The sequence below is a fragment of the Lepisosteus oculatus genome, chromosome 6, assembly GCF_040954835.1.
Source record: "Lepisosteus oculatus isolate fLepOcu1 chromosome 6, fLepOcu1.hap2, whole genome shotgun sequence".
In the NCBI taxonomy this organism is placed as follows: Eukaryota; Metazoa; Chordata; class Actinopteri; order Semionotiformes; family Lepisosteidae; genus Lepisosteus; species Lepisosteus oculatus.
In genome coordinates, this window is record NC_090701.1 from 17,271,865 (window position 1) to 17,531,849 (window position 259,985).

Genomic DNA, 259,985 nt, shown 5'->3' on the forward strand with positions numbered 1-259,985 from the left:
CACTCAGGGCACTCTGGGATTGGAATTGTGTTCCTTCCTTGGTTTCCGTGTTAACTGGCAACTGGACCCTAGTCTTGGACTTCTGAAACGTCCTCCTCCTCTTTCCTGGGCTGGAGACTTTTGACACCACCAATGCCACCCCGCTACATGTAATTCCCTAAGGAGGAAGGTGCGCATCTCCAGATTCACAGGATTGGGGCAGTGAAGTCCAAAGTCATCACAGCTGCAGCACCAATCCATGTCTTTCATGGAGCTCTCCACCCTGCGGTGAGGGTCATTTTCACACCATCAACACCATTCCCAAGGGTGCCAAGGACTGAGGTCCAGTCAATGGTCCCGGCCTATGCTCTGCCACTCTGCTTGCACTGGGGGGATGGGTGCCATCAGTCCCCTCTGTCCCCACTTCTCCCCTGAAATTTCTCTGGAGGTTTTTTCATTTTAAAATTGTGAATGGCTGTATTTCCGATAAACTTCATTTCCATTTGTGGTGTTCTGCATGAACAGCAAAATGTCATGCATTTGTCCTTCCTCCTTTTACTAAATGACATCTTAGTGAAGTTTTTTAAGGAAAGCTTCTACCACTACAGGAAATACAAAATGATAAAGACAAAGACTACAATTGTGTGAAATGTCTTAACAATCAATATCATTGTGATGTGTTAAGAGAACAAAATTGTTCTATTGTGGGAGACTGGTTAACAGTAATCACACAAAAATTACCACACAATATGTATATTAATTAAAGTATTGTATTTCTAATCTTTCTGTACAAAGTAGTTTTACAAAAAATGTCAGGCTCAGGGTGTGTGATCTTCAGAATGAATGAAATGAATAATTATTAATTTATTATTATTTACAAAATCTAAAAACAGCTTATGAACAATTGTTAAAAACAGCTTAACATTACATATTCAGTGGTAAAAGAGTAATTTATAGAATCCTTGCAACAGTTGTTAAGAAACATTAAGCTTAGTAGTAGACACTACAATACATATTGAAAAGTCAGCGTAATTAAAAAAAATGCACACAAAAAATAACAGTGCAAAGGCAATTGTTTCATCTGTAAAAAAGGCAAGTACTATATTTCACATATCTGTTCTCTCTCCCAGGGTGAAGATACTGAAATGGTCTCAATACTTCAAAATTTCCAATTCACAGCTGTCTCTTGTCCTCCTGAGTTAAAGACGTTTGATTTCACCTCTTTTTTTCCATGAAAGCTAAGTTATCTTCATTGTCAATATTTTGAAAACTCAAGCAACAGTATGACTTCAGACTGACTGCAGATATTAGGTGAAGCAAGTGTTCAATGTTAATTAGTGTATTTAAAGAGGAGTTAATAATAACAAAACTCAAGTATCCTTCATGGTATCACTTAGAACTTCAGAAAACAAGCTCACCACAGAAAAGTGCAGGAGTGTAGTCCTTTTTTTTTCCATGAAAACATTTCCATTGTAAGTGCATTTAATGTATAGCTCTAGGCATTAGTGTTAAAAATATCTGAATATATATTTCATTGGACTAGATTAAAATATAAAGAATGAGTTCCTGTGAGGGAGTCAATCTATGATGCAGGAGTCCCAGGTTCGAGCCTGGGTCACCTTACTAGCCAACTGTGAAAGGGATTCCCAGAGCAGCCGAGCACACTTGGCTGATTGCAGGGGTAGATTACTCAGCCAGGGTACTTCTCTCGGGAACAGAGTGACCCCTGTGGTCTCCAGGGTCCTTGCACACTTGCGGTGCTATGGATTAACTCTTGCAGCAGCTCCCTAGCTCATTCCTGGCAATACTGAGGGGGGTTTCAGGAAGCCTCTATACCCTCCACCAAATTCATCCCTCTAGTTCATTCATTAGGATCTAACCGAACTACTGATATAGTATCCGGAACAAGAAGGCTTTGTGTTTTTAGTGGAATCTCTGTCAGGTCTGTGGTAACTGTACTGTATGTAAAACTTAAAAACTTTCCCATAATTTTAAAAGCACCCTTTTCAAGGACTCAAGTGATGAATGTTCTAGAGTAAAATGACTGTCTACTGAGTTTTAAAACCATTAATAAATTGGTGTTAATGTCAAAATTCGATGTCTTGGCACTTAAAGGAAAAAAGTGTCCAAGAATGGTTTAATTAAAAAAAGCTCCCAGACATCTCATAGTTTGAGTAAAACACTTTCTCTTCTTCTAGATGAATATTTTTTTCTGTGTTTCTGCAACATTCATTGGCGACAATTGTGTAGAAGGGTCTGCATCCCGGTACAAAGGATGTCTCAGATGACGCCAGATCACAAGCACAACTCGCACAGTGAAAGTCACACACGCAATTCCAAGCAGAACAGCTGAAAACAAAGAGAAAACCAGTGTTATGGGGAAATGGTTCCTTTCACACCCTAAGAATTAAGGTTTCAAAAACTCTAAACCAAAATGATGTGACTCACTGAAGGAACGAAAACAATAAATAATTAATTGTTACAAGCAAATCTAGCACTATGAGGGACTGAATTCAGGGGAACGTTAAGTAATTCCTACTGGAGATGTTTTTGACTTTTAAACAGTCATTGTTTTTTCTTTTTTCATCTTTTTTCTTTTTTTTTGCTTGGACATTTTGTTTACATAGCCAGCAGGTTTTCTGTACCGTATTTGTTGATTGTGGTTGACACTTAATCAGGTGAAACATTGACCTTTATTAGCTTTTCTCTATCAGAACAACATATCTTCACATGGATAATAAAGAATGCACATTTTTTTCCTTGAATGCTACAGTACCTTCACTCCTCCTCTACTTTTTTAAGTTACCAGTTTAAATCAGCCAACTGGTGATTGCTTGACATATTAGCTTTGGATTAGTCCCACATTTTCCAGCTTTAGAAAATCAGATAAGGAAGTTACTGTATACTGCATATATTTTGGTTTGTGAACTATAAGATGAAAACTGAATGAAACCACTTCTGATTACTCTGTGATATACTATACCCATGCTAATGAAAGAAAAAGTTCAAGCTTTCAAAGAAGACCATTTTAACTTGGGAACAAACAACAGAAGCAGTTCAATAGAAATATTTGTGATGCCTTGATCTATTGTAGGACAGCAATACACTTACAAATTATCTTACAACAATATCAATACCACCTGTGCATCTGAAGCCCATTACAAGCACAATTACTAGAATCTGTACAAGGGAGTCCCAGGAAGTAGGTTTACCACATTAGGACTTTTTCTTAGAGCTGACTTGAAAATACCTCTCACATTCTGACAGGGCTTTATGTTCAGTGTAAGTGCAAGATAACTGCAATACATTTTACAGACAAGCATGTATACTGTACGTCTCTCTCAAGTACTGTAACACACAAACAATTTTTGGATGGCACTTCTTGTTTCACTTTGTTTTGTACTCACTGATGAAAATTCCATTTGAACTTGGTGATTGTGCGTTGAAATTCTTAGTCATATTTCCTGACAAAGCCACAATCACGACAGGGTACACAGTAAGGATGTAGCGCACATGCTTTTCCAGAACAAAGTTTTCCAAAGCAAACCTGTTGCGAAAGAGGAAAAAGAGAAATCGAACAGTCTTTTTTGAGACACAATACATGTAACGCGATGCTCTCATCTTGCACTGAGTAGGTAGGCTATTTTTTCTGAGCTTGTACATTAAACATGCCACTTGAATTTGCCTTGAGTTCCAATTGGTATGTACTGCTTTTACTAATTACATCAAATATTTAATTTTCTTGTCTGACAAAAAGCTAACAAAAGTCTTGTATATACAATAGAAAAGTATAGAAAAGAGTTTATACCAAGCTCAATGATGTTAAAACAAAATAATACACTTTATGCAATTATATCTTTATTTTGATGATGGCACTGCAAAAAGTCCCTGTTACACTGAAAGAGAATCATATCTGGATTTACAGAAATGATGTTATAAACCCAGGGAACAGAGAGAACTATATTTTACAGCTTGGAGAAGATATGACTTCAAGTATAAAATTCAGTTATACAGAATGATGACAGAACCTGTCAAAGTTTCCCTATCAAAACTGCTTCAAGTAAGGGACAGCATGAATTTAGAAGGGTATGTCTTGCTTAACAAACTTCTTTCAAACTATCAAGAGCAGTAATGGATAGAATAATAGATAGAAACAGAACATATGATTTATTAAGGTTTTCTTATAATTATATTCTGATATAATTCCTCATTTAAGATTAGTACCAAAATTGCAGAAGGTAGACATTTCAGGTAATGCATATCAAGAACAGAGAAGACTCTGATGGGACCTGATGCAAGTATTCAAAATCCTCAAAGACATTTGCAAATCAAAAAGTAATAATTTTAAATAAAACAATGTTTTCTTGTAAAAAGGAAACTGTAGCTCAAAAGGAAGGATAAATTCTTCCACTATGAATTTTTGTATTTTATAAGAAGGTGGGATTCCACACATTTTCAGATACATGAAAAACAAATTATGAAGTCAGAAATGAGCACTTACCACACAACTAACTCAATTAAGAGCAACGAAAGAGATACAGTGCCAGCAATGGCTCTGGACACTCCTCCGTTGTACATTAAAACAACAGTAAAGTTCAAAAGTGTGGCTATTGTTGTCCAGGTTGCATACAAAGCCACCCCATTTTGAACCTGCAAAAGACACACATGTATATCATTAAGGGTCAGCATACAATTTACAATCATACGCACACAACATACTGTATCCAGTAACTTTAATCCACTTTCAGGGAATACAACATAATTAAAATCTGCTTTTCAATTTTTACCTGATTTATTTTATCACGCATATACTTTATTACATGTCATGCTTTAGTGACCATTTCCCTATGATAGGTGTGTATAGTAAAAAAAAACTAATAAGAAAATATATGCACTTAATGATGTTTATCAACACTTTTTAGCCACTGTCAGGCTATTAATTTGTATTTGATCACTTTTTTTCAGTAACTTCTCAAGACCATCATTCTTAAAAGTGTTTTAGGAGATGCCTTGATCTAACAAGAAAATAAGAAATAAAATTAACAGTACCAGGACCCTTATGAGCCAGAGATCAGCTCTGTGATATGTGTTCAGCCAGGCACCATACGAATTCAGCCCATGGCAGCAGAAGAAGAGAACGAGGTAGTTAGTGAAAGCGATCAGTGCCAGGAAAATAAGTGCAGGTATCATATGCCTATGAGAAAAAGAAAGACACAGAGGAAAATAAGTTCTTTCTAGCTGTAAATTGTATTTCAGTCTTTAAAAGGAAATATTAAATGCAGGTAAAATACTGTATATTGAAACTTCAGTGACATATTTTCTCCCTTCATTATTCATTAAGTTTATCACTAATAAACCTTGTCTGAGTATGCCATTCAGAGATCCTGAGATGTGCCTGTAGAATGTGCTAGAATCCGTTTCTAGAATCGTACCCCCTCCTTTGCATGAAATGACGAAAGAGTCTGACAGCACAAAAAAATGCTTTCCAGCACATTTCTGTTTGCAAAGGAGATTGGCGCACATGTTACAGACACCCAGATCATTTGGTTTCAGTCAGCAATGCTGTGGCTCAGAGAGAGAGAAGATCTGGCAGTAATGTTGCAACTCAAAGGAGCAAAGACCTTTAATTCACCAATAGGTACCTACACAAAAAGTACTGTCATTAAAGCTACGGGCTACACAACTGCAGAGTTCACATAAACATGGGCAAAAATTCCCGGGTATTATAGAGTGTGGTTGATACAGAATTCAAGGTCTGTGCCTCACAGTGCTGGAGCTCCAGGGAGCTATTTGCGTGGAGTTAGTACACTACAGTATGTTCTCCCTGTGTTTGTGTGGGCTTTCTCCAGGTGCTCCAGTTTCCTCCCATCACAGTCCAGAGCTATACTGGTAGGTTAATTGGCTTCTGAGAAAATTGGCCCTGGTGTGAGTGTGTGTGTTTGTGTCTGTGTGTGCCCTCTGATGGACTGGATAAAGCTGTTAGAAGGATGGATGTCTCACTGGGAGCTGGAAAAGTCATGAAAGGTTTGCTGTGAATGATGAGGTTTAGTTGGCGGTTGAGTACTGATTTGGGGGGAAATTAACACTGACTACCAACAGGAGGTCAGTTTGTTGTTTTTGAAGACAATCATACTGTGCTGTTAAAATTAAGGTGACAAAGAGGGATATAAAGCAATAAACTCTGAACAAAAATAATGTATTTCTGCTTCACACACCTGGGCTGAAAGATAAGGCTGTGGTATTAGCTGGAGCTTGTATTCTCTGCTCATTTTACATGAACTCACTTTACAGTCAATGTAAAATTGTCACTTCACACTATTAACAAAAACAGTTCCTGTACTGTGTACAGTACAGCCTGCAATTTCGCATTTACAGGAGTAAGCTTTTGCACTTTTTATAGTGAGTTATCATTTCAGTAACTGAATTCAACAAAGGCACCTTTAAAACATGTAGTGTGTTATATTACTTACTCCCTGTCCCACAGAAAGAGCCAGGTGATATTCAAACTCATGTTTGCGATCCACGACACATAGAATCCATAGGGCAAGACTGCAGGATCACAGTACATCCAGCCATAAGTATTTCTGAAGAAAGAGTTAATTAGAATTGTTAGAACACTACTACCCTGCTTAACTAATCATTCAAAAAGTTTCAATTTGCCATTGTCTTAAGTCACAGTTTTATTCTGTTACAGAAAGTAAAAATACCAGCCCTAATTCTGATTTGTTCTTTTAGAAGACATCAGATAATACTGTATTACAGTAATAATGCTTACTTTTCATATTGTAATTTGTAGTATTGAAATCTATTTTATCTCCTATGACTCTGAATTCTCTGTGTACCATTGGCCAAATACAATGTTAATTCACAGTGTTTAGAAACTTAAAAGTATGGAAACCAGTTCAAAATGTTGATGTTTTGCATCTTCTTAGCTGTGAAATAATCCTTTAAACCATGGCCTACAATTTCAATTTAATAGGGCCATTTTGTATACTTTTCTTGCATTTTAACTTCTATAAACACATTTTATCAATAATACTGATCTGTTAGATGTTAATAATGTTTCAGTCTCACAGCCCGAGACTGTGGTTTATTTCTTTTAAATGGGTGCATAGTGTACTTCTTTGATCCTGTGACGCCACCTCAATCAATTTATTGCACCACAGAGTGTTACTATAGTACTATAATGTTGGACTGTCACTGTTTTTGAGATGCCCTTCTAAGGAAGGAGGAAGGCGTGTCTCCAACTAATATTTTGTTCATCTTTGCATTGTTACAATCATGTTTAAATTGTGGGTTTGAAAAGAACTGTACTGTACTGTGTCTTTCCTCAGTCCTCAGTTTTCCTTGCAATATGAGGATGGAAGGAAAACAAAAGAGGACATATTCTCAAGAAATCGTATGTGGGATGAACAAGCTGTGCATTTTATTGTTAATTCAGCTATTAATAGAATATGAAAGTTCTTCTCCAGAAAATTACTACGGGAACATTTCAAACTGGACGCTTCTCCCCATTGGTTAAATAGATATAAATGTAAATGAAAAAAAAGGTTTCTTAACCAGTGATTAATTTTCTTGTATACTGAAATTATCCCTTAACAAATCCTACTGAGAGGAATTAATCTGATGAAAACTGAATGTAACTCTAATGGGGGAAGTTATTTTTAGGCATGAGTAATCTTAGAATGATTTCAATGTGAATTTTTAGTAAAATGACCTGTATCTCAAGACTGTTGTTTGAGTGTTAAAGTTGTTTTTCAATCATAAGAACTACTTTAAATATATATTTAATTATTTGGGATCAAAAATGACATGGGCAACATATTTTCCACAACAACCCATGCAACAGTTACCATGGTATTTTCCTGTAACACAGTGGTGTGTTCCATAGGAGACAACACAAGGAAACATGTAACACGTTCAGTGCGAATGGTTCTGGTTACCTCCTACATAGTCCAGTGAAAACATAGATGAGCCAACTGGCTTGCCAAGCGTAAATGACCCCCCAGATGGAGAAAGTCCATCCTGAAGGAGTTATATCTGTGTCATACTTGTTTGATATATTCCCCGTGTTCAGCAAGAAAGGACCTTCAAAACCAGAAATTGGACACAAGATAAATAATTCATTTCACAGTAAAGGTACTCAACAACTCAGGGTAACGGAGGAGAGAAGTCACTTTGGTCACCCTGTCATTTCTGCTTCTTTCTGACATACGCGCAATTTCCTTCTCGAGCAAAATGATTTCTCCTTGGGTAGAAATAATAAAAAAATGTTTTATTTTTATGCTTTAGCTTGTGAGGGCAACATTCTGCCGCTGTCCACCATGAGCATTTGCCTTGTATGTTAATCTCATCTTACCACTTCCTGCCCCTGCCAGGCCATTAAGGGCAATAGTGACTATGAAGATGACCAGCGACAGAAGCATGGCCACAAAGCGCCTGGGGTTGTGCCTGCCCAAAGTCATCTTCTTGCAATCCTTGGGGGAAAAAAAATAACATGTTTAGCGATATTAACAGTAAAGCACAAGCACTTAACAGTAAAGCACTAGCACAGTAAAGCAAAGCACAAGCACAAGCACAAGCACAGGGCGGAGCAGTGGCTCTGTGGCTAAGGATCTACACCTGTGGCTGGAAGGTTACCGGTTCAAATCCTTCAGCCACCAGAGGAATCCTACTCCGTTGGGCCCCTGAGCAAGGCCCTTAACCCCAACTGCTTCAGGGGGGCCGTATAAATGGCTGACCCTGCGCTCTGACCCCAAGCTTCTCTCCCTGTCTGTGTGTCTCATGGAGAGCAAGCTGGGGTATGTGAAAAGACAAATTCCTAATGCAAGAAATTGTATATGGCCAATAAAGTGATCTTATCTTACTTACAATTTTAAAGTTCAAGAACCAAAGGATGTGCCTCAACATAAGTAGAGCTGATATCAAAGGAAATAAATCAAATGGGACAAGGTTATTGCTTCCATCCGTTTTCTAACTGCTTTATCCAGAACAGGGCCGCGGGGGAGTCGAACCCTAACCTGCCCAGCAATGGGCTCAAGGCAGGGTATGCCCTGGATGGGACACCAGTCCATAGGCCGGGCACTCACACACAGATACCAACAAGCACACACTCACTCCGGGTTCAGTTTTTTTCGGAAGCCAGTTAACCCAGTAGTACAGTATGTGTTCAGATTGTGGATGGAAACCGGGAGCACCCAGAGGAAACCATGTGAGCTTCCCAGATAGCATGCTGACAGCATGGTAACACGGCTTGCTAGTAGTAACTGACTGACAATTTATGTAACTTAAATGTGCATCTGTGATTCAAAACATACTATACTTCTTTCTTTGAGATCATCCCAACTGGCTGTAAGTACTGTAATTCTCCAACTGCCTGGACACAAGTCATGTGAAATAGCCAGGCAATTGGCAAAGTGCCTGGGTATTTCCATAGGTGCCCCACTGCAGCCTCTGATTATGTATAGCTTATTAACCTGAAATAATTATTAGATCAACCTTGCAATGCATGATATGTGAACACAGATAAAAGTGGATATGTACTATAATACAAATTCTGCATTACAGATCAATAGCATTTGTCTAAAATGAAATGCGGTGGTATTTGTCTAAAAATAATGTCATTGTCATGGGAAGAACCACACCATGCCGGGGCCTATACACTGCAGACCCAGGCCAAGGGTAGTCAACGGTAACATCAGAATTGCTGTATACAGTATGCTGTTGCAAGTCTTTGCTCCAGCTAGTCGTCGAGTATTGAAGTGATCCGTAGCACCCGCCTTAAATAAGCAGTTAAAGATGAATTCTGCGCCTAACATACTGGAAGAGTCAAAGTCCTGGAACAGTGTGGGACCATAGTCCAGGTGCCAAGGTTGACCATCACTGTTATCAGCAGTGCTACTGTGGTAGAGTTTGAATACAGCATGTGGTGAGCACCACAGCAGCTCTGGGGAAGGAGAAATCTCACAGGACTATACCTTAGGCATCAATGTCTCAGCAAATGAAAGCTAGCGTATAGGTATATCACGTTAGATGTAGTTTTATTTCTTAACTACATTATTATAGGCCTGAACTGCTGAGGACTGCTCCACGATCTCACACCTGTTCTCTTACACCTAAGCACACTTCCTCACTTCTCTCGCCCTATAAAAGGCGGAATAGCTGCAATGTTATTCTTGTTCTTGAATTTGTAACCTTAAATTTATGTCAGTAAAGTAAAAGCGTATTAGTGCACAGATCGTGCATTTTCCACTTTGGTGTTGTGAATGGGGGTGGGGGATGGAACGGGTTCAGATGCAAGCCTACAGTAAGTGAAAATAAAGACTCCTTTTGTGTACCAAAACAAAGAGGTTTGCACGAATCTGTGAGCCGTTCTTTCGCCCTTGTAATATTGCAAAAATTGCAATTTAAGATCGCTGTGCGTTTTGTAAATTATTCTGAATTCTAAAATTACTTAACAACACTTCGGTCAGTTACGTATTGTAGACAGCATACAATACAGTTTAACCATGCCTGTAAAACTCAAAATGAAAAAACAACCCCTGTGTTTTATCATATCCCCTGCATAATTTCAAAGCAAACACCAGACAATTACTTTTAAATGTAAAATAGCCCATAAATCTCTGTAGCCAGGACCAGAGTTTGACACTAATGCTACAGTTTACAGTAGATCAGTCTTCTCTGACATTTGTGACCCACACTTCCTGCTTGTAACCACGCATAACATGCACACGTCAGTCTCCAAACACTGATCTGTTTTTTACTCCAGGCAACCAAAAAAGTAAATCCAGCATTACTTACTCTGAGTGGTAAGCGGAAGATGGACAAAGAGGAAAAATAAAGAAAATGCAATTACTTTCTGCCTTGTCGCTTTTTTCTTTGTCTCTATGTCGCCAGATACATCAATTAGGCTGAGTGCACCAGTATTTATTCTTCCACTGAGTTGTGTAACAGTTTTTTTTCCTTACATAACAAAAGGGGATGGGGAGGCGCTTGTCAGTGTTACACAAATATTTTAGTATCGCACGTGTCACTTTCATACGCATTATGAAAACACTAGACATTTAAAATCTTTGAAATCTATTGGGAATTAATAATTTATTTTGTGGGTTAATTACTGAGATTGTTCATTTAAAGGCATTGTTAGAAACCATGCTTTGCATTTTTGGAAAATGCTTTTGAAACACGCACCATTATTGTACTGAATAAGATCCACTGACTTATCATAAATACTGTATACACAAATTATACTGTATGCTTGAGATACCATTATCACATTGTTATTCGTATCTTTAGTAAAGACTGCAACATCAGCTAAATGATAGGTAGACTACGAACGTGAAGCCTACAGTCGTAAAATATTTAGTATTAAATCTGGTGTTTTAGACAGTTTTCTCTTGGATTTCCAGTTATATCAAGGATTCCCCACCTTTTCCCATTTTCAAGAAAACTCTCCAGGGTGAGAATCTGTGGGGACTCCTAGTTTAAAAACGCTGATGTGTATTAAACTAGTGTCTGTCAGTCTATTAATCTTTATGCAATTGACTTGAAGAGGCATAAATAACACCTCAGTTTTGAACTTCATCCAGAGAACCACGTTTCAATGATTAACTACATCAGGGCTTGTTATATGACCCCGCCCGAGTAACACCATTTTGTAAATCAATGTCTTACAGACAAATTCCACGCACTGTAATATTCCTCAGGTGGGTAATACACGTGTCCCTTATCACACTGTCAAAAAACGCATTTTTATGCTAGCCCTTTCTTATTACTTTGAGATGTAACGTTCAATTTTGTTTTCGCATTGTTGTTTTTTTCATTCAGAAATTGTTCCTGAGCATTGTCATTTTCCGTATTGTTATGCGATAATGTGCATGGAAAAGGATTAAATTTATCAGACATTTAAAGATGATATTCAGATCACCACCAGCATAAAGCCTCAAAGCAAAATTTAAGTGAAATAAGTGTAATGTGTAATAATTAATGTGTAATAAGTGAGAAATCAGGTACTGTATAGCAAAAACTGCAGGACCCATTGGATCAAGGATGACTCAGCAATCTGTGGTCTTCATTTTTGTCCTGGTTATTGTCATCGACACAATATTCTTAAATTTAACTTACCCAAACAGCATTATTTTAAATAGCACACAAATCCTATTTTTCTGAAACAGAAGCCTTTATAAATTGATTCTTAGAAAACATAGACAAAAAAAAACAATCCTTTGGATTTAATGCCTATACATACAGTAGTATGTACATAACTCATTACATAGAAATGTACATTAAGTATTAGAAATTCATATAGTAAGAAGCAAAAGCATAAAGTCTACAACATTGAATTAATGCAATGCAGCATCATTCTAACTCAACACTATGTTTCACATCAACAGAAGGTGCTTCAATGTCTTCTTGGAAAAAATAAATATGTCCTCTGGAAAATAATTGTAGTGCAGATTCATTTGTTTATTGATTGATGAATACAGAAGGAAAGTCCATTATTACGTGTTCCTCAAGGTTTTCAATTCTGATCAAGTGTCCCAGGCTTCGGGGATGGTCAAACAGACGTTGTACTTTCTGCAACTACTGCCTCTGAATAGCTGTTCTTGGCCTCTCCTGTTGGGATGTCTGGTCTTCGACGGGCAGGAAGTTAACTTCTTCAAAGTCTACCGATGATGATTCTTTATCGAGAACCGGCTTGGCTGGACAAACAACAGCAGTTTGCTTTCTGTTTCTCTGCCTCCCACATTCTCTCTGGCAAAAGACGTTTGAAAGCTGATGCACAAAGTTGCAAATGTCCCCAATTCTTTGCAGTTCCAGACCGCATTCCAGCAGACTGTCCTGTTCTGAAAGAATCCGAAAACCCCAAAGTAAGATGAATGACACAAATTACCACTGTGAGCCCAGCAAGAAACACCACTGAGTATAGAAACAGGTTTTTTTTTTAAAAAAAAAAAACAAGACAGTGCGCTTTCACTTCACAAATTTTACAGGCATGTTATTTCAAAATGCCGTCAGCGTACTGCGTGATGCTATTTTCTTCAGAGACCTGACACTGGAGTTTTAGGGAACACACCTGCTGAAAGTATTTAGCATTTTCTGTACAATTCATTTTATAGTAACAAGAGCCAGACACTTGGTGCTTGTTCCTAGAAATAATGCATTCATATAATGGAAAAAAATAATTCTCTGCTGATTTCAGAAAAATGTAATAGAGCTGAAACAAATGAACTGATGTAGGTATGTAAATTTCACAGCTGTGCTGCCCTTGCAAATTTAATTCTATCCAGCTAGGTTTAGTGTGCTGCCTCTGCAGCTCTTTGTAAAACTGTTGTCTGGGCATGTGAAAAACAGAAGTGCAGCTTCAGAAAACAGATCACTGGCAAATAGAAACAATAGATCCGAGTCATACAGCAATCCCAAAGAGGCTCTTGTGGTAATTTGCAGGAAAAGAAAGCAGTTTTCTCGGAAAAAAAAAATGAATTTGAAATTATTAGATTATTAAACAGTTTACAAATGCGTGTGAAACCTGTTAGCATTACAATATATTTAATGATGGCTCAAAGGCTAATGTATTCTGTTTAAACATAAACCCTGTTCTGGAGGATGTTAGACTTACATTAATGTTTATGGGGCTAATAATAATAATGGAGTTTGCATCATACTGATAATTAAATACCCAGTCTTAGGTTGTCCAACAAAATGACAAAACTAGCCAACAGAAGATTGAATAAAGTTACACATTATTTTTTTTGAAAATCCTAATTTGTTTTTAAAGAAATACGATCTCAAAACTTTTAGTCAGTTTAAGGTGTTTTGTGTTCACATACTGTAGGACTCATGAGAAAAACCTACCTTTTGATGCCATAGAATTTTTCTCCATTGTTTTTTTTTTTTACAGGAGGCAGCTCCTAGTTTTGGGACAATCTGGGAATGGAGTAACTGTATATAAAGCCCAATTAAAGCCGGAAACCACACTGGTTTCACAACATGTCAGAACATAAACTAGCTCTGCTCTTTTGTGGAAACATCCCTGTTCACTGAAGAAAGTCATCCTGTGGCCAGGAACACAGAAGAACATGTATGGACTTGTTAATGTGATCACAAGTTGCTGATATGGGGGGCTGATAGATCCCGTGAAACTCTCTTGACTGCTACATGTGCAAAGCGTCTTTGAATTGAAAATCTTAATTGATTATTTCAAAATTAATGTAAAGCATTGACCTTATTGAAAGTAAAACTCAGAGTAATTATTTCAAACAGGTTACATTTAAAAAAAACATGATCCCATTAGGGTACAATGCTGGTCACATTACAATATATTATGTTTAGATAAAAGAAGAGACTGATTTCACAGATTCTGATTAGACCTATCCCTAGTATTAATTAGTTCAGATGGGTAGTCAAGATCAGAGCCAGTCAGTAGTCTATCAAACCGCTATTAGCAGTGTGAATTCCTTGATGTGTTGTCTTTTTTTTCATAAGGTCATAAACCAAAAGCTATTCAAGTAGGAGACATCATTGTCTTTATTTGGATGACACCCAATGGTCAAGTATTCAAAGCAGCATTTTACGTGGCTATTGAAAGGTTAGTGTTTTGTAACAGGTTTTGCATGGGGAAAACATGTTTGACATCAATTCTAAAATGTATAGAAATGTGTGCTTTGTGGAAAAATGCTTATTAGAAGACGTGCCTGGAAGTTGTCATTAGGTTTTTGTCTTGTGGGTGCTCAAGCTGTCCACACACAGCTTAGGTATTAACGAGCAAATCAAGCAAAAGGTTGTATGTGGATCCGGAGAAGTCTTGCCATCTTGGGAGACTTGGGACTTAGTACTGATGGTTGGCCAGTTACAATCTATACCCCTGACTGTGCATCATGCTCTAAATACTCTACACAAGATATACAACACCAGTCTCGAAGAGGCAGTTTCTTTCCTCCTGAGTCCTTCATTACCTAATTGACCTCATGGTTTACTGAATTGAACAAGTCAGACGCTTTTCTTGCTCTTAGGAAGCTGGAGATTTAAAGAGACTCAGGAAAACAGCTGGCAGAAGCCTTGAGGACGAGATCTCTGCTCCCCCAGTTTGAACCTAAAGGTAAATTGTGAGTCAAACAAATCTGGGAATCACCATATGTAAGTGAATAGCAGACTAAGCTAAACTGGACATAAGGGAAAAGTGAAGTAGTTGATGAACCACATAAATAAGACTTTCAGCAGAACAGAAATTATATTCAACCCCGGAATTGTAATTGTTTATTGATGAGTACAAACTCTTAGGTGTCTTACCACCTACAAAAGCAGATTTGATCCAGCATAAAAAAAAAACATTTAAAGTAATTCCAATTTCACATGAGGCATGCACAGTTTGGTATCCTTGTCTAAGTTGGAGCTTGCTTCTGGAGAATACATTTAAAAAGACAATTCAACTACCTCAATTCAAACACCTTCTATCACCCATTAACAGTCTTCATGGTTGAGTTATTGCTTGAAAGTCACTTCCAGACTGGAGAGTTTAAGGAGACAAGTGTATTTTTTTCTGAAATCATTCAAATCGTTATAATTGGACAAACAAACGTTTCAATTAATAAGGAGACGTATTAGAGTAACTTTATGCACTTGCAGTAGGTTAAGTTGCCATACTAAAGGGGATGAATACTTGTGCAATCAATACATTTTGGTTTTAGAATTTTTTTCTGACGTTTGGCTTCTTTCACACATAAAAGTTTGAGAATTTTAGTTTTGATTAAAATATTCACTTTAAAAAATGTGCATACATCATTTGTAATGCAACAAAAAAGAATATCACAGGATGGGGGTGAATACTTTTGCAAGACACTGTATTCACAAAACTTCAAGAGACGTGCAATGTAACTACTACTGTATGTGTATGGTTCATTGATCGCTTTTATGACAACAGTTTCGTAAGGTACAGCAGAGTAGGTAGTCTATATTTATTAGAGATATTGTAATAGAAAGATTAAAAATATAAATCTAAGGCGTGACATCACTATTTTAAATCAGATTTAAAAATGATAATATTGATTGCAAAAATACGCACGTACTTTAAGCATTTACAAGACAGGGAATTTAAACTCATAAAGCTGGTGTCTTCGCTCCCACTATTTCGACGTTTTAAAAGCTTGTTTGTCTCTGTTTCCTTAGTAGCAAATGTCTAGTTTTGTTGTGACTAGAGGACATCAAGTGCAGAGAAGGTAATCCTTTCAACACGTTTTTGTAAAATCACACGCAGGAACATTTCACGGAACTTTTAGTTGCATAAAGAATCCACGAAATGTTATTAAAACGCAGAAACTCTCGTCATTTAGCGCCAACAAGCAATGACTCTGAATTTAGGGGCAGAGAGAAATTTTTCATTTTGGACTGCGTTGCTGTTGAAAGCATTGCCCGGGACTACAACAGATCTCTACCCAGACTGGGCTCGGTTATTCCGCCTTACAATGCCCAAGACGACAAAAACGCGAAAGGCTACTTCAGAACAAAACCCGTTCCGCCTTTGCTCCAACAAACCGGCCAGGTAAGGATGTGTAGTATTTCCTTTTGGAATTGCATTACGTGAGACACATTATAAATAATGTTTATGCACTTTTGTAATGTACTGCAAATGTAATGTAATGCACATACAAATAATGTTAACGTACAGAGTTGTCTATCCTAGCTCTGTTTGGAATGTTATAACAATAACAGACGTATTGTTATGGGTACATGTTAGTAAATGTTTTTTGTATAATATTTACATTGTATACTCAGTTTCAGTGAAAGAACCTTTATATTTTTTATGATTATTATTTGAAGAGTGTGCAAATTAATGGGAAACACATTGTACATATTTTTATTATTATATTGGAACATCAGGGAGGCCTAGAAATAGGTAAAGTGCCGGGATAAAAGTAAAATTGATTATTATATATTATATTATGTCATATCCAAACCTCAGAGACAAGCGGAATCCAAACATCTCGTCTCTGGATCTGTTTTAGGCAAGAGGCGGAACTTCAGTCCTCGGGCCTCTAGCTGATCGCTTCGCCAAAGAAAGCGCTGCGGCTCTTTACCTGTCGAGAAGAAACAGCTCCGCCGGAGCAGGTAACAGGGCTGTACAGTGTACTGAGCAAATCCAGGGACTTGCTTTAAACAAACCTGAGAATTTTAAAGCGTCACAGTGGAAATGTATATTCCTCTGCATTTTTAGTTGCGCGGTTTTAAAGTAATACGCGCTTTTAGCGATCAAAATACTTTTTACAAATGTGAATTTGGTTGCATTGAGTGTGGCTTCATTGTAACATTTTGTGCTGCTGGTTTGCAATGATGCGCATCGGGCTAGAATTATTTTAAGGAAAAGCTGCAACAGTGTCAACGAGCTCGATCATCAGATTTGATTGTATTTCGAATCCTAATTGTGATCAGTTCCGCGATTTTGTTTCATTCTAAATACCGTCGATACAATGTATTTAGGCTAAAACTACTCAATTTCAGTAAACTGTGACCCCATGTTTCAGGTACCATAAATATACAATTTCTTGAGTTAGCACCATCCTTTTGAAAATATCCAATTGGCTCAGAAGACATGGAGTGCATTGTGTTGAATTCTGCAATACATCATACCCCGACGTTTACAGTAGATACTGTACCGTATACCCTGAAATATTGCATAGCTATAGGATACTGCAGTAATCAAATGTATCCTGCTGCATTGGAAATTAATTTACATTCCTATAATTCCAATTTACTTTAGGATCCCACATAATGTTTGCTTAGAAAGTAAATTTTGAACTATCTTGTATGTTTTTTACTATCTCCTTACTAGATGTATGTCCTCTTTAGAATATTGAGGAAAGTAACAATTTTAACCTTTGAACTTTAGTATTTGTGAGTATATTGGTAATTTATGTATGCGCAGAATGTCAAATACAGTACTTTTGTGTTTGTTTCATGGCTTTGTGGCTCCTAGCAACACATTTGAGCAAAGCAGATTTGAGCAAATGCCTTGAAACGCTTACTTGGCACCTTCAATTATTGTTTTTCTGATATAATATACACGGTGTCTTGCAAAAGTATTCACCAATTTTCCAGGGATGTCCCGTTTTGTCTAATTGCAAATAATGAAAACAGATTTTTAATCTGGTTGAATCTTAACTTGAATTTCACTACTACTGTACTGCAATCTTAAAATCATTAAGAAGGCTGGAATTTGGAATGTTTGTATGACCTACTATTATTGTTCGAATGGGGTGATAAAATGTTGAAACTTCTTCAATATTTAAAGTGTGTGGCTAACTGCTGCTTATGACCCCAAGAACAAGATCCTTCCAGAAACAGTTCCAGAAATTAGAGGAATTTCCACTTTTCATGTAAACAAAGCTCTCAGTACATTAATGTCACCAATTATTAGGCTGTGCCGAGGGTAATGTTATCCTTAGCCACTAACTTAGGACATCCATGAAACATGAAACATAGGCTTTTAAGAGCAGCTGTTGGAGATTACAGACCTACAGGAATGATGCTTGATTTTAAAATAAATCCTGTGATCTTCTTTCAGGTTATTCTTCAGAACAGGTGGGAGGACATGGCAAGTTTCTGACTGCTGTCAGGCCTGTGTTCGGTTACAATGGCCTCTATGGATTCAGGAGAAACACGCCTAGTCTCCGCAGACTCCCATCAGCCTTTGGTGTGACTACCCTGTACCCTCTACATTAGTAAAATGCTTGATCGGCAAAACACAAAGTTGTGTTGACAAGACTATCTTATTTTCCAAACAAAGTGGATCTTTAAAGACAGGGACTCTTAAATAAGCACTTCAGAAGTTATCTCCAAACATTTACTGATTGTTTCCGTAAAGATTTAATGTGAAGTGTGTTGTGGGAAATTCTTCATCAGAGGAGCAGGACACAGTCTTGTGCAGGTTCAGTTTTATTGAGCTCAATAAGGACAGCAACGCGCACTGGGTCTGCCCCGCAGAACAGACACAATTCAAGGGGTTCCCAGTGCTTCTATAGAGTCAGAAATACATTTTTCTCACAATCTGAGTGCTTGTCCTGCTCTTTGGTATGTAATTACTTCTTGTCCTGCTCTGTCCTGCTCCAGGTTCTGTCCTTTGATATGCAGCAGACATTGATTTGCTGTTTCCTGTTTATTGTATGTTTGTGGGTGTTGGTCCTGTCTTTTGTTATGTAGCGTTAAGTTGCTGGGGCTGCTAAAGTAAGTCAGCTTTACTCCATCTTAGCAGAACTTTTGTTGAAGACTGTCAAGGTTTCTGAAAGTGGTGAGCTGTTGGACTCCTGTGCAAAGCCGTGAGGAAGGGAGTTCGAGCAAAAGTAAATCCAATATTCCAAATCCAAGTCGTTAGGCAAGAGTGAAGTCAAAAGTCGGAGAACCAGGTCGGGTAGTGAAAGGAGTCAGGTCAAAAATAGTAGCGCGCACAAGAGGAAGCTGTGGAAGACTTCTCAATAGTGAGCGTAGGTAAGCCGGTGAAGAGTGTTTACATATTGAAGCGAGAGAGACGTGGTTGGATAATTGGTTCCTGGATGAGCGTGTGTGGAATCTAGTACGCGTGGGAATGTCAGGGCGTTTACAAGAGAAGGTACGAATATTGCCGAAGGCTAAGTTAAGACCCCAGAAACACCTTCCAGAATGTGGTTAAGTGGTAACATTGCAGTGCTGGAGATGTGAGATATTTACATGTCACACTTCAAAGTGTTCAATGGGATCCCTTCATTTGATTACTGAAATAATGGTGAATACTTTCAGAACTCAAGGTGAACCTAGTACATAAAACCATATCCTCAATTAAACATGTATATAAAGTTGAAATGGGAGACAGGGCTTGTAGTTATGGTACTCTGGCTGTGGTCTTGGAGAGCAATAGGTTTATTAACTTTATTAGTGAAGATGTGACATTTAGCAGACATTTATAAATCTTTAAAAAAATGGGGCTTTCCATAAACAGGGTAGCAGGCCACTGAAATAGATGAGAATTCACACAAAGTATTTGTCAGATGTTCAGGTATGCTGATGAAATGTACAAATATGAAATGAAATAGAGAACAAAATATAGCTAATCTTTGTTCTATTTTTTGTTTGGCCTTATTTAAACTTGTTATTTCTAACACTAGCACAATAAATTAATACAGCCTGGACGAGACTGAGGAGATGTGATTCCATCTCTGATAGCGCTGATGCCTCATAATGCTTGGTCCTGGGTTTAATTCCTGAGAGGGGTGACTCCTCTGTAGACTTTCATGACCTGACTACTTGGTCATTAAATATCCCATAGAGGGGATTTAGGTGGTGGAATTTGAATGTGTTCAAGACTGTGCCCTGCCCTCGGTCTCCAAGAAGGAATTTTGACAACTGTCTGGTCCTTTTGGGAAAGTATTTGTACCCCCACACTAACTTGAGCACCTGAGATTGAACAACTGTCTCCCAGCTGCCTGTCTCTTGCCTTGTAGCAGGGTCATGCGTCTCCCCATTGGGCAGAAACTGTGGTGGCCTGATCTATGGAGGGACTGCAGTAGCAACTGACTTACCACTAGAAGCCGCCAAAGAACCTTTAACAGTTACTGATTCACAAGGATTATTAATTACCTTGCTTCTAAATGACTCACAAAGTGATATAATTGGAAAACAGTTTCATCAGCTTCTAAATTCCCATTTACTGATGTAATTAACCAAGTCAAGATATTGTTTTCAGACAGTGGGATTGAAAGCTAATATAAAATGTGAAGAATTGTAGCCAACATTTCCCTTGAAATATTATATTGATGGAAGAAGTACACAGTAAGTTGTAAATTAAAATATCCTTTGTGTTTATCCTCACATTTGCAATAGTCTTTTATCTTCACATTAGACTTTTAGAGTGCCTCTTTCTTTTAACACTAATATCGAATACATAAGGTGATGAATGAAAAATGTCCCACACTCGTTCTGTTTGAATATCAGTTTATTTCTTTTTACATTCCATGACTTCTCAGAGTGATACTGTAACATCCTGTTTTCTTTCTATTGGGAAAAATAATTCCAGTGGGGAAAAAAAAGAGTGACTGTGACCAAAGGCACAAACTCAGAATTATAAGTTTGTAACAAGAGAAAAAATTAATTGGTTAAAGTCACCTAGTATTAGACATAGTAATGCAAAGCTAAGCAAAAAAGACATAGTAAAGCAAAGTTCAGGGTGTTTCTTCAGACACAGAATTGTTCTGAAGGTCTAGTGGGTGTTGAAAACCCATTATGTTTTCACAGAATAAACACTTCAGGAAACCATGTTGGGAATAACTTTCTTTTTTAAAACTTACCCACAAGACAGAACCGTCATCCAGTGTAGGATAAATCTATAGTCTCTAGGGAACCTTATAATTAGTGTCAAGTGTCAGGGAAGATTTCTGGGTGAGAAACAGAAAAATCGAAAAAGAGCAGGACTGCTGCATTTGTGGTTGTATGGTGGTAGAAGAGTCCAGATGAAAATGGAAACAACATGCTCTTCAACCCACACAGCTGACTTCAGATGAGGAGGACAGAGCTGGGGTGGTCAGCCATCATTTCTGAGAGCTGAAAACAAGCACGCTTTGTTCGTGCCTTTAAACTGTCAGCATCTCACAACCAAAGGGAAAAGCCTAAATACAGTATGTGTGTAATTCAGCTTTAATGTGACCAATGTACAGCATATATTCTCTTTAGGGCCTTGGCTACTAGTGCCATTACTCATATACCTGTGAGCAGAGATAATACAGGAAAACTCTGAATCTCTTAACTGCCATGTGTTTGAACCAAAAGTCTAAATGATGAGAATTTTTTAACCTTATGTTCTCTGGCACTCTTGTTTAGCAGAACTTAAATTTGAATTGAAACTTTTTAGGTGATTTCAGCAGTAAAATCATTTTCAGGTACCTAGGAACCTAGGAAGGTTTATGAGCTAAAAAAAAACAAAAGGTCAATCTAATTCAGCAATTATTAGATTGAGGTGGTATCCCCAAACACCCTTTAATATCATTGTTATTACTGTTTATTAAGTTTAAGATCACCTGCTTGATATTTTTACAGTATGTTTAAGTGAGACACGTGCTGAATTAGTATCTCAAAATAAAAGGACACTTAATTTTTAAAATAAAATAATTTCCCTATTTATGTTTGCAAATTATATTCAGAATACCTTCATGTTTTTGCCATTTGATGAGGACAAGTAATGGGGTTTAAAGTTCTTAAATGCATAAAACTTTGCAGTCTTTCTAATGAGATCATAATGCTAAGCCACAACACTAAGAGGGGTTTAAAAACATCTGATGAAATTTTAATTTGTTTTCATCCATTCAGATCAATACAAAAGCATCGTTGAAGTAAGTAATAGAAGAGACTCATTTTGTATCACATACTGTAGCTGTGCAATTGCAGCAGGTACATTTTCTAACTCACAGTAATGCCTGTAAATAACCTGTATTGCATCTAAAACAAACTATCCTGTATTACAAAGGATGCACCAGTACAGTATGTCTAAGGTGAAATATCACACAACCTCTCCAATGAAAGAAAATCAGTGTACTCCTTATTCAGAGAATTGCATTTTGCATATGTAGAGGACTGCAGTATATGAGATTATGCTGGGCGTTCTTCCTACTTTAGTAGTGAAGTACACAATTCAAAAACCTTTTAAAGGGACATCTGGAGCTTTATTATGGTCACAGACTGACAGCCTCTGCCGATCTTTCTTCTCTGTCGCCCTGAAGAGAGGACCTGCTTAGGGAATGATTTCAGGCTTTCTGGAAAAACAGGCTGTGGAAGGTCAGAGTGGGCTCTGAGAGCTGACTGTCTTCTGGCTTGTCCTTGGCTTCTCTGCCCTTTATCCAGCCCCTTGCTTGGAAGGATAAGCAAAATCATCCCCTTTCTCCCCCCAAAAAATCTGTCATCTTTCGTGTATTTTACAATTAAAACTGCAAGTTCTTTCCTGTGGCTGGCCTTCACCCAATATAAAACTGTCATGACAGAACCGGCACACAGGACTGCTTCCAGTGGAGCTCACAGCTGTGTGCTTGGGTTTTTAATCAGGATGCATTTGTGCTATGGTAGCCAGAAGGGCAGGTTAATTTATACTGTGTTCGCTTTCGGCACCGATACAGCATTGAACACACTTGCCGCCAAGGCTCACTGCTGTTTCTTTTCAGATTACCCTACGACTCCTCTCCTCACCACGTGTAGAGGTTGTTTTAACAAGAAATTAAAGCTCAGGACTGAGAGAAAAAGTAAAAGTATCTCCAGAAATAGCATGTATGAAGCCAACTACGACAAAGCAAAAGTAAGGCGATGCCAGTCTGTTGCTTGGTAACCAACAGCTGCCTTCAAGAGAGCCTCACATGCATGTTAAAATGGTTTAATTGTTAAAGTGGACATCCCTGCCTGGGAAACCTACTTTGCCCTTGCACATTAACTATACCAGCAGGCAGGTCTTCAATCAGCCAGGGAAAGTTCTTCCATTATGGAAATAAAGCCAAAAATAACAACCTCTTAATGAAAAGGATCATTGAGGTACACTTATTTGCAAATGTGCTGCATAATTTGTAGAAACACCTTAGACATTGTTTCGGATTTACTGAACTTGCCTAACAAAACCTTAAGATTACAGTTCAGTATTACAGCATGCATCAATACATCTATTGTTTGAATAAGAAATAAATAGGAATACATGCAGTAATCGTTATTACATAATGTATCAGCCAGTGTAAATTTGTCTCTAAAAATATATACAGTTATTTATAAAGTAAATTGGTTAGAAGACCAGAAGTCTCCTGATATACAGTAGATGAATACAGTAGATTTTATGAGTATCCACAGCACTGGACTGTGGGCAGTGTTGATGCCCAACTAGGGCATAATTAGTTGGTTAAGATTTGTCCAGAGCTCTAGACAAGAGTTCACTCTCGCTACAAAACGAGCTGGCTCTTCTTATCTGTTACACCCAAAGACAGTGACAGCAAGGAAAGTCAGGCAATCACGCCCAAATATGAAATGAATAACAAAAAAGACTTAATCGCAGAGAGTTCTGTTCTTTGATTAGGATCATCATTATGACTGCTTTTGAACTTAGGCCAGTAGAAGAGCAACATTTCTTTCCTTTTGTCAAATTGCAGACTAGTATCTTGGACATCATTTATCATTAGGTCTGTGCTACAGTATATCTTGGCTGGAGTATTATGCAGTTTAATTTAATCTTTATCTATGCTGTGGTCAGTAGTTTGTGACAGAGCTCTGGAAAATCTGAGAAAACAAATGGTAAAAACAAATTCTTTACTGGTGGATAAAAACAATCATGTAACACTGAGACTTCTGCTTCAAAGATAAAACAGTTTGATAAATGTTTTTAACAGATTAACAGACATTATTCTTCACAATTATAAATTACACAAAACTTTGATTATTGTTCTTTCAATCCTTTCATTCATATCTTAAGCGATAAAAATGTCAAAGGTGACTTTTGTTGTCAGACATTAAAAGAAATACTCCTTGTTAGGCTTTTTAACTTTAAGACTTTAATACTGGCTACTGTAAATTGCCGTCTTTAAAAGAGAAAGTGTTGTATTTAAGCACAACAACATCTAAAACTCCCCATTGAGTAACAGTTGGATTTAGAAAGCTCACAATCAGAGACCAGCCAAAACTGCTACAGCAAACTTTTTGTGACCCAGTCTGAACCATTGACAGCATCCTTAACAGAGACATGAATGGAAAAAAAGAGAACTACCGCTTGTGTTCGCCTCTCTGTTCTTTTTAGAGTTTTGTTTTTTATCCAGGTTTTTTTCCACTAGAAGTAAACATGAGCTGCAGCCCGCTGTTTTCTGGTTGCAAAAGCTGTAGTCTGCCCCTTTTTGAAATTACAAAAGGCAAAAGCCTGTTTTGGGGTATTTCAGGTATTCCCTCGATTGCAAAAAATATATATAAATTTCTGGATAAAAAAACAAGAACAGAGAAGGGAACACTTTTGCCTTTACAGCTAAAAAGGTTTTCCTACCTACAAGGTGGGGAGACCTAACTGCTAATCTCCCACCTTCATATCTGCTGCTGTGACTCTGTCTCCTTAAATTGTGTTTTCAGAGTTAAAGACTTCAGTCTGAAAATAATCTGTAAAATCTGCATTTATCTATTTTCAGAAATCAAGGCTATCACTGTTAGGCCAATGAGGAGTTTATTTTTACTACTCTGTTCTAAGTCTAATATTCTTGGAGAAGTATTTCTGAATTATAAGTAAACTTTCAACAATATACACAATGCATACAGTACATCATCATACCTCTGAATAATGTGGAAGTTGGTGTCATTTGATATCTTAACTGTTTGTTTACAAGGGGACAGGTGATAATTTATTGTAAACTAATATTACACTGTACAAAAATTAATTATGTGTATTCTTCCCTTAGGTGTGTTTAATTCACATTTTGCATGTGTTAGAAATTTCACCTTTAAACTCGATTCTTGTTCAAATGTCAAAACATTGGAATTGCAGCTAATCTAAATCTCACAGTCACCTTTGAAAACTTAGCGCAATCAGTCCGGGTCCAAGCAACTAAACCACAAAACTGCCTCCACCCTTATCATGAAGAGGACCAGTATTGAACAGCAGCTTTAGAAACAATCACAGTCTTCAAAAGGGTCCAAAGGGCCAGGTTCACAAAAATTGAAATAATGTTTCTTTCTAATTTGTTTACATAATCCAGTATAGACCTTTAGTTATCCACATTGTAGATGATTATTTTATACAGGCATATTTCCATAAATTACTCCCACTTAAAGTGTGACAGAGAGGGAAGAGAAAAAGTACCAAACTGACTCATGCTGCTCACACAACAGTAAACAGACGGACTGCAAGTCTGGCCATTCCATATCTACTTAGAATATAACCTAAAACGTAATGAAGTTTAACTTGGAGGCTGCGTCAGCATGCGTAGGCTGCAAAGGAACAGGTAAAGGTGTATTCCATGCTGAAAGGAAAAGAAAAGGAACCCAGTGTTTTTGCCTCTTTTCTCATAAGCCTTTACCAGATCCATGTTGGCCTCCATCACATGGCTGAATCACACCGTCTGTGAACTGCAGGGAGGGCTAGCCCTGGCCCCGCAGAGCCACATGTCTCCCTGAATCGTCAACTTGTTGAGACTTATCAGGACTCGAGGAAGAATTTTGTCATGACCACTGAAGCTGCTGGTTTGTTTGTGTACTGTAGGTCATTCTGGGATTATTTAAAAATGAAAAGGTGTGCTTTCGTTTATTTGTATGAGAGAGAGGTCAAAGAGAGAAAAAATAATAATTTTGCGTTTACCGTGTTTACAACTTGAAGTCCCCCAGCTGGCCTGTCCTGTCACAAAACGCACGATAAACACTCGCGCTTGCACACTGATTGCGACTCTCAAGGACCATGGATAGTTACCCCCAGTCTATGACTTCATCTTAATTGCTCGGTTTTGGATTTATTTCTCAGAAAAGGTGTCCATTTTTCATAATTTTGTGTCAGCACACACAAAAGGTTGTCTAAACATAGGCAGGCCTCTTAGTAATCTTTATATAGCAAAAAAAACATTTAAAAAGTTTTAGGAAAGCTTAATTCCAAAGTATTTGGGAGGAGAACCAATAATGAATGCCCCTTTTGATAATTCCTCACCTTTTGTTTTCAAACGGCTACATTTGAAATTGTAACAATTCCTTTTTCTTTCTGACTTTTGGAGTATACTATAAAAGACATGGCTTCACAATTTGGATAAGCACCAGATCATACTGGACCATAATGTAAACAATTTCAGAAACTACCCCACTAAAAAAAAAAAATGTGAACCTGGTCATCTAACGTCGAACACGTTTGATTATTGATAGGTCTGTCACGGCACCTGAAGAATAACACAGCATGCTCCTCACACCATTTGGCACCAAACTGCTGGTATTGGTTTTCCTTTCGGAGATATGTGTCAGAACAGCACTACTTGGAGCTGGCTTTGAAGGTCAGGGCCGCGCTGTTGATACAGAACCTCTGCCCGGATGGTTCCGGTCCATCTTCAAACACGTGGCCGAGGTGAGCGTCACACTAGTGGGTGACAGCGGAAATAAAACAGAACTCATTCAAGGCTCAAGGAGAGTCAGCGTCTAAACAGAAGAAACTCAAGAGCAGTGTGCACTAACAGCTGATAACTGCATAGTACCATTACCAGCCTCTTAAAACTCAGACATAACTGTGTTTGCTTCATTGGTGGGGACTATTCCTGTAAAAGGTATCATGCTCTTGGTGATGAACTAGTGAAACAGAAAATCCTTAAATATGACTTCATGTAGTGCAGTCTGGGAAGCCAACAGGAAAGGAGTCTGTAGAGCCCAGGCTTCACTCTTTATAGCATAGGCACCCAGCTCTAGTCCCTAAGGGCACCTCGGTGGTGCAGTACTGAGGATTGCTGCTTTGCTGCATAAGGGCAAAGGGGGTGCCACTTTTTGGGGTGCTATCTGTGTGGAGTTTGTATGTTCTCCCTGTGTTCACATGGGTTTCCCCTGGGAACGTTTTGGACTTCTGCGATCCAAGATTTTAACTTGGGAAGTAATGGGAATTTAATTTCCATTATACAAGTTCCAAACTCATGAGCGGTTTTCACGAGGAACAAATTAAGATCATATAACAAAGGATTATCGTATCCATACATTCTAATGTTCATGATACAGCAGTTATTCCCGTGTTTAGGCACATTTGAAATGGTTATTTAATGTCAACAGGGCTAATATGCTGAGCTGTCAAAACATACTGTATAAGCAGAATTTCTGTTAGCGCCTGTCTGACATTTGTCTTTAAAATCTGTCATTAATGTTCGTTCCAGCTAATCCTTAAAACAGCAGGTTGTAAAAGTATTTGCAAAATTAAGACGTTTTTTATAAATATTACACGTACAGTTGGGACAGTTTAACCCACAATGTTAAATGAAATCTTTTGATTCCCTTGCACGCACATGCACACATGAAGAAAAACGTGTGCAGTCCATATCTTACAAAAAAGTCTGTTCAGAGTCGCAAGGTTTTTAAGAGCTATAAATTGAATATGTGATACTAATGATATTCATTGGCCCTGACCGATTCACTTCTAACTCTGTTTTTAGTTCAGTTAAATTAAGTAAGCAGTTTAGTCCTTTTGGAGTTTACATGGATGGTTCAGGGTTACAAGGTACATAAATGTACATTAACTGTGGTCATCTCAAAAATCTAATATCCTTATACCCATTTACATTTTTATATAGAAGCTTATATAAAATAATACCAGAAATAATGGAATTAATCTGTACCACAAACCTTGCCATAAATGTGTCTCATAACCTCCGTGCTGTCAAATATGTGTCACGATTATAGTCCCCCCTCCTTAAGGGTGCTCCAGCCCTTTCACTAAAGACTTCATTCCATGCACCTGCGCCCTATTCCCTGCCCACCTTAAAAGCCAGGCGCTGACGCTCTTCCGGGCTCTGCATCTGATTTCCATATCGTGCGAGTCCGGGACCAGGAAGCGCCTGGCCCCGTTAAGGTTTTAACCCCTGTTCCTTGTCCCTGTCCGCCGGTTCCGACCCGGTCTCCGTGGTTTTTAATTCTTGTTCTGATGGATCTCCTGGTTTTGGACTTTCTCGTGTGTTTTTGGATTTTCCCTAAGGATTACTCTTGGATTGTTCGCCTCGGCCACACCTCCCCCGTGCACCAGCGCACCTTGGACACGCCCCCCTGTCTTCAGCCCCGTTTTCCTGCATGACGTTTCCCAGTGTTCCCCCACTCCGTCGGATTGTGTCGTCCGCATAGGGTCCGGAAAGAACTGTTCGTTACAATATGTTCTTGTCCAATATTTCTCACAAGAGGGAAGCAGCTACAGTAACTGTGCCAAAGGGATTTTCTTTCCTTTTTTTGCATAGTATTGCACTAAGATTTTTAAAGCAAATCCCTTATCTTGCTCAAAAACCTATGGAGGATGAATTCCTGCCAGGGTCGTAGCCCGTGGGAAGTGGGAAGACTCACCGTCCTGCAAATGACCTCGGTCCCCGTGCACCCCAGCGAGTTGTCAGGGCGACGCAGAATGCCGGTGTTGCTCTCGTCTCTCCCCTTTGTGCCCTGGGCCTCGTAGAAGGAAGGCCATCCTGTCCCCGAATTGTACTTCGCTTCTGAACTGCGAAGGAGGAATGGAGAAATAAGAAAAACCAAAAGCTGTGAGTCAACATCTAGGACGTTATTTTTTAGTGCAACCAAATCCGTATCTTGCCATTTCTCAAAATGTGAAATCATAACAGTCAGCTTATTGAGGTATTACTATTATTTTATCCTAAACAAAGGGCAATGGTGCTGTCGACATTTGCAGTTTACGGTATACTACCGTACACTTTGTTAACTGCTCTTTTTATAGTTCATTTTAAGGTTTGCTCTCTTTTAGAAAAACAAAAACAATTTTTAGACTTTGAAGTGGGTGAAGTAATACACAATAAAAGTGAAGAGATCAGAATTTGCTACTCCTGTCATCAATAGTAATAACAAAATAATTAGGTTGGGGGTACCATTAGAAAACAATTAGAAATTGGGACCAATGTTGAGGGGCTAAAGTATTTCCAGAAAGAATGCCTTATTTCAGCGGTTGATCATTTTTTTTTATCAAAACACCAAAGTAGACACCAGACATTTTTGAAGTACTGTAAAAAAGGTTTGGTGACATTTTGGGTGTGAAGCGTGAAGGAAAGAGAAAAGGTTCCTGCAGAATGTGATGCCGCCACCAGAGGTCAGTAAAATAACAACAACAATGACTCCTTTACCAAGATTCCTATAACTGAGGCAAGGGTATCATGTGACAGAGAATATATTAAATGGTTAATATCGCATACCTAGAAGGGATTCATGTGACACACTGAGGGGATTTTCTGTTTCACAGAAGGTATGGGAGGGAAATCACTGAGAGCTTTTTTTTTTATGTGTGAAGCTCAAAGATACAGTAGATGCCATTTTACCTGGCTTAATATCACTGCTAGTACTACAAATAAAAGGATGAAATGTGATTTTTGAAAACAAACCATAACAAATTTTAAAGCTAGACACTGACCGTCTAATTGATGTGAGCAGATTAATTGTGTGGGTTTATCTGCACCTACACTGCAGGCTCCTTTAATGTTTTTAGTGGAAAAAAATCCTGGTTTTGTGGCCACAGTATTAAAGACATCAATTCAAAACGTAAAACCTTACAAATCAATGTGTGACGGGAATTGTGGGTAGGAATGAAGAAAACAATTCTTTGTGAGTAACATATTTATTTTAACAATTACTGGCTCCCACACAAAACGAATCACTGCGACAACAAGCACCTCTACAGTCCAGTGACAGATCCATTAATGCCTGTGTCCAATCTAAATAACTCCTCTGAACAAGACACTGTAATGGACAAGAGCCATGCCACCATTTAAATTGCCTCTGAAATTGCTTGCCTTTTTCCGAACGCTTCACAAACAGCTGTCAGCAGGCGGCATAACTGTGTTGAAAAGTGATAAAACCCCAGTGAATGAGAGTGAGCTGCATCAGGAGACCCCTTAAGTGCCACCAGCAACCAGCAAGGGGTGATTCCTGGGTCAGCAGGTGTTGTCAAAGGGATAGCGTGAGTCACCGTGTCACAGGCGACAGAGCAGAAAGAAGGAGAATTAAGGGAGACGAGATGGAAGCAGCACAAGCTGACTGAAGGGCATCGCTAACCGGGAGAAGAGCAGTTCCAGTAGGATGTGCTGGGTTAAAGCCAGACTGCGGGAAATTGAGCAAAGAGGGCTGAGAGAGATAGGATGAGAGCTGTCAGGGTGTTGTCCTTCCAAGGGGAAAAGAAATATAACTTCCTAGATAAGTCTGATCATGAATGATGTGTTGCGCTAATTACTTATCTGTCAAAATAATTCTTCAGTTTTTTTTTTTTCCCTTGGCATCCATCAATTTGTACAAAGGGAAAAAGAGGTAAATGACAGAAGCAAGAAGTAGGAAGAGAAATAAAGCCTTAAGAAGCAGCAATCCACTGTTTAAACAACAATCAATCAACAACAAGTGAAGAGTACCGGCACTTGAAATCGGGCAGAAGAAGATTCACTCTGGATATACAGGGGAAGAGCTAAGCATTATCCAGAACTCACCACATACGTTTCCTGCAGCAGGTTCTGTCTATTTTGTATCTACCGCTAAGTGTTTGGAGATTAAATTACATAGCTGTAAAATTGTAAAACGGATCTCTTCATGTAGAGAACAAGCAAACTATAAGGAAACACTGCATTTTGTAATCAAAAGATACACAATTCTAGTCAAGGACTAGAATGTACCAGGTTATACAGGTGTCTTTAAATCAACAGCTCAAAAGTTTTGAATTTTTTTTTGACCGCTCTGATTAATCTAATGATTATCTTAAAAAAGTGGGAGAAAATACCACAGACACCACTGCCCTTCACAAATGGGACTTTCAAAAAGCAAGAGCAAAACCTGTCATAGCAATTTGCTATCATTAACTACAATAAGACCTTATTACAAGAAAAAAGGTATTCTTAAGCAGACACGTAACACTATTATTAATAAAACACAGGCATGGGAAAAGAGAGGCGACATAACACGCTGTTGTTGATGATGTATCTGCACGGATACAACCGGGCTTTTAGAAATGAAAATAAACCACAGAATGGTTACAACAAGCATGCCAAGGCAGGGCCTCAGGTGGCCTGAGATGAATTAGGCCGAGCCGGAATTAGAGTTCACTGGGGTTGTTTTCCCTGTGAAACAGCAGAGCTACACAAAGATCCTTTTCTTCTGGCAGGAGGGGCACCTCCTGAGGTACAAATTTTCCAGGGCTGCTATTCTTTCTTGTAATGGAAGACACACTATTTACATTTTCTGTTATGTATGCCTCAAGCCCAACTTGCATCATCGGTGAGATTCATTCTTTTCCGAAAACATTTACTTGGCTGGCCTTAAACTGATAAATGGGAGTGAGGCGTACAATTAAGGAGCAAACAGAAAATAGAGCAGCACCCCAACACTGGCCTCAGCAATGGCTGGGAAAGCTGCCAGCTAAAACTTGCCACCGCATAACTATCAAATTAAGCGATACCTTCTGCTGCATGTCATAAAGCATTGGGCCTGTTAACCATACAACGCAGATGCATCAGCTTTTGTTAATTAGGTAACGCACCTGACGAAGTCCAAGGATGCTCCCTGCTTAACACACCTGCTCTACACCTTCCCTTTTTAGATCAGCCATATTTCTGACAACTCTGTTGCTTTAAATTGTTTTAAACCAGCTTTTTATTGGATTTTCCTGAATGGCTTCCATCTTGTCAACACACCTAATGCAGAACAACGATACAATCTGAGCTGTAGAGGTGTTTAAATTATGCATTTTGGGAACTGGGTATTTTGTATTGACCCAGCCTTCACATAGCACTGTCTGCTAATAGCCTGCCCTAGAAAATTATGCAATAACTTCCAATGAATATCACAAAGCATGATAGGCACTTAATGCATGTGCATCTACTTTTGTTTAATTACTAAATCCACCAGACTGTTTCCAGGAATGCTCCTTATTCACGGTCTTGACACCTGAGACTGACTAAAGGCAGCTGGAAAGATACTGACCCCTGGAGAGCAGAGTGTGACCCAAGCAATTTCTGCCTGGCTCTACTGGACAACTGCGCAAGTTCTGTTTAGCTTGATTGGTGACAAAGTGCCCAAGACAGTCTTGCTTCCTAAACTCCCGAGAATGCCAAAGAATTTTTAGCTCCCGGTTTTGCTGCTACACAAGGTTAAAGAGAAGTGATCCTCTTGCCGCAGAGTCGGCACATCCTACAACATTATGTAAAACTGACTTTCTGTATTATTGGATTCCTTCTCATAAATCTTAATTTTCAACCCTGATCAGAGTATTCACTAAGCATACACTATACAGTATATTGTATACAGAACATGTTTTTCACCTGCATGTCAAACACAGATCCTGGATGACATGTTCAGAATGCCCAAGTTACAACATACTGAGGCGTTCGGAACATGAAGCAGTGAACATACAGTAACAAGTCTCCATGCTGGGATTCACCCTGTGTTCCTGTGTGCTCAGCTGTGAAGGTTAAACTCTACCTGAACAGAGGTGTGTCGCAGCACACACAATGGTACATTCCTGGCTCGCTGTGGTTCAGGTAGATACCGCTGAAGGGCTGGAAAGATTTGACACAGAAAAACACACAGAAGAGTTTGTATAATTACAAGGACTGCAAGGCTGAATATTTCAGACTAGGAACTACTGCCGGACAGCTGACCACACTCACCAGCTCGGTCCCCTTTTCCCTGGTCACCACATACTGCTCCGGGGTTAACTTCTTCTGCCAGTCGGTTGTGACGACTGTTTCATCATACCGTGTGAGCGACCTCAGGCCTGGAATGTAGATACAGAGACAGCTACGTTAAAAGATGCTCCTATGCTTTGTATCACCAAAAGTGCACTGTGAATTGTGACCTGAAAAAGCAACAGTATTTCACTGGTAGTAGATGTCAAGGTTTATGTATGTCTGTTATCTGACACTCTGCAGTTTAATCTACTGTATAGTAGTCTGTCTAATGCAAACAACATTCCTGACTTGTTAGACTTACAGTCTGAAAGGAGGAACATCCCTCTGATCTGTGAATATGTGTCTGCCAGTCTGTGCCACACTAGAGTAAGAACTACATGTAGACACACAAAAAAATGCAGAGTACTGCTGGAAGAGGTGTACGTGGGGCTAGTAGTATATGCCCCAGTATAGTGACAGGGACACTACACTGTAAAAAGAGCACCATCCTTCAGACTGAGGTCCTGACTCTTTGTGGTCATTAAAAATCCCAGAGTGTTTCTCAAAAAGAGTAGAGGGGTGTAACCCTGGTAACCTGGCCAAATTCCCCTCTGGCCTTTACCAGTCATGGCCTCCTAATAATGCTCATTTATAAACTGGCTTCATCACTCTATTCTCCTCCCCACTGATGGCGGATGCGTGGAGAGTGTACTGGCGCACTCTGGATGCCAACACATCATACAGGTGGGGCTACATGAGTGAGTCCTCATTAAGTGTATGGAATGATTAATTTTTTATTATTTTATTGATATCTTTGGTGTACCCTGTTTGTCTAGGTCCCCTTATAACCGAAGCAAACATCCTGATGGGCTGCCTAGCCCATCTTGTCTGTGATTAGAAATGCCAGCAGCTGAACTCTTATGCTTTACCTTAATCTTACATCCTATAATCTTTGTTTTAATTTATCTTCATTCCTATATGAATCCATTATACACTTGCTGTCAGTACTATTAGGTCTAAACGTAAATATTATCATAATTCTTCGTCTTAAAGTGCTGCCTTTTATCAACACCATCTTTAAAACTGCTCTGTCCTAAGAGAAAACGAAGCCCCACAGCTCCATGGCTGAGCGCCCTGCTTACTGAAAAACACACGAGATATCATTTATGTAGACGTTACAAGATTCAAGTGAGCCGTGTAAACCAAATTACATGTGACTTCCACTTTCCTAGCACAAACGCTGATGAGATTAGGTCATGCAAAAAAAACAGAGCCCAACTTTATCTCATTTAACAATTCAATCTACGGTTGTGCTTCAGTACATTTGTTGGGATGCAGAAAGAACGTTATTGGATGTTGTATCTCTATAATTAAAATAAACGTCTTTACAACTGAGGGCATCACATACAATAAAATAATTATTACATCGATAAGATGAACAATGATTAACAGCAACATTTTGCGCCACAATTAACACGGTTCAGTTGTCCCGTTTCACGCGTTCGCCCTGAACTGTCAGCAGGATCGCTCTACAGTACGTGCAGCTCTCCGGCTCTTCAACTCAGACGAGCTGTAACAGAGTTCATTGAAAATCTGGGGCACAGAGCGAAGGAGCGATCTCCCTGAAAGTAGGAGGGACTTTGATCACTGTTTACTGTACATTTCCACGACCGCCGAGCTGAACGTGAGACCCTGCTGGATCAATACCAATCGGCTCACATAGAAAGGACGGAATTTCTGCCTGGAGAGAGGCTTTAACTTCGACGAAGATAAGAATATATGTATTTTTATTATATTCCATTTAGTTTTGAGATGCGCACAAATAACCAAATACCAGTATTTTAATTTTAAATTAAAGCACAGCTGTCAAGGTATTATAACATAAAACTAGAGCTAAAAACCATGGTTTCAGAAAAGCTATCAAAATGTGTAGCGTATGTTCATGACTGCCGTTAATATATTTACCCTCAAGCATGTAAAAATAACAAAACGCATGAAGTATTTTATCTTCAGAAAAATCAATACCCCGGAAAAAACACAGATGTGCATTTCTAGGCTGGAAATTTCCACTGCAATGAAAGCTAACTACTATATGTACCTACAGGAACAATCTTTGTGTTACAACCTTACACAGCACAGTGTAAACCTGAATTGTCTCTTGATATGTTGGTGAAAGGGTGATTTTTAAAAACAGAATTTAACTAATTGCATATTTTTTGTAGTGTATCTGGATAAAAAACATAACACTATAATATATCAATCGAAAGCGCTGTTGTAATTTTTTAAACACGAGTTAAATAAAGCTCAAGGTAACCATACCTACCAGAATTAGTGAACATTTGGCGAACCAAAGACAGCCTCGTCTTGCCTGGTAATGGCATATGCGCAATTTCTTTCACGCGGACAGCGGCAAATCGGCAAAGAAAACGAGCCATCTTCTGCTTCCCCGGTTCAGTGCTCAGAGAGGTTTGTGCTTCGGAGAAGCCCACAGTGGTCAACTGCTGCCTAGGCGCCTGTGCGCACTTCAGCAAGATCCGTTTCTCTCGCGAAACAGGCGTTGCGCCCCCCCTCTGTGACGCCTTCCCAAGAGCAAGGCTACAGCGCCGGAGAATTATGGCCAAGGTCCGGTTACACGTACTAACTGAAAAAGACAGCTGTGTGGTACTAGCCGAGGTACACTTGTCGACTTTGAAAGTACGACAGGGGGCTATTTGCCATCCATTCACTTACAGAAAAAGTAATATAATATAGGTAAACAATATAGGTGAACAAGAGAAAATGAATGCTTTGTCAAATAAGTGTCTTAAGTTTGTTTATTTTTTCTGGAACGGTGGGCAAAGCTGCACAACGTTTAGGCTAATAGAGCACAAAAGCGTAGACGAACACAGAAACCAAAAAAGAGATACTGTACAATATGTTGTAGAGGACAGGTAGTGTGTTTATGTCCACATTTTTAAATGACATTACAACTGAGGTACATGCCATTATCACTTTCCTCCTTTATTGTCCCAGCTTTGTTGACAGGTAAAAGAATCTGAATAACACAGAATAACACAATCTAAAATATAAAGAAGTATAAGGGTTTTGCATACTGATTAAACGTTTTTTGGTGTCATTTTAATTAACCAATTATCAATTACTGAGCATGAGTGACCATGACTGCATAAGATGATAATCACCAAATTAGCGAGAGATGTAACTGGGACAATGTAACAAGCTGATTTGATCTGTTGAATGATCAACCTGGTGAAAATTAAGATTGACGGATACAGACAGGAACTTGTATGCCCCACGTATCCAGAGAATAATTCCTTCATGTCATTGTTATGTTGGGACCTGTCTGGGATATTCGCAGCCCGCAACTTCTAGCCTGGCAAAATCTTACAATCAAAGACAGAATTATTTAATTGATCAATTTATCTAAAGCAACATACATGTATACATCAGAGCCTTTCACTAGAGCAAGTCAGGTGAAGTATCTTGCTCAAGGTGCAATATCACTGTCTCACCTGCAATTTGAAACCACATTCTTTGAGTTATAAGGGCAGAACCCTAAACACTGCTACACACACTGCTGACTTTACAGACTATCAATATCTTGCTAATACTGACACATCATGCTCAGCCTTCATGATCCTTCTTCCAACTACCAGGTCTGCTGGTTTAGAAATGCAATGAGTCATTGATGACAACCTGAGTTCACAGCTCCCCAAAGATCAAGTCCTGGGACCTCATCTGCTGCCTCTCCCACAGGCACATCCTGACACAACAAAGCTCAAGAGGGAGGACATACATCTGCGTGCTACTGCTGCTGGGGTTTTCTTGTAGGAAACAAATGCAACAACAGTTCAGGAAACAGAGATCAACATCCAGGCTCTGTGAGTACAATGGAACAGAATCCTACTAACAGCAGGATTCATCTTGTATTACTGTACGTCCACCTGTGGGAACACACACTACTAGCCTGTGACTTTCACGGCAGCCCGTCTGTTAATTAACCCTGTTGATAACAAACGTTAATCAGCATAATGAAATTACCTTTGTCACGTCTGTCTAATAAAATGCCAGTGCACTGGCTATAAAAAAGATTATCTCGTTATTGCTTTGTAAATTTGTTACAGTTATACTGTAAGTGATAAGCTACTTCTGAAGCTTGGTACCGTAGATCGTATGTATTTAGAGCACTATTACTGCTCAAATCGCAAGCGCAGATATCCATCAAAACTAATTTCCATCATGCATTGATTAAACAAGTATAAATCTTTCCAGAAATGTCATCTGTAAAACACAAGTGTGCTGATGGTTTGTATTGTTATTATCCTTGTAGATGTTTTTGAAGATTCATTCTGGTGCAAGTTTAGATCGTCCTGTTATATAGTGTCTTTATGTCTTTTATGATCTTTAAATAGTTCAAGTAGGTGGCTGCGTCAGCATGAGTAGGCTGTAAAGGAACAAGTAAAGGTTTATTCCATGCTGAAAAGAGTAGAAAAGAAACACAACATTTTGGCTGTGGAGCCTTCTTCAGCTGTGATCTTTAAATGTTAATATTTAATCCAGTACATATATAGCTAATGATTTAAACCACACCCACTCATCATCAAAACAACATACAGTAAATCAAATATCATTCTTTTTTGTGGAATTCCTTTAGACAGTTGCCTTTCATGTTTGTGTTCATTCCCTGTGCAGTAAAATGTGTAAGCCTGTGACCGTTTACAAAAAAAAATTTTGTGCCTGCAGACATGGAATGATTCTAAAGAAATGTGAGGCAACATTTGACAACCCAAACTCATAAATGCAGTTATTTGTAAATGTATTTCACATAAACGTGTGCATTAAGGCTGTGCAGTGTTCAGCATTACTCTTTCGAAGCACCTGGGACCTGTTTCAGTTGTAGACGTGGGGTGGTATCTGTGTGGAGTTTGTATGTTCTTCCTGCATTCATGTGGTTTTCTTTTGGGTACTCTGGTTTCCTGCCACAGTCCAAGACAAACTGGTTGGTTAAGTGGCATCTGAGAAAATTACCTTTTGTGTGAGCCTGTGTGTGTTTCTGCTTGTGTGTGCCCTGTAATGGACTGGTGTCCCCTCTGAGATGCACCCCTCCTTGTGTCCGTTTGCTCTACCATGAGCCTGTACTGGACATATTGGTAAGAAGATGGATGGTTTCTATCTGCAGTTCTCATGAAGATCAGTTCCCCATGGGTGGACCATTCTTAACCGACACATATAAAATAGATACATGTGAAGCTAAAGTTCAAAACTGTGAGACATTGGAGCCCATTCATATAACAAAACAATCCCAGAATATTCTGCCTGCTATCACTTGGTAGAAGTATCTGGGTTCTATCTTCTGTTAGTCGGTTACCTTTAGATCTTGTGGAGACAGTGGGATCAAAGTTCAAGCATTTGTTCTGTTCATGCTGTAAAAAGAGGGGAAAATAAATTAGGGACTGGCCCATGTTCAGCAGAGCCCTGTTCTGCCTTGTCAATGGGTAATTACTAATAGGACTGGATTTTGGTGGTTTTGGCACTTTAAATAGGCATTAAATTCCAGAATCAGTCTGTGCTCATCCCATGGCTAGAGGGCTTCTATTTGTCCTCAGTAGAGACCAGTATCTTCTGAGCAGAAGGTTTACAACATGAAAGTCCAGAAAGGGTGATGGGAATTTTAGTGATCAACAGTAGACAACCTGAATGGTAAAGTGTCTTTCACTTCAAGCAGTCATTCTTTCAACTGGTGCAACTCTGCTATCTGAAAAAGGTTTGAACACCTGCAATTGCCTCCATTTCTGTTCTTCTTCACATTACAGAAGGTTTAACTGAGGTTTGCTGTCAACTCTCTGCCATTAGGAAGCTCTGCCATTGGGAACGTACACTACAAAAAAGAGATTCCTTTCTTAGATTTCCGATTGCTGCTTTCCCTGGGCATGTTTTCTGCTGAATAAAACATGTATTTGTATTTGAAAACTTGTATTTCACCAGCAGCTCTTGGACATTGTCAAAGAATGGTGTATTTACAGTAGCCAGAACCTATCCCAACCATCTGAATTTCTGTAGTTGCCATCAAATATTATGAATAGTCTGAATGAGAAGTGAGCTGGGGTTTTCCATTCACAGACATACAGAAGAAAGGGAGACTCCAGGATTGTAAAATATCTTCTGTGGTTTCACAATGGTGTTCCTGTTTCTCTTAAATCAGTCAGTGAGTATGCCTTTCGCCACGCTCCCTCATACGTGTACAGAAAAGCTCATGATGTAGTGTATTTTAGTGTACATCTTGCTTGTGCTTCCTTCCATGTGCCGGTGTCCTGATACACTATGAGGATGTCTAGCCCTTGTTTTAGAGAGCCTCAATCCTAAATTATCTCTAAATTGTTGTGTAAAGAAATTTAATTGTGACCTATTAAACTTTCTGGGCCAGGGCTTTCCAGGAGTGGGGTCAAAGATTGAAGAAGACTCTCATTTCAATGTAGTTCAGGTGGGTAGCTGCTGTTACGCCACACCCCCAGAGGACTCGTCATTCCACCTCGCATTCCAGCACGGTTCCCTTTTAGCTTTTTTACCCCAGCCTATTTAATGCTGCTTCACACTCTCCTCTGTGCTCAGTATTAGGCTTTCCTGGTTAAAGCTACCTCGTCTCCCTGCAATTAGTTATATCTTGGTTTTTGGCATCCTGACCCTAGTTTGTTTTCCGACTACCTCTCCTGGTTTTGTTTTGGTACTTTGATTATCACTCTGGCTTAGGCTCTCGGCTTCTGATTTTGTACTTTTGTTTGTTTTCCTTCGGCTTTCGGACATCGGACTGTTAAATCGACTTGCCTCTGGAGTTCATCCTGATTTTTCTGCATAGGATCCTCATTAATATTGCGTCAGCATGCGTAGGCTGCAAAGGAACAATAGGTTTATTCCATGCTGAAAAGAGAAGAAAGGAAACACAACATTCCTCACACCTGAAAAAGGCTCCACAGCCGAAACGTTGTGTTTTCTTTCTTCTCTTTTCAGCAACCTATTACTTGACTCTCATGTTAATGTTCTTAATATCTGTTGTGGTTCAGGTTATAGAGAACTGTCCAGAAGGAGAAAATATCTTTCCACAGAGGTGCCTAAAAGGTTACATTAGATATTTCCTAGTTCATTGACACACACACACCTACAGTACTTTCAGTTTTTCTAAAAGCAAACATTAGACAGAAATCTAGATGATAAAATCTAGATGATAAGACAGGCTGAGTAATGGTATTTGATGACTGTTGGCAACTGTGAAAAGTTTAGAGAAAACCGTGTTCTAAACCTCTCTAAACAAGATAAAACTAGTTTAACAGATTTGTCCCAGAATTGTATGCAAGGTGTCTTTGACTTTTCAAAACCACTGAGCACCAGGCTGGTAAAAATAGTTCTCATTACTAACTACTTAGCATTGTACAACAACCAAACTTGACAGAATTTCCTTTTGGAAATATATGCAAATTTTTTTCTACTCATAACAAAGGTAATAACTGCAGCTTGTTTCCACAGGCTATTATTAGATTTAAATTGTCAACACTGGTGTAACTGCTAGTATCCAAAAGAGGTCTGCATGTCATGTCAATGACTTCTGGTGCTACAGTATGTGTTGGGAGCAGAGTGGAACAGGTGTCATTCAAAATACCCTCTCAAGAAGCTTTCAGAACACCACTGTGTACAAAAAATGTGAAAAGCAGAAGGTGTAGAAGTTTGAAGTGTAAAGGCATGCAGAAGATATGAACGCAAACAGACAACAGATGTCAGTATGCTTTAAGTACTGTATTACAGTAAGCAAGGAAGTGAAAGATTCTCAAAGCCACTTTGAAAAATATATGCATATGTGAAACCCAGATCAACAGCGAATTCAATAGGTTTCTTTTTTTCTATCATGAATATCCTTCTAATACAAAATTCCATCATTCCATTTTCTAGCAACTTTATTCAATAAAGGGTGAATGGAGATCTGGAACCTATCACAGAAAGACATGGGCTCAAGGGAGGATACAAACTAAATACAGTAGGTCGCATGTCCATATCAGGACACACACAGACACACACACTCACACCAGGGCTAATTTTCCCAGAAGCCAATTAACATAACAGTATTGGACTTCGGACTGCGGGAGGAAACTGTAGCACCCAGAGGAAACCCATGAGAACACGGGGAGAACATAAAAACTCCACACAGACAGCACCCCAGAAACTGATCCCAGAGACTCAGCACTGTGCTGCAGCAATGCTAACCCTCAGGGTACCATGCAGCCCATCAAATACGAAATTGTAGAACCAAAACATGCAACTCATATTAGGGAGCTGTAAAATTAGCATACCACTTCTGTAATGCATAGTGATTACTGTAATTCACTAAGAAACCATACATTCATAACATTCCATTCATTTCATTTTTTCAAAGCACGACTTAACAATATTCAATACTTCTTCAAACTGTAAAACGAACATCTTTCACATCCCATTTCTGTGCACATGAACGTCTGCTGTGGCCATGTCGTTGTGGTTTAAGGAAGATGGGGAATTAAATGGTCTGATACTGGATGGCCTCAGGGCTGCTGTTCTTCATTAGACGTCCGGGCCTGTGAATGAGGTCAACTATGTAGGTTTTTGGTTGAAGACGAGGTCCAGGAACTTTAGGGGATCCTTCCACTATCGCCACCTCATTCCACGCCCTGTTGTAGTCTCCACGAACCAAGCTGCAGTTGATTCCAATTCTGTCTGCCAAAGCCTGAGAAAGAAGAGGTCTGCTGTTTACTAAGGGGGCTTTGTTTTACTGAGAATGAACTTTTTTATTTAAGACGTTGAAGCGAAGAAGTACAGAGAACAGGAAAGGTGTTTTTTTAATGAGTTCAACCGATTTTTAAAAATAAAATCTTTCTTTAACCTCCTGTAATAAGTATTAATTTGATATCGGTTTAAGTCACTTGTGGATTTCAATGACTGCTGAGATACCCAATGTTGAAATAGTAATTATGGACTTTTTCCTTCCTTTCAGCTACTCATACAAATGTTGCTTACATTTTCATTCATAAGCAGAATCTTGAAAACGCATACAGAGCACAGGACTGAAATGCACTGATGCAAATGTTCATAAAACATGCTGGCTGATTTATTATTTTCTTTAACGAAAGTCTGGTGCCATCCCCACTTGCCTTGGCTTGGAGATCCCAGAATGACCAAAACAGAAATAGTCCCTAGAGCTTGTTATGTGTTAGAAATCCTCCTGGACTCTTGAGAAGTCTTAGGTGTTTCATGTGCACATCGTTAAGTAAATTAATCTCAATTTCAAACTAAGGGCACATTTTGATGGTCTCTTAATTTTGCTGCCTACTTTCATTTTCAGTATTATGCTCAGTCTTTTTTCCCTTGTTTGCCTGTTTAAGTATATCTGTCCTGGTTTCCTGTATCTTCCTCTGCATTTTTGTTTCCCATTGTGTGTTGTACTGTTGCACCCAGCAGCTGTTTTAAACCATTCTCATCAGAACTCAGCCTTGTGCCTTATTCACTGTCACTTTAAGTTTAAAGGGTTCAGTTGTAATGCAAGCTTTTTTGGATAAATACATCAGACAAATAAAACAATAATGACACAATAATGGTGTGTTAACAGAAACTGAAATCTAAACCCTTCAGTGGCGGAGAGGAAGGACTGAAATGTGATACCACCTTGAACAGTAAAGCTCTGTGGTAGAAGATTCCCTTTTTAATCTTTCCAATAGGGACGATGTTGGACTTCAGTTCGTATTTCAGTTCACTGAGGTGGAGTTCCCAGCTGAATTCATGGAGTTTGTCTCTCTCGACGTCTCCACCCATGGCATCTGCAACAAGCCTGTGTTTTCCAAGACATTTGTGAAATTTGAATTTGCTGTGACATGCTCTGACAACCAAGCCTTCTGACCTGTCCTATGAAATCAATTGAATATTTCCTTTAAGGTTTCTCTATAAATCTCATGAGACTCCTACCAATTGCACAGAACAAAAAGGAATCAAATCCTCCATGATTTTAGAAACAGAAATCTTGCCAGACACAATAACTTTCCCAGTTCCCACTGTTATACTGCAGGACGCCCTCAGCAATCCTTTAATTTTTTCAAATAGACGAGTTCCACAGGACAGCTTTTGGGATATCTGAAGGAGTCATTTAAGGAATGTCTATGTGGGTCAGCTAACCTAGCCAGCTTGTCTGCAATGCTGAAAGTGCTGTAGGTGTTACGATACTTAAACAGTTATGTTCACTGAAGGAAGGATACTTACTTTGCAAGTCCAATAACTTGTTCCCTTGTATCATGAAGAGGCAATACTGCTTTTGCGGCCTCCGAGACCAGTGCATGAAATGCGGAGTCAGAACTGGGAATCCCTGGTTTGTTTTCTGTGATTGTTTCCTGTGGGGATTTAATTTCATCCTCATCTTTCTGCTTTTCGTCGTCCTTCTTCCCCTTGTTTTTTCCTTTACTGCAATACACACATTATTTACCACTCCATTGCTATCCAGCTATGAATTTAAACAGTGATGTGTCAGTGGTATAATGACAAATATTTGTACATCCCTCGCTAGTTGGTATAGAATATCATATCATCTGCTCTGCCTTATAACTGGAACAATTGAGGCCCCAGCAGATGATGCACAGACAAAAGACACATGAAAAAAAACTTTCAAAATTGCCTCAGTTAATGCTATTTCTTCCAATAATAACAAATGAAAACACCCATGATAACCAACAGGTATCCGTTAGTACTGGATTTTAATGTTACATTGCATAATCATTTGACTTTAATGAAGAAAGAGGTAAATCCTTGTAGGATGTATATACAGAATATCATAAACAAACTTTATTCTGAATGCATGACTGTATAAATTATTAATGACAATGACCTAAATTGCTATACTTAAATTTATACATTCAAAAATAAATGATCTTCATGTGGTCATTTATATCCTATATTTACATATAAAATCTGATAAACCCAAGTAAATATTTGATTCACAGGCCCACATATCCACTTACAATTGTTTTGTGGTAATACAGTGCTTGCAAAAGTATTCACCCCCCTTCCACTGATGTATAATTTTCCAAAATTAAAAATCATGTATCCACATTTTTAAAAGCAAGATTACAAATCTAAACCCGAGTGCTCAGACTGATCACTTTTTTTCCAATCAATATTTTAAGGTTTTCACATGGGCAGTTTCAAACGGATAGTGAAAAACATGAATAATTTGAATCCCCTCCATCTCGCCCTCCTCCCCTCTAACTGAGCAGTGCTTTTCTAGGAGTAACATAGTAGTAAAAAATGTAAATAAACTGAACAGTTTTATGAATGATAGAAGTGAATCCCTGTCTGTCATCTTTGCTGTTATATTCAAAATATTCAACATTACAGCAAATGACTACAGTGGCCTAGAGATGCAAAACACAAAAACAAAAACAAGTTCACAGACATGTCCATTGTGAGAACCTAGTTCAGTTTTGAACCCGTATTTAGTTTTGCACACTTTTCTGTTTGTGTTGTGTAGGTTTTTTTGTGTAGTCTTTTTTGTTTCTGCTCCTATTTTTGTTTGAGTTTAGTTTTTTTTCTGGGGGGGGGGAGCTCTCAGTTTTTATTCGAGTTATTTTGTGGTTTTTGTGCTCTCATTTCTGTTCACCTCGTGTTGTTTTTTTTTGTTTGTGCTCTCATTTCTGTTCACCTCGTGTTGTTTTTTTTTTGTTTGTGCTCTCACTTCTGTTCACGTCGTGTCGGTTTTTTGGGGGGTTTGTGCACTCGTTTTTTTTTTTTTTTGCGCTTTGCACTTCTGGGCCCAGCTCGTTTCCAGTGGAGGCCAACTCGGACATACTGTACCTCGGGGTTTTCTCTTTAGTGCTGCTCTTGCTCAAAACTGAGGGGGAACGGGTTGCTCCCAGGCCGTCCTGCTGTTTCTCGTCGATGGGTGCGGACTCTGTAGAGACCCTGGGTGGAAACGGAACAGTCAGTGTATCTTTTTAGAATTCTGTGACTGAGATGCAGTATTCTAAAGCAGAGGGAGTGACTACTGGTCTTTCTTCTGTCCGGGCAGAACCCAACTCCAATACATACGGTACAGATTGGGAGATGGGTGTGAGTGTCAAATCTATGATGAAAATCTATAAATCCAGAAGGTACTAGCACATTGAAAGCTAGGAGACTTATATTATTTATCTAAAACGTGCAGTATAAGGGCATTACAATAATTATTTAATGCCAATATTTCCTTTAATATTCAAGCGGTAATGATATCCTGCACACTTTAATGATCTAGAACTGCCATGCTTAAAAACATGCCTTTTTTTACACTTTAGTTGGATCAGTTCAGTGAATTGTAAACTTCATTTCATTGGAAACAAGAGACCCTACCTTTGGTAGCTACTGTAGGTTTTACATACTGTAGGTGTTACATTTAAAGATGAATTGTTAGAAACCCATGAACCATCATGAAACCAATACAGAACAACAGAATTGACCTGTTAGCACTTATATCGATGGGACTGCTGTATATTAAGCTAACTATTCCAGTGAAGTTGGTCATGAAAATTAACTGATTGAATATACATGCGTCCAATTATAGGCCTAAACAAGCGTCCAATTATAGGCCTAAACATTTTTTTAATTTACTGTGGGATTAGGTTAAATTATGCTTTCTCTTAGTTTATTATTACTTTTGGTTCTATTTTGGCTATTATTCATTACACAGAGTTCTATTCATTACTTTTAAATATTTTTATTTAAAAATAAGAAGTTACTATTCAATTTTAAGTACCATATTAGAATGCTTTTATCAGTAGTAAGAGGGCTTTACTTTATACAGTACCATTAAATTGTGGTTTTTGATGTATTTAATCTGTGGTTCTTTGAAAAAATGGACAGGTTTATGTCTGGAAATTGTGTATGGAATTATATCTTACACATTTATGACTTTTTTTTTCATTACATTGTTCCTTTTTATGGTCTGTAATTGCTTTTGGACTCCAGCAATAAAAAAATAAATATGGTTTTGTTATAAACTAGCTTTATTGTTATTTATTGCAATGAACATTAAGTAAATTATACGCACTAAGCAAGGTTAAAATATACATTGTATAGTTTTGTTTAAGCACAGTTAAAAAAAACATAACATGATTAAATTGTTTAAAAATAAACCCAACAAAGTTTTCAAACTTTATAAAAACACGGAAATTAAACAATTACAAAATAAAAGAAAGGTTTAAGGAAACAAAAATATTACCAACTAGATTATAAGATAGTGTTCAGGTCTATAATATCTATAATATATAAATGAAATGTGAATAAGAAACTAAAGAAAATACAGAAAAAGACAATAGGTTACGGTAATGCTAACCCCAAATTCAACGATATACTGTAGAAACCTTGAAAACGGAGGTGACAATTGCGGAGGAGACCCAAGACAAACGGAGGAGACCCAAGACAAAATGTACAGTACCCAGGAAACTTTCATACGGCAAAAAGGAATAAAGGACAAAATTAGCATGCCTCGAAGATTAAAAGCATTCGTTGAAAACATAGAGAGGTCTGTAAAACTACTAGAAAGGTAAAAAGTAAAAGTTCTTGAAAATCAAGCCGTTTCTTCAATCAAGCCGGGCTTCTTCCGAATAAAAAATAGCATTATTGTTTTAAATGGAAATATGTCCCGTTTAGAGCAACGCCACAAGTCAGAGTGTACAGGCAAGGGGGCCTGGTGCATTTTCTTACATTGTTGGTAACATTTGTAAACTTAAAATAATAAGAAACCTTACTGTTCATGTGGTTTGCCGTCAACTAATATTACTGGACGATGCTGGTTAACCTCCTGTTTAGAAAGATCTTCTAATGTAAGAATTCTGTGCCCGGGTTTGACCTGGAAGAAAGTTAAAAACCGCGAGTTCAATGGATATAACGCATTTTAAGAAATTGTTTCTCGGTATCTCCAGTTAGATTAAAAGAAAAACTGTTACTCGGTAACTACCTGTCCAGGATCATAAAACCCATCAGTGATTAGATCTGTGGGTGACAAGTAGCCCGTCAGACTGTATTTAATGGAAAGGTTGCTGTCGAGTAGTTTAAGCAGGGCGGCTTCGCTGAATTTATTCCTGCGATTTGATGATAAATTGATGTCCTGTAGGATTTCCAAGGCCCTGTAAAATAAATAATGGAAAATGTAAATGTATGTGTAAAGAAAGTATACCGCTGCACTACATGTTGATTACAAAATCCCTGTAAGCATGTCGAAATTATTGACACATCCTTAATTTATTCTATTTGCAGACGATCTTGTGTAGGTTTGTCGCATGTGGTACATATATGGCAGTTGTCAGAAAACAACCTCTGCCTCATGTAAAGGGATTACAAGTACAAAAAAAATTATGAACAGAAAATGTTTTATGTCCTGACTGAAGTGCTGATTTTCTCCTTTATTTGTAGGTGGAACACAGTAGTTAGCTGACAATATCTCTCCATACCCTGGGAAGATTCCAGAGATCTTCCTACAGGTATTACGACACCACTACCATGAGCATAAAGTAGCCCCAAACTCAATTGTTAATCAAATGTGAGTCTGGTTTATTCTTTGCGCTCAGCTTCTTGTCCTGTTACAAATGAAAGATTTTACTTTTGAAAAGAATGAAATACAGTCGTAATGATTTGCTGAATTGATTTATTATATCTGAATACATCTGATGTATAATATATATATATTGTTCCTGAATTCCTTATATATCGTGTTTTATCTAAAACACAAAATTGTTACTTTTTTAATTCTAAAAAAAGTATATTTTATATAATATGCTGCATTATATGTTATTCTTTATTAGAGCACACGTACCACTTAAAGAAAAGCAATAGTGGTGTAAAGGGAGTTTTGTTACTTGAAAATATGTAGTACATAGAAAATGTCAAGCACTAGATGCATATGTATACTGTACTGAATTGAGTTACACCGAGTTTATTGCCACCTAGTGGTGCTTTTGTGTAAAGATTAACTAAAACACTGCAGTTTGTAAATCTCCAATGCGTGAAGACTAAAAAAAAACAAGTAACAGCAAAAACTTCTACAGATAATTAATTCCTTTGCAAATCATGTACAATTTGCCAAAACCCACAAGGCAGCTTTCAGAGCGTTTTGTTTCAGTGCACAAATATGCTCCACTTTTTCTAATTAACGAACAAACTTCAGATCATATTACAAAGCAGACTTTCCATTTCCAGACTTGGACTTAAACACTTAATAACTGTAACTGTTGCCATGAAGCAAATCTGACTGTTTTCCCATCTTTTGAATGAGAAAAAAATCCCCTCTCTGAACCGTGTACTCTTACTCAGTATCTTCTAAATGTTAATCAATTAACACAAGAGAAAAATGCTCTTCTTTCTGACATGCTTCAGGTACATCTCAAAGCAGTACAAAATACGTTATTATTGACAAACTCAGGACCACGTTTATTCTCTAAAGACTCTTTAAAAGGTGAGGCTGTCCATGACAACACAGAATTGTCACCTGTTTATGCGTATGCTGTATGAGGGATGAGCTGAGCTGTGTGAGTCAGCACAGTCTCAAATGGAGATCCCAAACGATTTGCTTTGTTCATCCTAAAAAAGAATGCTGATTATCTGATTTTAGCACATTGGGGTGGTAGGTAAATCTATCCACCCATTTTTCAATTGCCTTATTGTTAAGCTGGTCCACAGTTCCAAAAACAAGTAATGGACCCTATGCGGGTTTCAAGCTCACAAATATCCTAGAGCAGTTAATTAAGGAAATCCAAGGCCTGGGTCAAGAGGCGAGCAGAAGTTCAAAGCCAAAAGACAAATTTAGCATCAAGCACCAGAAACACAACCCGAAAGCCAAGGTCAGGAAACAGGCCAGAATCCAGGAGTCCGGCAAGGAGTCCGGGAAGAATTCAGCACGAGAACCAGCTCAAGAACTCAGAGTTGAAAACAATACTAAGCACAGCTTGAACAAAGAACAGGGTTTAAGCAGGTTTGGAGAGGGGAGGTGTGGTGAGGTAGCAATCAGGGATTGGCTACTGCCATGTGCTTAATCTGCACCTCCGCTGCACAGATGAAGTAGGCACTAGAAGTTGGGGTGCCCTCTGGTGGCGTGATGCTGGAACTGTAACACTTCTCCAATAATACAGGGTCACAATGGTGCAAGGCAGGATATACCAGTCCAACACAGGGCGCACATTGACCCCGAAATGCTTAAACACACACCAGGGCAAATATTCCCAGAAGCCAATTAACCTACCAGTATGTCTTTGGACTGTGGGAGGAAACCAGAGCACCTGGAGGAAACCCACACAAACACAGGGAGAAAATAAAGACTTCAAGCAGATAGCACCCCAGGAATTGAAATCAGGGCCCCAGCTCTGCAAGGCAAAGGGTGCAGCACTCAATGACTGCACCACTGTGATATCCCCCCAACAATGTTGAATAAATATATATATATAAAATTGCGGACTTACCCTAACTTGCACAGTTCTACTGCAGTGGGCTCATCATTGGCACAAACCAGGGCTGCCCAGCATGCATTGCGTCTTACTTCAGTGTTGTTGGAGTTCAACAGCTTTACCAGTGGAACCAGGCCCCCTGCATTTCTCAGCTACCAGTTAATGAAAAGATGTTAAGCGTTCCTAATTAATATTACTTTTATAGGTGTAGACATTTTTAGCATTAATATGCCTTTTCTACAAAAGCACATGATCACATTACAGAGCCATTACATGTTATTTAAAGATAATTGATTCAAAACAATACCTTTTAAGCATAAAGTATTATATAAGGACTGTAAGCGCTCATTTACTCAATAAATTCCAAAATAGTAATATTTGTTGAACTGGTTCTTAGTTTTCATATAATGCTTTATTGATCCCAATCACTATATCTTTCAGTTTGCTCATTCAGCACATTTCTTCACTACAGATGTCCGTACACAACCTTAACTTTATTGTCTATTGCCACACAGAAAGAGTTGGTGGAATTTGCTTTTGGTACAGCAAGAGAACAGTGATGAAGTATGCATACTGTACTACGCATACAATATTAAAAAAATAATATAAATTGGAAAGACAAGCTGAACACAATTGCATGTGTATGTAAAATTTAACCTTACATGTAGCAAACAGAATTGTAGAGGGAGGTTAGATCGCTGAGGAGGGAGAGTTCAGAGTTCATATGGAAGTGGGAAAGCAGTTAAGGTTGAAGTGGCTGGTCCTTGAAAGGATTGATCTAATAATAATCCTTACGCTTATATAGCGCCCTTCTGGACACTCTACTCAAAGTACTTTACAGGTAATGGGGGCTCCCCTCCACCACCACCAATGTGTAGCCCCCCACTCGAATGATGCAACGGCAGTCAAAGTGCACCAGTGTTCTCAAACCAGCTATCAGTGGGGAGGAGAACAGAGTGATGAATTCATAGATGGTGATTATTAGGAGGCCATGATTGGTAAAGGCCAGGGGGGAATTTGGCCAGGACTCCAGGGTTAACACCCTTACTCTTTACGAGAAACACCCTGGGATTTTTAATGACCACAGAGAATCAGGACTCCAGTTTTACAGTACTGTGTCCCTGCCATACTGGGGTGAGTGCCCTCTACTGGTTTCCATTAACACCATTTCCAGCAGCAACGTCACACCCGACTGGCTTGGGCCAGACAGAGGCTGCGATGGACTCGTCAGCAGTGGCCTCAGGTCCTCTTCACGGGTGAGTCACTGTCCAGCCTGTCCCACACAGATGGGAGGGCCAGAGTGTGGAGGAGGAGGTGTTGCATTTCTTTTTTCCATCAGTGTATACTGTATATATACGTACTGCCGGCTCAGTTTGCGTTTCCAGAACATCAAAATTCTGAGCTGGATTAGAGGAGTCCGATCTTGTTGGCGTGATTAGAGGCACGGCTCGTGTAAAGGAGGTTCACGGCCGGTGTGATCGACCCCCTGCAGCTGAGCTGGCAAAAGCAGATTTATTCCGCTCGGATCCGTTTCCCTCACCTCGGCTCGTCCCTCCGAATCGCAGGCGAGAGCCGCCACCGCCAGGGCGGCATTGCCCAGCACGAGGCTGTTGCCGGACTGCAGCGCCTCCGCCAGAGCCGGCGTGACCCCGTGAGCCAGAATGCCGGGGCGCAGCGTCTCCTGAGCCGCCATGTTGGTCAGCACGGCGGCCGCGTAGGCCACGGCCCCGTCCCTCGCGTCCGACAGCTGCTGCACCAGCGGCTCCTCGCCCTCGGCTTCAAACACGGCGCTGTGACACGGCAGGCGAGAGAAACACAAGCAGACGGGGGGCCGCCTGTCTCAGAGGAGTTAAGGCGCTCGGTGGGTTGGTCGATTGATTGTGTGGATGGAAAACCGACAGATGCGGCAGTGTTGGCACCCCAGAATGCAACTCAAAAGCACACATCACTGCTGACATATCAACTACGTCTCAGGAACTCAAAAGCTTAACCTCACACCAAGGATGGGCTTGCCAGATAGGTTAGAGTCTTGGATGTGCTTAACTGCCCTCTCAGAAAACTCAATATCTACAATGTCCTTGCATTGTCCAAAACGTTCATGGCACACCAGCATAAATATCTCCTCGCCCGATTATATTTTCAGCTCCCTGCACGTGGCGTGTTTCGATTTATCTTAAAATTTGAAAGCCTCGACCGAGCCAAAGTACCCGAGTCCTGAAAAAAACATGAAAACGCCTCTACCTTTAAAGAGTTTATCACAAATGCAGAAAACGTTATCGGTTGCCATAGTCAAGCAGCAAAGCGCTTCCAGGGTTTCGGAAAAGACCAGCATGCACTGACACCTACTAAGCATTCAGCTGATTGGACTGTGTCAGTTTTGACAGCGCCAAGGCAGCAGCTTCTTTGACTTCTCCATTCTCACTGCTGAGCAACTGAACCACAGGCCGAACTCCTTCTGGAAGACAAAAGAGCTCAATGATTATCTTTACAAGGCTGCTCTTTTGGGGGCTGTTAATTCTGCAGGGCTATCCCTGATGCTGATTAAAAATGCAGAAAAAGCAGAGCATATCTGGACTTTGATCTTCTCGAGTTTATAAGAGACTCAGGTAAACCCGCAATCAAGGCAATGAATGGAGAAGAAGTTCATGCTTATCTGGTCTCTCCTACCTGGCTAGAAGATGGATATCTAAACAGACACTTAATAGTACTGGAATAGGACTGGAAAGATCATTTATGACATTGGAAATTAGGAAGAAAAGATAAGAGAGACTGAGATGTATTTGTCATAGATGGTTTGTTAGATTATGGCCTTAATAAGTTATTATTAAATAGACTCTTATAGATATGATATCTATGAAATAAAGAGATCCTGTATATACAACAGACAAATAGATATATTAAACTGACCTGTGGCATACAGACAGTGTCAAGCAAGAGCCCGCTGAAGAGTGTCAGTGACTCATGATTCAGTTTTGCTGTCGTTGTCTTACCGTGGTTTCTGAAGGAATCCTTGCTGGCCAAAAGGTCACACATGACAGCAATGGCCAGACAGGCAGCGATTCTCACCCCGTCGTGATCCACCGCTAGCAGGGAAACCAGGGTTTTCTCAACATCGTGTTCGTGCAAAATCTTCCTGTTTTCACCTTTCAAAAACATTTTAAACTGCATCAGAGCAAAGCTGGGAAAAAAAACAGAGCTCGTAAGTTACTTGACTTCTGGGAAAATTGGCTCTGGTGTGAGTGTGTGTGTTTGTGTCTGTATTTGGACTGGTCTCCCATCCAGGGTGTATCCTGCTTTGTGCCCATTGCTTGCCGGGACTTGGATTAAGCCTACTCAGACATACAGTACAAACTGTAGAAAACATTGGAGTATTCACATAGTAATGATACCAATTACTGGTAGAGAAAAAGGAAAACAAAACTGAATTCTAGATAATCTTTTCATGGATGGGGTATATTGAAGCTAGAAATCAGCTAGAATATTATATACTTGATATATCTTTGTTCTGGACCTAACAGATTTAACTCTCTTCACCTATTCATATACAACCAGGAACCATTTTTTGTTCTCTTATTTTAGCTCTTTCTAGCCTTTGTATTAAGCCCACAGAATTTGCATTATTTTTCATAGGTTGCCTTTTCAAGCTCATTGTTTTTTATTTCATTTTTATATTCATGTTTTTTCTACCTGCATATACTGTAACATACAGCATTTGTCTACATTAAATGTCATCAGCCAGGTATTTTCCTAATTTTGAATATCTTTTCTATGCCAGAACCTAGATCATTGATACATACAGTATATTCAAGAGCAGTGACTCTTCTGCAGATCATTGTGGAATTTCACCCTCATTTTAGCATTCCAATATATACTCTTATCTTGTTCTCTTTGTTTTCTGTATCAATTAACCTCTACCTGATTCAAATGCATGCATTTCCTTGGATGCCTATCACCTGTAATTTGACAATTAATCTTTTATGAGGACCTTTATCAAAAACCTTAAAACATCTACATTTTCCATATCATATTCTCAGTTTCTATCTTTTTCTCAGTTTGTTTCAAAATGTTGAAAGAACTCTGGCAATTTAGTTCTGGCAACTATTCTCAGACTCTTGTTGTCATTGTCATACAAATTAGTTCTATGAATTGTGTCCATAAGCTTACATGTAATAGAAGTAAGACTTACTGATCCATACAGTATGTCCTTGGTTTGGTTTTGACTATGGATGGGTGATGCATTACTAATTTTACAGTCACAAAGAGAAACACAAATACTAAGGGATCAACATCTGAAACACTTCTTAAATCCCCATGGGAAGAAATTATGTATTTATTACCTTAGTGTTTTGAAAGCAGGACCCTAAGTGAATTATATAATTCCTGACATAGACACAAAAAGTGACATACTGTCCTGCGCTGCCCTTGAAATAGCTTTCGTTGCATTCATCTGAACCTCTGGAAGGGTAGCTGTTTCAGCAAATTGGAGGAGTTTATCTAAACCCCCAGTCTCCTGAATGAGATGCATAGCCTCCTTGTCTTCAAGGCAATTTGAAATCACCTGAAGGGCTTCCACATGCAGGTCACTAAATTCCTGTGGAGCAGAAAAAAACCCAAGGCATATTCATTGTTGTTATTAATAAAAATAATACAATAATTACGTTTGGAGGTCATTATACTTCATTCATTTTTAACTTCACTCCATTTTAATTTAGATTTGGTATTTTTAAGGATAAACCAACAGCATTTTTCTTGTCTTTTTATTTCTCTTTTCCATTGTCTGGAGAAAAGCAATGATGTGCCAGCTTAAACACCTTTACTTTTAGTGTAGTAGCAGGTGTTCAATATTTATGCTATAGAATCCAGCCAGCTTCATGTTGTATTTGTCCAGATTAAAAATCACTTATGAGGTGTCTCCCCTATTCAGAATTGTGTCTGAAAAATTTTGCATTTTTTTAGATTGTATATACATATATACATAGTGTTTTTTTTTCAAATCTCCATCTCCTGCTCTTTTGGCTTTGGAAATTCCCTTTATTAACAGTCAAGATAATCAATTTACATCAGAAAGAGCAGCAAGATCAGAGCCTCTAAAACAGTTCCCTGAGGGTCCCAATTAATTACTTTAATATTGTTAGAAATTTCTTGCTTAATCAGCATTTGCTGTTTCCTGGACATTTACCAGCTCTTAACCCCAGTTGATTTACTTTGTATAGCCACAGCTTTCATTGTCTGAACTATTCATCTTTACTTTCTTAAACCCCTCTAACATATGCAGTACAGTATTACTCTTGCTAAAAACCACTTTATTTCCCAGAAAACTTTTACTATATGTGGAATTTCCTTAATTTATCAAATACATATAGTTAATATAGTCAAATATATATAGTATAAAATAGCTATACTTGTATAGTTACAGGTATGTACAGTAGTTATACTATTTATAAAATAATCAAAAGACTATGTTTTTTTTCTATTTTATGTACCTTTATCTCAGAACAAAACACAAATTATCGATAAATCATTGCAGAACAAACGTTGCTTTAGGGGTTAAACTGTGATCTATTTCGGCATACGTTTTGCATGTTTTTTAGGTAAGGATTAACCTTTTAAGGTTCACATTATGGTTAGAAATCAAAAGCCATCCTCAACAGAATTTTATGAACGAGACCGACTTTGGAAATTTAGTCGTATTCACTTTGCGTTTCAATGTCTTTCGTTGACAAAATAAATTTGAATAACAAATACGTTTACTTATATTCTCATTTGAAAAATATCCAAGTTCATTTAAGTTCATCAAATGCCATCAGATTCATTAATTTCTTTTAATTTTTTTATGGTGTTAATCAGTCCTTCCAGTGAGAACAACTTTCCTCAAAGAATAAAGAGACACAAAATATTTAAGCTCACTTCAACATCATCAAATTGGCATGCCATGAAGAATAATGAGATGCAGCTTAATAATTCAATTTCCAGCAGCTAAAATCAGCAAAATCAAAATGAATTTCAAAATAAATGTTTAAGGTTTGCAATAAAAGCAGTAAAATATATAGAGAGAGTTGTTTTTTTTTACTTTTGCTCCAAGAAATTCAAGAAGTCTCTCCAACCCCTGGTTTTCTCGCAGAGCTACTCTGTTTTCTCCATCATTGGTGATCAGCGCTAGAGTTGTCAGAGTCAGCTGCTGAATGATGGGGAATTCGGACTTCAGCAGCTCCAGCAAAGGGGGGATCCCATTCAACTCACGGACTGCAGAGCGACTTGGAAAATCCTATAAGTACAAAATATACAAGTGATTAAAAGTGGCAAACAGGAGAAAAACACTTTGGCTTAATTCCAGAAAGGGGGGGGGGGGGGTCTTCTGTTTGTAATTAATGGGTTCTGCCTGTGTCCATATGGGTTTTCTATAGGTGTGCTGGCTCCCTCATACCTCCCGAAGATATGCTGCTTGTTAAACTGGTCTCTGTGTGCTTAGGTGTGTGTGCCCTGCAAAGAACTGGCATTCAGACCAGGATGTAGTCCTACATTCTGCTCTTTGGTTCTGGGATAGGGTCTGAGCTACTGGAACTCATACCATGGATAAATGGCTTTCTGGTAATGGGGATGGATAGATGCTTTTCCCTTAATTGCATGTGTGCTTTTTATGTTGTTTTAGACTATGCTCCTTGGAGCCTACTGAAATCATTGTTTCCTTTCCAACCATTCTAAGCAGAAAAAATTGCTTCTGTAACAACAGTTAGGATGTTAACAAGAACAGTAAGTTAGCTTCATTTAACAGTAAAACACTCCGCTAACTGAAGTTATTCACTGGGAATTTAGTGTTCAATAGCTGTTATGTGCTGAAATGCATTAAAAATAAACAAATGACAATTGGGAACATTTGTTGTATTTTTAAAGTCTCTTACTACATTTCTGTAAATACAGTATTATGAAATAATTCTTTAAAATATATGTCTTCTAAGTAAGTACTTTTTTTCTGAAGGAATATTTAGTTAAGCAATGACCAACCAAAGTAAAACTATAAAAAAATAAAATAAATAATTTTAGATTACATTTTAAAAGGGCATCAAATAATATATAGGCATGGACAATTCATTTAATGCTCTTGCTGATCGTTCCATACACCTGGTAATTGTATCACATGCTCCTTTATTTTTATTAGAGTGAAATTATTTTTATATACTGTAAATGTAAAAGTTGCAAAATTACAAATCAAGTAGTGTTCATACAGTATAAAGAAACTTCAAATTAACATATCAAATTTAACTCCCTTGAGCAGAGACTCAAAAAAATGTAAACCCAACCTGGACAAGGTTGTATATGCATTCAACCGCATTCTTCTTGACATCAGGATCCGGACTTGACAGCAGATGGATAAGGGGATCTAAGCCATCATGATCAAATATTTGAACTTTGCTTGTATAGTCAACAGACAAGTAGGCTAGACACAGGCTGGCAAATTCATGGATGACTACATCTTCTGGAGACAAGAATGAAAAACAGAAAGATATGGGGAAAGAGTGAGGAACCACTTCAGAACTATTTCATCTGTGTGCTGCTGCACATAAAAAAGATAAATTAAGCAAAAACAACAAGTAACCTATAACGTATGTATGCGTACTGTATACTGATTGGAAGCACATACTGTATGTCTTTATAATTATCTGCTTTAAGAGTAATATAATGGCTAAGTTAAGTAATATAATATAAAAATTGCTAAGAACTTTGTGAGTCATTTATTCCAATAAAGGAATTTTCCCTATGAAAAAAATAATAGAAGACACATATTGAACATAAAAAATTATTGTGCAATCTATGCATGTTTGATTTTTTTTTTAAAGTATATATATTTTGAATAGGATGGCACTGTAGCGCAGTGTAGCATTGATGCCTCACAGTGCTGGGGCTTGCATTCAATTCCTGGGGTGCTACTGTATCTGCATTGGATTTATACAGTCTCTCTGTGCTTACGTGTGCTTCTTCCAGGTGCTCTGGTTTCCTCCCACAGTCCAAAGACATTCCGGTAGCTTAACTGGCTTCTGTAAAAACTGACCCTGGTGTGTGTGTGTGTGTGTGTGTGTGTGTGTGTGTGTGTGTGTGTGTGTGTGTCCTGTGTTGGAATGCTGTCCCATCCAGAGTGGATCTTGTCTTGCACGTGCTGCTTGCCAGGTTAGGCTCTGGCTCCTTCCAGATAAAGCAATACAGTAGAAGCAGTATCCATTGGAAGCAGTATCCATTGGAAAATGGATGGATAGGTTAATTAATTTAATTAATTGGTCATTCATGGCAGACTGTGATACCTTCAAGAGAGTTAAATGTTGCGTAGGCATTAAAAAACCTAACTGGCTTTCTAGCCAATATATTATCAACATACAATGTTGATACTGTCCATTTAAGAGTGTTATGACTGTTCAATAAAATGTCACCTGCCACAGAAGTATTCTGCCATTCTCCTGATGATATCTTAGTGGATTTGTTGCAGGTGTAAGTGATCCGTTGCTTGTGTAGATCAGTATCTTTAATTCACTGATGCAGTAGTGGTACAGCCAGCATTCAGTAACTCATCAATCTGAATAGCTGGCACCTAAGCAGACCAATGCTGCTTTTCATTGCAAGCTGTATGTCAGACACCAGACACTTAATGTTTCAAGGTTACGGTGATTCTTGTTCAAATAAAATTGGTCTTGATATCACAAAGGCTGTGCACATTGTGTGTTCAAAAACCAGTCTGTTGTACACATGAGCACTGTTGTCACTGCATGAGCAACATCTAATTTTTTTAAAGATGAATAAGTGTTCAATAATCTTCACAGGCATATGAACGTCGAATAATTGTCATGTATTCCACATCATAAATCTGTATCAGAAGTAAGTTACTAATACTAATTAAAAGGATAGCTACTGTATCACTGTGCAGAAGTGATCCCTCAGCCGAGCAAAAGATGCTTCATATTTACTGCTGTCACTGCTCTCTACCCTTATGAATGCTTAACACAGCTCAAAATGTTGAAAAAAACAGTACTTTGCCATGTTTCCACTTGGCATTTTCTTTTCCTAGCTTTGAAGTACATGTTAGGCCGAGGGAATTTGTCTCCATATTGTGGCACGAAACTGGTTTCAGTAGGCTGCATGCAAACCAGAGGAGACCTGGGGACACCTCTGACACATTTCCAGCCACTGTCAGACACGGGAAATGTATTTCAAACTGAACAAACTGAAATAATCCTGTGTTAAAAAATAGTTGATTTAAAAAATCATGGGTGTGCAATCATATATATGAAAATTTGAATATTTGAATCAGATTTATTTATTATGAAAGTCCTTAATAATATAATACAATGTCCAAATGTCCAAATCAATAGCCTAGTATGCTTATGAAGTATAAAGCACTTCATAGTTTTTTTTTCTATTCAAATTTAAGTTATGCTATCCAGTATTATTAGTACTAAATATTATTGCAATATTACTGGATTTGTTTCAGAATTGGTATAGAAATCAATATCTATAGTATTTTTAATAAAAACCTAGATACTAATATTGGAGCTGCAGCTGCTTACATATTTTGCCATGTTGATGCTGTGATTTTTCTTTTCTTTTTCAATCCTTCTTTGTAGTTTGAAGTTTAAACTACATTCTGTATTCACTGCGGCGCACAGGTATAATCATTATAGGAGTAGTATTGGTGAGTGGATGGACATGACTGCTTTAATGACTTAAAAGATACAGCATTGCCAGAGTGTGCTTCCTCTCTCTTCCAGTAAACTGCAGCAGCATTGTAGCTTAGTTAAAAGACAAACTGAAATTCTTGTCATTGGTAATTTACAGTCCGGTATTTCCAAAAGGAAACAGCAACTATCCCACAACAGCCAAGTCCATAAGATTTCATTCCTATGGATGAAGTCATAGGAAACTAATTTCCTTGGCTCCAAACGGAAGAGGAGAGAAGTAATAATTGTGTTATATGAACCTGATGTAGTGAAAAGAAAAGCCTCATTCAAGGTTCAACGAGCCTTTCAGTATTCTACTTTTTGGAAAGCACAAGCAATAACACATCAGAGCATGATAGCTTGCACCACATCAAGCTAAATGAAACCAGATTATTTCACAGCGCAGTCTGAGGCACATGACGGACTAATGAGTGAACAATCCAGCAATCATAAAAGAAAATGAGACTACAGATAAATAAAATGATAGTTTGATTACTCTTTAGCATTCCTCTTGATTCAGTAATAAACTGTACATCTTATAATAACTCCTCAATGATTTTTGAACTGTTTCCTACTCTAAGTATATTGCTTTGTGGGCAGTTTTGTGCTTTGTGGTACAGATTCCTGGAATTCTGTACCTAGGGTTGTTTCACACAACAATGTGGTGAATCACTAAGTATCAGGAACCCATGTTATGGGATCGCAAAACATATGTGCGTTTATTACAAATAGCAGGGGCAATCTCACATATTTTTATGATAACAGATGTTTTTGGTTCTACATACTTAGTTTTGCTGAATGCATTACACACACCTCTCTCATGGAAGTAATATTAGTATCATTACTAACACCTGAATAAAAACTGTTCAGTTGACCCATGATTGGAATGTCTGTTAAGAGCTGATATGATTAAAGGCCGGGAGACTTCAATATTTCTAGGATTTAGGAACATTAATCATCAGAATTTCGATTATTTTAGACATAGAATATATAGAATCCTACACATATAAAGAAAAGATTGCTGTTTGCCACACTTGGACTAGGCCCCAGTATTATTCTGTAAAAATGTCTTTCCTAATTACCATTATTTATTATTACTAGTTAACTAAATACTGCATTGGATTTTATTCAATTGCATCATGTTCTTCCATATGTCTTCAATTTCCATTTCCAAACATTGAATCTGATTATATTTACTGTAGTTAGGTTCTATGTTCTGTCAGCGTACTGAAATAGGAGTTTTGTCTTGAAATGTGAAATGTATAACATAACTAATTAATAAAAGCTGGCATCCTGGTGCTTATACACCTTCAAGAAAGTGGCCGAACAAAAACATACCTTCAGGCAGTAGTCTTCCTATAACTGAAGGTATAATATCCAACTTTTTCAAATGCCGTTTAACATCACCTACAAAAAAAGACAAACTAGTTACATGATACAAACAGAAGCATAGCACTGTAAACCTAAAAAGCAAAGTGTTTAGAAACTTGGACCTCCAGAGTTACTGAAAAAAACAAACCAAAATTCTCTTCATTACAAAAGACAATTATTGCCATGTTGTTATAAAAGCAAATGTGAATATCTAAAAATCCTCAAATTAACCTTGTGGTAATATTGGATGTCCTTTCAATTCCATTCTCTTGTTGCTCTGAAGCCCTTTAATCAGTTTTGAATTTGAAATGTAAAATTCATGGATATAGAAAGTTGAATTTCTGATATGGCTGTGTAGGTCTGTTTATCAGCTTCCTCTTTATAAACAACAACCCAGCTCAATGCCTTCCTGCTCAGTCCTAACAGTGTTGATGCATTTGAAAGGAATGGGTGTGTCCTTACTGTGAGCAGCCATGACGCCCAGAGCCATGATGGCATTTCTGCGCACAACTTTGTCTTCGTGTGAGATCAGCCTGGCCAAAGGCTCCACAGCTCCAAGTCCAACAAGAGTCCCTTTGTTTTCATCTCCTACGGGGGATAAAACAGATGTTTACAAGCCAAGCTTTCACAACACCCTCAAACTCGGCAAGCCTTCACACTGACAGGCCGAGGACTGTTTCTAATTCATCTTTTTACCTTCAGAAAGATCGAATAAAAATATAAGGGCATAAGTGCACAAGCACAGAAGTAATCTCGCAAACTAGAGAATCCTTTCCATTTGAGAGTGAATAGGGCCCATGAATAAGGCAGTGTGAAAGTTCAGCTTTAAATGTATTTGGTCATTTTTAATATAAGTGTCATGGACACGGACTGAAATCTGTGTCAGATCTTGTAGTAGACCCTATGCGATAATAAAACATAATTGTAAATAATATATGATTTTAGGTGTAATCAGTATAGAGACTGAGGTGTAAAGATGTTCCTTGTGATAGCTAAATTCTGAGTTCAACTCATATTATTTCATAAAACACCAGGCCTAAAATTGCCCAAATGAGCTGAGAATCTGTATAAATATCATTCAAAAGGCACAATTTTAACTAAAGCAAGACCAATGAAAGATACAAGACTTTGCCCATCTTGATTAATGGTGATTACAGGGTTACTACCAGCAGGATTGAAGGTGGCCTTTCTGGGAGAGAAATTGCCCATAAAATGAGATGTTCTGCTTCAACAATCAGCAAACTAATCCAGAGAAGGGCAAATTGCATCCTGGAAGGCAAAGGGTCACCACACCTGATCCATCTATGAAACCATTTTTAGACTGCAGTGGCAACCAATGAGAAATTCTAGGAAGAAACAACTTGCTTATCAGCCAAATGACTATAGAATGCCATTCCATTTTAAAATGATCATCATGCTCAGAGACCATTCAAGGTAACACATCAGCAGCAGAAAGAACATCTGAGGGAAAGGGATGGAGTGTTAGTGACTGATAAATCTTGTTTTACTCTTGACAAACCTAAAGGAAGATAATGTGTGAGTATCACAGGTGCTGTATGCTTTTGGTGCTGATTCATGACAACATTTCTTTAGAGATACACTGGCACTATGTGGGAAATTGCCCGATAACTAGTGGTGTGGTGTAGGAGGATCTATTCACATTAACCCACTCAGCTATAGGGTTGGACCAACACTGATGCAATAAATCATTGTCCGTCCAATTATGGTCTTGAACCTACTAGGCTACCTGGTCTTCCCTTTTGTCTCAGCCATAGGGCTTCTTCAGCCTTCAAAGTAGAAGTGGAGCATGCACCTCAGAGAGTGAGCTCACTTGTGGTTCCTAAACCTTTTGGTATACTTGCTGCTATACCAATGGTATACTTGATATGGGAAATATCATTATGTTACACCCATCTTTACTCAGCCTAAGTTGACAGGAAAGTGCTAAACTCTATCAGATGCCTATTTCAATGTCTAATCTTAAACTAACTTAAGACTAGTCCAATCTCTGCACAAGACTGGAGACCTTCTTCTGCTGTATTCTAGACTTTTTTAAATATAATTGTATAAAATTTATAGAGAAATTAAACCTAAACTAGCTGCATTAGGTTATTATTATTTTTCTTTGAGTCTCTAAATAGTTCAGGCTTGGGTCTGATTTTGTCTCTATAATTGTACACCAACTGAACAGGCAGGAACAGAGTCAAAAACTATATGAAAGAAGACATAGCCTATATTAAACAAACCTTTCTCGGCGTATCGGTGGATAGCTTCACACGCTTTGGCTAAAACCTCTTCCTCTGGAGAGCTCAGCATAAGCACCACGGTTGCTGCGCTTTTGCTTTCAATGGGTAGAGGATCGAACTGTCAAATAAAATCAAGTTGGGACAACGTTTAAATTTGCAACAAAGTGACATCCAGATTATAGCCTCCTGTTTCCAAAATGTCAGTATGACATAAAAGGATTAATGCTGTTTTAAAATGGAAATTCCTTTGCTCTCTTTGCTGCTCCTATTGTATGCTTATAATGACATGACCATGAAGAGTATTAACCTCAGGATATTCAAAATGGAAGCCAAAGGTGATTGCATGTGTGTATGCACATGACAACTACAAATACAGTACAATGACAACTGGCCTAACATACAGTAGAAAGCAGGAGAGCATTTATTACCTCTCCAGCTTGGGTGGTCAATAATCAATCTCTGAACTACCTGATTAATGTATAATACATACTGTATTTAATTAATTAAGTATTAATACTTTTCATTGCATAAGGCCCTTTTACTGTATATCACTAAAATGATGACACAGGCAAGATTAAAACTAAAGAACAGAACATTCAGCCAGCAGGTAGAAGAAGGGCAAAACAGCTGAGCACAATATCAAAAAGATGTCTACCCCAAGAACACACTCCTGGATTCTAGCTTTCCACATACAAAAGTATGTAATTGCCAGAATGAGAAGACTTAAAAGAAAAATGTCAATTGTGAATGCAATTAAACTCTTGCTGCCACCAATGGCAATGTGTAATGTTATATTTTTCCCAACTGTCCTGCTTTCTCTTCACCTTTTGCAAAGCCTGTTTTTATATACTGCATGGTTTCCTTATTTTAAACCCGAAACTAACTGTTTCATTTGAGGCATATCCAAGAAGATGTACTTGCTTAGTATGCAATGCTCAAATCAGATGTCGAAATCCAAGCAGGACATACTTTATATTATGGGAAAACCCCTGAAAAGCACTGAAAACCAGGAAGTCAGTGGATGTAATTAGGCTGATAGTTCTTAACCTTTAATGCGGCCTGCACCCCTGTGGGTCTCAAAATATGTTCTTGTACCCCTTACAAAAAAACATTGAAGAAGGTCAGTTCATTAAACAAAGATATATCATAACTAGGCATGAAAGAGATATAATTATACTGTATATTTATTTTAATTTTTTGGTCAAATTAAGACTACATGAAAAATTACACTTTTTTAAGCATACCTTAAAATACCCACTGTAGGTGTGATGAAAAAAGCAGTTGCATTTACACATGCCTGTGTTTCATTTGTGTATTCGATGATTCACCTTCTATAAAACGCTGACCTGTGTCGTGCCCCCAGAATGGGCATCTCGCTACCCCTAGGGGGGGATGTGCCCCCAGATTAAGAATCACTGATTTAGATTTCTCAATAAACTACATAAAGGTGTTTTTGGTGCTTAAATTAAGGATGCATTGAGATGAAAACAGATTTAGAAGAGCAGCTAATGATGTTTATTGAAGCAGCAAATGCTTTTGACAAGACATAGATTTAGTCCTAGTTTTCAGTCTTAAGGTCATAAAGTAATTAAACGTTTTTGAGCACCCTCTGCACCATATAATTAAGAAATATTAATTGTTATTTATAATTGTTATCATATTCTCATTCATTGGCAACTTTTCTTTTCCTCCTGTGACAAGTGTAATTCAGAGGCACAGTTTTAAATTGCTAATATATATGCAAATAACTCCTGCAAATGTACCTCAGAATAACCTACTGTACAAAGCAGACAGAGCTAAAGGATATTATGCATCGCGGCTGGCCTTCAGCCAAGCACTAGAGACTGTGGGAGAAAGTGATTCAGAATAACCCAAAGCTTCACTTCTTTCACAAGACAGGGTCCATTTGTTTAAAAAAAGATTTATACATCAGCTTTGAGTCTTTTGGTATCTTTCCTTTTTTAGCAAACAGGCTGTTCCACGAACCTAGTATTGTCAAACTGCAGAATTTGAGTGTCTTGTTAATTTCACCATGTTTTTAAATTGTTCAAAGAGTTGTAGGAGTTATGGCAATCGACGTGCTTAGTTATTGTGTGGACTAAAACTGGCAGATACAGAGAACGGGAGTCCTTTATCAGTCTTTAGTGCATGACATACACATGGCAATGCACTGTATAGGTTTCACTGTAATTCTGAGGAATTATTACTCAATTGATGAGACAGACTGTTTAGTTTGTAACTTAATCTCTTCTGGCACCTGGGCCTGCTTCTTTTTATTTCTGAGTTTCAGATTATTGTTTTATAATGCGTTGATAAGTGTGGAAAAAGGCACATTACAATCTTTAAAGCACAGTCTTGGCCCAGAGACTCTTCTGTTATTCTTTCCAGCTGAGCCCTCACTTTCTTATTTTAACTCAGATTTCTGCTAATAACTGCATTTCTAATGGTTGAAGTAGTTCAGGTGGGGAGCTGCGTCAGCATCCATAGGCTGCAAAGGAGAGAGTAATAAGTTTATTCCGTGTGGAAAGGAGAAGAAAGAAAACACAATGTTTCGGCTGTGGCCTTCTTCGGGTGTGAAGAAGGCTCCAAAGCGAAAACGTTCTGTTTTCTTACTTCTCCTTTCAGCATGGGATAAACCTATTACTTGTTCCTTTCTAATGGTTGTCATTTTGTAATCACTTAGAAAATTCATAGGAAATGTGAAATGTCCAACTGTTCAACGAAAGGGCTAATTAACCTAATTATCAGTCCAGTTGTGTTTTTCAATTAGGTAATTACGATCTTAATTGAAATGGAAACCCAAAGAGTGTATCTCAAAAGCCGGACTTGGGAGATCCCTGCTTGAAGTAAAACTTAAATATAGTTATACTTACAAAAGCAAGTAAAAGGAATCATTATAGTTTAGATTCCCATGTTTGCACACACCTTTGTAAAAATCAGGAAGGTGTTATAGTCTTTTATATACTTACTACATCTTTAGCTGGAGGTTCTTCTTCCTTTTTCACCTTTTTCCCCATCCTAAAATATGAAACACCAGTAATAAATATGAAGTCAATATTAATATAGAATTTGTTTTCTCAGCACATTTTGTACAATGACAGAATCAGTTTGTTATGTACAGTACATGTAACTGCTGCAGGTGGACCCTAAAAAGATCAGCAAACTGCTGAAGGTGTAATTGAATATGCATTTTAATTGAAAATCATGCAGATAATACTGTCAAAAACAAAAAGAGAAAATATCAAAAAGACTTTTCAAGATGGGCAACGGATTGACAAATCTCCAAGCTGTCAGTTTCATCTTGTACATTGTGATTGGGTGCATTTGACTTAGTTATTATAATAAATATTTAAATCTTGGGAAAAGACCAAGTCCTTAGGATTAAGTCTGAATAGCACACATGGTACCTGATGAAACTTGTCAGATTGACTACCTACACTGCCTTGACATTCTTGTACAGGTTGTGTACAGTTGTAAGTTGATGTATAAAATATCAGCATTTATTTATTTTTAATTTAGAAAATGATTTCAGCTTAGGACGAATCAACTGAGTGGCTTTTGGAGATCATTTACTTTCTGTTAGGTTACTTCATACATCATTAAGGTATATCTACATAATAGAAGCAGTACGTTTTTAACCAAACAAGGTTTTGTTACATTTCAATGCGTATATTATCCAATGTGCATTTTGTGTATTTCTTTTTTGTCGCTGTTCTATGAAGCGCTTTGAGAAACCACTTTTAAAGACGCTATATAAAAAAATGTTTATTATACTTCATTATTTCTATAAAGCGTTCACAGAAATGTTTAACTCAGCCCACTTCACCATCTCAACATTATAAGGAACAGAACCGATGGCACCATAAGAACATTACTTTTAATTCTGAATCCCAAGTTGTGAAAGGCTGGATTTCTCAAAGCGACAAATACAGGAATCACTAGTTCAAACCAAAAATTCGGACTCTTGAACAACGCCGGGTAGTACTCTAAGTTATTTTTATAATATATTTCTAAAAAAATCACACATGAGATTCAGTGTGAAGAATTGCATAAAAACATATAAGCTTACATTTAACCACTTACTGTAGGTGACATGCTATTCACAATTCCTCGGAAATTCCTGCTTACAGTACAGTATATTTCGACTTCACAAGTGAAATCAAGACGTACACAATAAGGTTTTTAAATGCGCTCAGTGCCTTGACCAAAACCAGGACTTTAAATATTTAAACAGTGGCTATATTTTACGGCAACAACAACAAAAAACAGTAATTAGCAATGTTTTCAGGAATTGAAACATTTTTTTCTTCGTGTTTGTGCTGGGATCAACAGTTTGTTTCATACAGTAGTAAAGCTCACTACCACATTCAAAGGAAAAGAAACATCGACATAAAAAAATCAATCAAAGATCACGCCGTTACTGTTTCTCCCTTTCATCTCCTGCAATAAATATTATTTTCGCTTTTGTCTAAAGCTTAGCTAGTTAATCGCTCACTAGGCAACTAGGCAATCCATTTTTTCGAGTGTAAGTATTTAGATATCAGATTTGCACTGCACGTCCACACGTAGCGTAAAAAGATAATTCCACGTTTTCCTTTCGCGTACGGTACAATACAACGCATTTCGGCTCTGAAAATGTTAAGCATGTTTTGTAAGGATATAAGGAAATCAAAACTTGTGATGTTAACCAGTAAAAGATGTGCCGTACTTTCTTTACCTTTCTGGTTCTGCGGAAATGGATCGTGGTGACCGGATTCTTTGTTGTCATTGGTTGCTAGGAAACGTTCTCAGCATACTCAACAAATCAACAAATGTGACACATATTATTAACTTCCTTCTACGCCTGACTAATAATAATAATAATAATAATAATAATAATAATAATAATAATAATAATAATAATAATTTTGTTTAGGTTTCTTTAAATGGCACTCAGTTGGTTTTTTGGACTTGAACTTTTTCTGAAATACCTTTGAATCTTCGAAGATTAAATCCTGCCATTTGCAAGAAAGATATGTTTACTTATTAGACTATGTCTTTACAGCTATTTGTTGTTACACTACCGAGTGTGGAGAGCCTGAGTACCTAAAGATAGGCCAAACACCCTTGTTTCTTGTTTGAATAAAGCTTCAAGCTGGCATTTCGGAAATCCTCAAGAATAAAGAAATGACTGTAATGTACGCACCTTGGTAGCCTTCCTATAAGGTTCAGGGCATCTGCTGTTTCAGTATTTTGGGTTAAATTCCCTGACACTAAGTGGATTCCTGTGCACCATATATTACTCTTCAAGTCTCAGTTTTCAAGAGGGAGTAGAACTGGGAACTGAGAACTGGAGGTGGGCAGATGTCCTTACTGTGAGTAAATGCAGCAGTTTTCTAGGGAACTGTTCAAAGCAAGGAGAGCATCTCCAAGTAAGGGGAAGAGAAGAGAAGTGATAAAATCTCTTTTCATCTGTTTTGTAGCTAAGAAGTACAACAAAAGTTAGCGCTTTCAAGACCTGTCCTCTGTAAATGAACCTTATAGCTCATCTATCTAGGACTACAGGTGTGGTTCCTAGGACAAAGAGAGATTGTCAAACATTCAACACTTAGCCACTATTGAGTCCTGTTCAAAAACCTGGAGTCAGGATGGTCTATCTTTGTCTTCGAAAATTGTAATTAAAAACCATCAATGGTTTACAGCACCTGCTGTAAGATTTGCCAATTGATATTTGAAGGAAGATTCAGAAAACAGCCACAGTGATAATGAAATGTACTATTCCACCAGCCCATGGTACTGATATTAAACGCATTTTTTTTGTGATTTATTCTTCATCTGATATACATGGAATGAAACCAGTTATGAGCATTTAAAAGTAAAAAAATGTATTGTAAATCTGTATCTACTGTACATTCTCATTCACAACTAGTTGTAATTAAGCTTTAAGAGATAGTGTTGTGATTCATAGTACCTAGAAACAAGCTTTACAATTAAAAATAAGAGATGAATGTCAGCTGATGCACAAAAGAAATTAAACACTCACACCTAGTCGATTATATCTCTATATTTAACAGCTAAAAAAATACATAGAAAAGTAGAACCAAAATGCAGTCAAGAGAATCATTATAATCTTCAATATGATGCATGGCACACTGGTAAAGAGAAATCATGGTGAATTTAGTCATTTGCAATCCACACAATCCAGGTTTGAGGCATGTATCCAATCACCCTCTGCGTAGACAGTTATGGGATGGACCAGCAGTGGGATAGTGGACCAGTAGCAGTCTCCTGTCGATGGAATTGGCACATAAGTCTCACAGATGCTCTACTGGACTCTGATCATGATAAAAATCTGGACATGGAAAGACCTTATGAGTGTACCATTGTACTACTGGATAATCATCACTTCTGGGCTGGCTCACGATGTTAATTGTAAATAATCTTATACTGTATGTGTCCAATGAAGTACTGGTGGAAAACGTAGACTTTTGTATTTCCATTGTCCACCAGTATATCACACCAAATTTACCCACAGCACTATTTTTCAAAGGTACTGTGAAAATTTCAGTAGACATATGTACAAAACCAGATTCCTGAATGTGTTTACCTGTAGGTTATATCACTCATACTACACTTGTTGTACTGTAACTACTGAAGAGAATGTTCACGCTCGTAGAGTACATACACTTGCTGTACAACGTTCGTTGTAACTACTTAAGAGAGCTTTAGTGCCTGTACATACACAGAGATTTAATAAATTATTGATATGCATTTTAAAACTGTACTAGTACTAGTAGACCTGTGTACCAGAGTATGACAAAACTGTGCATTCTGTGATGCATGTCCTTTTATGATGTACTGTAGTATGCATTGATAAATAGTCTGTTTTATAGTAAATGCCCCCATAATAAGCATATAGTTTCTACTATGTATATTAGCTGTTGTATTGGATTATACCACCTTTTAGGTGTTTTTACTATATTCATTTACCACATTGTCCATTAATTTAATAACTTTTAATTAATTTTGTGCTTTTCATACAAATAAAAACAAACTTCTCAGTCATATAGCCTGATAGTCATTGAACGTCTTTCTTAGTCTGTGCTGCAGGCAGAGTTTATGCTAAGGTTTCGCTTGTTGTCTTACATGGATGTTCTTATTAAAGGACAGTCCTTGGGTGTCAAGACTGTCTTCAGGGTGAGAGATGAACAAGCAGAACAGGCTTTCCTTCAGTATTTACTTTTTAGAGTTGCTTCCCTATAAGACCTGGAGCAGTTATATGTTACTTGTGGCACCTGTGCATGATTTTCATATAACAGTGACAGAATTATGTACTGTACCTCCTATTTTTGCATCTTTGTTACAGTGGAGGCATGGGATATGTAAACATTTGCAAATTGATGACATAGTATAGGAGTGTTTGTATTGCTCAGTTTCAGAAAGAGCATACAGGAAATGGATTCTTACAGACAACATCAGTGCGAGATCTCTTCCACTCTGCATTTCTCTCTCTCAAGGCTGAATGCACCGAGATATACAGTAGCATCGGTTAGGATTTAAAGATATAAACTAATCATCATGTCCCTCTTTTATCAGTACCATGTTCAAACTAGGCAAAAATTTAAGTATATAAAAAATAAAGGGTGAAATCTACACCTTATGAAATGTTTCAGAGTAACTTTTCTCTTCTTGTGTATTGTAGTTTTTTTTAAACTTATTAAAAAGTAGAAGAATTTTTGTTATTGCTCTCCAACAATTTAAAACCAGGTAAAACGTAGTATGTTAAATAAATGGTCATGTTCAATAATGTGATGGCAGGGTAATATAGTGGTTAGTATTGCTGCCTCATAGCGCTGGGGCCCTGGGTTCAATTCTGGACCCGGGGTGCTGTCTGCATGGAGTTTGTATGTTCTTCCCATGCTTACATGGGTTTCCTCCCACAGTCTAAAGACACTGTACTGGTACAGTAGGTTAATTGGCTTCTAGGAAAATTGGCCCTGGTGTGAGTGTATGCTTGTGTCTGTGTGCCCCCTGCGATGGACTGGTGTCCCATCCAGGGTGTATCCCATCTTGTGCCTGTTGCTTGCCGGGATAGGCTCTGGCGCCTCCACGGCGCTGAATTGGATAAAGCAGTTAGAAAGTGGCTCAATAATGACTAAACCAGTGTTCCAAGATATTTCCATACGTTGTGTTAGATTCGGCTTCTTCTTCAGAATGTAATTCCATCAACGATGGCAAGCCCTCTCGGTCCTGAGGCACTGAGATGGCTGGGATGGCTGGGTCCTGAGGCCACGCTTGATGGCTGGGATGAGGTTATCTTATTTGAAGGCAATGTTTGGTTTTGCTGCACAAAACATTTCTCACTGTGGCCACCTTTGACTCTTCCATCCAGACAGTCCATTCCTGTCTAGAGTCGACAGTGCCCTAGTCCACTACCCCTACACAGTGTCACCAGGTCAGCATTTTTAACCTTTAAAGGTTGGTTTGTCTCCGATGGAGAGCTGCAAGCAATCTTTAGCAATGTCTGAGTCAAAGGTCTGAGAGGAAAAGTAGTGTTGTCACCACTTCAAAGGGAAAATGGTAGAATGTTCATTACTGAGGGAGGGCAGCATATAAAATATATAGAATGATGACAAATTGTGATAAGAGATTTGAGTTTAGGTCTGAATCAGGTCTTTGGTTAAATTAATTAATTTGTCTTAAACTAGACCAAAGTGTAAACTATACCTATATTTGTGTGGCTGCTACCCAGCACCCTGCTGCCCTTTGACAGTGATCTTATTCAAATACTTCAGTTGAAAGGTTAGAGACCATCATGTGTCAGTCATGTTTTATTATATGTACTGTATATATGATACACAATTGGGGGATTAAACACACAAGATACTTCAACAGATCATTGACAACCTTTCCCTAGATTTTTTTTTTTGTAAATAAAGATGTATTTTTGGAGTCCTGTACCATCAATAGTTATCAAAGCTAGTATTCACTATACTGAAATAAAGACAATTTTACATTAAATACTGCCTGAAGGAGTCACAAATATAAAAAACTGCGAACATGGAAAAATAAACCCTTCTCTTTATTTCTTTTGAAAGCCTTGTCCTTCTTTGCAACCTCTTACCATGAAATGGGCACTGGTTAGAGAAGCCCCGTAGCAGTGTTGCTCAGTTATAGAGTGTAGCCTAACCACAGCAATTGGTCAGGCAGATCATTTCCTCTTTCTTTAACTGGTTACTTCACCATTTTACTTTTCACCTTATTTCAGAACTCGCAAATTCAACAACTGAGGAATGCTATTCTGTGCTTTCCCTCAATCTATTTGTGTATAAAGCCACACTTCTTGTTTTCTACATTGCGATACTTTAGTTGACTGTTGATTTGTGTTGCCTTCTTCAAATCCACTGTGCCTAACTGGTGTTGTGGTATTTTCAGTGACACTTTAAAAGGAATTACTAAATGGCTACTACTGTAGATTGTATGCAGTTTGATTGAAACATGAATACATGTTTAATGCATTTTAGATTTCATTGTTTTACTAATGACTTTTAAAGAAAGTCAAGAATAACTAAACAGGCTACCATAATGTAATGATATTTAAAGTACCATTTCGTACTTCTTATAAAGTAAGAGGCAGTTTTATTTGCAGGGATTCTGGAAGTTTAAAAAGACTAAATATCTTATCATAATGCCATCCTCTTATGTAAAGGTATTTGGGTCTTTAACCATTGAAAGATATATTTTATTATTTTGTGTTTGTCACATGGACTAACTATTAAACTATTGAAACCACAGATTTCTACAGTGAATCGTAAGTTTGTTTCCATACATTGGGCCCAATGATGATTAATCACGATTGCTGTCTTTTCTCTCTGTGTGAGTTAGGGGGATGTTTATCAACAATGATAAGTTACTGCACACAATTTAAAGAAGATATACAATCCCTCATGTGTAACTATTCTTAATGACAAATATCAATCAAATATTTCAAACAAAACAAAACACTATTAACTGCACTTCCAGTCAAATCACCATTTGTATTTAGAACACATTCCGTTGTTCTTGTGCAAATTTAATTGTTAATATCATTTTAGATTGTTTCATCTCGGTAATCAGACAACAATATAAATGTAATCCAACTTCAGCACTTTCGTTTAGTATTAATTTAATTAAATACAGATGTAAATTATTATTAGGTTAAGTGTCAGTACTAACCATAAACACTACAGTGTTGCTCTCATACAGTACTCTTGGACACAAAACTGTAGCAAAAGTAGAACAACAGAAACCACTGCAAACAGGTACTGTAAATGTGGAACAAATGTTGCTGTTGTTGTTGTTGCAAATACAAATAAAGCAGCTGTTTACATTCCTAACACCGTTTAAAAATACTAGTCTGACCCTTTGTATTTATATTAGACATCGGATTCGTACAGTATAATCAGCCACAGGTTTTGTGATGAAGAATTAGTTCTGTATGCATCTTTCGTGAGTCAGCTGTCTACCGTCTTCTCCCTTAAGCTTTGTAGCTTTGGTTTGTGATTGGTGAAATCAGACAGTTCATCATTGAACACCTACGCTTTTGTATCACTTTGTAATACAAAATATTTTTTTGTTTTAAGTGCCCCCCTGCGTAATTAAATTGTTTAATTTCGAGTCTTAAAGAATGTTCACGTCCCATATATAAATAATACATGATAACTAGAATAAAAAAAAGTTCGGCATTCGTCTTGTGTACACTTATGAAATACCTATAAAGTAATTAAATAATTATCTAAGTCACGTCTGCCCAAGTAGAGGCGTGAATAAATGGAAAATGACAATTAAAGACGAAAAGTATACTTGAGTGCGGTTGGCTTTTTTTAAACTTTATTCCTAGTTTTATAGTTATGGTTGAGAACGAAACGGTAAAGGCAGCAAAATACCGTTACAACGTTTTTATTTTCTTACCTACCGCCGCTGTTTTCTACGCTAGAAAACGTCAACCGCATTAATAATCGGTCTGCATGCTGTAGCGCCGGCCTCCGCCTCCCTGGGCTGTCAGTCACCAGAGCAGCACCCGGCCGGAAGCGCTGGGACAGAGGCTGCTTATTTTAAACCTACAAATTCAAAATTGTAACACGGTTGCAATGCGGATATTTTTATTTTAGGACGTCCATCATTTGCCAGCAGCGGTTTTTGGAGGAAACGAGCAGTGCAAAAGGAAGAGGGAAAGTGTTTGCTTTAGTGCAGGACTGGTACGCAGTGGGGAGAGCACAGAGGACTGAGAGCATTGGTTTATTGAGCTGTGTATGTTGCATGAAATCTCAGTTTTTTTTTGTTTTATTTGAAGACGTATTTTAATTCTGGGTATCAAACGCGCTCGTCAATAAAGTATTCACAGGGGAATGTTGGAGTGAAGCAAGGTGGGGAGGGTTATTTTTAAGGGGAGCTGCTGTTTTAGGTTAGATATGCCGATAACTAAATGGTAAGGAGCTTATTCTGCAGCTGCATTAAAAATAAAAGGAGAATAGGCTCTTGACATCTTAAGAAGAACCAAGACAGGAGGCGCAGCATAAGTGTACATACTTTTTTCTCGGTCTGTTCTGTTGTTAAAGAGACCGACCCTGAATTTGAACGTGAGCTGTCATTATTAGGCAAAATTAAGTGTAAAACATGGCTACAGTCAGTGGCATTGCCTCATCAATTGCGAGTAAAACGAAGACGAAGAAGAAACATTTTGTTGCTCAGAAAGTCAAGCTGTTCCGTGCCAGCGACCCTCTGCTGAGCGTCCTGATGTGGGGAGTTAACCATTCTGTGAGTAAACGATTTCAAATATTACGTCTTGTTTTTTTACTTGCGTGGTTTCTGGCGACCTTCAGGTGCCGCTGATCAAACTTAATGCGCTAAACTGCCTGGGTAGTGAAAAATGCACCCACTATCCGCATTTAATCAAAATAATACGTGATACAGTACTGTAAAAAGAGAGCTTTCTCCTAACACTGTTTTGTAACGTATTTGCATGTTGCCCGCACCCCCTTTGAAAAGCGTGTGATTGCTTAGCGAAGCTGAGCGAATGCATTGACTCCTGACGTAATATTAAATGATCAAAACGTCTTGGACTTTTTTTTTTATTTTTGAGTTGTGCCCAAATCGCAATTGAACTCGGAAGTCAAGCTCGCTCGCTCGCTCGTTCGCTCTCTCTCTCTCTTTTTAACTGTCATGAATTAAACTGTTTTCCAAGGGAGTGTGGCAATCTTTAAATGTCTGGAAGGTGGGGATGTTGTGCTGACTGCCGCCGCCGCTGTTGCTGTGAGAGTTGTCGTGGTTGGCCGGGGAACCTGGTGGTTTGCTCACCGCGGAGACGGTGTCCGGGTGCGCCGCGTCTACTACGTAGCGTGTGCGTGTGTGTAACGAGCCGGAGGGGAGCGTAAGTTGGGTTTGTAAGAAAAGCATCCGGTCCCGTCAGTCCCGAAGCTCGTCCCGGGCGGAAAGTTGTGGAGGTCCCCCGACTTGCAAGTGAAAACCGGACGTTACACACGGTGCATGCGGGTGGCTCTGCAGGGGGCATTTTTGTATAGATTGGGGGTGGGAATCGGAAAGATGTTTTTTTCAAAATTGTCAAACGATGGCAAATCTCGTCTCGCAATCGGCATTTGGATACTGTAGTTTGGTCACAGTGTTGGTGTTGGGAGCACTCATCAACTACATCAGTTGTAAATTGCAAAATCAATAGAATTCCTAACTGACAGCTTGTGCAATACCTGCATAACACCACACACTGGTATCGATAAACATGCTTTCCAAAGCGCTGTGGATCCGGGACATCATCATTGTTGTCGTAATTAATAATATTGTGTTCTGTGTAAGTTAAACAGACGGTAAAAGATACATATTCCTCACATTGCCCTATGGGAATCTAACAGACAAGCACTTGGAAAGCCTTGCCTTCGCCTGTCCGTACAGTTGTATCAGTTAAGAGAAATGTGCTTGCCGAGTGCACTTAACTATTATTTCACGGCTTTTTTACTCCCTTTCTCACACTAAAACGACTTATCGGCTATTTCCTTTTGAGTGATATTTCAACAACTCCAACTTCCCTTAAAAGCCAAGTTGCTGCTAGACCTGATGCATATCTACTGTAAATCCCACTTCTCTCCAGCCCGAGTAACCGAGAATGGTGCACCAATCCGGAACGTTACTCATACACACACCCCCGGTCCTGTTGAGTAAATGTTGAGTAACGTTTCTGAGACCAAAACTAACCTCGATGGCCTAAATGAATGTAATTACTGTAGTTGAAGACTTAATGACTGCGTTGATTATAAAAACTCTTGACTGACCACCCTTCATAAACTAGGAGTGCGTATTACTGCATTAGGGCAACAGGTGGTACAGAAGTCCCTTTAAAGACTCCTACTGTAGGTGTTTGCTTTCCTTGGGAGTCTTAATTCTCTCTTCATGTAAAACCTTCGCTTCTGTCTGCAATGGGGCAACCCCGACCAAAAAGTTCCTTAGTATGGTCTTCACTGCTTTAGCAAATTAAATTCTGTTAACATACCGTACTTCACTTCAACAAAACGTCAGATACCCAGACAAAAGTAAAGATTGGTTTCCAATACCACACAGGGATATGTAGTTCTGATTTGTGGATTGCTTTTAATGTATGACATGGTTTTAGGATAAAAAGATTCAGGGCTTTTAAAAGTGGTCTACATTGTTTCCCCTACACTATACAGCAGGGGGGAGATAATTTCCAATGACATGCTGATTTATGTTAGTTATCTTGATAAAAGATTGCAATTCTGGTAATTTCAGTCAGTAAGTGGAGCTTGTAACTGCTCTGCTCTGATGGAGACCAGTTTCTATAAGAAGTAGTTGCGAGGTTAACATTCATGATGTATTCTGAAGATAAGGATGAATTACAGCCATTAAAGTCAAGGGAAACTCTGAGTTAAAATAATAACACAGAACATTGGGATATTAATTCAGTGGAATCATTACACAATAGTTGTGATAAATGCCAAACAAGTGAAATATGCAAATGGAGATCGAAGTTCTATGACTTGATGTTACTTTTTTCGATCAATGTGGGATGACCTGAATTTTAACCAGTAATCGTAGTATTTGAAAAATATATATTTTTCTTTTACTCTCTTTTGTACTAATGTAGTGCAGAGTGTTCCAGTATTAAACTCATCGTCTTTAGCAGGCTCACCATTAGTATGATGTGGTGATTTGCGAACTGTGCACCTGTGATTAACTTCTGACAGTTTGCATTTGCGATTAGCAAATGTCCCAGCTTTCATCCAGACAAGGGGATTAAACTGCTTTATCTAGCATTTAGACATCAGGTGGGCGAACTGCTGTAAGCTGCTTTAGTCCCGGCTCAAATCAAACGTACATATTGGGGTTTTTTTCTATGTCTACTGCTGATTTGAAGTCTGCATTTTGACTTATTTACACCTACTGTAACTGAGCAAAACTTGTCAACACTTTAGTCATTGGTAACAAATGGCATTAGCTTTAGTTGATGAGATTGCACTGTCTGTTCAGGATTCCTAGGTCCGGCAAAGAGCTTTTGGCAGCCTGTGGTTATTTCCTCCCCAGCAGAGTTCTGTACTACTCAGAAGAAGGAAGAGCGGAACAAAGAGACAATGTTTGGGAAAAGAAGTGGAGATTCTTTTTTGGAATGATCATGTGTGGTCATGTCATATTATCCCACATTTGCTTTAAAAAAAAGTAAAGGCTATTTACCACTTGTTACAGAAATAATAATTTCTTACACTTCTATAGCTTTTCTGGACTCCACTCACAGCACTTTACAGGTAATTGGGACTCCCCTCCATCACCACTACCAATGTGTAGCTCCACCTGGATGATGGCAGCCATATTGCACCAGTGTGCTCACATCAGCTATCAGTGGGGAGGAGAACAGAGTGCTGAAGCAAATTCACAGATGGGGATTATTAGGAGGCCATGATTGGTAAAGGCCAGGTTGAAATTTGGCCAGGACACTAGGGATTTTTAATGACCACAGAGAGATTTACATCTCATCTTGTAAATAGGATGGTGCCTTTTTTGCAGTGTTGTGTCCCTATTACTATACTGGGGCATTAGGACCCACACAGGCTACAGGATGAGTGCCCCCTACTGGTCCCCCCTAAAACCTTTTCCAGCAGAAATCAGACCCATGAGGTCTCCCAGATACTGGCTAGACTCACACCTGCTTAGCTTCAGTGGGTTGGCAGTTGAGAGATGCAGGATGATGTAGCTTCTGACTGTATCCTATACAGTAAAATACACTAATACCAAACCATTATAACAGTATATTCCTCTTCTGAAAAGAAATAATTCAGAATCATCTTCCATATCTGGCAAAAGCAGGACTGGTGTGGAGGAAGATAAGTGAAGGGCTTGATACTGTATGTGGACACTTTTTAAAAATGACTTCCTTTATACACGCAGGTCAATGGAAATATGTTTTTACAAAAAGGGAAAGTGCTCTGCTTGTAAAGGAGGCAGATGATGGAAGAAACATTATGAATGCGTTTTATGCAGGCTTCAACACAAAAGCGAAAGGCCTTTTCTCCAACTAAAAATTGTGAAAGAAACGATAAGCACTAAATGCACAGGACATTGTTTGCTGCCTTAATGCTTAAAGAGCTCCTTATTGGATTTCTGTTTAGAGCTTTGCGATTTTGATGGCACTTAAACTCCTCTTGTACCTTATTGACCCAGGCTATTGCTCTCTAAACAGTGGTGACAGAACCCAAACATTTGCACACACTCTCAACACCACCCTCCATGTTCAGATGCACCACACCCTCCTGTTTCTTTTGAGCAGGGCGACACTGCTCGAAGATTGTGAACACCACAGCTGCCAGTAAGTGTCAATCCGTTCTGGCCCTCACTCTGCCTCTCCACCCCAGAAATGAATTTGTCCACATTTCTGAGCCTTATTGTGTCATAGCCTTCAGGTACAAATGCATTAAACTTGCTTGAAGAGATGCAAAGGCATACCTTCACTCGACTGTAGTTGTACACTTCTGGTAGTTCTCTGAATTTGTAGATTACTTTTTACCCCCTTACAGATATGCTTGTATCTGCAGTCAGATCTTTCGGAAGCCCAGAGATCCGCCTACTTCCTGTTGCGTCATCGATTAGGTGTTACTTTTTACAGTAGACTTCAGTAAGTGATTACATGTCTCAAGCAGAAATTTTACAAATCCTCCACTGCTTCTTCAGCACATGCATACCAGTTATGTGAACCTCTGGTTATAGGCATGGCTCCTTGCCATCATTTCTGGAAAGGACCATTTGTAGTTAAGATGGATGAGCAAAAGTTGATACTGACAATAGGCCTCTCATTAAAGAAATATACAACCAGTGTTCACACAAATGTCTCACTTTTTCATTGAAGCTGCTTTGCAGCCATGATCGCAGCAACAGGTCTCTCAAGTGGGTGCTGCATCTCACCTGCTGTTGGGATGAAACACCATGTACAAGTGCAAAGATTTCTTATAGTAGAATATCGTTTATCTTTACTTGCTTCTCATCTGCCTCCTATTGCAGGGTAAAGTCACCAGAGATCTTAAGTCTTTTTAATTATCTTTGAAGATAAAGGGAATGAATGTCCTTGTGTTGTTGGCTAATGCAAGTTAATCCAAACAATCCTCACCTAACCTCTTGAAGCATAAAGAGGAGTGCCTAATTGGGCTGGTGGGAATGCATTTCTGGCTCTGTGCATTAGGTGGCTGATCCATCCCTTTTGAGAGTAAGAATGCATTTTAATGACGCTCTGTACAGCCAAGTATTCAAATCGGATCCGCACACATTGAACCTTTCAGATGGCAAGAGCTAATTTAAACAACAAAATGAGTCTTTGTACTGTACATCTGTGAATGGGACTGTAGGAAACATCTCACAGGAGCTGGCAGTACCTGCTGAATTGCAGTGTCGACAGTGTGCATCAAATATTCTGCTCACCCTCCGGTAGACTCTAGTGTGTACAATTGCTATATTCTCCACGATAACATTAGTACAATACGTTGCACCACCTTTCATTACTCCGCAACATATAGTTTTTGTGATGCAGGAGTCTGAAGGGGCTGTCCTAGCCAATAAGTAGAATGCTTATATGTTGACCTGTTCATTGCATTTCTTCACCCCTTTTGCATTTGTGCAAAGTATTTTATATTGTTTTCTCCTGTATCTGATTCGTACAGACGTTCGGCTTCCTTTGCTTCTGCAGGGAAAGGAAATGACATTTGATGAGTCATTTTTGCTCGGGGCTTCCAAAAAAGCCTCTTCGTTTCAATACCGTGGAACATGTAAAATTATGTTCAGTGCTGGTTTGTTGTGGCTAGGCTTTGCTTAGAATGATGGTCAAGAAACTTTGAAACAAAAAAGTACATACATTACATACGGTACTGTAACCCGTGTTTGTAACTGGAGATGAGACGGATGTGATGGTTTGAATTTCAATAACAAGTTACTGTATTACTTGCACAACATTTTGGATGATGCAGCAGGCGCACAGAACAACATTTCAGATTTTCTTACTAAGTCATATTTTAGAAGCTGTAGGGAAGTCCAGAGGAAAGTCTGCATTACTCTGTAGTTGAATATACAAAATAAGAGGCAAGCTCACTGTCTGGCAGTTTGAAAGTGAGCCTGTCATACAGCATCTTAGGTCAGGACTTGTTAAGGTGGTGCCGTGTCATTATTTTTTTTATAGGTATTTTTAAGTAATGCTACAATTTTAACGAGAGTAAGAAACATTAACAACACAAAATACATGAAAATGCCAAAGAAAAAACCAATGGCCAGGCAAAAAACAAACTGCTAAAACTTTCTTGCCGAGATAAGAATTGTCCAAATTTATGATGAAAAGTAATCGCAGAATGACTGGATGTGTATAACAATCAGGGATTAGTACAATGTTCAGTCTTTTCTAAGACAAGACACGGAACACGGATCCAATGGATTTGCTCCAGAATAACTGTCCTATAGAAACCAGTTCTGTCCATCTCATTGAGCCACCTCTTGAAATAGGCTACAGTGACAGTTTTCCATTTTTTAAGCTTATTTGTTTTTGGCTACAATCATTCCAAATGATATTGCTGACTGTTCTCCCTTTGTTAGTTTAAGAGTTGCCTATGAGCTAGTGCTCTTCGGTTTCTGGAAATCAGGGGGTATATTCTTCCCAAACATCTGAGTACCACTGAAATATTTCTGAACAAAATTGATGTAAGCTGGGACACAGCCAAGCTAAAACAATATGATGGACTAAAATTATGTTCAAAGTAATTAACCTCGGACTGTTTTCCTTTGAAGCATGGCCTATGATGCTTTTTTCAAACCCTCAACAGGTCTTCTGCAGACATATGGGTGTCCACAACAATTAGAAGTAATTGTTCTCATGTACTTTGTATCTTGACATCTAGAAACTGCTCTCTTATTTACCATTATTAGCAGTTTTCCCGTGGTTTTGCTGAATTGTTTCGAAGCTGTATCATTTAAGCTTTTTTTTTGTAACTTTGCATTCCTTATCTGATGTTGTATAGTTTTTGTCTACATAGTTGAATTAGTCTCTTGACAGGCCTTGTTGTTTCTATTTGAGTTATATTGTGCCAATAATTGTTGTTTATGTTAGCTTTCTCCAAGGTAAATGTTTTTTTTTAACTTTTAGTTACAGTATTTGAGGAATTATTCCATTTATTTTTTAGTTTTTAAAAGTAGGTAGAAATGTCCATTAGCACTGAGGCTTCAAGGACTCATTTTCATTCAGTTGACTCCTATGATATTTTATTATTAGGGAGTTTGCAGTGGAGGTTTTAATGCACTCTGCACAGTACCCTGTAGTTTTCAAATTCCTTTAACTTCAGATTTTAATTACTAGAATACTTATCAATCAAGAATGTTTCCCTATGCTCTCTTAAGCCACTTGTATACATTTTTTGACTGAGCCGTCTGGAAACGTTTACATGGAGAAGATACTGGCATTTTCGCTTGGAAATCAAGGAAAGGAAAAGCTGCCTGGATTAGCTATAGGAACCCAGAAGGAAACTGTCACTCTAGTGGTTAGCGGTCTTCACATCAGTAGCATGGTTTTGCTTGTACATCTCTATTTCGTAACTGCGCAAACTTCATTAACGTGTTTTTTTTTCTGCAAAAAGTTTTACTTTTCATCAAGGTTGTCCCCATATCGCCTTGTGTTCATTACCTTAACAATTTCATTAAACGTCATGTGTTACGTCTTTGACATTGAATATTACTGCTTAATTCCCCAACAGAAATGTATTTGTGCTTTTGTGTAGTGTAAATTCCGCTGCCTGTGTTTCTGAGATTGACTAGGAGTTGCTGCCCCCTTCACTAGGATCAAAGGGGAGCTGCAGTATAGAAAAATATCAAACATTTCAAATTAAGCACAAAATTATGAACGTTGTGCAAGCTCTGTAAATCTCCATGTTGTCACAGGTGAGAGTGAGAGTGTGCATGAATTGTGACCTCATGCAGCCCTTCCTGCTCACTAGTCACTATAATGACTAATGTGATGTATGAGCAAATAAGTACAGGTTGTACAGCAGACCTTTCACCGCAGAAATGTTCTACTGGATCTGCATGCAGAGTTAACAAGTAAGTAGTATTTGTTGTCAAAACGATCTCAAAATTTAAAGCAATATTTATATTCGATTGAAAGAGATGTAAACAACTTGGCTTGTGAATACAATGTAATAGGGGTGCTTTACCTTACCGGATGTTCTGAAACATAGAATAGGCCTAACTGGAAAATGTTGTCTATTTTGTAATGTAAATTGGAGGTTTTGGAGGTTTTACAGGTTACACTGTGCATTTCACTTTGATTGGGGTTTGAAATGCACTCATCACTGCTGATTCTTTCTAACCCCGAAATATAAAAACAGCTTTGCAGTTTTCCTTTAACTCCTCAACTGATGGATGTTCATAACAAAATATCTTCTATTTTTTTTTTTGCAGTTACTAATAAACTGTCACTGAAAGAAGTATTTCTTGATAATTATGTTATGCATAAAATCTTATGGACAATGAGTCTGCTGAATAAATTAGAAACATTGATCAGTTCAGTGGGTCTGATTTCTGTCCGGAATAGCTTGTAGCTGATTAGTTTAATATGAGTTTTTTTTTGCCCACAGTTATTAAACATCAAATCCCATCTAAGCAGCAGTGCGATGCTTAATTATGAGGACAAGCAACGAAGTTGCCAAAACCCTGTTGCTCGAATGAGATTTGTTTGTCCAAACCACTGAACAGATATTTGGCAGGTTTGTAAAATCCAGTTTAAAGTTGTAATTTTCATTGACCCCATCAGGTCACATAGTTTGCTGGCCAAATTTAAAATGGTTTAGCTGCCATCTTGGATTTTGGATCCAAGATGGCAACTTTGAAGGGTTTCTCTTTTGAGACAGAGAACCAAAGAATGCAAAAAGCTACTTCATGTATAGCAGGCTAAGCTGTTTGCCAATATTATTCATGGCAAGTTCCTTAAAAACACGCTGAAAAGAAAAGAAACTCAACGTTTCGGCTATGGAGCCTCACCCAAAGAAGGCTCCACAGCCTAACCTTTGTGTTTCTTTTCTTCTCCTTTCAGCATGGCATAAACCTTTACTTGTTGCTTTGCAGCCTTTGCATGCTGACGCAGCTACCTACTTGAACTATCTTAAAAACGTGGCTGCTGTGAGTCAATTATTGTTGGAGCTCTTACACTTTACCTAGTCCCACATGGATCTGCAGTAGATGTGGAAATAAGTATATTATTGCTCACCTAACTTTTCAGGAATTTCTCCTGAATTGTCTTCAAATTACATATTTAAAACTAATGAAAATACAAATATGAAACTTGATATGCATTTTACCTCATTTCAATGATATAATATTCCAAGCTTGTATAATATTAGACATTCAAGGTTGCTGTGGCGCACAGATAGGCTTACTAATGGGCTCCTGCAAAAAAAAATGACCTTCTCTTTGACCTTGAACATTTCCCAAAGATTAAAGGCAAAATCTTCTGACCCCCTCCCCCCCACCACCAACAGAGTGTACATACTGAACGTGCTGTTGTATTTCCAAATGATTTTTTTTTTTAGTTTAAGGTGTTTTTTAGCATTGTCACGATTCATTGAGTCATATGGTCTATCCCAGAGAGAAGGCATCTAACAAGTGGAGGAAATCATGAAAATGTCTTGTCTCGCACAGTAAAAACACTGGTGCGTAAGGCTTTGCTACTTGCATCTTTGTTCCCTAGAGTGATGTGCTACAGTAGTTTTCAGATGCATGTTTTGATGCCAAACATCCTCTCCCACGAGTCCTTCTTTATCAGCTTTTCTGAAATATTTTGAGAAAGAAATCCACCTCTAAATAAAATGGGTATCGGTGGCCACAGTTTGAGTAAAAGCATTTTTAATACTATCCACCCATTTCCTGATTTGATTCTTTCAATACAGGGTTGTGGTGGAGCTGGAGCCTATTACAGAAAGCATCAGGCGCATGGCAGGATATGCCCAGGATGGGACACCAGTCTGTCACAGAGTCCACACATGTGTGCACACTCACACCAGTGCCTATTTACTGTACCTACCAGTATTTCTTTAGACAATGGGAGGAAACCAGAGCATTTTTCAAAAACTCTGTTTATCTATAACCTTCTAAATGTAATTTGTGTTGGGTGTGAGTAAATCAAAACTAGTTATAAAGATCATTGTGTGGGTTTGGGCTCCTTGGTTGCTTGAGAGGTGGCAACTTCACAAGTGTGCATGACTGCCATGGGGATAAATACCACTGAAGCTTGTTCGTGAAAGTAACAGAGCAGGGACCTCCACCCTTTTAGGGCTGCTTGTGCTTTGCAAAAGCAAAAGGATTCGCCTACTCAAATTAAAAACTGTAATTTTCCTCTTGGTGATTAGGCTGTTTTAGACTTCCACGGATTTCATTTCTTCCAGTCTTGAAATTGCTTATTTTGAAAGACTGGGTATTTTAACAACCCTGTACTAGTCAGCTATACAAAAGCAGACCGTTGCAGTTCAAAACGCTGTGTGGCTGCTTGGTCTTCAAGTGTAATGGGTGTAGTTACAATTAACGATTGTTAAAACGGGATTAGTGCATAAACCCGGGATGATTGCCTAACCCATTTCATCCTTGCCAGTGCTCATCCTGTATTGCAAACTGTTCCCAAGTAAAAACATTAGCCACTTAATCCCTTACTTGGTAGGTTAAATTGCTTCCTGAGTCACATTTGTTCTTACCTTTGGACTAGGGTTGCTGTACGCACTACTATACAAATTGTCCTTGGACTCGGATGCATCATGCTGGAATCTGTTTCAGATTTGCACCTCACGTGTTGCAGCAATTGTTCATATGCCCACAATTGGTTGTCACCAGCTTGGCTATGAAGAGCGACTGCTCTTCAGCTGTTTAGCAGATGATCTCTGGACTGGGATAGGTGTCATTCTAGTTACAGATGAGAAAAGTGGTGATTCCCTTCATGCCTTTTAAACCTTGTCATTAGAGGAGCAAACATTCAGGGAGTATGGAAAGACACCAAGAGAAATAACTTTTCCTGTGATTCCACGAAAGACTTCTAGCCCTACATTTTCAGATTTACTGACCTAATAAGCGATTACTTCTTCCATTCAGTTGCCTTTAGTTGAATTTGCTGTTTTCATTTGTATAATTCATATCGGAACAGTCTTTTGTCTATGGTACTGCTGTATCTTTTGACTTTTATAGGTTTTCCCAACTAGGAACCTGAATATACTGTACACAGTCAAAGGGTAAAGCTACAATTGAAAAGTCATCTGCAAGTATGTAAAACAAAACAAATCTTCATTAAACAGTCCAGCTGTTGTGTGGAAGTCCAGATGAAACTACAGGATACAAAATATTCCATTTGAAATATTATGAATGTTTGTGGTTATGAAGAAATTAAAAACAAGGATGACACGATATACTGTATGTTTTATATCTTGGATCTAGGTTTATTTTTGTCTTGCACTTTCTTGGTAAGAAATTCTTCACTTTTGTAATAGTATGCTTTTAAAGATTTTTTGCACGGGGATTTATAGTGTGCCGTCAAGAACAGGACAACACCTACAGAACCCCAAAATTATTGATAAAGCCCCAATACATCAGGAAAGGAAACACTTTTCTTTCTTTGGATTAAATATCTGAAACCATTTTTCAAAGGCAAAACTACCCTGCATAGCCTTAAAAGATACGGCCAAGCTGTGGTTTCCAATGATTGTATGTAGTTTATTTACTATGTATCAATTGTTTTCAATCCGAGATCACAGGGGATCCTCACATTACACTTGCTTTCAGGGATCAGATGAATACATTTTTTCACCCCATGACTGTAGGATTGTTTCTTATACAGTGCATTCCTCTAAAGTCATTAGATCTGATTCATCAGTTGATCTCCTCTCTCACACAACTGGCAGTCATTCTTGTGATCTGTGGTTTATCTTTACTTGTTGTTTTTTTTGGACAAAATTGTATAGCTTGACCTAATTAGATATGGTTGCTTTAAAATGTCTTGCTCGGCAAGAAAGGGAAGGAAATCTCCAATCTAGGTTCTGAGAAGTTGAAGCCTTTCAGTATTTGGTGTCACAGTGGTATTGGTATTTACTGAACAGTTTAGATTGTTTGTAGCTGGTCAGGGATCCACCAGGTTATAGTTTCTGGTATTATTGCCATTGAAAGACGATTGTTCTGGTCTGCATGTGGTCAAGGTTACCCTGTGGGGCTGAGCTCGGGATCAGGAAATGTGAGCTCTTCTGACCTTAAAATCTGTGCTTTTGATTTTGTCTCGCTAGAATATGAATTACATTTAAAGCAAAAGAAGGAAAATGGCAAATACCAGAAATGTAGAACCAATATTTAAATACAGTTGCAAAACAGGCTGCATGCTTTTTAAATATGAAAGCATATTAATTTAGATAAGGTTTTCACTTATTTTTCTTTTAAGGTTGAAATGGCATTTTTAAAATGAAATGCTATATTGAACTAATGTGGTTATTTAGATGTTTGAGCATTTTAAAGTTTTTAGTGACCTTCTGTTGTGTTCTAAGCCAGAACCTTTTAACCTTTTCCAGCAAGAGCTCCATCTCTCAACAAGTGGTCCCCATAGTCCCATTATAAAAATTGCTTATGTTTTGTTTGCAGATAAGCTGTTTAACACTGTATAATAGTCATATTTCATATCATATTTAATAAAAGCAACAGGTTAACAAAATGGAAAGCATATTTTTCTATCCAACGCTTTGGCAAGAATATATCGATGGCATGCTGCTGAAAAATTGAGAAGCCATGCAGCTGTTATACTGCTGGTTTGAGTAACTGCACTATGACTTGCTGTCTGTAACTGGGGTTGATTTTGACTGGCCCAGTAGGTCTTGGCATTTCAGTCTGACTCATTCAGCTGGCCTATTGAATGAGTGTGTAGATGCCCAGGAACTGTGGGTGTGAGCCATGCCTATTCTGTACCTGCTGGTTACTGTAGAAATACGGTATACTACTTTGAAGCCTGAATGTTATCATTGAGCTTGAGTCAGCCTAATCCAGGGGTGTCAGACTCATTTGCTGTGCTGGGCCAGATTTGACTTAATGGATTTAAGAAGGCCCTACAGTATATTCTACAATTTATCAAAGTAGAGGGCACAAATTTTATATTGTTTTCATAGCATTCAATTACAAGAACATGGTATTTGACATGCATTTTTGGTATTTAATGTATGACATGTGTCCCTTTTTACAAATACACTTGGCATTAACTGGATGCCAATTAAAGAAGATTTAAAACTCACAAATTATTTCAGCCCGTCTAGTAGATCTGGTGTTTCTGTTCGGTTTTGAACTAGTGACTTTTCGCAAGCCCAGCAAATCTAGCAGATTTACTCACTACACTGGGGTATGTTCTTTATTATTGTTAACTGTAATTTAAAATATAGTAGTGATTGTTATACACTGTTACTGTAAGTTATGAGAATTGTAAAGTGGGTCTTTTGGAAAAGCATGATGTCAAGACCTTGTCCTCCAACCGACACAAAGCTGTCCAACAATCCACGCTCGCCACATGCAATTCGCAAGCACAATTTTATACATTTTTGCTATAAGAAGCATGTATTTTTAACACCTGTTTTTAACTGTGCAAAGCCATTTTCATTATCATGAAGGATCTTCGCTGTGTAACCCTTTGTGGTGTTGAACATTAAGTTTCTCACAAAAAAAATCAGTTGCTTCAGATACTGTCTTGGGAACATGTTTTTCCATGTAAAGTAAGGAACAAAGTTTTGCATTATAAAGAAATTAAATTTATAATCCAAGGGATGGGTTTAAGCCAACTGGTAAACTGCAGGATTGAAATGCAAGTTATATCATACTTGCTCTGAGAATAGTGTTCCTTGTTTTTGACTGGGAAACAAGATTATCAAAAGAGAAAATTAAAGGGATATTGCATGACCACAAATAAATGCCAAAAATCAAGAGTACAATTTGCTAGATATTGCTAATCTTATTTCCTATAAATTCACTTCTATAACTATTGCTATTACTCTTTGGCAACATTTACCTGTATCTGCTGTACATATCAAAAGTCTACTTTCCATACATATAAGAAATATTTGAGTTCCTCTGCTTCTCTAGGCCATATTCCTTTTTTCTTGCATTGCAAAATTCAAATGCCCTTATTACTGTTTTTTTTTTCAATTTTATACTTTTTTTGTGATCATAAATGAGAAAAAGTTTCAGTGAAACCAATGACGGCTCAATTTTTAGGAGGGTTTTGGAGGAAGTGTGTATACAGGCCGTGCAGTCATTTGTTTTTTTACTGCCATTTTTATGCAAGGACGAGCCTCTGTCAGACTTGAAGTGGAACATCATGAACTGGGCGCCATGATTAGATCATGGTAGAAAACCACAGGGAGTGCTGTGGATGTGAAACTGTTATGGTAACGATACCATGGTCGCCTGCATGGTGTGTAGGCTATGCACACAAAGACCAGGGTAAAAATTAAAGCACAGCCCAGACTTTGACCTCGCCTGTCGCACACCTCACCTGAACAAATTAGCTTTGTGGGTCAGACTCGGCCCTCATTGGAAACTGGGCTGCCGTTGGAACAGTGTTTCTTAGATTAGAAGTTTTCGATCAATGAGGGACCAAGTCGTCTTCAATGATTCTTACCTGTATGTTTGTGCTGAAGGACCCATAGCACTTTAGTCAAGAGAAGTAGTTATGTATAATCTTTCATGGCCAAAACCAGGTCAGAACATGCTTGAGCAGTGTAAAGTTCCTGTATTCATTCTTGTAAAAGCCTGTTTACTGGGTTCCATCATATTGAGGCTTTGTCAGGTCAGCGTGTGGTGTAGAGGTGTGAAATTGGCTGATGTGTTTCACACCAAGATGCCTCATATGTATAGTTGTGGGCTTAGCTGAGAAGGTAGCCAAGAGTTAAGGAACCTGATTGTGATGAATGGTGCCAAATGTAAGCTGGTACTGTGAGTTACATTTTGGTTCACAGAGCAAGGAGAGCAAGGTGTCTAAAGGAAGCCATGCATTGTTTTTCTCGTTAAAGGTACCGTTGGACTAAACGTGTAAAAACATCCCATTTTGTCCGTTTTCTAGATCCATTGCATCCAATTTTCATGTAGTTTTTGAGAATATTTTATAGTAGATGCTAATAGTGACTTTAGTGCTGAACTACAGTACAAGCTTCTCAGGGTGTAAAAATGCCTATGCCTCTAAATTCCTTGGTAGAGCCATAAATGACTTTTGGCTTTCCTATAATAAGGGTATTAGTGTTGAATTAATTTTTAAAAATTGAAAAGTTTTGAAAGCACAAGGCCTGTGTTATGTGTGATGAGCTTGTCAACTTGGAAACAGTGACTGCTACTTCCGTGAACATGACTAAGTTCTGAACAGTTTGAACAGTCCTTCATTTACATTTTTGTGGTTTTCTAAACTGAGTTCATGAAAAAAGTTCCAAGGGCGGGCAAGTAAATAAAGCGTGACATACCCTTAGTGAATGGCTTTCTTAGTGCACATCTCCTTTTAATTACTGTTGATTTAAATTTTAAGAAGAAAGCCTACTCACAGGAGGTCTGATGGAGAACTACATTTTTCACCATGATACCAAGTGCTGCACAGTTGCTATGAAGCCTCAAAATATATGCATATTTAAGCCATTAAGAACATTGGGGACATCTTAAAACAACTTTAGTACTTCAGAGACAAGAGGGTGGGTATGTAACATATTGTACAGTTGCGGCCTTGAGAAATTTGATTTTCTTTGGGATTTTCCCAAATATGATATGAAAATATCAACTGTTTTTAGAAATGAAATTGACTACAGTTAAAATGTATGTAATACATTTGTGGATCCTGTCTTAATCCAGAACAGATCCAAATCAGTTTCTGATGCTCAGTATAACTAGAACCCAATTCACAGAGATGTTTGGATAATACCAGTCTGTCTTTCAGGGTTACTCGAGCAGGTGTCTACTATGAAAATCATTATCTGTGGGCCTATGGTCGTATTGTTACATGAGAGTACTGGATCATGTGTAATAGTGTTGGTAGCTGTACCTCTGATATGCTCTTTGCGTTAGGTTACAGACGTGGTCTTGTGGGGTTTTGTCCCATTCTTCTTGCAGAAGAGAAGTCCTGTTCCCTAGTCTCTGAGCCCTGCAGTATGTGATGCAGATTGTTCCAGTACACCCCACAGTTGTTCAGTGGGACTCAGGTCTGGCAGCATGAAAAACTTTCATTCTCCTACTGCAAGAAAGCTGCAGTACAATAACATCTCTAATGCATTTTATTTTTCTCGTTATGTTTATTAAATATCTATATACTGTATATTTGAATGAATTTGTGGCTATGTACTACTATTGGTTTTATTAATGTCTATAGTTAGTAATTGGCATACAGATCCTTAACAAGAGATTGGACTCAGAGGAGGGCTGTTCTTTGAAGTTGCAAGCCTGTTGTCAAGAAAGAGATCTTCAGTTCTTTTGTCAGTGCTGCAGTGTTTGCAATGCAGGGCAGGTTCATTTTTTTTAATGTTTTATTAATTGTCAGTCCTAAAAAGAGGGAGCAGTGAGTTGGAAAAGCACAAAGGGGAAGGAATGGAGAAGCCTAGTTCTACTCTGATGGGGAATTATGACTCCAAGTGGGTCCTGAAAAAGTGCATGGGTGGTACAAAAATGATCGTTGTTCTCCCGTCTTTGTGACAAGTTGCGATTTTGTTGATGGATGTACAGTTTGAGCAAGATCTTTGAAAGAGCTGAAAGATATCCAACAAGTCTGACATTGTGCAGACACTGCATAAAGGAGGTGAAACTTGGGCATTCTCCAAAACAGGCTCAACTGGCCTGTTTCATTAATCTCTAACCTGACAGACTCTTGGGGGTAATGAACTTGATAGTAACGTTGCAGATCTGATGCCAGTGGATTAAAAACAGCTATGGAAATACAGAATTAACATTCAGAAGTAAAACAATCCAGTATATGTTCACAATCCTCTAACCTTTTTCCATATGCCAACAAATCGGACAAAAAGACATTCTTTAAGATTTTAGACTGATGGGTTTTAAATATTTATGTTTCTTAAAAATCATCTAAATATTCTTAAATATCAATTTGTGATTGATAATGGCTTTCAAGCTGCAAGCCGCTAATGTTCCGGTGCGTACAATAAAGTATCAGCATACTGACAACATGGGCAATATAAACTCCATTGCTGCCAGCAAGAGCAATGAGAAATGTGTGCCTGTGTGGCCACACGGCCACTTCCATAATGAATAACTGTGGCTTTGCACTGTAAAGCATTTTTCCAGCTCCTGCCTCAGCCTCTCCCATGAAAGCATGGATAGTGGATATCATTCCACAGGATACAGTATATTCAGTGGTCTTGGAACAACTGTAGCTGACTGAGTGTGCATGGACACCCTGCCAAACCTGTCCGTGGATGTTGCTGCAACATGTTGCATATGACTGGTTATTGCTGGAGGGAGACTCTTCCTTGTGCTCTTGAAAACAGAGTATGTAATCATAAGTTAAAAACGTTAACTATGCAGTTGGCTAAGTAATATGGCAAAGAAGGTAGTTGTAGAAGTGAAATCAAAAACAAAATGGGAACAAATCGGTGGCCCAGCATTCTAGTGTTTAAACTGTGTATCTACAGAGGCCAGGCTGGCTTGTCTGCTTGCCAGTATGATACAAAAATCCAGTTCCAGAGGACCTGGTAGTAGGTGTTTGTTTTTCAGTTGATGTTTTTTTTTCTTCTTTTTTTTCCTCCTATGTTATGTCCTTTATGTACATGTACTGGATGTCCACATTTGTCCTCCGAGTCTTATATGTAATTTGTGTTTCAAGAGGAGATTGTGATGGTTAAAGGTACTGAATGTTCAGTACTGAGAAACCACACCTGTAAAATCAAAGAAAAAGGTATATACAGTAGCTAAATACTTCTAGCACCAATATATGGGACATTGTTCCATCCCTCAGTATTTTATTGGTTTATAACAGTTATCACTTCTATTTTTGTGTACGAATGATTTGTTCTTGTTACTATTAATCTGCTTTTTATTTCTTAAAAATAAATGTTACTATCCTGCAATTCTTTTTTTTTCTGTCAGACAATGTACTTTTAGATGTACACTGTATATAGATCTGACCTTAGATCTATAACCTTAGACAGGCCTAATGTAAGGTAAAAGTCACATAGTCGACCATATAAAAATTACATCTTGCCTTATTTGGTTTAGAAATGGCTCCCAGATTCTTGTACTTGTGAGACATTTTTGCAGCACCTATCGCTTTTAAAGTAAAACGGTGTTAAAAGTACAAAGGGCTATGGAGGGCCTACCTCATAGGCCTAGAGGTGTTTTGAGAGAGGCTGGGGTTACAGTAGGCAGTTTCAGGTGCAGCCGGGGTAAAAAACAGAATGGTAAAATGCATTTTAAGAACTTAACTTGGTTCTGGACCTAATCTTTAAGAATTAAAGTAAGATTTGGTTTCATTAACGGAACTTTGTTAGATGGAAAATGTTTGTAAAGGGATCAGAACTAAAAGCATCTACACCCTTCAGGACAGTTGGTTTTAATTTCTTATATCCTTTTGAACTTTCTGACCTGGCCCCATGATTACCTTTCTGTGTGCTTTAGTGTTCATGTACAGTCTTTCCTGATTAAAGCTGTATGCTCAGGCTAAAAAAAAAAAATGAGTGCTGTAGTTTGGCCTTCAGCAGCCTCAGAAAGTGTTTGTTTTCTTAAGATCACACACTGTACAGCTCAAATAACAGATATAAACTTGTTATATTTGACTGATCTGTTTTTTACATACAGTAGCTGTGCACCTTTGTTAGGGAGACCAAGACAGCAAGCTAAGCTTTCCAGTCCATCGTACTCAAAAGCCTCTTTGACTTGTAACCCTTAATATCTACAGTCACAGATTGCTTAAAAATGTTAAATGAAGAAGTTCAGGTGGGCAGCTGCGTCAGCATGCGTAGGCAGCAAAGGAACAAGTAAAGGTTTATTCCATGCTGAAAAGAGAAGAAAAGAAACACATCGTTTCGGTTGTGTGCACCTGACGAAGGCTCCATAGCTGAAACAGTGTTTCTTTTCTTCTCTTTTCAGCACGGAATAAACCTTTGCTAGTTCCTTCATTTAGCATCGGAACAATTAGAACACAAAGATGGACCACCAGGCTGTTGCATATTGATTTCAACAAGGGGTGAAACTCTTGAAATATCTTGGATTATTTCCACAAAAAATCTGGGGAAGTACAGTATATTCTGACTCTAGAGGTCTAGCCCTCTGGACTAAGCATGGTTGTTTTGACAAAGGAATGAGTTTTTTTTTTTTTTACTGTGGCTTGCCACAATCTGCCCTGGTATTAATGTTTGGTGCCTCATCGGTACTGGGATGATGATGATGATGATGATGATGATGTGAGCGGCATGGGTGTGCTGTAAGGTGGCCCCTGCACAAACATTCCTCAACAAATTCTCCAGAGGAAATTGTGATGGGGGGGGCGTCGTGCTGTACTGTAGCTGTTGCTGCTTGTTACCCAGGTGGATAGTGCATCTGAATGGTGAATGAAGTGGTTGCTTAACCTAGATCTACAGACTTTAGGGATCAGTGGGGCTGAAATGTTCTATAGTAATGCAAGGAATTTTAGTCCTATTTGAAATTGTTGAATTTTGAATAATGGTATAATACTTTATATCTGTATGGTCCAAATATCTGAAAGCAGTTAATGTGGTTTTGCCAAGGTAATTTTTCCCTCAAGACTGTTGTTTGCATCCCTTCTGCACACTGCAGTTTTGGAAAAGCCAAAATACTAAGTAGTCCAGTAGTTACTGGATAAATTGGGTAAAGCATTTGTTTATAAATCGAGATTCCAAACAATGGTGGAGTTACCTTTTCTACATACTGTATGAAGAACTAAACTGGATTTGTCCACGTCGGTATTCAAACCCTGCCATACATTAATGGATTCCCTCCAACTCCTGGAATTTGCAGGTATGTCATTGTTCGATAAAATGCCTGGGGTGTTGGCAACAAAGAAATGGGAGGTACAGTAGCACTATAAGCATTAATCTAGTGGCTAAGTAAAGGACTTCTTCCCAATATTTTGCGAAGATGTTTATTATTTATACTACTATATTATATTATTTTACTTTTATACCACTTTATAAAGCTTAAAGTAAATGTTGGGTGGGAGGGGCATACTGCACATTTACAGTAAGTCCTACTTATTCAGTCTTAAACATTTAAAGTGGTTTAGAGAGAGGTTGATCTTTTATCAGCTTTGGTATTTATAACATCTTTTCCCCTCTTGATGACATTTGCCAAAACTACTGAATGTTTTTTGTTCAGTCACCACTATATTTGTAAAAGGAAGTTGAATAGATAAGGGACATGTTTGCTCTTTTTGCATGTGATGTTGAAGGATGTTGACTTTGGTATAGAGATGCAAATGCAGGATTTCTATGCTGACTTTTCACATTGTTTTCAGAGGAATAAAATGACCAGTAATGTCAAATGTTAACTGGATTGGTTTGTTTGCGTCATACTTCACTCATTACCCTCTTGCTCGTTGAATACAAATGTTATACAAATTCCCTTCTTCTTAAGCTTTTCCAGTGAACCAGTAGATCAGTGTTTGTGTGAGTGTAAGCTCTACACTTTTCCCAAATTCCAGTGAATTGTACTTGAGGATGCTGTACCTTTCTTTATTGGAATCTTTAAGACCACATTTGTCCTCTTTTGTTTTTCAGGGAATTTCAGATCTCGTATTTTCAATGTGTGTACTGCAGTGGAAGTGCTAGAGTAGGCTGCAGTAATACAGGATTATGTCTTCATGACGGTGATACAGAAGCTTCTTTAGAATAACATGAATCTATGACTTGATATGCAAACATAGAGGAGAGTTACTGTATTTAAACATCTGTTAAATTGACTTAAATAACATGCTGGGCCTTGGCAGGACTGTTTTTTTCAGATGAGTAGCCTTCAAAAGCAACCAGTTACTCTTCTTATTTGCAAAGTCTGTTTGCATTGTTTACCTAATGATACCCTTGCTACTGAAAAAGAAAAACATAATCGTCACATCAATCTTTTTAAATGTATGTTGGGTGACTGGGAGTAACATCAACAAATTGTTTAGCCCTTACCATGTTTTTTATGATGAAAATATAAAAGTGGAATATTTTTGCCACCCATCCGTTGTTCTTGACTGAATCCCCCACCTTAAATCTGGGGAGAATTTGACCAGTTATAGGAAGGGCTTTGTGTGGCAACCGATGCAACAACATACTTTCAATAAAATGCCTGGATGACTGGTGGAATAATAAGGAAATAGGATATACAGTAGTGGCTCAGCTCTTAGGTTTTGTCTGATGTAACAGCAGCACAGTGTGCAGTACCTCTAAGTATCCTAACTGCCAGTATTCAGCCACCCAGAAATAAAACACTTTATTAAGGCGTCTACTTTTGACTTGGGTGGGTAGGGAGCTTTTATCCCGCATTGCCTGCTGCTTTCTGATGCCTGTAATGCCTTACATCCTTCCCAAAATATTGTCCCATCTCTGTTCTCCCTTTTCCCTTGAGCCAGCTTGTGCAGTTTCATCTGTCCTGATTCCCCTTGATTCCTCAGCCTCTTGTGACACTGTAGAACAGTTCATTCTTCTGCTCTGCCTTGCCGATTTTGAGAGTCTCTGGCACTGCTCTCACCTTGTTTTTCCCCTACTTCTCTGGCTGCAGGTCGTACCTTTCCTGGCATGGATAGCTGCCCATACACTCTCCACAGTATCGCACAAGGCTCAATTATAGTTTACATCCGTGGCTTTCCTTACCATCTGTTCACCAGTACCTTCTAAATCTTCCTCTTTTTTTTGTGTGACTTCAGCTTCCAGTTACTCCAACTGTGTCTTCTCCTACCTCTCCTGCATCTCGTCCCGGGTGCACTTGCACCAGTTTCTATCATTTTCTATTTCATCTGATTCCCAGAAGCCACTGCAGGAAGCCTTGATGTCATCCTCAGCCCTTACCCCCCCCCCACCTGTTCTCTGTAAACAACATCTCTGGCAGTGTTCACAGAATTTGCCCCCTCCCTTGTCAACTGTACTTTACAGCTCCTAGTCCAGGCCTTGGTTGTCTCTCATCTATACTACTGCAGCATTCTGGCTGGCTGGCTGGCTTGACCTCCTTGCTTCTGCTATTCCCTTTCCGCCCCGCATGTCTTCACTCTTTTCTGTCTCCCTGCTGTTTACCTCCAGTTCAGAACTCGTTGCCTATTGTTCTGTTACCCTGAGCTGACTGGGCATAACCTCCCTTCGTTCTCATTCTTGTAAAGCCTGTTTGTGCTTTAATCTTGCCCATCCCTGGTGATGCAACCACCCTGCTGAGATTTAAGGCTGTGTAGTCCTATAATGCCTCATCTGTTCAAACAGCACCTGTGATTCTCCTCTCTTGATTACACCTAACCTACCCTTTTTATACCTACTGCTGGGACTTCCAGATTTGCACTCGTTCTTTACAAACAAGTGTAGTAGTGCTATCCTGCACTTGACATCTGTAGAAGCTTTTATTTGCCACCTGCTCTTACTATTTTTTTTTATCTGTGCACTACCTATCCACAAACTTATCTATATTGGACTTTGTGGTGCTGAACTGTCTTCCCTCTAGCCTTGCTTTGCAATCTCTAGCATGCTTAAATCTTCCTGCATGTTATTGATTTAATGCTGATTTTGTTGGTGGCGTCTTGTGTTTTGCTTTATTAGACTTGTGTGAGTGGCAGGTTTAAAAAAAGAGTGCGATTTTTATGAAAATGCCAACACACATTTTCTGTCTTGTGTGTGTGTGTGGCGTGTTTTGTGGGAATACCAGTTGAGAGTCTTGGGTTGTCATCAGGTTAGGGAGATGAAGGTGTTGAGCTGCGCAGAAGAAGCAGGAAGAATAAGAGGGGGCCTCTAAGAATATAAGGTGTGCATTTTCATTTCAAAAAGGAACAAAATAAGAGGTCTTCCAATTTTTTCCGGTTTTGTAATTTTCTCCCAAAGTTTGAGATATTAAGTCTATTTTACAGTTGTACTCTTAGTGCCATTTTTTCAGTCTGTTTAAAAAGTAGAACTACCTTCAGTTAGTACATTTTCCTCCCTCAGACCACTTATAGTAAATGATCTTTTTCTCATGGTAGACGGACGCAGGATTTTAATATCTGTTCTCCCATAAAACTGTTGCCAATTTTGTTTCCAGGACTTGTTGCAATTTGAGTTGCAGGTCACATTGCACTGAACGCATGGTAACCAACCTCTGTGGAACTCAGTACAGAAAAAAATCTTTGTAGCTAAGGTTTTAGATTTAATGTTACTTACAAATCTTTAAAATGGCATTTAAACGTCTCACTGAGAGAAAAAGGACTGAAGACCCCTGTCCTTTCCCCACTGCTAACAGTTCTTCTCGTTTTTATTTGGGAATTCATCCCTCTTAGTGGGGTGGACTCCAGATCCACTCCCAGCATCTACAAGTATTCATTTGCATTGCATTTTTAACAAATGCATTTAATAATAATTAATAACAATTATTCCTTACATTTTATATAGTAATTTTCTGGGCACTGCACTCGAAGAACTTTACAGGTAATGGGAAATCCCCTCCACCACCAATGTGTAGCCCCACCTGGATGATGCGCCAGTACTCTCACCAGACACCAGCTATCAGTGGGGAGGAGAACAGCGTGACAAAACATGATTGGTGAAGGCCAATGAGAAGTTTGGCCAGAACGCCGGGGTAACACCCCCGTGGCATCTGCCATGTAAATATACCTGTATATAGGAGGTCTTCTTGCCTGTTGTTCTTGTCTTTTGTTCGCATGCTTACCAACAAATTGATTTTGCTGTTGAACCTCTGTGTTGCAGTGATAGCACAACCATCCCCACCCACCCCCCAATGTGCATAAATGAGCTTGGATGTGCAGTGCAGAAGGTGTAAGCAGCAGAGTTAGCCCTTTACTTTAATTGTTTGCAAAGCCTCTTTGTCGTCCTCAAAAGAAGCTATGGCAGGTTGAAAAGATTATGCTAATGTTGGTCTTGCTTCCCAGTGTGTCAGTCTTACGGAACACGCAGCTCGCTCATTAAAATAGACGAGCAGTGGGAGAAATCGGCTGTAACAAATCACCTGGCCATCGCCATGGTGTTCCGCTTGTGTGAATTCTTATGTCAGGGGCTTACAGCCATGATGTACACACTGCAGCGCCATTGTGCTTGAATAGACATTTATAGTCACCTGATGAAGGCTTTCCTGTTGAAATATTGCAATTGGATTTGGGTTTTTTTTTTTCTCTTCAGTGAGGAATTATTATTTCCTGTTCTGGGCAACAGCAACAGTTGTTCAAAAGCAAGGCAAGCAGAAATGCATCTTAAAATTAGGTTGTGCCTTGTGACCTGCCTGAGGAACTACAGTAATTGCAGCTCTTTGGAGGAACAGACATGGCAAGAATTACAGGTGTGGGTGATGCCAAATGCTACTGTTTAGCGTATAGATCCAGGGATCAGTCCAACCAGTCCTCACCACTAAAATGTATTTTAAACTCTTCCCTGTGAGCCTGCAGCAGCTGGAGGGATACGTGTTCTCTTATTACAGCAGCCTGCATGTTCAAGTACAGCGTGTATAAAAATTGGAGAGGATCTGATGGGAAACGGTCGTTTTACTATCTACAGACTAGTAATCTGTGTATTATTAATTGAAATATAAAGAAGATTTACTAGAAAATACTAATTGTACAGCAGACAGCATAAAACATTCCAACATGCCAAGGCCACCTATTTTAACATATTTCCTGTTTTAACACTTAAGGGATTCTTTTTTGCCAAGCAAGGTTTTTGCTCATACATACAGAATAGAAGGCAATCATTTTTTTTTTAAAGAAATCTAGATGAATTCAATCATTTTATTGGTAAGAACCTAAGATGAAGCTCATTTTTTGTAAATGTTAAGATGCATGAAAATTGCTTTGTAAAAGATTTCCGACAGGATAAAATTTTATACTTGGAAGAAAGAAATTTCCCAAATTATGGGTTACGGTGTTTGGGAGCTCTGGATTATAGCATGTCTGCAATGCACGTGGAAAGAAAACTAGTTTTTGACTGGTGAAAGTGTCATGCGTGATATTGAACATTCCCTTAACTTCAGCTTTCTTGACACACATACTATAGGATACAATTTTCTTGTTTTCTACAGGTATTGGTTACAAATGTATTAAGTGGAATCCATACTCCAGAAGTCCTTTAAAGCCCGATAAAATAGTTGGGATCAATCTTTTGCAGGAGTCAGAGACATTCATTTCTGGCCCTTTACCAATTTAGTTAGGGATACGGTACAGTATGTCATCTTTTCGTATTTTGGCAAAGAGACCAGTTAATTTTAAAAATCCTTTCTTTCTCTCACTTTCTTTTGTTTATCCCAGCTTGCATGAGCTTTAGCTTGACATTAACCCGAGGGCACACGTAGTATATGGATATTTTATGGATATGGATATTTTAAAGTGGGTAAAAGTTTTTCAGACAATTGCAGCAAATTCCTAGGCGTCTCATCCCAGTTGCATGGGGATGTACAGTAACTCACTTAACAAGGGTAGAGCACAGGAAATTGTCGAAGATATACAGTATAAAAACGTCACGTGTTTTCTTTTTTTAGAAAATGGCTATGGACTGTCAAACATCTTGAATTTTTCTGCACTTACGGCCATAGAACCCTTGCTCCGTATCAATAAGTCATAAGTTATTCATGTGAGCATAGTATGATTTTTATGGTCTAATTTGGGCAGCATTCTGAAATGACTTCTTAAGTTTGACTAAAAGTGTTTGTGTCAACATAAAATCAGCAAATGTGTGCTTGAATTGAATATACAGAGTTGTTTGGATACCCTTGTCTGTCCTGCAGTTGCTGCACAATTCAGTGTGCAGCATTGTAGCTGTTACAGTAGAGAGAGATACTCAGGTTCAGGAACTCCCCATTATCACAACATTGAAGAGAATTCTTTCAATTTTGAAAGGCGCTTCATTGAATTATGACTTGCTGATTTAGTCTTGATGAGGCAGAATCAAAAGTAGTCTGCAGGACTGTTTAGTTACATTTTCATATTTTAAATTAGACTTTATTTTTAATTAAAATTTTTGTAACTTAAAACTTACCAAATTCAGACCACTTTAGCCAAGCAATCTAAATTGATTTGAAAGCTTGGATTTCTATTGAACTGAATTCAGCTGCCAGAGATCAGTTTATGATCTAAACATTAGTCCTTACTGTGGTTTGATTTCTGGATTGTTTCTTCCTTTAAATGAATACATATAACCTAGAGCAATAAAGACACATTGGTTATCTAGACTTTAACAGATTTAAGCAGTATAGATCAATGGATAATTTTATAACCATTTGTTTTAATCCAGGGGTCTTCAAATCTGATACTAGAGAGCTCCAGTCCATTAGATTTTTTTTTTAGCTTGCCTGCAAGTCACCTGTTACTAAAGTCCTGGAACAATTGAACTATTACCAATTAAGTAGATGGTGTGTTCATTTAAGCAAATGGATCCAGGTATTTTGTTCTTCTCTATATTACTTATCACCGCAGTGCTTCATCTTATTGATAGAAGTATTGTTTGTAATGGAATGGTACTTGCTACAATAATGGGGGTAGAGATCATGTTCACAAAAACCTTAGCTTGTATTGGATTTCCGGCAGAGATTTAATTTTGAGTCAGTGTTGAATACCACAAATTAATAAAGCTGCTATGGTTTGTACTGGAGGGCTCTATATTCTAATATTTCCCTTGAGCTCAGAGATTGTGTTGTAGGCTTGCCTGATATGGAAATAAACTTAGAAACAAATCCACAGGCACTAAGAACAGAAGATCTTGCGGTATGATACAGGGAGTGTGGTTTCAGAGGACCCTTGGGTGCAAACAGAGACAGTTCCTTGTAAAAGTATTTAGCTGCTGCACAGTTGTTTTTTTTTTCACATTGCTTAAAAACGTGCATTGATGCCAATTTGAAGTAAAAGTATTTGTTTGGAGTATGTTGTGTATAAAACACTCAAGGCCATCTGTCCATCCATTTTCTAGCTGCTTTGTCCACTACAGGGTCTCTGGGGAGCTGGAGCCTAACCAAGCACGCAACAACCTGGACGGATCAGTGGTCCATCACAGGGCACACACGGACACAAACACGCACACACTCGCACAAGGGCTAGTTTTCTCAGGAGCCAATTAACCTGCCAGTATGTTTTAAAACTGTGGGAGTAAACGGATAACCTGGAAGAAACCCACGCAAACTTGTGGAGAACATACAAACTCCACGCAGATATTAAACCAGGAAATGAATACATTCAAAGCAAAAAATAGAAAGTAAGTATATCATAGAAAATGGGGAAAATCCTTTGCTTACAGATTCATTAACCTTTACTGTTACAAACATTATGCCGCATGCACAAAATTACCTTAGGCCACACAATTTACAGTATTTAAGTGGCCTGTATGTGCAATAATAGTAAATCTCATTCTTTCACTATAAAAAAAGTCTCTGAGACTTTGGTCAGGTTGTGAATTTTAAAGCAAAGACTTTAAAGACAAAGGAGATTTTTTTTTTTTAAAAAGGTCAGGAATAAAGTAGTGTTGAGAAGAGTACAAAACTATCAAAGACTGTGAATATCCTGGTGCGCAACATCTACTCAATCTTCAAGATCTGTAAGATATTGTACTACCTAGGCACTGCCTAAATCGGGCTGTCTCGCCAAACTAAGCAGTCCGGCAAAGAGGAAAGTAGTTGGGATGCCACTATGAGGCCAGTGACAACTTTGTAAGATATGCAGATGTTTATGGCTGAAATGGGTGGAAATGTGCATCAGGCACAATATTCAGAAAGCTTCACAAAACTAACCTGCATGACAAAAACACAAAAGTCTTTGAGTCCCAGTCTCAAGTCTTAAAAAGGCTTCAGTTAGTAATTGCAACCAGAGGGGCTTCCACAAAATAATAGTTTTGTGAGTCTGAATACTCTTTTCAGTTGCTTTTTCAAGGTCCGTTTTTGCTGTCATTTACTGTAATTTCTTACCCTTAGAAGTTTGTTTTTTCAGGTTTTGAATAGAAGATTGTTTAAGTTAGCATATGAATACTCTAGCAAGGCGCTGTATATCAACCTTGCCTAGGCTACAAGCAAACGTTTACTTTTCATAAAGTTCAGATTCTTGTGGTTCAGAATTCTATGGCACTTTCAATTTCAATTCCCAGGGGATGTCTGTAAAACTTCAGCGAAAAGATGTTCTAGCAGTCAAAGGCCAAAAAGATGACTTTCAGCACAGTTTCTTCCTGTCTCACTTCCTGTTTCTGCACTGGGCAGTAGTACTGTGTGAGTACAATTCATAAGCTCGATATTAGCTGGTACAAATGTGGCTCTGGTGAAGCTTGAAAACAAGGGTTTGACCCTGGGTTAAATGCTAGATTGGGGTGCATTCTTCATGCAGTTTGCATGGGTTTCCTCTGGGTGCTCCAGGTTCCTCCCACAGTCCAAATACTCCTGAAACTCCAGTGCTGGAGTACAGTAGCTAAACAACCATCTGAGCTATGAAAGGCTTTTAATAGGACTTAAAACTAACACTTTACAATATTTCCAAGGTTGAATTTCTGTGTCAAAGCAGTATAATGAACTCGCAGCATATAAATAGGAGTTTTTATAATAACATTTTTATAGTAAAATGGTTCACCAGTAAAAAAAAAAATACTATTTTTTAAAATGTAAGTGAAGTTTTTATTTGTATAATTGATTGATTTTCTCATCAATGGATGTGGTTGAAGCACCCTTAAGAGGACAGAAATGATGTATAGAGGAAAATATAAATTTCATAGCTGAGGAGTTGGTATGGGACTGAGTATGACAGCTTCTTAAATCTGTCCTATATCGATCAGTGTATACAAAACCCAAAGTTGCAAATGAGAGGATGCCATTTGGCCTACAGTACATAGCTTGTTAGCAGCTAATTAATCTGAGGACCTAATCCCACCATTTCTTGGAAGAAGCCTGGGTATCAACTTTAACAAGGCTGGGCAGCTTTTCCCAGACCCCTGCAGCCTGTTCTGTAAATAAAGTGCCTCTAAGTCTTAATTTAAAGCTCTTCCCATTAGTTTCCTTTGGTGTCCTGTGGTTTATCTTTCACTGTCCGTTGTGATGACGCTTAGTGGTTTAACTTTGTCAATGCCTTTTAAGATTCTGACTACTTAAATCAGGCCCCCTTATAGTTTATTTGTTAGATCTAATCTTTTTAGTGTTTTAGTCTTTTAAACCTGGAAATGTACGTGGTCACTGATTCCAGAGCCACAAGATAGTTTTTTGTAAAATGAATTTATGATGCGGTTTACTAGTACATTTACCAGAGTGGTACAATTTAAACATAACTCTCTTGATTTAAAATATATTTACTTTTCATTATTGATCATCATATTTTCATTGCCTTTTTATTGCTCCCCCACAATATCAATGCTAGGAGTGCTTTTGTCCTTTAGATGTTTATTTTTTTAAGATTCTTGAAGCTTTGTTTGCATGTAAGGAACATGCTTGTCTACATTAAACGTTATTAGGACTGTCTCAGGTTTCCTGTTCCAGCTCCCAGGCCTTTGATGTTAGGTATCTGACACTCAGGGTTTTACAAAAGTGGTATGTAGGTCTGCATTTGTATAAAAAGTGAAAAATGTAATTGAAATAAAAGACATTAAGTGCGCAGTTGTGCCTTTGCTTTGACCTGTCTTCACAAGTTTTGTTAAAACCTTTTTAACCTGATCTGCATAGGCTGTTAGCATAAACACAAAAGAGAGAAGGAATCTTTTTATTGATTGATGCTGCACAAATGTTTGAGTAATTTCAGATAGTTCCTAGTTGGAAGTTGGTAGTCTGCATATCCTGCTGTATTACCCATAATTCAACTTGGTGGTCATATATGTAATGGGTTTCTTAGACTAGATATGTGATGTTGCAATTTTCCACTGAATGCCTCCCTTTAAAATACAGTATATTGTAGTAATTTTATCTTTCATGACTATATTTTGCAAAGGAGGTGCAGGCCTGTCTTGTCTTAATTAAGACTGAAGACTTTAACCTTTTTTGTACTGAATGGAGAAGTTATCCTGGAGCAATTCCTTTGTATCAAAATCCTCAAAAACCTTGAGTCAACCCAGTGGACTATTTCTGAGTGCAAAATGTAACATAAACAAGTGGGAACTATGTAGAATTGAGTTTAAAAGGGAATAGGATGTACTGTGTTCCTACATCCTCAAACTGACCGAAGAAAGCTACAGATGATGAGCAATATAGAAAGTTTTCAACCTTTTCTCTTCATTTAAGAAGAATCTTAAGTATTGCAATATGACCAACACACAAATTCATCCCACAGTGGTGTGGGTTGAGAAGTATGGAACAAGATGCTTAGACCTGTTAAAGCATTAACTACACAAAATGGAGAAATGTCTTCCTTTCATTTGTAATTGTTCTGATATTCGATCTTGGTTCACATGCCTTAGGTCATATACACCCCACTGAGATTCAAAGTTAAAGTGGAATAAAACTCTTTGAATGAGTGCAAAGTTGCTCTTGATAGAGGAGTGGAGTATCTTTTCTGCTCCGTCTAAATTCCTGCTGTTAAATTGTTTCAGGATTGAGTGTGGTACACTGAACAGCAATAGAAACCAATTTGCTTATGTTCTATACCATAGGGTGCTCTGTAACTCTGTAAGTATACTCAGCGTGACTTTTTGTTTCAGTCATTTCATCTTTGACTGAATGTATTTGGTTTTAGAAAATGACTTCCTTTTTGTTTTTTGCAGCTCTGGTAAAGAAAGTCTTTTCAGTTATAACAAACACCCACAGGAAAGTATTGTATACAGAAAAAAGTAGTTTGGAGCTCATGTCTCAAACAGCACCACTTTTCGGTGCCTGGCTGTGCATCATACAAAAAGGTCATGAAAAATAGTTTTAGGTTTCTCTCTCTCTCACGATAAATCAACCCGTCATTATTTTAGAGAGTGGTAAGGTATCTTTTAAACTGCGCCCACCCACAGAGTGATTTACAGGAGGATGAACATTTTGTGTTTTAAACCGGAAAAAACGACTGGGGTAACTATGGAAACGGGCAGGAAACTGTGGTGTGAAACTTGGAAGATGAGATTACAGCTTAAGAAGTGCTGTGGTGGCGTCACTAAGCAAAACAGCACTTTTCACCTTTTGTTTCAGGCAGGTTCTTGTTCCTGTTTAGCTTAGAACATTTGCAAATAAAATATGAGTTATCAGATGAGTTAATTGTTTTCTGCACTAAACTTCTCTGATAGCTTTTATATTGAGATCTGCACAACTTGATAGGTTCAAAAGCGGGCTTGAAAATGCAAAACTTATCCAGTGTTTATTTTACCAGTATTGTCCTGCTTTGACTACATATGAAATGCGGTAGCAGTTTTTAAGGATGCATCGTTTAAAGTTTGGAGGATTAAATTTTAAAATGAGCATACAGTACAAATGTCTGTGTTGTCATGTAGAAAAAAGGAAGTAGGTGGAGAGTTTCTGAACATGGCCTCTGTCGAGAATAAAAAATAGTCTAGTAATGGTAACTTTCAAAATCCTGTTTGTATTTTATATCTGCTTATCATTATGGGGAAAAAATAAAACCTGATTAGTAAAAAATCTCAATCTTAACTTAACATTCAATACATTTTTCCTTGCTACAGTACCTGTACCTGTTGACTGTCATTTTAAAAGACATTTGCGTGCCGGTTTCATGTGTAGGTGACTCTGACTCTATAGCAAGCAAACAGGCTGGAGCTGTGTCATAACGTGGATCTTGATAGACTTTGAAATTAGTGAATGCCAAAATGTAAAAAAGTCAGGAGGCCGTTTTCATGTAACAATAGTGATCTAAAACCATAAGCAAAAGAACTAGTGAACGATCTGGAAAATAAAATTATTACGCAACACCTTTGCAGAAAACCCCCACAGAACAGACACTTAAGGAGTTAAATGAAACTAAATCCCAACTTGAAGACATCCTACATAAAGAGACACAGTTCTTATTACAAAGGCTAAGGTGTATTCATTTTGAGCTCGATGATAAATCAGAGAAATATCTGGCGAAACGCAATAAAGAAAAAACGCTCATATCTGCTATAAGGAACATAGAGGAGAAAGCCTGTCATAGCCCACAAGAAATAAATAATATTTTTCAGGCATTTTATATAAAATTCTATCCTAATGCAACAATAGTGATAGCAGCCAGGGTTTTCTGCCATCGCCGGGCAGAGGTTCTGTGCACGAAGCAGAAAACCAGGCAGGGAGGCACAGTGGCACAGTCTCTACACAAGCACCACCCTGCCGGCCCTTCTGCTCCTCTGTTACCGCCGTCTGCCGAGTGGGTAAGGCAAAGCAAGGGGTGGAGAAGGAGAAAAGGCAGAGAGATCAGCGTGACCCTCAGTTCACCCAGGTGCTGCGTAGCACAACAATCGGCGTCCGTTTAGGCTCCATTATTTTGCCCTTAGCTGGTTTGAGCCTGCGTCTGAGTGGTTGCAGGTATCCCGTAACTGGTACTTCAGCATGTACTGCAAACTTTGCTGAAGCTTGGTGAAGACTTACAGTATGTTGTATAGGAGGTGGCTGTTTGATGGCACTTAGTAGTATCTGGTGCTCCAAGGTGGGAGGGTTAGTCCAGAAAAGACCTCCACCTCCCTCTTTTTGCTCTTTGTGCCAGGAAATTGTGAGGGATGCTTACATTATTTCCACAACTGGGACTGTATCTGTAATAAACCCCTTAGTACATGTATACACATATCCCAGCTTATCATAATTACATTTATCATAGTTTTTTTTTATTTTCTGGAGACAACGTACAGCTGGAGCACATTACTTAACTGTCAGACGACTGTTAAGATAAATACAGCATGGCTTGTGCAAAATCAGTTTCTAAACTTCACATAAGGTTTCGCACCAAATCGTGCTCAAAAACTCTGCATTTGCGTGATATCTTCACACGGCATATTAAAGTGAATTTTCATCTTCGACTTCAGGTTTTAGTTACTGCTTTTGCTCATAGATGGTTAAGTGAATGTAAATTTCAAAACAGCTTTCTATATTCAGCCTGTGTAACTTTGTGTAACAGTGTTATTAGTCTAATTTTGATTTGTCTCTGTACTTTTTTTGCTTTGCTTGCCGAAAGTATTCCCTGAATTATTTTGCATTTTGTGCCCTGATTTTTTTTTTAAGCTCATTTTTTTCATTTGTAACTAGAACTGACCTCTAGAATGGTCAGTAGCAAGATGCCAGTGCGGCAGTATTGAGTTCTGTGCAGTAGATTCAACATATTTGTTCTCCTAACATTCACAAATACGAATGCTGCATGTTTGAAAATACGCAGTTAACGGAGATGTCGGCAAAAAGTACAAATCTAAAATGTTTTCACCCATACGTGTTCTGTTTGAATATTCTCGAAAAGAGTAGGGGTGTAACCCCGGCGTCCTGGCCAAATTTCCCATCAGCCTTTATCAATCATGGCCTCCTAACAATCCCCCTCTATGAATTGGCTTCATTACCCTGCTCTCCTCCCCACCGATCGCTGATGTGTGGTGAGCGTTCTGGCGCACTATGGCTGCCATCGCATCATCCAGGTGGGGCTGCACATTGGTGGTGGTGGAGGGGAGTCTCCATTACCTGTAAAGCGCTTTGAATGGACTGTCCAGAAAAGCGCTATATAAGTATAAGCTATTATTATTATTATTATTATTATTATTATTATTATTATTATTATTATTATTATTATTATTATTATTATTATTCAAGTCTTGATATTCATTTTAGGGCAGCGCACTGGTAAGCATTACTGCCTCACAACGCTGGGCCTTGGGTTTGGATCCTGGGGGGGGTATATGTGTGGAATTTGTGCAGTACTGTACGTTCTCCCCTTATTTAGATGGGTGTCCTCTGGGTACTCCAGTTTCTAACGATAGTCCATACTCTTAGGGCTCCCCCATGATCCTGTACTGGATGAAGCAGTTACAGAATAGTCTATTCAGATGTAGCTGAGCCATAATTAAATATGTCTGCCTAAAGTGGAAACGCCTTTCAGCTATACTAAAGCCAGACCAGCCGACTCGGTTACAGTTTTTGACTACATAGCTGTTGTTGCTAGAATTTGACCACGGTAAGGCCTTTTGGCTGCAAGCTAAAGCCTGCCAAGTATATTTGGACAGCTATGTCACTAAGTGGCTTGTTGTCAATCCTGGTGACAGCATCTTCTGTTGCTATGGCTGATTAATCCACTTCTCCCTTAATGTGGTGATATGTTGGATACAATAACAATAACAAGGGAAATCTCCACCATTACCTGTCGTCATAGCACCGTGACGCATATTTGTTTTCGAAAAGGTGCCACCAGCTGCCACGACATTCCTACATTTACCATCCCCCGGTGCTTTGTTTCGTTCTGCAATTTAATGGTAAATCTCATTAATGCATGTTGTGAGGCTGGGATATGCCCAATGTACATTCATCATGACATCCTTGTACGAAACTGACATTCAGTGAAATTACCCCACTGTTGTAAGAGCATAAGAAAAGTTGCAAAAGAGATGAGGTCATTCACCCAACCTGGCCCATCTGGTAAAGGAGGTCAAATGAGCCCCCAGTAGCTCATTAATAGTTAATTAATTAATCAACTCTGGCTGTTTTTTTGAAGAAAGCCAAGTTATCGGCATCAACTATCTGCCAAGATACTGTAGCTTGTTCCATGCTCCCATGACCCTTTGGGTAAAATGGCCTCCTATTTTCAGCAGTTGCCTTTTGTATCCTCTTTTTTTGCTTTGTGTTGCACTCCTGTAGTCACTTCAGAAACAGCTTGACCGTCTCCATCTCCACACATCGCAACATCCGTTTTCTAACTGCTGTACTGTTCAGTACGGTTTCATGGGGAAGACCGAGAATGTCCCAGAAGGCAACAGGTGCACGGTGGAAAAGACCCTGGATGGGATGCCATCACTTCCCAATATTCAGATTTGTTTTTTAAAGTTAGATTGGTGAAAACAGATTTCCTTGCTTTTTATTCTCTCTATATAGAAATGGACATGATTCTGCTTCCTTTCCATGTTATGGGATAATAACACCATTATACTTACTTAGCTTTTAAGGGGTGATATACTGTAGATAAACCTTATTACTCGGCGATCTCTTTATCCCTGTTAAATGTAATTTCTCTGTAAAATTGGTGACATCCATGACGAGCACTTCAGGAGAGATTGTGCTTTAAGCGTTTCCTTTTACTAATTCACTTCTCCATCAAGGAAATTGATTTGTGATGATGTCCTGTATCTACAGTAGAAGAAAAACAAGAAACATCTCTTATTGGGTTGCTAAAGGTGACCGTAATGTTGACCGTAAATCTGTGTGCCATAGTTTTATTTGCAGACAAACATGTTAAGGTTATATTCTTTATTTAAAAATAATCTATTCGATTGAAGCCAGATTGATACCTTCCTGCATCCAGGGAATCCTCTGTTCAAATTCATAACAATAGGAGAGTTTGTTAGATTATTTGGAGGGAGCAGCTGTTCTGAGCAGCATAACAGAATGAGAAATTGCTTTCTCTAGGAAAAGCTGCTGAAACTGACAATACTGTATGTGCATCTCTGTACAGATCTGGGTATCCCTAATGGATATATTATACAGTATGTACTAAAAGGGCATTAAAAACACAACAAATGGATATAATGTAGGAAATACAAGTATTTGTTTTTGCCCCTCAGTATGAATATTTGGCTAACTAGACCAGTTAGAATTGCTGTGGGTGGAGAAGAGAGGCAGAGTCTAATTCAGTCTTAACCAAATCTGTCAGGTGTCTAGTGCTTTTTTTAAATGGTTTTATGCAAGACAAATATTGGTGGCTTTTTTAAAAACATACCTTGTGTCATGGTTCAGTTAATCTTTTATAGCTTCTTAAAAACCTTTATATTTACACCCATTTCTGTTCATTTCGTATTCAAATATGACTCCCCCTACCCCACATAGTCAAATTAACAAAGAATGTTTCTCAGCTCGTTCGTTATAAAACAGTGGAAATTTAGCAGGGTGTCTGTGCCGGGTTTCAGTGTGGTGAGTTGCAAGGCTATTGTGCAGAGTTTCAATGTGGTCAGTCAAAGTTGTCACTTTCTTTTGTGACAGTTCATCAGTTCCTTGGTTCAGCTTACAGTTGTAAATGTAAAATGCATTTTATATTAATTGTATTTTTAAATGGAATCTATTGTGCTGTTTTGTTGTACAGTCCTGTTTTGCACTTTGCACCAACAAAAAGGATGTTGGGTAGTTATTAATGATAAGAGCTTGTTTCATGTAAAACAATGTTAATTGATTTTATGTATAGCCTATAAGTCACCATTAGGCTTTTCTGAATTATTTTGTTATCCTGCCTGATTTGGAATGGGCAATACAGTGGTGTTTACCAGGTCTTGATACAGGGCCTCAAACCTACCATATTGTTAAAGCCAGTACCCTGGATTCTTTCAAGAAAAAGCTAGATTTGATCTTAGATTTCTGTGAAGTGCATAGATTATCTTCAGATTTTGTCCTGTACACTCAGAGCAAAATCTCAAAAATGGTATTTACTATATAATATATACAGTATATATGTATTAGTATACTAATATTTACTATATATTTCTCTAGAATATAATGTTGTGCAGAAGCTACATGGCTAAGAAAAATGGTAAATGACATGGAAGGGTTACACTCTAAAGCACTTTTCATTTGACCTTTAAATGTGCATGATCTCTAGACCTCAGAATTCCTCTGTTAGGGTTTTGTTTCTCCAGGTTGAAGTGAAAATAGCCCTGACCTGTCCTGAGAGACCCCTGGCCAGTCTAGCAGAGATCACGAAATCTATTAAGCACTTGTACATTCAGTGCTTGAATTTCTAGTATTCTAATGTAATAGAAACAATAGTCTATGGAATATGTATGGTACAGTATGTGCATCAGGTGTATATGTACTGTACATCATTTACTGCTTCATAGTAAACAGCACATTGTAAGCATTTTTATCAAGCATTAAGATACATTTTTGTGCTGCAGTGCCACAGTTGACTGTTGATGGCTTGTGTAGCAGAAAAACACTGCTCCTTAGTTCCTAGTAAGCATATTACTCATTATACTTTTCTTTTTTGAGATGACATCCTCCTCTCCATCTTCTGTTAATTTCTGGAGAAAAGATGTAGAACTTTTTTTAGATGTAGAGAGATGGAAAAACGTTTGCAGGGTGATATATGTGTATGAATATTCAATTTGTAATAGAATATATAGTACATAGAGAGGTCTGTAGAGCCGGTTAGCCATCAGTGTCCTGATCAATGGCAAAAAAGGGTTTCATGTAGTACACAATGTTTAAACAGTTTGTTTCAGGACATTCCCCATAAACTTTTTGAGCAGTTTAGCAACACGGTAAACATCTTTAAAACGCCTGCAGGTGATACTGTACCGTCATGATCTCAGAATAGAACAGGGCTGTCAAACCTTCGGCCAACAGGATGGACCCAGTGCCTGGAGCCCATTTGTTCAGCCAGTGTTACAGTTGCAATTGGAGCCACCAGCCTGGGTTCAGTTTGAATCTTGTTTGAGCCTAAAATGCCTACTTGCGAAGCAGGCGTCCTCCGTCATGTGACTTTCAGTCTGGCACGATGCAGTGCTCTCTTTGATGTGATTGGCAGGAGTGATTACACTGCCACCCTTCTTTGATGGTGTCACATCATCATCACTGAAAACAGAAATGCATACATGTTAAAAAAAACTTTTGTGCGACTCAAAAGCTAAGAAGAAGGAGTAGAGTCTGTCAGGCTTTGTGCAGCAGTTAAGAAGGAGAATCGGTAGGTTTGTAATGACCTTGAAGCTGTGATGGATGTTTCAGAATGCTTGATTCTTGCCTGATGAAATGTGTGTTTTCCAAAGCTGAAAGGAAATTTGCTAGTAATATTTCTCTTAAGTTGCCATTGCTCTAACTTGAGTGTAAAAGTTTCCATTCAATAAAAGTTAGTCAAGTTGTGGAAACGTTCGGCTAGTCTCCAAGGAGTCTGTTGGGAGCTGTTTTACAGTCTGTGCATCTAGGATTAGATTTATTGTACTGTATGTGTGCTTGCACTAAATCTCTCTTCAGTTTTGGAAATGGCCATGCATTGGCTTTTAATATCTGATGTAAAGACTGTTGTGAAAATCCCTTTATGCTCTTCTTTGAAATGATCCAATATTTGCAGAGAGTGCATGGAGTTCTTGACATTTGTGGGTAGCGAGATGCAACAATGGGTCTGAAAGCATTATAAATCAAACTGGAAATCTTTCCAGGTGGGGGATGCACAGGCTGATTCAAAGCAAAGGTTAGATTGTTAGGTTTGTACATAACTGCAGATTGTAATCTTAAATAATAATGACGCCACTTTAAACAGCGTTTTGGAAATGAGCACACTCCACATTACCAGACGGGACTGAAAGCTCTTCACCCTTTTCAGATTCAGCTCAGAATGACCACAGATCTACACTAGCCATGGGTTCTACCGACATCTGATGTCCCTTTGCCAATCCTGTTATGTGCCCAATATATTCAATGCAACAATCTTCACAATTAGTGTGTGGAGCAGAGCACAAGGCCTCACTTCCTGCTCCAGTTTAAATAAGCTGCAATGCAATGTAGGCCTTTTTTTATTGCAACATCCCAATATAGTATTCCAACATCCTGATATCTCTCTCCCCCCCCCCCAACAAATAATTAAATGCTTATATGGTGCTGGTGATCCCAATTGCAGCAAGGTTCCCCACATTGTCAATCAAAGTCCTGTAACTGAAGTGCTTGACAGGCTAAGCCATTTTCTTTGGAAGAAAATTAAGAGAATAAGCGGTTCAGTCTTCCTTTGTTTTAATGTCTTTTCAGGCAGCGCAGAACAGCTCTCTTCAGATCATGTTGGAGTAGATTAAGCTAATTTCATCCTTCACTGTAATTATTTGTACAAGGCCATTACATGACACAAAAGTCATGACAGGAGGGAGAATGGAATTAGTGGTTTGCGGATTCTAAAGATGTTAAGTGTTGTTATGTAGCCTACTGTACTTCGAGTAGACATTTTGAAATTGAAAGATTTGCCTTTTAACGTTAATCAGTGCTTTCAAGGCATAATGATTCTCTTTCACAAATGAGCACGACAAGCGCCCTTCAAATCATGCTGGGTGCAGTCAATTCAAGTTGTATGGCAAAGGGTAGAAATCATGATATTTTGCATCTCATTTTCAGATTGAGATATTATCCGATTAACCTAATATTCAGCAGGATTTGATTTTTATCTTTTTATTAAGAAATGCAGTTCATCCTTTTTAATGGCCATTCTTTCTTTTCTTGTAATTATGAACTTTACAAATGTTCTCTGAATTTCAAATTCCCTTTTTTAACTGAGCGCGAAATATCAGAATGAGTAACCAGTCGGCCCCTCATTGGTATTCCGTGTTAACGATTGTCATGTTGACGTGCTTTTTAAGTTCTGTGGAAAAATAATCAGAGAAACTGAATCACAAGGCACTTCAGAATGGCTTCCTTGAGATTTTCTGTAGAATTTAAACATACAAGGAATTGTTAAACTACATTGTGAAGTAGGAACAAATGAGAACTCTAGGTACGATTCTGGATTATTTTTTTTTAGTGCTTTAAGCAGTTTGAGTTTGTCGTGTTGTGGGTTGTCTTTGTTCCAAAATGTGCAGTTTGGAAGTGCTTTAAGGTTAGAAATAGAGATGGATGAGGTCACAACAAACAGACTTGCTTTGTGAAAGGTCCTTAACAGCAATGCAGAGCAAAGCTGAGGGCACCCCTATCCTAAAGCGAAGCTGGTTTAGACTCCATCATAGACAGAGCGAGCTGGCACAGCAGCACTGTCTGCAGTATGCCCTGCGTAGCTGTGTGGGTTCCTGTCATTCGCTGAGACTGGGAGGTTAACAGGATGCTCAGCACAAGGCTGACTGCACTGCGGGGCTACCACATTGGCATCTTTTGCACATTTCTTTTTTTACTCACGATCTCTTCAGTTAGACAGGACCTTTTCTGTCCCCAACAGGAAATTTTGCTTTAAACTGCAGCCTTGCAATTTTCTCTGCCTTTCTTGCTGTATCTTGGTTTAATATCCCAGGCACATCATTCTTGTTATTTGAAACTGTATTAAGGTATATTGCAAACTAAAGGTGTTTTACTGTCTCTACTAAATTAGACTACAGACCTCTGCAGCCTCAGTACTGAAGGCAAATTAGTTATTATCTCTGGATTGCAGGTCAGTAGCATTTTCTGCAAATGGTCAGGTTTCAGCCATGCAGGAAACATGGGCTTACACAACGTACATGAAGTAGCGAGGCTTTAAAAAAACGCCAGCAAAAAAACGGAGGAATAAAGTGCCAAAGCTCTGAAAATGATAGTTGAATATATTTTATGTTGTATTATACGTCTAGCTACTAGCAGCTAGTTGATTGATTGAACCTCATTGTTTTGGAGGCCTTGATGAAACAATATAGAAAGCATAGTTTAATAGTTTGGTGGGCCATCCTCAATTTCTTTGCGTGTAGGAGGCCTCTTGTACTTTATCTTAAAACCCAGTATTTAATAAAAAATGAGAGTAATCTTCTTATTGAAATGTATGTCATTCACTGAAACTGAAGCTGAAAACCTTGATCAGACGGTCAAAATGGGAATTAAGTGCTACTAAATCATCTGTGGGAGCTGAATTAGTGTAGTCCTAGCCAGGATGTTGCCTTAGAAAACTTGGAAGTAGCTGAGCATGGTGGGTAAGATGGTCTCTTCTTTCATTTGATTCTGTGTTCTCAATTTAGTTTCCATTGCAAGCCACTGTCCGTGCAGATTACAAGTAGCCTTCTACACCTCCCTGACTGTCAGTCGTGGATCAGGATGTCTATAGTCCTTCAGGTTTAACAGCATAGTGGTCTTCACTCAGTGATTGCATATCTTAATCTTGAGCAATCGATTGAGCTCTCAAAATGTTGAAGAGTCGTAATGCCCTCCATTAAAGCGTTTGCCCTACAATGTACTGGCATCCTGTACAGGGTGTGTCCTGCCTTGCACCTGTTGCTTGCTGGGATAGGGTCCATCTTCCCCCTTTGTGGGATAAAGTGGTTAGAAAATGGATGGGTGGAAAGCTGAAGAAACACGTTCTTTTCAGTACTGCAGGAGATTTAGGCTATGCAAAGCCCTTCTCCCCCTTCCTCACCCCTTAGTGACGTAACAGAAACAGATGGCTTTCATCAACAGGAGTGAAATAAAAAATAGACTCGGACATAAAAATATCACCCGAGCAGTGATGGATTAGAGATGATGTACAATGTTGTTTACTTAAGAGTAAGGCTCGCACATTTTGAGGGGTGTGTATGTGCAGGGGGGATTTGAACACAGTGACGATTTAAATAATTTACTAAACCTCAGATAAACTACAAAATGCAAAGATGCGTACCTGTGTTCCAAAGCCATCAGTCATCTCAGGCTTGGCACTCATCTCTTGCACCATTTAGTGTCCTGACCCACGTGTGCAAGTTGCTTCTGGCTGACATTTTCCTTCGCTTGTTAACGGACCTCATACATTCCTGCTATGCTGTTAATGGTAAACTATTTTGTCAATGCACAGCAGCCACGTTTTAGTTGATTACAGTCCTGTCACTTTTACAACTCATCATAATGTCTGGAATCTACAGGCATCACAACCCATATTGAAAATACCTCCTCAACACTCTTTGTGTTGTCTTTGACTGACTCACTCTGGAATGAGCAGAAGTCAGCTCCCATAGAGAGAGATAAGCTGTAGCTTCTAATGTAGCTTGTTGAGGTCTCGGACAAGGTGCTAGAATAGGCTCCGGCTCCCCCTTCTACCTCGTATTGGGATAAAGCAGTTAGAAAATGGATGGATGACTTGGACGAGGGTGTTTTTGTCAGTTTGTTTTTTATTAACCTGCCTTGGCATTAATTGGTCTAAACTCCCCACGTGTTTCTGCCAATGAAACAGCTCCCCATTATCAGGATAATTGGTTATTCTCTTAATACTGATGTGTATTTACAGAACATACAGTTGGGTGACTTCAAAGTGGAGACTTATAAAGAACCTGTTCCAAAAATATATATGTATATTATATATATACTACAATAGCTACCATGGGGTAGAAGAATTGGGACTACTGTGGGGGCCAACCATGGTCATTTATTGTTTGTGACTGTGTTTTGAGTATTCAACAAGATCTGTCATTTAGTTCTTATATTAGAAACTTAAATTGCGTTTGAACCATATTCTTTCATGCTGGTAAAAAGAAATAGTAATCAATAAAAATAGTACATGATTATTATGGTACTGTACTCAGTACAGTACATGTTGTATACTGTATATATTGCAATTACAAAGGATAGGTTTTTGTTAAATTCACAAAATTCTCAGGAATATAACAATACCAGAAAATAGTGTTAATAGTTCCAACAGAAAATTGACCAACTGTATATTACCTACTGTGTGATGTGTAGAAAAGAAATAATAAAATTCTGAGAATTAAACAACTTTTATGAGGTGTAAAGGGACTATATAAAACAAACAGTCAAATGTGTGAATTGCTACCACAATTGAGAAATAAACATAGCAGTTAATTTTATTTTTTTAACTATGTTCTCTTTTCCATTAGAACAATTGTGAAAGAGCAGTGCTGAGAGTTTTTGATGTTGGAGATGGTAGTACTTGAAGTATGTAATAATGTAAAGAGTAAGAGTCCAGAGGGTCCACACGCCCTCAACCTCCAGGTCTTGGGATGCCACAATCCTGACAGGCTGCAGTTTGCAGTTTGTAGCTTGATCTTGACAGGTGTCTGATGCTCATTGAGACTGAGCCTGGTCAGTAGTGGGGTGGGAAAGCCGGTTTGTGGACCAGCAGGTACCTTTCTCTCTTTTGGACCAGAATTTCCATATTCCCTCGTATGGTGACTGGGGCCACAGTGATATACAGTACTGTATAATATGGTCCTGTCTATCAGATGTGACATTAAATCAAGGTCCTTACTACTTTCTTTATTAAAGAAACCATGTCTTTGTAAGGATTGTACAGTCTTGTTCAGTCTTGCCTCACCAAGGTATAGAAATATATAAAAAGGTAAATTTATTTCAGTTGCAAAAGAAAACTCACAGCCCTAGTTGATGTAAGTAAATAAAGCACCATTAGTTGATTACAAATTAACTTCAGCATCTTCCCCCGGACCGAGACTGGGTATTTATATATTACAGTTGTGATATCCTAAAGGCTGGTACAAGACGTCTATACTCTCAGCCCTATGATGCTTCATCTGCTTTGTGTGGATTATTTCCCTTTGGACTCCTAAATGCTTCATTTCCACTTCTCCATCAGCCTTTTCTGTTCTTCCTTTATCCAATTATAGCCCATCACATTAGAAATACAAACTCATTTCAAAACAAAGCAACTTTCTTGTTCTTGTGTTTGATCCCTTCTAATCAAACAGAAATATTGTTCTCAAGTTTGACTTGGTTTTGCCAATACATAATACTTGTTAAGGCTGCATGCAAATCAGTTTGGAACACTTCTGCTGGGAAATATCTGCTGCACATACTGTACATCACATTGCATTAGTCATTACAGTGACTAGTGAGCAGGAAGGGCCACTTCACGTTACAATCTGTGGGATTTCTTAATCTCACCCGTGGAATGACCAGGGGTTTTTGACAAAATGGTGACAGTACAGTACTTATACAAAGTTCAGGATTTTGTGCTTAGTTCAGAATTTGTAAAATTTTGCAAAAGCATCAATGACCATTTTGTTACTAAGACTTAATAACATGTCTGAGAAAATGGGTCTGCAGTTTCCTTTTAATTTTTCAATTATTTTGCGGTTTACAACCCGAAAAAGGTTTAATTTAAAATGAAGATTAACCAAATGAGAATAAAATGAGAGTTCAGCTTTAGGAGAACTGAGACTGAAGGAAGACGATGGAGAGAACTTACAGGTGTATACTGATTTACCCAAAAAAAATTTGGCTCCTAAAAAATGAATCAAAATTTAAAACGTTTTAGACATTCTCTTACTGTAACTTTCTTGGATTGTCTTCCAGGTTAATAATCTATGTATTTGCTATAAGCTTTTCAGATGTGTAAGGTATTTCTTCAGACCAAAACTAGGATTACTCTCCCTCCTTTTTCCTAACAGTGCAGAGTGCTATAATTGTTGCATCTTCACACACTAGCCAGCAACACAGTTTTCCTCTAGAGTCAGTCTAGTGTTTTTATTCATGGTTCTATTGAAGATCAAACAAAATCAATAGATATTTCATGGTTAAGTGTTTGGTTACTTTCAGGAAAATAATTCCTTGTCTTTTAGGCAGCTGGGCTTTCTAATCTTGTTGCTAATGAAAATAAAATTGCCTCCGCGTGTCAGTTGGATCTATTTCAGGTGGAAACACTTGCGCAAACCATTTTAAGGAAACGTAGGCAAATGGATATGTATCGTCGTGTCACTGGCCTTTCGTTTACTCACATTCACTCAAAATAAGGAGAGGTGAAATATTCTGCAGCAATTGCTGTCTTCTAGAGGGGGCCTCTAGCTCCTAGAAAATTTAATTCAGTTTATTTTTATATAGCGCCTTTCACAACAAGGTTGCCCCAAGGCGCCTAACAAAGCAAGTGACCATACATGTTGTGAATACAGAACAGAAAAGACCAGAAGACAATGGAGGAGAGGAACACATGAAAAACACGTGAAAATTGTTGTGTGAGGCCAGACCATTGGGAAATCGTGGACATCCAGCTGGTGTGAGCTCTTGTGTGCTTTACTAAAAATGAGGCAGCCAGTGCAGAAGTCCCTGGGTCACATGAAGAGGTGCAGTATAAGTAAATACACAGGGTTCACACAGCCGCCTCTCCCCCCCAGTCACCACTGGTTCAAGCCCTTTTGCCTCTAGGACAATCCATTTGTCTCTGCTGGTTTACAAACATCTTCCACTGCATTCATCATCGAGACAACCCACAGCAGTTTCTCACAGTATTTAAAAAAGAAGCAAAACAAAATGCCCAAAATAGGTTTTGGCATGTAAATAATTTCTATATATATACATACATACAAGCTGTTTTCCTTTTTACTGTTGCAGGGCAGTTGATAAATGATGGGTACAAGCTCCATATTGTTTTACTTTAATCTGTATGGGTTTCAGACTTCTTTGTATCCAGATACAGTTTAAAAGGAGATGGCAAACACTGGTATATAAACCGTGGGGCATGGAAACAATGGGTCCTTTTACTTAGAGCCACAAAAAACCATTGTTATCCATTATAAAGGCCCTTGAAAGGATTTTTTTCAACTAAAGTAATAAAATCAATAAAAAGCATAACGTAGTAGAAATTGAATGTGGCGGAAATATATACAGTTTGGAGCCAGAATATGCGCCAAGGTAAATTTGAAAATGTTAAGCTCAAAAAGTTTCATATTGTAAGCTCTTTGGTACTAAACTCATCAGCCCTTTAAATTATAGAGTGTTTAAAATGAAGCAATGGTGTTGTTTAATTTGTAATTAAAGAAAGGCACAGTGATATGACTGTTCTGGGTGTTGATTTTCTTGAGGGTTTATTTTTCTTGTACAATTGCCAATTTTTTTTAATGCCCGTCTCCTTTGTAATAGCCAGTGGTGGCTGTTTTTTTCTGGTTTCACAGCTGTGAAGCCTGTGACCACACAGGATTCCTGGGGCCATTGGTCTTATCCAATATTTGATAGCTGAACCACACTGGAGGAGAAGGTCACTCGCCAAGTGAATCGCATACTGTGCTTGCAAGTGTCCTGGAGGCCAAAGTGGTCACCATGTCTTTGGGCCCACTGATTTACACCTTACTCTTGGTGTATTGTCGGTCGTCCTAGTCGTTGGTGAGTAGCTTTTTAGTTGAGACACTCAAGAGGCCCCTGCTTGAGGAATTCTGCAGTACAAAATATTGTAATATATTACATCTGTATGCTATATTTTTCTTATAGCAAACAGCAAATACATGTCCATCCATTGTCTAATGGGCTTATCCCATCAAGGTTGCAGGGGAGCTGGCTATTCTGGCAAGTAACAGGCAGAAGGCAGGATAGATCCGGGGAGGGATGCCAGTCCATCGCAGGGCCACACACAGACAACCTCACAAACTCACTCCAGGGCCAGTTTTCCCAGATGCCAGTTAACCTGCCGGTATGTCTTTGAACTGTGGGAGGAACTGGAGCACCCAGACGAAACCCACGTGAGGAGAACATTTGAACTCCACGTAGACAGCACCCAAGGAACTGAACCCATGTCTCCAGCGCTGCGAGGCAGCAGTGCTAACCACTGCGCCACACACAAAAACACTTTTGAGATGCAGTTAAGCCGATACTACCCGTCTGATCGCTCTAAAACAGGCAATTTAACATGTTACAGCATCACTGTTTGCAATAATGCTCATACAGTCCTTTCTAAAAGCCTAGTACCATTTTTAAAGATTGTAGAGCTTGCAGACTCTGAGGTCAGGCTATGTTTAGAGAGATCAGACTCTGATCAGTGTTTTTTAAGCTGCATCTCAGACAACACCACAATCTCTTCTACTTTTTCTAATGTAGATGCATAATCTGAATCATAGACTAACATTTTGTTGTTTTGTCATTAGCCTTTTTGACAAACATCTTACCAGGACAGTTACAGAACAGGCTGCCCAATAATTATAAACATTTATATTTACTTAGCAGTCCTAGCATCTGTAACTTGTGAAGGTCTGCAAGCAAGCCTACACATTGCTTTCCTCTCTAGTAATTTTGGTTTTTGAACTTTGTATGTTTAAGTAGATGCGTAATTTGCATTGCTACTATGCAGTTATGATTTATTTTTTCAAATCATGATACAAGTAAGGTTTATTGATATGCAGTGTATTGTAGGGATGACAAACCATGAGCTTGAATATACATAGTGATTTTGCTTCATGACCGCTTTGTCTCCCTTTTGCACATTAGTGCTGCACACAGTATGTTGGCAATGAAGCCCTGCCTTCATATCCTTTTATTGTAGATAGCTGGTCTTGCAAACAAGTGCTTCAGAGCCTGTTGTCCCTGCAGATTTCAAATGCACACAAGTGTAGAAATCCAAAGGTACTACTACAAAAACAATTATTTGCAGTAGAATATGTCGGGGTTTTTTTTATTTATTTTGGATTCAAAGAATCAAAACTGACTGGTCTGGTATTTCTAAATAGAGGCCTTGGTATGGATTGATATAAATCCATTGCTTCTGGAAAGACATTTAAACCATGTGCTCAGTCATTAGGTTTCTGCTGTCACCGCTGAAGCACTTTTAAAAGGGCTGCTTAATTTATTTATTTATTTTTTAGCGAGTCAAGTTATTTTAAAACAGCCAACCAGTTTCAAAACAGACAGTTAAGATTGCCTCCCCCCTCCCCAGTTGGGAGGACTTAGCCAGGACACGCTGAAACTATTTTATCGCACGTGAGGGTCACCTCCAGATGCTTGCCGTTCTGAATCCTAGCGTGTGTCCAGCCGAACCGGCGCTCCATGACCTTTACTTGGGAATCGGCTCAGTGAGGGGAGGCTGTGGTTTGCAGGGAGAAATATCTGCGCTCCGCCTTCGGGAGCACTAAAATCAGAACAGCTTTGCTCCTGGGCCGTCGGCCAAAAATTAGCGATGCATTGTGACGGAGAGTCAAGCCAGCGACATCCCAATTCCAGCCTTGACACTGCATCTCGCACACAATGCATCATTTCAGCAGGAAGAGCTTCTGAGAGCCCATTGTGTTGCTGCAGACTTATTGTGCAGGAAGCATTGCCATACAAAATAATGCTGGACAAGTCATAATCCCTGGCACGCTGTTGTGCTCTGGTTATTAATGGATGGTCAATCATAACTGCATTATTAAGATGCTCTTTGTGGTCCCATGGAATGACTGCTATAACTTTTTCATTAACAGTACAAATTAATTGGCAATGGATGTTGTATAATCTGTCTAAATTCCCTGCCAACATGTGTAAAGTGGATTAGTTTTAAGAGTGCTAAGGTTTTTTTTAATATGAATGGTTCATCCTGGATTAAAGTGAATTTTGCATTTCTTTTTTTATGAAGTACTGTTGGCGGCACTGTGGCTCTGTGGTCAGTCTTGCTGCCTCATAGTTCTTGGGCCCAAGGCTCAATAATGGACGTGGGGTACTATCTGTGTGGAGTTTGTGTGTTCTCCCCTTGTTGGCATGGGTTTCCTCCTGGTGCTCCAGTTTCCTCCCGCAGTCCAAACGCATACTAGCAGGTTAATTGGCTTCTGGCAGAAGTGCCCTTGGAGTGCGTGTCCTGTGATGGACTGGCATCCCCTCCAGGGTGTATCCTGTCTTGTACCTGCTGCTCTCCAGAAGAAGCTCCAGCTCTCCTGCAACCCTGAATTAGATTACGTGGTTAAAAAATGGATAGATGGTATACTGTGTTGTGGTTCAATAGTTTTCTCTCAAGAATTCTGCTTCCTTCATAGATGAAAATGATGCTTATTCTTTGGTCTGGAGAATTCCGGTTTTGAAGGGTGCTTAAACCTTTTAATGGCAGATTACCTATCGGTGGTCATTAATAAGAAATATAAACTGTCAAAAGCACATGTAGACAGAACACCAGACTAAACCCAAGGCTTTTCAGGAGACCATTTCTAATAATGTGGCTGTAAGTCTTTGCAGAAGAATACTGCTGTATTCCTGTATGGGATTTGGACAGTTGTGGGATGAGGTACCTTTACAAAAAGCAGGATTTTAAAGAAACATTGTGGGTAAAAGACAGACCAGAAAGTACAGATGTATTCAGATTTTATCACAAATCAAAAAAAAATTGGGAAGGGCAGGATAAACATGTTCTGCAGAGAGCAGTGACAAAAGCACTTACTTCTACTTTTAACATTTTCTGATGTTTGCTTTCATATCCCATCTGTATATCGCAAGCTTTGCAGGGTACATCCATGTGCATATTTGTCTTTTTGGGCTCGTACAGTATGTGGGTAGAAAAAAAACCCACAAAGCAGTTCCAAATGCGCTGCCTACCTTGCCAATCATGGGGAAAATAGCCTAATATTTTAAACGATAAATATCTTTTTATATTTGAGTGATGGAAGCTAGTGCACTCCTGAGGCACTACCTGTTGGTAAATCTTAAGATTTGTACTCTTTTAGTTATTAAAAAATAAATGATGTATGATATTATAATACTCTGCTGTTCTACTGGCATTTTAATGGGGCTGCAGAAAATTATCATAAATAATTTTAATAAAAAGCAGAGTCAATTACAAATAGGCCACCTCATAAATATTTTTAAATAAGAAATGAAGAAATCTTGGTGGTGACTATGGCAAGCTCTCAGGCTTCTTTGACGGATAATGTATTCCTTAGCTCGTAGTTACTAATGTTTACAATGGCAAAACAGTTCATTAGGAGCTGGAGGGAAATTGCCACTGGGTTTCCAATCTACTTCGCCGCTAAACAGTGGGGAAAAAATGGACAAACTCGGCATTAGTTATTAAGTTGGTAAAAAGCAAAGCAATGTGGGGTGTGACCTCATCTAAAAAAAGCTGTGGTTTAAAGTAAACCTCCATTTTATTTCTATAGCTAACAAATAAAAGTCAATACAGAAAACATCCTGGAAATAAAATAATGATTTGAGCCTTTTTCAAAAAGACTGTTTAGCATCAAATTAACTGATCAGTTTTGTAGCAGTAGTGGTTTGCTTTTCCTTCTTTTTTTAAAAGAGCTTTATAAACTAACTGTAGTTGGGTTTCATTTCTGGGCCCCTAGCAAGTTTTTACTAACTAGACCCAAATTTTACAATTAAATTGTAATTGCTTTCTAAACTTTGCTTCACTTAAAACTATTTCACCCATCAATGTACTAAAAATTTACAAGCTTTTCATATAATGCTTTTAAGGACAGTTTTCAGACTCTTGTGTTTTAGTTAAGGATGATTGTGAAGGTAAAATAGCATTCTTCCCTTGTTTTTGAACAGATTAATGAACTGAGCCACGTTCAGATCCCAGTTATGCTGATGCCTGATGACTTCAAAGCCTATTCTAAGATAAAGGTGGACAATCATCTTTTCAACAAGTAAGTCATATTATTTTCTCTTTTTACAGGGTTTGATTTTCTTTGGAGAGTTGAAAGTGGTTGCTTTTTGTAGTGCTCAAGCTCGTCTCATTGCTCCAGATACACCAGTTTAAAGTGACAAAGGGCTTTTTTATGTTATGTGCATCTTTGTGGCATGTTAACTTTAGAATTGATCTGTACAGGTAGCTGGAATATTGTAAACAAGAGGGAAACAGTCATTGTAATTGTAACTGTGGCTAGCAGCCATATCATCCTGTAACTGGCAAACAACTGAAGTTCAGCAGGTATGAGCCTGGTTAGTACCTGGAGGGGAGACCTCCTGAGAGAAACTAAGGTTGCTGCTGGTAGTGATGTTAGTGGGACCAGTAGAGGGTCCTCACTCTGCAGTCTATGTGGGTTCTAATGCCCCAACTATAGTGACGGGGATGCTATACTGTAAAAAGGCACAGTCCTTCAGATGAGATGTAAAACCAAGGTCCTGACTCTCTGTGATCATTAAAGATCCCAGGGTGTTTCTCGAAAGGAGTAGGGGTGTCACCCCGGTGTCCTGGCCAAATTTCCCATTGGCCTTTACCAATGATGGCCTCCTAATAATCCCCACATATGAAATGGCTTCATTACTCTGTTCTCACTCTGTGTGGTGAGCATACTAGTGCACTATTGCTGCCGTCACATCATCCAACCGGGTGCTGTACATTGGTAGTGGCAGAGGGAATCCCCATTACCTGTGAAGTGCTTTGAGTGGAGTATCCAGAAAAGTACTATATAAATGTAAGCTATTATTATTATTATTATTAATAAACTGTATTTAAATCAATCCAAAATATTGTTTTGCATTTTGTTTTTTTTGTTTTGCTGTCCATTTTCTGCACTTCTGTCATATACAGTATGACAGTCATGTGAAGCTGGTCATTGAGCTGGCTTGACTCTCACATTCCCCTCCTGCAGTGCTTAAGTTCTTGCTCTGGCCACTCTTTAGTATGAATAAAGACTCCTCGTCCATTCCTGCCTGGAACACCTGATTGAGCCTAGAACCCAGGACACGTGGTTTTCCTGAACACTCTTTGTTGATCTGCCCTGAAGTTCCTCTGAGGCCCTGGAGAGAGGTGACCTGTAAAGAACTGGTGCATGTTGAACCCACTGTGTTGTATAAGCTGTGCAAACCATTGGCAAAACTGATTAAATCATACACTTATACAACTATTGCTTGAGGCTCAGTGAAGGAGTTACTTTGAAATTAAAAATGAATGTGGAGTAGTTTTAGGCAGGCATCAGCAGCAATATTCCAATCAGGAATGGCTGTTGTTTAAAACCGTTTTGCAGGCAAAGAAGCCACACACCCCTCCCCCCCCTCGTGATTTTTTTTTGGGCTTTCCTTGCATTTTGCTTTCCTTGCACACGGAAAACATCACGCAAGAACAACCAGCTTAATTCGAGGGTTTTTCCATTGGCAACCAGCTACTGCATAAAATACTTCGGCGTTAAGATCCTTCACCATGATCACTGGCAACTCCTGACATTGTGGTTTCTCGTTCTAAATTAAACTCAAATCAGATTCTAGATTATAACAAAATTGATTTTGTAGATGTTTTGTATAACAGACATCTTAGAACATTTCCCTTTATATTTTCACTTAAAATCAATGCTTTCCCACAAAAGGGATGCATATTCCTGTCTTTAGGGATTAGAACTACATCTAGAAGTAAAAGGACCACAATAACAGTTAAAATAAAGGTTTGTGAAACAGATCAGTAAACTGTTTTTTTTTTGGCTTATCATTCTTTAAATTACATAGATACATTCCTGTGAAGATGCTCATTCATTCAAAAATGTTTTATGTCTGAATAAAATTTTGTACAATACCTTTTCATGCCCTTTTTTGGTCTAAAGCACCTGTCTGCCTGTTTTTGTGACACCATCATTTAAATTCAGTACATGAAAAGTTGAGAAGTATTTTTTGGGCTGAATTTGTGAGGTGGATAACTGTTAAACTGCAGTTCTTGTGGTTCTCTAAAACAGTTGAATTAATACAAATATAAAGTTGAATTAATTGACCACAGTAAATGACTTGCGTTTACCTTCCCTGCCCCTTCCACACATCTTTATTAACAGCTAAACTCACAAATAATGTAATGATTAAGAAATGTGCCCGAAATAAAATTTGAAAGTATTGATCTAGATATAATGCTCAATTGGAATGTGACAGTCCTGCCTTGTGCCCATTGCTTGTTGGGATGGGCTCCAGCACTCCTGCGACCTTGTTTTGGATAAATCGGATGGAAAATGGATGGATGGAATTTAACAGTAAAACCTGTCACCTAAATGAGCCTTATGCTGCTGATCTGAGGCACCTGTCCCAAATCATTCTGTTCTTTTTCATGTTGTTTGACACAAATCATGAGTGTCAACTTGCCACTTCTTGTTTGTGTTACTTTGGTTTCTTGGAGTGTACCTAGAGATCAACTGACAAGGATATTTAAAGCCTCTGTTTAACAGCAGCTGATAATATCAAATTAACACTTTCTTCCTATGGCCAAAAAAACAGCTTTGGCTTGGAATATGAACAGAGTTCATGGACACCTCTCTTACATTTCTGAAAATGTTCAATTGCTAATGAAGTAGAAAAAATAGATTGGCTGAAGAAATGCCATTTTTTCCAGGTGGAAGAGGAAGTTATTTTGTTGAATTGCAAAGCCAAGTAATTCTGATTTTTCTTATGTTTTGCTGTAGGGTATATTTCTGCAAGATCTGAATCTTGTACAGGGACACCCAAAGGGAACAGTTTGTTGTCATATGTCCCCAAGTACCATGAAATGCTTACTTGCGTGTTTTCTCACATGACAAATGACACAACAGTAGACGTAGCAAATGACTTAATAAATTACATTACAATTTGTTGGAGACGGGGACATCTTAAGCTGCATTCTGATAGAGGTGGTGTGCAAAAAAAGCGGCAGTATTTTGAGTTGGGGTATAAATCGGAGTAGGAGGATAGCTCAGGTGAGCTCTGTGGAGATACTCGGATAAGAAGGGACAGGAAGATAATTCCTTACACTTCTATAGTGCTTTTCTGGACACTCCACTCAAAGTGCTTTACAGGTAATGGGGTCTCCCCTCACCGGGATGATGTGACGGCAGCCGTAGTGCTTGAGTACACTCGGAACACATCAGCTATCAGCGGCGAGAAGAACAGAACGATAATTTCCAATTCATAGATGGGGATTATTAGGAGGTCGGAATTGGTAAAGGCAACGGGGACATGTGGCCAGGATTCCGGGGTAATTATTTTCAACTATAATACCCTGGGATTTTTAAAGACCACTGAGACTCGGGACCTTGTTTTACATCTTATCTGGAAGACGGTGCCTTTTTACAGTATAGTGTCCCCGTCACAATATTGAGGCATTAGGACCACACACCACAGGACAAACGCCCCCTACTGGTCCCACTAACACCACTTCCAGCAGCAACCTTAGTTTTCCCAGGAGGTCTCCCATCCAGGTACTGAAGAGGCTCCCACTCACAGTGGGTTACATGGTGATGTGGCTGGTGCCCAAAGCTCTGTTGGGATGCTCAGGTTGGAGATGGTCAGGTTGAGAGCTGTAGTCCATGTGCCTTGTCCATGTGTGTGGATTGCCTGGTGGCTGAGAATTTCAGATCTGCATGATTGGTAAGAACTACATCTCTCCTTCGATTGATGCCAAACCCCCAGCACTTTGGGACTAGCAGCATGAAGAGCTTTAAAGCTCTATAGCAAAAAGATGAGAGAAATATGCATTACTCCCCTCCACTTTTTGGAAAACCATCTAAAATGGGAACCAAAGAGAATGACAAAGAGTTGATTCTTGTTTTGCAGTCATATGGGAGGAAAAGGTCATCCACTAATCTATGGGAGTCTTTCAGGAATTGTCCGTTTCTAAACAGTAATTTAACTGCATGTGTGATGAACATGTGCCTCTGTGTGGACTCTGCTTGTCAACAGGACATCTGTTTATTAGACCTCCTTCTGCTGTGTTTACAGAGAAAATATGCCAAGCCATTTCAAGTTCAAGGAATATTGCCCAATGGTCTTCCGCAATCTCAGAGAAAGGTTTGCCATTGATGACCAAGACTTCCAGGTATGTGAACGTTTTTGATACAGTGAGTCTGGACTTCATGTTGTACAGTAAAAGTTTCCTGCCTCTGTGTTGTGTGTTTCCCCTTTATAAAATGGGTCTTTAACTGCAAGAATCTGTCACTGTCTTTCCTGAAAGGAAGAGCGGCTTTGCTGAGAGGTTTTAGGTTTGTGCCAATTTTAATTGAAAAGGCTGTTTTTGTACAGGAAAGCAGCTGTTTGACCCTCGGTTGGTTTGGCTGTATTGTAATCAAGAACTTCACAAACGGTTGGTAAAATTTGACAAAATGGCTGTGTAGTTTTCTGCCTTCATGGTCCAATTTTTCTCATTCTGCTTCTAATGATCCTGATGTTTTAGCATTTTATGCTTTTATGGTTGTAGTACTGAAAGAAGCATTTATTTCAGGTTGGGTTGCAGTATGTTTTCCTGTATTTTTCAACCCTTTTCTCTCTCTTCTTCCCGGAGTGAAAAATATACCTGAAAGGACCTAACTTTCTTTTTTTATATATTTGTGCGTTCAACTAAGCAACAATCTCAACTTGGTTTGGTAAGAATAAACATCAAACACTGTAAAAACCATAAATGATCAGAGAAGGAAATCAGTCATAATGCATAAAATAGTAAAAAGGGAATGTATACGTGAATAATAAGGTCTCCGTTAAGATCTAAAGTCTCTGTCCTCTTCATGAGCTACCGTGAATGAGCTTAGTGCTTTCAGCCTTAATTATCTAACAAGCTGCGCCTAAGGATGATGCTCTTCAGTGTTCTTTGAAGGTACAGGTAGAGTCTTAGTGCTGTTTGTGAGGTGCAGATACTGACAAGGTAATCAGAGTTGTTTTCCAGTCGCAGTGTTTGATGTAAAGCTCTAGCAGCTCTGTGAATTTTGCATTTTTATTAGGGAGCTTAAAAGGGCTGGATATGAGTGCATCCGCAGGGTTATTCCTGTTTGCAGTTCGGTTTACCTTGTTATATGCTATGAGATGGTAGCTGGAACTCCTGGAGGCAAGACAAGTGAACACAGGGAGCACATACAAACTCCAATCAGGTGGCACCCTGGTCTGGACTTGAACCTAGGACACCAGCGCTGCAAGGCAGCAATATTAAGCACTGTGCTACTGAGCCATGCACTTATATACCAATAAATGGAAATAATGCATTTGAACAAAAAATGTTTACCATGTCCAACATATTGCTTGTGCATTATGTTTTCAGTCCCAGGAAGTACAGTCCTGACCATGTTGCCTCTGTGTATTTCTGTAATTTGGTAGCTCCAAATATTCGTGTCCCAACACCAATTGATTCAGATTCACAAGGCGTGTTGAAAGAATGTAGAGCTCTTCTCCCATCCTAGAAATGAGCTGTTATAGAATGCTGGTATAAAGAAATCAGCATTGTCTAAAATCTGCACGTGTAGCCTTTGGCCATCTGAAGTAGCGGATCTATAGTAACATGCACTTGCCATTCTTACTTTATTGTACTGGGGAGGATCATGGAATAGATACAGTAGACGGTTAAAAGGACTGGAATCAAAACACCCACAGTATATGCAGAGGATTGTTTATAGTATCAAGTGGGGAAACCAAACCACAACCACCAGTGTTCTCTCTCAAGCTCTGAAATGCTCCCTTTTTCTGAAGCTCTGGTCATTCACCACCGGCTTTGTTGGGTAGGTCACATCACCTAGACATGGGACACCAGGTTGAAGATGAGTCAAACCCAGGCTTGTAAAATGTACAAAAATGAAAGTCTGCATTAAAGGTGCATTCAGGTTTTTTCCTTAAAAGTTGTAGCAAATAAAAAAAAATGGATATCGCACTAAATGTCAAATGTTTCATATTGGACGTCTCCAAACAGACATTCTGACTGGCTACTGTGTCCTCTGCTAGCAGCCTGTGTTCTTAATGAGCAATGAAATGAAAAGGCCAAGATAGCATATGACTGCACAGTAGGGCTTGCAGTTATTATTGGCGCTATCAAAAGAAAGAATCTGAAGACCAAAATAGTATGGAGATGGAGGGTGATAAAACAGCCAAGACTGCATATTCATGCTTGATTTGTGTTACAATGTGTAACAGGCTCCCTTTTTAACACATAGTCTTGCCTTGAGTGATCAGTTTGGAAAAACAAGTTACCAACAATAGTTCTACACAAGTATTACGACAAAAATAGTCTGTGTTCATACAGTATGTACCGTTCCTATGAGCATTGTTTTTCATTTGAGATTGTGTGTTTGAATGTGCAAAATGCTACTTTTGGAAAAAGTTTGTAGACTTTCTATAGACACTGTATGAATTTGCCTTTGGTAATTCCTGTTTTAATATAGCCCTGCAGAGCTAATGGGGGTTATTTTTGGCATCTGAATCCGTTTCCAGAGAAGTCTCATGGCTTATTAAAACGGATCGGACTTTAAACTAAACCAACAAGTGCCTTCTCTAGCCAGCAAAGCTTTTGTGTGTCAAGCTTGAAGCCCAGGTTGTTGCTCTTACATTACCGCTTCCTGATATAAAATGTATGGCCCAGATACAAAATCTACACTGCAAGCCATAATGATGTCATGATTGTAGTTTCTCCTTCAGTTTCCATACCCCTATTGTATGACGGTGTAAAACCTTACAGGGTTCTTTTTAATTGAAACTCCCACAGGTAGCACCATTGGTTGACATAACAGTCCTCTTGCTTGTTTTCATTTTGTTTCCTGTCCTAGTTGCTCAATTGGGATTGATGTTCTTTAAAAGCTGTAACATTTTGAATTCACTTGATATCTGGTAGAAACTGTAATGTTTTCCGCAGGATCAATGAAATGTTGATAGGACAACTGTGGCATTGATTTTTTTTCAGGCAGTTTTTGTTTTTCCATTTCTTGAGATATAATGTTTTGTTGATGAAATTCAATTCAGGACCAGGTTGTAACGGTCAGATTTCTCCCCTCATAACTAGGAATTTGTGGCAAGAGACATGACGTCTTTTGTTTTATGTACCAGCTGTGGTGGTGAGGGGGGGAAACCTGAATAATTTATTAAGATATCTTGTATATACGGTATCCAGTAGTTACTGGTGTCATTAAAGAACAGGAGCTGCAGCACTGATAACTAGTTTATGGATTTGACCTTTTCCTGGCTCAAGAGCACAGGCTGGATATCTATGGATGTGTCACCCTGGATTCTATGTTCTTGTGCACAACTCATGCCGAGAGTCATCGCTTCCTCTGGGTCATAGATTATTAAGGTCTGTTTGGAGGGTCATTTGTCTTTGGTGAATTGTTGTTCATTAATTCTTTACCTTTTACCAGGTTGTTCAGCAAATGGTTTCAGTTATCACTGGTCATATTTAACAGATATAGGTAGTCTGTATCCCTAGCATGAAGTGACTGCTTCAAGTCTGAAGACCATACATAATTCTGTCATAGTATTGATGTTAGGATGTTCAGTCTCTCTGCTTTGGTTGTAATTGAAATTTTCTTTGCTCTTATCTTCACAGTTCCCTGCTTTTCCATTATACACAGCTCTCTAATCTGGAACCAAGGCTATACATTCACAGCTCGACTATATTTTCACAATTAAAACAACATGGAACAATCAGAAGAAGCTGTCAGCCGTTTATCCCAGTTCTTGTTCTAACCTGGGGAGGATTGAACACAACAAATGATATTATTCTTACATGTCTAAGTATGCAATATACCCAGAAACAAAAGATTAAATTCTCTTCTCTTATATTAATCATTTGATCTGAAATACAATTTTCATTACAACATTCATTAATAAAATTTCACCTCAAAGTCCCAATACTTATGCTTTTCACTGTATCTGGGAAAATTACATTGCCTTTTGTTTTTGTTTTTTTTTTTTCACATGATAAAGAAAATCATTAAATGCAAATAAATCAAGTACATGTGTTTATTAACCTGTCCATTTCCTGTCCACATTGATAGCTTTTGAATAATTGAGCTACAACAATCTTTCCCATCAACGTTCCTTAAAAATGCTTGTTGGCAAGTATCCTGTTTTTGACAATGTGCACTAATTTGTACTCACAACTTCAAGACATTTTGCACAGTGTTTTATGTAGTGAGTTTGGAAGAATGCTTTGCTATTTTCTGTTATAGCGTGTACTAACTTCTCAAATGAAGGGACCGTGGGCAATTCTGTTTGAAACCCCAGATGTTTAAATGAGATATAATTACAAAACCGAGCTTGTACATCTTGTTTTCAACACTAGTACTTATTGGTGGAGATCACTAACTTTAATGTTCTGTGTAAATAATTGTTGCATTTTAAAAATAATTCCAATTAAACTGTTCCAGGTCTTCAGAAATACATGAAATTTTAAAGGAAACTGGATGACATCTGTGAAACAGGGGTTCCCAAGACACACGATTGAAGATACCCTTGAATAGTCTCGGTTTTGACTAGTCTCAATCTAATTAGTGTCATATTCTGCCCATTTTTAAAGATTACACCAGTAAATTATTGATGAATCACACAAGTAATATGTTCAATTAAGAGAACTCCGCTTCTTGAAACCTGAAAGCTGAAGGCTTAGATTTAAGTCCTAAATGATCTATAAGTTACTGGTTTGGACTGGCGTCCCATCCAGGATATATCCTGTCTTGTGCCTGTTGCTTGTTGGGATAGGCTCCCACTCCTTGTGATTCTAAATAGGAAGAAGATGTTAAAGGGATGGATGGATAGAAGATCTACTGTATAATTAATTAAACAAATCCACTGCTGAATTACTCTCAGTGGAATCGATCCATGTCCTTAGAATTTGGCAATTGTAAAGGTAACCAATGAAACCTGCTGGATCAGGGCTCTGTAGGACCAGGGTTACAAGTAAAGTAATGATTCCCATCTTTAATCTTGAAGAGCTGCATGTACTTTAGACATTTTCATTCTAACCCATAATAATTTAATGGAAACAATTTGTAAGCTAACTGATTTGTATTTTTTTTGGATTTTTCCAAATGCTAATACACAGTATATAAATTAATCTGTTTTATGAAGAAGGGTGCAAGAAGCACAGAAAAGTATAGAGCTCTGGATTGCTGTGTTACAGCATTGCTAATACATTAAAATTAATATACTGCACCTCGTTACAGGCAACTTGGAAGTTAGATTTACTGTATACTCATTCATGCGCAGTCGGGGAGACAGTAGACAAGTTCTTTGCTCTGACAGAAATGCTGCTGACTTAATCCTTCACTCTCAACCGTCCACCATCTGAAGTGAATTCTGTGCGATCTGAGTATTGCCTCGGTGCTTGATTGGAATATACTGTAGATTTAGAAATACTGTATTTTAACATCAGTGATTTTTTTTTCCCTATGTATTTTGTTGAATCTGGAAGAAGTTATATAATTCGGCTCATTCATAGAACAGCTCAAACTGATGCACATAAAACCCAAGTTACAATTTTTGACAGAGACTTTTGTAGAACGGAAAACTTAACTTCCTGGCACTTAAAAAAAAATGGACTGTTCATTTTAACTGTCGCTGACTTCACAGAGCATTGGTTTGTTTCAATGATGAAAGCTGATGTTAGGTACTGTATATGAAATGTTGCCTATTGGGGACAATGTAATGCATCTCGAAAAATGTTACTACTCATTAAAATGAAACGATCGTTTCTTTCTTGATGACCTTCCAGTAATTTTGACCAGTGACAAGTGAAGAGATTTGTAAGGTTCAGGCCTCCACTATTTCCAACTAACTTGCTATTTACAGCCAACCACATTGTTTTGTTCCAGCCAGCGGTATGTCTCTGTGCTGCTTAAATTCTTTCCCATTTAATTATAATGTGTAGTTTGGACACTTTAAAGCCAAATGTGATGTTTGCTTCCACCCACATCACGTCTATGGTAACAGCTTGACGTCTGCTATTTCATTTTATTAAATGATTTGTGTAAAACTTTCAACCCTTCTCACTTTTGGTTTAAAGTTTTAGTTTTAATGTGTTTTAGGAGTTTCATTTTATTTGAGTTATGTTTGTGTCAACGTCAGGGCTCTGTACACAACGAAGAAATATCTGTGAGTGTATAGCATTATGTGGAGATCAAGAAAAATTCTGTGTTTTTATGACGTTGTGCCTTGTGAGATTCTCCACAGGGCAAGAGCTGTTTTGTAACAAGATGTTTCAGGCTGGTTTGGGAAATGTGTTATGCGCTTTAACCTGAAATGTAATGTTGAAGAGCCGTCACCTGCGGAGGCTTTAAGAATTTTTTTTTTGTCAAAATTCTTGCATCTAATGTGGCTGTGCGGTGAAAGAAGGCTTTGAATAACTCCTCATTGCAAGTATACTCCAGTACAAGACAGTGCAGGAAAAGGGTGACTGTATCTTTCAGAGTTAGGAAATGTAACTCTAGCCCATTCAGAGGACACATACTGTAATTGCTCTGTGCGTTAGGGGCTTGACATCTGCAAATTTAACTTCTTAATTTCTTAACATTTGTGGAAATTGCTTATTGACGATTCACGATTCGGTCTAGACAGAAGAGCAGAGTGGGGTGAAACCAGGATGAAAGTTGTTAACCTCTACTGTTAAATTAGCAGCGCAACAGATTCATCTTGCACTCCCAGTCTAGCTAGTGAGTGAATCTGCCCAAGTACCCCTTACACCAGCCTCTGCGTCTCAACATGGCCTTTTTTTTATATTTTAATGAGTGCTCCCAGTTCTGTGTTAGTAGCATGGGGAATGACAGGTTAGTGACGAGTTTACGGCCTCACTGACAGTTTTATTGCCCTTTCATTAAAGTGCGGCGTGATAATCACGGAGGCAGAGAGAGAAAGTGAAAGTTGGACACGGAGGAAGGATTCAAATTTGAACTGATTACTATATCTATATCTGATCACTGTTCCTTCTTTTATCTAAACAATGTTATTTTAACGTTGTACTTTAATTATCAGATACTGTAAGAGGGTTACTTACTGTATATCTTTCAACCATTTTGCTGTATATACTGTAGCACATCATGCGATGGTATAAAGGTGGATTTGATTACGCTGTAAGTGAATTTGGTTCTTCTGGATGGTTCTCTGCATCGCACATTTGCGAGTGTCAAGACCCTACTGTACTTTGCAGACGGGTATAGCCACACTCGCCCCATTTCATGATGCATTGCGTTTCACAGCTGTTCATTGGCATCGCGGCTGAAGAAGAGGCCGTAATGCAGAACCAGCAGTGCTGATCGAGCTTGCTCTGCTCAACCCTGACCGTCTGAGAGACTGCTGTGTAGCAGATTGGCAGTGTGTCAGGATGCAGCATTGGCAGCCAGGGGCTCTGTATACACTACAGATCGGGATTAATTATCTGTCACCTTTCTGAGTGTTGAAACTCATTCCATTCATTTTCCCTGTATCACCAGTGATTGAAGTGAGCCAGCAGGGTGTGTGTTTGAAGCTTAATTGTTTATTTTTGTTTTTTTATTATTTGTCTTTATGTATTGCCTTCTTGGGTCAAACCGTTGCTCTATGGAAAAGAGTCCCACTCTTAATCATAATCCTTTCATGCCGTGGGATACTCCGTGTGGCACTTCCACAACGGCTCTCGTGGCCGGTGTCGGCCAGCACGCGCAAGTGATGCAGAGTGTTCTGGTATTCCTCGGTAGGGGGGCTGGCGACGGTGCTTGAGGTGGACTGGGATCTCTAAAGGGTGTCCGTTTTTCCCGGTGTTTGTGTAATTCTGTTTGTGAATGTGAACAGGGTTGAGTTAGAAAGAGCACTTCATTCCTCTGTAAACAAAATCCTTATCCTGCTTGGAATAAAGCCAAAAGGCTGCATGTAATGGTCCTACTGAAATTAGGCATTGTAACATTTTAGTGGAACTAAAATATGCATGAAGAAATAGAATATGCCATGTATTTGTTGTCAAGTGCTTTGCAGAGGGTATCCCTTTCATTCAGCACTAGAGTGTAGCTCCCTCAGGGAATCACCAGTACATCCCTGCCAAGCAGGCGTAGTAGATAAGAGAAGAATTACCTACAATTCAGTCAGCCTACAAAGGAATCTTTAGGTGTTCAAGAAAGTGTGAACTGGGATTTGAGATGGGGCTGAAGGGACAGAAACTCTTCTCAATGCTATTGTGGGACTGTAGAGACCCTTGGTTTATTTTATCATCAGTGCCCTCTATCTGCAAACAGCACATGGTAGCTGGTTTGGAGAAACAGTGCCACCTACTGGTCTGCCAGCACCTAATCCAATAGAAAACTCCAGTACGTCTACCCTGTGGACTAGGGCTACTCTAGGTTGCTTGTATGTCATTTTTTGGGGATATTAGTTCCAGTCTATTGCTGTTGTGGTCCTGCATATCATTCTTTATTTCTTCAGTAAGGTCAACAGAATTGACTGTTTTTGTCAGATACTGTCAGCATATTGAAACTGTAGCTGTCAGCTGACAAAATATTTGCATAGCCTTTCACTATTGTGGTTAAAACTTCAGGCCTTTTGATAAACAAAGTTTAATCATGCAGAAGCATTAACTTAAAGCAAATGTTTTAATTATATTCTTCACAATTCATTTATTCTTGTGTGTCCTGCTGTCATTGAACCACAAATGTGATTTTTGTTACCATTTGTAGAACTGCATTTAATATGAATGGCTTGTAATTATACCCATAATTCATTAATAAGAAGTCTGGATGCTCAACAAAGGACTTCCAGTGTAACACTGATTTAAAAACTTGTTTTTTAAGCACCAGTGTTTCTGTTGTGTATATATTACATATTGGATTAGTTCATATGTTGCTGCGTCAGCATGCGTAGACTGCAAAGGAACAAGTAAAGGTTTATTTCATGCTGAAAAGAGAAGAAAAGAAACAATGTTTCAGCTGTGGACCCAAAGAAGGCTTCACAGCTGGAAAGTTGTTTCTTTTCTTCTCTTTTCAGCATGAAATAAACCTTTACTTGCTCCTTTTGCATATGGGATGTTCATTTTGTAAGTAAAAGAATGTGACCTCCCAGTTGGACAGAAGCATCTTGTATAAGATCATAGCTTTAACAGAAGCACCGTTAACGCAAACGAAAACTATCAATGGAGAATTGCCTGTAACCTCATTCTTACACATATAGAGACTTCAAAAATGTAGATTACATATGCCCAATTAACATATTAATTCTTAAAAGTTTTAAAGGGTTTTATTTTATTTACAAAAAAAACCTGAACAAACTTGACCCAATTATGAAGATCAAAAAAAGGCATTGATTTTTGTCTGGCTGCTTTGAAACTGTACAGCTTAAATTGGTTCAATAGTGCATCATCCCTCTGTTCTGCACTAGTTCAGCAGAGTCAACTTGACTTTCGGTAATGTTTCACAGTCGTCTTACTGTATGTCCGTGCAGCCTTGCTCTTAACCAGGAATGAAATCTTTTGTTGTTGTTCGTCTCAGTTGATGGAAGAGCCACTTGAACCAAGAGGCGGTTGATGCAGTGTGTAGCACAAGGGCTTTAAATCCTGCTTCTCTTTGCAGAATTCGCTGACCAGAAGCGCTCCACTCACAAGCGACTCCCAAGGGCGCAGCGGGGCTCGTTTCCACATGACCTACGACAAGAGATACGTGATCAAAACCATCACCAGCGAAGACGTCGCAGAGATGCACAACATACTGAAGAAATATCACCAGGTAAAGACCAGAACCCAATCCGGCTCAATGAGAGCATCCATCTACAACACTCGTGAAAGTAAGAACTTGCTACTAAGATGCTGAAAGCTGTACAAAATCAATGTATTATAAGGGATTCTAAGTTTATTTCTATTGACGACACCCTTCTTTCACTAATTCTTTCATGACCATAGTACTGGAGCTTCTAGTGTTGTGTCTTTTTAAATTTCATCTATGGGCAACAAATTTTCATACTAAATTGATTTAGTTTAGTTTTGGTTATAGCAGACCACTACTATGCTTTATTTCAACTACTGAACTACACTACTGAATTCATGAACCAACTGTTGTTTGGGTGGCTGCAGGCACACAGGGACAGATCCAGCAGACACCCTTGTGTGTCACACTGCTGTATATTTCACATTTGGAAAACACAGTAGTTCTTGTCTGCACTAAATACAGCCCCGCTAATTTAACTTAACTGCAATCTGCCTGTGTTTCAGGGGGATGAATTCTACATTTCTGGAAATCTAAATATATAATGTCACGCTTCACCATTATTTTCTTTGTTGTTTGGCTGAAGAATTCACACAAGTGAATAAGACCCTTTTCTACATCCATCTTGCCCTTGTTTTAGAAAGACTCTTCCGATTTATCACTGCCATTTTTATCCCTTTCCATTTTTCAACTTTACCAGTAAGGAAAATTTTCAGTTTTGTCTTTTTTTTTTTTTATAATTTTGTGCCATTTTCGCAGTTGTTCAAACCACGTAACATTCGCGAGTATCACTGTCGTTCAAAGTAAGGATTTGAAATATAATGAGTGGTCAGTGAATTACTCTTTTTCAGAAATGGGACTGAGGAAAAAACTGTCGTTACCTAGTTCTTTTTTTAGTTTTTAGTTGTTCTAGCCACTGTAAAATCTTGCTTGAGCTCAATCTGCTACATGAGACATTTTTTTCCTAATATGTATACTAAACACTCATTTAGTATGTTTAATATATGTTTATAATCTTGTCATTACTATCGTTTGTCCATAAGCCACTTTCTTCTGTTTTTAGTATTTGTGAAATGCTTTTCAGTATTTACCACTTGCAGTGTTTTGTCTCCCTGTGGTCATTCTGTCTCATGTCATCTGTGTCTGAAGCTCAGTAAACTATTTTTTCCTTCTGTTGACTCTGTATCTGTCTCGTCCCAGTTCACCACCTGTCAGCTTTGACTCATTCTCTTGTCTGCTGTTTAAAATTATAAACCTTAATTTCGGTCAGATTTTGATTGAAAGACTACATCATAAGATCAAGTAGGTAGCTGTGTCAGCATGCATAGGTTGGAAAGCAACAGGTAAAAGCTTATTTTATGCTGAAAACACAAAGCCAAAATGTTATTTCTTTTCTTTTCAGCATGGAATAAGCCTTTACCTGTAAATTTACATCAAAAGATGTCATATCATGATTACAATTTCCAGTGATTAATGTCTGTTCCTTTGATTATTTCTTGGTAAAGATCAGGTCAATGAGTGACAATCTTTCTTTGGTGTACTGTATTTACACAGTGTTCAAAACCGCAGTTAGCCATTTCAGTCATCTCAGTTGCAGCTTCTGTTTTTTTCCCCATCATCTTGTCCCAATTAATGGGTGGATAATTTAAATCTCCCATTAATGTAAGGTCATCTTGGTTGCATACCTTTCAGCACAGATGGCACCCCAGTAATTGAACCCTGGTCTCAAGCATTGCAAACCAACAATACTAACCACTGCACCACTGTCCATCCCCTGCATTATGTAGTCTGTGTCTCCTAATGTTTACTCTTTAAGATTTTTCTTATTTACATGCATTGTTGTGATCTATGGAATTTCATTCCAAAAGCAGACTTGTTGTCAGTACTGCTACTTAAATGTGAATTCTGTTCGAGTAAATACAGAAGTCAAACATTGTTTAAGAATATGCAAGGGTTTTGTCACAAAGCCCTGTAGAGAGCACCAGCTTCACTATACATAGTGAAAATCATGAACCACAAATTGGGGGTTAATTTTCACCAAAAAATTAATAAGGTTGGAATGTACATTTAGCTTAAAGGCAGAACATTTTCTGGAGAAAACATACTCCTGAGATTACTTGGTATTGTCAGCAATATCTCATATATCCTAAATTTTAAGAATGTTGTCTCTGGGATGATCTCAAGACCATGCTTTTTTATAACTGTGGCCACTTGCATTTTTAAATATGGTGACTTTTTGGAAGAAAATAGTCCATAAAATATATAATACATAAAATCGTCCTCAGCACAGGAAGCAGTGGGGTTCACTTCTGATGTTCAGCAGTCATTTTTATTTTAGTGCTGCTGAGGCACTGCGGTGAAGGTCACAGACCACAGCCGGGAGGGGTATTTAATATAGCCAAGAAAGCACGCAACAAATCAAATGTCGAATGCCATTATTAAAACATTTGTCAATAAAAGCTTCAACAGTAGAGAACATTGCACTATTGAATAAATCATTTCATGGGGTGATTCAAAATGTAAATCGTTACTTCTCAAACTGCAGTCCATGACATTGTGCAGATCCTTAGAGGTAGCTCGGGGCCTCTTCACAAAAAACGGAAATATTCTTACCAAGCGTGCAACGTTAAGCATTTTGCACATTTTTAGGACTTGAACCTCCTTCGGTACTCAGAATATTGCATCTCCAATGCAACTTAATTCAGTATGTATTATGAGCATCATGGGACACCAGTCCATTGCAGAGCCCATTCAGATGCAAACATGCGTGCACACACATTCACACCAGGGCCAGTTTTCCCAGAAGTCCGTTAACCTACCTGAATGGCTTTGCACTGTGGGAGGATATCCGAGCCCCAGGAGGGAAACCCATGTGGAAATGGGGCGGACATACGAATATGACACAGCGCAGGTAGCACCCCAGGGCCCCAGCAAAGTTAACCACTGTGCCGCCACGCTGCCTACAGCATTTCTTCATGATTTACCTTCAGGTGACCTGAAAGAAACATGTTTCTGTTGGGGCCAGTTTGCCAAGTAGAAAGGCCCAGACTTGCTGTTACCTGGGAGGGGGAATCATCACTGGGGCACTCCTGTTGGGTGCTGTGGACCTTGCATTGCGTGCCGAAAGGAATGGCGTGATTGATGGGTTGGAGGAGCTTGTCTTCCTTTCCTTATTTCCTCTCTGTGTCATTGGGGTTGTTCCTGTGAGCCAGCTGAGACCCAAAGGATTGTCAGTGCCATGTTGATTTAGTACCAAAGGGAAAATGTATCTCGGCAGTTAAGAACAGCATCAAGATATCCAAGTGTGTGCTTGTTTTTTAGGTTTGTTTTTTTGCCAATTCTCAGAGTTAAATTCTAGAATGTGCCCAGTCCGTTAAGAATTTTTTTTGTGTGAAAACTCCAAATTCCGTGTTATTTTACAGATCCATGGCATCGTACATTTTGTGTGCTAAGCATTGTAGGCACCTCCCAGATTCCTCCCATTAACCGTACGCTGCGTCCTTGTGCACCCATGCAGTTTATCGTCGAATGCCACGGAAACACGCTTCTGCCACAGTTCCTGGGCATGTACCGGCTCACAGTGGATGGAGACGAGACCTACATAGTTGTTACAAGAAACGTTTTTAGCCACAGACTGTCTGTTTACAGGAAATATGATCTGAAGGTAAGTGGGAGAGGTAACTTATAGTAACTTTTCTTGTGTAGCTTTTTCAATCGTTTATGCAAGATGGAAATTAAATTTGTGGCATGTATCATTCCTTTGTGACTTTGAAAATCACCAAAATTGGTACCTACAATCAGACATAACTGTTAAACTAGCCAGAATGTGATTTTCCTTCATTATTTGCAGTTTCTATTGTTCACTGCTCTGTACACATACAGTTTCGCAGGTATTCCCAAATTCTAGCCATTTTTATAAGTGTTTGTGCTTGTGTTTTAGTACACATTTTGAGGGCTGTTTTGTTTATACACAGCGCATGCTGAAACATGTAAGATATACACAGTTGTCAAACTGTACTTTGTGCCGACGGTGTGCTTCTTGAATTCTGATCTAGAATGCCTCAACTTGGTGTGTCCTGAAATTTAAATGGTTCTTTGTATTTCAGGGCTCTACCGTGGCCAGAGAAGCTAGTGACAAGGAGAAGGTAGGCACACTTTTAATGCTTTGACGTTTTAATTCGGCAGAGAGGTTTCAGAAAGCAGTGCTGACCAAGTGACATCAGACGCCACTCTGTGGCAGCCATATACGTCTGGGTGTGCGCATTGTACAGTATATTTGCAGGCCATGCAGAAAGCACAGCCTTCTGGCATGGGGTTGGGATTGTAGAGCGAGGAATGGGTCTCCAGCTCCAGTCTGTCATTCCTCTAATGGCATAAATCCCCATCCTTTCAATTTTTTTTTTCCATTTCTTTCCTCGTGTTCCCCCGTTGTTCCATCAGTGCTGTCGCTCGCTTCCTTGTTCTGGGAGCTCGTCTTGCCGCTGTCCCTGACGCAACACAGGTTTGTCACCTGGCCCGTGATCCTGGGGCTCTAGCAGACTGGAGAGGCCTTTTAGCTCCGGTTTGTATTTAAAAAAAAAAACACAGAGGTTCTGTAAGATTCACGTTGAAATTACGTTTTCAGAGTCTTTTCCATTTATAATGCGAAGCAAGTGTTTCTCTGTAGAGCAGCGTTTTGTGCCCTGGGATTATGGTGCTGCTGTTGAGGTGACAATCCTACTGTATGTGCAGCTGTAAAGGCAGATCAGACAGATCATTCAGTCATTTAGTATTTACATCACTGCATTTTTCTAGATAAAGTGCTTGAAGTCACTGATTGTCAAAGCAGCTTCTCTGTGATGCTTCTCCTGCCCTTTTCTTTATGCAGCTCTTTGTCTGACAAATAGATCTTGAACAGCAAACACTGTATTATTGCACCTTGTGTTACTGTCAGCTGTAAAACAGATTGGGGCCTTTCATTTTAGGAACTTATTTCTTGGCCTGCCACCCTAGTTCTAAAGCTGTAATTGCCCATCAGTAAACCATCTAAATGTTTGTTTGCTGTATATGCATGTATTAATAGCAAAAGGGCTTGGAGCGCTTTTTTGTCCTAATAAATTCTTGTAGTCTTTGTGTACAAGTTGTTTAATAAAACATGAAAACTGGATTGAGTTTCCCACATTTTAAACTAAATACAGGCTTTTATATCATGTGGTTACTTAACCAGTAAAAGCAAATGCCTGAGTCCAGGTCGAGGTGTATAATCGATCACGGGTTCGAGCCTGGCCCATGTCACTAGCCAACTGTGGCTGAGATACCCCCAAGCAGGTACTTGCAATTAGCTGAGTGCTTCGGAGATGAGGGTGGGAAGAGTGGGCCTGAGTTCTCTCGACCCTCTGCTCTCTGCGACCCCTATGTCCTCCTGTGCACCAGCAGGCCTGTGCTGCTGTCACTAAGGGATGCACTTCTATTCAGTATGGGCCTCAGTTGCCAGCGGTGTCTCGTAAAACGAGTAACTTCAGTGTGAGCTCATCAGAATCGTTTGTAGTAACAGGGCAAGATGTGAAAAACATGCAGTTGAATATTCCAAATCAGATAGGTATAACAAAAATAATCTAAATTTAGAGGAAAAGGCTGCCCAAGGAAAATGGACAAAGACAGAATAAAGACATGCAAAACTCAAATGGAGATAGTGGTGATTCTGGATCTTTAGAATCTGTAGATTCTACTTCAGTTTAATATAATGGCTCTTCATCCAAAAAATACTTTTTTCATTTCTTCCGTGTCCGGCTTGTAGTATATGCTATTGTTTTTCCATAGTATGGCTGTTTGTAAGGAATTACAGCAAAAAAATAGCTTTTTTTTATACGGCTCTTGGATGCCGAGTTGGAAATGAGTGGGTAGTAAATAAGGAAGAAGCAGTTAAGAAGGCAATTATGTTGCTTGTGTATGAAATTGAGTGCAGAGCACAAAACGTAGAAAAGGTTATAAACAAGAGGAAGACATTCAGCCCATCTAACTACTCAAGAGAAGTTAATAATTTTTTTCCACTCCTTGGATGTACAGTAGATCAAGGAGATCAAGACTGTACTGTCTAAGAGAGCCCAAAGAAAAGTAGTTAAACCTGTACCTTGGCTAAAAAACAGGCATTGTGATGAAAGAGCAGAACCCCATTTTAATTTTAAAGCAGCAAATTAGGACTTATTCAGATGTAAATCATCTGGTGAGAACATTTTGCAGATAACGGGTACTGGAAGGGATGTAAAAAGAAAGGGGGGAACCTCTGAGCAACTCAAACTCCAAGCGTCCGATTACATATTAAAGAAGAGATAAGCGGAAATGAGAGAGTAGCAGTTAGAATCTGGGCTGTGCCAGGACATCCACCTTGAGAGTATCATCTGTGTCTTGACTGCTGCTGCATTTCTGCAGATGTCTGTTGACCAACAGAGCCAACAGAGGACAGTGCACTTACATGTTGTGTTAATCATTCTAGTGGTGTTCAGGGGCAAACAATCAGACATGCATAACAGCCTGCAATTAGAAAATGATTTATATCTGCACAGTATACAAGCAAATTCACCTTGGTAGGAACCACTTTTGAAGTTTTCGGTGCCGGCAAACACTTAAATATTGGCACAGATTCCTAATTGAAAATGTATAGCACAGGAGGTTAGGATCTGACAGGCCACCCTAAATCATCACCTGTGTTTTTTTAAATTCCAAATGTTTCTCATCTTATAGGTCAGTTAATGAGTATCTGGTCTTTGAGGATAAAACAGTCTTGGATTTGTATTCCCAACCTTTTCTTCATTGCCTGACCCGTTTAGCAGATCACAGTTCCACTGTGCCAGGTCTTTAAATGATTTAATGGTGACCTGTAAAACTTTGGACAGGGTCTCTCCAGAAGAAGAGATGGAGACACCTGCTTTAATGGATATGTTTATGCATTTAATTGTTGAAAATATGATTCTTAGGATGACATGCTTCTTTAGTCCAGGCTTCATGATAATAAAAACCATTTAGTTTAGATCTGCTAGCAGTGTGAAGGTAAGAGCAGCAGTGATAATTGGCAGTATACTGCAAGTTCAGGACTGTTGCCCATTTTTCATGGCCATAAGTACCGCACGTGACATTATATAGAAGGCTTTTTGCGCAGTTTCCCTGCAACCCTATTTCAATTTCCTTCTGGACATCGAAATCGCATAGCCGTTGTACGGAGTGCAATGTAACCTATCATAAAATGCATTTATAACATTTCTTTAAACCCTCACTATATTTACACAAGCTCTAAATAAATAAATGTACAGTATGATCATTTCATACAAAGGTTACTATTTACTATTATTATAAAAGACTGTTTAATTTGATGTGGTTTTCATTATTACAGTTGTCACGACCAAAACATACATGATGTGGAGCTTGTCCATTCAAAGCGTTGTTCTTCCAAGTCCTGTAATGTATGCATGTTGGCACGAAAAGGCCTGATATCTTTGTAACCTACCCATATATTGGTACTGTACAGAAAGGCAGCCCAGAATAGCTTTGTGGTCACATACAGTATACAATAGGCTGTCCCTGGTCCAGCATTCTCCAAACCTGGCAGAAGCAAAAAAGTGGCCTTAACTCTGATGCCCATGGCTGACTTCATTTTTGGTGAATTCAGATTTGAGGAAAGGTGGCCCAGGGCTTTTTTGGACTTTTATTCTTTTTTTAATTCTCTGCAATGCACAGAACACTATTAAATATTGCACCAAAGTTATATAAACAAGTCCCTTTTGATGCCTCTGTAGGTAGTTACATTTGAACAGAATATTCTAGATGCCGCACTGTGCTCATTCATGTATAATGCAAAATGTTGTCCTTTTTTTCTGATCTGAGAATGAAAATGTAAGTTATTCTTTTCCATGACTGCATTGTTAATCAAGGCTCACAACGTATGTCTGTGGAGGATAAACCTGCTCCTCAAATGCCATTTGAAATTACACGTAGCCGGTTTTATCCATTTATTCATACGAGTCACTGAACACTGCAGTCTATCAGGCATGAGAAAGACCTGAAGCAAAACGTACCCCTTGTGATTTGAGGATTTGTGTGCGAGTGTGTGCGCGCGCGTCTGTGCTAAAAATAGCTTTTGCAAGCTAACAATAGCGCGCTGTGGAAGGTCATCTTCTTAATCCACCGTGGGCAGGGGATCGCAGACACTTGGGCGCGAACTGCCGTTAATCCTGCCCGTGTCACTCGGAGAGCTGATTGACTCCATTGTGGGGCCCTTCTCTCGGATGCGATGAGCCGCCCTGCCAGTGGAACAGCGAGGCAGAGTTCAGAGCGCAGGGCTGCGCTCCTGTAGCAGACGGGCTGGGCACAGGGCCAGCCAGCAGGAAGCAGGCTGCTCAAAAGGCATTACATCAGGGAGCCGCAGTAAAGGACGACTCTGACTCCGCTCTGACTCTTTGGAGACCTCGCAGCCCACCTCCTACCGGTGCTTGCGAGATGCCAGGATGCGTCACGCGTTTTTTTTCCTGTCAGGTGGATTGTGGTGGGTGGAGGGGACTGCAGTTTTCCTCCTTTTTTTTTAGGACGGCTTTGAAGCCCTGTTTGTACTGTCCAGTTTAAACATCCACTGCGCCACGTGCGTAAAAGAGAGCAAATGAGTATTTGCGATTGAGAATTGAGCAGATGAACATTTTAGAAGATCCACGGGTCATACTAGGCCTTGAACGGAAGAAACAACGACCTGTTTCTTTTTTTTAAAGAGCCCCACTATATCAATAAAATTCGAAAGGTTTAAAAATGTTCAGAGAAACGTTTTATTCGGATTGATCCTCAGTTTTTAACATCTATTTTTTCATGAAAGCAATTTCATAATATCAGATTATATTGTGTGGAATAGTATAGTGATGAATGGCTGGTTAATGGGCATGGAAATACTGTAGACACAAACCTAAAGCACAGCAAGGGAAATTACAAATGCTCATAAAAGGATTTATTTTCCTGCAGGTCTGAACTGCAATAGGCTGTATTTCAGTGATGATAAAGAACTATAGCAGGGGAAAGTAACCTTGTCCTGGGCTTTTATGGTTTTCTAGTTTCAATTCTATCTCTAACCATAATGACTTAATTGAACCAATTGAGTGCATAAGAAGTCCAGGGTGTTTTCAAAGTCTTAATCAGGTGCTAATTGAAAGGTACTTCTAAAACCCGTAGGAACCCAGTGCTTGTAGGACAGCGCTATCTAACCCTGAGCCGCAGTCTAGTTGTGACTTTTAGTTCTTCAGTAAAGGAGAGATCTTTTCTTGCACGGTACAGATGCCTGGCCTCTTTCATTAAAACCACATCATAAAATATTCATGAAAAAACAAATTATGACTTTTCCTCAAAACAGCAAAGCCTAGACTCAATTGAAATTTGACACTTATGCACAATAACAAAACCAAGATTTTGTGGCTTTTTGACAAAACACTCAGATGAGTAATGTGTGTATGGAGAGGATGAAATTTAACTTGGGCTTAAATGTGGATTTTGAATATATTGATTCATATTTATTCTATTAAATGCTTACCTTTACCTCACTACTGTAGGTTTGTACTAGCTCTGTTTGCTGCAAGAGCAGTGGATGACTTTTTAAAGCAGTGAACTCTTTTCAATTATATTAGTAATTGACAGTGGTAACTGACAGGGACATCTAGTCCAAATAAATAAATATATTTTGGTAGCTTGGTTGCAGTGTATACATTTGTAACCAGAACTTATTTTCCATCTTCAGCGTCAAATGCCAGACACTGTGTTTCCAGGCTGTTTCTACTGTTTTCTGATCGAGTATTCCAAATATGTCTTCACGTTCTGTTTAGTTATAGCTTAGCGGGTGAGCCCAAAAAAATGAGTGATGCAACAAAATCCCAGTTTTTAAAATCCCATTTCTCCTGAGTATCAGAGAATTTCTAGACCTCCACTGGATGGACAAACCTACAGTAGATGGAGGGGATTGCGGAGTCTTCGCTTGGGAATCTAGAAATGTTTCTGCGACCTCTAAAATAAAAAGAAAATTAAAAAACGGATATCTGCTGCGGTATAATCACGCTTTCTTCCTGCGAGGACTTCCATGTCTAATGGAAAAGAGTCCTCGCATGTGATCTTTTGAGTCGGATGTGGTTTCACGTTGCTGGACACTCACTGGCTAAAATATGTGGAGGTCCTGGAAAAGAAATAGTCCGTCCCTGATGTCAGGAATGCGTTGTGGGCTTATGAAGAAGAGAGGAACGTCCGTGGCCGTCGGACTCAGAACAAGTATGAAATCTCTCTCCAGTGGATCTAGTGGAATGTGCAGTTGACATCCATCTGCTGTTACCCTTCTCGACCTGCTGCTGCTTGCAGACCTGCAGGATTAAAAGCATAAAACTGCACTGCAGGTTTCATGCTCCATCTGTCCTTGTAGTCTGCAGAGGCATTGCGCACACTGGTAAAGCTTATATATTATTTTGACATGAGAACAAATGAACGCAAGTCCTCATTGTCAAACATATTGCTAGACAAATGACTGTGTATGTGTTCATATTTAACTGTTAACTGTATGTATGGGCATTTACACTTCACATATTCTTGTACATCACCACGTTTTCACCAGAACAGGTGCCATTTGTCCTTTTTTTCAGTACACATGCTGTAGATTCCTCCCTTAAAAACCTTACGAAAATACTCGGTTGTTACTACTAGTTTGTAATAAATTTTATATTTTGAAATGGAAAGGCATGGTGACAGCACAGACTACGGATCAGCACTTCTGTTATATTAGTGGTGCATATTAAGGTGAAGCAGAATGGAGAGTGTCAAATATGTACGTAAATGTGAGTAACTGTAATAAAGACACTGTACCACATTTTGCATATATGGATTTGGCAACCATATATACAGTGTACCTTTTACGCAGGCATATACTGTATATATGACAGTTGTGTAATATACGGGGTTAGTCAAAATGCTGTCGACAGCTTTGACAGTTTATTCCAAATTAATTACAGCCACGCTCCTTAAACTGCCTGTACCACTTAAGGATGGAGTCTCGCGTCGGTGGACGTTTGTGAAATTTAGTTTGGACCGACCATTGCACGGAAACATAAGTGCATTCAAAATAATTGGCATTTATAATTGTCGACAACATTGTGATTAACCCTGTATTTGTGGCAGACGTACCTGCAGACCTGTACTGTTGCTACCCTGGTTCATTTTGTCATCCCTGGTATCCACTGGCTGGTTGTCAGCCTTCGTTGCCACCACCAATCACGCCCATCGCCACAGACTGAATGGAATATGGCTCTCGGGGGCTGAGGCTGAGTCACGGCGTCACAGACATTTCAGTCACAGGCTCTCTGGTGCCAGTGCAGCGTTTTGCTTGGCTGCGTTCCCTGGTGCTCTATAAATGCCTGCGTCTGGGTCTAAGAGCAGCATCTGTTTTTCTTTGCTTACTGTTGAGGTATTCATTCTTGCTTTTATCCATATTTTATGAGTCACTGTAAGTAGGGCCAGTGTTTTCTGGAATGTTTGATTCCCCTCCACCACTACCCTGCTGAATTACAACCTGTTGTTAGATCAAATTAACCGATTTTAAGTTTTTGAAGGTTTGTGCTTTATTCGGGAATTGAACATTTTAAAGTGCCGTTAAGAATGGGGATTTCTGTCCACGGACTGGTGCTTGACAACAACAGCAGAGTAGAAGGAAGCCTGAAGAGTGAATCAAGAGTTAGGAAAGGGGCCATTTGGCAACAGAATGGGTTATTCTTTCTGCAACAAGGCCTATTTACTGCGGTGTGACAGCGCAACGACGCGTCGTCTCATCGTGTTATCACCACTCGCGGTTGTTGGGACTGCCAAGTTCAGTTTTCTAAAACGTGACTGGCTCTCTGAGAACCAGGTCCTAGTGAGCTTAACGTTCAGCTCTATGAAAAAAAAATGTTCTGGCAAATTCTGATTTTGAGGTCTTGTTTGTGAAAGTAAAAAATCTAAAATTACTCTTTGCTAATCATTAAACGCAGTTCGGAGGACCCTGGTTTTTGGAGAGTAGGTGAGGAATCTCGTTTTACAGAGATGTGCAAAGAGAAAGCAAAAAACTGAATTTTATTTGAATTACGATGATATTACCAAGAATTAAATAACAGCTTTAGCATTTTAGATTGCATGACGGCAGTTTTCTTTAACAGCGCTGTTCTTGGACAGATTGTCATCAGATTAGATGCATTTTTAGCTGAAAATATATCGAATCTGATTTTCGGAAGGCTTACCAGAAGAAATTAAGATGTATTTAAAATGTTTTGTGCATGTTACTTTATAAAACTTTGTGACTTTGTCATAAGCTTTGTTACTTAACGTGCACTTGACTTTCTAAAACAAATTTTCTATATAGTTGTATACGTTTTAAAATGTACAGCCCCAACTTCTTTCTGTAATATCGGAAAATGCACATTTCAACTTCTGACGGGAATGTTTAACTTCTGGAAAACACTGGCCCCCCATGATAACTTTGTGCCATTGTGAATGAGCTGCCTGAAAATCCTTCTCCTTCCCTGTCTTAGCAGCTTCGTCCCCCAGATGAGGGAACCAAAGCACGCAGCATGAGCCAAAGGCTGCAAACGATCAAGATTGCCACTCGTTTTTACTGCTCCGTCAGAAATGTAAGACGTGTAGCAAAATGATAGCCAGTCATCAAGTGCATTTAAAACCTAGCAGCTTTAAATGCACTGTTCATTGCCTTCAGTTTTCTCAGCATGTGTCTTACTGTCCCAAGGTCTAGCAGGAGCTCGAGGTCTCCAGGGCATTAGAAAGCTTTCTGTGCTCAGTAATGTTGTTTAATTAAGCCTGTATTGCTGTTATCCCCCTTCCAAAGGGTGCCAGGTGTCGGGGCTCCTCAGATAAGGACCTAGGTTAAGCGATTGTCATCGGTGGATACTGTATGTGGAACAGGAAATTAAATTGACCATTCAGTCAGGCGTATTAAAAAACAGGGATATGTACAGTAAGTGCGAACAAGTGGCTCACAGCTGCCGCAAGTAAGGCCTTTTCAGCGTTTTAGAGAAAAACTTTGCGAGGAACTGAAATGCGATGACTTCACCTTTTACATCAATCCCCAATCTAAAATAACTGATTTTGTTTTTATATGTTGATTTTTGTTCAAGAGAGGCTGAACTGTTTAAGGTAGCGATTTTAAAGGGGTGCTGCAGCGCTTGTTTTGTTTTTCAGGGTGAGAAAGAATCAGCAGTGATGAGTGCATTTCAAACCACAATAAAAGTCAAATGTTCACAATAGCTTGTAAAAACCATTTACAGCACAAAATAGACGACATTTCCAGGTACACGCTGTGCTATATTCTAAGATTCAGAACGAGGCAATAAGACTTCCAGTGAGATGAAGTGGCCTCATTACATTGTAAACAAGCAGGCTTGTGAATACTTGTGAATCAGATGGTTTTGCTGATAAATAGAACTTGTTAACTCTGCATGCAGATCACGTTGGAGAGGAATGCCTGCCGCACAACCTATATTTAATTCACTCACACATCACATTACATTAATCGTTACAGGGACTTATGAGCAGAAAGGGCTGCATCACATCAAAATTCTCAGGAACTCTCGCTCTCAGCCCCATGGCTCGACCAGGGATTTGCGACTACATGGTACTTACAGTACTCTCGCCGAGTTCAGGATTTTGTGCTTAATTCGAAATGTGTTTTGTTTTTTTTCTGTACCATCAATTAATTTATTTTGTTACCAAGATGTGAAAACTGGTCTGAGAAATGTGGACTACAATTCCCCTTTAAAGAGGTAGCTTCTCGTTTTGGAAGGTAGCCACCAACGGATAGGATACCAGGGCTCATTTATTATATTGGCACCCCTGATAGGCCAGTGGGAGCGTGATGCCCAGTCTCTGCCCCTGTTGTGCTTAGATATTGTGCTCACACAGGTCCTTCACAGGCCTCTTTCATTTCCTCGGGCAGGTGAGCGACTGAGCTCTTTCTCTTGCTCTTACTAGACATGCATCCAGTTTGCAAACTGGCCTGTGCTCCTTAACCCAATGATCCACAAAAAGCCAGACCGCCAGCTTGTTTTTTTTCCCCGAGACCTTCTGTGAGGACCATCTGGTTGCCTTGTTGTCTGTCTGTGTGCAGTCAACTTCTTTCAGCACCATTCCCATTTTTCTACTGCTTTCTTTTTTAAGAAAGCAAGCACGACTCGTTTTCCTTTCTTTTCTCTTCGCCTATCAAGCTTGCTTCTTTCTGTTCTTGGAGCTTATTCAGTTGAAAACTTAAAAAAAAAAACGAGGATGACTTGGATGCCTGAACACTGGTGTTGTCTCTTCTTCCATGTTGCACTTTTTTGTGTGCACCAGCACTCTAGGTCTGTTAGTTCTAGGTCTCCATGTATCTTGATGCTTCTGTGTTCTCTGGCGCCTCCTGCACCTCCTGGCCACCTGGTTCCTCTATGCTCCTGCCCCTTGGACTGTTCTTGCTTTCCTTGTTACTGGTGACCCTTGTTGAATGGCCTTCAGATCAATAACCTTGGACTTGAGGCATCACCTTCGCAGGCCTCTGTCTCTGATATTTGCCAGAATCAGAGCTGGGGTTTCTATCACTATTATGAAAGGGATCCCCCTTCATGGGTCATTCTTGGTCACTTGAGCTTCTCCGTTGATGTGGACTAAAGGCCAATCTGGATGAGGGCTGCTTAATACCAGTCTAACATACCAGGTCTTCAGATAGTCTAGCCAGTAATTGGGACTTCTCTGTTTTCTGGCAGAATTACCTCTCCTCCTGCATTTCTTTTTCTGTCACAGTCTCTGGGGCCTGATGTCAGCTGCTGCTGATGCCCTGCCTCTTAGGTCTGCGTGTGTTGAAGGTCAAGCAGGCCATCTCGGTGCCCTGGTGTTAAATCCACACAACAGACGTAATGGACAGAAAGATGGTGGTGTTGATGTCGTACTCCGGTTTGATAGGCCTCACCTGGTGGGCAGACTGCGAAAAGTTTTCATCTGTGTTTTTCTGGGATGATATTATACAAAGCCAACAGTGAATACTTCAACAAACTGGGCTGGCAATCTGCCGTGGGTGAAGTGTACATCCAGTAGGTAAATGTGCTTCAGCATATGGTGGTGGCAAAGAGTCTTGCAGTCTCAGACTGTACACTTCATTAAAATGTAAAAAGAAAGACACAAAGACCACACCCTAACAAAATGTGGAAAATAGCCTCTACTGAATTGTTACCTTTCATAAGTTCCTGAAAATGGTAGGAAATTGTGGCATGACTCAAACTTTGACAGCTTTTGGCGTTTGCATGGAGTTAAATGTGATCGAGAAACCTTAAAATCCGAATGTAAAGAAGTAAGCAATCCGTATTACTTGAAATTCAATGCACCGTGAGTACTTTCTTGAAGTCTTTTTCTTGTGTTCAAATTGATTATTCTTACATTCTGTGCTCCTGGCCTCTATATTTGTAGATGATTCTAGGAAGTTCTTTTCCATTGTTCTGTACTTACACCACCATCAGCTGAATAAAACCGGTTTAATGAGTTGAAATGCAGCAGCGCCACAGTGGGTCTGTCATACAGGGTTAATTTCCTTTCACTTTCAGCAGCTTATTGGTTTTGAATTAGTCACTCTGTCATTGCTTACATTAGTATACCACAATACTGCCAAATGCTTATGTAAGAGATCTTAAAGTAATTTATAAAAGATTATCAAAAATGTATTTCCATAATGATCAAAAAGCAGTCTCAATGATTACAGTTAAAGATAAAACTGGAAATCAGTTAGAAATGCATACAAATCCAGAAGTGTTTTGGCGTCCCATTAGTGATGCATTTTGGTATATTCTTTCCTCACACTGTTTATTATTCTTGTTGCTGCCGACTTCCTTAGCTGATGCTGTGACCCATTGTGCGTTGAAAGCAGTTACTGAACTGTATACACATAGTACAGCTGTATTCTAGGTGTATTCTACAATGAGATGCGCAATAAATAAAATGAGACAGAATTTAGCAAACATCACAAGTGTAGGATTGGGTGGTGAAAAGTAGCTGGAAGGAGCTCTCTGGCACAACTCTATGGCCTATTTTATCACAAGCTTTTAGAAAACCAAAACCACGACACAAAAGCTCAGCCCCTCCATGCAGCAGCGAGGTGATTTCTCATACTACGGTATAAGAAAGCTTGCAACCCCATCTTGCAATAAAAGTTAAGCAATGTTAATTTGCTAATATTGCTTATTAGCAATATCAATGTCTTGTTTTCGTTTCTCAGCACTTGCTGTTGAGCTGATATACTTCCCTCTGTCATAGCTCTAGGTTATGCTGGGTTGAGTTGAGATAAGCAATTAAAGAAATTGTTATAGGAGTATTCTGTGAGCTATTACAAAGCACGGCTTTTTAACTTTTCTTGGGCAAAGGCATTTTACAGACAGTATCTTGATAATAGATGCTTTGTCGAATGCCTGTTCTGAGCTGTTACTCATTGATTCTTATTCAGCAGAGTTCAAAGAAAATGCCTGATTACTGCTCTACCACAGATTAGGAACAAGTAATAGGTTTATTCCATGCTGAAAAGAGAAGAAAGAAAACGCAACGTTTTGGCTGTGGAGCCTTCTTCAGGCGTGGGCTCCACGGCCAAAACATTGCGTTTTCTTTCTTCTCTTTTCAGCATGGAATAAACCTTTTACTTGTTCCTTTGCAGCTGACACATGCTGACGCAGCTACCTACCTGAACTACTACCACAGATTAGGCCCAACAAGTGCAATGATGAGCTTCTACTATAATTTGGTAGGTCAAACCAGACCCAAAATGGGACACCAGGGAACACCTGTGTACACACCAATTTACCTTGTAGACCACTTGTGTTTGGGCCAGTGCTTTCCTCTCCATTTCCAGAAGGTCTGCAGTAGGTATGTGTAGTCTTGGTAATGTGATTAGGCTGTATTATAAATTCTAAATACACAATATAAATAAATATACTATATTTATGAGCCCTTGGACAATTGAGCACAGCATTTTGGAAAAGTGACATGAAATCCGCCCAAAAAAGTGGGGAAAATGACAAATAAGAGTTTTTCATTCATCCATTGGATAGATGTTTGACCTTTTAGAATGATGAATTTTCTGCACCACAAAGCCCGTTGTGCGCCTTTTCCTGTTCCGAGGACATGCTGACCTCTTGAAATGTCATTCTTTAACAGTCCTTCTTGAGGTCTTTCCTGCTGGGAAGAAGGTGTCTTTCAGTACGTTTTAAAGGCCCTTTTGGAGCTACAGTGCCGTTTAGAAAAAAGTAAATGTGTAAATCTTGCCATTTCTCAAAAGGAGGAAACATTTATTGAGCCGTGCTCACTACACGTCCGCATACCACATTGATTGATTGGTTTTAATCCCCTAATAAAATGACGGATTGAAATTGATAGATGTGCAATAAAATATAATAAAATTCAGGTCTTTCGGGCTGCTGATTGTTTTAACTTTCAACCAAGTGTCCTTTACAGAAGGTGCTTTACCAATAAAAATGAATAAATAGATTATTATCATTAGGAGACGGTTTTTCCTTTATCTAATAAGAGAACAGTATTAAGGAGTCAGAAGATTTTTCTGCTGTGCCTGGGGAAATATGTTTTTTTGGTTTTGGTTTGTCCATAATACAAAGATATTGTATTCAGAATACAAAGTTAAGATTTAATAATTTAATAGCACAAACAACAGTCAGCACTCCACCAAACAAAACCTTGTGCAGCACATCCATTACTGGTCAGCACTTGATAATTTTTATACCTGACCTGCTGTTGAGTTTGTGTAGAAGACAGTAGATGAATATTTGGTTTCTGCTATGGTGGATCCAGAAGCCCCTCTACCAAACATTTTGCAAACCTTCACGGTCACGGATGGAACAATACTGAGGGCTGTGGTCTTCACCAAACCAAGACCCTCAAGTAGGATGGTGCATTGCTACATTTTTTTTAGCCCCAGTCAAAAGAGTGCTTAAATGGTTCATGACATGTTTCCACTGTAGTATCAATTTTCATGGCTTTCTGAATCAGCCAGTCAATTATCAGTTATCTTAAGGTTTTTGTCCAGTATCTGTTAGGTCAGCTAACGAGGCTGAAGGAAACTAAAGTCTCGGGTTGCATTCTTCACGTGACACTTGTGAAAACATTTAATTGCCACTGTTGCTAGGTTTAGATTTAATTGCGAGTGAGGGAGGGCACACTTAACACCTTTGAAATAACAGCCCTGAGTGTCGTTTATCCTGATTTGTGCTGACAATAATTTCTTACACTTATATAGTCCTTTTCTGGACACTCCGCTCACAGTGCATTACATGCTGGGGACTGCCCTGGGGTACAGTCGGGACTCCCCTCCACCATCACCAATGTGCAACCCCCACCTGGATGATGCAACGGCAGCCATAGTGCACCAATACACTCATCACACATCAGCTATCAGTGGGGAGTGATGAAGCCAATAGATTATTAGGAGGCCATGATTGCTAAAGACCCATGGGAAATTTGGCCAGGACACCAGGATTACACCCCTACTCTTTTCGAGAAACAACCCGGGATTTTTAATGACCACAGAGAGTCAGGACCTCGGTTTTACGTCACATCCATAGGACAGCGTCTTTCTTACAGTATAGTTGTCCTGTCACAATATTGGGACACACAAAGTGAGGACTCCCTACTGGTCCGTCTAATGCCTCTTCCAGCAGCAACCTTAGTTTTTCCCAAGAGGTCTCCCGTCCAGGTACTGACCCGGCTTAGCTTCAGTGGGTTGCCAATTGTGAGTTGCAGGTTGATATGGCTGCTGGCCACCACTCATAATCCTGTTTGTCAGTTTTTAGCGGCGTGCAGTGGCTGACATACTCGTGGTCACTTCATTTCTAAACGAAACACAATAGTTTTCCACTGAGAAGTGGCTAAAACTTTTCCTTTCTACCGCATGTAGGACTCTGCCTAGCCTGCAGCCTGCGCTTCATGCACTGATGCAGCGTGCTCACGTAATTCTTATGTGGCTTACCGCTTCTTTCCGCAATGCGAACAGGCCGCTGAAACAACATGTTGGAGGACAAATGCAGCATGCAGGGAAGTTTGCATAGTTTGGCATTCGCCTAGGAAATGCTGCCAACGGCCCTGTTTCCAAGTCGGACCACTGATCCACAGCCGTTCAGTGACACCACTGGTCTCAGGTCCCGCACACTTGTAGGATGGTGTACATTGAAGCTGGTGGTCTTCTGGAGATCTGTTATTGCTACAGCTTACGGCTTTTGCAGATTTGTCAAGATGCTTTGCGTCTAAATGAAGAAATGGGGGAAAAAAGCACATTTAATGTGTGTATCAAGAGGAATTTGGACTCCAAAATAACAAAAAAATACACCTGTTCTGGAACCTCGGAGCACCCACCCTGCCTCGCTTGATAGAGTAGGGTTTCTGGGAAGGAAATTTCAAGAAGAGTCATTTCTTCTGCACTGTGGACCCTCTGTCAGTGGGATTCAAACACATAATTTTTGCAAAGCAAATAGTCCAGAGTGGAGAAAGTGGAAGATAAAATAGACTGATTGTTGGAATGTTGACACCTGTTGTCATGCTAACCAGAATTTAACCTGCTGCTGATTTCAGTTCCACATCCGATCTCTCCGAATCAAAGGAAGCAGTAAAGAGTCTTCTTCGAGAGCCCGTGGCAGTGGGGACACTTGCCACTCGAAATCTTTTAACCAGGCAAGAACCCCATCTTTTCTGCCCAGAATGGGCACACCACCATAAAGCGGCGAAGAGAATTATGGGAAAATGAGAAGCAGCGGGTGATGTTTATTTTTTTATCACAACACAGAGAGACTCCACTTTCAGTACTTAAGAAGCAGAAAAGAATAACATCAGGCATTGAAGCCGACACAATGGCCTTTACCATAATGGACCCATGTGGGAGAGTGAGAACAAAGACCGCAGCCGTTCGAAATATGCTGAGGAAGATTGAGGATTAAATTGAATCAACATCTGTTTTCGTTTGTGTTTTAAGTAGTGTGACAACTGCTCTGACCAAGTGTAAGGGAACCACAGCTCTTTAAGCCCGGGCCACTAACCTTTAGGTCTTTTGAATGCATTAAACAACTGCAGTGAGTCTTAAGTGGTTAATTGACTCAGATGCTGACCATCACTTTAATCATTAAGGGCTGCAGGCCTATAGGCTGCAGGAAAGGTTAGTGGTTAATAAGATCGGCAGCGCATATCCTTTGTTTATTTGACTCTCTTAAGAAATTTTCATACATATCGGTATGATATATGGATTCTTCCTTTCTTTCTTTGTGTATTTGTAGCGTTAAATACATATTCTCTACAAAGAACTAGTATTCCCAAAACCCTACATGGATTAACCAGATGAACTGCCATTGTCTTTGCTCTTTTCCTTGTGTCTTAACACTGAACCGAAGTTACACAGCACAAGTATTGTTTAAAAGACACTGGAGTTTCAGAGCATGCAAAACATGGAATTTAATTTTGTGTTCTAATTATGAAGTAATGTAGCAGAATATTAGTAGTAACATAGTTAGTAGTAGTAAAATAAGAGGGAGGATTTTGGACCAGTTTGCTAGATGCTTTTTGTCTTTATAAAAGCACTTATTACAATATTTCATTTTGGGCACCGGCAAGGAGTGGATTTAAACATATATTTTAGACCCAGCAATTAGTTAAAATGGATGAAAAAATGCACTATTCCATTCACTAATCCAAATAGTTGAACAGTGTATCTTTAAGATTACTGTCAAGAAATACTCAAGAGTTTCATTTCTTCAGTAGGGGCCTTGTATACAAATGTCATATGAATGCCCACTCAGATGAACTGCTGCCTGCATCTGGTTTGTGAAAGCCAATAATTCAATTGAAGTGGCAAACTGAAAACAGTAAAGCCTCGTGTGTGGTTAAATGGTTCCTAAAAAAGACCACTTGGTTCTTAAAAGGCAACGGTTTAACATTGTAAAATGAGATGTCATAAAAAATAAGAACATGAAGTTGAGTTTTCTTGATGACTGTTATTAAATCCTGATCTAAAGTCTTTTTTTGTCTCCAACTGCTGTTCTGTTGTGTGCTCACAGATATATAGTAGAGAGTGAAGGCAGAACACAAACAAAATGAGAAAAATTGATTTATTGGATTGGTATAATCCCCTCCACACTACTAAAAAGTACATTTAACTAAAAAAAATAGATTGCCCTTTATTTCTAGTATTGTCAGGGAATGTGAATGCCAAGCTGTGTATATTTAAAAAAATTGGAAGAAGGGTATATGTACCTGAATGTGGTTCAGAGGCCCTGTATCCAGCAGTCCTAGTGTGGTAGGTTTGCTTCAGTTAGTCAATGCAGTACCTCATGCTGTGCTGTAGTCATCTGACTGCTCATACAGGGATTCTCCTGCTGCTGTTGCTTATCTTACACATGTAAAGTGACTGAGTATTGTAGAAGAGAGCAGTAGTGCCCTCTGTGGTGGACAGCCACAATTCTCTACTGTCAAGTTTCATTTTTATGATAGTACTTCCGTTTATTTTATTTTTTTTTTGTACTCATGGTTTTCCATTTTGTTTTTCCCTGCAAATTCAGGCCAAAGAGCTTCCAACGTACAAGGACAATGACTTCATCAACGACGGTCAAAAGATTTACATCGACGAAAACAACAAAAAGATGTTTCTGGAGAAACTGAAAAAAGATGTGGAGGTGAGCGTTTAGGTTAAACACATGCAAACTTGGACCAGAAAGCTAGGAAAGACCAACTCTGCATTAGGCAGCTGTACAGAGGCTTTTGTAGAGGAGCAACTAATTCCACACTGAAAAGAGGAAAAAGCTTTTTGTTGTTTTTATTTACAAATAGGTACTCACATTGCGTACATAAATATAAACAAATTAACCTCTAAAAAGGCTAAATCCAGAAGAAACAGACAATGCTGAATACTAAATACTGTGAAATCCACCTATTATGCAACATCAATTTTAATCAAATATATTTTTATTTTAATAGTTGTAGTGTTAGTAGTTCCACGTTAAAATTCAAATCTGAAACATCTTAAAAAGAGAGTTGATAACTGAAGCTTCTTTATGTTGACTACCAAATTTAACAAGTGTTTACAGGAATGCACAGTTTAAACGCAGCAGATCACAGATAAAGAAGCTACCGTGACAGATTTAAACAGGGCATATGCTGTACTTTGCACCAAAATACAAAGTACCATTCTCATGCACCAAAACATGGAAAGTTAATCAAAATGCAAAGCTAAATATTCATCACTCAAACCAAGAAGTAGCAGCTGGCAATCCAGCAAAGCTGCAGGCGTAACCAGGTGAGGATTGTGCAGTGACATGCAGTTACCAGGTGAGGCTTGTGCAGTGACATGAGAAGCCAGATGGAAAAAAGGGACCTGCTACCTTAGTGTGAGGAAAACCTGGGTGTGCATCTTTCCATTTGTCAGTGCACTTGAGGTGGGGAAGGGTCGCTCTCCGCACATTCTTTTCTGCACCTTACTTGGCGTGCAAATTTAAAATAGTTTCATGAAGTGGTCAAGGAGTTGGCAGAGAAGTTATTCTTCTTAAGCATTCACACAGTTTTCAAGTAGTGGCAACGTGTCCGAAGCACCCTAGGTAATTTAACACGCTCAGCCACATTGCGTAATCGGTCTAGTCATTTATAACTCGCGGCAAACAAATAACAGTACACAGCATGCGCTGATCACCATGTTCTATTTCTGTGCGGTAAGGGAGATTACTGTAGATGCAGAGCAGTGCAGTTTTCAGGTGTGCTCTGTAAAACAGTCAGTTAAGAAGCAATCGATAGTAAACAGCTGTGTCCGGGGTAGTTGTGGAGGTAAGTGCTTTTACATTGGATGCAAGTCAGAGAAGTGGGTCTTAAGTAATGAAAAGGTTGCTAAACATTATTTACATTTTAACCGGCGAGCAGCTACAGTAGGCTGGCTGGCTGGTTTTGAAGAGCATCAGTCTTTGGGATAATAGAACAATAATGAGCTCAAGTCGTCATTTGCCATCATTGGCAAGTTACAGTTGCCGGTGCGAGTTGATCAAGAATCTGTAAAACTAGCTGTTCGAAAAGCTGTTTTTCAATTTCATGCAGGGATGGAGAAATGTGTGTCCACGTCCCGCTTGAGCTCTAGGTATGGTTTCCTGGTTGGCCTCAGCATGACTGCAGGGAGTGTTTATGTGTGAGACGTTGCCTGAGCAGTGGGATGCTCCCATTAACACGACCAGAGAAACCGGTTTTATGAGCCACAACAGAGCTGACCCAGCTTAAAGGCTTGGACGGAGCAGTGGCTACAGTGTGAGAAATTCCAGGAGGAAGTAACTTATACGACAGCAAAACGACTATACCCATCCGTCTGTGTGAAAATGATCTGCGTGCTCGGGTGCCATTCAGGACTACCGCGGACAGCTGAGAGACCAAATCACTGCCTTATGTGCCTTAAGCCAAACTATGAATGGGCTTCATTACTCTGCTCTCCTCCCCACTGATAGCTGATGTGTGGTGAGCGTTCTGGTGCACTATGGCTGCCGACGCATCATCCAGGTGGGGCTGCACATTGGTGGAGGGGAGTCCCCATTACCTGTAAAGCGCTTTGAGTGGAGTGCCCAGAAAAGTGCTAAATAAGTGTAGTATTATTATTATTTTATTTTATTTTTTTTTATTATTATGTGGGCAGCAGAATATCTGAGACAGGAGAGGTTGGGGCGTTTTATTCAAAGTTAAGAAGTGACCACGACAATTTGGATTTAAAAAGGCACGACAAACACCAAAGGAACAAAATCTCCATAGTTTGGAAAAAAGAAGATTGTGGGGGATGGGTGCAAATATTTAATATCCTGAAAGGTTTTGACAAAGATATCCCAAAGGATGACTAAAGGCTTAGTAAAGAAATAGGGACATAATGTAGGAGGTTCTTTATTACAGAAAAGGTTGAATGTCTGGTCGATATGCTCCATTACCTTAAAAAACTTATTGCAGACCCTCGGATCAATGAGCTACTACTGTAGCAACCATGTGAGCATTATGGGTCAAACCGACCTTCATCTGTAAATGTTTTTATTGTCATAAATATAAGGTGATCTGAATAAAAGGGTTCTCATATGGGCAAAATGTAATCATTATCAGAATGTTTCCTGTACTTAAGGTTCTACTGTATGAAGAAAATTGTTAAGTAGTACCTTAACCAAAGTTTAAAAGACATGATTACATCGTGACTAGCCGTATTTTCTGTTCCATTTTTTTAAGGGAAAACACATGCTTGCAGGGCCTTAAGCCTTTTAGAAAAAGTGAATCAGATTAACATACGGCACACTTTCTCCCAGTCCGGTCCAGAAAATCCACTAATGTCAAAAACCAAAATATTTACTTTTAAATCTTTGGTTCTCTGCGCTGCAACTCTCTGGGAACTAAACAGACACTGGGAATTATTCACTGTGTACCCCACCATTTAAAATAGTGTGTTCCAAGACTGACTGGAAAAAAACATTCCCCATTTTACTTAGTTTCTCTTGTTGCTAAGAAGGTTCAAATACAAACAGTAAAAAACTGCTGTGTTTTATGGGCCCTTTAAGGATTGTGGCGATTTATTTTCTCCTCGTTCAGACAAGTATTTCATTTGCAGCACAACCTGAAACCTATTCTGTTTCATGGCGTGCAGAATTGTATAACCGATTTTAAGGGTGAATCCAGAATGCTGCTCAGTACAGCCTGTGTGTTCGACTCATCAGAAGGAAGAAATGTTACCTTAATCCCAGGTGGCAACAACACATCTTTAATCCTGCCGTTGGTCCTCTTGAGGCTGAAGACAAGGGCTCAGACACACACCCACACACTTAACCGACACTGGTGCCTCGCACACAGTGGTGTCGAAATGGGTGCAGTCACTGTGCCGAAACCTGCTTATTTTTTCAGCACTTAAATTTCCATTAGAGAGTTTCTTGGAAATTGGAAGTAGGCAGCAATTATCGTGGAGCGCGTTAAGTGGCCTTTTCTGCAATCACTCAGTAGTTCAGAGCAGGAGTATTAAAAACAGATTCAGCGTTTGGCAGTGCGCTCCTTTTCTGGCAGCCTGAAAATGTCTGCATTTTCTTTTTCCCTTGCAGCTGTGTCTTTAGTGTAAGATGTTCAAGTGACATAATAGGGTCTTTTATTAATAAATATTGGGTATTGAAGGTGGCTATGGTGTTCTCTGTTCGCTTTGCAGCATCACAGCGGGGAAATGTTACCAAGTGAAAACTGGGGAAAAAAGTTTTTGGCACTCGATGGAGACTAAGAGCCCATGAAGTGTTGTACATGAATAAAAGTTGATACCAGTGGTGCGTTTTCTGACTATTCATTCAATTGGTCTTCCCTGATCCTCAACTGTAGCATCTAATTGAGGAGTTATTTAGACAAATGCAATCTACTGCTGTCCCAGCGTTTTAGCATAAAATTGCATTAAATTTGAAATTGAGGTGTGATTTTGTCTTGTCCTGCATGTTAACCCAATTTTAAAATCTAGTGATGGCAAGTGCAGGTATTTATGATGGAGCACTTATTTTGCTTTGCAAACCAAATGTATTTATAAACCGATAATGGCGAGTTGATCAATTTGGTCATGCTTCTTGAATTTATTAAAGTATTCAAAAAGTCTCAAGGGCACCAACATTCAATTCAGTGAATTTCTTCCGTTTCAATGTTGAAACAGGAACCAGAGGTCACAAGGGTCAACTACCTGAAAGTGCATTTAAGTACGAGAACAGGGGACATTTCTTTACACAGAGGGTAGATTATTCCATTCTCCCACAACCCAGCCATGTTGATGAGGCCCAAACCCTGGATGCTTTTACGAAAGTGCAGTTTGAGACCCACAGATCAAATAGCTGCTGACGACCAAATAGGCTGGATGGTCCAGATAAGTAACCTCTCTTATGTTCTTATGAATACACTGTCAAGTTCTGACCACAAAAAAAGTGTAAATATTTTAGCACTAGGGACAAAAATTCACAGGTGCCTCACCTCTCTGCTCTCGGTATGGGCAATATCTCTCTGGCGCCGAATCTGTCCGATTGGTTGCAGCCTGAAGCCGAATTGTGCTGCCAATGTAGTGTAGGCCTCAAAGACAATGGATGAGATTTTATAGCCGTGGAGAGTCAGAAAAATTAATATGAATGAAGAGAAGGTCCATTTAGGGGCTATAATCCTAAAATGTTTCACAAAATTAATTAGGAAAACTTGTTTTGTCATAGAAATCTTCCTTTACAACCAAGAAAAAAAATAAAAGGTTAAACCCAATGGGAACCAGTTTTGAGGAATTTTGACGACCGTGAAGAGTTCTTTTCTTCTTTGCAAAAAAAACAACAACTAATCATTCTAGAAATAAATCTCTCCCTCCTCCCAGTGCCTGGGACTTGTTCTGCTGGTTTATCATCGTCGCTCATGGTGTCTGCTGTCTGCTGCCACAGTTCATGGCCCAGCTGAAGCTCATGGACTACAGCCTGCTGGTGGGTATCCACGACGTGGAGAAGGCAGAGCAGGAAGAGATGGAGTGTGAGGAGAACGAGGGGGAGGAGGACGCCGAGAGCGATGGCACACACCCTGTGGGGACCCCCCCGGACAGCCCCAGCAACACCCTGGACAGCTCCAAGCCCATGGGCCCTGGGGAGTTTGACCCCGCCATCGATGTTTACGCCATAAAGAGCCATGAGAGTAAGTTCCGCAGGGACACAACAAACGCTTACATGCCCAGGGGTGTGCGTCTAGTGTCCGGTTTTCGCTAACTGTGCACTGCAGGTCAGCATAGTAATGAACGACAAGGTTTTCTTTGCTCCCAAGCTAAAGCATGTAAATCTAACAGCTATGAAAGGTCCTAGTCCTCCTTTAGTCTGGGGAAATACAGCTGCTAGCAAAATGAAAATGGAAGCCAACATTAACCATTTAAAGTGAACTGTTGAAGCACATTTTTATTGCAAAAAACATGTTCATTTTCTGAATCTGTTCATGAAGTCAGATTTTAAGACTGTTGTTTTTAAACAAAACTGTAGGGAGAAGTCCTGAAAGTTTCTTAACCTTTTTTTCCTACAGCTTTTTCTTTTCTTGAGTAGGGCTGAACGGCCCGTTCTCGTCATGAAATGATCTGATGTTCTTGTTTCCTGCTGAGCTTTTCCGATGTCAGAATGAGCCGCCTTTGTGGGGAAGCATTTGATGGGAACATTTTTTTTTTTAAGTTGGCTTCTCTCTCCCTTTAAGGACCAGAATAAAGAAATATCTCCTCATGCCTCAAAATAGTCAGACACGACTGCTAGATTTTGGCAACCTTGTAATTGTTTTTCTGTGTTTTTGATGAGAATCATTTTTTAAGAACTGTTTTGTCAGAAATGCACTGTCTGAAGTCTGTCAGGCCTGTCTTTCATGTACCTAAACTACCATCCAGAAGTGATGCAAGATATCTGTGGTGTGATATTCTGATTAATGTGTGTTTTATTTCTTCAGGAAATTTACTTTCCCTGTGTCGTGATTAACTGCCTAGATGGTTTATTTTAGTTGCTTTCTCTTGTAAAGTGCTTCATGTGTGTCTATTCTAGCTGCTCCACGGAAAGAAGTTTATTTCATGGCGATAATTGACATTCTCACACATTACGATGCAAAAAAGAAGGCTGCCCATGCTGCCAAAACGGTTAAGCACGGGGTGAGTAACATGATTGTAGTTCTGGTGTCTGGGACTGTATTAGGTGTGTACGAAACTGTAATGGCTGATTCATGATTAATTGCAATTGCAGTCTGATTGCTGACTGTTGCACAGTTGTAACCATGAGCCCCTACTTATAATATAATCCCTTCTGTAATCTGTGATATAGTTGCCTCACTGAGTAATAATTACAGCAACACTATTATTGTGAGGCAGCAAAAGATAAACAGAGCAGGTCACCACTAGTCCAGGTATTTCCGCACCAAATCCCAAACCAGCACCAGGGGGCTTGCAGACAGATGTTTTTTTCACAAGTTGCCATTTATGAATCTGAAGTTTTTGATTTAGATGTACTTTTGGCTAGCGTTGTATGTCATGACGTCTCTGTAATTCAGGACGAATAATTAGAACCAAAAACAAGTGCCCCTTACGGAGTGCACTAAAAAGTGAATTGTTTCACTTCTATTAGTCTGTTCTATTCTAGAATAAAACTAATGAATGCTCTTTGAAATACAGAAAATGTTGAATTTGGGAAAACAATACTGTAACTCACCCTGGATAAGATCATCAGTGATGCTGCTAATAATATTCTCATTAGCTGTGATATAGTGGGCACAAGTGTTTTCCAAAATAAAAAGCAAATGTTGAAAAAAGAATCATTGTTTTTGCAGCGTGAAACGCTTGCCTTAGGGTAAATGGTACAGTTCTGTCATTAGTAGCACCAAGTGACAATAATAAAACCGAAATAAACAATTTTGAAAACTTGGGCGCTAGATCTATCCATTAGCTGGAATAAAAATGACTTTTTCCAGTACACATAACACAAGAGGATCGAAGATATGTCTGTAGTAATTACCAATACAGGATCTTGCTTCAATAAATTTATATTTCTAAAACCTATTGCTGTAGTCCTCAGATAAATGATGAACATTTTGATGTGCACTTCTATGGAGACTGTCAACATATACACAATGATAGTAAACCATTTCCTAAACTAGCTCATACCTAAACAGCCTAACGCAGACTATTTGGAGGGTATTTTACGATGACAGGATTTTTGTGTCATATGACTATTCGGTGGATAAAAATCTCATCCGAAATTACACATCTGGAAATGTATGTAGTAACTTTCACAAGACACTGGAGCAAACTCTACAAAACGAACTTATGGTGTTTATGAAAGGTCTGTTTCTTCAAGTGTTTCGAAGATCAATGAAAAGACGTGCTCTGACAGAATCGCATTGTCAGATGTTTTAAGACTGTTGCGTTTATGTTGACTCATGTTAATTCTTGCAGTTTCATTTTTAAATACACTTTTCAGTTGCATTTCACCATTTTTCAAGCAGAAGTTTTTTAATAGTTTCTGACCATTGTGCCAAGTTAATATTTTTTTGGGGAAAAAAAAGTTGCTTTTCATATCATGATGTGAAATTATAACATGTAACATAATGGATAGCTTTGATGAAAGAAGTAGTATAAAACTGTTTTTTTGTTCTATAAATTAGTGTGAATTTTACCCACACATAATCCCCTAGGACACCTGTGTGAAGATTGTCACGATGCTCTCTGTGAATTTGCACTGAAGTCAAAAGCACGAGTAACCCTCGGTGTGTTTCTCGCAGGCTGGTGCAGAGATCTCGACTGTGAATCCAGAGCAGTATTCCAAGCGGTTCTACGACTTCATCACCAACATCTTGACATAGTCTGCCACCGGGGCGCGGGGCACAGAGGGACAAGTGACAGAGGGGCCCCAGCAGTGTCTGGCGAGGGGCGGGCACACAGCCTGAGTTGGCCTATCACAGAGCAGCTACAGTCGCAGCCACGGCAACCTTTGTCCATCTCTTTTGGGAGGGGGGGGGGAAGGGGCGGGGGGGTGGGGGGGTAAGAGGGTAAGAGGGAGGGCGGGAGGGGAAGGAACCAGAAAAGTGACAAATTGAGGGACCTCAGCTTTCAAACTGCTTCCTGGCGCTCCCCAGCGCACTGTACGACTTGCCCATCGCTGAACTTTTTTTTTTGGAGGAAAGAGGTAATAAGATCAGCTTTTCCAGAAGGCAGCACCTCATCAGTACCAACACTGAAGGGGAAGGGGGGATGGGAGTAGAGAAGAGAGCCGAACGGACGACTTGAAGAAAACAAGGCTCCTAAAGGAAAAAAAGAGGTCAGACAGACAATGACAGAGAAGGAAGAAAATGCATGTTAATCGCTAAGGCAAGAGCTCAGCCTTGGAGGCGCTGGACTGGTTCGCTTGGACTCGAAAGCTACAATGCAGTATTCATGCAGCTCACACTCCTGAACGCCACTCTCCTTTCTCATTTCTCCCTTTGCAACACCTTCCTCCTGGGTTAACGAACAGCAGAGAAAGAGCTCGATATCGAAAACGTTCAGAGCAAATCGATTACCAACACGCGATTTTGACTTCTACACTCCTCTCCGAATATTTCCCACAGAGAAACCCTTCACGTTTCTCCTGTACTTGTTTGCCAAAATGCAGTCCATTTACACCCAAAACTTACCTTGCCCCCACAGATTTTTTTATTTTTTGGAGTAATTGATATGAAAAGGAAAGACTTTTTCTATATATATATCTCAAAGGCCATCACTGCTGAAACCATTTTCTCCTTTGTGCTGTTAATGGCACGCGGTTAGTTTAGCACATTTTATCATTACTAGTTACAAAACGCATTGAAGGAAATTCAGAGAAAAATGCAATGTATTGCAATACACACGAGGGTGTGAAGAAAAACTAATTGGCATGTTTTGCACAAATATAACGCTTACAAGGGAAATGCTGTACCAACTGAATGGGCAGAGCATGGTTTTGGGCAACAGGAGAGAGGAGCGAGAATGTTGTCCTGTTGACTGTGCCTACTTTCACTGTTCTTATTTGAACCCATGCAATAGGCTTAAATTCCTTTTTATAAATATATATCCATATATTTTTACATTAAATTTTTAATAGCAAATATTAATTGCAGGCATTTTAAAGTAAACATTCTCAACTGCAGTAGGTGTTTTGGAACATAGAAGATGTCGCTGTCTGAACAATAAAAAGGATAAAGTACTGTAAATCCAGCACGTTGCGTAGAACTTTGATTTCAGAAATCTGTGTATTGTATACCTACTTTTTACTTTAGATTATAATTTGCTAAGTAATCCTAAGCATGCTTTATATTGTTTTCAATTTACACACTGTGCAAGAGCTGTGCCTTTTAATGCAACTTATTTTTTTATGATTACTCTTGATCTTTTGTTTTACAAAAGTAAAATTTTATTTTGTAAAAACCTGGATTTTAGCGGAAACCCCAGTTTTATATTTATTAGGCATGACTCTATAATTACCGGTAGGACTATGACTTTCTAATTAACCACTTCAAAACAATTATATACACAGGTTGGTTAAGCTGAAGCTCGCATACTGTTTTTCCTTCGAATTCTATGAGCAGTTTAAAAATCCAATCCCTAGCACACAGATACATTTATAAAATAGAATACAGCCAGTCCTCACATTGGGTGGACCTAAAGAAACAAAAATGACAGCATAGAGTTTATTAACCTTTTAATCTTTACAAAAACAAAATGGTGCACCGTAATTTTGTTCCTGTTTTTATTTCACACTTGTAGCTTTGGTGTATGCTGTTTTGAGTTGCCACTGTTATTACATGTTAGAGATTTGATTAATGTAGTAACAATTTCCAAATTCTATTCCTTTTCTCTGTATGAAAAGTAAACAAAGGTGGGAAACAGGAAACTTTGATAGCCCGCTGATACTGTATTTCCATTCTTTCAAAACAATTCTGTATTGGAGTTTATAAAGAAAAAACATTCTTAGGATATCTGCTTTTGAAAGAACAGTCCTTATTCTGAATTGGTTGGAAAACACTCAATGGACAAAACCTGCTTGCTGCAGATCATCGATTGTTTCAGAAGATTTTAGTTTTGTATTGGTCAAGAATCCAGCTACACCCGATGATTGCAACTTAGACAGAAAGTTTTTTTTCAATGCTCTCAAAGGAAGGTTTACTGTTGGTGCGATTAAGGAATGTATGAACTCTGTTTAGAGGTTTGTCCTATGAAAGATTAAACAGCAAGTCTAATTTTAACATTGTAGAAGAGTGTGTTTGGGCTGTGAACTTACTTGTTCAACTTAGTGGCAGCTGCTGTAGTTCTGCTGCCCTTTCAGTCATTAAAATAGACCTGGCTAATGCACATTTAATTTTTATTTGCCAAAGGCAAGCTTGTCCTTGTGGGTATGTTCTACATTAACATTGCTTTGTTACACGTGATGTAGTAATGATAACAGAGTTGCAATGTAAATGTACAGTAACTGTATTTTATGTATTTAAAAAAAACAAAAAAGAACAAATTGATGCTATGTTTTTAACTTATTTTTTTTTTATTCCTAACCATTTTACTTGGTCGTCATTTCAAATTTTCTGTGACTCACTGTGCTAGTGCAAATTTTCATGAAATAAGCCATGTGTACAAGGAACGATGATCAGAAGCAGTACCTGAGTGATCCGTTATAGATGCTTTAAACATCTTGGGAGTGCCCATAGATTATTGTCTGTAATAATCTGTGTAATTCATTATTGTGGAAAAAACCTCTTTAGGGCAAGGCTGCCTACAATGTATGCTGTAGTACTAATAGAATACACTCCATCCATAAGCATTGCTCAATAAAATATTGCACTTTGTCAGCTCAATCTTCTGTATTTTTCACTGTAAAGGTAATTTGAATACTTTTTTAAATCTGCCTGTCTTTTTCTCTCGTACTTGCTGGTATATACTATTTTTAATTCACATTCCTTCATTCTAAGGTTTGAAAAGGACACTTTCAGGGCTCTGCTTTTTGTTTTTAGTTTAGTTCTTTAGGGTGTAGTCTTTCTACGTTTTCTACATCTCTCACAGAATCTGCTTGTTTAAATGCTTGTGAACGCTCCATTGTGTAAAAGCTCCAAACAAAGGACAGAACTACAAAGGACTGGAGGCTGCAAGCTCAGTTCCAGGCTGTGCCACTTATTGGTGCTCAGTTGTCACCAAAATTTATAATTTCGTCTCATCAGATAAAGGTGTTTATTTTGTCATGTATTCAACTTGTACATTTATAGCAAAGGGCCTGATACATTTTTATACATGTTAACTACATATCTAACATTTTGTTTGCCATTTTGCCTATAAGATGTTAATAATGTAAAAATAAATAAGACCTATGTCTTTTTCCATAAGTAGCTCTGACATACTGATGACACAACAATATTGGTCTCTTAAGAAGTATTTTTCTTTCTTGATTTCATTTCTCAATTTCATTTGGCACCTGGCACCTGGCTGATCTTTTCAGTTCCCAGAAGGGTAAGTAAGGCCAGGCCTGTTCTGTGCTGCTACAGGAGTCCTCGAAAGAAACGTCTCAATAAGTGGTGTTAGTGCTCCAGTAGAGTGATCCAAGTTCTTGTCCTGCAGGAGGTGCTGTCCTTTGGATGACATGTTAAGCTGAGATCCTTAAAGAACGCCTGCCACAGTCTGTTCACTTGAGCCTTGTATAATCTGATCTACCTGAACTCCCTCCTTAATTCAACTGGTAAAGCAATTCACTTCTGCTGGCTGCTGGAGCATAATGGTGGCCATCTGTCACCCAGATAGGTGCTGTGCTTCAGCAGTAGAAGTGGGTCCCTTCTGGAATGTGAAGCTCTTTGGTATCCTTGGGATGAGAAATGCTATACAGATGGAAGCAGCTTCTTTTGTTGCTATTGGTGCTTGAAACATCTTAAAGAGAAAACATGACCCCTGTCCACACATCAGACATATTTGAGTGGGTTCTTTACTGTATAGCTATGCAGCAAATTTTCAAAAGGAAAATCCTTGGAAATATATCTCTTTAGAAAAATAGAACAATTTTGAAAACCTAAATGCAAGGCAACCCCTTTAAAACTTTTCTTCTTTTGTAGGACTGTCTGATGCCCGCTTTTATTCCTTTACATCAGTATTCTGAAGTTATTCATATGCAATGGCATCATCTTAAACAGTAAGTGGTGGGTTTCCAAAAAATTACAGCACTTATATGCCCCCAGGTACAGCTACAGCTGTTTAAATAATACTCCACCACACTCCTTGGACAGCTCGCGAAGCTTTGTAGTCCGGTGTTTGTTCTACTTTTTGTTACGCCAAGTATACTCCTGCCAGCTTTCCAAAGCTACAGCCCGGATTGGATCCAAACAGCTTAACCAGCAACTGCTTATTGCAAAGCCCTTGCTTAATGGCAGGACTTCACTGAGTCGATGCAAGAAATCTCTTCAACCGCTGTTTGTAATTCATAACTGGTGGGTGGATCAAAGGTCTGATTTCATCCAGGCCTAATTCTTATTTTCTCTTTCTCGTGCCCAAGAGTTCTCTTGCTAGAATCTCCTGTGTATGTATTACAATTACGGTTGAGAAAGCTGATTCTGTAACTCTGGAAATTACCCTGCATGTCTCTGAAGGCTTTTTGTACATGTTCTCTCATTATGGCCTATAGCCTGGTACAGTGGTGTGTCCTCTCATAAATCCCAGAGGATCACTTACATTAAGAAAGAACAGCCTAAAAGTAGAGCTTTGACTTCTGTAATTCCAACTACACTAGTAGAGAGTTAGTGTGGTGCTTGCTAACTGCTTAGGGATGATGATAATAAAATAGAGCCAAATAATCTGTCATTTTTTAAGATCATTATTTTGATCTTAATTGATATAACAAATGATGTTTTCTCCATTTGTTATATCAATGACATCTCCCCGGGCTGTTAAATAGCTAAAGCAGTAGGATTTAAAACATGCTTCTCCTATATAATTAAACTTTAAAATGGTAGCAACATGTAGCCCACAAAAACAGTTTGTAAATGTGAATTTTGCACAAAAAGACAAATAAGGAAGTGCAAATGTGACACTTCTACAGTATAATTATACTAATAACTATTATTATTTATATACTCTGTGTACACACTAAACACAGAGGAGTGAGTATCGTCAGTGAAATTATTTTTCAAAATAGATCATTCAAATTATTTAAAATGTATATCACAATGGCGTTGGGGATTACAAAGCACAACATACAGTTGCATACATACTGTAGATGGCATGATATACATATATTTTCAACAGGTCACGTGCAGCTTTGAACTTTCTTATAAGAATAATGGTTGTAAAATAGGCTAAAAGTCCAGTGTAGAGCCACAAGACTGTCTATGATGCCTGAAGCACATAGCCAAACTAGCAAACTAGCATTTGCTTTAAACAATTTATGAAGGTAAAAATCTGCTGGTCTCTTCCAGGCTTCTAGACTGAACAACCCGTAGGGCCCCACTCACTGCTTCGGTCTGCTCCAAAACTGAGGCCAGCAGAGGCACTGAACCATCACTCACCTGGAGACTGGTGGGCTGATCACGATCACCTGCCTGTGGTTGGCTTAAAAGCAGAGACGAGCTGAAGACATTTGTAGGAGGCACATCTCAAAGCAGTTGCTGCTAAAGTGTTTTACAAAGCAATTCATTTCTCCCCCTCACTCTCAGCCAGTAATTGTTGATCATTTTACTTTCAGGTCTGAAATGCACACACGGACCTCGTGGGGGTATCAGACAGAAGGAGTATATCCACTAGGAGGCCCACATACTGCAGATGGATACAGAGGTCCCCAGTCTGCATTAATGTAACATTAATGTAACTTTTCTGTCCCTTTTCTGTATTTTACTACTGTATTTCATAGCACAAGCCTCTCTTTGAACAGGAAACTTTCTAGAGAGTATTTGTCTCACCTTTGACCCGGGGCATCCAGCCAGGCTGCTAGGAGCCCCTGAGGTTCGCTGGATGATTCTTCATTATGGCAGGGTGATAGGTCAGCGCCAGATCCCCCATCAGCCCCGGCTTTTTCCTTCTCATTGTCCTGTCCGGGGCGGCCATTCATATTCTAGCCACTGGCCCCGACGAGGGTCCTGACCTGCTCTCGCCGCGCTCATCCGAAAGCACTTCAACAGAGTTCAGATCAGCGGGACCCAAAGATCAACTTTACTTCCTTATCTGTTTCCTTATAGTCAGGCGGCGCATGCAGGATTATTGCCATGTTCAGTCACACTCATTACCAAATCATTGCCTTCCTGGGATAGGACATTGGAGAATGGGATGACCTTTAATGTGACTCGTGTTTGCCACAACACCAAAAGCTTATTTTAATGATCTCTATAGTTTACTGCAGGCAACATGGCAACAATAACACTGTAAATTTGTAACAGTTTAATATAATTTAATTTGGCAATCTCAGGCAGTAACCCGAGAATCCTAAACACCCTGTCTCACTACCTAAACCTTGGTAAACTAATCAGATTTTGAAACCAGTGTACTGGTTCCATCAATACTCTGCCCACCATACCCAATATCCTGGGACGAGCCTGACTAGAGTGTAAAAAAAGTGGGTTGTGTCTTCTTATGTCACTTCCGTTTTAGGTTCATGCTGAGCTCAGCTTATTATTAAGACCTGAAAGTTCTGGGTATTTTCAATGGATATCAGTTCACTATAAACAGTTTTTGTACCCATATAAAAATGTGTTTATTTTGACATGCAATCATCATGCAATTTAACTAAGAAATGCATAGTAGGTATGCAAGCTGAAATTGAATACCTGAAAACCCAGATCTTTTTTTAAGATAGGATGCATCACATAAAAAGGCGAGTGGCAATATGTTGCTCATTTCCAACTTCAGACAACTTGTTTGGGATGAAAGCAAGCAGTTCCATGACATCCATCAACCACTTTCTAATTACTAACATCTGCTGGTTCAAGAATAACTGCTGTGCTTGAAATCGACTGTGGACATTCTGAATCAACTGCAGGTTTTGAGTGTAATCAGTAGAGAAGTTAAGATTAATTAGAATGGCTAGGTTCCAGAGGACTGGCCATTTGTTTTTAAAGGGAAGGAATACTGTGATTTTTTTTAATTAACACTTTACACCTCATCTTCTAAGTAGACGTTTTATGGCTGTATATTTAAGATGATTCTTTTTCCTTTGATTCATTTTCTGTTCTTCCCAGACTATAGCAATATGCAAGTTATTTGTTGCTCAGTTCCAAAAAATCTGCTATTCTGACATGCATTGCTTCAAGGAAAAAACAATGTTCTCTCTCATTGAACGATTTATGTGCTTAATTATTACTGGATGATAACCAAATGTACTGTTATTCATGTTGGTTTTTTAAAAAAAACATATACATATTAACGAACTACTTATAAAGCTTAAGGCGATTTATGAAATTCAGAAAAATGTCTGTAAAGCTAAGGTGAATGTTTTGAAACACCTGAAAAAAATGTTGGTACGTTTAAGTTTAAGCTTCACTAACGTGAAATTACTTTTCTATTAAATTCTCTCGAAAATGAATTTACCAGTTTTACTAAATCCGTGTCTGGTGTTGCTCTTGGGGTTGTATCTAAAAACCTGGTTACTAAAGCTTGTGTACTTTGTACCTCGTGTAATATGGCTGCGAGCTTGGCGATACGCTGCATAGAGGTGAATGTTCAATAGCAACAATTACAGGGAGGAAAGAAATGAATCCGGGTAACGTGCCTAGTGGCGCACAGCAGATATTTACTCCAAAAACTTTCAGTTTAAAGCGAAATTGTGCAAACCAAAAAGCAATGTGTAATAATGTTGTCACCCAGTTGGAGAGCTGTAGGTAAATTGCGATAATATACTGGGGAACTCGGTTTCCCTTCTCTATATTTACTTAGAAAGCTCTCTATGGGACTCAACAAGCAATAATAATTCCTTACACTTGTAGAGCGCTTTTCGGGACACTCCACTCGAAGCACTTTATACTAATACTCCTTAATGCCCAATACTTCAAAGATAGAGAATGACTATGGCAATACTGGAACATTTCTTTTTCTAGTATAATATGATTTGGCAACAATGAAGCAACCAGTAATTTGGCTTTTGTCTGCAGAAAGGAGAAACTTTTACCATTTTAATTAGCTTATTTTTTAGAAAGACGGGGAGTCGTAGGAAGGAGAGACCGAAACACACAAGGAAACAGAAACCATTCTAAATCGGAAGTGTAAAAGTTGTATTCGTTTTTTAACTGACCACTCTTTCAAACCAATCTCGTTACCCACTCGTTGCAATGCTTCGAACTTGCTTTCACTTTTTACACGGGTTCTTCCGTTCTCATGGGACTGTCAAACGTTTTTAATAAAAACGGAAAGTTGGATTCCATTTTCGCCCATTAATTCCAGGACATCACTGAGTCGGAATAGGGTTTTAAAGTTGCCACTGCTTTTAAAATTGAAAATGAACCACAAACTGAGCAGTATGCCTGTGATTAATTAGGTCATAGTGGCATAAAAAAAAGTTCAGAACATGCATTTTCAATGGTCTTGTTTTTTTTTCTTTGTATAGAATATTATTCTACATCTCGCTCTTTATCTTTTATTATTTCGCATAGTCCCAATTTTTCGCACTTCCCCCTAATAAATAATATTGATAAAAAATCCATGTTTCTATTCAAGCCACAAGAATGGCATCAGCAATGCTTGATCTTGGTAAACCTGTAAAAATTACCGATGTATTAATCACAAGACAAATGGCACCAGTAAAATGTAAGTACAAAAACTATGAACGTTTTCGCAGCGCGTTTTTTATCATTCATCCAATTATTTTGACACCTCCCTTGTGTTAATACGGCGATCGTATCAGCTTATCACATCCAACACAAGATCAAGTAATTGTATTGTTAAACATTCACATTACTAAAAACGTATGTTTAATACAAATTGCAAAGAGAAGAACGGACTATTAAAGATCTGTACCTACACAGATTTTTTTTCTAATTTCGGTTTCCTTCACCTTAACCTGCTGCTCAGATGTGCACAAGATAAATAAAGGGTTAACCCCTTAACCTGAAAAAAAGTAAAATGCATCATTCAAACTTTTTGAGTATCCCACCATGCATTTAACACGACATGAATTAAATTTTCAGTTTGGTCCATTCTTGTGGTTGATATCACAATGCAAAAGCCTGATGCTATTCTCCTGCATGCATTGCAAGGCGAAGCGAAAGACGTGCACGATTTTGTGCGATGCACATGGAAAGAGTGAAGGAGGGGCGTCTGTCACTTCTCTCTGATATTTGAATTAAGTCAGTTTTTTTGTGTGTCTTGACTATTATGCCTTTGGCTATGAAATCGTGTTTGCCTGTTCCCTGCCTGTAAAGGTCTCAGTACGTGTGAATAAAAGCCTTTTGTGTTTTTCCTTCTCTCTCATTTCCATCTCTCAAACTCACATGACGGGTCATTTATCTTGGCCCCACATAAAAACCAGTATTTACTTTTCGTTTCCTTTAAAAAATGGCACAATAAGTACACTCGTTTTTTAAGGGAAGGGTGGATTCCGAGTCATCCAAATTTATGCCCATATATTCGAAATACACTTTCGCTTAGCGTACGCTGGCTAACGATACCATTGATAGCCATTTCCTCTATTCCCTTGGTAATTCCATTATGGGACCTGGTCTATGCAAATCCCTTGCCCAAGTCTTTATTACTTGCGCACTCGACAGGCACAAGCGCCTCTGAAGCCGATTTTCATAAGCAGGATATTGAGAAATATTCAGCTTCTTCAAATTAATATCAAAATAGGTAGCAAAACCTTACTTTTTGGCATTGCATCCTTTCAGAAATCTGCACTAAATTAATTAAATATGCATATACAGAAAGAGAAAGACTAAGGGAAATCCTGGTTTTTGTGCTTTTCTGCCGCAGCCTGGATTTGCGGAGCCAAACACACACACAGGCTCAGTATTTGAGAGCGAGATCACGTTTGTTCCAGCATGACGTAATATGCGAAGACTCCACTGGGACTTGGGCCAGCCGTTACTATGGCAACATTTACACTATCCTGGCTGAGACGTGCGAGCGACTGTAGTTAAGCAATGATGCCGTACTCTCCTGAGACATTATTCAGTAAAGATCATTACTTGAATAGAATAGCGTTAAACAATGCAGTTATTGTGTGCAGATTTTATAGTTATTGTACTAGCTTGCAGTACTCCAGCTTAAAATGGTACAGTGCATTAAACAGAAAACATTCTGACAAGAAACTCGTCATTAACAAAGCAGCTCCTAATTAATACAGGACGAGACATATTCGATATGATGACACGAGATTATTTGCAACACTAGCATCCTCCTTTTTATGACAGCGAGTCTCAAAAAATCATTTAACCTTAGGATTGTGTGTGATGCCTCTTGTTTGATTGGGGATCTAGTTTGTATTTATTAAACTTCTACATCTGCGTTTAGGCATTAAAATATACACGTTGCATTCGTAAACGCCGACATAGAAAATTATTCGCAATACAGTATTACTTTAAAATATGTAATTCCAGATATAGGCCCAATGTTTGTTTGTTTAACCTTTGTAAAGGTTAAAATAGAGCCTTACGAAAACGACTACTGCTTTCTGGCTAATTGTGCTGCAAATACAGTAGAACATGTTTTCAATTGACTTAGATATGACTTATTTCGTTTATGTTGGATATGTAATTCTTAGTGGTCTGTGATTAGAATTCAAAATGTATTCAGTTTTGATCCACAAACTGATGTATACCAGCCTTCGAAAATATTTAAACGGGCGATAGTACATGTATTACATAAAAATAACAAAACAATTGCATTCTATATTTCTCTAAAAATCCAGAAATTAGTCTATTCCCTTTCAAAATATGGACAGGAACAGTTCAGCAACATGAAATGCGTTTGCTGAACATCATAGCGCTGGCCGACTAAAATTATTATTTTATGTGTTGTATCTCTGCAAAAAACACTATTATAATAAAGAATAACAATTATTGTTTTATACAAAAAACGTAAAATAATACACAGCAAATATCTGTTAATTGTAATTGTTTATTCTTCATATAACTGGTTTAAACTTGTAACTGATATCTGTTTGCAGATGTTCGCAGTGTAAAATAATTTTAACTCATTACCCGCTAATGATATGATTATTGTATTATGCACGTTGTAATTTCATTTTAAAATTAATGATGTTTAGATTAATAGTTTAATGATCACTATCCAATTGCGAAAATTTAATTTGATATATTTTTTCAAATGTTCCATTGAACTTTATTTACTGGTTTAATTATTTTTCACTTTGTTGTACTCGCTAAGAGGTGTATCATATTTTTGCTTCAGTGTATAATTTGATTATTATGACTGCATTTTTGTTCACTTTGCTAAGAGTTAGTTCTGAATTATCCCTACTAAGCACAGGGTTTCAGTAAATATTTGTAGTTTAGAATACAGTTATTATAAATTTAAGTCATTTTGTGTAAAAGGTTGAGAGCAATATAGCTATTTGAAACCATCTAACTTCAAAGTCAGCCTTCATTTTAAAGACCCCACCTCAGGAATAGGTAAAACCGGTGGAAATGCTAAACGTTTTTAAAAGCTAATAAAATATATTCCATTTTATATAACAATATTTTTTCAGGTCAACATGGAAAAATTTTTTGCTTCTCTACTTTGCATTAATTGTGGTCGTGTTCTAAAATTGCTTTATCCTGAAATACTGTTTTTTTTATTGAACTTGGCGAACTTAATTTAGCTAATTAATTGAAGCCAGAATTCCGCGTCATAATTCCGCGGGAATGGACAAATAGCTGCAGTTTGTGACATTCTCTCTTTTAAAAGAGCTTCCACACGAACACATAGTTCGTTTAATTCGTTAAAAAAAAAACAAAAGACCATTGCTACAGAGCTAATTAAAGAAACACATAAAATTAAATGTAATTTCATTCAATGAATGAACAAATAAAATGCACTATGATGAAGGTGTTTTTAAAAGTAACTTATTTCGGAAAAGAATTACTTCACCGAAGAAATTGCAGAGGGGCCTCTTCACAGCAGCTGGTTGTTCTACCGGCGTTTAAAAGGCACATATTTTTTGTATCGATTAAAAATGTTTGCCAATTGAACTAATCATTCCAAGTCTGTTTTAAAATAATGTTTAATTATTATTGTTCGCTATACACGACAGCGTGAGTAGAGCAGACAGTCTGTGCGTGCGACACATCTCTCTTGAGGAATTTTCCAAAATACTTCAAAACGCCAGAAGAGGGCAGCAGAGAACATCTTGTTTACGGGAATGTTGACAATTATTTTAACATTGCCAGAGAAACAAAAGCAACGGAAGGGCAACCAGAATAAGCATGTGTACGGTGCGACGCCTTATATAAAGATCTTTACCAGTACACGTTTTTAATTACTATGTATTTGTCATTTCTTGATCGTCATAGCAATACAATCATTCGTAAAAAATGGGATTTTTGATTTTTAATACGGACCCTTCCATGTAAACAATTCACGCTAAAGACAACAAAGCTAGTTTTAGAAAATGGCACAATTGCACGAAAGGCTCCATGTTTTGGAAATATCGTATCCTTTCAATTGAAGAGAAGGGGGGTGGAACACAGTATGCACACAAAAAGACAGCGACATACTAGAAGACGGCCTGTTATTAACTGCCGGTTGTTTACGTTCTGTATCATCCCATTATAAAGCAGGTGACTTAAAACCACAAAACCATCTTCAACCAACGATATCTGATTATAGAGAATATCTTCTTTTCAACTCTTCGATTATTGTATAGCATTGCGTATAAAGCACACCTAAAGGGTATCATGTTTTACAGGAGCGGTTGCAATTAAAATAAAAAACCTATGTATGACGCAGAATTTCCTGTACTAGCATTCGGGTCTTGTTATGCATAAACCAAGGAAGCGTTGCACACACTAAAAAAAAAGCGACCGTCAGCCTTCTGCCAGTTCAGACACCAGCATAGAGACGATGCAAATCTAATCTGCCGTGCTGCATCTTATTATCGAAAAATGAGTAACAGAAATCCATGATCTTAAATAAAAATCTTGTTGGTCATAATGACGTACATCTTCTTCCAGTCATGAAGTGATCCGCCCTTTCACTATTACACCAAACTGCCATGTAAATGAATATTTCTTTCATTGCTCTCATTTCTTCGGACGCGTCAGTAGATTCTAACACCTTAGCCCTACAAGGAAATTGAGACCAAAAAAAACACGAACGGTACAATCAAGAGCCTTTTTTTATCGTAAATCTACGATGAATCTGTCTTTTTGTATGCTTTCCTTTAAAAAAGGTTTATGATAATGAATGCATTTGCGTGCCTCCGATATATAGTTGTTCATCTCAAACGTCGATTCGTCCCTTTCAAATTGATCAGGAGGCCTAAAAAAAACTGATGGTCCGTCAAGGCTGCAGAGAGACAAGGCTGCTAAGAGAAACAAGTCTTTTAACGATCGCGTTAAAAAAGACCACAAAATATTACGAAGTACTCACACTTCACAAGCGATGCTACGCCTATATTAATATACAAAGACATAAAACCAAGAGCATTAATAGAAATGTGATAAAAAATAGGAAAATTATTATTGTTTAAATGAGGATTTGTTAAATTGTTTTTTTTAAGTGGTCCTAACAGAAAGCTCTTTGATGCTTTCCAGACACGATCCGTTTTTTGCCGTACACTGACAGTCGATAATGCTTGATGAAATGGGTTTTCTGAATCATGGTTTGCCGGAGTAACAAAAGGTAATTAGCGCTCTTGTGCAAAGCCTCATTTCTGGACAATTAAAATGATTAACAAGTGATTTAAATACACGCTTCCTTCAGTCAGTCTATGAAAAGCCAACCAACCAGTATTGACCAGATCATATGAAATGCAGTCAAAGAATAATTAAGTGTGTAATTATGTTTATATTTGAAATATATATATCAGAATTAAGCACACAATTTTATGGTGTTTAAATGCAGTTTAACAAAATAAAAGAATGTGCTCTCATACTAGACCATAATATAACATTACAAGGTCAAGCTGAAAGAGCTATTGAGATAGATTTAAGATTGTCAAGGCTATTTTATGTGGTGGACATATACTAGACACAATGTGCTTTCATATTGATGTGTTGGTCAGTCCAGGGACCTGATTTTCCATCTCAGTGAAATGTTATAGGGTACGCCTGTCAAAACAAGGGCTACTACAGTAGCATGGCTTTGTTCTGAGTGATGATGAGTACTCAATACATTTGAAAACATGGCCCATTACATTGATGCCTGTGTCATACAGTGTACGACAACCTCTGATTACTAATAAGGAATTGGCAGTGGTAGATGGGGTAAGGGGGTGTGGGGGGTTATTTTGCTGGAAAAAGGTTGCCAGCAAAATATGTGAGAAAGTTAATACATTTTCCTCCAGATCCATGATTTATGCTGATTCCTCCATTTTTAATATTTCAATAACAGGGTCCCGTAAGTTTAGCATATATATCTACACACCAGATATTAACATTCATCTTTCTGAGGGCAACGAAGCTCTGCCAATACATCTTGTCAAGATAAAGTGGAGGACATAACAAACTGCAATTTCATTTTCTAAAGGGGATCGTACTGAAAGTAAAGGAGGCCGATTTTGGAAGGCTACAGCCTGTGCAATAACTAGGAGGGCCAGTTCTGGCCAAACAGCCCTACTGTGTTGGTTGCTCAGGTGTATGGATTGAATGTCCAGGTTGACGTCCTCCATCCCTTGATAAGAAAAGGCTCCTTTTGCCAAAGAGCCTCAGTTGCTGGTGAATGACATTGAAAACAAAACGATCATTGTGCCAGTGTCCTGGAAGTGTCAGCTCAGGTACCCAGGATTGCCAGGGAAGTGGTTTGTATGCTATACCCAGTTCTTTAGCTACCACCATGTTAGAAGGTGTGCAGGCTTCCATGATTTATGAAAAGTAACCTGAGGTTCATGTCAAAACATCTTAGGTTATGTAGGCCACCAGAATATGCAATAAGATATAGTATAATTAAGGAAACCCTGGCAGTTCTTAAGAGTTTAATTAAAGCCGCCACTTCTTAATAAACCCTACTGCTCGTGTTCAATTGTGAAAAGAGAAATCTAGCAATCATTAAATGAAAGAGTAGTACCAATAGTAGTACTATTGTTGCCATTGTTGCCTAGCCCTGGTACATACTTGGTAGGTACGCTGCCTGGTTTTTGTGTTAACTGTGGGTAATGTACATAATGTCCTGGTAGAGCCATGTGGTGGCACTGTAGTCTGCTTCCTATCTGACATACCAACACTCAACCACTCACATTCCTAAAGCCCTGTTGATTCTCTTATTCTTTCACACCTTTTCAATTGAAACAGCCTTTTGGGTGAGCCAGTCTCCAGGCATACACATGCAAGCAAACTTGGGACTGGTTCTGTGCGTTCATTTGGTAAAACAGTCTACCACCAGTAAACCCCCTTAAAACAATAACTGATGATTTAATTATGCGATTGCTGCATTCTAATTGAAATTGAGCTAGTGGCAAAACAACAAAAGCACCAAGATAAAACAATACCTAAATAAATTATGTACGAGAAGGATAATTTTGCATAATTTAGTTTTATAACTATTTTATGTAGTCTTTTGTTTAGGTAATGAATGCCCACAAATCAGATAATGAGATCTGAAGTTAATAAATGTGCTACATTATTTCTCTGAAAATAAGTACACTGAAAAAAAACACCAACCAAAGAATGACTGCAAAATAATTAACACAAAGAGTTTTTCTATGACAACCAAAGACTCATTATTTAAGGTCCGAATCATTTTGATACTACAATTCTACTCTGAATTTATTTTTTTTTAAGTAGGATTACAAGATAAAACACCAAATTCTGTCAAAAAAATCAGAAAACCTTGTCAACTTTAGATCTAACTGAAGAAGCATACATTTAAATTGCAATTACTAGACATAATAATAACCAGAGTCACAAAATGGAGTGCACATTCTTCTTTGAAGTCTCAAAACAGGGTGAACTTGCTTATGGTCAATATATAATAATCTTAAATATATTAGTTAAAACAAAACAGAGTGTAATGGTATGCTTTATTTTAATAACTACTAAACATGCTGTGTGTTACAGACAATAACTCCTGGTGACTGATTGATAAGTTTGTTTATTTCAGTAGAAATTCTTAGTGAAGTCAGACATAAAACAGTTCTTACATAACAGGTTGGTAATTTTCCACCCTTTCCAGAAGAGTCTCTGAATATCCAGGGGAATAATACCTGAAAATAAATAATATTAAATATCAAATGCTAGCAAAAGCAACCTAAAATCTTCAACGTTAATACTGTATTGTGTGATAGAGTCAGAATAAATTATAATTGACTAATGACTAATTAGGAACAAGTAATAGGTTTATTCCATGCTGAAAAAAAGAAGAGAGAAAAAACACAACGTTTCGGCCGTGGAGCCTTCTTCAGGCATGCTGACGCAGCTACCCACCTGAACTAATGACTAATTAGACACATTAGACTTAGATTTGAAATGTAGTCTGCTGTCATAGTTTTTATTGCATAAAAAGAAAGAAATCTATAATGTAAGTAAACTGTTGTGTGTTGGCTTGTGTGTCAATTTACATTTTCTATGCATAAATGCCAGTCTCCTAAATCGTGTTAGTTCCTTGAGTATTGGTGTAATGTTTACTATTATAATAATTAAGGCAAGGATACATTAAAAGCTATTCTGTATATAGTGCCTTGCAAAAGTAATCAGGCCCTTGCACATTTTGTTCTTTAAAGCCTGCTAGCATGATACTTTGAAGTAGAAATTAATATTTCAGCTGTGAAGCCTTCTTCAAGTGTGAGCAAATTATCATTGACTTCTTCAGGCCTTTAGGTCTTCAGGTCGCTCACACCTGTAGAAGGCTTCACAGCTGAAATATTGCGTTTTCTCTCTTCTCTTTTCAGCATGGAATAAACCTGTTGTTCCTTTGCAGACCAAGTGCTGACGCAGATACCCACCTGAAATTAATATCTGTTACACAGGTTAAACAACACTGCCCACACATTCTTAGCCAAATCAAAAGCAGGAAATAATTAACATGAAAGAAAAAAAAGTCATGATGGCATGACAAATTAATTTAAGTGAACAAACCTTGACAAGCAATCCAATTAACAGAGTAGCCACGGTTGGTGTGCAACAATAGTTTTTTCAGTAATTCAGAAATAAATACACCTGTCTCTGTAAGGTGTCTCTGTGTCTGGTCGTGAATTTCAAGCAAAGATTAAACCATGAATACCAAAGAGATTTCAGCGTAACTCAGGGATAAAGTTATATAAAAGCTTAGATCAGGAAGAAGGGTATTCATACATCTAAAAAATATAAATATCTGTTTGAGCATGGTGAAGTCAAACATTAGTTAGACAGATACTTTATTAGTTCAAGTAGGTAGCTGCATCAGCATGCGTAGGCTGCAACCTGCAGCCTTTACTGTAACCTATCTTACCCTTAAAAGTCTTAGTTTGAATATTTAAGTTTACAAAAATCTATGTATATCATTTTTTAATTTCACAACACGGGACACCATAGAAAGGGTCTGAATACTTTTCCAAGGTACTGTATGTTAAAAACTCTTTCAAAGCTTTCTTTAAAGCTTTCCTTTCTTCACTTCCTGTTTCACTTTCTTGAAAACAAAACTGAAAACCTAGATCTTCACTTTTTAAAAAGCAGGGATAACCTGAAAAACAGGACGTAGTTCTGTCACTCGATTATGTGATCTGTCACATACAATAAATGTGAAGAAGTAGAATTAACATCAACCATGAAAAAGTACAGAAAACAAACACCTCAGCATATCATACCTTAATAAACGAATTCTGTTACTTGTGTTGATTTAGTTGGCAATCCAATCATGGCTCTTCATACGGTTTATTCAATATAAACTTTATGGAAATATTACCAACAAGACACACGTGATTACAAGACAAACCATAGAATGTTAATGCAGTTTGTGTCCAATTCCTGCTCTGCAGGAAAAGTCCTTTCTAGATTTACTAGGCAGTGGACCAGTACTATTGACAGATTGCATTCATCCATTAATCCATCCAACCATCATCAGAAAACTGTGTATTCATGGTGAGGGTCGTGCCAACCCTGAGCCTATCCCACAAGCATACACCAGTTCATCATATGTACACATAGACACAAGCAATGAAAATCATTGGCCTATCCAGGATGCCTTTAGTGTGCTGGAGGAAAGTGGAGCAGCAAAAACCCATAAGATTATGGGGGACACATGCACACTCCACGCAGAAGGACTCCAGCAGATTGCAGGACACGATGATTGGCTGCCTTGACTGAAAGGGCCGCATATTTATTCAACGTATTTAAAAATCACTCATAATGACAGCTTCAGTTAATTCTCTCCTCCAGCTGTTAACTCTTACCTGACTATTTCTTCTGGATAACAATTGTTTATGGAGTTGATATATTCCTGAAGAGCTGATCCAGGTTCAGCTTTTATCTCCTGAATTTTCTTCAAGCCGCCACTTGTGACAAAAAGTCGTCTGGCTTTACTGTCGTGAGGAAGTACCTGAGGAACGAGCACAGCATAGAATAATTTGTAACACTAGTGAAGATACCTATTAAGAAATAATATGTTAATTGAGCGTTTGTAGATATTAATAATATCTATAAACATATAGAATTAAACAGCATTTTACTTAACCTGGCAAGCTGCTTCACAGTTCTCAATACTGTATATTGTAAAAAGCCTTTTGTACAAAATGATGGTGTTTGTTCTACTTAAAAAGCTAATGAGCTTTATGTCAGAAAATGTTAAATGTTAAAAGAATGCCAACGCATTTTATTTCTAAGCACTATTCAAGAGACACAGAACACTGCAGAATAGTACACACGGAAAACACATAACAGTAAATACACAAGTAAAAAGGAAAACCACACACTAAACAGGGCAGAATAGATAAAACCAAGAGTAAAACTAAATGCATATTAAATGCAAAAAGTTAGGTTTTTAAAGAGTTTTAAAAATGCTCACTGTCTCAGGATCTCCATGGATTTGAAGATTTCCTTTTAAGCATTATTATTGCTGTTCGCTTGCTTTATTGTATTTATGATAAATATACATCCAAATGACTCTAGACAGTGCCTTAATCTTGAGTGATGTACTTTCCAGTGCCCTGGAACACCCCTCCCCCACCACCACAACTGAATAAAAAATAAACAGCTTCTTTTACTACGTATTTTTGGATGTGAGGGCTAGATTGCACAAATCTTTTGTACTGTGTATAAAGAGAGAGGATTATTTTGGGTGGAATTGAAATGTTCTGTACATTGTCTTCTGAGTGTTGTCACTAGGAAAGACAACAGGCTCTACTTCATGCTACTTAAAGCTACTTAAATGAGCCTTGTCTGGGCTTTGCACATGCCTAAATTTCATTATACTTCAAAACGAATATCAAAAACATGGCAAAGCAAACAAACAGGACAGTTCATTAATACAAATAAAGTCATTCACTGACGTGTAAATCTCAAAGAATTATGATACCATCCTTAGTAGAATAAAACACATCATAAAAAGCTTGCAAAGGAACATACAGTATAGAGGTTAATTTTCACATTGTAAAATAGAAAAGAAAGTAAATCACAAGGGCTCCACAAAAAAAGCACTATGTATTTTGCTTCTTTTTTCTACTTTTCAGCGTGGAATTAACCCTGCTTGTTTTAAAATGTAAATGTATGAAACCGGTGATTTTGTTGCTCATGCGGTAACTGTCTAATTTAAACAACACCCGAAGAAGGTTCCACGGCCGAACCGCTGTGTTTTCTTTCTTCTTTTTTTCAGCATGGAATAAACCTATTACTTGCTCCTTTGCAAAGATTTAATATGATAATTTATGCAATCAGCGTCTTTCTACACGGATTTTAATGAAACGTCGGTTCTGTTCTGTCTTTACCTTGCTGAACTGGCCGACGACATGCTTGAGAATATTTGGAGAGGCGTCGTGCAACAGAGGCTCCAGTGCTGGCAGATGAGTGCATTTCTGCAGGATGCTCTTCAGTGCCTTTTTCGCCTACAAGATGGAAACATTAATGGGAGCTCTCTGGCATCTCCCTGAAACAATGACAGGAATTTCAAGCCCATCGTGCTCGGCATTCCTAGGCCTTGAAAGCTGGAAATCAGTCGAACAGACTGGTTTCTGTTTTAAAAAAATAGAAAGCGTGCACATTCTGCAACAAAACACTACACACAGGAGTTCACAAAGAAAACGGTTTAGATGTCTGACGATTTCAAACTGGAGATCAATTGTGTTTAATATACAAAGGAAATATAATTAAGCTTTTTTTATGTTGTATTGTCTTGCGTAGCTGAAGTCCCTTACATCAACTTATATACAGCTATAAAATGTACTAAACTATCATGTATATATCATGTAACTGGGATGTAATCCAGCTCTATAATAGATCACTATGAAAGACAAGGTAGGAATATGCATTTTAGTAAGTAAAATTGCTGGAAAGAAAACATTTTTACAGGTTAAAGCCAATTTATGCTGGAAACACAACAGTAACTGTACAGCCTTACATCTAATTAACATGTTAATAAATATGCATGTATTCAGTATATAATATATAAAGAGTATTTTCAAATTATATACAGAATATATAAAGATCTCCTAGCATACACTTCCTCTTTAAAAAGTGATTGAAAATGTTCTGTGTTGACGAGCTAGATTTTCGAAACAATTGATGCTTTAACACTACATACAGTGACAAGGCACTGACAAAATATAGTATCTACTAGATACAGAAAGTTCACCTTGGCTCAGCATAGTTCTCAGGAGGTGCATATGCTCTATGTTGCCAAATGCCATGTTAGTTAACTTGGCTCAGAACCAGACTCCACAGTGAAGGGCAATTCTCATGAATACAGTAGTTTACCTTCACCTGGAGGTCCTCAGAGCTGTCCGTCTCCATGTACAGTGAAAGCAGCTTTGGCAACACATTGGCTACAGCAACAGCCCGTGCGTGCTCAGGAGTGTGTCTCCCAATCTGCCCGAAGGCCCAGGCTGTCGCTGCTTTAATGTGGTCCTCTGGTTCCTCTGTCAGACAGATAGCCAACTGTGGCACCCCCTGCAGCGATCAGGACACAGACGGTGTGGGTCAGCACCGGCCTCACAGCATTATTACAATCGGAATAACAAGCAGTCTGTAGCCATCACTGTGGAAGAATGTGTGGAAAAACAACGGGCACTCAAGAACAGCTAGAAATACAGCTGATCAGCTCAATCAGTATTATATTTTCCTTTGATGTTTGAAGAGCTGTTTTAAAAATGTTGAATTAACAAGTATGTTTTTTTTTTATTTTCTACAACTGGGGATGATTTACTGTTAGGATGAGAGGCCAGTTCTTTCTTCCTTCCTCTTTTCCTTGTCGGAGTCAGTCAAGTCTGCATTTTACACATTTAAGTACCCAGTTAGAAGCATTTGAAGTGGCTCTTCTTAACAACGGTAACAGAAGGTGCTTTTACTGTACATGCAAAGTTAATGGATTCTGCCTTATGAACAAGAAAGACCTCTGAACTTCACCGGTTGGGCTGCTCAGCAGTCTTTGATGATATTTGAATGTAAGTTTTATCCAAACTGTAGACCTATAAGCTACTAAAGGATGGAAATGTTCACACATTTTGGCCAGACAGCCAAAACACATTTATGCCAACAAGCATACATAGAATTGTGCTGCAGCCTTATCCCTCAATATAAAAATGGTTGTATTTGGTCAAATAAAACACAAGGCACAAACTGTAAATGTCTTACGTAACAGCTGTTTTCTATTTAGTTTGCTATACTGCAGATTTTTTTCGCATCAACTGAATTCCACCATCAGACAATGAGTTTCAAATCTGTAATTAGCAGAGGGGTCATATTTATTAATTAACAATGTGAAGTCAGCAGGGTGCTGATATAAATCTCACGCTGTACTAGTAGTATGGTTCTCATCACACAAAATATTGAATGTTCTAGCATAGGTCTGATATAAAAGGCGTGACTTACACAGATTGCTCTTGAATAATAACTTCAACTTCCATGTTCATTCACACAAGAATGCTATTTATGACAAAGTTAAACTCAAATTTATTAAACTGTGTGAGATTTATGAAGCACAGATTTAAGAAGTTAAATTTGTAAAAGGACGCATAGACAAAAGCATAGCAAACTGTTTAATATACCTTTGTGCTGAATAAAATCTGTATATATTATATATAATCACACTTTGATGGTGGTGTCGAAACGTTTTTGTCATGGGTATAATGTACTGGTTAAAATACACACGTCTGATTGTCTAAATCACCACTGTTAACAGAATTTTAAAGAACTGTATGAGATTAATATATACAAAGGCCCTTACTACCAACAGACGCATTGTTAAATATGATTGTTCATTTTTCATAATGTTTTAATTTATGAATACCTTGGAAGTGTTACAAAAAAAATGAACTGTTTTTATTTTATTAGGCTAATGCACTGAGTAAGTAACTTTAAACAACTTTTAAACATATTAATGTGGATGTTGAAATATTAAATAAACAAACATATGGTCGTATGAGGCTAGTTCATGAAAAACAATTTAAGGAAAACACATTTGTTATTTCAATCTTTTTGCTATAAAATAAGCAATGATATCAGTCATTTATGGTGCCATCATGGCTGTGTATTCATGAGCAATGGACACCAAGCCATGGGAATATGCTGTCATGACATTCATTAGCCAAACATTTTTCATCAGTAACAAGCTATTTCTTCATCAGTGACCTCTGAACAACAATTTTGCACAATACCGCCAAGGATGAAACAACACATATGGGACAAAAACACATGATAGCTTTCCTATGTCAGCTTACTAGCTTACTTTAAGAAAAAAAATAAGTTAAAAGACAAACCTAGATCTACTGGAGAGATTCTCTATTGTAAATCTTTCCTGTGCACAGCCACTTCATTTTGAGAACGTTGTAGCACAAGATTTTAATTTGTGGGGATGGCCAGCCTACGCCTTTTGTTTTTGTGACACCACGAGTCATTATTACTACATTTATTCACAAGAAAACAAAGTGCACAAGTGATGAGTAATCAATGCTGTAATATTAAACAGGAAATCCTTCATTCATATTTAACAAGTAATCTGCAGTTGTTAAAAGGAGGTCTTCTTCTGGCTCAGGCAAAAAGTATTAGCTGCCTGTAACACGCGGTCTTAGAAGTCAAATAGATAATGAGCAGTCTGTGGAGCTACCACACCCACCTTGGAGACGATCACAGCCATGGCCAGGTTCTCAGAGTGAGCCGCCACATACCCAAGCATCATGATACCTGGAAGACGGACGCTACCCAGACAATCGCCAATATAATCAATGGCCGCAGCCACTCCTCCTGCATTGACAATCAGCTGGGAGAGCTGCAAAAGAGAGGGATGCAGGTACCAATAGGCAGAAGACTGAGACCATGTGATAAATCCAGTGGAGTGTAAGTCTAACGTGTAGGTGATCTCAAGTCAATGTATCATAAAACCTTTAAAACTGTATGAATCCAGGATTTCCAACTTTTGTGCAAACATATTTGTACACGGATAGATGATATCACATCACAGCAGACAGACGCAAACAGTGAAGGGTGCCTTCTTTTAATACACCTGAAAGATTAGGCACATACGTGTGTGCGAAGGATTAATTTGCGAACGTAACAGGAATTTATCTGAGGAAGACATTTTAAGTTTTCGCAATCTTGACCAATGTTGTTTGAGGGTAGGGAGGGGTGGGGGAGCTCCAAATGAATTGGAATAATATGTTTGCAAAACATCGTTAAAGGAGATGCTGCACAAATACGAGATCCATAGGAAAACACATGCAACATGCAACATTTTTAACAAGGTCTCCTATTTTGTAAAATCAATTAGTTCCATTAGTGAAAATCCAGTGACTCTCTTGCCGTGTGCAGCTGTTCAGATGGCAAAGTGCCCAGAGACTGTTTCTGTGAGGCATCATGAGACCAGATAAAGGAGTGGAGGATAAGGATTAAAGAAAAGACTACAGACAACATAATTTAAGGGATGGCACAGAACCACAAATTTTCTAATGACACAAACGCATACAAATAAAAATAATAATAGACACAGGGTAGGAAAAATGTTTTTTTCATACGGTTGTTGGATTAATATAATTATTTTCAGAAAGGGATTCAAGTATGTGCCTACCATTTCCATTTAAGGTCCTAATGGTTGGACTGCTTAATTGTCCTGTTACTATTTGATTTTCCCATTTGTACATGTATGTACCATTGTTTGCTAACCCTTCCTAACTGATCAGACCTAACCTTGAATAAGGAAACACTGAGAGGAACTACGTCAGAGTGACACAATATGTAAGTCTAAAACACCATATTCAATTAGCCTTTCGGCACAATTTCTACCACCCGTCTTTCAAAAACATCTTTAGGAGCCATTATTGCTAACAGCCTTACATGGCACGTCAAAAGTAGGTAGATGCCTAAAATGGGCATGCTACAAATTAAACTGCAATACAGCTGCTTAAGAGGAAACTATAGAGTAAATTGAAAACAGTCTGAGTGAGAAAAAAAAAACAGTGCGGACCAATCAGCTGTTACCTCTGGGGTGTGTTTAGCGATCTCCCGCATCAGTGTCGCAACGTTCTTCTTCACATACTCATCAGGATCCTTCAGGCATGTAAGCACAGCAGGAAAGATTTCCGCCTCAACCACCATCTCTGCCAGATCCACCGAGTGCTTCGAAATCTGACTGAGAGCTGAAAACACCTGACGCTGTCGAGGGAAAAAAGGAGCCATTTAGAAAAAAAACACCTAAGCTTCTTAAAGACCGGCTAAAGTAACTACATCTGTTTCTTCGTTATTAGCTTATAAAAGTGGGTGACACTTTTTAGATCATATTCAGATCATTAAGTAAGAATGGTGCCAAGAGATCACATACAAAATTGTGTAAATAGTTTGGCCTTTCATGACCTTTCTATCTGTGTTTCGGCAATAGAAGAGCACATTTTTAATGAATACAACAACTTTACCTTGAGCAAGATGCAGCAAAGAGCACCTGACAGCTCTCACCCTGGATGGGATGCCAGCCCATTGCCAGGCAATGGAGAAAGGATCATTTTGAACAGCCAATCAAATATAGTCTTAAAAACCTCTGATGCTTTGAGGAAACTGAAACTCACGTAACTCAAGAAGACATAGGTGCCCCAGTCCAGCAATAAAACACCAGTCCCTCCTGTCTAGCAAAAGTGCAGCAGCCTTACTAATCACCACACGAGGCTTGCCTCTGATATGTAATCATCTCAGTATCTACATCACGAAGGCTGACGAAAGTGAACTACAGCGTGGCCAAATTAAAAGAGAATCAACACATACGATTTTCTACGATTCCTTTAACTTAATCATCCAGGATCAGAGGTACCCCATAAAAAAAGTTATCTCCCAGTCAATATCTGTAATGTGGCATGGTAAAAAAAAATGATTAATTCCATGAATCAGTGCAAATTCGGACATTTTTCTCTCTTTCTTTCCTGTTGGAATTAAGCCTATTTACACTAGTGGAGCTATATTAAAACCCTCTGCTCAAATTAAGTAAACTGTGGACATCCTACCTTCAGCTTGGCATCTGGATTGAGAATCATCTGGGCTAAATGAGCAATCGCCCCAGCATCCACAACAGTCTGGGCCAGCTCTGGAGAATGTTTTGAAATGTCACTTAGGGCTGAGGCAGCGATCCTTTTCAAAGCAACTTCCGGCTCTTGGACACAGAGAACTAAAAGCGGAACTGCTCCTGCGTCAACAACGGCCTGTGACAGTTCTGTGGATCACAAGGAAAATAATTAAGTGAGTAGGGGTGGATGACCCTTGATCAGGCCATTTTTCACCCTGACACTCCCGGGAAGGATTACAAAAAAAAAGCCAATGTGCTGGGGAGAGTCAGTTCAGTTCACCATCACTACATCTGCATTTCAAATTAGCCCGGCTGGTTGCACGGATCATGTGGACCAATCTGCTGTTCAAAAGGATAGAGGTCAATGGATGGAGTCAAATTAGAATGCACGCATTTCAAGCAGATTGGGCTGTTCGTGGAGTGTTGAGAAAGGGGGCAAACAGATTTCGGCACTTTCAACCTCGGCTGTTGCACAGCACGCATTTAAGATAATAACCCCAAGCTCAAGCCAAGTTAAATACATTTTCCCCATTAAGCTGTCTAATGACTGATTTGTGTTGGCAGCAATCAGAGCATAAACAAAAATAATACACAAGGTACAATAAAGTAAGATGCCTTTGTCATTGTGTGGTTTAAGGGGAAAGACAATGGAACTGGGGACATTTGTTTTTTATATATTTTAAGTACACAAACACAAGCACATTTTTTAATCTACAATTTTAAACAGGTGTGCAGGTGGACAGTTCACAACATTCTGCATTAACAATACACTCACAATACACAAGACACTATGACTGGCACTCAAACATGATATTCTTATATATATATAAGTTATATTTTTAGTACATGTTAATGTTAAATAACAAACCTAATGTTAATTTCACCTGTTCTGCAGTCTTCATGTATCCCCACTCAATAATTGTAGTGTGTTAGTTACCTGTAGTAATTGCATACATTATTTACATTCATACATTTGAAAGTTCAATGCAATTTACAGACTCATTTTCATAACATTCACCCCCACTCTGTTACAGACTTGCATTCTCTTGTCTTGTGTTTCATTTTGTGCACTGGGAAAAGATCCATGCAATCTGCTTCTGAAATAAACATGCATTTGTTTTGTTTCTGTGACTGCCTGTACTAGGCTACATTTTTAAATAGGTTAAGGCTAATTAGATGTCTTGCAGTTGAGGTCAGGAAAACACATTTGGAAAGTTTAAAATTTAGTTTTGCATGGTGAGAAATCATATTTTACTGAAAGCATGGTAACTCACATAATTAAACGGAAATACTTTAGTGGATAAATACAGAATGCAGGCACTTAATGTAGTATTATCCAGTCTGTATACATACTGTATATAATACATGTAATGCACACATAACTCTATATAATGAATGAATATTCATAAATTATATGAAACTATAAAGAAAGTGTTCTCTCAGAGCTGTACTGACAAGTAAGGAGATGCAGGGCATGAGAAGAATCTATTGTTTTCCCAAAAAATCAACACTGCTTAAACAGGACCTCCACCTTGTAAACTAAGATTTTTCCAAGATCACAGTAACAGAAAGGAGGAAATGACCCTGCTTGAAAACAGCACACGCACATATTCTTCACAGACGGTTAGATCAGTTAATGTGGTTACACAGCAAATGCCAACTTTGCAAAAAAAGACCAGAAGCAAGGTCACAAAAACTTTATTTATAACAGGAGGCAGGGGTGTTACTGTTGGTTTTAATAAATGATTTTCTTTTTTTTTAATTTACAAAAGTGAATATTTCAAAAGTGCTACAGCACTGGACTTATAAAATCTTAAGACTAGAGTAAAACCAATTAAAGTTCTGATCACCAATATCAATGAGTTCATGTTTTTTTTTTTTTGTCTTCAAATCCTATAAATATAATTAAAGAAATAAACACCTGTGTATTCTGGAACCATAACACTTGTGTCCATAATATCATATGGTGGCGGGTAGTGGGTAGGGATGCTTTAAGGTCAGTTATTATCCAGGCTAAATCTGATCTTTTAAGCCAGAGCTTTTTTGGTGTGACATATAATATGAACTTTCATATGGTTATAGCTCATGATTTCTGAAGGAGTCATGGCCTCTGATTACGTTACCATCCACTCATTTTCTAACTGCTTTATCCAATATAAGGTTGTGGGGGAGCCGGAGTCTATCCTGGCATGCAACGAGCACAAGGCAGGACACATCCTGGGGGGGAAGCCAGTCTATCGTGGGACACAAACAGGAACAAACACACACACACTCACATCAGGGGCAATTTTCCCAGAAGCCAATTAACCTTCCTGTATGTTGTTGGGCTATGGGAGGAAGAAAGCCACACAAACATGGGGAGAACATACAAACTCCACACAGATAGCAAACCCAAGTCCAGAACTGAACCCAGGGCCCCAGCGCTGCAATGCTAACAACAGCACCACCGTGCCACTCCACGTTACGTAAATGATAATGACAACTCCTTTGTACACTTGTGATCAGCAAAGCCATTGATCCGTTATAATTCAAGACAACAGGAGGAAGTGATGATGAACGAGGTGATATCTGTTTGACATTTTTAATCTACTAACTGCAGGTTTAAAATAGATTAGTTGAGGCTTAAGGTTAAAAAGGGGATTTTCATTTTGCAGTCCATGCAGCTGTTATGTAGTGGCCCTACAATAAATATGAAACATGGCCCTCAGTTCTGAAAACTTGGGGTATCCCCACATCCCACCACTGTCTCAGTAAAGGAAAAAACAGTTTTCTGCTAGTCCACCTTTCAGAAAAAAAACTATATTGTATTAGAATGCCAGTACAGCTTTATATGTGTTATGTAACGTATAACCAATCTAAGATTTACCATACTGTGGTCAGACAATCCAAATGGATAAATGAAGTAACTGGACAATGGAGTGTCCAGATGTCCAGTGGAGTTTTGTGTCCAATGGAGTCACAAAATTGAGTTGCTACTCAACTGTACACAATAAAATCTATCTAACCTGGCCAGACATACCAGACCAGGGGAGATCCTTAGTCCCATTTGTCCTGTTTGGCAGCTAGATTGGAGATGCTGCCAGATCCACCAGTTCATGTGCAGTTAAAATAGTAACTAGCTCTCTGGCTGACCTCGGGTGGGGCTCTCAGCTGTTTCAGTCTAACTGCTCATTTTCTGCACAGTCCACATCCCCAGCCAACAGCACAGACTCCTCATCCTGAAGATGAGTTAATCCGCTGTACAGCTTTTAAGTGCAAAATACACTTTGTCATTTCTCGTCTGTCATTGGAGGACAGACATTAATTAATACCAGTGTCTCACTTCCCACCTTTCAGTGACCACTCTTTAATCACTTCAAACACAATAAAGGAATATGGAATTAAATATTAACTGAATAAAGCAGCTACAAAAGCACTAAAATCAGAGCTCTTTTTTAAGAGGGCAAGATTTGAATTTCAGACAAACTATTATTTGTGAAATAACTTTTTGCAGAATAATCTGCCAGATTTAAATGGGTATCTCAAAAGCTTTTTAACAACATGTGCATCTCATTGCAAAGGGTCTTTTAAGTTTTAAATAAAGCGTATGATATTTTTTTATGCTAAAACCACACATTTACTTTGTTCTACAATGACTTTAAACAGTTTATATCACATTTTAAGAATATATGTTCATACTTTACCACACTAGCGTAATTTCAGGATGCTTCACTTTATTTTTTTATTAATATGAAAACTAGATACTGTACATAAAGGGGAAATGGCTTGACCAAATTTGAAAGATTATATTATTAATCTCAAATTAAACCCTTGATTAATTTCTGGAATCCAAAATATCAAGCCTGCTGGAAAGACATTGAATTATCCCCTGTGAGTAACTCCCCAATTCGGGCATTATTAGATAACAAGAATTTAGATAAACTCAATGAAAAAATACTCCATGGATAAAGCTTCAATTAAAGATATGGAATTCAGCTTTAAAAGAGTATTACTTAAGTGAAGCAGTAAAGGAAATTAGACGGTATGCCTACAAAATGGAGTTTAAGCCAAATAGATTGGGCAAAACATGAGGCATCACAAAACAGGCACCTAAAAATAATAGTTTTGGAATATTCTTTCACTTAAGTGCTTCCAGTAAATCACTTAAAAGAGGTATCTGCCAGGGTAGCAGCTATGGGACATCTAGACAGCTGAAGTACAATGAAAAAAACAAGATATGTACTGTAACATACAGTGACACTCTTGTTCATATGCTCACCATACATACTGTACATTTGTAGTGTATGTGCTTGTTAATATACACGATAGTCATAAAATCACAAAATATAGAAATTTCTACATTAATACTCATATTCCATTACAGTAGAATATTAATACACAGTACTTAGGGTGCAAACAAAACAGATGGGGCAATTGCACTTCTAATCTTAACTAGGGATTACTGAATTCAGCAATTTATTTCGATGAGGTCAAATAGTTCGTTTTTTGGGTCTTAACTGGATGCCAATTGAAAAATTCCTGCAGGAACCTGCCCTTTAAGGACTGAAGTGGCCCATCGCTGATCAAATCAAACTCTATCCTTTATTTTGGCTTTGCTGTGATGAGGAGTTCAGGCTGCTAAGTGGAGTTAATTTACTAGATGACACTGAGAAATGAGTAACCAAAGAGTGTGCAGACAACACGGGAAATGCGCTAAGCCTACGTCACTATACAGTACCTGCGTTGTGTCTGGCAATGTATCCCAGTGCCCAGGCTGCTGCCTCTTTCACCCCGGGATCGAACTCCTCCAGAGAAATCACAAGGGCATCCAGCGCTCCACAGTCCACCACTGCCTGGGCCAGCTCCGGAGAGTGCTTCGCCACTGCCCTCAGAACAAAGGCTGCGGCTTTCTTGTAGAACCTCTGCGGAAATGAGCACGAACAACAGTCATCCATCCATCCATCTTCTAAAAGCTTGATCCAATAAAGGGTCGCGGGCGAGCCGGAGCCTATCAGGGCAAGCAATGGGCACAAGGCAGGATACACACTGGATGGGACGCCAATCCAACAGAGGGCACAGATAGACACACACACACTCACTCCTAGGGCCAATTTGACTAGAAACTACCAATATGTCTTTGGGCTGTGGGAGGGAACCAGAGCACATGGAGGAACACCTGAAGAACATACGAACTCCATGCAGACAACACTCCATGAACACAGGGTGCCAGTGGTGTGAGGCAGTAATGCTAACCACTCCCCACTGTGCCACCCCCAACAATCATTCTTATATTCAAATTGGTAATGGTACCGCAGTTCTTCAATATGCACAATGCAAAAGGGGCAGCGGTGTTCCAATGTGGTAATATCAATTCCATCGCTCATGATTCTCGTCATGGGAACACCCCTGCGGTTTCTGGTTTTAGTCCAGCTGTGAATTTAATTGATTAGGTTAACTGAACCTTGTTAATTGAACTTTTTGCTTGATTAGACCTTTTTTTGTAACGGTTCTGAACTCTTACAAAGCTGGAAGGAATTAGAAATTAGTATTAATTGTGTACCAAGAGCTGGATTTCTCTCCTTATTTAAGTATACAGTTTCAATTGATAGGTTTCTGAAGTGTCAGCACTTGGGATGATTCGAAACAAAGGCTGCTTAAATAAGACTGTTTCACACAGAGTATTATCCACCTGAGCCCATACAGCCCTTAATTGGGCACCTAATAAGAGTTGCTTAAACCGCTTCAGGGAAGCAGCAATTCATAAAACAAGTTAAAGACAGACTGAACAGAGATCTCTTTGCCACATTTCTTGGCAACAATTTACTCAAAGAAATTTAATTCTGAAGCCAAAGACTGGGTGCAGAAAGTAGTTAGATCTACTTAAGAGAACAGTTCAATTAACGTTTCAAAAGCCGACGTAATTAAGAACTTAGCTGAGAAAAAGAACCAGAGGGCACTAGGTCTGAGAAACTTTCAAACAGGTTTCTTTCACTGTTCAGTGAGAAGTGAATGGTCTGAGTTTCTCCTGCTTGTTAATGAAACATATTCAGATAAATCATACACAGTACCTTCAAGCTGATCAGCTAGAATTTAGCAACTCAAAATCCATACTTTTAACAAATGGTTATTTTTTTACCAAGAATTTCGCAACAGGTAATAAAGACACTGTAAGCAGAAAGCTTGATGGTTAGTTTGCTTTGTTGGCTATCACAAAGTTCACACAGTAAGGCTTCCTGATTATTTAAATTAAAGGTTGGCTTGTTTTAGGAGGAAAAAGCCTGTTGACTGTAAAACTAAAATCAACACAATTAAAAATGGAATTTTCAGACACAATTCCACCCATCCTTTATCAGAAAGACACACATTCCTGTAGGGATTGTTTCAATGTGAAGCGCATCCTGGAAGTATAAGGTGCAGGTCAGGACTACACCCTTAGATAGCATAACAGAAGGAAAATCTTTATGATTTATGGGCTGATACCTTGATGCTGCTGTAAATCGTACCTCACAATGTGAAGGCCACTAATGGCAAATACTTGGCTTGAAGATGTAATTCCTTCTGGCTGTTTTTGTTGTTATTTCACCCCATCAAATTGGATGCTTGTGGAGCTAAACTCCACATGAACTTGTTAATTAACTTAATTCATCTTCACACACCGCCTAAACATAGCAGTTCCCTCATGACCTTGCACTAATGTGAGTGTCCCATATCAGCCAAAATACTTACTCAGTCTCACTGCAACAGTGACTAATATTTACCAACCTTAGAAAAATTCTAATATTTTAACTGCAGTTTGGATTTAAGGCACATTTTCTCCTTTTATTTGTTCTTAATCCTTTAAAACCCCAGTGATCCAACTGAGTAAGAAAACTTTAAAAAAAACTTTAAACTAACATGCTTTAAAGTGTAACTGCAACGCTATGTTTACATTTCAGAGTTACGAAGCATTGATGCGTGCATTTCAAACCACTATCAAAGAAAAAAAATGTAAACAGTAACTTCTAAAACCTCCAATTTACATCACAAAATTGACTAAATTTCCAGGTATGTGCACCACCATATTCTGTGATTAACAACGAGGTAACCAAACTTCCAGTCGTGAAGTGACCCTATGACATTGTAAACAAGCAGACTTGTGAATATGTTTCTTTATTTATTCTTCTGTTAATCCACTGGAAAGATTGCTCTCGACTTCAAGACGGTTTTGCCGACAAGAACTGTTTTCTGCACAACCTGTACTTATATCGCTCATACACCGCATTACATTAGTGATGACAGCGACTAGTGAGCAGGAATAGCTGCTTCATGTCACAATTCACGTGAACTCTCGCTTGTGTCTGTGCCAAGAGCAGGGATTCGCGACAACATGGCAACTTACAGTACTTTCCCAAACTTCACGATTTGATGCTTAATTCAACATTTGTGTATTTTTTCTATAACGTTAATGAATTAATCTTCTTACAAGATTTAATAACCGGTCTGAGAAATTGGAACTGTAGTTTCCCTTTAAACTTCCATATTCAGCTATAGTACTGCTGAATTTCTCAAGCTTGGTAATCATCCGTTTATGAATTACTCTTGGCAGTTAGGGGGCTTTGATGAACACAGAATAAAAGAAGCACAACTATTATTTTTTTCTCATACTGTTGTTATTCTTGGTTTTTTGTTCCCTCTGTGTGTTTTCACTACTACAGAGTATTAAACACTTCAGCTATCTTCCATAGCCATCACACAGGGCTTAAATTCTATGCAATGTAATGGCCGAAGCATCAAAAACACGAGACTTCTTTAAAAAAAAAGGTTTTTGAGTTGTTTTAAAAACGTACGAGCCCCGGTATGATCCGGTTCACTAGCTGAAGTTGTGTGTGCACGTAACTTCGAGTCGCATAAAGGGTCTTACATTCTGTTCAGCCAAGGAGTACACAAGCTGTGGAAGAATGTCTCCTTTAACAACTGCCTCTGCCAGGTCATCGTTGTAGTTGGCAAGCCGTCCAAGCGCCAGAGCTGCTGTCTGCTGAATAGTTGGGACTACATCCAACAGAAGAGGCCTCAGCAGGGACATTACACCTAAGTCAAAGAAAGAAAGGTTTTGTGCACAAGGAAAGGGAGCAAAGCTTTGAAAACACGAAAAAAAAAAACACACTTCATTGTGACTTGTTTCCAGAATCAGGCTCCCAAAACACAGAAACGCCTCGGATCTGCCAAAAGGAAATGCTGAATTTTATGTGTGCTCTGCTGCAGCAGTCCTGCTGAAGTGAACGGGCTAGCAGGCAGCAGAGCTGAGCTCTAACTCGAAACCCCAGATGAAAGGAATTCCAACATCATTTGCAGAGCACACACACGATAGTCGAAAAAAAGGGTGAAATTTAGGACTAAAAAAATAAAGAATGGATAAGAATCTTATGAGATTCAGAATATTTTTAAAACTACATCTTAGCAATATGTCATGCACCACTGCATTTATCAATGTCATAAAATTAATTGATTATAATTCAGAGCTTAATGCCTTACATTGGTGAACTTCAGTGTTCTTCATTCACGAAACTGTTAGAAGAGCTGCCTATACAGAGAATCTGCATCGCTAAAATAAACAATTTGAGTTTTGCGGACCTGTTCTATTTCTTCTTCAGGTCCTTTTTTATCAATAATAAATTTTTGGAACAGTGTCAAATTTTTGAAAATAAGGCCTGGAAAAAAAGGTCTGGATATGGCCCAGCGATTAAGTAAATCTTTAAAAATGTAAGACGGAGCAAAATCCGCTTGAGAAATGTCAGACTGTTGTATTCTGTACCAGGACGGAGGGATTTAAAATGCTTTCCACTTCATGAGCGAAATTACCAAGATTGTGACTCCCTCCCATAAAATATTCAAGTAAAATGTATGCATACATATTACTGTATATGTATTATTTGACATGACAAATCAATTAAAAATAAAAGATACACATCAAAGAGTCACGGTAGGTTTTTAGTATGAAGCCTGATGCTCTATCAAAATCTATAATAAATTATAGAGTCAGCCAGGAGCCATATCACCCTGCAGCTCTCAACTGGCAACCCACTGAAGCTCAGCAGGGTGGCGCCTGATCAGTACCTGGATGGAAGACCTCCTGGGAAACTATGGTTGCTGCTGGGAGAGATGTTAGTGGGACCACTGGGGGGCGCCTACCCTGCAGTCTGTGTGGGTCCTAATGCCCCCGTAGTGGCGGAGACACTATACCTTAGTGGGCACCGTCTTTCAGATGAGATGTTAAACCGAGGTCCTGACTCTCAGTGGTCATTAAAGATCCCCGCGCATTTCTCGATAAGAGTAGGTAGTTATCCCCGTGTCCGGGCCAAATTTCTCCCCTCGGCCTTTACCGTGGCCTCCAAATTGTCCTCATGTCTGATTGGCTTGCTCTTGCCCTGCGATGGACTGGCGCCCAGTCCAGGATGTACCCTGCCTTGCGCTCGTTGCTTGCTGGGTAGGCTCCGGCTTCCCACGACACCGTATGGTATAAAGCGGTTTGGCAAATGACATGACATTATAAAGTATATATTTTAGAATATTTTAAAAAACTTAGTATTAAATCAGTCAGAATAAACACAGTCCTGCTGCAGAGACCCAATCAGCCACTGGACAGATGTTCCACACACTTCCTGTGCAGCTACAGCCAGCTGGAGGGGTTGGTCCAGTCACAGTTGGCTCCTATTGACAGCATCAGCAAACTGGTGTCTTAATGTTCTACTGGACTCAAGTCAGGAGAAAGACCTGATCATGGCAAGACCTCCACTCTGCCTTCTTGAGTTGTGCCCCTTGTAACCCTGTCACTGTGTGATCTTGCATTGTGGACAGCAAGCCACAGTGACTCAACAGAGGTGCAGGTTACTTCCTTCTGGAATATATACACTTTGGCCCTTGGCCAGTGTGGTGAATCTGTGCCTTCTATGACATTGTCTTTCCCACAGAGTGCTGATTTCTCAGGATTATTCTTCTCTCTGTTGAAGCAGAATAGCTAATCTTCCAGACAACTTCTCTCACAAATAAACTGCCTTTACTCACGGTGATTGCAACCTAATCTTAATTACTAATGCTAGGTAGGTCTGTGCCTGTCTTACTTACAATCATCTTTGTAAATGGCTATTCTTAATAAATAATTTAAGCTATTTTAGCTCCAATCAAATACTGTAGCTAACACAGAGCACCTGTGATTTATGTGAAATTACATGATTTGAGTTGAGTAATTTGTTAAGTCAAAGAACCACACTGCTGAAATAATCAACAAACTATCTGCTCACTATTTAAAATATAAATATGATTATGCACTTGTGAAATGATCTATTGATGTAAAGTGTGACCACTGTGTTTTCATGATGCATCAGTATAGTGTAAAATAGTATAAATAATTAAATAAGTTTTAATTAATTATTTTAACTTAGGTTTACTTTATTAGTCATATAATTTTTTGAAAATGTGTGCACTACTGTGCATACACAAAGTAAATGTTCTCTGTGGTAGACATGTACCTCTAATGGTTTGAGGGAACATGTCTTATTTCTAAATCACCCACATTAGTTTCTGAGCAAGAGACCCTTTCAACAACCCACCCCAATAACTGAAAAAACAAACTTCTGTTCCATCAACCTATATATAATGCAAAACTTGCACATTTTTATGGCATTTTATAGGCTTGGAAATACTTTGAGACCAAAGATAATTAAAAATATATAAGTAAATATATTAAGCAACAGTCTCTTAGGGTGCAATATATCTTAGCTTGAACAGGTTTGTACATATAATTTACTATAATTAGCTATACAAAGTGACTACAGAATGACTCTTTTCCAGTGACATAATGTGACGAATATATTAAATATTTATATTGTAATTACATTTTGAGGCTCTAACTCTCAGACTGAAAAATATTAAATGTTAAACTTAAATTATGAAAGGTTTACAATTTATAGAGGTTTGTTTTCTTCTATCAATCAAGATTCAAGATTCCATTCATGATATACAGTATAGCGCACACATTTGCATAATCCCTGTCTTGTCTTGAAATGAATGGATTTGAGACTACTGCAGAAATCATCATTGTCTTCAATCTCCATACAATCGCATGTCCATGGTATGGCCTCTCCAGACAAGAGAGATCCCTCTTAACTCCACATTTTCTTTAACTGGAATCTGTTTCCATAAAAGGAGCTATGATGTGAGCAGACACTGTAAGCAGCCAATATGAAATATGGTATTTGGCTTTGGTCCATCAACAATTCCTGTGCCACTCCAGGGGGTCTGTTCTTACATGCAGACTTCAGTTTACTCTAGACTCTAGCTGACTCTAGTTTTTAACAGTCTGCAGCAGGATCGCATCACAATGTTTCCTGGGCCAGACAGACCCAAAAAAGTATCCACTATAGAAAATGAACAGATCAGTCATTAAGAATCACCATTGAATTCACTGAAATGGAATGTTATCTGATGTTCTTCGTTTTGTTGATACTTCAAACATAGAAGAACCAAGCTCTTCTTGTGTTTATTTTTCTTTCTGTGCGAATGACGAACATAAACAATATAAGATAATTACATCTCCCTTCATTCAAGGAGAATGCAGAACTGAATGTTTTACATTAGGGTATAACAATTACAGGAGTAAAGACAACTAATGATTATTACTGTTGATTGATTATTTGATTTGATTATTTGAAATTTGGCACTTGAATTTTTAGATTTCTGCTTCAAATTTGCATAAATGTTCCATTTAAAAAACATAGACCCAAAAAAGCCAACAATACACTTGACACAAGAAGCTATTAACCTTGACAGTGACAGTGGTCACTGTAGGTTATTGGATTAATCCTTTACATTTTATTATTAGAGAGTCACAATGGCAAGAGCCTAAACCAGCAAACAGGTGCAGGACACTGAGATTCAAATGTACCCAAGAGAGGATAAACAGTCCATCAGAGGGCATGCACACTCTAGAGGCAATTTAGATACACCAGCTAACCTTGAATCTTTCAGCTGTGGGAGGGAGTCAGAGTACCCAGAGAAACAATCATATACACTGAATGTTCCTTTACAAAATGAGCCTGTACCTGCATTTTGCAGAGTTTCGATGTTCTGAGGCCTTGTAGCAAGCTCTGCAATAGTCTGCACAAACTGCGTTCTGGCTTTCTGATACTGCTCAAACACTGGAAAAAAAAGAATAAATAGTTACGTATACATCCAATCCTCTGGAAATGCTGTGAACATTAACTGGGGAAGAGAACAATACTGTTAGTTCTCATTTTAAATGCAACCCAAGATTCACTCATTTAATTTATTGCTCAGCACAAATAACTGTCTCCTCTTTCATAAAACACTACAAAAATGAAAACCAAGGTGTGAAAACAGCCCATCAATACAGACAGCAGCTATATCATCCTGCAACTCACAACTGGCAACCCACTGGAGCTCAGCAGGTGTGAGTCTGGCCAGTACCTGGATTGGAGACCTCCAGGGAAAGTAATCAGGTACAAATGTTTAGATTAGTGCTAGTTTTCAAGCAATACACACATTTTTCCTGATTAGAAGGCTTTTCTAATGTAGAAAGACTGCTTCCACACCCATCACAACTTCAGTGTCAATCATGCTAAGATGATTTCTTACATAGACAACACACGATAAAACAGGAAGGGGTTTTGTGAATGAACAATATTGGATGATACTATACATACTGTACATTTACATCTGTGATTATTTAAAAACAGGGACAATGCTATTTAACGCTTTATTTCTATTAATACAGAGCTGGTGGACAGAGCTGTAGGAGATTTTATACAATTTTCTTTCCAATTTGTTTGACTTTCTAGAGATTTCTGTCATTTCCCAAGTTTCAATGTGAGACAGCAGCATTATATGTGTTTGACATAATAACTAAACAAATTTACATTTTAATTGCTTATTTTCTGATTTCCTTTGAGACTCAAAACTGTTCTGGAATTTGCGAAAAAATATTCTAGTCTCTTTACGTTACATTGTATATCTCTATACAGTTTTACTTGGTTCCAGATCATTAGTCAATTTGAAATTAAGTAGCCCTGGATAACGTTTAATCTCAGTTGAATAATTTAAAAAATTATAGAACAGGGTTAAGAAAAATTACTCTCGCTAAAATAGAATGCAAGTTCCATTTTATATTAGTTCCTGCTTATGCAAAGTTTATGCTTTTTTAACACTTACCTTGCAAAACTTGCCGTTGACTCATATTTTAGATTTTACCAGAAAATAATAAAAAAAGCATATAATCCTCAAAATAAGAGCGGCGGTGCCCTGCTTTGCCAAAGCTGGTTGGTTTCAGCAGCTTCCAGAGAGCCCAGCAGATCGAGACTTTGTCAATAGCAACCTTAAGTTTGGGCTGGAGGGGAACGGTCGCCCTGGCAACAAACCGGAAGCAAATGCTCAAACATTCTCTCGCTGCTCGGCGACCAGACTGCGTAGATCCCAGCTGCGCGAGATGGGAAGCAGGGAAATATTTGGTACTTCACGTCGTTAGAAGTGCGGTAGCATGCGACATCTCACGTAATCATCCACAATATGAACCTATATATGGGGTTCCTCGTGTTTTAGTATTGTAAGATTACATTTTAAGAGGCTGAAATACTGCGTTTGTAGCACTGGGGTTGCTATCAGTTTGATGCAGTCAACGTATTAGGTTTCACGTTTCAGTCATTATGCTGTCCCCTCTGTGATTTAAGCGTTAGGAAATGCGCATTTACAACGTGAAGTTACTGAAAAAATATTCATTTGAATGACACATGATGTGGTCATTAAAATTCTGGAATACAGCGCACGCTGATACATGTATTTAAGGTAGAAAGGCTCTTTAAAAAGCTTCAAGTTAACAGAGAACCATCCCTCGAAGGAGCGGGCTTTGCGATAGCGCGCATGCGTGTGCCCGCGGCCCGCCGCGCGGGTTCCGTCCCCAGTCGACGGGGTTTCAGATTTCGCGCCTCTTTAACAGGCGCGATTGTTTAATGTTTCAAACACGATACAAATGTTTCGAATAAACTGGGGGAAATAAGCACAAGGCACTCTTATTATTTTTATAAGCCGCTTAAAAAAATAAGAACTCATCATTTAACGGTGTTTCTTTCACTAATATTTCAAATGGATTTCATTGGTAGAAATATTTTTTGTCAGTTTGGGTGTAGATTGATATATGCGCATGTACGTTTGCGGAGCCGGTGATGTTTTTTTCAGGTTTCGTTAGTTTGTTTTCTTATGTTTTTACAAAATGTTTTTTTGTATTTCAGATTAAATCTAATAAAATATATATACTATTTTCCGTCCCCTGCTCTCCACAGTCTCTAGTTCTTATAGATCTAATGTGCACCAAAATTTATGCATTTCTACTTTAAGCAGAGGGAAACAGGGTAAATAGAGTATTTACTGTAACGCATATGTCGAATTTGTTTTAGGGTACGTTAAATTACTGCGTTTAATGAGAGCTAAGAACGTAAAAAAAATAATTCCTTATTAATATATAGTTATATATTTCTGGTTAGGGTTTGTCTCGCTTCATGATTCTGTTAAATCTCCCTCTTGTTAAATTGCAATTTAAAAGTGACCTGTCTCTTAATATCAATGTGCTTGCTTAGTTATTAATGCACTTTGGTTAATATTAATTTAAGGAAATATTCGTAATTCGAAGTGAAAATGGATAGATAAAACTTTCTGTATTTGGGAGTTTTGTGTTCCTGCTTAACAAAACTGCAGCGATGACAGTGGTCCACTAGACACTAAGATTATTAAGTAATTAATTATGTAATTAATTGAAGTAATTAATTAACTTCCAGTAATATCATAAAACTCGACAATTAAAGAACAAAGAATCAAAATTAAGTGTTAACTTTATTAAACATTTTCTTTCTTTTTTAGAGAACAAAACCAAACCATTTTACATACTGTATGAACATCCATTATTCAGCCTTACACTGCAGACACAAATTCCTGTTTGTTCCCCTAATTTTTTACAATTATATAACTTTTTAACAAAACTATACACATTCAAAAGAAGGAAGATGTATACATTTATGAATATGAAAAGGGAGTAGACTATATAAATGTATCTTATTAAATTTCACTTATTCTGTATCTCAAAAAAATCTGACCTTAAAGTTTTAATGTACTGAACCCATCTAAACCAATATTTGACCAAATTTTCATTTGTAATTTTAGTGAAAATGTTATTTTTTCCATTAGATATATTTCTTTTATTAATTCAATCCAATCATTCATTGTTGGTAGATCTGTGAGAAGCCACTTTCTTGTTATAGCTTTCTTCCCTGCTGATATAAGGACTCCATACAAATATTCACCCGCCTCAAATGTAAAGGGTACATTCCTTTCAAATATAGTTTCCAGGGCCTCATGTAATTCCTTCCAGAAAAGCCTTATTTTAGGGCAGTTCCAGAATATATGCCAATGATTACCTTGTTTTCAGCACTGTCTCCAACACTTTCCCTCAGTATGGTATGCCTTCTGAGTTATGAAAAATCGAACAATTAACTTTATTAAACATTTTCATTGTATTTGTGTACATTTATAGTATTCATTGTGTTTGTTTATTTTTATACATAAGTATTTATAGGTTGAAAAATACACAATACACAGATAAAAATAAAACATTTTTTATCAAGTGTACTGTAGGAATTCCAAAATGACTATACTTGTTAGAAGTGGAGTGTTCTGCATGAATGTCCATCACAGCTCCGCTGTTTAAACAAACTGAATAATGGATTTTTTTTTTTTAAAAATCGATTTACCAGCCTACTGCGTAATAAGAACTATCATTTCACAAATATGATTTGTTTTTGTCAGCAAAATATATGCTAACAGAATGTCAATGGGGGCTAACCACAAAACTTTGCTTTACACAGTAAAGGTTTTAAAAGTTAGCAAGGCCATAGGAACTTACATTTTCAGTGTTTAGGGGAAAAAAACGATTAGACTTCATTTTATTACCTTTTATTAATTGTATTGTACTTGTATTATTATTAATTGAAGATTAAACTAAGATCAAAACCATGGCTGCTATAAAGTGCAAATTATACGCAAAATATTTTGAAAATTATATGCGTTCAAACAGGGACAACGCAATTAATTCTAAAATTGTCACTTTAAGTGTTTGATATTGCAATAATACCAGCCTATTGTATATATACACATATATTTTGACATTGCACTGCAACACCCATGTAATTCTTTGAACACGTTTACTGCTGTTTATTTTTCATTATTGCTGAACGAAAATGGCATTAGTCCCGTGACACATTATTTCTTAATTGTTTAAACATTACAAAACAATTAAATTTTCAAATGTTTACATTATATATACATTAGATATTAACATTAATTTGAAGTGTCTTCCTTGTTCATACACAACTTGTTGGATGTAAGGGGGAGAATTGTTTTCTTTGCGTATTTACACATTCAGGTAAAAGCATGGGTAATTTAGAGATCAAAAAGACATATTTCCAAAATCATCGGTGTTTATTTTCAATGTTCTAAAAACTAAGGACAAATTCAGATTGTCATGTTTCGGTAACTGCAAAGCTCTGAGATATTTTAGAGCCTTTCCGAAGTTGAGTACGAATACATATGACTAATTTTATTAACTATTTTAAATATACACAATTTAAATATGTTTAGGAAGAATTTCCATTTTCATATAAGGAATAGTGAAAACGAATCAGGGAGAAACAAAAATCAGTTTTAATTTAAACAAATGTGAAATGTTCCTGAAATACAGCTATGAAATCCTATTTTGCAATATAAAAGATTAAATTGCACTGTATTGTTTGTTGTCCTGGGACCCTATTTCAGAATTCCGATTTTAAACCAGATATTTCACTTTAAATTTAAACCCTTGTAAAAAAATAAAAATTAGATAGAATGTCCCTACCACGGGATGAAAAAAAATCAAGATGATTTTAAATATCGACGCAGGATAAATTCAGTATCACTTCGAGAAAGTGAATTTATTTAGCAAGATCTATATAATCTAGATCTGTTTACTGCAGATTTGTTTAATATCCGTGTCAAAATGCAGTATTATGAAATAAATATTAAAATATTTCTTAAGTATTTTAATATATCTATGTATTTCAGTTCTGTGTCGTTATATGTACAGAAAAGATCGCGTCAAATTAATTATGTTTGTTTACTGCATAATTCTTAAATTGTATGAATAAACTTTAGTGCCGATCTCGAAGTTATCGTGATTGGGGACTGATAAACAAAATCATCATCAGATTTTTTCGCCAACAGCTCAGCAAGTAGTTTTCCGACTTTGAAACGACATACAGTGTGACTAAACCTACACCCGATCAGTTTGTAATCATATCGTGACTATTTCCGTTTTTTTCTTTTACTGATGTGAAAACGCTTATCTTTGACTGCGCGCTCAAAATTTTCCACATTTCATCGTTTTAACCTATTAACAGTTCGATTATGATTTGTGTGATGCTTGGTGGAATGTATTTTGTACGTTAATGTAAATTATTTTTCTCATAAAGAACTTTTCCATATCAGTCCGTTTACAGACAGTATCTATAGTATTATGTTCAGTATTTGGATTAATATGTACATGAATAAAGTGTTGATTTTAAATTGTGTTCTCCTTCTTTAACATCATTTTCATACGTATTATTAAGATATTAAGCCATGTATCTCAAAGAGGAATCAGTTCCAGGCTACTAAAATGTTTATTACTATAATCCTTAGTTCTTAACAGTTGTTCTTCTCCAAAGTTAATTAGCAAACCTAAGCAGGAAGGAAGTCCAATAGTTCTTGCACAGTCCAGGCAGAATAAAGCTACTTTGCTGCCTTCATTATTTCACCTCTGATCAGTTTCTTAATAAAGCAGGTTTGGGAGTACCTGTGGAGTATATGCTGGGTTGTCTAACTCACTGAAATTCTGTCAAGGTCAGCAACATGCCTGGAGTGCCCTGTCTACCTCATTGCTATGTGAAAGAATCCTGTGTTCTTTCTATAAGGTGCCAGCGCTTCTGTTGATGAAGGTGTGTGCGATATTGGAGAACTCCTCCCGGAGTCCTCTAATGGGAACACGATGGTGCCGACACTGGAGACTCTTGTGAAAGGTGTTTCCATTGTCCTGTTTCATATGTCCAAATCCATGATAGGAAAAAAAATTAAAACTGCTTCAAGTTTCTCTGTGACATTTTCATTAAAAAAAAGGACTCAGACATTATGATGGGTACATGTAAACACTGATCTGAGCTGTGTCCATTTTTTAACTGCATGAGTAGAACATTTCGTTCACGGATGGATTATAACGTTTTTTTTTATGCCTTTTGTCTGCTTCCACCATCCTCCAGCGTTTTAACAGAGTTCTGGAGTTACAGCTTTCACCAGACTCCCCAAGTGAACCACCTCTGGCTGAATCCTGACAGGTTTTTAATTTGCCTTATCCTGACAGAGCTTTATTACCAGAGCGAGGGTTGCATTGCATCACCTCATCAAGAGCCAACACTCTCAGAAGGATAACACGGAGCTTTGTGTTGTGCTTTCCACTGAATTTATATTTTTAATGCGTTGCTATTTCTGATTGCAAGCCTTCTACTAGAATGCTGTAGAGACACCACACAATTGAAGAAGCAGTGGTACATGGTAAGAAATACTTTTTTGGCATCAGATAAGTGATCAGTGGTACATTTTCTTTAAACCTCTAGTAATAACACCCCACTCCTTACTGGATAATGGGTGGTAAACATTTGGATGTAATTCAAACGTTGCAGAAAGGAGACAACAGAAGGTTTTCAGGTGTCGACTTGTGTGTACTCCGCTTCACTTGGCTAGCTTTTTAGTGCACCTCTTTATAGATTTTTATTTTAAGAATCTAAGTCTAAGTCTTATTAAGAAGTGATGTGATTGAACTTGAGGAATGTAATTTACAGGTAACTGTTTTTTTTTTTACTTTTAATGTGCGCATTGTTTTTCTGGTTACACAAATAAAGGTTTTTATTTTCCATCCTGTAGTTAAATATATGCGATGAGATTTTTCGCAGGCATCAAGAAAAAGTCGACATTCAGCACCATTAAAGAATCGACTACTGTTTATACCGGTTGCAGGAGCAATCTTTAAGTAAATTCAGTCCCACAAAACGAAGACCGGCAATCGGGGATCTCTTTTTACCCCGAGGTAGCAAAAAGCCACAGTCACCTTTGGTCTCCGACAGACTGGGGTGTTACTGCGCATGTTTATGTCTGTGTGGTAAAAACCCGTATGAGGAAGATCGGACATTTTGCAAACACTGCACAGCGTTCGCTTCAAAGCGGTCGCGCCGAAGGACGGAATTAGAAATATATATTCGCTGTAACCGAATATTTTAAGGGGCTGTGTAGAAAAGATGTTCCTACAAAAGACATTTACGAATTCGGAGACAAGCACGTGCATTTGTAACATTTTTGTGTTTTTTTTTCTGAGCTTCCCCATTACTCAGCGATATCTGTCTTGTCAAAATATTCTAGGAAATAAAGTGCACGGAAGCGTACAAACGTAATGCTTTTAAGTGTGTGATTAACCTCCTCGGTCACAGACTTTAACTGTAATGCTATGTTTTCCGATTTTGTGCGTCTTGGTTTACACAGGATTGGGATAGTCTCCAAAACTGTCCATCTACAATCGTTTTGCGTATTCTACTGACTCTCCGGAATGAAGTTTCTAAATCATGATTACTCTTTTCTTTTTAGCTTTTTGTCTATATTGTAGCGATATTAGCAGTATTTTCACAAGACAAAAAGGCATTGAAGCCTTCCAGTGCGGTCTGGATCTCACAAGCAACTGTAACTAATGTGTCCTAACGGGATGGTGCTTTGATGTGAAACATCCTAACTTAAATAGTTTTATCTGTCTTGGATATTGAAAAATGTACTTTTAAACCAAATAACAATGCTCTGTTTCACAAAGACCGACTACTTAGAGTTCAAGTGTTTTCGCCGTTCTCAATGTTAAAATGGTTCAAGTGCCATTGTAGCGATTTTGAATTTGGGATGTGCTTGCAAATTATTTTATGTAATTTGTATTACTATTAAATTATTGAATAAATGCTCTTTATTGAATTTTAACTAAGTATGGAATATGTTATGACTCATTTGACCTTATGATTGTCTTTTGAGAACTGAACTACTGAAAGTTGTTTATTGGCAGCGTTATTTAGAAGGCATATAACGCCCTTTTAAAACTTACAACGGACTGCAAACAAAGGTATTCCATTAAAAAATAAATTGATTATATGCCCTGAATAGTTCAAGGGGCAAAATTATTCCTAATAATCCCTAGTATACATCGATATTAATTATTTTATCATGAAATCTATCATTTTAATACCTTCTTATGTTTTTGACATAAATCATGTAGATGTATGGGTTCTATACAAGCACTGAAATTAAGCTTTTTTTTGTCAAATCCAGCCAGAATACATACATTTTCTTAGTTTTGTGAGTTTGCCATGAAGTACATGAATATGAATCTTCAACCCTGCTCCTGAGATGCTGTCTAGCAGGTTTTATAGCTAGCCATTAAATTCCGAGTAAAGGCCTAGACCTGTAAGATAAATTGAAATGATTGAACATCTGATTTTTTAAATAACATAGTTTCCAGATTATTTAGAAGAAAAACTGAAGACTCCTCAATCCATAAGGCTCAATTCCCTTAATTGAGTAAATTAGTTACTTAATAGATCACTAAATAAAAAATTCTCATAATGTAGCACACAATGCAGCATGCATCCCATGCACAGTGCATCTCAGTGTTTATTCTAACTGGATGTACAGTATTTGGGGTTCCCTTTCAAAATCTGGCTTTTATGTCAGCAAATTTCACTTTCAAGTGATTGTATGTACCGAAATAGAAAAATATATGGCATGCTGTCTTTTAGGCTCGCATTAACTTTTGTAAAACAGATGAATAGAAATAATCATAACAATATAATGAATCATGAGGACAGACTTGACGAGCCTCTATTTCAGAAATCAGGCCACACTAAATTTAAAATCCACAAACTAATAGCAGAGGGAACTCCCCAGATTCCCTTTAGAAAGAAAGACTACATTTAATTAAAAACCATGGGTAGGTTTCAGAAGAAGTGAGAGAATCAAGGCTTGATTAATTTTCTACAGGCCTGCAGTGGTGATGGTGATGGAAACAGTGAAAATGTGATCTAATGAAATGTATTAATTTCATATTTTCGTTTGAATTGTAAACTTCACAGCTAATTTAACAACATTTTGCTTTCAAATTAAATTGCCAAAATTACAATAAATTAGCAGAAAGAGTAGGCCTGATATAATGGTAGTTATAATAACAACAATAGCAGTAATATTTAAAATGCTTCTAATCCTTGAAGTTAGTTACAAAGTCAGCCAAGAAATAGACAGGTTTTACTTGTTTTATTTTTCTTGCAGCAGCTGCCAAGACTGTACCTCTTTAAAATGAACTTCTCTTAGTGAAGAACTGGGCAACGTTTCAACCCATTTTGATATTTTCTCTCTTTTTTTTACATTTTATAATTAATCACTTTGTAGTCATACTGGATTGTACAGTGTTGTTTTTTGTTCAAATTTATTTTAATTTGAAATGTACTTTTATTAAGATATGATTAGAAAAATGTTATTTGAATTCTTTTACAGGGATGGTGCTTGATGAAGAAGCTCTGACCAGTTAACACTCTGTTAGCTTAAACGATAATGTCACCTTACGACGATAGAGGAGATACGAGTGGTATGAAGAAAAGAAGCGGTTACAAGACAAAAGGTTTTTTATGAGTGATGGTTGCACGATATACAATTTAGAGATTATACTGAGGAAACCGCTTCGTTTTTCTCCACATATGCAACATTAGCAGGAATGTCCCAGGCAAATTTCAAGGAGTTAATGAGCCGATGTTCAATAAGAAGGAGAAATTACAGTTTTAGACAATATCATACAGCTTACAGGGGTTATTGACTTTTCTTGACTACTCAAAACCTATGAACACGGTAAAAGAGGAACGTGAAATAAGTAGAAGAAAAAAATACGTTCTAAATGTCTTATGAGTCTGTAACACATTTAACTTCTCTACAAATAACCGAAAACACACATTCTTCAGTTTGCAACTCTGTTGGATACAGTTTTTGCACTTTGTGTTATTTTAAAGCGTTCGGAAGCTAGTAGGGTAACAGTGAACCCTGCTAAATGGTTAGCTCAATGATTCAAAAATACCAATACATTTAAATATCGAAGAGGCGTTAGTACTCAAAAGGATATAAGTAACCTAGGTCTATAATCCAAGTTCGTATTTTATAGTCCCACCACTTTTATGTGTAGCACAAGTGAATCAAATGAGATATATCTAAGTATTGTCAGATCACCGCGCTGTTTAAACAGGTGAACACTGTAACCGAGTAATAACATACAGAGAGCAGATCATTTTACCAGTGAAAAGGTATACAGTGCCCCGTTTCAAACATGCACACACAGAGGCACAGATAAATTATAATCCATGGTTCCTTGCGAGAGTCCATCATACTGGACAGTTTCAGTGTATTACGTTGTTAATTTTAACTAACCAGTTTGTGCACAGTTGAACGTAACTTCATTTATTATTGTGGTGATAACATAAAAGCTTTATAAATTAACAACAACAGTGATTTCCCCTCTGTATTTTTTTCACAGCTGCAATTTCCACGATCAAGATGCAATTTTCTCCTACAAAGTAGTTCTGGTCAAGTTCGTGGCACATCGAGGAAGAACAGGGCGCAGCAGAAGATCACACCCTGCACGGGTACACACACGGGATACCATTTAACCGATTTAGTATGTTTTGAAAGGAAAAAAGAAAGCCCAAATTAACACAATTATAACCACGCCAAAAAGGGCGGCCGAGTCCGAAATCCATCCCAAGACTTGAGAGCTGTGAGCCGGTACCGCGAACCGCGAAGTCGATGTACCTCACCGCTCCCTACATCTCATTATTACGAAGTAGGACTTTGGGTGTGATTTTTAAAATGTGCTCATACTTTAACGAGGTGTCAACGATTTTTTCCCTTTGTGTCTCTTTAAGAAAGCGAGTGCCAACCCGCTATTTCCAGTTGTATCTCTGTAAAGAGCTTGGGAGCAATTCGGTTCGTGTCAAATACATAATTAAGGGAATATTATGTGGATTTAGCTGCCGCGATACAAACCAACAAACCTAGAATAAATCAAGTCAAGACATCTACGTTGAACCCTCACGCAATAGTAGAGATAATGGACATTATTCTGAAACTGAAACAGAGAGGACAAACTGAAATTTAAAATGCACTTACAGTCAGTTACACAGGTGCAGCTGATAAAAGCCCAAACTTTACCATTAAAACGTTCTTTATTTAAAAAATCAGGCAGTATATCCTATAGAATAAAAATGGATGAAAGCCTAAGGTTTGCACGTAATATTCTGTCAATATTTAATTGTCAATAGGGCTGTATTGGTATATACTGTTATCCACAAAAGGTTGTTGTTTTTTTTGGGGGGGAGGGGGATAAAATATGATTAAATCGTTTATAGAGGCGTTTATAATGGCGTGGTGGTGGCCACAGCTGCTGCAAAGCTCTTGAGTGCTCGGTTCAGTAAAGAACCTTCGGTGTGGAGTTTGCATGTAGTCTCTCCGTCTGCGCGTAATTCCCAACACCTCTCGCATATATACTAACTGATTCGGTTGACTGGTGTCTCTGTATTCTCCGTGTGTGTACCTTGCGATGGAGTAACGTGGAGTCCGGGGTGTAATTCCGCCTTTTGACCTGTGTTTCCGGGATAGCCTTTTAAGAATGAGCAGATTTCTGTTATGGGAAGGATGGATAATTAATTTACTGCCACAGGAATGTTAAAGTCGTACTACCGATATTTTATGAGTTCGATGTTTTCAGTGATAAATGTTTTCGTAATGAAAAAGAGGAATCAGAGATATATTCCGAGCCTCATTAAAATTGCGTTGGACGTTCCGCAAAACATTTATTTTATTTGCTGTAACCGTTTTATATTGGCATGATTTATTTTTGGGTATTTTTGAGGACGGTGTGGCGTTGTTTCAGGCTCCTTAAGTCCTTAAATCGGCCATTCTTTGTTGGCTTTGCCTTTACCGATTGTTTGCAGTCCGGATGACAAAAAAAATTAACCAATTCTTCAGATCTTTTAACGTTTCCTCCAAACGAGGGAACCGGCAGGTTCTGCCAGTAAACACAGAGGTATTGGCTACTTCAGCATGTTGTTTTCTCTTCTATGTAACTCCATCAACACAAAAAAAAATGAAGGTCGGGGCGTTACGTGGTACGTGGGTTTCATATCTTCTGAAACTGGAGAACGATGAAATTGACAGTATGTTTCAGACTTGTGATAAAAAAAGGTTAAAACAGAAGCAAAACAAAACTTCCGTTTTTGGAAAGAAATGGCGTCGCTCTTCCAAAATTACAAGGTGGCTTCAACTATTATTGAAAGCACGTTGATTTTTCAGTGACTGTGATGGTGGGAGTGTCTGAGACACAATAGGTTTAAAGTTCATTATTCTTGTAAGCGATGACCCACCATTTGTATAGAACATAAGATCGAGAAGTGCAATATTTAAATCACGCAGTAAATCATGATTTGCATACATTTCCTCAGATCACGTACCGTTTCCCCGTTTTCTAATCACAATCGTTACTAAAGCTGTAAAAGCTAATTTATAAAAAACACATCACAGTAAAAAATCAACTTTTGAAACAGCTCAAATGTCTTTCTAAACGTTCATACGTCAATAATAAAATCGGATAATATATACAATATTAAAAGGAACGATCATTTATCGTGTCTTACTAAACAGTGTGTTCAGTTTATCTGCTTCTTTGAAATATCGCTTCACTATTGAGTTGCTGCAAGACAAACATGCTTGACATTTATAATGTCAAGATTGTCGGATTGAATTATCTCATTTGTTTTCATTTTTTTTATTGGTGAAAATATTCATATAATTCCAACTGTCCTTGGTTGTTTACGTGTTTTCACCTGCTCCTACAGCACGTACTGTTCCATAATGTGCCCAGCGGTATAAGCTGTTTCCCGTAAGGAAAATTTGACGCTCCTTTGGAAAACCAACATTTGAAACGTTGAGGATTCTTCGTGTGGTGCCGTATTTATGTTTGTCCCAAGTTGCTTAAAGGCCTATATGTTATTTTTAATCACGCCATTTTTTAGTTATTTGTATCATGAATAGTCGATTATGTTGGTGTTTGTCGTTTGTGCTGTAAGCCTATTTACTTAAAATTTTATTTTCTTGCTAAGAAGTACTTCAGTGCGTGTCCTTGTCGCTTGCATCCATGAAAGTGGGCTAAATGAATCTGTCAGTCAACACAGGTATAGAGAACAGGGAATTTGAGAAGGCCTCCTACAATTTATCCATTATTTAGAGCTACTGGCTTGAATGAGAACAGTGTTAAAGAAAAACACTTAATATGAGCTATTTAACATAAGAATAGCCATATAATTTTCTTTCAGTTAGACAGAGGTTCAAGAAATAATCATATAGAAAGGTTAGGCTATCAAAGCTGATACATAAGAAAATGTAGTAATAATAATAATATCACTGATTGACAGTTCCTTTCCCTTTAATGCTTCCCAAGGGATCTAAAAGTGCTTTAGCTAATAGAGAGGACTCCCTTCATCCACCTGTGAGGTGCACCCCCTCCTGTGTGGCACGCAGCAGGTCACAGTGGGACGTGAGGACTTGCTTCACCAGCTGTGTTGAGGAGGAACAGCAGGAAGTCCTGAACATACAAGCCCAGCATGAAATTTAGCCGGGACACTCCTACTAATTTAAGAACATATAAAAGGCTACAAACAAGGGGAAACTGTTTGGTCCAACTAGCCTGTTTTGGGGGTTAGTAGAAAATGCCAAAAGTACCCCTCTGGCTTAGCAAGGATCCTGCTTTCAGATTCAATGAATTCCCTTCCTACAAACGTGTCCCTCGTCACCAAACTGAGGGATAGGTTGGGAAATGTCTCCTTACTGTTCCACCAACAGCACAGCAACCCTGGAGTTTTCCTTGCCCAGCCCTGTGTAAGTACAAAATGTTTTTTGTGATGAATCTGCATATTTTGTTGGCCCCAGATTTCAAGTTTCTGATTCTAATGTTTTGAAAATCAAAGGCTCTCTCTGCTGTGCGCCCTGCTTGATGTATGATGTATTGCACACACCAGGCTGGTATACAATGTTTGATTAATTATGAAAGGGATGCTGAAAGATAAAAGGAGAAAAGGACACAAAATGATGTAATAATGGCAGGAGATGGTCGTTCTTTTCCCAAGAAAGACACTACTAACATAGCAAGATACTGTACATACTTCTAGCAAAAGAAAAGCATATGTGCTCTGATTTCTGAGGCCTTAGCTTATGTGGAATGCCTTGTCTGCAAGCATTGATAACTTACACAGTCATACAAATAACCTTACTATATATTAGAATTAAGCTCAAGAACAGATTCTTGCAGGGTGGTTAGGTTCTTAAAATGTCTATAGAATCATTAATATAATATAAATTGCAAAATACATTATATTTTTTTTCAGACACTGTCAGTGAAAGTGAAAGTTTACACCTCTGTGGTGATATTTATGTGCCCAGCAGCAGCTTGGTATGGATATTTCTACATATTGCAAAAATAGAAAGGGTGAAACAAATGGCAGAGTGCCGGTGTCCCCGCGTGACTTTCTGATAGTGGCAGCTAAAGTTATCCCAGTAATGTTTGTGAAAATACTTGGCAGGTTACCGGCGTCAGCTTTTACAGCAAATAAAATCTGTTTGGGTGTCTTCAGGGTTTCTTTGTTACGCGATTACATTGGTCTGCTGTCGAATTCCTGCCCTGCTGCCACTAGTCTGTGGCTGTTTCACCTCGAACAAGGATCATTCTCCCTGATTTGTGTTGTTTTAGACTCCTTGCCGGGCTTCACAGGGGAACAGCAGTTCTACACTTTCTCCTCCAGTTGTATCTACTTTGTTATCCTCCGTCCTTATCTTGGTTTTGCGTTTATGTGTGAAAGAAACCTTCTTCCCAACTGAACAGACTCCTTCAGTTCGCCTTCTCCGGTTGCCTGCTCTTCTGCCCCCGAGCTCCCCCGAGCTCGGTCAGCCGCCCCTCCTCTGCCTCCTTCGGGCTCGGCCCCGCCTCGCTCCCCGCTCCTCGGCCGGGTTCTGCGGCGGCGGCGGGCGTGTGCTTCCGTTCGGGCCGGCCCGCGTCGTGCGGCAGCCCTGTGCCACTCGGCGCTGGCATCTCGCAGGGTCCCGCGCTGTAGCTGGGGGCGGGGAGGCGCTCATGCACTCTGAAAAACGCTGCCAGTTTCTGTTGGAGAGGCCCCTGCCCTCTCATTATTCAAATCTCAGCTGAGGACATCTGTGCTCTCTTGCGCCTTCGTGAGCTGCAACCTTTCTAATAAGCATTAGAATATATGTGACCCGCTCTCCCTAACTAGGCTCTTTGAGGTGAATTCACAAAAGCTCTTTAAGAAATCGGCTGAAGAGCCGGAGCTAAAATCTTATCTTCGTTATTTTTGCCGATATACATTCCGGTATATTTACAAGAACTCATTTCCCAGAATCAATACCTTAACCTGGATAAGTAAGCATCAGAAACACGGATCGCTTTAAATGAAAACTATTGATTTCATTTAAAAGATTAATTTCTGTGGAAAAAAAGGCAATATCAAGAGCAAAAAGAAATGTTACATTGCTCTAATCTGCTTATTCCGTTACTCTGCTTGTGTTTATCTGAAAAGTGTAAACCGTAACAAACAGAATGTTTCCAGATTGTTAAAATGTGTCAGCAAAATATTTCCGTGTGCTGAGGTGATTGGCATCTTTATTTGGTTTTTCACAGTTCAACCTTTCTCAATAAGCATCTTTACAGCGAAAGTAATGTCATGTTGCTCACAAATCTGAACTACATTAAGTGGAAATAAACGTTAAACCTTTCTAGGCTGTCACTAAAGATTGGATTTCATGTTTATTACCAATTCATCACATGATTGGATGGCAAATAAGATGAGAAACAGCTCAACAAAAGATTTCAGCCACCAATTAAAGTTAAAATGTATATAAACATATCTGTACGTTTCTCTCTCTGCTTTCACAAAACAACAACAACAACAATAATAACCAATGAAGTAAAGACCAATATGAAGTCAGTTACATCTAATTAACAGTGTAAAACCATATTATTTTATATGAAAACATTATGTTCTTTGTGAACTCAGTGAACACTGAGGATACAATTCTTAAACTCTCAGGCAAGTTTTTAATATAATCTCAAATGCATCCAGAGAAAAGAAACACACATGTTGTAATAAAAAAAAACACAGATAAGAATTATATTGCACATATAATTAAGAGAGAGGGAACCTTTCCTGGGAAAAACAGAATAATTGTGATAGCTTAGAACTGTAGAGCAATCACGAATATGAGCTGAAAGTGAATAATAGAGAAAAGAGGACATCGCTTGTAGAAAAGATGAATTGTGTGTCAAGGTAAATAAACAGCATACAGTAGTAAGTCTAAAGAAAAATGTCAATGTAGCCTGTAAGAAGAACAGATTCTGTTTGAACTGTTAAATGATAATGATATTGATATTAGACCACCAAGTAAATGTTCAGGGAAAATTAATATACAGTAGGTAAGTATGAGAGAGACATGTTGGTCATCGTATTATCTAACCTTCTCCTGTTATTTTTAAGTAATTTGAAATCTTTTGCAAATTCATCAGTACTCATAAGAGCAAACACAATGTATTTCCTCAGGGTCCATTCATACATTAGGAAAAATAAGCATATTTAGACAATGCACATTGGACTTTTAGAATATATAAAAAGTAACCTTAACGTATATAAATACAGAAAGAAAAAAATCAAATTGTTTACAACAGTCAAAAACTCGGTACGAAAAACATTTTGTAAAGGCAACAGTTTGTGCTGTGGATGTGTTTGTAAGAAATGTCTTTCACTGAAAACAAATAATGAAAACATTTAATAAAAAGAAAGCTGTGAAATTAATGACTTAAATTCAATTATAATAACTGAGCTCAAACAGTGTTGTAAATTTAACAAGAAAGAAAACACCTATTCATTATTATGTTGGACTTGTTCAAAGAAAATAGGTTCAAAACAATTTAACAAAGGGACAGAACAAACAATCTAAATATAATTTTGATATTATATATATATTAAAAAATAAAGATAAGGCAAAATAATCGTACAAATTTGTGTTTACTTCTAAAATCAGATGGAAGCGTATGGTCATTTATTTCTAAATTCTACAGCTTTAAAGGCCAATTAGGTTGTTGTCACAACCTTTGAACCACAATTACATCTTAGACAAACAGCACAGATTTGAAATTTTACAAAAATCATTGTCATCAAAATGGAGCAGTTACCACTGCTTATTTTCCAACACATGCACCCTCCAGAAAGTTATCATGTCAAATAACTTCACCCAAATTCATATTACAATCTGTAGGTCATAATAAAAAGTGAAACAATGTAGATGAAAATTGTTTGCATAAAGTAATACGTTAAAGTTGTGTGGCCAGTACATAAGACCTTCTTTTATTCAAAACATGCAAAGATACTAAAGATACATGCCAAAAAATTGAAGCAGTAATGTGATTGAATATTTAATATTCTATTTTTTGGGGGGGGGGGAGAGAGAGAATTTTCCTGTATGTATCGTACTACTGACAACACTAAAGAATAATAGAATCTGACAATAATTTCTCTATATGAGGATGGATATGGTTTAATGGTATATTTGTATCTACTTGTATAGAATATATAAATGTACTATAAAAAATACATTTCTTACTATTAATGATTACTACTAAGGGGCATTTATTCATACCTTGATACCAGGTAGCTTGTTAACACGTCACACAGCTCCTATAAACCTGGTTGGTAATGTCTTGGCTGTATACCTCCTTAACCTTTCTCCTGAGCATTTTCAGGCTCCTCCTCGCTGAAAGACACCGCTGAGCGTGATGCTTCAGTAACACCGCTGAATGGAGACTTGTCGCTGAACCGCCTTATTTTCTGTATAGATTCCTTATAGTATGTCACTTGGTTGTCGAGTTGAGAAAATAGGCATTAAATCAATTTTATGGGCGGAAGTTTTGTGAAAATACAAATATCTTCATACTACATATGATAAACATAGAAACAATAAGCATATTGTAATACTGAGATGCTTCCATAAAATGCAGCATATACAGTACATCACTGTGCATGACACAGGCCTTTAAAAATGAAAAACAAAAACTTTTAGGGGTATTATGATCTCCTGCAGTAAGCGTCATCTGAAAACATGTTGTAGGGCCTCCATTTGGGGAACATTTCTAGTTTCTTAAATTTGTCAGTGCTGAACTGTAAATTATACATACAGGAGTCCACTCAGTAATCCTCAGACATAAAGACAGCTCATATATTACACTACATTAGGATGCAGCTGGACCCTGAGTGACAGAATATGAGAAAGGTGACAGACGAAAGGAGACCGTTAGGTCTAAGCCGTTTGGTAGTTAGGACTTGATTGATCTCATCCAGCCATTTCTTGAAAGAAACCAGGGCATCAGTTTCACCAATGTAGCTAGATGTTCCTGATTTCCACAACCCTTTCTGTAAAGAAGTCCTTCCCGTTCTCAGTTTTAAAATTACTTTCATGGTTGCCGTTGTGAGGGTCTGGATTTCAAGAGCTTGTGTTTATAGTTCGGACACCTCAGCGATTTTATTTCTGCAGTCCTGGTCTAGCTGTGTTACACTGATCATAGTGGAAAAATAAAATGGACCCAAATCCGTTGTCCAAAAAAATAACTGATACACACAGATTCACATTGCTCCTCAGCCTGCTGTAAGGTAGGATAAGTGAATGACAATTAGAGTTAGTAACAGTTTGGTTTAGGGTTTGCAAATGACTCTTTGTAATTGTATATCCAACAAGCAATGAATAATTAGCAGAGATTAGTCACTGCTGGGTTATTGACAGTTTTTATATGTTGCAGGTTATAAGAATTTATAAATGTTACTTACATCCCCTAACTTAGTGTTACTGAGACTTACTTTAAACCACCTGAATCCTACACTGCATCAAGTCATCCCAAAAGACAGATTTCACCTTCCAAATCAAAGATGCACACCCAGGAAATGAAAAGGAAAGGAGAAGGGCAGTGAAAAGAGAGAGTGTACATGGTCAAATGGTGAAACAATTATTGGTATGGGGATGCTGGGAGACGATTTTCTGAGGCAAACAATCCTGCAATTCCATAATCAGGCCCATAGAAACACAATCTTTTGACCAAGACTCCAGGGAGGCAAGTCTGAACCCACTGCATTGCAAGTGGGAAGGTGTCCCTTCTCCAAGCTGATCATGCGAAAAGACGAATTCCTAATGCAAGAAATTGTATAGGGCTAATAAAGAAACATTATCATTATCTCATGAAACCCTTGTCCTCAAGCCAGACAATACCTTCCAGGCACTAAGGAACCCAAGAAACAGACCTGATCGTTTTGATATGGCTCTTGCAAGAGACAATACCCAAAGCTTGACCACAGCACCAGATCCTAGGGCGCAAACGCTCCTGGCTGGAACCCCTAGAAGAAGAGAACCCGCTGAAAATGTAGCCTCTCCATCTGTCGGAATGCCTCGATTTGAGAGAAAAAGATTGATTTTTTCAGACGCGAGCAGAGAGTCTTGAGCAAATCCACAAAGAACATTGTTTTTTGCAGTAGTTGAAGGGAAAATGCTAAAATAATTAAAAAGAGGTTGATCTTAAAGGAACGCACCTGGTTCCACAAGTACATGTCAGCTACGAAGCAGCGAGTATTTTGTGTTCTAAAAGAGCACTCAGGTGTGGCTGGTAGAGAAGAGTTTGGAGGTCCCCGTCTCCAGTCTCTGAAATATGTGCTGCATAAAAGAAAGGTTGTGTTACTGATACACAGGAGTCAATTGATTACAGTTTCTAACCGAATGACGCATGAAGGCCAACATGCCACATCAGGGGAAAAAAAAGCTTTTGCTTTTAGAAAAAATGCTTTGTTAAACATGACAGATGAGGGTAGTTTAGCTGTATCCTGTAAGAATGTTTTCTATATTAAAAGTCTGATGTATGAATTGCTCTTCCCTTCTTGTGAAAACCAAAGGGATCAAAATGGATTTCCTATGGACCTTTCTCTCCTTAATAACATTTGGGGTCTTCGTTCTTCTCCTGAGTGCCAAAGAATCAGTGCTGAGTGAAATAAATCTGGAAGTACATTTCATTATTCCAGACTTTCTCATCAACTTTCCTATTATACGTATAGAATACTTGTATACGTATCATACCATTTGCTAACTTTTGTACCATTTTTTTGGCTCATGCATTTCTTCTAAAAACTTCATGTCTACTTGGCATTTGCCTGGATTAGCTCAAAACGTTAACCCGCCTGCAAAACTGAGAAATATGAACAGAAAACGGACGTGAGGGTTTGAGGGTCAAAGTTCATCAGCATCATTAGCACTTGGAGGGGTGTCAAACAGACCCCCTGGAGAGGGCAACTGGGCCTTCGATGTGTTGTGGAAGGTTAGAGTTTTGTTATGTGAGATTTGGTTTTGGTTGTGTCAGATGTAAAGACATAGCACTGTAGCCCTGTCACAAATGCTAAAAAGAGATTTATGCTGATTATGTGTATCAAAATTTGTATAAAAGTCAGACAATGCAAATGAAAGGTGTTGGCATTTTACAAACAAAGCTTGTAAAAGCAACAAGTCAGCAAGACACCCCTGCAGAGCAGTTGTTAATTAATTAAGGAGGCTGCAGTTTAACCCATTGAATTCAATACCCTAGGTAACGGGCAAGATCTCAATATTTAAAGCCTAAATGTGCAGCCTTCACTTCTTACTGAACAATATGTGATGATAATTATAATAATTAAGCTCAAGTTGGTCCTTTGTTTCAGAATCCTGTGAATAAGAGAAAAAACACATGAAAACCAAAAAGGACCTGTTCTGTAACTGCTTGTCTCTGTGTGGCCCTTCAGTGTTAAAAAACGGATTAATTGTGCCTGCAGTCCCCTTCTGAAAGTTATGTCAACACATATGGTATTCTGTTCACTGTTCTGCAAATTGCAGTGCAATTGCAGTCTGCCCAGCTCTCCCTTGATAATCATCTTCAAACTGCTTAGGTCTAAGGTCTTCTTTTATTAATAGCCCTTCCTGCAACTGAAACAGAATTGTTATATTCATGCTTTTCTTTATGCGAGGTGAAACGTTAACCTACTCATTTTTACTGGGAGGTTCTGAATATCTAGCAATTAACCGCATAAATTAATAATTCCCACTACTCTTTTATGTATTCCTGACGACAGTCTATCTATAAAGTAAATGGTCTCCTTTACTTTTCTAGCACTATCTTCAATTTCCAATTAAAAAAACTATAATGGCTTTTGTGTATCTAAGATGTAACCCACAGGTTTAGATTTTAAACAGTACTTTATTTTTATTTAAAAAACTTGTTCTTCAAATTTGGAAACACCACCATCACAAAAACACTGTAAAGCGGTCCTGTGTATAGGGTACGATTCATCCGTCCATTTTCCAACTGCTTTAACCAGTACCATATAAGCGAGAGGCGCAAGGCAGGATATACCAGTGCAGGGTACGATTCGGATGTTTCTAAAGTGCTTATTTTACTTAATTAGGTGGTATATAAGGACTCCAAGTGTCATCAATATGATATGCCGAGGCCCCCCGCTGACATGTTGCATTTACAAGCTTCGTTTGGCTTTTGGTTTAATTCCTCGAGTCTCGCCGGGTAATCTAATTTTTAGAGTTTCCCATTAAACGTGCTGACAATATTTCAAAATACATTCGTTTACATTGCCTGATGTTTTTTTTTTTACTCTTGCTGTACATTTAAGTATTCAGCTTGGGATAGTGCATACCGGGTACGGGTGACTGGTGACATTTTTTAATGGTTTATATATTTTTAACGACATTAAAATGTATATACGATTTTGCAAAATCTTACTAAAGGTGATCATCCATAATTTATCTTCCGCAATGGATTGGCTCAAATCACGATTTGTGAGATCTTATAAAAAAATTGAGTATAATAGTTGCAAAGTGCAAAGAACTAGGTCAGGTCTCCAAACGTATTGGCTGATTGCAGTTGACACAATGTTCCTGTAGGTCTTTGTAACATAATATTATCTTTTTAGTCATTTTGCTCATTAATGTATATAATTATCGTGATAATTTATTGGACAGTTTTATCATTAGTGGCGATAGACCGTCGTCCGGTTCAGAGTTTAATCCCGCCTTGAGTCCTGTGTTTCCGGTATAGGCTCCGGGTTGCCGCGACCATTTGCTGGAAGAAGACGCTTCTGATAGATGGATTATTTAATCAAACAGTCAAACTGGGAATAAAACATGATTGTCAAGTTGAAAAAAAAAGCTAAGCAATAAAAGTGAATAACAGGGGGGGACACTTATTCAAAACAGACCAATCTCCCTCTCGAAAAAAAAGACGGAATCTTTTGCTTTTAAATGTAGTCAAAGTAATTAGAGACAGCGGTTACAGTTAAGGTTAAGGTCCTTCCGAAATAAAGAGGCGAAATTACTCCATCTTATGCCAAATGACAAATTGGTTCTGAGACTATATCCTCTACGAGACACTCAGACGGTGGTTCAAGCAGGAGTTAGAGGTGTGTGAATTTGATAAAAAGGTTTTATGCTGAACCGTCTCTAATGTCGAGGCGAAAGACACGACCGTCCTAACGCGTCATATTCAATATTTTTCGATGATGATCAATGTACGAATGTACGTTTAATTAGTTATATTTTCGAAGTCCTCAGATTCCTTTAAAAATCTTTGCAAACGCACAGGAGCTATAACTGGTCTCTGTCAGTCTTTTTTCTTGTTAATTCTCATAGACAAATCCTTTGAACTCATTTAGAGCGATGGACCAAACTCCAAAGTCCTGTGTTGGAAAAAAAATCTGCATTGAATTAAACTGATGTCTGATGTCACAACAAAAAAAGAATAAAAACATAAGAAAAAACAGTTCCGATACTTACAAATCTAGTAAGTATAGGAACTAGGAAGAGCATAGTTCATTGTGTGCACAGCTATATTTAGTTTTTAATGTTTTGATCTACTGGGAAAAATATAACAGGGACTTTCATTATTTCAAATGTCGTGAAACGAAAGAAATTATACCTTGAAAACTACCAGCGGGAGAAAACTTCTAGGGAGAAACCTATAGTTTAAGTCTGACTGGGGTTTATAAAGAACTTTAAAACTAGTAACGACATGCTGAATGCAGTCAAATGTGTATTTACCTAAACCGGGACAGGTATGTGACATCATTAATGTGACATTACAGCAGTAAGGTGCTACATATTTAAAATATGTTAAAATAATCAGTAACCGTCCAATATTTGATTCGCGTATGACAGTAGATCAGTAAATACCCATGTTCTTAGGGGTTTTTTTTTAAAGTACCAAGACCACATTCCATTATCAGGTACTATTTCCTACTATCAGGTACTATTTTATTGCCAGAAATAACTAATGTAAGATAAACATTAAAAAGTTCAGAACAAGATTAATTTAAAATCAAAAGCAATGAGCTGTGCCGTTAATTTTTTTTAAAAAAGTATTACACGCAATCTCTGTTCTTTTTTATTGTCGTTATTTTCTTAGATCAAAATTATTTTAAATCCAAACTTCATTACACGTATTTCATGCTGTGAAAACACCACAGACTGATGTTAGTTAAAACAGTTTAGGATAAATGGTCACACTCTCACACAGGCCTGTATTAATGCAAAGGAACAAGTAATAGGTTTATTCCATCCTGAAAAAAAGAAGAAAGAGAACACAACGTTTCGGCCGTGGAGCCTTCTTCAGGCTCCAATTTCCCTTGTTCCAAGGCCTGTATTAATACCCGACGCTAGCAGCGTCGACAGGCCTGTCCTTACAAAAGAGAAAAAATACATTTTGTATCGTGGTTTGTGATGATGATAAATTGACTCAACTCTTAGAACTCTATTGAGCCGAAAGAAATTGAGCAGAACACATACGCAATGCCTATGTGTAATATGTGGTTTTCCACTTTAACAAGCTTTAAGTGTATTCATTGACTTATTAATGGGTTCAATTGCGTCTCAGATTTTTAATAAAGTGAACAGTGAGCCCAGTTTTACACTGTTTCAGTCTCTATCAACTTCTTAGAGCCACCGAGATAACATGTTTTGCTCCGTTCGTGACAATATCGTATCCTTTCATTTATTTGATGTTGTGTACGTGATTTATCCTATTTTTACATTTCGGCGAGTGAATGCGGAGGGGTGAATGTCAATTGTGCATTATGGTATGTAGGTGTGTATGGGTTATTATAATTCACACTTCACACAGAAAAAGACGATTTGGCCTCTTAAGCTATTATGAACCAAAACCTTTCATGTTAGAAGGCCCCTGTCGCCTGCATTTTGTTTTGTTTTAAAGCGTGAGGTTTAAAATAATAATAAGAATGCTTATATAGTACCACTTTTCTAAATAACGATTTCCCATCCATATCTGTGTAATTTAATAAAGCAGACGAACTAAAGGTTTAATTCTAAGTCTTTTTCACCCAGGAAGGGCACACTGAAAATAACTTATCGTGTACAATGGCAATCTGAAAAGCCTACCCTATTACAAAGCAGGGAATTCTACCGGAGTTCTGAGTGATTAACGGAGCTCATGAGTAGACTATAGCAGCTGGGACCCACCAACATTTTGAACCCACCACCTTACAATCCTAAATCCAGAGCCCCAACCACTGTTCCTGATCTACTATTGTGTCCAGCCTGACGAGGTAAAAGCTTGATGAGTTTGAGTATCGGGATGTGTTAAGGTCGTCTACAGTTTTCTGCCTAACTGGAGTCAAGTCACACATCTCTCTCCACCAATTGCGTTCATTCTTTCAAACCAATTTTGATCTCTGAGTGTTCCCTCAACTTCACAGACGTGGATCGATATGAACTCTTTCTATTCTTACAAGAGAAGAATATGTTGTCTTTCTAAGGCCAGAGAGAGTGAGGGAGAGAGAGAGCTTGTCAGAACTGAAAGGAAATGCACCCGATTAACTGAGAGTTGAAAAGTGAAAAAAGCCCAAGGAAAACGTCTACCCACATACAGCGGAAACCGGAAACTCATCTGAACAAAGAGGAGGCTCAGACGCAACGCTGCCCTTTCATGCTCAGTTCTTCAAAAGGGTCTTTCCTCGCTGTTAGTTCACCACAGACGGCTCTCGATTTGGGTTTTTTTTCATTTTATTAATTTTAAGAACAAGTACAATATTGTAGTGACTTTAAGATTCTTTGCCTTTTTATTTACGTTTTTTTTACTATCTGCTTTTATATCGGGGCGGTTTTTAGTAGGCGATACACCTGACTGCCATTTCCAGTAGTTCATAGACGAAGTGTATGATTATAAAAAATAATAATAATGGGCCCGCAAGTGCTATTTACTTTATCCACAGCACATGGCTGATATGTAGTCTTTGTATTTGTGGCTTTAGTTGTCGAGTATTCTCAACTGATGTGTACAGTTATCATGCGTTAACGACAACAGTTAACCTGTAGCTATAGCACTGAATGGTTCCCATGGGGCTCTTCAAAGAAAAACAATTAAAGTCTATGGGCTAATTCAGCCTCGGATAACCTGACGCAGACAAACACGTTTTGAAATACTTAACCTTGCAAGATTCAGTTCAACAGTCGTTAATCTGAGTTGACATTAACTTTAAAAAAAAAACAAGAGGCTATATGGTACCACTGAATGGAAACAACTCACTAGAACCATTAAAAGATTTTATTGATAAAAAGCATAGAGGCAAAAAAAATAAACCTATGTAGGAAACAATGCTCTGTAAATAGGCAAATGTGAGCTTTTCACCAACCTCAGCCCAATTATCTAATCGACCAATAGCATTCTGTAAACCAAAGATGTGGAAAAAATAATGTTGGAACATTTGTCGGCAGTAATTATATTATGACTGTTCCTGCTTCCGGTAGTTTCTTTGTAGCAGATTTTATTCTATTTTTTTTCACGTTTACACACAAGGTGCAACAGATCGTTCTACACAAAAGGTGTTCTTTCAAGAGGAAATAAAGTATTGTACTGCATACTGCAAATTCTTGAAGTTCCTACATTGCTTAAGTAAACATCGTGTCATCTATCCATTTGCCTAAATAAAGTGAACAACGGTCCCAGATAACTAATTTACATAATGATCCAATTAAAAAAGTCCCTAGAGCATCTTGTAATACCTGCAAACGTAGCACGGAAAATAATAATATACTTTTCTGGTACAGTCGGTAATTCTGTTACTAGAAGGCTACCGAACTGTCCTAGAATTAATCGTTGACACTGGAACAAATGTCAGATTATGTTTGTGGCAGGAACATAAAAAATAAATATCCATTTTAACTGGCGGGGATTGAAAAATTCTGGCTTCTCGTAATGCCTCGATTTTCCAAATGAATCCAAAGGGACTGTTTTCCACAGTATAGCACGCTATGGGACCGAAGGGTTACTTTTTTTCATCCGAACTGCAAAGCTCTGTCCACAACGTAGCTGCAATGTGTTAGAGTTAAGAGTTAAGTGTTTCGCAGAGTAATGGGCTACGGGTGTCCAGTGTCATAGAGAGAGACAGAAATCCATCGAGATTCGTGCTTTCTGTAATAAAATCTGCGACAGTTGCAGCGGACAGAGAGAATACCTTGACTTGCTAAAAAAATGTGGTTCTCAAACCGTTATTTGTTTACGCAGGGAGCTGTTAGTTACTAGTTAACTAGAACGCACTGCAGTTTTGGGAATTCCAGCTGCATTACAAAATTTAGCTACATGACAACTATCGCTTCCGACACCCATTGCCTGTTAAAATAAATCCCAGTTTTAACCGATCCAGGTAGCATAAATAGTTGTGTATCTTACAGCGCTTGGAGTTAGAGAAACCCGCTGTTAATTAAAATAAAAACAAATAGCTACATCTGTGACATATTTTAAAAGTATTTATGTTGCCTGAAAGATGGTAAAGAGAAACGCGATTGTCCGAGCAACTGTACCGGTTTTAATGTAGAGAAGGTAAACTGCAGGTAGGCTATTTAACTTTAAAGATGAATTCATATGGTAGCATCCATACGTTTTCCTAAACAGACTGGACTCCACGTTGCCCATCCTGTTATAATTTTACGTTGCTACCGTGTTTATGGGTTCCCTCAGCTGCTGAGCTACCCAGCAACTAATTTGATCGGCATCATCATATCTTAAATACTAGCACCGCGATATACATGGGCATCGGAGACTAAAGAGAGCATTTTGTCGTAGTCGTAGTTTTCCATTGGACAGTAAATGTGCTTTTAAAGGAACTACAAAACCAAATTTGCAAAACCGCACATTAGCGCTTGCCATTCACTGGCAAAGAGAAAGTTTAGTGATTTCCACCAAGAAACATTGTTGCCGTCGGAGAGAAAATAAATATCACTTTCTGCATTGCAACTCCTGATGGCTTTTGATTCTGTCAAACGCTTGCCTGCAGTCCTCTCAAACGATACATATCCTTAGAAGAATTAAATGCTCTTTTATTTAAAGCCTGGGACGGATTGATAGATTGATTTCAAGAAAAAACGTTTTGCTCACACACTTCTTTATCGATCACTCTTTATTTCATCGTCAGTGTTCGATTCAGCTCAACGAATCAAAAGGAAAGCAGATGGAAGTCGATTGGAGATAACTGTTTTACAGTTTTATTTTTTCAATTAAGATGCACTATTGTTTGTGTAATTTAATCGTATCTACTTTATTTTTCATACTTCGATATTTTCTTTTTAATAATGTTGCTTCAAATCACGGATTCGAAACCTTTTACTTCTGGCCACTTGTGTGAGTAACCTAGGTATACAGTATTCAATATAAAAGCGTACTGTACCCTTCTGTAAAGCCCTAGACAAAGTAGAATGCCTAATAAAAGCAAGTACTCTCAAAACGGAAAAATCTGAGTCTCGAGTCGCACAAGCATGCGCGCTGTCAAAGTAATTTAATCTAGAGTAACATTTTTGAGAATTATATCCTTAAACACCACGTTACAGCGTATATTTGATCAATCGAGTATAAATAATATCGTTCTTAGGTGACACATTCCTCCTAAATTTATTATAGTTTCTTTCGAAATAGTTTAAAAAATATGCTCTACAAAGTTACAATTTAAGAAAAATATATAGTAATACGCTACAAAATAAATGCTGTTGCAGAGTTATGTAACTAAAATAAAATATCCATTACCGCAAAGGAACGCGGCAGTCTTATTTCACAAGATCACTGTATAACGATATATTTTATTTTTATTTCAGAAAATACTCTGTGATTGCAAAGACAAATATTAAAACATGAACAATCTACAACAGGCAAGTTGTAATATATCATAAATGCAGCAGGCCATTAAGCTGAATTTCACCAGTGATTTCCCGATACGGTAAAGTATTTTGCAGAGACGTGTGTTTCTTTGAAAGATTTTAGTTAGGATATGTACTTTACAAATAAATCAAGAACTTTAGTTTCTTGCCACGTTTAAGAGTTAGGCTACATCACTGGAAATCGATATTTTAGTGTATCTACTTCCATTCATTCATCTACGAGAGCTTTTCAATTTCCTCGCGATTAAATTCGATAGTTTGACTAGACGCTTTTGTGTCTTAGTGAGTGACCTATTACTCCCTTTTTTTTTACTGAATGTTTAATTTGCGATTTTTAAAAAAAGGAATCGGGGCTGAAGAGAGGCCTTTTAGCGGTTTTTAACCAAGAAGGATTTGGCTGTAGATAAAGTAACCGCCTGGCATGGTTGGACACATGCTAATTAAACCAATTTCCAATAGACACATAGGGTTGTTTAGACACAGTTCTCATTGGAAAAAAAACTTCCAAATTTAGTAGTGTTAAAAGTAATCAAAAATGTAAAATGTTTATTTAGATAGACTTTTTATACTGTGCAACAGTAACAATACAATAGTTTTACATACAATCGACCAATACAGATATTTCAAACACTGTGGAATAAACACCACAAAACAGTTTCCTAACATGAAATGAAGGTCTTTATGTAGGTTATACATAGGTCTACACATCTTTTAGAGGATCAATGTCGTCCCTTCCTTTCACACCTAACACCTAGGTTGTGTAATATTATACCAGCCAGGCCACACCTCAGTGGCAGTGGCACAAACATGAAGAACCATCTCTTAGACTGAAACAGAGTCCCGCTAGCAATAAAAAGAACTCAGCTTATTAAAATTGAAATAGCTTTAAAGCAACACTTGAATGTGTCCTAGCAGTTGTCCTTTGTTTCTTATTAATACGCTCTATAAATACATCTCATAATACTGCCTCTAATTAGGATATATAGTAGTATGCAGTGTGGCATACTAAAAAAACAAACTGCTCCTTTTCTGTTTTTCTCCAACATGTACCCGCTTTAGGTCAGAAGATTGCAAATATCTGAATATATATTTCGATTTTTTTTTCCCTTTAAAGTCGCAACGCCCGTCGAGTATGATATAGGGAATGTTTTACAGTTCAAAGTATCGGTTGCCGGGAACACACAACTTCACGCCTGGCTTCATCCTGTTCTTCCTCCTCCTCCTCCGATGATGGTGATGATGATGCGGTTTAGAAGGTCAAAAAAATCGCAGTTGTACACTTTAAGTAGAGGCAAATCAAATGTCTTGATTGAAGCTATTGAACCATGAACAAAAAAAAAAAAAATAGACTGTACAAAAAGGGTCTCTCACAGCCTCTTCGATTAACACCCATTTTCACCCAGAAAAAGCCTTTCTCGAGCTTTCCTGTAAACGCTCTGGCATCGTTCCACGTCGAACCCTCCTCCGAAAGGGGACTTGCTGTGCTTTTTGTTTTTGTTTTGGCTGCAGTCACAGTAAGTACAAAATAGAAAATACATGTCTGTAAGTTTCTATTGAAGCGACTCCCACTAGAAACTGTCACATATATATATATAAAAGCTTCTACTACAGAGCAGAATTGGCATGGAAAGAGCTGAGTGATGTGGCGTTGGCGGGAGGGGGGGGGGGCGGGCGCGTCAAAGTCATCCCGAAGACGTGGAGGAGCCGTTGAGGGAGGTTTTGCGAGCTTTGCTGCAGAAGGGGGGCGGTCGGATGGGGTTGGGATTGGCGCTTGTTCCGTTGACGGTGGTGGAGATGTGGGGGAAGTGGGGGTGGGGGGACTGGACCGGGGTACTGGGGCTGGGCAGGGAGGAGGAGGTGGAAGGGACTCCGGCGGGGCTGCTGGCCTTGTCGCTGCCCGAGTCGCTCTCCATCTCCGAGCGCGGGCCGGGGAGCACTTCGTGCGCGGGGTTCACCTTCAGCCGTTTGCAGCTGGGCCGCACGCGGTACTTCAGAGGGAGGGGCCCGTTCTGGGGAGAGGAATGTCAAAGCCCAACGTCACTGGGAGCAGGGTCAAGGTCAAGCCTTTCAACAAAATTCACTTGGCCATAATAAGGGCCAATACGGAGGTTTAATGCCCTACTTCACTGTAAGTGCGACCATGAGAGGACCTTTCACTTAGCTCAATTTTAAACAAACACAGATAATAAGCTACCCAGCCAAGATTCACTCATACTTTCAGTGTTTTAATTAGCTGATTCATTTCATACTGTATTTGAAACCAATGTTTCATTTATCATTTCAGCAGCAGTGTTACACTGCAAAAAAATATAAGGGAGATTTCAGATATTTAAAAAAAAGCCCCTAACACCATGACATGACAATTTAGGATTTTAAAACTTGAGTAAACCAACTTTTTATAGCATGAAAAGCAAAGTAATTGTTTTTAAGGTCAAGTCAGTTTCTTACCCTTCTCCAGGTATAAATATAGGCAATGTCCATCAGTGTGTAATAATCTTTCAGTGGCTCATCCTCATACATGACTTCAATCTACATAAAAACATACTTAATTAGTATCTTCACTGCGCTTTGAGACATCTAACAACACCCAATAATATTTCACAGCCACAAAGTATACACAGCATGTCTGCAAACACATACCAAAATAACACCATATACATTTCTGGTAAAAATGATTTGGTTGGCAATCATTTTAACCCGCCAATAATGGCACTAAAATCACAGAATTCTATCATCCAGGATCATTCGTCAACACAAAAATCATGGTTTTTACTTAATATTTAAGCAACAATAACCTTTTAAGACATACAAATGTTTCACATGCAAAATCCTTATTTACTTGGCAGAGCGAAGGCATTTACCTGAAATGTACAAGGAATATCCATCTTACTTCGGAGAAACTTTCTTAAATGCATCACTGTCATGGCTGCAGGGCAGCGCAAATATCTCTTGTCATTCACCTGTACACACAAATAAAAAAAAAAACATCACATATCGCACATACTTTCACACACAATAAAAATTCTGAGTACTATACAAGTTCTGAATATCCATTCTGGAAATAAAACCCAACATTACCTCTTCTTTTGGTTTGTCTTTTTCTGCGGCGCCTTGCTTTTCTGCCCTGTAACAGGGAGACAAATATTCATTTTAGGTTTGCTTTAACAGACGTAGGAGAGAGAGTTTCCCATTTGGTTCACACTTACTTGCTATGATCAAAGAACTCAATGGACAGGCTGATGATTTCATCATCGGTGATAATTCTCTTGTCTTCGTCGGCAACTTCTCCTCTGTCTTCATTGGATCCGTTGGTAGCTGAAAAATTAACGCGCCAATTAGAAAATGGTCGAGGCTCTCTAAATGAACTATGTGAAGTATCGGAATGCAGTTCGACTGCCATGACATACAAAAGGCGATATACTGTGAGTGAATTCAATGCAGAGATTTAGGTAGGTGTTTTAAATATAAGGGAATGCAATACTAATGAGAAGAAAGTTATATGCTTTACACACAATAAAAATGCACGAATGACACTGAAGGAAACCGAGTGTGGTTCCAAGTCACCTTTCTTTCTCTAACGATGTTGACATTCTCACAAAAATGAAAGAGACATATTTCTTACACAAAAGAACCAATGTTTTGCCCCCCCCGCTTTAAGGTTTATTTTTATTGAGAGAGAAAATTGGCTTTTTTTCTTATTCTCCCACTGTGATGCTTGCGATTAAACTCAGATTTCTTGGCAAAACAATTTTAATTTTCCCAATCAAAGTCTAGTAGGAAGGCAATTTTCAAAAACGGCACGATGAAACGGACACTAACAATGAACTTTTGCATAGCTCTGGTGACCAAAACAAATTAAACCAAACTGTTACCCGTCGTGTTCTGCCTATTGTGTACTTATACAACTGCTATTTCTTAATCACACATGTAGTAATCCAAACATTATACAGTACACTGTATTAAATTTAAACAATTAATATTAAATCCATTAAGAAGTTTGAACTCATTACCATCTATTGAAGGGTGAGCAGCATAGAAATCTCTCCGTCGTTTCATTTCATCTGAGTAGGAAAACAACCCATTAGTGAATTTAAACTGAATTAATAATGCAACATTCAAAACAGAAGCCCCACCATGCCCAGTACTTACTTTTGAAGAGACCAGGTACCAGTTTGTACACAATGTCTTGCAGAGTCTTATCTGACCTGAAAGGCAAGCATCTCCATTAGTTGATCACTTGCAGCTTTGTGAATATTTTCAACAATTTCAGGTCCAACCGACACCTTTCAAACATTTAAGGAGTCAAAACAAATAGAAGAAAATTGTTCATTGTACGTCTATATTGTAAATACATGCACTTGCATACTATGCTCATTATCTGTAGAATTATGCAACATAAAAGGTTTACAATACACTGCAATATCATCTTGACAAACGTACTGCTAATTTCTAGCTTGCTAATTCATTTTAAATAAGCTCAATGCAATCATCAAAATAGATAAGTTCATACAGCTTTAATCAGAAAAAAAGTACAATGCATGCGATTCTTAGAATCAGGAGTAATAACTTGTAGACAACTTTGCTTAAATCAATAAGAGGAAACAAGTGCATTGGAGTTAATGAATCCTACAAAGGACAAGAGATAATTATTCAACTTACCTAATATTAAGAAGAGGTTTTGTTTTATGAACCTGGACATCACAGATTGGACAATACTTGCTGGATTCCAAATACCCAACAATGCATGTTTTACAGACTGCATAAAAACCAAATAAAGCACAAAAACATACAAATGTAAATTAATTCATAAAACTGTATTTTGAGGTTAATAAAGCCTTCTTATAGAAAAGCATATAAGAAAATAAAATCACATTTAAAAATCCCAATAAAAATGCATTACTCGCTTTGGATAAATACATTCTGTTATCTCTACAAGTTTGACTGTATATTGAAATCTTATAAATAACCTGTCCCTATCTGGAAGTTATATCAGTTACTTACATGAGTGTAGACATTCTATTATGGTTGTTGCGTCTATGAAATATCCACCACAAAGTACACACATCAAATGAGGGTTTAGCTCCGTTATCTTGATCCTTGTTGTTCGATGCATTGTCATGGAAGGCAGTCCTAAAAATAAAATTTAAAAAAATCTATAAATATTACTATTCTTAGTAGGCCTAAAATGTGTTCTCTCTCTTTGATCTTTGTGCACACATACTATAATAAAATAAACATCTTATTACCAATATGATTACCAAAGACAGCTGCTGGATGGATCCTGCATTTCCTTTTAAATCCTTTCACAGAACGAGATGTACGGAGGCATGAATTTAAAAAGCCCTTGAGGTATTCACACATCCTCACAGCTGTTTCACTTAATTTAGTGAGAAGTTAAAAAGTTAACCCTCTTAATTGGTTTCATTATTTAAAAGTAGGATACACGGTGACCGTAAAGAAATCACAACGTATGCCTTTGCTGTTGAAGGTTTCTTACAACCTTTATTACATAGGAAAACATCGTTTTCATTAACAAGTGACAAAATCACTGATAATATAAGGCACTTCATTTCGTGTCGCTCAGGCGACCCTCATCACGCTACGGAGGTTCAACTTTGAAATGTACACCCTGTGAGACAAGGAAAACGTCACTAAAACAGCCGACTTATACGATATCCTAAAACAGACATCAAATCGAGACTTCAGTCGACTATGAAGCTCTACGAGAAATGGGGAGAAACGGTCAATTAACACGCCGCGTTGCAGCCGGGTTTATTTTCAAGACAACAAGCGCATTGCAACGGAGATGCACCGCACATTTGTCCTTGTCGGAGACTCTTGCCCTTTTATTACACCGTCCGATGTTCGGGAGCGGTAAACTCCCGTTTACTGGTGCCCAAACACGGTAATTCTTATCGTTGCTATAGCAACTTAGGTTATACTTGGCGTCTCGCCAAAGACTGAAAATAGAGCGGAGCTCCTACAGAAGAACCAGGCTCCTGCGGAGGCGATTGCACATAAACCCAGAATGTTACCCATCTTGCCCTCGTCCACATTGGTTGGGATTATCAACACATGCATGTTCGCAAGTCTGGCTGCCATTTCACAAAAGGTTCCCTTTAAACATACATTGCTTGAGGTGGATTAAAGGAAAGGGGGCCATTTCCACGTCGACATCCGGAGCAAGAAGCAGTTTTTTTTTTGTACCTTCAAGATTTCTATTTGCAAAAGGCTCCTTCATGAAAGAAAAATATACAATTTCCACTAACGTAGCAAGGGGGGAAATGAATTTATGACTCCAGGGGCAAGCACGGCGATCCCAATTTACACCTAAAAGACCAGCCGATAACAAAACGGCTCGACCTTAAAAGCTTACATAATTCGTTTTCTCCTGTCCGCCAGCCAGTAAACTAGTTAAAGTGAAAGGTACGGGGTCCTGAACGCGCAACCAAAACCGCGAAAAAACACAAGTTTGTCCGATACAACTCCCGTCGTGAGTGTGGCAATATGCACATAGAGCTACCACTGGTTTTCACGGCGGCACTGTTGGGTCTTGAGTGCTCGAAAAACAAACGCAGCCTACTCTTGAAGAGAAAAAAAATGCACTAGAGCCCAGAACACATTCGCAATCTATTAGTCGGGGGGATTATTTACTATCACCTTTAAAATAGCGAGCGGTACTTGCACAGTATTTCCCAACCAAGAGCACGCAAATAGAGCGCAACCGAAGCCGTTATTTTTTCTAGCTTCCTGACAAACGTAATAATTTGGTGTGTGCTAATTCGGCAAAATAAAACTAGTTGTGCCCCGATACGGCTACCTGCGTGTACCTTGCATGACCAACAGCCAAAACAAATTAATGACCTAAACGAAATGGATATGAATATGAGTGTTGCTGCTATTTACGGGGCGCACAGAAGCTGACGAACGCTATTTGCCCAGCAACACCATGTTTTCAACACTCACGGAAAAACACCAAACTCAGGCTACGTTTCCCTGCACAATACGCTCAGAAGCTCAATGACACCGTGATGCTTTTCAGTTGGCTAATTAAGCTTTATCTATCAAGAGTCAAGCACATACGTGTTTCTTGAACGTTTCGGATAAAACACTACACTATTGTCTTTTTAACCAAGTGTGAGTCGAACTATCCACGTAGTCTTACATAAAACGTGTAAACTGAACGGGCTTTAAAAATAAAATATTTTTAATAGAGGATTGCATTCTTGACCCTCTGCCTGGTATACATCATTTTACGAAACGGTGAAGGCCATGCCTGCCTGTATAACATAAAGAGACTATTGCTTCAACAATCCATAAACGACATGATGTTTGCACAACTGCTCCTAGTTCTAGGGCTGCTTGGCATGAACTTAGTATATATTACATAGAACCGCAGAGTGTGACACTGTCGAGTATTTCAGCTAAGCAGAGCAGCAGAGCTACATTTAAGTCAAAACTACTTAAAGGTTTTTTTAAAAAAAATATTGTACTGCTCTGAATAATACGCGTAGAGGCCACGAGCAATTAGCTGCCGATGGCGGCGTAGGTCCCAGCATACACTAACACTTTCACGTATTATGTAACATTTTCTCACAAATACATTACCTTCCTTGGATGGTTATTGAATTCAAACCCACTGCTGTTCCTCACGCTGTGTATGTACTGTATGTTCTGTGTCTGCGGTTACATTTCCTCAATAAATTTGTTACAGCAGGTTGCATTCCTTCTCCACAAACACACGATCGTCACTTCAATTTTCAATTTCATTATTTTGAACGTTTCCTAACATTTAAGTTTCCAGTTGCCTGAATTACATACAGGCCTCCAATTTACGAAGAAAACATAGCTTTTTTAAAAAAAAACAACAACTCTGGAAGTCAGATTTTATGTTTTGCCCATGATTAAAAACCTGACAAGGTCAATGAACCTATATGTAATCAAAATACAATTGTGAAACAAAGCCTGTATATGGAATGTGCATCACATAGAATCAAAACCCACAAGTGAAAACAAGAACAAGTTCTGAAATAATCTTAAACATTTACTATTTACACCTCTAGTAATAATGTTATTACCATTTATGTCAAGGTCGAACTGTAACCCATGATTCACCGGTGCGCTTATCATGCTCTGCAAAACGACGTCAAATCCAAAATAACACATCGTAAAATAATTCATAGAAACCTGACTTGTGCTATAGAGAACCCATTCTTCTGAAAAAGTTCAAAGGTTTACCAAACGTTTAGTTACTCCTGTAGCAAACTAAAGCATCAAATATTAACGTGCGAGAACCTCTCAGTCTCCTTATCGCCGATGTAGACATCAGTTGAATTGAGATTTGATTAGGGAGCCACCAGAACAAATACAAAATCCCAATGTAAAGAAACAGAGCGTTTCATCTTGAGAAGCACTGAATCCATCCGTCCTATAGCTATAGTAAAAAAAAAAATCGTTAACAAGTCCCGTTTTGAATCGCAGCTAGTTAACAGTAAGTCAAAAGATGGATCTTTAAACGGGTCAAGGCCAGAGTTTGCAAAACACACTGTAACTACATTAACCCCTTCTAGCATCCCCGGAGCAAAACAAAAAAGAAAGAATGTTTATGATCTGGAACAGTTTTGCCCCTTCACGTTCATCAAATGAATGGAAGCTCATGTCAAATACGGCCATTTGAAACGACATGGTTCAAGAAAACCAAACGACACTGGAAACAGACTGAGTTGACTTTTTAAGTCAACATGCAGTGGAACGAGAGTTTATTACAAAAGGTTTCTGACTACCGTGTGTTCAAAATGATTGGAAGGACTCGATTTTATATTTAATCTAAAAAAAACACACCTCAACACTGCCAATCGCCATCTTTGACATCAACACGCTTTCGGGTCCTCTACATCTTAAGTTCATAAAATCTCAAATTCATTACCTGTGGTAAACCTAAACACTTAGATAGATTCCCGTGACCCTAAAGATTCAATATCTATAAAATAGCTGAACTGTGTTAAGATATTCCGGTTAACAAAACAGTTTGAATCGAAGCTCTCTGAAACACTTGACCCATCTTGATCTGAATTCTGAGAACAGCCAGGTTTTCATCGAAGTCTAAACAAATTTCATGAACAGTTCGACAAACACCTTGTAACAAAACAAAAGTGTAAATATTTTTCTACAAGACAACTAATTCGACAGTACACAATAACAATGCCAGTAGAAGAATGGAACTAAATTTAAAAGTCTTGTACGCAGCGAAACTGTTAAGTCCGTGTGGTTTAGCGCACCGCTGTCAGAGCTTGCAACGAGCGGAGACCTACTCTCCTATTTAAGATGTAAAAACATCCATAGCATCCGCCTAATCCTTCCATAATTCCACTATTGGTAAGAAGAGAGACGGAATAATACATACCCAGAAACTCTGGTGCGGGTTGGTGAGATAGGCGATGGATAGACAATGAAAGTTAGGAGTCGATCAGTAGAAAATGAATGCGAGCCAAGCGGCCATCTTGAAAAGAACTGCAGACGCTGTCAATTGCAATAAGCGTAAAGCAGCACTGAGCTCATTTTAGTTACAAAAATCCTTCCTTCTCTCCAGGCTACAGCCCCGTGTGGCTGATAAGCATGGAGAAATCCAAAATTTAGAACTATTCCGGTCCAATTTCAGTGATCAGGCTGCACTACCTTTGTGGCGAGCTCTTAATTCAGTTGTTTGAAAAATGCAATGCTGATGGTTCAGTGGAAACTGACACCGTCCCCAAAATGGCTTGTAGTTCGACCGCCCCGCTCTGTCACGTGGTCTCATTCCTTAAGGGTGGCCTGGGAATTAGTGTCGGTGTAATCAGAGATTTATCAATCCCTAACCCTCAAAAATGCCATTGAATCTTTGTTTTCTTCCCTTTATTTGGCACCCTCAGAAACCATATAGTGTGTGTTGTAAACAAAAGGCTTGTATACGGAATTAAGCGAAAACCTCTTCAGACGCACTGTGAAAGGTAGAACCGGGGGAGAGAAACACGAACGCATGACGACCAGCTCTCCTCTTGCAACAAGTAAAAAAAAAGGGAAGAAAAAATATTGGGGTTAAAGGCTTGCGTGAGAAAGCCGAGGTTCTATTTGATTCTAACAATTTTTCTTTATTGCTACTCCCATTCTAGAAAGTTGTTTAAAATTGAGCACCGATGTCGATTTAGAGCAAATGCTGCATTTGTTAAAATACCAAGGTTTTATTTTCTCATGTAACTATTCGTCAAGCACTAGTTTAGTCAATTAACTAAATGTCTTTAGTAACCACCTTCTGCCAAAGGTTTCAGAATAAAGAATCAAGACTTAAATCTGAGTGGTAACGGTAATGTTGTTGTTTTTTATACTTAGAAGACAGCACACAAATTCAAATGTCCGAAGAAACCACTTGGAATCCACAACATCCCATCAAAGCGGGCTTTTCGGTTGGAGCCAGCAAAATACGATGTATACTTGTTGAAGTATTTGAACCTCGTTTTTGCATTGTTCTGTAAACGCAGTAGTTCCTATGGTAAATGTAGGGATTTTCAGTAAGGACACAACGTTGACTTCTTGGGTTTGCATGGATATTTTTCATCTATACACACATTTACGTGTTATTTACCATCTTCGTGCAATCTGTGGTGCTACCAGGGCAGACTGCTTACGTGTGCATTTAACAAACTTATCCACCGTGCTTTAAATAAGTCGTTTTGACATTGTGACGGCTTTCAGCTGCACATAGCAAAACGGATCCACTGCCATATCATGTTACCATTACATCTATATTCTAGGTTATACTTTATTAGTTTTCTATATATGTAAATAGGAGGTCTGCTGGCATATTTAAGGCACCTGGTCTCATAATCCGCGTGTTTAGAATATAGAATAGCCAGTACAGAATAAATAAGACGTTTGTAACTCTATGAAATCGATCTACTCAAAAGGATTTGAGCTTTATTAATGAAAACGCACAAGCATATTCAATGGTTTATTAAATTACCAGTCATCCCGAGATCTTCTCTCTCACACACACACACAATGAATGATTTCCGTACTAGGAATGATTTATTGGAGTAATTTATTCATGATATAAAAAAGTTTAATCGTTCTTTAGTGCACTTCGCAAAGAACAAAACCGACAGCCAGTAAAAAATATACTTTCAAAGCGTCGAAATCAGCTCAGGTCCCATCAATCGCCGAACAGGGTCAGATGATGAGTCGGGCTCTGTAGATGTCGTCCATTTCTTTACAGCTTGTGGTTTACATCTGTGTGGCCTTTTCGAGACTTTTTGCAGCGTCTTTCATCTTACCCAGCAAGTCCTAAAAATACATTCATATTCACAGCTTTGAAACGACACATGTCCACGTACACTACTAATTACATAGGCTTCGTGCCGCGTAATCTCACAAGGAAGTTACGTTAAAAACAATATTAATAAAATAATTTGGGCGGGTTTATTTTGTTGCTCAGGACCTTCCTGAACGTATTCTCAATAATAGGGACATAAATCGTAAAACAGTGCAGCACGTCCCTTTACGTTCTGTCCGCTGTGTCACTGTACATTCAATTTATTTAGAATCAAACATTTTAGGACTTTAACCCAGTTCTTAACAAACTGACATAAAAGATCAGTTTAGCACTGTAGTCGCCCAAGAGCAATTTTTTCAAACGCTGACAGATTAAAGTATTAACATAATATTGTCAATAGAGAAAACAAAAACCTGATCATGTACTCTGTTAGCTTTTCCTGGCTTCATAAAACGAAGACGTAAAAGCAAATACACTGTTTTCAACAGTGCAAAGAAAGTGTAAAAAAGGCAAAACAGTTCAAGCCTTCTAATATCTTAAAATGTGTGTATTATAAAGCAAGTCTGTGTTTAAGATTTTAACGTTATCGTTTTCTTAATGTTGAAGGGAGAATCGTCTACTTGTTCCCTTTCAGAACACCAATCTTCTGATACCATTCTAAACGCCCGATTGATAAATGTAAAGTGTCCCCAAAGTGTTTCACAAATGTTTAAAAACATTTCGGTTCTTTGTAAAAAAACTTCAAAGACAGCAGAAAACTTTTCATTTCAAGCTCGAAATCGTTCTATCGATTTTCCATGTCAAAAACACAAGGCCTAGAAACCGATTTTACAGCGACTTTAAATCTCCCCCCCCACACCCCACACACACAACAACACACTTCAAAGTTTGCGTTTTAGGAATGAATTAATTTCCATTTAGTTTGTTTTGGAATTTTTAGATCATAAACATAATGGAAACGGCTCCAATGAACTACATGCTAGGATAACTCAAGCAGAAACTATAGGACAGGGGGTGTTTTTAATGAATCCAGTAAACTGAACCGAGTAAAAAACGGTTCAAATTGAACTTTACAATATGAACTATACATTCCAACTTAGACGTGACACCCCCAAATCAATCTTTAACCTTGGGGATCTCAGGTATGCTTAATCGAGTGTGTGGAAATAATACAACAGATCTGAAATGTCAAGTGATTAAGTGTAACATCAGAGGTCTAAGAATCATTCACACAATACCCATGAAATGTGCAGGTTTCCCCGATGTTTCTTCCGATAAAAAATGCTCCTTTCAAATTTGAGATGAGGTTATTTGTGTTGTCCTTCTTCACTGTGGAGATCTTAAAACTCTGTGCCATGATGTAAAAGAACAACTTAGGCGTTGCCATCATACATAATGTCAGGCTACTGCCTTCCGCTGCTGCTGATTTATATTCTGCTCGGATAAGCGTAACCTGTGTGTTGATCATAAATTCATGTCAGGGGTGTCCCTGCTTCGTCACCAAAATCCAATCCCCACCCCATCCCCCCGTTTAGTAGCGGCCTTGGGAACATCTTCGGCCGTGGACCGCTGGTGGTTTCAAGGAAAGCTAGAGTGAAAAAAACATTTAGTTCGGGGAAAAAAACCACTTGCTTCGAATGTTTTTAGAAAAAGCTACTTCTGAAGAGTCATTTTTAATTTACACTCGTACAGTGAGATCGAATAATGTAAGGCGTTAGTTTGCGGTAATTATCCCAACTGACTTAGTTTGAAAATCAACCAAATCCATTTAGCCTAAGAGCAGAAATGTTAAAGTATGGCTTTTTGAAGCAAATTATCTGTCCATTGGAATTATAATAGACATTTAAGAACAAAAAAAGTTCGGTTTGAATGTACCTCAGCTTAATGCTGTTGTATATAATCAGTACTCTTTAACCGACGATCCCAAACTACATCGCGGTGAAAGCTTTTGAAAAATACCTTGAAAACTGGTTTAATTTAAGTAACTTTAGTCAAATGTCCATATTCTGTTCATTGTGTTGTGGGCTAAGGATTTGTCCGAAATCATAACCTCTGCAGTTTATATTCTATACCCTTAATTACAAGTGAAGGCAAGAACGATAAGCCAAATAGAACCAATAACCAAACCATATCAGGTTAAACCATGAGGTTTGCTAGAAGGCCTACCCAAATAATATATATCTTATATTCAGAATCGAAGTGAGGTAGGTATGAGCCAAATTTATTCAAGAATAGTGGACTGCACTTGAAGAAAATTTAACTAAAAATTTAAAAGGCGGTTAATTTTATCGCCACACAACTTCCGTTATTTTTCCAGCCTTACGACCGACAATATTTAATGGGTTCTACGATTCAGAAACCAGTCGCCCAAAATTATGCCATCGGACATTCTCAACTGGAGTGAAAATATTGAGTCCGATAATCATTCTGAACAAATAAACTCTTCGTTCGTGTTTTAATTGCTAGCTTAAATTAGCTGTAAATTTAACTACTTATACGAACAAAATCGCCCAGAAGATCAATGTTTAATTTTGTAGGCTGCCGTGAAAATCAGTATTTGTATTATACCCGAATATTTACCGAAGCAAAAGCACCACCTTAACTAATAGCACATACACTTTGCTGAAATAAATCAATTTTTGTTATACCTGCAGTTGCTCCATTGTGCAACTGAAATGAATTTCTTCCGGTGATCTTGCGCCGCTGTTCTGCAATGATAATAAAATTATGCAGACATTAAGGTATAAAACACAGGCAATACTAATTTAATAAATGTATATTCACAGAAAATATCATACCTCAACATTGAAGGTGATCAAATAAGACGGCTTATTAACTTTGTGGACGTGACTGTTCTAAAACCGAAGAAAAGTAACAGAATAATTAATCCAAAAACAGAAACTCATCTGCTGCTAAATTATTACAATATTCTTCAAGTTTTCATGGATACCTTTATCTGATACTCCAGGCGCCAAGCGACATCACAAATCTGAGGAGGGCATCTGCCTAAACTAAAACAATTAACACAATATTTACAACAGTTGGTAATACTGGCAATCATACCTAATTAGGTTACAGAGATTGTAAAATCTGTTAATTTCTAATAACTTGTGCTATATGCAATACACGATAACAAAATAGTAATTTAGTACACACTGCCAACAGATATACAAAATGTTAGTTACTGTTAAAAATGTTACATTGTACATTGTGCTTAAAATGCAAATGTTGTCAATAAATGAGAATGTTTTTGCTATATGCCAAACGTGAACAGTCTATGTAAAGCAAAGCAAATTTTCCATCTTGTAGAGAATTTATATTCCCTTGGTTTCCTAACACTAAACCAATTAGATAGGTTTGTTATAAAGTCTGCATGAAATATCTCTAAAAATTAGGATTATATATACATATGCTCATGGATGTAGAATAACACTGCTGGCACGTATCACAATTCAGCCAATTTAATACAATCAAAAATAGCTGATAAAACAACGTTTAAACAATTACGAAATACTTTGGGTACTTAGCAAGTTTTGATGAAGCATATAATTTAAATATCTTTCAAGCAAACGAAATGTGAATCGTGTAAAAAAGAAAAAAAATAGTGAGACATACCTTGCTAATAAGTGTTCTAAATCACTTTTGTTTTTCTACAACAGAAAAGGATTGCACAAATATTACCAAAACAAAACACTCATTTTGTGAGGACATGAATATTAAAACCGATGTACGTGTTAAGTAAACTTCAAACTTCAAACCTGGTATTCATTGCAAAACATGTCTATTCTTTCTGGATCATATTTAAGATCTTCAAGACACGTGCTGAAACAAAGCACAGAAATGGGGGGAAATTTGTTTTAAAATGGAGCTTCCACAATACAAAAAATAGTTTCAATTAGACTGTAAACGCCCGTTACCTAATCGTAGATTTGTCAGCGTTTTGCTTAACAAACTCCAGGATGCAGGTCGTTGTTGCTACATGACAGTGTTTTAACAATGTTTGGTCGACGTGTCTAAACTCAGGACCACCTGAAACGGAAGAAAAAAAACACTCCCTCCTTAAAATTTACAGTCTTATTTGACACTGACCGTTTGAAATGTATCACCACTCAACAACAGCAAATTTAGGTTAGATCAAAACCTGTAATTCAGAAATGTATATCGATGGTTTAGTGTTATGCGAAGTATAGGTAGTACCCATCAACATAGCGAGAAAACTATTTTACCACTACATTTGATATAATTTGAAATTAAATGTTAACACAAATTCGGCGATTACTGGAGCGCAAAATAGAAGCATGTGGCAGACTCACCAGCTAGCACAATTTTACAATTTACGTGTTTCGATATTTACAATATAATTCCTTCAACACAACACATCAAATTTCATAAATCTAGAAAGGGGAACCTTAAACAAGTTATCACTCGATAAAGTAGCATTTTTAGACTGTAGTCTTCCGTTACAATTATTTTGCGCTCTGACTGTCATTGTAACCACCGAGCTTTTGTGGAGATAACTTTTTTCAGGCGTTTGAAAGTTAACATTGCTTCCCAACCACATCTCAGCACTGACAGTCCAATGAATTAATCCAACTAATTGTTTTCAAATATGGAAACAGACTATAACTTTAAACCAGGTCTTCATACGAGAGATTGTTCTACAACTGTCAACGTTTAATATTGTCGGATATTGTTCTTTAGAAGACACTTGATAAAATCACGTAAACATTGACATTTTTCATGATAGTGATTTTAGTTCCCAGGTACACGTAATGAAACGGGATTTTACTTAACATCACGACAACGGGTAAGTGTTTTTCGCCACAGCGTTTGTAGAACAAAACCTACACAACAACGAATTACTTCCAGAAATACTCGTTTATCACCACCTATAATATGTATTTTAAAAATGACCGTTTCGTATGTCTGCGCTAACGACGCACTAGGTACGCAGATTACATAAAACATGGGACCGAACAGATCGCTTCGATAAACAGTTTTATTCGTTGCTCTAGTCTCATTAAAAACTGAAGAGGCTGTATCTCCGCTACTCGGGTCGCAAGGTCCGTTTTCTCTTGCTTACTCTTCCGGTATGAACTGTTAACTAGTTAGTTTTCTGTCTACAAGCGCTGTTGTTGGTTTGCAAATCGGCATCGCCGAAAACGTCACCACTCGAGCGCAACTTGCCACTGACAGCCGCAGGAAATGAGAAGGTTTGCCTCGAAAACAAAGGAACACGGAGCTGTCAAGTAACCACAAAACGCAGACACCCCGATAGCCAAGAACACAGTACAAACAAAACAAATCATAGCGATTACAAACTCGCACAAGATCGGTATATTTTCCGACAGCGGTTATTTAGGACTTTCATTGTTCAGTCGCCTGGTCCCATTACGATCCCGCCTGTATTTTGAGTTCATTGAGCAACCAATGTTGCCGGTACGAAAATGGCGTTTTCGCACCCTCAACCCGATAAACTGAAAAGTAGAGAACACGTTAAACCCATGCATTACGGTCCTAAAAAGCTCGATCGCAAGAAACGAGCCACTTAAGGCGTAAAGGCAAAACAAAGGGAACTCATTTACATCGCCCGCCGTTGCTGCAAATACGCGCAATCTACGAGCACACCTCTAAAAAGAGAGAACTTGCATAGGTATTCAAGAAGTCCTTCTTTCGATAAATACGCGTGAATCTGTCTTGACAAAGTCACAACGACACCGCTTTGTTGTGCGGTTATGGCCCTGTTCCTTGTCTGGGCAAGTGAAACCTCCACAAAGCAGGGAGCTTGCCTGCGCACACAAAGGGGAGGGATAGAAATCAGGCTCTCACCTAAGATCGCATGATCGGAGTGGGAAGAGAGCAGGCTCTGGAAGGCTACCTTAATAAACACCGTGAATGTTTTCGAGTCAAAATAGTCCGTATCCGTCAAATACTGAAGCCCCCTCTGCACAAACTCCGACAGCTCCATTGTGGTTGTAAGTGACCTCCGACACAGGCCCACGTGACAGAGGCTCAGCTGATCACTGCGGGTAAAAGCCAATTGAATCCCACAAGCTCGCGAAGTGAGTTGGGCTGCTGGGTCGCTTTCGCTAATGCAAGGATGATACACTCCAGTGCTAGCTAAACCAGATAAAACCCCCCTCTTTAGCGGGAATAAATGGAAAAAAAAAGGTTTTGTGCATGGAGTTTTATTTTGTTTGCCTGACACATTACACGCTTCAGTAAGTGTAAATGTGGCGCACATTTTTTAAAGAATTATTATCACGTCCTGGCTTCCTGGGGTGCTATATACATATAATTTGTATGTTCTCCCTGTGTTTGTGTGGGTTTTTTTTGGGTGTCATGGCTTCCTTCCACAGTCCAAAGACATAATGGTGGGTTACCAGCATCTGGGAAAATTATCCCTGGTGTGATCGTGTCTTTGTGTGTCCTGTGATGGACTGGGATCCTGTCCAGGGTGAATATCCTGCCTGTTCCTTGCTGGGATTGGCACCAGTTCCCCAGCAACTCTGTATAGGATAAAGTGGTTAGAAATTCGACGGATTATTAAAATATTGCTTCCTGTTGGGCCACTATTTATTTTAGCTTTTTGTTCCCCTGAGATCTTTATGAGTTTCCTATATTGGCTATGAAATCAGTTATTGGATTAGTGTGTAAATAACCCCACGTTTTCTAAATATTTAAACTTGAGGATTTTGCATGAATAAAAAAACGTGTATGACTGTTTCTTTGGGACAAAGATATTCCTTGTGTTTATTCTACAGTTTTAATCACAAGTAACAATACTAATAGAACACACTGGGAGTCCTCTTTGTTCACTGTTTCTCTCTTTATTAGGAGACCACCTTTACTAATGGAGCCAGTGTGATTTGAATCTTAGGCAGACTTGTAACAGTTGAACCAAAGTAATAATAATAATAATAATAATAATAATAATAATAATAATAATAATAATAATAATAATAAGGTTTACACTTATATAGCACTTTTCTGGACACTCCACTCAAAGCACTTTACAGGAAATGGGGACTGGATGATGCGATGGCAGCCAGAGTGCACCAGTAAACTCACCATTCACCAGCTATCAGTGTGGAGATGAACTGAGTGATGAAGCCAATATGTAGATGAGGATTATTAGGAGACCAAGATTGGTAAAGGCCAATGGGAAAATTGGCCAGGACACCAGGGGTAACACCCCTACTCTTTTTGAGAGATGCCTTTGGATTTTAACAACCACATCAAGTCAGGACCTTGGTTTTACATCTCAGCAACAACCTTAGTTTTTTCCCCAGGAGGTCTCCCATCCAGGTACTGACCAGACTCACAGCTGCAGAGCTTCAGTGGGCTGCCAGTTGTGAGTTACAGGTGAAATGGCTGCTGGCAAAAGTCCTTTTAATACCTCATATTTTTAAAATTGTCCTTTTACATTAGTCAGGTTTTTTATTTATTTATCAGACTTGCTCTTAATACAGGAGCTTCTGGGATCCTATTTTTGAATGCAGCCACCCCACAGGCTCAATTAAAAATATTTGTTTACAGGAGTTTTCTTACTTCTCTTTTAGAGCCTTAAGAGTTCTTTTAATAATGAAGGGTCCCCAGTTGTAATTTACTGATAATAGGATGGTTTCAGTGATTGCTTTGGGAGAAAATAGGGTCCAGATGGATTTTATAATAATGCTGGATAACCACTATAGGTCCCTGGGGGCTTTGTTAACATAAACACAGGCAGCAGTGTGGAGTAGTTCTTAGGACTCTGCATTGGAGAGTCATGGGTATAGGTCTCGGGTGGGACTCTGCTATTGTACTACGGAGCAATGTTCGTCACTCAAATTGTTCCTGCAAAAGGCCCTGTTGTGTAAATGTGTACTCTCCGGGTCAGCTGTTCGTTCCCATAATTCCTAGCAACTGCATGCTCTGAAAAAGTCACCATAATCCCGGAAGATGCTCCTCATAAAATATCGAAATAAAAGGGATGTACTGAGATCTCCGATCTCAGTATATCATATGTATCCTTTCGGCTATGATCAAGTGTAGTATTATATATCATATTTCAGTGGTTCTGATAATGACTTGAGGGCCCTGGTGAGAGATCACTCAAGGAGAAATCTGTACTATTTCATATAAGCCATAAACACTGAACTTTTTTCACAATTTCTGTTTAGTAGCAAAGAATGTAGGAGATTCCACTTCCTATATATCCACCCACAGATCAGAATCAGTATGGAGTCTGTTTCCCGCAGGTCACGAGGAGGAAACTTTGAAGAGTTTGGTGTGACAAGTGCAGCTCTGCTCTGCCCTTGCTGGGATCTGATCACAGTTGCTTGCAGGCTCAGAGCGCACACAGCATCCCTCCCTAGACCTTTGGATCCCAATCCCGGAGCTGGTGACCCACACACCTGTTGGTGTTTGTTCCGAATTCTGCACTGTCTAGGTCTTTAGGGGGTTCCATCACTTCCGTATCATGATCAGTGCCACTGTGTCTTGTAGCATTGGCACAGGAAACAACGTTTGACATATTGTCCAATCTCACTGTGGATGACAGGTGACCAGACACAACTGCAGGCTATAGCTTCCATATAGCTTGTGATGCGCTCGTGTGGAGACTTGCTAGAATAGCGTCTAGGTCTTGGGGTAGAATGAAAACTCTGCATCCCCACAAGAGTAGACCATCTTAGCAATAAACCTCTGCACACGTGGGACAAACTGGATGAAGATTCTCAAATGATACCATATTAGTCAATCCAGTTTCGCAAAAACCCTTCACTCGTGAGTGAAGTGGATCTCTTTCTGGCTAAACCTTAACCTGTTTAGCACACACTGGGGATCCTGTCTGATGTGGGTCCAGCCTGGGAAAAAGAACCGCCTGGCAGAGCGGTATCCAGACTGGACTGTCGCTGGAGGGTTCTCCCCTTGCGGGGCTCTGTTTTTCTCTCTGGGGAGGTGTGTCCTAAAGGGCCCCCGCAGGTGCGGCTTGTCCTAAATTAGCCAGGACAGCTGTGGTTGTTAGGGCAATGTGTCATCCTTAATCCAGGGCTCCGCCTCCACACTGAAACCTCGCATAATGCCACATAGGCCTGTCACAGACACACACACACTCACACTAGAGCCAGTTTTCCCAGAAGCCAATTACCCTACCAGTATGTTTTTGGACTGTGGGAGGAAACCAATGAGAAAATAGGGAAAAGATACAAATTCCATGCAGACAGCACCTCAGGTCAGGATCTGAACCCAAGGCCCCAGCACTGCAAGGCAGTAATGCTAACTGCTCCACTGTGCCACTCACACTTATAATATCTGAAATATTATAAGTATAGAACGGAGAGCTCTTTCTCTAGCTTCCTGGTTGTTTAATAAGCAAGTTCTTGATTGAAACCTCAACTCCTAGATTGCTTTTTCCTCAACAACAGGCTCAAGGATGCAAATTCAAGAAGTAACATAAGCAAGAAACAATTACAGGTCCAATGCAGACTCAAATATAACTTAAAGCCAATTCAATTCTGGGGAGAAGATTCCTCTTTAACAGCTTGGAGTTTGTCTTCATCATGAAGAAGACATTATCTACTGGATATTCCAGGTGACTTCTAGTGCTCTATGTTAGCATTTATCTCTAAGCTCACACCAGCCTCTGTAAACATCTTTAGCACTTCTTCCAAGCTGAACAGACGTTCTTCTTCTGTCTGGCTTGTGATGATGACACCACCTTCGCCCCACCTGGAAGTCCTTGACTCCATGACTCTCTGGAAAGTTACACATGCCCATATACCATAATGACTGCTGGTTGCAATAAAAGTGTCTTGATGAGTCATCCAATTCCAACTGCTGGTAGGTGTGACTCATCTTGAACTTGGCATATGATTCACCTCCTGCTAGCTTAGCAAAGAGGTCATCACTTGTGGGAATGGGGTATTTGCAGCTTTGCCCCTTTGTTTTACTGTTACTTAACTGTTAACTGAAGTGGAACCGCTTCTTCGTTGACTGGCATGAGGAAGAACAGTCACTACTTTGCATTTACTTTACCTGTCATTTTTCTTTATATTCTTGTAAAATTCTATATAGCCCAATAAAAACTGCATTTTATACAGCCAATGTCTAGCACTTGACACTTGACCAGACTGTCTCAGCTCCAGTCCGGAAGGTCTGCAGGGTCTTCTCTTTTACATTCAAACAGATCTCTTAATCCCCCTGATTGAACTAATCACCTGTTAAATTGAAACCCTTTTTCTAGTTTTCAAAGTGTTGACGAATTAAAGATCTAGAAAGTATGAATCAGGTTTGTGTCTTCCTCAGTGGACTATTGCTGGAGCCTTTTTGAATAACAGGACCCCCAGAGTCTCTATCACTAGAGCTGATGCAGCTCTGATAGAACGATCAGATGACTTTATTAAGTCCCATGTCCTATAGCAGGAGTCCTCAAGGGTCTGAGGCTGCCCTCATTTTCATGCCACCTCTGCCTTCAATGACATGATTGACCTAATTATTTGACTAATAAGTTGTTTCAAGTCTTAGTTAGTTGTTAATTGAATGATATGTGCAAAACCTGCAGCAATCCAACCCATCAAAGATCAGGCCGTGATAGACTACTTTAGAAGATTAAAGAACAGACATACCTGTTGTTACTACAGGGAATGAGAACAGGGCTCTTGGTGTCCTAACATATACTGTACAAGCAAAGTACGGTATAACACGCACATACAGTAATAATTATGGCTTGGGTGGCACTGATCATGAAGAAGTAGTCAATAAAAGAGAACAGTTTTTTTAGATCACTGGTTCACAAACCCAGTCCTGGGTGACCACTGTATATACTGGTCTTCATTCCAAATGAGCTGCTAATCACTGGTATTAATTGATACCTTTAGCTGATATCCATACTTGCTCAGACTTTTGTTCATCTCTTTCTGTATTCAGCCCATGGTTTCAAAAATACTCTACTTCAAGTATAAAATTCCAACAAACTCATCTTACATAACTTCCTCTCAACCTGATTGTAGTATCTAAGAGTTTATTCCTTTATTTCTATCTTAATAACTGTTAATAAGGGACCAGTTTGTGATGAACAGATGGAAATTACCATATATCAAACACTACAAGTTTTTTTCTTCTTCTTTGGCTGATGTCAAAATGGTTTTTCAGTCAGTTAAGATACCAGAATGAGGGAATTTCTGAAAGTTAGAAATTGGTAAAAGAGAAAAATCCCATTCCACACTTTGGGGGCTGAAAGCAAATCTTTATGGGATACCGTCAAATGGAAAAACAGAAATACATTTTTCTGCCATTAACAACTCACCTAGAGAAAAAACCCGGAGGAAGAGAGTTCTCCCAGGATTAGGACTGAGGGAAAGTAGACTCAAGGGGGGGGATGAACAAATCCATTCCAGGAGGGTTGTGCGCGCACAGGTTTTTGTTCCAGCTTAACTACCTAATTGATCTGATTGTATATGAGCCACTTTAGTGATTTTGTCAGAACATTAAGTGATGGAGACCATTCAAAAGCTGTTGGTTGTCTAAAAAACCCAGAACTTGCAACGAAAAAGTGCAGAAAAGCTCTAAACAAGCAAGTAAATCAATTACATGCATCAATTAGCACTGGTGATTAAAATCCCAGTGAGTATGAAAACCAGCTGACAGAGCAGTCCCTGCAGACCAGAATGAAGAACAAATGCTCTAGACAATGAGGCTATATCATACTGTGAAATGGTTAGAGTTAAACTAAAAGGCATTATTTAAAAGTTATACAGTACAGAAGTCAAAATTCACAACATTGTGTGTAATACTGATCATCACCATAGAAAAATAGATAAAAGGAGGAGAGGAAACTAGTGGAGGGACTTGGATAAACTGTGAAGCTTACTACAATGTTCAACAACCAGAATGAATAGGAAAACAAGGACCCAATGCTTTACACAAAGGGTTGTGGGTGTCTGGAATAGGACACAAGACAACCCAATCATGTTGTCGAAGAGGATCCTTGTTTTCCCTGTGGATCTTTCAAGAAGTGGCTTGCTGAGTTCCACACATACGACTCAAGTCAAAAAGCCCCCTCCTGTTTGGAAATATTCTTATGGTCTAGAATTACTGAAGTGTAAATACATAAAAACACAATTGGGTGCTGTAAACGAAAATAATACACAGTTGACAATCAGAGTTGCAAAGTTTTATTTTGCATTATTTTATATAAACATACAAAGCAGTCTCCATAACACTGAAACCTATGTAAATTTGTCAGCGGCCTCTTAACAATAGAGCTTGGTTTTAGTTTTTTTTTTTCTTTTACACCATCTTCTCATCTGTTGGTTTGTGTGTTAGTGGTATGTCAAAGTCAGTATTTCTGTAATTTTATTTTTCTGTGGCTTTTCTGTGTTATTTTGTAATCCTACTAGGCTCTATGTGAGCTAAATCTGCTCATTTCTGATTTCATTGGACCACTTTAACAGTTCCTCCAAGCTGTTCAGGTGCCAGACACCTGGAAAACCTGGAGACGCACATAACCTCCAGGATTAGGGACTCATTTTAATCCCTGTTTCTCAATCCTGGCTGTGGAAGGCCCCTGTAAAACACCTGTTTTTTAGCGTTGCTAAATTCTTGATGAATTAATTAAAGGCTTCTTCAACTTTCAATTGAACTATTTGCATGAAAATATCAATTTCAGTGCTTGCATATTTAAAAGAATGTTAGAATTTAGTAGCTAGAAACTAATTAAAATGCTTATAATATAAATGTTTTACAAAGGATCACTTCCAATTGTGTAAATTTATCACTAAAAGATGACCGTTCAGCTCTTTAAAAAAGCAGCACTTTTAAACTAAGTTGATGTATAGATCTGCCTGCTATGTTTTTGCAGATGGTACACATAAAGAACATTATTTTTGAAAAGTTTAATCTTGTGCAAAAACAGTTAGAAATGAACCAAAAGATTCAACTAAAGGCTACATAAGTGTAAATCTAAAGCCCTTTTTTAGAACACGTTTATATCCTTCATACAACTTCAAAGAAATCAGTTTCTACTGTACTGTTTTAATTGTGATACAAGATTTACTAAGGTATCTTTTTCTAGCCAAAGTGATTATATAGCTTTATTACATGTTTAAAAAATGGGTCCAGAGTGAATAAACAGAGGATTTTGACACCAATATGGATCATAAATATTGCCATTCTTTATTGCACTGACTGAAATTCGATATTTATTTGAAAATATATTGCTCATTAATATTTAGATTATGTTTGTCTCATTTTATTATATTTTTTGGAGAAAATAATCAAACTAACGCTTCTGGAACAATACAAAGTATTGAAGAACTCAGACAACAAATCTGGTTTTCCCTTATAAACTCTTTTAAAATATGGATCATACCTCAGAGTATGTTTCAGAGGCCTCATTTTGTGTCTCTGATCTAGTAAGAATGGCCAATACAGTGACGCAGAAAACTTACCAATGAAAGGAGGCCACTGTTTAGCTTGTTTGTTTGCTAGTAGATAATTAATCCGAAGACTTCCTACAGCCTTTTGTTAAGTGAAAGCCCAGTGTAATGTAGCTGTGCAGTTTGTTCCAGGCCCTGACCACTCCTTGTGTAAAAAAAGTATCTTCTGTTCTCAATTTAAGATTCGCTTGCAGTTGTGCTCCCAGCTTTGTGTGTTGTGTTGATTTTGAAGACGTTCATTGAATTGATAAAAACATCTTTTGAGAACCGAATAAGCTCCCTATGTAGTCTCCTCTCTTTAAGATTCCTAGCCTGTCACAAGTATTATATTCCTTGGAGATCCGGAATGTGCCTACTCTTCTCTGGATTAATTCCAAAGCAGCAATATCTGTTTTGTAATGTGATGGATCAAATTTGGACACACTATTCTATCTTACCCACATTGTGTAGAAGATGTAAATGAGGCATCAACATAAACTTCAAAAGACAACAAACTCTTTTTCACAAGTAGTTTCTTTACATTCAGTGATTCATATTACGTATCTATAGTTTCGGTTTTTGCTACTTGTATGCAATACTCTGCACTGATCTGCACTGAAGATCATCTGCCAGATGTTGTCCCAATCTTCAGAATTCTAAATGTTTTAGAAAATCATCTGCACCTTCTATAGTGCTGGCTAATCCTTCTACTTCAGTATAATCTGTAAAATTCACTGGATTCATAACTGTAGAATAATCTAGGTTATTTTTAGGAAAAGCAGTGGTCCTAATACAGATACCTGTGTTACTCCACTACTTTAATCACCCCAGATGGAGCACTTTCTCATTATTTCTACTGTTTTTACTATCAATAAACCAATTCTCAATCCACACACATGTATTGAATGCCTACTGCAATTTAGCAGTCAAAAGACTTAGGAAAATGTAAATAAATATACCAAATCATATTCTTTATTTGTGTTTTTTTTTTTGTGTTCAAAGACTAACAAATTGTCCATTCCCTAGAATATT

At 38.5% G+C, this 259,985-nt stretch overlaps 8 protein-coding genes across 17 annotated transcripts; 2 read left to right on the forward strand and 6 right to left on the reverse strand.

Moving 5' to 3' along the window:
- Positions 1 to 735: 735 nt before the first annotated feature.
- On the reverse strand, positions 736 to 10,916 carry LOC102694756 (uncharacterized). Its single transcript, XM_006634409.3, has 8 exons — positions 10,780 to 10,916; positions 8,339 to 8,456; positions 7,923 to 8,067; positions 6,450 to 6,563; positions 5,029 to 5,173; positions 4,481 to 4,629; positions 3,387 to 3,526; positions 736 to 2,328 (listed from the first exon to the last, which is right to left on the reverse strand). The coding sequence occupies exons 2-8, from the start codon at positions 8,442 to 8,444 to the stop codon at positions 2,174 to 2,176; spliced, it is 954 nt and encodes a 317-aa protein (XP_006634472.2). The 5' UTR covers positions 8,445 to 8,456; positions 10,780 to 10,916; the 3' UTR covers positions 736 to 2,173.
- A 5,232-nt stretch (positions 10,917 to 16,148) lies between these two features.
- Positions 16,149 to 18,720, forward strand: LOC102694555 (sperm microtubule associated protein 1). The gene is made up of 3 exons (XM_006634408.3): positions 16,149 to 16,516; positions 16,980 to 17,082; positions 18,536 to 18,720. Exons 1-3 carry the CDS (start codon positions 16,274 to 16,276, stop codon positions 18,691 to 18,693), a joined length of 504 nt encoding a protein of 167 aa, XP_006634471.1. The 5' UTR covers positions 16,149 to 16,273; the 3' UTR covers positions 18,694 to 18,720.
- A 3,537-nt stretch (positions 18,721 to 22,257) lies between these two features.
- On the reverse strand, positions 22,258 to 35,833 carry msrb2 (methionine sulfoxide reductase B2). Its single transcript, XM_006634407.3, has 5 exons — positions 35,617 to 35,833; positions 33,294 to 33,400; positions 33,106 to 33,182; positions 28,993 to 29,140; positions 22,258 to 27,046 (listed from the first exon to the last, which is right to left on the reverse strand). Exons 1-5 carry the CDS (start codon positions 35,726 to 35,728, stop codon positions 26,942 to 26,944), a joined length of 549 nt encoding a protein of 182 aa, XP_006634470.2. The 5' UTR covers positions 35,729 to 35,833; the 3' UTR covers positions 22,258 to 26,941.
- Positions 35,834 to 41,215: 5,382 nt separating this feature from the next.
- armc3 (armadillo repeat containing 3) lies at positions 41,216 to 67,838 on the reverse strand. Of its 5 annotated transcripts, none has more exons than XM_069191024.1 (18): positions 67,795 to 67,838; positions 66,047 to 66,095; positions 63,078 to 63,195; positions 61,294 to 61,419; positions 60,799 to 60,867; positions 57,058 to 57,233; positions 55,830 to 56,024; positions 54,167 to 54,350; positions 52,750 to 52,902; positions 52,106 to 52,214; positions 51,300 to 51,549; positions 49,775 to 49,911; positions 47,281 to 47,449; positions 47,072 to 47,172; positions 45,144 to 45,251; positions 43,560 to 43,757; positions 42,972 to 43,134; positions 41,216 to 42,036 (listed from the first exon to the last, which is right to left on the reverse strand). In XM_069191024.1, the coding sequence occupies exons 2-18, from the start codon at positions 66,092 to 66,094 to the stop codon at positions 41,830 to 41,832; spliced, it is 2,511 nt and encodes an 836-aa protein (XP_069047125.1). In that variant the 5' UTR covers position 66,095; positions 67,795 to 67,838; the 3' UTR covers positions 41,216 to 41,829. The 5 variants fall into 5 exon arrangements, with proteins under 5 accessions (XP_069047125.1, XP_069047127.1, XP_069047128.1 ...); XM_069191026.1 differs by having other exon boundaries at positions 67,786 to 67,814; XM_069191027.1 differs by lacking the exon at positions 67,795 to 67,838 and adding an exon at positions 67,147 to 67,759 and having other exon boundaries at positions 52,106 to 52,211.
- A 6,235-nt stretch (positions 67,839 to 74,073) lies between these two features.
- Positions 74,074 to 168,010, forward strand: pip4k2aa (phosphatidylinositol-5-phosphate 4-kinase, type II, alpha a). 4 transcript variants are annotated; one of them, XM_015354601.2, is made up of 11 exons: positions 74,074 to 74,852; positions 124,674 to 124,771; positions 128,793 to 128,889; positions 138,344 to 138,496; positions 141,990 to 142,136; positions 142,579 to 142,617; positions 151,015 to 151,113; positions 160,054 to 160,167; positions 164,923 to 165,166; positions 166,042 to 166,145; positions 167,768 to 168,010. In XM_015354601.2, exons 1-11 carry the CDS (start codon positions 74,712 to 74,714, stop codon positions 167,846 to 167,848), a joined length of 1,317 nt encoding a protein of 438 aa, XP_015210087.1. In that variant the 5' UTR covers positions 74,074 to 74,711; the 3' UTR covers positions 167,849 to 168,010. The 4 variants fall into 4 exon arrangements, with proteins under 4 accessions (XP_015210087.1, XP_015210088.1, XP_015210086.1 ...); XM_015354602.2 differs by having other exon boundaries at positions 151,018 to 151,113; XM_015354600.2 differs by lacking the exon at positions 151,015 to 151,113 and adding an exon at positions 158,081 to 158,179.
- A 16,163-nt stretch (positions 168,011 to 184,173) lies between these two features.
- On the reverse strand, positions 184,174 to 207,214 carry spag6 (sperm associated antigen 6). Of its 2 annotated transcripts, XM_069191028.1 has the most exons (11): positions 206,949 to 207,210; positions 205,823 to 205,918; positions 201,646 to 201,812; positions 198,484 to 198,667; positions 193,708 to 193,913; positions 192,698 to 192,871; positions 191,340 to 191,492; positions 188,984 to 189,175; positions 187,999 to 188,115; positions 186,469 to 186,614; positions 184,174 to 184,305 (listed from the first exon to the last, which is right to left on the reverse strand). In XM_069191028.1, the coding sequence occupies exons 1-11, from the start codon at positions 206,971 to 206,973 to the stop codon at positions 184,239 to 184,241; spliced, it is 1,527 nt and encodes a 508-aa protein (XP_069047129.1). In that variant the 5' UTR covers positions 206,974 to 207,210; the 3' UTR covers positions 184,174 to 184,238. The 2 variants fall into 2 exon arrangements, with proteins under 2 accessions (XP_069047129.1, XP_069047130.1); XM_069191029.1 differs by lacking the exon at positions 191,340 to 191,492 and having other exon boundaries at positions 206,949 to 207,214.
- A 27,556-nt stretch (positions 207,215 to 234,770) lies between these two features.
- Positions 234,771 to 243,993, reverse strand: bmi1a (bmi1 polycomb ring finger oncogene 1a). The gene is made up of 10 exons (XM_006634385.3): positions 243,655 to 243,993; positions 239,253 to 239,381; positions 238,911 to 239,007; positions 238,401 to 238,456; positions 238,262 to 238,312; positions 237,458 to 237,566; positions 237,330 to 237,375; positions 237,113 to 237,211; positions 236,700 to 236,780; positions 234,771 to 236,260 (listed from the first exon to the last, which is right to left on the reverse strand). The coding sequence occupies exons 2-10, from the start codon at positions 239,368 to 239,370 to the stop codon at positions 235,934 to 235,936; spliced, it is 984 nt and encodes a 327-aa protein (XP_006634448.2). The 5' UTR covers positions 239,371 to 239,381; positions 243,655 to 243,993; the 3' UTR covers positions 234,771 to 235,933.
- A 1,315-nt stretch (positions 243,994 to 245,308) lies between these two features.
- commd3 (COMM domain containing 3) lies at positions 245,309 to 251,567 on the reverse strand. Of its 2 annotated transcripts, none has more exons than XM_006634384.3 (8): positions 251,386 to 251,566; positions 249,474 to 249,585; positions 249,315 to 249,378; positions 249,172 to 249,206; positions 248,507 to 248,567; positions 248,355 to 248,411; positions 248,205 to 248,264; positions 245,309 to 245,567 (listed from the first exon to the last, which is right to left on the reverse strand). In XM_006634384.3, exons 1-8 carry the CDS (start codon positions 251,522 to 251,524, stop codon positions 245,508 to 245,510), a joined length of 588 nt encoding a protein of 195 aa, XP_006634447.1. In that variant the 5' UTR covers positions 251,525 to 251,566; the 3' UTR covers positions 245,309 to 245,507. The 2 variants fall into 2 exon arrangements, with proteins under 2 accessions (XP_006634447.1, XP_069047131.1); XM_069191030.1 differs by lacking the exon at positions 245,309 to 245,567 and adding an exon at positions 246,720 to 247,144 and having other exon boundaries at positions 251,386 to 251,567.
- Between the last annotated feature and the right edge of the window lie 8,418 nt (positions 251,568 to 259,985).

Excerpts from the sequence above, each read along its gene's own strand:
- LOC102694756 (XM_006634409.3), bottom strand. The coding sequence starts at position 8,444 with ATGACTTTGGGCAGGCACAACCCCAGGCGCTTTGTGGCCATGCTTCTG. Across the intron at positions 4,630-5,028 it reads TCTGGCTCATAAGGGTCCTG|GTTCAAAATGGGGTGGCTTT; the intron begins GTACTGTTAATT and ends TGTCTTTTGCAG. Across the intron at positions 2,329-3,386 it reads TTCAAATGGAATTTTCATCA|CTGTTCTGCTTGGAATTGCG; the intron begins GTGAGTACAAAA and ends CTTTGTTTTCAG.
- commd3 (XM_006634384.3), bottom strand. The coding sequence starts at position 251,524 with ATGGAGCTGTCGGAGTTTGTGCAGAGGGGGCTTCAGTATTTGACGGAT. Across the intron at positions 249,379-249,473 it reads GCTGACAAATCTACGATTAG|CACGTGTCTTGAAGATCTTA; the intron begins GTAACGGGCGTT and ends GCTTTGTTTCAG. Across the intron at positions 249,207-249,314 it reads TGTTTTGCAATGAATACCAG|AAAAACAAAAGTGATTTAGA; the intron begins GTTTGAAGTTTG and ends TTTCTGTTGTAG.
- spag6 (XM_069191028.1), bottom strand. The coding sequence starts at position 206,973 with ATGAGTCAACGGCAAGTTTTGCAAG. Across the intron at positions 198,668-201,645 it reads ACTCCTTGGCTGAACAGAAT|AGGTTCTACAAGAAAGCCGC; the intron begins GTAAGACCCTTT and ends TCATTTCCGCAG. Across the intron at positions 191,493-192,697 it reads TCGCTAAACACACCCCAGAG|CTCTCCCAGCTGATTGTCAA; the intron begins GTAACAGCTGAT and ends TCTCTTTTGCAG.
- LOC102694555 (XM_006634408.3), top strand. The coding sequence starts at position 16,274 with ATGTTATTAAAACGCAGAAACTCTCGTCATTTAGCGCCAACAAGCAAT. Across the intron at positions 16,517-16,979 it reads TGCTCCAACAAACCGGCCAG|GCAAGAGGCGGAACTTCAGT; the intron begins GTAAGGATGTGT and ends GATCTGTTTTAG. Across the intron at positions 17,083-18,535 it reads AAACAGCTCCGCCGGAGCAG|GTTATTCTTCAGAACAGGTG; the intron begins GTAACAGGGCTG and ends ATCTTCTTTCAG.
- armc3 (XM_069191023.1), bottom strand. Across the intron at positions 52,903-54,166 it reads TTCAAGGGCAGCGCAGGACA|GTGAAAACAGGAAGATTTTG; the intron begins GTATGTCACTTT and ends TGTTTTTGAAAG. Across the intron at positions 52,215-52,749 it reads GGATTCCTTCAGAAACCACG|AAGGAGTTCGGCCTGTGGTT; the intron begins GTAAGACAACGA and ends TTTGTCTTCCAG.
- pip4k2aa (XM_015354601.2), top strand. The coding sequence starts at position 74,712 with ATGGCTACAGTCAGTGGCATTGCCTCATCAATTGCGAGTAAAACGAAG. Across the intron at positions 128,890-138,343 it reads TTGATGACCAAGACTTCCAG|AATTCGCTGACCAGAAGCGC; the intron begins GTATGTGAACGT and ends TTCTCTTTGCAG. Across the intron at positions 142,618-151,014 it reads AAGCTAGTGACAAGGAGAAG|CAGCTTCGTCCCCCAGATGA; the intron begins GTAGGCACACTT and ends TCCCTGTCTTAG.
- msrb2 (XM_006634407.3), bottom strand. The coding sequence starts at position 35,728 with ATGGCTCGTTTTCTTTGCCGATTTGCCGCTGTCCGCGTGAAAGAAATT. Across the intron at positions 29,141-33,105 it reads TGCGACACACCTCTGTTCAG|TTCAGAAGCGAAGTACAATT; the intron begins GTAGAGTTTAAC and ends CCTCCTTCGCAG. Across the intron at positions 27,047-28,992 it reads CCGAGGTCATTTGCAGGACG|TGTGACGCTCACCTCGGCCA; the intron begins GTGAGTCTTCCC and ends GTCACCCACTAG.
- bmi1a (XM_006634385.3), bottom strand. The coding sequence starts at position 239,370 with ATGACAATGCATCGAACAACAAGGATCAAGATAACGGAGCTAAACCCT. Across the intron at positions 238,457-238,910 it reads AAACCTCTTCTTAATATTAG|GTCAGATAAGACTCTGCAAG; the intron begins GTAAGTTGAATA and ends CTTGCCTTTCAG. Across the intron at positions 236,261-236,699 it reads ATATTTATACCTGGAGAAGG|AACGGGCCCCTCCCTCTGAA; the intron begins GTAAGAAACTGA and ends TCCTCTCCCCAG.